The 203785-nt window shown below is 38.6% G+C and overlaps 2 protein-coding genes across 2 annotated transcripts; both read left to right on the top strand.

Moving 5' to 3' along the window:
* The first annotated feature begins 16817 nt into the window (after positions 1–16817).
* fbxw8 (F-box and WD repeat domain containing 8) lies at positions 16818–161152 on the top strand. Its single transcript, XM_073065469.1, has 11 exons — positions 16818–17374; positions 28759–28863; positions 29421–29585; positions 35956–36044; positions 63511–63668; positions 95470–95666; positions 103853–104071; positions 137070–137197; positions 151695–151868; positions 153436–153552; positions 156645–161152. Exons 1-11 carry the CDS (start codon positions 16934–16936, stop codon positions 156784–156786), a joined length of 1935 nt encoding a protein of 644 aa, XP_072921570.1. The 5' UTR covers positions 16818–16933; the 3' UTR covers positions 156787–161152.
* Positions 161153–177240: 16088 nt separating this feature from the next.
* On the top strand, positions 177241–203395 carry vsig10 (V-set and immunoglobulin domain containing 10). Its single transcript, XM_073065468.1, has 9 exons — positions 177241–177362; positions 182092–182373; positions 186893–187174; positions 189351–189635; positions 189761–189868; positions 192609–192621; positions 193515–193651; positions 199833–199899; positions 202697–203395. The coding sequence occupies exons 1-8, from the start codon at positions 177257–177259 to the stop codon at positions 199895–199897; spliced, it is 1278 nt and encodes a 425-aa protein (XP_072921569.1). The 5' UTR covers positions 177241–177256; the 3' UTR covers positions 199898–199899; positions 202697–203395.
* Positions 203396–203785: the final 390 nt, after the last annotated feature.

Below are 203785 nucleotides of genomic sequence, written 5' to 3'. Positions count from 1 at the left end.
TTTGCAGCGTCGACAATGTTTCCTATTCCTTATAAATATCTGTATACTGATCAGCACTACGTGAAACCCCAGAATCGTAATAATTTGTTTTCAATTATCCTAGAAGTCACAGCCCCCTCACCCGGACCTTCTACTTGAAGGAGAATTGCATTCCCCGTTAGGAACATTGCAACTAACTTTCTGTAACAGCTTTGATTAAGCACATATAGTAGAGGTTGTGAAAGGCGCTGAGTAAAGTTTTCGCCTTCCTGCTTCAAGGGAGGAACGCTGAGTGTATGCTAACTTTGTTGGTGCTCCGCAGAGCATGGGAACGTATCACACGAATGCCCCATTCCATTCACACGCGACTCGGGCAATAAATTTAAGAATAAAATGTTTTAATATACAGGTGCCCCAAAGCAGAGGCGTAGAAGACATGTCATTGGTATCAAATGATGCAATGATTATTCAAACTGTATGGGAAAAAATAGACCCTGTACTTTCCATTCTCAGCTTTCCTGAAAACAAGTTATGAGCTTGCATGTTTGATTTACCAAAGAACTTTCTAATGCCCAGCACCACCACTTGGACTTCTGATTTCCATTACACCGAACCACAATAGTGACCTGGAAACTGAAACTTCAGAAAATGCTTGTAGCTTTTAGGCTCTGTTACAGTTGGACTGATGGAAATTAATTATACGAGATTTTATATTAGTCGTATTCAGTTTATCGGCGTTTTCTTTCTTGTGGACATTTGGCGGGTGGGTGATCTGTCAGTTTTTTTTGTGTGTAGGGGGCTTGATGCTACTGTCGCTGTTCCTTTTGCGAGTGAGGGGGTCGGGGATTGTTATTGTCGCTGTTTTTCTGCTGGGGAGGGGTTGGGGATTTGTTGCTATTGTCGGTTGTTTTTCCCGCGGAGGGAGGAGGGGAGGTGGATTTGATGATACTGTCGCTGGTTTTTCTCAGCGCAGGATTTTGGGGTTTGCGAGTTTTGTTTGTTCTTTTCTTTTTCGGGGGGGGGGCTTTGATGTCTTTTCGTTCTACAGCTCCCATGGTCTGTCTGTATTTCATGGCCATCTGGAGAAGACAAATATCAGAGTTGTATTGTATATGCATACTTTGACAATAAAATGAACCTGTGATCCTTTGAATATGGAATACTTCTTCATCTCCATTGCTGAGGAATTGTGCTCCTCCAGCATTCTGTGTGTTTTGATCAAGGTTTCCAACATCTACAAAATCTCTTGTGTTTATGTTTTTGCGATGGTAAAGAATTACTTAAAATAGGTAAAAGACTGTATATAATTTGATTCTGTGATATTTGTTTACAAAATGTTATACATCACTGAAATGGAAAGAATTTTAATGATAAGTAAAAGTATCAATTTTCCATTTTTTAAAATTGAAAAAACACCGCTGTTATCAAATGTTACTGATTGACGATCAAGAACACCAAGAACATCAAGCAGGATAGAACCAGACTACAGAGCACAGTGAGGGCTGCCGAGCGCATCATTGGAGCCTCCCTGCCCTCTATTGTGGACCTGTACTCTTCCAGGTTGAAGAAGAGGGCGGGGAACATCATAAAGGACTCCTCCCATCCTGCGCACAGACTGTTTGATCTGCTTCCGTCTGGTAGGTGCTTCAGATCCCTCCAGACTAAGACTAATAGGCACTGGAGAAGTTTTTTCCCTACTGCGGTCACTTTGCTGAACAGTTAACTGTCGGTTAACTGTCGGCTAACTATTACTTGGATTGCACTACCTGTATGTATAATCTATATTTTCATTTATATTTATCATTATTATTGTTATGAGCAGAGAGACAACATCTGCCGGAAGTAAATTCCTTGTATGTGCATAAGTACTTGGCGATTAAAGTCTGATTCCGATTCTGATCTGCGGTCACAATATACATCACAAAAGGTAAATTCGGCCCGTTCTGTTTTCTGCGTGCCGCTAGGAAGAAAATATGGATTTGCTGCGTTACAATATTTAAGAAAACCCTGTCAGGACGTGTCATGTCGGCATTTCATCTCGTGAGTTAGTTACGTGCCAGAGAAATGTCTATCAGGGGATTAATTCTCATTTAAATGTCCTGTAAGCCAAAAGACTTTCCTAAATATCCAGTGAAAATATATGATACTCATTATTTAGCAAGTGATTAGATGAAGTGATTTGTTGCAGGTTTGAATGGAAAACGATTTCGGTAAGCCAGGACCAAGGGTTTGAAGTGAAGTTTTAGGTCGCCATAAGTAGCAAACCCGTTCTGATCGAGGCAAAAGTGGCAATGATAGCACATGCAGACTTCACGTTCCGATTCTCAAAAACATGCAACCAAATGCCAGGGACCATTTAAGTCAACATCGGAACAAGGATCTCGGGGTTAATATGATCTTTCGGAATGGAAAACAAACTAATCTGCAGCATTAATTATTGACACAGTCTCCAGTGAAAGTGGTAACGTGCGAGCCAAGCCCTCACCTGATGGATTCCCCATCGACAACTCTCCAGGATTTCATCTCCCACTTCCACTCAATCCCCGAAAGAACACAGAAAAGTACAGCACAGGAACAGGCCCTTCTGCCTATGATGTCTGTGTTGATCATGATCTAAATTTAAACAGCGCGTCGAGTATGCATATGATCTACATCCCCCCGTTCCCAGTGTGCCCAGCTAAATGACCCTTGTATATTGCTGTCATATTTACTCCCATCATGTCCCCGGGTAGTGCATTCCAGGTACCCATCACTCTGTGTAAAAAAAACACTGTCAAGTAAATCCCCCTTTAATATTCACCCTTCTTACCAGAAAATTAATTCGCGTTACTACTTGACATTTCCATTCCAGAAAAAAAAATTCTCTCTATCCTGTCTCTCAAAATTATAAATACTTTTTTTTTTAAATCAAGTAGCCCCTCAACTTCTGACAAACAGCAAAAAACAATATTAAGTTTGTCTAATTCTCTTACATAGCTAATACTTTCTAATCCGGGCAACATCCTGGTGAACTACTTCTGCAACTTCTCCAAAGCCTCCAGATCTTTCATGCAGAACTGCAGACAATATTCCAAACGTGGTCCAGGCATTCTGTTGCAAAGACTTGCCAACTGATTGATGAAAGAAAGCGTGCGTTGTGTCTTCTTCACTACCTTATTTACTAATTGGCTGCTCTCGGGCACTTATAGACTTACACCCCAAGATCAATGTCCTGTCATTTGCGGTATATTTTCTCCTTACATTTAATTGCCCAAAGTGCAACGCTTCACTTATTAGTCCTGCCCATGTTTCCAGCTGTCTCCTTTGACAGCCTTCCTTTCTATCCACAGCTCCACGTTTTCTTGTCGTCTGCAAAATTATTAATCAGCCTACCTACATTTTTCTCCAAATTTTCCCTAGCAACACGAACAAAATGCTGAAGGAACTCCGCAGATCTGGCAGCATCTATGGAGAAGAATCAACAGTCGACGCTTCGGGCTGAGGTCATTTTTTCCTCTTTATAGATGCTGCCTGACGCACGGAGTATCTGGCCGAGTTCTGAAGACCTGTGCCGACCAACTTGCATTTGATAAGGTTCCACACGGTAGACTTATTCAGAAATTGGCCAGGTGGATTCAGAATTGGCTTGCCTGCAGAAAGCAGAGGGTCGTGGTGGAGAGAGTACATTCGGATTGGAGGGTTGTGACTAGTGGCGTCCCACAAGGATTCGTTCCGGGACCTCTACTTTTCCTGATTCTTGTTAACAACCTGAATGTTGGGGTAGAAGGGTGGGTTGGCAAGTTTGTAGATGACACAAGGGTTGGTGGTGTTGTGGATAGTGTAGAGGATTGTCGAAGGTTGCAGAGAGACATTGATAGAATGCAGAAGTGGGCTGAGAAGCGGCAGATGGAGTTCAACTTGGAGAAGTGTGAGGTGGTACACTTTGGAAGGACAAACTCCAAAGCAGAGTACAAAGTAAATGGCAGGATACTTGGTAGTGTGGAGGAGCAGAGGGATCTGGGGGTACATGTCCGCAGATCCCTGAAAGTTGCCGCACACAGGTAGATAGGGTAGTTAAGAAAGCTTATGGGCTGTTAGCTTTCATAAGTCAAGGGATGGAGTTTAAGAATCGGGAGGTAATGATGCAGCTCTATAAAACTCTGGTTAGACCTGAGTCCTGTGTAACTGTGTCCATTTCTGGTTGCCTCACTATAGGAAGGATGTGGAAGGATTGGAAAGGGTACAGAGGAGATTTACCAGGATGCTGCCTGGTTTAAAGAGTATGGATTATGATCAGAGATTAAGGGAGCTAGGGCTTTCCTCTTTGGAGAGAAGGAGGATGAGAGGAGCCATGATAGAGGTATACAAGATATTAAGAGGAATAGGTAGAGTGGGCAGCCAGCGCCTCTTCCCCAGGGCATCACTGCTCAATACAAAAGGACATGGCTTTAAGTAAGGGGTGGGAAGTTTAAGGGGGATATTAGAGGAAGTTTTTTTACTCAGAGAGTGGTTGGTGCGTGGAATGCACTGCCTGAGTCAGCGGTGGAAGCAGATACACTAGTGAAATTTAAGAGACTACTAGACAGGTATATTAAGAATTTAAGGGGGGGGGTATATGGGAGGCAGGGTTTAAGGGTCCGCACAACATTGTGGGCCGAAGGGCCTGCACTGTGCTGTACTATTCTATGTTCTATGTTCTATAACTGGCTGGTGATATCCTCAATCTCTCGCTCCGGCAGTGTGTGGTACCCGCCTGCTTCAAACAGGCTTCAATCGTACCGCTGTCCAAAGAAAGTGTGGTAACCTGCCCGAATAACTATCGCCCAGTGGCACTTACATCCACAGTGATGAAGTGTTTTGAGAGGCTGATGTTGAAGCAAATCAGCTCTTGTCTGAATGGCGACTTGGATCCGCTCCAATTCGCCTACAGAAGCAACAGGTCTGCTATCTCGACAGTTCTTCACATCACCCTGGAACCCTTGGACCATACATCATGATATTCTTTATCGATTACAGCTCGGCATCTAACACCACTATTCCCTTAAAACTGATCTATAAATTCGCCTCAATACCCCCAGCATTTTCTGTGTATCGCTCTAAATTTCCAGCATCTGCAGAATCTCCAGTGTTTAAGATATTCCCTAGGCCTGCAATCGTTAGCGCCGATCACGCCTTACTGCGATGAAGCGCAAACTTGCTTTCAAAGTGGGTGTAGAACTGAACCATTGGGAAAAAGTAACAGAACAGCGAAAGAAAAGAACTAACGGATGTTGCACGTCCTTCCTCCGGTGGTTACAAAGAGGAACCCTGCTACAAGATAAATGTTGTGACTATTCCGTACAGTAATATCTACCACGCGTCGGTGCCACGTGCGTCCAGGTGTGTTTAAAAACGTTGTGCCGCTGCGTCCCAAACGTTACCGAGAGTATTGTGTACAGTACTGTAAAAGAAAAGACGGAGACTGCATAGCTGGGCTTGACTGTGGAGAGTAAAGCGAGACTTGCATTTGTCAAACATATTTCTCAGCCCCAAGTGTTTAAAGGCTAATGCATGCTTACAAATCTGATATAGGGTCAGAAAAGTTCATGGAAAATCTTTCTCACACTATAGCCGCCCGTAAGCAAGATTCGGGCATAAAACGGGACAGTTGTTGAAAGGTATTTAAAGATAGTTAAATTAAGTAGATTTTCGAAGAATGAGTTTTGGCCTGACCGCTATAACCAGTAATGATTCGGATGAGGTCCCGATGGTCGTCTTTGAATCGTATATCGTTCACAAGAGGGCAAGGGTTTCTTAGTTTTCTTAAACAATGATAAAGTGATGAAGCTCTCGACACTGCTGGCAAAACGGAGGGTTTGTTTGGATGGGTAAACCTTTTAGAGTCATATAATAATAAAGCCCAGAAATAGACCGTTAGGTCGAACTGACCCACAGCATCCTAAATATCTTCTATCTGCTAGCGTTGCTTCTTTCAACGAATTTTGCACCTATACTTCCGATTGCTGGCTTCCCATAACGTCCAAGGAGCACTTATTCGCGCTCTGCGGGTTTACCTATCTTAATTTCTTCATGGTACTATGCATATTAGGTGGTAGGGTGCAGATACATCTCTACCAAAGGAGATGTAGCGCGCTCCTTCTTTCCGTTAGCCTATAGATGACCCTTGGGCAAGATGTAGCACCTGCTTAGCTTCCCCTCCCCCAGTTCAGAGTCACTTGACACCATGGGAGCAAGTGATGGATGAGCGACCAGTGCATATCACAAGTACTGGTTATGTGACCACTGGCAAACAATCACTGAAGAGTATTGATAATGGCTGGGGTCGCCCATTTTGTGAAGACACTGCCCAGAAGAAGACAGTGGCAAAGCACTCCAGTAGAAAAATTTGCCAATAACAATCATAGTAATTTGACCATGATCCACTACGTAAGGAGTTCCCAACCTTTTTTATGCCTTGGAGCCTCACCATTAACTGAGGGATCTGTGGACACCAGGTTGGGATTTCCTCGCTTACATCATATGAAACAGCACATAATGATGATGATGATGATTATGCATTTAACCTAAGACCTTGATACCTACAACTCTAATGCCTTTAACATCCAGGATAGTCTTCTTAGGAAACAACCAAGAGAAGTAGACATTAAAAATATCTGACTTCTCTTGTAGCTCCACACATATGAAGTCCTGATGGTCTTTAAGAGGATCTAGTTTCTCCCTAGTCACCCTTTTACTGATAATATAACTGAAGAACTTCTTGAATTATGACTAGTCCTAGCTGTCAAAGCCCGCTTTTTCGCCTCCTGATTTCCCTCTTAAGCCTGGTCCTAAATTTTTTATGTACCTTGAAGGATTTATTCATCCCCAGCAGCCTAAACATGATGAATGCTTCCTTATTTTTCCTTACCAGAGCCTTGATAACCCTCCTTAGGCAGGGCTCCCTGAACTTGATATGTCTACCTTTCACACTAACAGGAATATGCAGCATTTTTAAAAGCTTCCCACATGCCAACTATCCCTTTGCCTTTAAATACTCACCCAGTCAACCCCAGTTAGATCCTACTTAAGGCTGTCAAGGTTGGCCTTGCTCAAGTTCGGGACTTTAACCTGTAGATCTGGTCTAACTTTTGCTATTCCTATTTTAAAACTAGTGGAGTTGTGGTCACCTGACCCAAAGTGCTTCCCACCAGCCACTTCAGTTACTTGGCCTGCCTCATTCCCAAAGAAGTCCAGCTTTGCTCCTTCCTGTGCAGACTCATCTATATATTGGGTGAGGAACTTGTCTTGGATGTACCACACATGCTCTATGCTATTCAAGCCCTGGGAGGTGCAGTTGATATTGGGAAATTGAAACTTCCCATGAGCAGTACCCTACTATTCTCACAACACCTCTACTCCTCACATTTCTGCTGATTATTGGGGAGGCGGAAGGGTCTAAAATATTGCCCTACCAAGGTGACCAGTCCCTTCTTAATTCTAAGTACTACCCAACTGGCCTCAAGAATATCCACTCTAGGTATTGCTGTTTTTCCCTTCCTTGTCAAAAATGCAAAACCCCCTCCACCTATACCTGTTCCTCTGGTAATTTCATTTCAGGGTATGTAAATGCTTAATCTAAACCCCAAGATATTTGCATCACAGAAAAGATTAAAACATTCTGTTATCAGATAGATGTGCGAGGGCCACACAGAGTACCTGATCATAACTTCTGAAACAAATGCACTTTTTACTTAAAATCAAAAATAAAAGTAACTTCAATATGAATGTACATGTTGTATTTTTGACATTTGGTGATACTGGTCATGGAATAATGGAATGCTGGAATCCATGAATGAGCTGGCAGAATGGGCACACAGGTGGCAGATGCAATTTATCACACGTACACCGAAGTATACGGTGAAATGAGTCATTTACTGTAACAACCAACGCAACCCATGGATGTGCCGGGGGCAGCTTGCAGGTGTCACCTCAAATTCCGGCACCAACATAGCATGCCCACAATGCTCAGGAGAACAGCACAGGACACAACAAGAAACAAAACAGCAACAGCAAACAGGTCTTTCTCATAAGTTCGAAGTGATATAAAATGGACAGAAAAAAAACCACAAATAAGTCAATTTAGACTAAATTACATGGATCAAAAGGGTACATAGGAACAGAGGGATGTGAATACATATACATAAATGCTGACAGGACAGGCTAAGAGAGCAGTTATTAAAATATATAGGAGCCTGGGCTTCTGATGTAGAGGCAACGAACTCCATAAGATTATGCTGAACTTCTTCAAAGTAATGGTTAGACCATATCTAGAATACTGCATTTAATTCTGGTCACCTAAAGTGGAGGAGGTGAACAGATTACATTAAAGATACTCTAGAATAGATCCTCAATTAAAAATTTCAACTGAAGGATTAGACTGAAGAAGCTGAAGTTATTTCCATTGGAAAAGCAGGAGGTTTAAAGGAATTTTACAAGATAAAGAAATAATAAATAGAAATTATTTGCTTATAGTAGTGGATGTTTCCAGGGGCAGGAGGTCAGACTCAGTGTTGCAAAAGACTCAGTTGAGCAAGACTTCAAATAATTTCTATTTAGAAATTGGTTTTGATCTGGAACCCCTGGAGGGGTGGTGGAAACAGTCAATTATTTCAGCATTTGACAGAAAATGTGCATTGCAAGGAAAGAACTTGTTCTGCTGGGAGCTGACATGGACACAATGCATCAAATGATCTCATCTGTGCTATAATGATCATATGATTATAGAACTGTTAACTGCACGTGGGTCCAGATCAATTTGGATAGCACAAATAAGCTTGTATCCCACTTCATTTTTTGGCTGTAGTAAAAAAAAGCAGAATGTTCTAAATTCAGACCTCACTTCAGAGATTTGGGAATAAATTTTTAGGCTGAGGAATTACCAAAGGAGCCATCTTTTCGATGAGACTCAAACCAAGCCTGCCTGCTCTTTCAGACAGATGCAAAAGTCCCCATGACATTACTTTGAAGAAGTGAAGGTGAGTTTTTCCATTGTCATGGCCAATATCCATTGTGTTCTCAAAACAAGTTGCCTGTTTATTATTCCTTTTGTTTGTGAGATCCAGCTGTGCAGTAGTTAGGTTGCTATATTTACCTGATCAGAATCAGAATCAGGTTTAATATCACTGGCATATGTCATGAAATTTGTTGTCTTTGTAGCAGCTGTGCAATGCAAGACATAATAATAGAAAAAACATGAGTTACAGTAAGTATATATATATATAAAATTGTTAAATTAAATAAGTAGTGCAAAAGTAAAAGTAAAAAAGTAGTGAGGTAGTGTTCATGGGTGCAAGAAAAGCTCCAGAACTACTTCATTAGCTGTAAAGAATCTTGGGCAGTTTATTTATGTTTAGGTAGGAAAGAAACATTATAATATTCATGCTAAAGCCACTGACAACTTGACTGTGTAAAGCACTTTTAATGTCACCAAGTAACCTAAATCACACAGAAATTTTATTGCTGAGTTGGACAAGGAGATATCAGGCTGATGATCAAATGCCTGAGCAAAAGGGTAGATTTTTAAGAGAATTTTCATATCTTCATCTGAGAGGAAGGCCGTTCCACCCATCAAGTCTATGCTGGTTCGCAGAGCATTTCCAGCAACCTCCTTCTCCCACTTACTTCCCTATGACCAATTCTGTCTCACTAGCCCCTCAATTCCCCCCATTATTTTCCTGCCACACACCACTACTGGCAATCAACCTACCAGTATATCTTTGGGATACTGGAGAAAAAAATACATGAACATATCAAAGTTTATTGATAGAAGAATAAAAATGATGAGATATAGATTGCTGTTGTCATAATCATATGCCAATTTGTAAGGTGATAGTAATAGATGCTGTAAACATTATATAAAATGATTGTCCTCAGTTGAGCCTTGTTTTACAAATGGTCTGCACTCTGTGGGTCAGCTGGCGGTCTTCTCATCCTGTGAAGATCACACATCAACAATATGTAAACACGTGCCTCTATGGTCATGTTTACTTTAAGAGCAGGAAAATAAAATACATTCTAATATCTCAATTCTCTGCTCACATTTCAACACCAGGCTTTAAAATGTAATTATATTTTATATTCAAACTATTCAGTTTTTTTTTGGACTTCAGTTTTTCTGTTCTTTACAGTCAGACCTAAATCTTGTAGAAAAAAAAGCATATCATTTTCTAAAATACATTTTATTTTCCTAACATTGTGCCCTGAACCATACTTTCACTTTCCTAATCTCTTTGTAATTATTTGAGTGCATGATTGGGGAAACACTCCTAAGAATACCTCATTAATTCTTCTTTCTAAATTAATTTCCAAAAAAAGTCCTAATTCTGGCATCTACAATCTTAAAAAAACGCATTGAGTACTGGAGATCTGCTATGCTCCAATGTTCAGTGCACAGTTACTCCATCACAATATGGGAATCAGGTTTGCATGTGTGTACACTTGCACTTAATTGGTGTAAACTAATTATTCCTAAAAGGACAACAATCATATAAGCAGCAATAGGGAACATGAATCAAACATAATGGAACGTGTTTAAAAGAAGTTAATTAAGAGGAACTAATAAGGATATATTATAATACAAATAATCAAAATGTTTCAGAAGAATAGAAATTGTCAATGCAATTTCTCCAAATATGTCTTAAAATTGCTTTAACTTCTCTAAGATTTCACCATTGAACTGAAGGCACACTAAGAGAACTAATGAAAGGAAGACCAAGATTCCTTGCAACCAAATGATGACCACAGGAGTTTACATACCACTGATAATGCAGTGGTCAGAGATATGAACAACATGTTGGGGGAGAAGAAAAATTATCCAGTTATTACCTTATCTTACTGTGAACAAATTGGTTTCTGCCCTGGGCATAGACATCCTAATAATCATTATAAGTAGTAAGAATGTATGTGGATGTTTATAACATGCTATCAATGTGGTCCTCCTACACCCTTATCTAAAACAGTTCATTTGTTATGTGCCATGTCGTATGATGGAAAAAATCATGGTTTTTCCATGACTATGATTATTCTTGGCAATTTTTTCTACAAAAGTGGTTTGCCATTGCCTTCTTCTGGGCAAAGACTTTACAAGATGTGTGACCCCAGTCAATATCTGCTTGCTATCAGGGGTCGCATAACTAGGACTTGTGATAGGCACCGGCTGCTCAGAGACCCATCCATCACTTGTTCCCATGGTATCACTTGACCCTGATCTGGGAGTGGGGGGGAAGGGTGCGCTAAGTAGGTTCTACATCTTGTCCAAGGGTGACTTGCAGGCTGGCAGATGGGAGGAACATCTTACACCTCCTTTCGGAGAGGCGTATCTCCACCCCAGCACTTTCTACCTAATATAGAAAACAATTTATGCACAGCAAGGGAAATTAATGACTGGACAATTTGTTTAAATAACATCTATTGAAATTGTAGTATCGGTCAGTTCACTAAGAAGTACAGTATTCTTTTTCAAAACACGCCAGCTGTTATGGGTTCTATCACATCCAGGAAAATGAAGCCTATTCCAGGTTGATGTCCCTGGTATTTTGCTGAAGGAGCCAAAGGTGCAGTCTTTTTGTTGTAGAAAACTACAATAAGGGCAAAATCAGGCTGAGAGGGGCCAAGCCGAGGAATCACGCCAGTAAAGTGGCCAGGAAGAGGAAAGGGCCACGTTCATGGAGGAGCAGAGCTGAGCGAGGATCTGAGCCAATGGAAGAGCACCAATGAGAGAGCGGCTGGGCAAATTCATGATGAATCAGCACACTTGATTAGACCAACTCCAGAACAGCATGTGCCAGATAAGAGAGATTTCATTGTACAGAGATTTTGTATGTTGAACACTGCCACTTACAGATAGATAATATTTCTTCTGATTTGACCTATCATTTATTGCATCTTTTGAATTAATTTGGAGAATGTGATAGGATGGGCATTATTAAATAATGACGCAGCCAACAATGATCCAACTCTGAAAAAGTAAGTTAACAAGGATCCCCGATAATCCACTGGCTGGGATTCGATGTCTTCACAACTACGATTTGGAATTTCACCCTCTCTGGCATAAATTATGGATTAAGTGGTCTTCTGTGTACAGTGAACATTCGATGAGTCAAAGTACACGATTCGAGAAGGTTTTATTCTGTTTGAGGCGTAGCTGTCACTGAAACATACAGACGACTGGGCATGCCCAAAGCAGACCAAGAAAGTTAGTTTAAACTCTGTGAAAGGAGCAGAATCCATGTGAAAAGAAAGGCAGGAGAGAATGCAGCCTTATGAAGGCATGTAGAATGAGTTCAATTGTAACATATGAAAGAAATTTGGACAGGTACTGTTGGTAAGAGAGGTATGGAGGTCTGTGGTCCGGTTAAAGGTAAATGGAACTAGATGAGTAGAAGGGCCTGTTTCTGTGCTGGAGTGCTCTATGACACTAAATAAATACTTCAGGCTGCTGTGTCAGTAAACCACGGAGAAGTAACCCTCTGCTTTTATCTGGTTGCATTAATATTTTATGTGTTGACAACCTACACAGAAAAGATTGATATCCTATATATTGCTGAACCTACAAGTAAATTAAAGGACCCAGGAGAAAATTTTCCTTTCTCAATGCGTAGGTGCTCTGACCACCATAATGTCTGCAATATTTCACTGTGTCATAGAAATGGAACCCACACCTGATTTGGAAGCAACAGAAAATGTATGCACTAATTTGTTAAGATCATCGTTGAACCAAATAACATAAGTAAATTAAGCAATAGGCTCTGCTGAGTCAGTAGAAGGAGTAATGACCAAAATTAACAGGCAGAAGCAGAAAGGAAACAATCAGTACATTGCCTGGGCCATGAGCAATTTGGCATGGAGTGTGGGGTCAACCAAATTAGATAGTTAAATGCGCAGGAGAATGTGGCTTCAATTCATGATGTACTGGTATCAGAAGTGAGGCAAAAGTGAGCTAATTCAAGCTTTACTTGGAATAGACTAGGAACTGTTAAGGAGAATCAAATAACCTAGGTGGTAGGCAAGGTTTTAAAATAAATACTACAGTCAAGGGGTTCCAGTGAGTATGAGCTAAGAAAGCTGGAGAGAAAGGACAGGTAAAGGCAGAGTGTAGCAAAATGAGCGTAGAGTAAAGGGTTGAGCCACCTCTTGTAGAGGATCATTGTCACCCCATCGCATGGAGCTAATGTCACAGAAACAGATCCTTTGGCCCCTCACGTCCACACTAACAATCAAGTATCCATTTACACAAATCCCATTTTATTCTCCCTACATCTCCATGGATTCCGAGGAATCTTTAGCTGAAGATGGTTGAGAAAGGGGAAAGGAGTGTTTAGGATGGTTGGAGAACCACATTCAAATTATTCACATTCAACTTTTTTTAAACAATAAATAAAATTTCTAGGGAAGACAGCATATAGGTTAGAATTTGTAGTGTATTTAATATATCAGTAATATTTGAGTAATGTTTTCAATGTATTGTTCGATTAAGCATTCTTTGTTGATTAGGTATTTAATTATGGTTATATGTATGAAATACATGAACGACGCAAGTCATTGCATCACCGCGTGATACCCACACACCTCGCTTAAAATAAAAGTGAATATCCACAAGTCATCTCCTGGCTCTCTTGTTTTCCTTCCAATTACTTTAATGTTTTGGAGTTACAAAACATTACAGAATTTCCATAGTATTTTTCATTACCTCTACCCTCAGTCAAGATTGCACTAAAATGTAATTTAAAAGTTTGAGAAATTGCAATAATTGCAACATCATCAGGAATGTTTTAGCTCAAAAATTGCAGGGGCTTTCAGTCGATAGTGTTCAATTTGCAAACATGTTTATGTTACAGTTGGAAACGACAAACTATTTCTGTTGTTGTTTGATGTATTTAAGAACAGAACTGACTGAACATGCCTAATGATTTTTATCACAATAACAATGAGAAAAATGCCATTCTTGCAAGGCCACCAAACATATTAAAAAGAATGGCCTTTGGGTATTTTTTTAACATATAGCTAATAATATGTGTCAATTTTAGGATATTCAAGTCACTTTACCAGAAGATGAAACTATGTGGGTCATGAGTATCATATCATTAAAATCCTTTTAAAAATGGGATGAAAACTTCAGGTTCTCACATTGGAATGTTTTATCCTAACGCCTTTAATAACTTCTATTCCTTTTACAAAAACGTAGAACTACTCAATCATTCTTTTGAAGGAATAGAGTACAAAGAACTTTCAGAGCCTGTGCAAAGAATATTCATCTTTAGCACTTAGTTCTGGCCTGCACTAAAGATACAAATTATTTCAGAGGAAGAAAAATATGAAAAGTGTGTCAACATTAATGTTTTAAAAGAACTTGATCATTTATTTCTTGATGATAATATTTGATGAAGCATTCAAAATGTACAAAGCTGCAGTGTATCATGGAAACTCTTCACTCTAAAGTGCAAAGCAATAAAGGGGTTAAGATCTTTTTGGCTTATCTATAGCCTGAGGATTCAGTTCCTACAAAGTCTACACATTAACTGAGATATTCTACTTTTTTACTGGAGTAATAATAAAGTCAATCCATGTGAAAATGTAAAGCTTTAGAATGCAGCCTAAATTACTTTCCTGTTCATCTCTTGGTGCAATAACTTGTTTTCCCTAAAAGTAATGAACATTTTTAGTTATTATATGAAATATCAATCAGCTCAAACTATATTACATAATGTTTCACTTGCAAAGAAGAAAGAAATAATTAAATTATATATGAGACTTCCGTTGGTCAGGGTCGACCACCCTAGCTGTCTAGGTATGCAACTGGACAGTATGATATGGAGAGCAAGCTGTTGCCCGTGTAGCTCCCCCTCTCCTCACAATTGACAAACCCAAAGGAATGGCAGAGACTGATACAGATTGGCACCAGCAGCGTCACAGGAATTGCCATTCAGCATTGAACTCAAATGAGGACTGCCTTAGGGACTCCAGCTCTGAATTTTTCCCTTGGGGTTTACTCCCAAAGCCTTCCCAATGAACGGGTATAGCCATAAGTCAGCAGAAGTTTGAGACAAAAGTTATCCTTCTTCTCAATGAGCTGCCAACCATGATCAACGAGCCCTATCTAACCAAAGTGATTGGTTTTAAGGCTCCAGTAACTCACCTTTGTCCCTTCTCCTGTCAGTAGAAATGGCTCCTCCAGCCTTAGTAGGTAAGCTATACATGAAGGTCAGGAGCTGGACTTGGCTGTCAGGGGCAATTTGTGTTGCACATCATTGAGAGCATTTAATAGGTGGCGGGAGCTTCTCCCCATTACCACCCATGGCTATAACAACCTTAACAACCAAATTATACATAGGACTTCACTAAAACACATTGTACAGCACATAAAATGTAATTCTGAGAGATACAATATTTTTCAAACTAACCTCAGTCTTTTTTCTCACCACATGATCATTAAAATTATCTGATTATGAATAATTGGCTGAATATCTTCACGGTGACTTTAATATAAAAAGGCATTTTGAGTACTATACTTTATCGCAAATTAAAGCAGATGATAAGATATGGCTGGGTGACATTGAAATATACCACAATGCAGAAAAACTGGTCAAATCTTTATACTTGTTAATAATCTATTTGCAAATGCAGATTGAAAAGGAATTTCAATTTTTTAAGATTCAGATTTGGAAGAATGAAAGGAATCGGTAAAAGGGACGCATTGCAATGGCAGTGAAGAGTCACAGATCTGTCTTGATTTGCCTTTCACAAATGTGTCAAAAAGTTTCCAGAGTTCCTGAACTCTGGAAAGCAACAGGATGTCAACAACACAAACACAAGAGATTTTGCAGATGTTGAAAATCCAGAGTAACACAAACGGAATGCTGGAGGAACTCATCGAGTCAGGCAGCATCCATGGAAATGAAGAAGCAGTCAATGCTTTGGGTCGAGACCCTTCATCATGATGTAAGCAGATAGTGATTTATAAAGAAGCTGTGAGCAAAAGCACTGAATTACAAAAGAGTTAAAAAATGAAAGAAAATAAAAGATAAAAGATGGAATGCTTGGCCCTTTTCATCTGCTCTATCATTCAATAAAATTCTTTGATTATGAATAATTGGCTGAAGATCTTCATGGTGAGTTTAATATAAAAAAGCATTTGGAAACTACTGCATTTTACAGCAAATTAAAGCATATAAGATATGGATGGACAAAATTGGGGAATATACCATATTGCAGAAAAACTATAAATCAGATCTTAGTCCTGGATGATGGCTGCTGACTGGTGTTTATCAACGATTTCCACCATGTCATTTTGGCGTCTTTAGGGATGATGTGAGCCCATCAGAATGGAAATTTTGTTTTAAAAATCTGCAGGTGCTGTAAATCCAAAAACAAAAGCAGAAATGCTGGAACAATTCACAAGCCAGGCAGCATCTGTAGAAAGTGAAGTTTCTCTGAGACATGTCATCAAACATAACAAGTCCATAAGAATATTGTGTACATCAGACAGGTCACCTCATGTTCTTTCAAATTCGCAAGGATATAGGCACATCTCTTCTTATGACAATTCTGCCATCTCGTAAATTAAAAAAAAGAAAAAAGTGCTAATGTTCAAATTCGGAAATAATTTTTTTTAAAGTACTGAAAAGGCAGGAGAGGCAGTATCTGTGGGGAGAGAAAGAAAGTTAATGTTTCAGGTCGATGATTCTTCAAGATCTGGCGAACATTCGTTAACTCCCTCGACCACAAGTACAAACTTCATTTGGTAGGGATACCAGATCCACATATGCATAACTTGCTCGGTACTTTCGTTCTCTGGAACTAAATTTGAATGCATTGAGTTCTACACGGTGCGGTTTGAAGATGGACTGCGGACAGAGGGGAAAGGTGCAGCGGAAGAAAGCTCCCGGCTAGCGGCGCTTGCCACTCGGTGTCTGCAGTTTGAAATTTGCTGTCATGGACCATGGGCGATAAGGATCTGGAAGAATTTCGGCAGTTGTGGAAGGAAGAAATCGTGGGCCGTGACTCTACCGACAGGGGAAAGAGGACGGGCTTAATTTGGGACGGAAGAAGCGGTAAAAGGCGGCGCTGTAGGGACCCCGGGCCCGGTTACCACGGGGACAAGGAGAACCCGGAGCCTGGGCCGGAGCAGGCAGCGAGCCACAGTCCCCCGCCCCCCAATTACTTCTACCTAGCGGAGAGTTTGTTGGAGGGGCGAACCAGCCCTCTCAGGGACCGCATCCGGAGGGAAGGACGCCATGGACGGGGGCTTCTGGCTGGTGACGCCAGAGGGTCGGGCAAGCCGGCAGAACACCGTGGCAGCCCTGCAGGCCGAATCGCACAAGCCTCGGCCCGCATCGACAGTAAGAAGGAAAGCCTGCTGGATCAGTTGATCAGTGACTTAGTAAGTCCCACGGCTTTTTCCTCCTGCTGCTGGTCTCGTCGTTACAGGCAACCGGCATTTAATTGTTTGCATAAGATCATCGATCCATTTAAGTGCCGACTTTCAATTAGCATTTTATATACGACTCGAGGTTGTTACTGAACTCGGAGTTTTGTTTTCTGGGAGGTTGTCTATTGCATTTATGTTGCGTTCTTCTTTAATACCATGAAGAAATACACAATCGCGTTGTGGGCATGCTGTTAGATTTGTATGTGATTAGCGATCAAAGGAACCGAGGAAATTAGAAGATGAAGAATTACCTGGGGAGAAGCTCAGTGCTTGATATTACTGCGATGGGGTTATTTGTGGTTGTATTGTACCATGAGTCAAGCTGTTTGATCACTGATGAGTTAAGGTCAGAGGCGCAGCTGACAGTCGTGATACGATTTCAGAAGCTGTAATTTTCGAATTACTGTAAGTGGTGCTCTCTTCTAAATGCTACTTACTAGCGGAAAATTATGTTTAGAAACTGAGCTGTATGTGAGAGTGAAAGTCATTAGAAACTAACCACCAAGAGATCCCAGGGGTACAGTTACTGCCACTTCATTACACGTGCGAAAGCTCTGCGGCAAGTCATAAAACTAATTGAAGATTGTTATTTGCGAGAGATCAACCCAAGATATTGGAGTTAAAAGTGGGTACACCGATTCCACATAAATTGTTGTTTCAGGGTTACTCATGTTTGTTCAACATATCGAAATAAGAGTTCTCATAATCTGAAATTAGTCTTGACAACAAGATTGCTTTTGGTGTTTAAGTAATTAAGAGTGCAGAATTTATTCTAACAATTAAAGTATGATAAGATGTTACCAAAGTTGAACAAGATGAGAAGAGGCTTTATTCAATTGGATCATTTCATTGCATTTAAAAATTTGCTAAAATATTTGAGCTGTCAGGAAGTTGATTGTAGAGAAAGTTCAGCTCTTTTTGACCTGTAAGTCCTTGCATAACATTTACAAAAAAATATAATTTTGAATAGCATCATTAATGTTGCAAAGTTTGCATGAATTTTAAATATTATTTTCCATTAATAAGTCTGTAGTTTATAGTGCATTCATGAAAATAATATTAACTTTTAAACCTTCAAAATATTGATACACTTGTGGTGGCATTGATTCCTGGTAGGCTGGCAGAAACATAATGAAGTTTTAAGTACATAATTTTCTAATCATGAGATTAGAAATTTGTGAGATATTTGTACAACTAAAATTCAACATTTCATTGTTTTTCAGATGATTCTGGGATTCAGTTTTAAATTAATGTTACCATACAGGCTCTTATTAAACTATGGCAACAATTGTAACTGAAAAGCAAAAAAAAAATCTGATAATGTATATCTAGTTTTTAAAAATGAAGTATGCTGAAAATAGTCTGGCTGGGCTGCATCCATGGATAAAGAAACAGAGTTAATGTTTTAGGTGGTTGATCTTTCAGCAAAACTTGGAAAAGTTAGAATTGCAGAGAAGGTGGAGGAGTAGCAAAAGAAAATGGATCAAGAGGGAGTAATGGTGCCAAATGAGAAGATGGTGAAGGTTTGTTGATCAGAGCTGCTCCATATGGAGGAGGTGTGAATAGAGAGAGCTGAGTAAGATAACAAAACAATTTGCTGGAAATCTGAAAATCTTTGTGTTTTTCTTTCTCCCATGGTGGATTTTTGAGATATTTTGTCCATAACGTAAGTAGTCCCAATCTCTTAGATAATTGACATTCCAAGTAAATTCTCATTTATGCATGTTTAGGATAAATGGGGATAAAGAAGTATATTTTTGAGTTATGAATAATTCCTGAATAATAGAAAGTTTGTTGACAGTGGGTCAGAATTTTATTTAAAATACTCTTTGACTGAAACTGCTCCAAATTCACTTCCATGCCTATCATGTTCAAAGAATTGCTGGAGTGTTTCACACTTAGAATCATAAACATATAGTAATAGTATATGTACATTATATAGGGAATAAGCTCATATTCATTTACTCAGAATAGATTTTTCTCAAAAAAATAACATTTTAGTATACAGTACTATATATCTTAGACAAAAGAAGTGCCATGTGTAGCCAGCAAGACAGAAACAGATTCCCAAAGCTCTCATTGACTTTATCTCTTGTATCTTGGTTTCAGTTTATCATAGATTAATTGACAGAGGTTGATTGCTGTGTCTAGTGATGATGGCAGGGAAATACATATACCACAACAGGAAGATTGGAGGTGTTGTGAATAGTGTAGAAAGTTGTCATGGATTGCAACGAAATGTAGATGGGATGCAGACATGAGTGGAGAAGTGGCAGATAGAGTTCAGTCCAGAGAAGTGTAGGGTGGTACATTTTGGAAGATTAAACTCAAAGGCAGAGTACAAGGTTAATGGCAGGATTCTTAGCATTGTGGAGGAACAGGGGGATCTTGGGGTCCAAGTCCATAGATCCTTGCACTAATTGATAGGGTGGTTAAGAAGGCGTATGATGTGCTGACTTTCCTTACTCAGACGATTGAGTTCAACAGCCACAAAGTATTGCTGCAGCTTTTTAAAACTCTGGTTAGACCACACTTCGAGTATTATGTTCAGTTCTGTTCACCTCATTTTTGGAAGGACGTGGAGGACTTGGAGAGGGTGCAGAAGAGATTTATCAGGACTAGAGAGCATGTCTTATGAGGGTAGGTTGTGTGAGCTAGGGCTTTTTTCTCTGGGTGAGGATGAGAGGCTCGACTTGATAGAGGTGTACAAGATGAAAAGAGGCATGGATAGACTGCACAGTCAGCACCTTTTATCCCAGGGTGGCACAGTGGCCAGTATCAGAGGACATTTTAAGGTGAACAGCAGGTAATTTAGAGGAGATGACAAAGGTGCCTGGAATGCACTGCCAGGGTGTTGATGGAGGTTATTACAGTAGGGACATTTAAAAGACTTAGATAAGGTGAGCAGATGTAAGAAAAATGGAGGTTATGGACTGTGTAGGAGTTAAAGGGTTTGATAGATCTCGAAGTAAGTTTATATTGGTTGGTACAATGTCATGGGCTGAATGGCTTGTACAGAATTGTTCTATTCCATGTTCTCTATCAAGTATATTGGAGCTTGACACCCCAGTTGTTTACAGTATATATCCAAGGCTTCACTCAGTGACCAAATAATACAATGCCACGTAAAGATGAGGACACAAAGAATCTTTGGGAGATATTGACAAGCGCAGTCAGTGGGGGATAACATAATAGATGGGCTCCAATGTGGGAAAATATGAGGTTATTGACCGATAGAAGAAAACACATAAATGCCGAGATTTTTTTAAAATGAGAAGTGAGATTGAGAAATGTTATTTAAAGAGGGTCTGAGTGCAAAAGTAAAGCTCTATTACTGCTTTATAGGATCAAATCTGGAGTATTGTGCATAGTTTTAGTCTCCTTGTCTACAAAAGAATATACTTGCCATAGCAGGGGTGAAATAAAAATTCATTTGGTTTATTCCTGGGGTAGTGGGATTGCCATATGAGGAGAGATTCAGTTGGCTAGGTTTCTCTTAAGACTTTGGAAGAATAAGAGGTGACCTTATTCTTAAAGTGCTTGTCCTGGTAGTATCTCTGTATAAGGAGTCTAGAATTAGGGGTCACAGACTGATGGACAGACCATTTAAGGCTGAGACCAGGAGATGTTTCTTCACTTGGGTGGTGAAGAATTAACATCATGAATAATTTATGGTAATATATATTATTTACTATCATCTGGCCAATTCTGGCATATTCTCCTTTTACTCCTCCTTGACACACTCACGTTCTCATTATAGGAACATGATTGTATGTGGATGGTAATGCGTGACTTGCACAAAATTCATCTTCTGTGACCTGTACCATAAGAGAGACAAGCAGCTAAAGCAAGGGAACACTACCATCTGTAGTGTTGGTCTGCACCACTGTACACTATTCTGATTTAGAAATAGATTACTGTCTCTTCACTGTCACTGGGTCTGAATCCTAAAGCACTCCACACTACAGCATCACGAAAGTACCTGCTCTAGAAGGAATGCAATGATTTATATAGATGGTTTGCCACCAGCATCTCTAAGCTATTTCAGAATGGGCAGTAAACAGTGGCCCAACATTGAGACTTGCACCCAAAAGTGATTTAAAAAATGTGAAATACTTTATAGGAAATCCCTTCAATGCATTATGTGAATTTCTCTCTCAAGATTCTCACCACTTCAGTTTCTTTCCAATGTTTTTCAACATATTTCACTAGCATTAAGTAAAGCATCCACTTCCTTTGCTTGTTTAAGTTAGCTTTTATTTCATTGAATTGCATAGGAGCTATCAATCATCATTAATTTAAGGGTTTACTAATTTACATTAAGTGAAATTATGTCTTAAATTAATAGAAAGGGCGAATAAACTTTGAGGTCAATAATTAAGTACAAAACAAAAATCACTTTCAGTGCCGAAGATATGGAGCACTCTGATTGGGCCTAAAGCTATTCTCGACCTCTGTACCAATGAATAATGTAGAATTCAATATACAGTCGAAATATTGAGCTGCCGTAAATGATATTTTAAAGCAAATTATAAAGTAACTTACCCATCATGAAATTGATTTATGCATCTTGAACTTGCCATTATTTGAATAAATATTTCATGTACCATATTTAACACCATTCAAAGTAATAAGTAGAACTAAATAGAATCAACATTTTGCGGTACAGGAGATGTGCTAGTCTTTGAAATAATTGACCAATTAGTCTCACTCCCATGGTTTTTCCCATAACTCTTTCAAAAATGTATCCAACTCCCTTTTGATGGTGACTATTAAATCTGCTTCTGCTACCCTTTCAGTCAGTGCATTATAGGTTGTAACTTGTTCCATTTTTAAAAAAAATTCTCTTTTCCTTACTGTGTTGTTAGTTTAATTTTGGTCTTTGGTTACTGATGCTCTTACCAATGGAAATTATTTACTTAATCAAGATAATACTTAAGAATGCCTGAATTTGATCTCCACCTAATCCTTCATTCCCTGCATTGAGATTAGCCCTAGTGCTGCAGTTCCAATAAAATTGAAATCCCTCATTCCTGGTATAATTTGATAAACTTCCTTTGCATCTTTTAAGGCCAACATTCTTCCTAAGCTCTCCAAGCCTGAGTGCTTGAAACTGCAATGAGCAAAACTATTCTGAATGGGCTTGCTGCTTATTTCTCCCAACTGTCAGTGACAAAAATCACTGCTTTTTGAACACAAACACCCACAACTGATGCTTTTTTAAAAGCTGCTCACTCTAAGCACAGTGTAATGTTTAATGCTCACACAAGTGCATGCTTTAGAAGCAGGTTCGGAACTGTTCAGCAACAGTCTCCTGACTCCCTTCAGTGGCATAGTGTTCCAGATAACCAAAGGGAATCCTGACTGTTTTCTCAATTAGATTTAGTTCTTCATATTATTTATTTTATTTAGCGACACAGCATGGAGTAGGGCCTTCCTGCCCTTCGAGCCACGCCACCCCAGCAACCCCCGACAAACCCAATTAACCATAACCCAATCACAGGACAATTTACAATGACCAGGCATGTCTTTGGACTGTGGGAGGAAAGCCAACACATTCCATAGGGAGGATGTACACAGTGACTCCTTACAGAACGGCACTGGAATTGAACTCTGGAGCACCCTGAGCTGTAACTGCTGTTAACTGCTGCTATTCACAATGCGGATGTTAAAAGTCTATAGAAACTACAAGCTAACAACTGATAACGCTTTGAGGTTAGTAAAGTAGTTGTGCCTTAGTTGGTGTGTGTGCCTTGCATTCTTCAATTACATCTGTACCTTGTCTCTCCGTAAGCCAAATGGCCCCAGTCCCCGACTGTGCAAAGAGAAGCTATGCTCTTGCTGGGGCTAACTGCACACTATTTGCATTCTGTGCATGCCTGGACATGATCTTAACCCTTGCCTTGCTGCAGTTTCCACAATTTCAAAGATTTGTTCCCTGCAATCAGAAATGACATCATTCATAATGGGAACAGGGAAAAAATCAAGCAGTAAAACATAAGTTTGGAAGACTGTGAGTGAGTCAATCTTCCAGAATTGTTAGGGGACCAAGGCAAGGATCTAAAGGAAATCTGCATTACTAAGAAAATAGTGCTGGAGAAGTTGAAGGACTGAATACTGATAGAATGGACATCAATTTCTCTAATTTATGGTAATTTTCCCCCTTCCCCTTCAGTCTTTTTTCTATTCCCCACTCTGAACCCCCTTTACCTCTTCTCCTCACCTGCCCATCACCTCCACTTGGTTCCTCACCTCCTCCCCTTTCTCCCATGATTCACTGTCCTGTCCTATCTAGATTATTTCTTCTTCATCCCTTTATCTTTTCCACCTGTCACCTCCCAGATTCTCACTTCAACCCCCTCCTGCACCCACCAGGCTTCACTTTTCACCTTTTGGTTTATATTCCTTCCCTTCCTCCAACCTTCTTACTCTGGCCTCTTTGCCTTTGCTTTCCAGTTCTGATGAAGGGTGTTGGCTTGACATCTGCTGTTTATTCCTTTCCAAGTAAATCAATAATATTGATGAATTCTTGAAAGTTGAGTCCATAGGTTGTGGAATCAATTCAGAGTTAAAGTGAGTGAAGTTATCCACAGTGGTTCAGGACTCGTTATCTTGTGACAGCGCACCTTGTAGATGGGCTCAAAAGTGGTGATGGCTTTGCTTAAGGTGGACTGGTCTGTGTCCACCCTTTTTGTAAGATTTTCCATTCACGGGCCTAGCTGTTCTGACACCAGGTCGTGATGCAACCAGTCACTGTGCATCTATGGAAGTTTGTCAAACTTCTATGACAGTAGAAGTGTTATTGTGCCCTTTTTTTGCAATGTCATTTACGTGCTGTTTGCAGACTGATCCTCTGATATGATACTGACAAGAAATTTAAAGTTATTAACCCTCTTCACCTCTGAACCTCTAATAAGGACTGGCTCATGAACCTCCAGTTTCATCCTCGTGTATTCAACAATCAGCTCTTTGGTTTTATTGATGTTGTGGCACCATTTAGCCAGATTTTCAATCTCCCTCCTATGTGCTGATTCATCACCACATTTAATTCAGCCAGCCAACGGTGATGTTATCAGGAAACTTAATTATGGTACTTGAGCTTATTTAAAACATGTAGACCGGCGGGGTAAGCACATAGCTTTGTGGTGCACCTGTGCTGAGGGGGATTGTAGAGGAGATGTTGTTGCCAATCCACACTGACTGGGGTCTACAGATGAGGAAATTGAGGGCCCAGTTGCACAGGGAGTTATCAAGGCCAAGGTATTGGAGCTTCGTGATTAGTTTTGAGGGAATGATAGTGTTGAATGCAGAGCTGCAGTCAATAAAGTGCATCATGATGTACTCTGTATCTTCTTTGTCTACACATTTTAGGGCTGAGTGAAGAGCCAATGATATGGCATCTGGTGTTGACTGTAAGCAAGTTGGAGTAGATCTAAGTCGCTTCTCAGGCAGGAGTTGTTATCCTTCATGGCCAACCTCTCAAAACACTTCATGACCACCTTCTCAAAGCACTTTGTCACTGTAGATGTAAGTGCTACTGAATAATAGTCATTGATAGTTCTTCTTGGGCACTGGTTTGATTGAAGTCTGCTTGAAGCAGATGGTTAACTTAGCATGCCAAAGCAAGAGGTTAAGTTGTCACAAAACCCTCCAACCAGTTGACTAGCACAGGTCTTTAGTAACCAGCCAGTGTACTCTCTAGATCAGATGCTTTGCAAAGGTTCACTTTCCTGAAGGATGCTCTCACGTCAGTCTCAGAGACTGAAATCACAGGGTCATTGGGAGCTGTGTGAAGGTGCTTTCACATTCTGTTGGTCAAAACGAGCATGAAGGCATTGAGCTCATCTTAAGAAATACGAACATAGAAATATAGAAAACCAACAGCAGAATACGGCCCTTCGGCCCACAAAGTTGTGCCGAACATGTCCCTACCTTAGAAATTACTAGGGTAACACATAGCCCTCTATTTTTCTAAGTTCCATGTACCTATCCAAAAGTCTGTTAAAAGACCCTATCGTATCCACCTCCACCACCTTTGCCGGCAGCCCATTCCACGCACTCACCACTCTCTGCGTAAAAAAAAAAACAATCAAAAACTTGCCTCTGACATCCCCTCTGTACCTATTTCCAAGCACCTGAAACCTGTGCCCTCTTATGGCAGCCATTTAAGCCCTGGGAAAAAGCCTCTGACTATCCATACGATCAATGCCTCTCATCATCTTATACACCTCTATCAGGTCACCTCTTATCCTCCGTCGCTCCTAAGAGAGAAAGCCAAGTTCACTCAACCTGTTTTCATAAGGCATGCTCCCCAATCCAGGCAACATCCTTGTAAATCTCCTCTGTACCCTTTCTTTGGTTTCCACATCCTTCCTGTAGTGAGTCGAGCAGAACTGAGCACAGTACTCCAAGTGGGGTCTGACCAGGGTCTTATATAGCTGCAACATTACCTCTTGGCTCCTAAATTCAATTCCACAATTGATGAAGGCCAATAAACCATATGCCTTCATAACCACAGAGTCAACCAGCGCAGCAGCTTTGAGTGTCCTATGGACTCGGACCCCAAGATCCCTTTTATCCTCCACACTGCCGAGAGTCTTACCATTAATACTATATTCTGCCATCATATTTGACCTACCAAAATGAACTATTTCACACTTATATGGGTTGAACTCCACCTCTCAGCCCAGTTTTGCATCCAATCAATGCCCCGCTGTAACCTCTGACAGCCCTTTACACTATCCACAATACCCCCAACCTTTGTGTCATCAGCAAACTTGCTAACCCATCCCTCCACTTCCTCATTCAGGTCATTTATAAAAATCACGAAGAGTAAATGGTCCCAGAACAGATCCCTGAGGCACACCACTGGTCACGGACCTCCATGCAGAATATGGCCTGTCTGCAACCACTCTTTGCCTTCTGTGGGCAAGCCAGTTCTGGATCCACAAAGCAATGTTCCCTTGGATCCTATGCCTCCTTACTTTCTCAATAAGCCTCGCATGGGGTACCTTATCAAATGCCTTGCTGAAATCTGTATACACTACATCTACTGCTCTTCCTTCATCCTGGATCGAAACCTTTTTGTTATTTATGTTGCTTGCTTTTACTTTGTAGGAGGCCCCTGAAGCAGCAGGGATAACTTCATTCACCACTACTATGAACTGATTCTACGGCATACAGACTCACTTTCAAGGGCTCATTGCAACCCAAGTTCTCAGTATTATTTTTATTTGCAGTTTGCCATCTTTTACTATTGGTGTTTGTCAGTTTTTATCTATTTATAGTTTTTGTAAAATTTTATTGGATTTTTTTTCCTGTAAGAAAGTGAATCTCAAGGTAGTATATGGTGACATATATTTTGATAATAAATTTACTTTGATCTTTGTAGTAGAGGGAGCGTAGCAAAGAGTCACTGAACTGATTTCTGGGATGGTGGGATGACCATGTGATAAGAAATTAGGTTGATTAGATTTAAAGAGTTCAGAAGAATGAAAGGGGATTGAGTTGAAACCTACAAATCCTGTCAGGGCTGAACTGATAGGATGCAATAAGGACATTTTCCCTAGCTTAGATGTCTGGAATGGTTCATCATTCTTGGGATAAGTTGTAAAATATTCTGGACTAAGATGAGGAGACAGTTAAGGGTAATGAGCCCTTGCACTACATTTTTTTTAAAAGAGAGACAATAAAAAAAGGCATGAACAGAATTGAGGAAACAGCATGAATATATTCTTGGCTCACAGGGCTGAATGGCCTCCTGCTACTACATTTTAATGTTTTTGTTCAATTCCTTTTATTTAGGACATACTAAGTAAAACAGCCATTTATTGAACATCTGTAATTGTTCTGACAAGGTGCTAGTGTGCTACCTTGTGATACATCTTTTTTTCCTACATGGAAGATATTCCCACAGTGCTTTTGGTTGGGGAATTTCATGATTGAGACCCTATAATAAGAGGAAAAGGCAATAGTTTCAGAATGGTAAGTGACTTGTTGGGAACCTGCAGATTCTAGTGTTCCCACACACCTGCACCCTTCTTTTCCTTGGGGATAGAGGATAAGGAGATGTTCTCAGGGTAGTCTAGGCTAGTAACTGCAGTGCATTTAGAGAAAAATCTACAATGTAGCCACTGACTAGGCTGGATAAATGGGATACTATTCAGATAGGCTACTTTTTCCTTGATGGTTGAACTCCCTCACTGTTGTTGGAGCTACACTTATGAAGGGATGCTGCCATTTTGCCCTGATTACTTTGCAGATATGGAAAGTGGTGTCTGAAGATAAATCTTTTCTTGTAAGGTATCCAACTTCTGACTTGCTTTCCATATGGATGGTGAAGTTGTGTTGTTGGTCAATGGTGACTCTCCCAGTATATTGGGGATGATTAGCAGCAATATTGTATTAAAGGACATGTGGCTAGACACTCTTTTTGGCATTGGTCATTACCTAGCAGTTTTGTGGTTCAAATGTTGCTTGCTCCTTGCCAAACCATACACATGTGTTCAGTAGTTACTTCTGCATTGAAGCAAGGAATGTTTCATTATCCATGAAGCTGCTTCTTGATTCAAACCTGCTTTGATGTGGGAGGCAGTCACACCCACCTTATCTCTGTAATTTAGTGCCTTGGTCCTTGCTTGAAATAAGTCAGTAATGAGATGTTAAGCTGAATTGTGATGCCCAAATGGGCATTAATGGGTAAATATCGCTTGATAACACCATGAATGACACTTCTGTTTTAATAATTTGCATCAATCAACCAAAGTGTTGTATGTAGGGGAAACATTTTCTTGGTTTGAATTAGAATCCTTGTTTGGATTACCCAAGTACTGGCAAATTGATTAGAAATATTACCTTTGTGATATGGTAAGTGTGGATTATATGTATATTATTGCTGCTGTTCTTCAACAGAAAATAAAAAAATAAAACCCAGATGTACCATAGCTGGACTTATTTAAAAAAAACTGAGTAATTTTGTATTGACTGAAGTTTTCTACAAATTAGTATAATTTAAAATCAAACAAATGATAAGTAACACAAGCTAAAATATACCTACTCCAGCTTGAGATTTCATATTATAAATTACAAATTTTGTGGACATTCTGCCTTCCTTGAAATATGCAAACAGTACCAAGTAAAATATTGTAGAAGGATTTGATGTTTCATTACAAGTTTGGGAATAAAGAAGCATGTGCAAAAAAAAAAGGAAATAATGAGACTACCACTGGCATAATTCATGTAGTCAGAGACAGGTCACTGTATTTCATTTAAATATTTAATCCAACCCTTTGCTTTGAACTACATTATCTAATCTTGCACTTGTTCATATATTGCAGAATGAAATAAATGAAATTCCCTTTTTTGACATTGATCTACCATATGAGCTGGCACTGAGAATTTTTGAATATCTTGGCAGAACTGAACTTGGAAGATGTGCTCAGGTAACTATGACTTGAATTACATTACGAAGAAAATTTCAAGTACCTTTTTGTGTTTTCCATCTTGCATATTTGAATAAACATTTCAGAATGTCCTTCATTGAGTGGAGCTTCGTACTAGGAGTCTTGAATTTGAATGTTAGAGACCAAGAGGGAAATTACAGGAAAAATGATGCTGAAATAGTCTGTGAATTTGGAACGGATGCCATCATATTCATTTTAATTCACACAGTACATTCAATTTCAACTTAAGGGAATGCTTCGCAATTCAACAAAGATCAAGATAAAATTCATGATTTGTTTCCATTAATTAAAAAAAATTATTAGATTAAGCAAGGAATGATGTGAATGCAGGACTAATTATTAAAAATATATTTATTTAAAAACAACGGTCTTTAAAAGTACATGAATGATTAGGGCTAATTTCTTGATTTTTTTAGGAATTAGTAAACATAAGTGTAGCAATGGTAATATTCCTTCAAGCTAGAATTGAATGGCATATTAATAATCAGATGTGGAATATTTAATCTTCATGACGAAAGAACTTCTGTGTTTCTCAGGTGAGTAAGACATGGAAGGTTATTGCTGAGGATGAGGTACTTTGGTATAAACACTGCTTGAAGGAAGGTTACCAGACCAAGGCGGATATTGGTGACTTCACAGGCTGGAAAGCTGTTTTACGAGATTCATTGCAGAAGAAAAAGACACTACGAACCAACTGGAAGGTAATCCATAATTCCTTAAAGCTCTACTAGTTATTTCATTTAGTAACTGAGCTATAAGCATGACCAAGTTAAGCAGTGTAATTCTACGCAACCAAGAGTTGAAGAATCAGGAAGTTATGTTGTAGCTTTATAATACTCCAGTTAGACTACCTCTGGAGTTTTGCATTCAATTTTGGTTCCTCCATTACAGGAAGGATGTGGAGGTTATGGAGAAAATGCAGAAGAGATTCACCATGATATTTCCTAGATAAGAGGGCATGTACTGTGAGGAGAGGTTGGACAAACTTGGGCTATTTTCTTGAGAGGCAGAGGTTGAGGAGAGACCTGAATTAAATCGTTAAGATTATGAGATGCATGGAAAGAGAAGACAGTACTTGTTATAGGGTCAAAATGTCTACTAGAGTGCATGGTTTAAGGTGAGGGGCTAAATTCAAAGAGATGTATGGGCAAGATTTTTTGCACAGAGTGGTGGGTGCTTGAGATGTGCTTCCAGGAGTGGTACTGAAGGCAAGTACAATAGAGGTATTTAAGAGGCTCTTACTGTGCCTCACATTAATGAGGTTCACGTGAATGTGCAGAGAATGGAGGAATATATAGACATTGTGTAGGCAGAAGGGATCAGTTTAGTTAAGTGATTAAATACTTGTTTCATTAGTTTTTCACGATTATATTGGTCAAATCATCTGGTCCTGTGCTGTACTGTTCTATTTAACTACTTTATTCATTTGAGTATAGTCATTAACAGAAAGAGAAAAGCTATTTAGGTACACTGTCATTATGTTTTATACAGAAATGAACTTTAAACAATAGTTATTAGATTGCATAAGAAAAGGAGTCCTGGCAAATTCACCGATCTGTAATAACGGCTGTTGAGACAAATTATTGCAACTTCACTCTTGCCCTAACAGAGATTGGAATTAATATAAGACAGAAAATACACCTGTACCTTTGTGGTCTTTGTGCCCCAATTATTTATCAAAAGGGTGTGCTAAGCTATTGAGGGAGGTGTCTATGATTGTCAATAAAGTGTTTGTTTCTCACTTTGTATGAACACAAAATCTTGTATTCCACTGTCAAAAATTAGTTATTTTCCTTGCTCGATATCTTTTAGTTCTGCTTTAGTTGTCATTTGTTTGAATTGTTTTAACAAAATAATACCAAGTAGGAATTTCCATGGAGGAGTTTTCTCTTGCACTTAACATGGCATCAGAATATTTTAAAAATCTTTTATTGTTTTGGGGAAACTATTTTGAAATTCAGCTATTTTCAACCAAATCAAAGAAACTGAATGTTAATTTTCAGAGCCAAAATACCTCCTTTAAAACTGAGATTCCTTCTTTACAAATAACCTCTTCTCAGGCTTCCAGCCGGGTGCAGGCATTGATCTTAACTGATGTTTCAATGACAAACTCTGCCATCTTCATCAGGGATGATGTCTCGTCTGGTGGTTATATATACCCCTGTTGTCTGTCCCTCCTGATTGGTTAGGCTTCATCCAATCAGGTTTCTGCTGTCCCACTTAGTTTACTGTCAAATTCCAGATGTTACATAGTGCAAGATCTTGGTCTTCGTTAAAATTCTTTTTCTCTACTTTTCAGTGGCTTCCTTTACCAAACAGTCCCAAAAGCCATTGGCGCCACACAGTAGTTTTGTACTGTCAAAGTCAATTCTATGACCATTGCGAATGCAATGTTCTGCTACTGCCGATTTCTCCAGGTAACCCAAATGGATACACCTCCTGTGCTCCTTAATCTAGCTTTCCACCATTTGTCCCATCTGGCTGATATGCGCTGCACCGCATTCACAGGGAATCCTATAAACGCCAGCCACCCTGAGTCCCAGGTCATCTTTGACCCACATAAGCTGTGATTTGAGCTTCCTTATGGGTTTAGAACCATAGAACATTACAGCACAGAAACAGGCCTTTTGGCGCTTCTTGGCTGTGCTGAACCATTTTTCTGCCTAGTCCCACTGATCTGCACCTGGCCCATATCCCTTCATACACCTCTCATCCATGTACCTGTCCAAGCTTTTCTTAAATGTTAAAAGTGAGCCCACATTTACAACTTCATCTGACAGCTCATTCCACACTCGCACCACTCTCTGTGTGAAGAAGCTCCCCCTAATGTTCCCTTTAAACTTTTCCCCCTTCACCCTTAACCCATGTCCTCTGTTTTTTTTCTTCCCTAGCCTCAGTGGAAAAAGCCTGCTTGCATACACTCTATCTATACCCATCATAATTTTATATACCTCTATCAACTCTCCCCTCATTCTTCTACGTAGATTGATAGTACACAGGGGTTTGTGGATGGTATTAATCTAATATTTCTTCAGGATTCTGGTGATCCTTCAAGAAACTGTGGAAATATAGGGGAAATGGGTGGTAGAATAGATGGAAGTCTCGTTGTAGGTGAGAACTGGAATTTGATTGTAAACTAGGTGGGATAGAGGAAACCTGATTGGATGAAGACTAACTAATCATGAGGGACGGACAATAGGGGTACATATACCACCGAACTAGACATGCCTCAGCATCATCCCTGATAAAGATGACAGTTTGTCATTGAAACATCAGTTAAAATCGATGCCTGTACCCAGCTGGAAGTCTGAGAGGAATTTATTCGTCATTTATTCATGGCCAATTAGGAAAAGGGGAGGTGCAACGAGACCTGGGTGTCATTGTACACCAGTCATTGAAGGTGGGCATGCAGGTACAGCAGGCGGTGAAAAAGGCAAATGGAATGTTGGCATTCATAGCAAAAGGATTTGAGTACAGGAGCAGGGAGGTTCTACTGCAGTTGTACAAGGCCTTGGTGAGACCGCACCTGGAGTATTGTGTGCAGTTTTGGTCCCCTAATCTGAGGAAAGACATTCTTGCCATAGAGGGAATACAGAGAAGCTTCACCAGATTGATTCCTGGGATGGCAGGACTTTCATATGAAGAAAGACTGGATCGACTAGGCTTATACTCACTGGAATTTAGAAGATTGAGGGGGGATCTTAGTGAAACGTATAAAATTCTAAAGGGATTGGACAGGCTAGATGCAGGAAGATTGTTTCCGATGTTGGGGAAGTCCAGAACGAGGGGTCACAGTTTAAGGATAAAGGGGAAGCCTTTTAAGACCGAGATGAGGAAAAACTTCTTCACACAGAGAGTGGTGAATCTGTGGAATTCTCTGCCACAGGAAACAGTTGAGGCCGGTTCATTGGCTATAATTAAGAGGAAGTTAGATATGGCCCTTGTGGCTAAAGAGATTTAGATGCATATCATATTTTTACTGAGTTAAGTATTGTATGTAATTAGTTTTGCTACAACAAGTGTATGGGACATTGGAAAAAATGTTGAATTTCCCCATGGGGATGAATAAAGTGTCTATCTATCTATCTATCAGAGGGTATGGAGAGAAAGCAGGTACAGGGTTCTGAGTTGGATGATCAGCCATGATCATACTGAATGGTGGTGCAGGCTCGAAGGGCCGAATGGCCTACTCCTGCACCTATTTTCTATGTTTCTATATACACCAGAAAAGTACTAGATCCTTTTTCCTTTCTTACAATTATTTTCCCTCCCTTTTCTGAAGGTACTGGCTTTTAAGGGATATAATTCCATAAGTAACAGTTACTCATCAACTGTTCATCCAAATAGCCTTTTCCGTTTCTGTCTATGCATATTTTTACTAACTGCTCCAGTGAACTGAGGCCAGTTTTAGTGCCTCATTTGAGATCAGTGAACACTGGCACAGATTGTAAAATGAACCTGGCAAAAGGTGGTCAGGGGACATTGCTTCAGCATTATGCACTGCTTTAATTTATTGTTAGCCTGGTTGTGTGGAGAAGGATTTTCGCTTTTTGTGAGTGTCACAGCACTTTATTTGCTAGTGTAAATCCGTTTCTGTAATAGCAATCAAGCTGAATTTTGACAGCTTTCAATCATGCAGACCTTTGTAAGTACTTACTGTTGAATGCAAATTTGTTTATTTTGTTTTCTAGCCAGTTTACAGGATTGAACGTTTTCTCGATTGGCATGAATGCCTCTAATTTTTAAAGGGCTAGAGTATTTTTTTCAATCAAATCCAAAGGCAACTCCCTCAAAATCTTCTTTCCATCCATCCTCTTTTCACAGTCTCTAAATGGTGCTGGAACCAATACAAGCGAATTTGCGGTAGATGGAAAAGTGGGTGACAGCTTGAATTCAGAAACAGTCTGCTCTATATCTCTGGTCCTATAAATTTCTAACTTATTTAGCCTACAGGAAACTATGTTTAGAGAATGACCTCATTGATGCCAGTACATCTCAGATGGTTCATAATGGTGCTCACTCATGCAACAAAACAAAAACAGCTTCTGTTGCTCAGTGAATCAAAGTCTTGCACAAAATAGCACATGCGTAATATTTACCAAGAGTAGTCGTCGCCACCACCAACTGTGCCTACACAACCACCTCTGCCAGCTCCCCGGATATTTTCAATAATTAAGTACCACATTGCACATCTGCATCTGTGGGAGATATAATAGATTAGAGTAAAAACAAATGAATAATGCTGTATGCTTGATAAGTCTGTTACAATTCAGTCTTGTTATTGGTTTGAATTACTGTTGATTGTATTAATTTATGGACAAGCTGCCCTGCTTGTTCATAAGTCAAAAAGTTTTATTTTGGAGATGCAGATTTACGGTTGTATGCCAATGCTTTACCACTTGTTCTTGATCTCACTATGTATCATGACACTGGCACAATGGCTAGAATCAGAATCAGGTTTAGTATCACCAGCATATGTTGTGAAATGTTTTTATTAATGGACAGGTTACACCATCAAAGGCTTAAAATATTTTCCATGCGTTACATAATAGTTTATTTTCATTCTAAATTGCCCAACTGATATGTAAATGACCAGCGTCATGATCTTGTGGACATCTATAATTATTGCCTGGATTGGAGGACTTAAGTTATAAGAAGAGTTTGGAAAAGCTGGCTTTTTTCCCCTCTCTGGAGCAAAGGAGGCTGAGAGTTGAGCTGAGAAAAGTATGCAAAATTAAAAGAGGCTTAAGTAGGCAGATGGACAGAATCCTTTTCTCAAGTTGGAATATAAAAAGCAAAGGGGCATAAATTCATTTCCCTGATGCTGTCTGACCTGAGTTCCTCCAGCAACTCGTGTGTGTTGCTCTGGATTTCTAGCATCTGCTGAATTTCACCTGTGTATGATCATTGTCTTTGCCTATGTAGTGTCAATGGGCAGCACAGTAGCATAGTGGTTAGTACAACACTTTACAGTACAGGCGACCCAGGTTCAATTCCCACAGCTGCCTGTAAGGTGTTTGTATGTTTTCCCTGTGACCATGTGGTTTCCTTCCCGGTGCTCCAGTTTCCTCCCACAGCCCACTGAATTAAATAGTGGGGTTACTGAGCAGCTTGGCTGGAAGGGCCTATTCCGTGCTCTATCTCAATGTTAAATAAATAAATCTGAATGTCCCACACCAAAGATTGGTTTTACTAGCCTTAAGGTATGTGTTGAAGTTAAATTGTGAACAGGTTTTATTTCCTGAAGAATTATTCACATAATTCCATAACACCTGAATAATCCATAACTGCATTTCAATTGGTGTATTTCCTCTATTATGTCAATGATGGCAATGTTTTGGCTATGATTATGTAATGATTAATTACAGGTTATCCACTGCTTAAAAATTTAGGTACAGCCCATATGTGTGAATGGTTATTTGGGAGATCCCAAACATAAGTTAGTGGATTTGATAGCTGCTGTAAAGCTGCAGGCATCTTCTGTCACTTACAAACTTGTTCTTGGCTGCATTTCCATTATGCAAATTAGATTACAAACAGCTCAAAGAAACAGAACCCTATAGCACCCTGGGGAAGGCGTGTAAATTTCATATTTTCTATATGTTACTAATAAGAGACAGATCTTTCTGCCTGTGTCCCTGTATGCTAATTGTTTTAAAACTTAGTCTCTTGAAACCAATACAACACCTTTCATCAAAAACTTAAACCTATTAAATAATTTCTATAGCATGATTCTGTCTTGTGTCTCAAATGTTTAAATTACAAGTGTTCTAACTACTTTCCCATGTTAAACTCTAAGTTTCAGTTTTGTATCCATATTTAAATATTGTCAATATTGACAAAGCAGTAGATATTCTTTACTTTGGCTGGTAAGTTTGAAGTGATCAAACTGCATCTTAATACAAGTTCCCATTAACTTAGTGTGGGTTACAGTTGCACACACAAATCCAGGTTTTTGCTGATTATTTTAGTGAGCATTATGTACAAGATTTGTTGTGAAAGTGATAATTAAATGTGATTAAGCTTGAATGTTTCTTTTGATGTTCTTCAAGACTTTCTTATTTCCTACAGAATCGTATTGGAGCTGCAAGCCAGTTACAGTATGATGTTGGAGGAATATTATGTGATGCACATTCATGCAATGGAATGGTAGTTTCTGGGTAAGAAAATGTCAAAGTAATTGAATTTTTCAACCTTACCATGACATTGCCATAGAGATAAGAATAATAAGATAACTCCAGGAGTAGCTAGATGGCAACAATCTTATTGAGGGTTAGGGGCCAAATAAATGTGAGGTTAAAATGTTTCTAATTTATTTGATTAAAAAAAAATTTATGAGTTGTATGCATAAGTTAAAGTTTCAAAGTACATTTGTTATCAAAGTATGTGTGCTGTATACAACCCTGCAGACAGCCACGTAACATAGATTTGCCTTCCTGCAGACAGCCATGTAATACAGAAACAACATGGAACCCATTCAAAGTAAACAACAAACACCCATCGCTCAAATAAAGAACAAATCACTCATACGGCAGAAAACAAACGAATAACACACAAAATATTACACATCAAACCGCCGAGTCCTTTAAACAGTCTAGAAATGTTTAGTTTAGTTCAGTTCAGTTCAATTTAGTGCTGTGTTGTTCGTTGACTGCATGCCGCTGATCCATTCTGCCCCGATCAAACTCACACAAAATAGCAATAAAAAAGGAGAAACCAGAAACATGTATAACATGAACTGCAGAGCCCTATAAAAATGACTCCAATTCACAAACTGTGCCAATCAAACCTTGCCCAAAGCCCTGCACCTTCCTCTGGCGGCAGCGAGCAAGAGGGAGAGCGAGACCTATCAAATGCAAACAGATGGCTCTGAACACCCGCTTGCCTTCGGCTCTTCTCTTTGTTGATTTCAATCTTTCATTCTTGCTCAACACTTCAATTGCTGAGTTGGTTGAGAATTGGATCTGATTATGGGTCCGTGCTCTGCCATTAGTTCTTACATTTCGCTCCCAACCTTGCTGTTGACCATTCTGTATTCCTTTAGAGACAGCAAAAGTGCCAGATTGCTCAGTCAGCCCAAAAAATACATTGTCAACATGTAAATTACAGGCTCCCATCGCACACAGATTAGTAGTAGAAGTATATATAAAAAAGGGAGAACAAGTAGTAGTTTTGTGAACTGTCTGCAGGACGTCATGTTATTCCTGTTGGTCACTGGCACCATCTTGGTGAAAGGACGCTATGCTGACGACACCATCCATTTGCTAATGGTACATATTGTCCTGGAACATGAGACTCCAGTGCTATAACCAGGAGGGTGAATGGTTCCATTGTCTTAGTTGTATCCAGTGCTTCAGCTGTTTCTTGATATCATATAGAGTGAGTTCAGCTTTGTTATTGACACACATACTGAGCCCCTCCATCGTTGATAGCCTTTTATCCTCCTCCTCCCCTTACCAATTTCATTCATGACTAAATATATCAAAACTGCAGGGCTTTAATATGATTGGTTGTGGCTTGCTTAACTCTGCTCTTTGCAGGCTCAATGTATATAATTTAATTGGATTTTCTTTACAATTTATGTTATACTACATATGTTTAATATGCTTGTAAATTCTCTCTCAATGTAAGAAAAATTTAAAACCTTTCAAATATCCTTAATTGATGGGAATAAGTATTTTGTCATTGTGTAATGTGTATAGTGACTTCAGTTTTACTTTGGATAACAATATTATGAATTTTCATTGCACTTATTATTGTAAATATGTGTGGGGAAAGAAATGGAACAGTAATTTTTGGATGTAAACAATGAAACAGCATGTAAAATTTGATGGACTTTTGAAGTACTCCATGCACTTTGGGTGTGAAGATGAAATTGCTTTTTACGTTAGCCAATATTTTAACCCCAACCAGTGGAATGTTTTCCCTTGAAGCCCATTAACTTTAGTATTATCAAGGATCTTTATCGCTTGTCTCAGTCAAATTCTACATGGCAGCCGATCTAAAGCTCGACTCTGGAATTCACTTCTTTCTTCCTTATTTTGACCAGTGTTGTAATGAGGTCTGGATCTGAGTAATCCTGGCACATCACAAATTGAACATTGATGAGCAGATTATAGTAAAATGAGGGGTGTTTGGCAGCAATATTGGCAACACCGGCCATTTGCTGATGGCACAAAATGTTCTGGAGCATGGGACTCCAGTGTTTTAAGCAGGAGGGTGGTTGGTGTCATTGTACTTTTTCTATCCAGTGCTTCAGCTGCTTCTTGATGTCATACAGAGTGATTTGAATTGGCTGAAGACTGATTTCAAATATTGAAGATTCTTCAGTAGAAAGCTGAGATGGATTGTTCATTTGATTGTTCCTGTTAAGTTAATTGTAAACAGTTCAGCTTATTTCTTGGCACTCATGCTGAGACCCTCCATCAGTGATAATGGAGTCCTCCTCCTCCTCTTCCTTTCCCCCTTACCTGTTTCATTGCCCAGTCTCGTTCATGACTAAATATGTCAAAACTGCAGAACTTTGATTTGATTGCATAACTCTGCTTATTGCAAGCTGTTTATGCTCAGTAGCTGAATCAATTGTAGATTATATATTTTGAGTCCTTGGAGTATTATACCCACAATCTTCCAACACAAATGACTTGGAAATATTAATTTTACATATATTTTTGGAGGTCAGTGGATGAATTGGCTTGATTGCATAATATGAGTTTGTCTCAGATTAGTTAGAAGATTTGATCTTAATTTTTTATTGGGTGGCTGGGCCTTATTAATTAGAAATAATAAACTATCATACAGTGTTGCAGGGAAAGTTAATTATTGTTCATCCTTGATCACTCATGGCTGTGAGTTAAAAGTGTCTATAGAGAAAAAACTTTGAAAATTTATGGATCTCTTCTCAGTTTTGAAGAAATGTATTCCATCCTGAAAACTCCTGAAATAATAAACCAAATTGGGATACAAAAAAGTGACCTGGCTTTTGTATTGTTGACATTTAACTCCACTTTAGCTCTGCTTTAAACAAGCTAATTGCTAAATAACAAAACAATATCTCAAGGTTGAAGTAATTGTGTCTGGCATAATTGCTAATTCATTCTGATTAATTGTTACTTTTTTAAGATTTCCTTGACTGAATCATATTAATCGTCATTTCTGGATGGAAATGCAATAGGGGAAAATGGTGTTCAGTGAAGGAAAAATAAATCATGTCCAGAATATTGGATATTTTGTTCTAATAAGCAGCTGAATGTCTTAAACATGGTCATGTTTGTAGTTCTTTTTAAAGGTTTATAACATTAGTTATTTTGTCCAATTCAGTAAACAAATACCTTCTGTGATCTTAGTCTGATTGTTTAGTTCTTGAATATTGTAGTAGGAGATTAAATATGATTTTAAAGATATTATATAGCTAAAATTTAACCAAGAAAATAAAGTATTTGCTGTAATTTTGAATGCAGGCATTCAGTTTGGAGCTTGGTACTCTGAATGGCCAGTTGTGAAATGGTTGGGAAAGTATTTTCCTCATGGTTTTCTGTTCTAGAAGTGAAGAGAAATCGCATTCTGTCAGAATAGTAATGTGGAATCAGGGTCAGGTTAGATAAGTTTCTCACTTTCCTCTCATACTTCTTTTAGCTACTCCATATCTGTAGCACCCTTTCTACTGCTCAAGCTTGCTTGCTCAACTTTGTAGATTCTTACTTCAAAGTATAATAATTGAATTGACTTTATTACTTACATCCTTCAGATATGAGGAGTAAAAATCTTTACGTTACGTCCAGTCAAATGTGTAATTATAGTAATTTATAATAAATAGTACGTACAACAGGATAACCAGTATAACATAGAAATATAGTTCTGTCAGCATGAATTAAACAGTCTGATGGCCTGATGGAAGAAGCTGACCTGGAGTCTGTTGGTCCTGGCTTTTATGCTGCGGTACTGTTTCCCGGATGGTAACAGCTGGAATAGATTATGGTTGGGGTGATTTGGGTCTTCAATGATGCTTTCAGCCCTTTTTACACACCTTTCTTTGTATATGTCCTGAATAGTGGGAAGTTTACATTTACAGATGTGCTGGGCTGTCCGCTCAACTCTCTGCAGAGTCCTGCGATTGAGGGAAGTACAGTTCCCATACCAGGCAGTCAGTAACACAGCCAGCCAGGATGCTCTCAATCATGACCCTGTAGAAAGTTCTTAGGATTTGGGGGCCCATACCAAACTTCTTCAACCATCTGAGGTGAAAGAGGTGCTGTTGTGCCTTTTTCACCACACAGCCGGTATGTACAGACCACATGAGATCCTCAGTGGTGTTTATGCCAAGGAACTTAAAGCTGTTCACCCTCTCAACCCAGATCCATTGATGTCAATAGGAGTTAGCCCGTCTCCATTCCTCCTGTAGTCCACAACCAGCTCCTTTGTTTTTGAAGCGTTGAGGGAGAGGTTGTTTTCTTGACACCACTGTGTCAGGGTGATGACTTCCTCTCTGTAGGCTGCCTCATTATTATTTGAGTAGGCCAATCAGTGTAGTGTCATCAGCAAATTTAATTAGCAGATTGGAACTGTGGGTGGCGACACTGTCATGGGAATACAGAGAGTAAAGAAGGGGGCTTAGTATGCAGCCCTGAGGGGCACCTGTGTTGAGGGGCAGAGGTGAGGGAGCCCACTCTCACCACCTGCCGGTGAGTTCCTTTGTGAGCCCGGATGTGTTGCATCACATTAGACTGATCACATTATAAATTTCTCACTTATTTACCTTTCAGTTGCAACATTATGCAGATATAAATATTTGAAAGTTGAGGTGATGTGGTTACCCTATTTGGAGTTCATGACCACAATAGAAGTATTGTCTTACAATCTTAAAGCTGAGCTTGGATGACCCTTCATATTTTATTTATGTACCCAATTGTTTGTTGAACTAGAATTGACAGCACTGTGCTACTAATAAAGCTTTGAGGACATTTGTTAGATCAGTAATCTGTTCTCATTGTTGCTGAATTTTGTTAATCCTTATGTACAATTTGATTTTGTGTGGGGGAAAATCATTGATTTTTATTATAATTGTGAGTTACAGTATATTGTAAGATTTATTAGAAGATAGTTATAGAATGTTTCTATAAAGTATATAATTTCTTCAATTTACAACCTTACACTGATCATGAGGCTCCAAAAGCACTGAATTTGTTTGTTGGAATTCTGAGTCATTCTGAAAATAATTTGATACATAAATTTAATCTTTTCTACTTTCTGCATGAAATTCGTGAAAACCTTTGCAATGCTTTTATACTATCGATATGCTGGTGCTAAAAGTTGTTCAACTTTGTTTTTTGGTTGTATGTTAAAGTGTGAATGTCCCATTCTCAAAACATTTAAAACGTGGCACTGGATGGGAGCCAGAGGATTAAGAAAGACTGGTGTACCCTGTCTATTGTGCTTCCACTCAAAAAAAACAATGGATTGTTTTGTTTCACTGTGGAGTACAAACCATAATTTAACATTTAAGGTAAAAAGACAAGAGGACAATTTAATAGTCTTGTTGTCTTTAAGTAGGATTGGAATAAATGAGCAACATAAACCCCTTGTGTGTAGTTTATTGGCTAAGCATTAAATGTAAGTTCTCTAAGAAATTGTTACTTTATTTAATAACAGAGGCACTGCAACAGGAGAAAGCATAGAACAATAAAATATTCAGCTTGTCATTAGTTGTAGTGTAAATGTTAGAATTTATTATCTGGTATGTGGTAACAGGACTTTTTTAAAAATAAAAGTCATAATGTGGCAGATCTTCAGTCAAGATCCTCCAAATTTGTTGCTGCTCATGGAGTGTCAACTTTCTGAGAGTTCTCAGACATTGCAAAGCCCTTCTCACAATCATCTACGTTGGAAGAGGCTTACAATTGGATATCCATGATGTCATACTAACAGCACCAGATTTAGAGTCCACCTTCATTGAGCACTTTTGTCTATATTGTTACCTCTGAGGTTTGGAGTTAATTTGAAGAATATGCCAAAGGCATTGACTACAGGTAACTAACAATGAGGTGCCAGCTTGCTGTAGCTAAAGTACTGGACTGCTAAATTCCAAGAGCTCTAGGCCACAGACAGAGTTAAGAGATCTTAAAAACAGTAAATCAGGGCAAAGTACTGAAGTCCTTCCAGGTCTAATAATGAATCAAAGAAGTAACAAGAGGAACCTTCACAATATACCCGTTCCCAATGATCATGGATTCTAGTGGAAAAGAAAAGTGAAAAATTTGCAACTGTCTGAAATTTAAAGCATTCAGTGGAAGATCCGTTTTTTGCCATCTTGTGAAGGACCTACCATCTTTTGAAGACAGTTATTAATTCATTCCACTACATGTTAGGAAACAAAAGATTATATTCTGACTGCAGTGATGAAAATTTTGCTGCATAACTATTGGTGGTTTGTGCCTGTTGCTAAGGGTGATAGTAATAATAACTGTTACTACAATATTAATGGTGCTATAGTGATATTATTACAACTATATACAACAATACCATTATATTTGTCAGTATGGAAATTTCAACAGTGTGACCTGTTTGCAACTACCAGATAAATTCAAAGAACATTTGGGCTAAAAGCAAGCAAGTGGGATTAGCTCTGAAAGGGACCTTGTGTGACAAGGACAAGTTGGGCTGAAAGGCCTGTTTCTGTACTGCATAATTCTTTCATTGTGAATTTCCAGATGGTCACATTCAGCTCCTTAACGCTATTCTCAATCATCAGAAAATTAATACAATTTGTTGTCAATGCTAATATCAAGGGAAATTTATCCATAAATACTCAATTTTTCCCTGCTTGGACCAGTCTATACATAACAAAGACAATGGATTATAAAGGTGAATTGACTACAGTTGTCAATAGCATCAATGAACTTGAGGTCTGTGTGAATCAAGTGGAAAATTCACCACTTGATGGAGCCCTATTTGGCTCCATCCTAGTACTTTTGTTGATTTGAAGCTAATGGTATGGACTAGCTGTGTGTCAGTATCAGAATCAGGTAGCGATGCCTCAACAAGGCGATGTCCATCATTAAGGACTCCCATCACCCAGGACATGCCCTCTTCTCATTGGCACCATTAAGCAGGAGCTATCGGAGACTCTAATTCATTGTTTTAGGAGCAGCTTCTTCCCCTCTGCCACCAGATTTCTGAACGGGCAATGAATCCACAAACACTACTTAATTTTCTCTCTTTGCCTTACTTGTTTAATTGTTAATTATGTATGCCATTGTACTGCTGCCACAAAGCAACAAATTTCACAATGTATGCCAGTGATATTAAACCTGATTCTGATTCTGACACACAGCTACAGAAGTTCTTCAAATTACATTTTTATAGGCATCTGTCAGTCTCGTGAGACCATGGATTTGAGCCTTGGAAGGTTTCCAGGGCGCAGGCCTGGGCAGGGTTGTAAGGGAGACCGGCAGTTGCCCAAGCTGCAAGTCTTCCCCTCTCCATGTTACCGATGTTGTCCAAGGAAAGGGCACTAGGACCCAAGCAGCTTGGCACTGGTGTCGTCACAGAGCTGTATGTTGTTAGGTTCCTTGCTCAAGGACACAACACACTGCCTCAGCTGAGGCTGGAACCAGTCACTTTCAGAGCACTAGACTGATTCCTTATCCACTAGGCCACATGCCAACACACACATTTTTAACTGCTTTATAAATGAATTTCACTTCACTATAATGTCAGAACTGTGCGTATATATGTATGTGTATGCAAATCTCATGTTTAAGATGAGAGAATTTGTTGAGTGCAATTGAAATGATGGGAAATATGGCAAATTGAGGAAAAATAGTTGCCATAAACTGGTTTATGGGTTGTAAAAGAGCATCATTGGTCTTTTATGGGAACAACGGAGATTGAGAATAAGATTTATAGAGTAATTATTTATAATTATTCACAAAAGTAGTTAATACTAAAAGTTATCATGAAATTTTGTCCTAAAAGCCTATATCATCGACATACTTGGGTCATGTTGACTAAAATGTGAATAGATTCAGTTACTTGAAGGTTAAATCAAAAATTTGTTATTGTATGGCAAATAGTTATATTAGAGAGCAACCATTGTTTTGGAGTGTGCCAGTCTTTAGAGTGGCTTTGGCTGATTGGGCTTGCACGAAGTCAGGTTTGGGTGAAGTAAATTGTATTGTAAGTTACACTCTCTGTTCTTATTTGTTCATTTTTCATCTATTAGTGCATAGTATAGTGAGAATGACTCAAGGAGCAGTGTTTTATACTGTGTGTGGGATGTGCGAAGTCCTGGAGACCTCCAGTCTCCCAGATAAACACATCTGCACCAGGTGCACTGTGCTGCAGTTCCTGTGAGAGCATATTAAGGAACTGAAGCTGCAGGTTGATGACCTCTGACTCATATGGGAGAATGAGGAGGTGATAGACAGGAGCTACATGGAGGTAGTTACCCTAGTTTACAGGAGGCAAGTAATTGGGTGACTGTCAGGAGAAGGAGGGGAAGTGCACAGCCAGTGCAGAGTACACCTGTGGGCGTTTCCCTCAGTAATAGGTAAATAACTTTAGATACTATTGAGGAGAACAACCTTCTGGGGGGAGCCACAATAACCGGATCTATGGCACTGACTCTGATGCTGTGGCTTAGGAGAGCAGAGAGGTGCAGAAGACTGCAGTGTTGATAGGAGGTTCCTTAGTCAGAGGAACAGGTTCTAGGGTCTGTGGGCACGATAGGGACACCCAGTTGGTATGTTGCCTCCCTGGTGCCAGGATCAGGGATGTCTCAGATCAGGTGCATGGCATTCTCAAGGGTGAGGGTGAGCAGCCAGAATTCTTGATACATATTGGCACCAGTGACACAGGTATATAAAGTGAGGAGGTCCTGGAGAGAGATTTTAGGGAGCTAGATAGAGAGCTGAGAAAGAGGACCTCCAGGGTAATAATTTTTGTTGCAAAGTTTTGACTGGGCTTCGGCCCTTGCTTTCCCCCCCCCCTTCCTGATGAAGAGTCTCGGCCCGAAACGTTGGCTACTCTTTTCTCATGGATGCTGCCTGACCTGCTGAGTTCCTCCAGCGTTGTGTACGTAATAATTTCTGTATTGCTGCCTGTGCCACGTGCCAGTATGGGTAAAAATAGGATGATTTGGCAGGTGAATGTGTGGCTGCTGAGGAACTGATGCAGGGCCAGATTTATGGATCACTGGGATATCTTCTGGGGAAAGTTTGACCTGTACAAAAGGGACGGGTTGCACCTGAACCTGAGGGGGTCCAATATCCTTGTGGGCAGATTGGCTAGAGTTGTTCGGGTGGGTTTAAACTAGTTTGGCAGAGTGATACTGCTGAAGATGAGGTAGTTGTTTCACAAATGGAGGCAATGTGTAGTGAGATTCCTAGCAAGGAGAGGCTGATGATAGGGCAAAATTACAATATAAAAGAGAGGCGAGAGCGTTTGTCAAACCGCTGGAAAACAATTCTGGAGAGGTAGTAATACAGGGACAAGGATTGTCGAGTGAACTGGGTAAGTATTTTGCATCATTCTTCACTGCAGAAGACACTAGCAGCATGGTGGAAGTTCCAGGTGTCAGGAGTCATGAAGTGTGTGAAGTTACCGTTACTAAAGAGAAGTTTCATGGGAAACTGAAAGGTAGATAAGACACCTGGACCAGATAGTGTACACCCCAGGGTTCTGAAAGAGGTGGCTGAGGAGATTGTGGAGGCATTAGTAATGATCCTTCAAGAACCACTGGATTCTGGAATGGTTCCGGAAGAGTGGAAGATAGCAAATGTCACTCCACTCTTCAAGAAGGGAGAGGAATAGAAGAAAGGAAATTACAAGACCATAAGATATAGGCCATTCAGCCCATCGAGTCTGCTCCACTATTCAATCATGGGCTGATCCAATTCTTCCAGTCATCCCCATTCCCCTGCCTTCTCCCCATACCCTTTGATGTCATGGCTAATCAAGAACCTATCTATCTCTGCCTTAAGTGCACCCAATGACTTGGCCTCCACAGCTGCTCGTGGCGACTAATTCCACAGATTTACTACCCTCTGACTAAAGTAATTTCTCCACATCTGTTCTAAATGGATGTCCTTCAATCCTGAAGTCATGCTCTCTTGTCCTAGAATCCCCTACCCTGGGAAATAACTTTGCCATATCTAATCTGTTCAGGCCTTTTAAAATTATTGGCCAGTTAGTCTGATCTCAGTGGTTGGGAAGATGTTGGAGTCGATTGTTAAGGATGTGGTTCAAGAAACTTGGAGACACATGATAAAAATAGGCTGTAGTCAGTATGATTTCCTCAAGGGAAAATCTTGCCCATCAAATCTGTTGGAATTCTTTGAAGAAATAACAAAGGAGAATCGGTTGAAATTGTGTACTTGGGTTTTCAGAAGGCCTTTAACAAGGTGCCACACATGAGGCTGAGCCCATGGTATTACAGGAAAGATTCTAGCATGGATAAAGCAGTGGCTGACTGGCAGGAGGTAAAGAGTGAGGAAAAAAAGGAAGTCTTTTCTGACTGGCTGATGGTGACTAGTAGTGTTCCACACGGGTCTGTACTGGGACCAATTCATGTCAATGATTTGGGTGATAGAACTGATGTTTTTGTTGCAAAGTTTGCAAATGGATATGAAGATAGGTGGAGAGGCAGGTAGTTTTGAGGAAGTACAGAGGCTACAGAAGGACAGACAGATTAGGAGAATGGGCAAAGAAATGGCAGGTGGAATACAGTTTAAGGAAGTGTATGGTCATGCACTTTGGTAGATATGAAAGGGTTAACTATTTTCTAAATGGAGAGAAAATACAAAAACCTGAGGCACAATGGGATTTGGGAGTCCTTGTGCAGGTTTCCCTAAAGGTTAATTTGCAGGTTGAGCCTGTGGTGAAGAAGGCAAATGCAATGTTAGCATTCATTTCAAGAGGACTGGAATATAAAAGCAAGGAATCAACGTTGAGACTCTCTAAAGCACTGGCGAGGCCTTACTTGGAGCATTGTGAGCAGGTTTGGGCTCCTTAGAAAGGATGTGCTGAAACTGGAGAGGGTTCAAAGAAGGTTCACGAAAATGATTCCAGGATTGAATGGCTTGTCATATGAAGAGCGTTTGATGTCTCCAAGCCTGTATTCAGAAGAATGAGAAACCTATTGAAAACTATCAAATGGTGAAAGACCGTGATGGAGTGAATGTGGAGAGGGTGTTTTCTATGGTAGGAGAGTAAGACCAGAGGTCATGGCCTCAGAATAGAGTGGTGTCCTTTTAGAACGTAGATGAGGAGGAAAACTGGCTCTTCTATGAAGAAATGACAGACCAGGCCCGGTGGGCCAAATAGCCTAATTCTGCTCCTATATTTCTTATGGTCTTATAGAGAATATGTTTCACTGTCAGGGAGAAATAAGTCCAGAGTATGATGGAATGCTTCCTTAAAAGAAAACTTGAAATGAAGCTCAACATTATTTGGGGTGGGGTGGGGGGAACAGGCTGGTTGATTAGCTCCCTGTTCACTGTTCCACCATTGATATAACTTGGCAGCAGTGTGTCATCTCTATCGATGCACTGTATCTGCATTTTTTTATCTTCGGAACTCCCAAACCTATGACTTCTATCGGTGATGTGGGCATTGAAGTGCTACCAGCTTCAAATTTCCTATCAATTGACATACCATCCAGATTTGGAAGTAGATTTGTTGATCAGAGTCAGGTTTATTATCACTGGCATGTGACATGAAATGTGTTAACTTAGCAGTTCAATGCAATACATAATATAGAAGAGAGAAAAAATGATAAATAAAATAATAATGAATAAATAAGTAAATCAATTATAGTATACAAATATTGAATAGATTAAAAACGTGCAAAAATCAGAAATACTGTGTATTTTTTTTTAGGTAGTGTCCAAAGGTTCAATGTCCATTTAGGAATTGGATGGCAGAGGGGAAGAAGCCATTTCTGAATTGCTGAGTGTGTATCTTCAGGCTTCTGTACCTCCTACCTGATGGTAACAGTGAGAAAAGCGCATCCCCTGGGTGCTGGAGGTCCTTAATAACGGATGCTGCCTTTCTGAGACAAGGCTCCCTGATGATGTCCTGGGTACTTTGTAGGCTAGTACCCAAGATGGAGCCGACTAGATTTACAACCCACTGCAACTTCTTTCGGTTCTGTGCAGTAGCTCCTCCATACCAGACAGTGATGCAGCCTGTCAGAATGCTCTCCACGGTACATCTGTAGAAGTTTTTGAGTGTATTTGTTGATATGCCAAATCTCTTCAAACTCCAAATGAAATTTCACTGTTGTCTTGCTTACTTTATAACTACATCAATATTTTGGGACCAGGTTAGATCCTCAGAGATCTTGACATGCAGGAACTTGAAACTGCTCACTCTCTCCACTTCTGATTCCTCTATGAGGATTGGTATGTGTTCCTTCGTCTTACCCTTCCTGAAACCACAATCAGCTCTTTCATCTTACTGACGTTGACTGCCAGGTTGTTGCTGCGGCACCACTCCACTAGTTGACATATCTCACTCCTGTACGCCCTCTCATCACCACCTGAGATTCTACCAACAATGGTTGTATCATTTGCAAATTTATAGACGGTTAATGAGCTGTGCCTAGCCACACAGTCATGGGTATAGAGCGAGTAGAGCAGTGGGCTAAGCACACACCCCTGAGGTGCACCAGTGTTGATCGTCAGCAAAGAGGATATGTTATCACCAATCCGCACAGATTGTGGTCTTCCGGTTAGGAAGTCGAGGATTCAATTGCAGAGGGAGGTACAGAGTCCCAGGTTCTGCAATTTCTTAATCAGGATTGTGGGAATGATGGTATTAAATGCTGAGCTATTTTCGATGAATAGCATCCTGACACGGACGTTTGTGTTGGCCAGGTGGTCTAAAGTCGTGTGGAGAGCCATTGAGATTGCGTCTGCCGTTGACCTACTGTGGCGATAGGCAAAATGCAATGGGTCCAGGTCCTTGCTGAGACAAGTGTTCAGTCTAGTCATGACCAACCTCTCAAAACGTTTCATCACTTGATGTGAGTGCTACTGGGCAATAGTTATTCAGGCAGCTCCCATTATTCTTCATAGGCACTGGTACAATTGTTGCCATTTTGAAGCAATTGGGAACTTTAGCCCATAGCAGTGAGAGGTTAAAAATGTCCTTGAATACTCCCGCCAGTTGGTTGGCACAAGTTTTCAGAGCCTTACCAGGTACTCCATCTGGACCTTCCGCCTTGCGAGGGTTCACCCTCTTCAAAGGCAGGGTAACATCAGCTTCTGAGACAGAGGTCACAGGGCCATCTGGTGCAGCAGGAATTTTCACAGCTGTAGTTATGTTCTCCCTTTCAAAGCGGGTATAGAAGGCATTGAGTTCATCTGGTAGTGAAGCATTGCTGCCATTCATGCTATTGGGGTTCGCTTTATAGGAAGTAATGTCCTGCAAACCCTGCCAGAGTTGCTGTGCACCCAATGTCGCCTGCAACCTCATTCGAAATTTTCCCTTTGCCCTTGAAATAGCCCTTCGCAAATCATACCTGGTTTTCTGGTACAGGCCAGAATGCCTATGAATGCCACAGATCTAGCCTTCAGCAGACGCCGTACCTCCTGGTTCATCGACGGCTTTTGGTTTGGGAATGTACAGTAAGTCATCGTTATTGCTGAGTCAAAATTATGAAGTTCCTTGTCTGGTCAGATATACAGATGTATATTTGGGAAGGTGGCTCAGCTCCACTTTTCTCAAGGGTATGGCAACAAGTTTTATTATCATTAATGTCTAGTTCCTATCTATAAACAATAAATGAATAATTTTTGGTCTTAATTATTTTTGTGAAAATTAGTACAATTGTAAATAATTGCCCTATAAATTTCATTCTCATCTCTTTTGTTCCCAGAAAAGACCAGATTTTTTTTTTTACAATCCATAATCTACAGTTTGTGTTGTCTGTTTTTCCCAGTTAATTTGCCTTATTTCCCATCATCACAATTGCACAGAACAAATTTTCTCATCTGAAACATAACAGATTCTGAAAATGATGGAAATCTTGAGCCAACACTAAGAAAATGCTGGAGGAACTCAGCAAGTCGGGCAATAACTGTGGTGGGGAATTGTGTTTGGTCCTTAAAATCTAGACTAGGCTATAGAAAGAGAAGCCACTTGCTATAAGGGTGTACACGAGGAAATCTGCAGATGCTGGTAATTCAAACAGCACACACAAAATGCTGGTGGAACACAGCAGACCAGGCAGCATCTATAAGGAGGAGCACTGTCGAGGTTTCGGGCCAAGACCCTTCGTCAGGACTTAACTGAAAGGAAAAATAGAAAGAGATTTGAAAGTAGTGGGGGGAGGGGGAAATGCGAAATGATAGGAGAAGACCGGAGGGGGTGGGATGAAGCTAAGAGCTGGAAAGGTGATTGGCGAAAGTGATACAGAGCTGGAGAAGGGAAAGGATCATGGGACGGGAGGCCTCGGGAGAAAGAAAGTGGGAAGGGGGGGAAGCACTAGAGGAAGATGGAGAACAGGCAGAGTGATGGGCAGAGAGAGAGAAAAAAACAAACAAACAACTAAATATGTCAGGGATGGGATAAGAAGGGGAGGAGGGGCATTAACGGAAGTTAGAGAAGTCAATGTTCATGCCATCAGGTTGGAGGCTACCCAGCCTGTATATAAGGTGTTGTTCCTCCAACCTGAGTTTGGATTCATTTTGACAGTAGAGGAGGCCATGGATAGACATATCAGAATGGGAATGGGACGTGGAATTAAAATGTGTGGCCACTGGGAGATCCTGCTTTCTCTGGCGGACTGAGCATAGGTATTCAGCGAAACGGTCTCCCAGTCTGCGTCGGGTCTCACCAATATACAAAAGGCCACACCGGGAGCACTGGACGCAGTATACCACACCAGCTGACTCACAGGTGAAGTGTTGCCTCACCTGGAAGGACTGTCAGGGGCCCTGAATGGTGGCCTCCAAACCAAGGGTGTACCATGGGCACCTGTATGGGTCCCAGTTATGCCTGCCTTTTTGTTGGCTTTGTGGAACAGTCCATGTTCCAAGTCTATACGGGTATCCGTCCCCCTCTTTTCCTTCACTACATCGACGACTGCATTGGAGCTGCCCCCTGCACGCATGCTGAGCTTGTTGACTTCATTAACTTTGCCTCCAACTTTCACCCTGCACTCAAATTTACCTGGTCCATTTTTGCCACTTCCCTCCCCTTTCTTGATCTTTCTGTCTCCATCTCTGGAGACGGCTTATCTACTGATATCTACTATAAGCCTACAGACTCTCACAGCTACCTGGACTATTCTTCTTCCCACCCTGTCTCTTGCAAAAATGCTATCCCCTTCTCACAATTCCTCCATGTCCGCCGCATCTGCTCTCAGGATGAGGCTTTTCATTCCAGGACGAAGGAGATGTCTTCCTTTTTTAAACAAAGGGGTTTCCCTTCTTCCACCATCAACTCTGCTCTCAAACGCATCTCTCCCATTTCCCGCACATCTGCCCTCACCCCATCCGCCTGCCACTCCATTGGGGATAGGGTTCCCCTTGTCCTCACCTACCACCCCACCAGCCTTCAGGTCCAACATATAAATCTCCGTAACTTCCGCCACCTCCAACGGGATCCCACTACCAAGCACATCTTTCCCTCCCCCCCTCTTTCTGCATTCCACAGGGATCGCTCCCTATACGACTCCCTTGTCCACTCGTCCCCCCCATCCCTTCCCACCGATCTCCCTCCTGGCACTTGTAAGCGGAACAAGTGCTACACCTGCCCTTACACTTCTTCCCTCACCACCATTCAGGGCCCTAGACAGTCCTTCCAGGTAAGGCGACACTTCACCTGTGAGTCAGCTGGTGTGGTATACTGCGTCCGGTGCTCCCAGTGTGGCCTTTTATATATTGGTTAGACCTGACGCAGACTGGGAGACCGTTTCGCTGAACACCAACGTTCGGTCCGCCAGAGAAAGCAGGATCTCCCAGTGGCCACACATTTTAATTCCACGTCCCATTCCCATTCTGATATGTCTATCCATGGCCTCCTCTACTGTCAAAATGAATCCAAACTCAGGTTGGAGGAACAACACCTTATACACCGGTTGGGTAGCCTCCAACCTGATGGCATGAACATTGACTTCTCTAACTTCCGTTAATGCCCCTCCTCCCCTTCTGATCCCATCCCTGACATATTTAGTTGTTTGTTTTTTTCTCTCACTCTGCCCATCACTCTGCCTGTTCTCCATCTCCCTCTGGTGCTTCCCCCCCTCCCTCTTTCTTTCTCTCGAGGCCTTCTGTCCCATGATCCTTTCCCTTCTCCAGCTCTGTATCACTTACGCCAATCACCTTTCCAGCTCTTAGCTTCATCCCACCCCCTCTGGTCTTCTCCTATCATTTTGCATTTCCCCCTCCCCCCACTACTTTCAAATCTCTTACTATCTTTCTTTTCAGTTAGTCCTGACGAAGGGTCTCGGCCCAAAATGTCGACAGTGCTTCTCCTTATAGATGCTGCCTGGCCTGCTGTGTTCCACCAGCATTTTGTGTGTGTTGCTATAAGGGTGTTATGTGAATTGAATAGGGTAATCTACATTTAGATTCCAGCAGGTTGTAGAGTGGCTGAAAAAGGATATGAAATCTGGGTGGGTGAAAGTCTTAGTCCTTTAGGGGTACACTTTTCTGAATTTGGGGTAAAGCCTCAAGAAGAAGCTTTTATCTGCATTTGGAGAATAAATTGCTTCTACACATTACTAAAGAAGTGTCATCCCCTGAATTATTATCCTCATCTTTATTGGCAAACCAGGTGTATTTTTCTAGTTGATGGGAGAAGATTGCCATGGTGCTACAGTATTCATGATACAAATGATATTGATTGACTTAGGATATTGGAAGTGATCAAACTCAATAAACAAGTTTGGAATTAATGGGATTGCACACTTTTGTCATAAAAATGATGAGAAATCTACAGAAATGTGCAACTTACAATATTCTGTTCCAATAGCCTTTTTCTTGTATTTGATGGTTTGGAGTGGCAGAGCATGTTCATATCCATATCCATCATCCATACTTAAGCATTTTTGCAAGGGGTTGCTATATAGAGTTGAAGCCAGAAAATTTAATAGCATTAACAACCCTTCTGTTATCCGACCTTTAACTGCTTAACTTGGCAGAGAGCAAGGTTCATAACTAAACATTTTTCATCTGTATAACTAGTGTAGGAGTGCTATCAGTGAGATTTATGGTAAAGTGGTACACTATCTTTTCACGCCTTGGGTATTTCACAAATTATAAACATGGTGGTCTTATCTATCTTACAGTTGACACAAAGTTCATTAACCTCTGTCACTTACAATAAACTTTCGTTCGAGGTCTGGAGCTAACTGGAATTTTGCATAATTAACAGGTCCCTTTGGGACAAAAGGAGAGTTAAAGATGGAGAAGATTTATGCCATAATACCAAATGGTTGTTTTACCAACATTAATTAACACACATTGTTAGAGCGAAGTAGAGACACCTTTAACCTTGTTACCTGTATTGAGAGTTCTTGATGCCAATAATGGAGTTGTAACTGAATATTGATCCATTCCCGACACAGACATCTGCTAACTTTGACAAGCCCACAAGCCAGTTCATAAGGTTCCCTGAGATTTGGAACAGTGAATCTTAATCTTCCATATGAACAATAATGAAAATTTAGTGTGTTAATTTCATCAAATGAAAGTGGATCACATTGTTTTATTAGATTTAAATCTCTATAAACAATGACACACACAGTTACCTGCAGAGAAAAATGTAAAATTTAGATCAAATTGCTGTCCCTATGAAATAAGTAATACTATTTAAATTTCTCAATTTCTACCATGCCATCCACATCTGAAGCTTCTGTTGTACAAAGTCCTCAGATCAATTAATGTTTGAATTTTGAAAACAGAACTGTTCAAGGATCTTAATATAGAAATAGTTTTTATGGTTTACAGAGTGGGGCTGATTTTCCACCTCTGGGCAATATAAGGTATAACTTTCTAGGTCTTTAGACTGGGTTTGCAGCAGTGTTATGCTGGCAGTTACAATGACTGTAAATTCATAAACTTTAAGAAAAAAACTTTGCAGATGCTAAAATCCAGAGTAACACACACAAAATGCTGGAACAACTCAGCAAGTCAGGCAGCCTCTATGCAGAGTAATAAAAGATTTGACATTTTATGTTTTGATGAAGGGTCTTGGTCCAAAATGTTAACTCTCGTTTGTCTCCATAGATGCTGCCTCATCTGTTGAGATCTCCAGCACTTCGTTTGTGTTTCTTGTTTTCAAGATAATGTTGGATGAAATCTCTTAAACAGGGAAGTTTTCAGTGCTTTAAACTGGTTTAGGGGTACTCCAAAAGATGACAACAGCAGTTTGTTCCTAAGATGTTCCCTTAGGCCATCTTGTCTAACAGTCTGTCAGCAGTTAGACGAGATGGCCTAAGGGAGATTGGAAACAAAACATAATTTTTTTTTAAATGGTCTTAATTTTTTGGCACAATGTTATTCTAGTTGCTGTTCTGTAACATCAGATAAAAGCTCCAAGTCGGGGCCAACTAGCTGCTCCTCCTGATCCTAGTTTCTCAAAACTGCTCTGCTGAATTGCTCACCAAAATATTATACCATTCTTCATTCACTATAGCACACTTGGATAACTTGTGCCTATCTTATTGTCAATTTTTGGGGTAATGGGAAAATTTGTTAATTGTCTTTTTCTGCAAAGTCATTCTGTGAGCAAAAAAAACAGGTGCTCAGTAAGGATAATAGTGCCCTGTGCTAATCCCTGGCCTATGTTGATCTCAAGTGAGCAGCAGTTTGGTGAGTATGATTGGCTTTAATGCTTCTATCTAGTGAGGACAATTCACGAGGGGTCATTTGGTCATTAACTGCTGCAGATATTCTGTGCAAATATCTAATTATAGCATTTCTACTTTTGGTATTCATAATCCTGGCTTACACATAATGAATGCCCTGCTATTGCTGTCAAGTGGTCAGCATCAAGTATTCTTGAAGCTGGACAGATGAAAATTGGGAGGGAAATTTAAACATGACATTTATTGACCTCTCACTCCACCCCACGCATATCTTGAAATAACATTTTGAAAAATGATTAGAGCTTGATGATTTCTTTATTTAGCAATTCTGATAAACAGTTATTAGGTCTACTAGATGTGCTGTACCTGTCATAATAGTGGTGCATCACTGTATATGGTTTTACTTACCTGACAGTTTCATTGCAAGCATGCGCTGTAAATGCTTTTAAAAGCTGCCACATTAATGGGGCTAAATCTAGTTTAATGATAATTCTATAAAATCTGTCAACATTTGATTCAATTTTATCTGTCTCTTATTTAATTTGGCTTAAATTAGAAAATTTCAGTAGTGCAACCTACAGGTCTTTCCACTCCCTTGAGAATTTCCTCTTTTCTTACCCCTGCTAATTTACTGAGTGCAACCAAGAAGAACAGAGCAGAATTTCATTTATTGATTTGATGAAATATGAACTGCATGGCAATACAGTCTTGTGACTTTTTCTCATGACAATAGAGCCTCATGTTTACAGTCTGACATAAGCCAATTTAATCCAGCATCTGCTCAGACTGTCTTGTGTATATCATTAAAAATTTATCAAGTGGTAGAAGTGGCTGTATACTTGGTCAACCCTTGATCCTTGCCATTTGAGACTGTGACTGTGGTTACCTCATTCTCAATCAATGTTGTGCAATCCAGATTTTCTTTTGCTTCATCTCCAACTTGTTGAAATTTGAAACCATTTAAAAAGTACTTCATAAATATCATTTGTAGCTATCCACTGCAAATTCTTGTTCTCTCCACAACATGGAATACATCAGTGATAGTTGGTTTCATCGTAAAAGCTGCCTCATATTTGTAAAAAAAAAATCATTTGTGATCCGCACACCGAGATATTGGAGCCAGTTACACTGTATCTTTTGGTGCAACAGGATCTAGTATGATTTTTTACATGACAGAATGGCAGCGGTAACTTCCTTTTGTTATATCTACCACTGTTTGGAATTCTTTTTGGTGTTCCAGCCATATTTCAGTCTTGCGCTGATCAGATTGCATACAAAATTGAATCACATTTTCCAGGAGCAACTTGGGCAGTCAGTGGTTTTCCAAGATCAACTATATGTTGTTAGCATTAATCTTGAAATGACTCCAAGATTAGAAAATTCCTTCTACTTACTTGAAGGTTCAACTTCTTGTGGAAAAAGAACCACCAACATCCTCATCATGTGACTTCCAATTGCCTCCCTTGTCTACAGTCACCATCGCTGACCCAACATCTGATCATTACCCCAGTCTAGACTCCTGACCAGACATCCTCTGCCCAGCCCCTATCGTGAAACCTCATCCTTTAAGGTCCATGCTGCATACAGGCAACTAACAAGTCCAATACCAGATATCCATGTAATGGGACAAAGAATGATAATGTCAGGGAAATTTTCAACTTGTTTAACATATCATGGAGTTCTTAATATAATCCACGTTTAACATATTAGCAAAAAATAAGCTGCTGAAGGAACTCAGTGGGTCAAGTAGGATTATGGAGGCAAAGGGACTTTTTTCTCCAGATCCCAGCATCTTCAATCTCTGGTATTTCTGTAGTATTTTATGTAGTTTAGCCTGAGGATTATATCTCGTTTAAGTCAGTGAACCCCTCCACCCCCCACACCACTTCAGTTTTGCAAGGTAACAGATATTAGAAATATGGAAGTGACTGATTTTATTTTTAAAAATTGGGGATTTCAACAGCTGCAACATCAAGTGCATATGGGGAGAGGAGAAGGTGGGTACAGGAAACATGCTTGGACAAAACAGGTTGGTGTAAGTGTCTGGGGGATTGAATATCATTCCACCCCTAGTCAGCATGTGGCTGTACTGGCATTTTGCAGTTTGATGGGCCCATTTACAGCTAAGTATTATCATTCCCAAAAGTATGATGCTCTTGTATAATTTTGTGTTCTATTGAATAACAATCCATGGGATGGGATGTATCTAAAAATTGATATGGGCTGCAATAAATGTGGTTGTTGGTGAGAAATGAAAGAAAGAAAGAGAGAGAAAACACATGAGGCTGCTTAACAAAATAAGACCCCATGGTATTACAGGAAAGATACTAGCATGAATAGAAGATTGCCTGACTGGCAGGAGACAGTGCGAATAAAGAGTTTTTCTGGTTGGCTTCTGGTGAATAGTGGTATTCTGCAGGGTTCAGTGTTGGAATTGATTTTTTTCCCGTTATATATCAATGATTTGGATGACAGAGTTGATGGCTTTGTGGCTAAGTTTGCAGATGATATGAGGATGTGTAGAGGGGCAGGTATTGTTGAGGAAGCAGAGGATCTGCAGAAGGACTTAGATTGGGAGAATGGGCAAAGAATTGACAAAAATATAGTGCAGAGAAGTGTATAGTCATGCACTTTGGCAGAAGGAATAAAGGCATTGACTATTTTCTAAATGGGGTGAAAATTGAAAAATCAGATGTGCAAAAGAACTTGGGAGTCCTCATGCAGAATTCCACAAAGGTTAGCCTGCAGGTTGAGTTGGTGGTAAGGAAGGCAAATGCAACGTTAGCATGCATTTTGAGAAAACTAGAATTAAAAGCAAGGATGTGATACTGAAACTTTATAAGCAATTGGTTGGAATGCACTTGGCATATTGTGGCGATTTTGGGCCGCTTATCTAAAAAAAGATGTGCTGGCATTGGAGAGGGTCCCAAAGAGGTTCATGAAAATCATTCCAGGAATGAAAGGGTTAACATATGTGGAGCATTTGATGGCCCTGGGCCTGTACTTGCCAGAGATCAGAGAATGAGGGAACATCTTATTGAAACCTTTTGAATATTGAAGGGCTTAGATGGAGTGAATGTGGAGAGAATGTTTTCTATAGTGTAGGAGTCTTAGACCAAAGGGTACAGCCTCTGAATAGAGCAGTGTCCATTTAGAAAAGAAATGAAGGATTTTTTTTTTACCCAGAAGGTGGTGAAACTCTAGAATTCATTGCTACAGACAGCTGAGGAGGCAAGTGATTGGGTATATTTAAAGTGGAGATTGATAGGTCCTCAGTTAGTCAGAGTGTCAAAGGTTTTGGGGAATGGGCAGGAGAATTGGGTTGATATGGATTATAAATCAGCCATGGTGGAATGGTAGAGCAGACTCAGTGAGTCAAATGGCCTAATTCTGCTCCTATGTCTTCTTATGGTCTTAGGGAGAGAAAAAGAAAGAGAACACTGGAATACAAGAAAATCAGGCCTGTTGTGCCTGTACCACAGTTTCGTACAATCATGGCTGATCTATTCTGACCTCAGGTCCTCTTTGGTACCATTTCTTTACATCCCTCTATTTCTCAATTCATTAGAAAATGTATCCACGTCCCTTTCAAATACTTCTATTGATCCAACTTCCATCACCTGCTGGGGAAAAAAATTCTAAAGATTTGCCACATTCTGCAAAAAGTATGTTCTATGTATTTCAGTTGTAAATGACGGACACCTTATCTTGTTATATTAGTCGTTATTCCTGTATCTATCCTGTTGAGCTCTCTTAGCATCTAATGGGCTTCAAAATACTATATCCAATGTTACCAATCACTTGTACAAGTTACAGAGAAAAAAAAACCTTTTGCTTGCATACTTTCCAGTCAGATTATGTCATATGTGAGTACATTCAGAGAGTAAAAAGAAAAACAATGCACAATATAATGTTATAGACACAGAGAAAGTGCAATGCAGAGAAACAAAGCGAATGCCAGGCCATGATGAGGTGATTTGAAGATGAAGAATTCCTTTGTAGCGCATGAGAGACACTTTCAATAAAATGAAATGGTATGATAGAAGCTGTCCTTGTGTCTGTTGTTACGTGCTTTCAAGATTTAGTATCTTCTGCCCGACAGATCGGAGAAGAAAGACTGAGGTGGAAGAGATGCTTGATTATGTTGGCTGCTTTCCCGAGACAGCCAAAACTGTATGCGGGTTCCAGCTGAGACCTCGCCATCACCCTCTACATCACCCCTATTTTTGAATTCCACTCCTTTGTAGTGAAAGCCAAAGCTCATGCTTTAACTACTTGTTGAACTTGCCTGTTAGCTTTTAGTGTACTAGAAAGCCTAAATCCTTCTACATCACTCACTTTCAGTCCCTCTTCATTCAGATGATAATCCGCTTGTTGATTTTTTTAACTAGGAAGTAGAAATAACGATAGGAATTCAAATAAAGGTGCCTATGGAAAATGTCATATTCATATTGATGAAGTGCAAAAGGTTTTTCTGAATTTATTCTTGTGCAACATTGACGGCATGAGTTCATCAAGCATAGAATTAAACACAATGGTATTGTGTAATTTCTTTGCATAATCCTCTGAAAATATAATGAAAATTATACCAGAATTTAACAATTTCAGGGTAGAAATAGGTTAGAGGAGATAGTCACGGGGTTCCCAACCTTTTTTATGTCATGGACCCCTACCGTTAACTGAGGAACCCCTGAGGTGGACAAATAGAATTTTAACATACTAAAATGGGATTATGTAATGATTATCCATTGCAAGAAAGAAAAGGTGCCTAGGCTTGTTTTCTTCTGAAATAAAATGTATTTTATATTTTCTGTTGTACTGAAAGTTGGGCATCGGTTCTCGTGACCCATTTCAAAACTTGGTTGTGGTTTCAAAATTATTTTTACTGAATATATCCCAACATGGTTTATGACTTGACGTTAACAGTATGTTTGTTTTCCCACTTGTCTGAAAGATCTATATGATGTCATGCCGTAAATGACACTAAATTAAGTGTTGTAATGATGCTAGAATCCACAAGGTGCTGCACAATGTTTGTACAGAATATGGAATTAGATAGCAACAATAACTTGTATTTCTATAAGTGATCTTGTATTTCAACAGTTTTAAAGATAGTAACACTGTGGACAAATAATTGCATTGAACATGCTACTGAGTATTTCTCTTCTAAAGAAGGGTCTTGGCCCAAAAAGTCCTCCAGCATTTTGTGTATGTTGCTCAAGGTTTCCAACATCTGAAGAAACTGTTTACTGAGTATCTCTGTTGTGCTAAAATGCAATTAATCAACAAGACAATTATTGATTTTAAAAAAGCCAGTGAAAACACTTTCTCACTATAAAATCTTGAAGAAAAATATTATTTTTGCAATCAATATTTATTTTATACTGAAGTTCAGCAAGCCTAAGTAGAAATACATCAGAAAACAATATGCTGTGTTGATACAATTATCATTGTAATGTAGTTTATTAAAGTGACCATTCATGTTTTAATTTTCTTGGAGATGGCAGTTAATAGCTGTCAGAATTAATTTTGCCTCCAGTGTCATATTTTTACATACAGTTGTTGGTGCTGTGATATTTCATGAAGCAGCTGTTGTGCCATTACTTAGGAACCATGAAGCTGACTTCAGTGGTTGAGTCAACTTCCTGCCACCAGGTTGTGTCGCAATGTCTGTCATCTCGTTATTTTTAGGAATTAATAGTTTCTGATATTCACAGAGGCTATGTTCTCATTGCTATTCACTAATGTTGAAATGATCAAACATCTCTGCTGGCCAGCATGTGTAACACTAGGGACAACATTGTTTGGGTCTCTTGTTTGCATAATACGAGTGCAGTAACATCACCAATAATTCTTGAAATGATTGTTTTGTCTAATATATGTAGTTATTTCTTTCCTTTTTGCTTCTAGCCTGTTGCAGTTCCTTTATTTTGAAGCTCATCAGTGTCTTTTTTTTGGCCTTAATTTGATTTGTTTCTTAATTGTAAATTGATTAGTTCCCCAAATCTGCATGTGTGCTACACCACTTTTTGCTCAACCAGTTCCAATGTAACAAAATGTTGTCTTTACTTAAAGTAGAGTTTAAGATTTGGGAAAGTTGTTCAGCCTCTTGAGCAGCTCTGTTCAATAAGATCAATATTGATCTGTGTCCATTCTATCAATGTTGGTTTGGATGCCCTTTTAATAGGGTCTTGTGCTATTTATCCCATATTTTTTAACACTGAAACTTGGTGACTGATCACGTCCAGAATTATGCCAAAATGGAGAACTTCTTGCTGAGAATTACAGATGTTTACAGCATAGACATGGGTCACTTTATGTAATGTAGCAATTCTTAATCTTGTCTGTTGCTTTACCCAATTGTCACCTTTTTGAAATACTTATATAACGAACATTACCTTAGTAAATTTTGATTCTCTTTGTGCACTACATATTTAATTACTTTAGTCTGATCGTATTAACACTGTTCTATCAATTCCATATGACAAAACCTACTTTTTCACTCATTGGTGTAAATACACTGATCGGGAAAGTCCATCCTGTAATAGATTTCAGTGAATCCTTTCCTCTTTATCCTTTGTTATGTTATAATAAAGTAATGGTAGACCCTTCTTCACAACTCTGCAGGTCTTGCAAATTATCTCCTATCTCCATCCTAGTATTTAAGTATTCAGTTGATATATCAGTGGCATATTCCTTATATTTATTACTTCTGCATGTTTTAAAGCAGTTGGAACTCTTTCTCCCGTTTCCTCCACTCTTACTGTTTTCAATTTGCTTACTGTCTTTTTGTATTTGGAAAAGAGCCCACAGAAGGTGCAGGCCAGGTTAGGTACATCTTCCTCTCCCAAAGAAAGAGAAACAAGAAAACACAATAATAGAGATTAAAACAAGCTTGTTATTACAGATGGATGACTGAGCTAGACCAGGAAATCAAGTTGCTTGATGTTTTAGAATTCAGTATTGAGTCCAGAAAGCTGCAATGTGCCCAGGTGGAAAATAAAGTACAGTACCGTCCCTCAAGCTTGCATCGGGCTTCACCGTGTCAGTACAGGAGGTCACAGACAGGTCAAAAGTGGAATGAGGAATTTAAATGGTAGGTAATGTGGACAAATAAGATTGTTCACAAAGCGATCACTCGACCTGCATTTGGTTTCCCCATCATAGAGGAAACCACGGTAAAGAACCAGTTGCAACAATGAACTGGCAGGATATTCATTTATGACAAATTAGAAGGCCAGGTCTCTATCCTGAGAAAATCACTATTTCTTTTTCTACAGATGTAGTCTGACTTGCAGAATATTTCCAACATTTTGTGTTTGGCTTTAAATTTCAAGTATTTGCAATTTTGTTTTGAACTTTGGTTAAAAGTTACATTCTAATCAACTGCAGCACTTATATTTTGCACTTCAGCTTCTTAATAGATACAGCCTTTATTCTCATTGATTCACCCAATGTACTAGTGGTATTAACAATTAAAGTGAAATAAGTATGCTTGTTAATGCTGAAGTGATAGCGTTTTATTTTAAAAGATTACTTTAAAGTCACAATTAAAGACCATGAACAGGGAAAACAAAACTGGGTAGTAAAATAAAAGGCATTTGTGCTCATGAGACAATGGGGAAAAGATACATTAGCAGAGAAGTGTGTAGCCAACAAGTACAATAGTGTTCTCTGCAACAAGGCAGGATGCCCATTACCCACATGCCATTTAGCAACTTCTGCCAAACCAAAGCAGGAGAAAATTATGGCAGTGGTTACTATCGATAAAGCCCATGATACCACAAATTGGGTCAGTAACAACACATTATCACTAATGTAAGAATTCAGGATTTCTAGGTGGAAATTTAGATCGTAGATTAGTTCTTGGCTTTGGAGTCCTATTTCAAATTTAGCTTCATTCCCTATCCTTCAAAACAAGTCCTTAAATGGTAAAATCAGCCATTCCGTACTTTGTGTCTGTATGTGTGTGTGTGTTTTTTTAAAACAAAAATCATCAATTGGAGTATCTTCATGTGTAAAGGGTTACAGTTGCCTGATTTTGAGGTCATTTTGCTTACCTGCAGAGTTTTCATGGACTCTTGAGCAGTAGCTTACTGTTAACCAGACACATTAAAGAATCCTTACACGGGCTCATTCATCTAAATCATGAAGTATAAGTTGGAAAATGTATTTGATTTTAAGATCATTGGTAACTTATTACATAATGCTGCTTCTAATTCTTTTATTTAAGTGCTACATTTATACTCAAAATCAGTTCACTAATTGGTTACCTTGTAATGTGTATTTAATCGCTGTAATAGAGTATTAAGCTAAGTAACCAACCTATTGTTATAAATGCCTAAAAATAATTTGTTCATGAATTATCCTTTTCCCTTTGTATAACCTTTGTGGCAAAGGTTATAATTTCCTTCGTTCACCACCAATGTACATTTTATCACTCATTTAATATGCATAAAATTAGTGTCAGTGAGCAAAACAGAGAACTTCAGGCCAGCTTGCAGTCGTTGAGATTTCTATAAAAATTGTCATTTTAAATGACCTCATATCCAGGCAGCTTTATATAAAAGAGACTGTAGGTCATTCAGAAGATAGCTGAGGGGACTGCTGTCTGTTATTTATCAAAACCATACAACTCGATACATTTACTTTTTATTGAGAGGATTGCTGTCTTCTGTAGTTTAAATTCGTGACCACATTCGGAGCTTTTGAGTCAAAAACATCGCTGCTTATATTATTTCTAATTAGTCTCTTCACTAGGTAGCCAGCATTGTGAATAAACAAGCAGATAATTGAACTGGTTCTTTCAGATACACATCAGGAGACGTGAGAATGTGGGATATAAGCACCTGGGACAGCAGTGCCTTGTATCTGGGAACGTCACGCAGCTCTGCAGAACTTGGACCACAGCCACACGTCTCCTTTGTGAGGATAAATAGCACCATAGCAGTGGCGGCTTACAAGGGTGGTGAGTACCAAAAACACCACAACAGGGCTGTTCAACAATTAACAGTGGCAGCTGCTGCAGACATTCACTGTAAGGTTTAGAAAGGAACACTTCTGGCCAGTAATCTAAATGCATTAATGGGCAGCACAAACCCATTACCATTAAAGTTTCTATTATGTCATCCTAAAAGTGAAATGCCAGTATTTCAGTTCCAGTATTGTACTAAGGGAAGAAAGCATTTTTGCTCTTAGTCATGGTTGTAAACCTACTCCTTAATGCCTTTCAAAATCGATCAAGTCAGTGCACCTCAAAATACAAACGTGAACAGCAAATTGACCAAGCGAAATAGATGACAATATATTGTTTCCTGGTACAGTTTAACTATTATATTGCCATGTATAACACAATCTGATTTATATTTATATAACTTTATATTTTGAATGCAGAAAGTTAAATGCAATTCAGCAGATAACACAGTAGGAGTTGGACTTTGGTATCTGATTGTTAGATTTTCCCGTCTATTGGCCATTATTTCACCCCTTTTTTAATAGACTTTGTTTTTAAGATGTTACGGAGTGTAAGAGATGCTCTAAAGAGAGCACAGAAACTGGGGCCCAAGTGAATTTATAGTTGTTGCTGTGAATTAGCCTCCAACAAGTCAATCAGGAGTACAGGATTCAGGGCCCCAGTGAGTGGAAGGTGAAGGTGGGAAATGGAACCAGTCAGTGGAAAGAAAGCTTGGGAGGCGGGACACTAGTCCGTGGAAGGTGCACAGTCGCATAGGCCCTTGTGACTGGAAAGGGAGCACAGGATCTCGGCTGTCAGTGAGTGAGGCAAGCATTAAATGTTGAGTCAGATACTGAACCATTAGGATTTCAGAATAGTAGCAGATTATAAGAATTTTACTGATATCTGGTAAATAAGATGCTACATAACATGGAAAAGAAAGAGTATGAGCAAAGCCTGTGCTTGTCTTCCACTGGACCACTTCTTTAGATAATTAAGTTCAATAATTTCTTATTAAAGATATGGAACCACCTGAAAAGGTGTATTAGTTTGTAAGATTTCAGAGCTTCTCCGAGACTCTACTTTAAATTCTGCTTAAAGCAGTGACATACTTTGTTGCTTCACTGTTTCGCAGTATAGCAAGATGTAAAGGTTTTGTTCATTATTGTTAAAACCCCAAACAGAATTTTCTAGAGTTGACTGTTGTGATGCATAGTAATTTAACAGCTTGCCAACATTGCCTGGTTAACTTTGCACTAAGAATATACAGATTCAGTGAGCTGAATGGTGTCCTTTTAAGATGCAACCATCTTGAGATTCTGATTACTTGAGTGTGGTCCCATAGGATTGCCAGCACTTCTGGTAGCATAGTACCAAATGCAAAAATAATGCATCATTGACAAAAAGGTTGCAACAGCAGGATAATTTTTTGCCGTGAATATAAGTAATTGCTTTGATACAGAAATGTCCCTTGTATTTTATATAGTCTTTGAACATCCAATATTGTAATAAATAATCAAAATAGTTATTAAAATTATTGAAGGTTGTGTCATGACCATAAGATATAGGCACAGAAGCAGGCCATTTGGCCCATTGAGTCTGCTCTGCCATTCAATGATCGGCTGACCCAATTCTTCCAGTCATCCCCACTCCCCTGCTTTCACCCCATACCCTTTGATGCCCTGGCTAATCAAGAACCTATCCATCTCTGCCTTAAATACACCCAATGACTTGGCCTCCACAGCTGCTCATGGCAACAAATTCCACAGATTTACCACCCTCTGACTAAAGTAATTCTCCACATCTTAGTTCTAAAAGGACATCTTTCAGTCCTGAAGTCATGCCCTCTTGTCCTTGAATCCCCTACCACGGGAAATAACTTGGCCATTTCTAATCGGTTTAGGCCTTTTAACATTCCAAATGTTTCTATGAGATCCCCCCCTCGGCCTACTGAACTCCAGGGAATACAGCTCAAGAGCTAAACACGAAGTACACTGCAGATGCTGTGGTCAAATCAAGACGTACAAAAAAGCTGGATGAACTCAACAGATCGGGCAGCATCTGTTGAGACGAGCAATCAACGTTTCGGGTTGAGATCCTTCGTCAGGACTAAAGAAGGAGGGGGCAGGGGCCCTATAAAGAAGGTGGGGGGGGAGAGTGGAAAACCAATCAGAGGAAAGGTCAAAGGCTGGAGGAGGGGAAGCAGGGAGAGGATAGGCAGGAGAGGTGAAGAAGGAATCTAAGGGGAAAGCACTATGGGTAGTAGAAGAAGGCAGAGTCATGAGGGGTGATAGGCAGCTAGAAGAGGAGACAGAGTGAAGGCGGGATGGGGGAAGGGAGAGGGAGGGAATTACCGGAAGTTGGAGAATTCGATGTTCATACCAAGGGGCTGGAGACTACCCAGACGGTATATGAGATGTTGTTCCTCCAACCGAAGTTTGGCCTCATCATGGCAGTAGAGGAGGCCGTGTATGGACATATCCGAATGGGAATCTGAAGGAGAGTTGAAGTGAATGGCAACCGGGAGATCCTGTCTGTTGTGGCGGACGGAGCATAGGTGCTTGACAAAGCGGTTCCCCAATCTGCATCGGGTCTCGCCGATGTAGAGGAGGCCGCACCGGATTCAACAGCTCAAGAGCTGCCAGAAGTTCCTCATACGATAGCCCTTTCATTCCTTTCATTCCAAAATAACTTGAGGAATAGTTAGGAGGATTGACGATTGAAACTGAACCTTCAATTCTATGACAAGACCTGGAAGTGTGAAAGTTGTTATATTTACAATCTTAATATTTTTGTGTTTACTTATCAATTATGAAATTACTTTTGTATATTCAAGTATTATTTCTAAAATGTGTTCAGATATATAGGAAAGTTGTCAAATAATGTTCATACACTGTATTCAAAGGTTTGTAAGAAGCTTGATCTTTTTGACAACCTACTTTTTACATTTCTCGGTTTATAAACATAGCTGAAACTGGTATGCATAGTTCTTGACATAGATATTCATGATATTTCACCACAATCCCATTCCCTTATAATCATCTGTGTAAATTAGGATGGTAAATAGTTTTTCAATTGCTCTCTTGTTTAACACAACTACAATCTTTTTATTAAGAAAGAAATAATGTTTTTGCATGCACAGTTGTACTTAAGTGCAATCCAAAGCACTATGTGACCAATTAATTAATCTTGACATTTTTACTCATGTTTAGTGTGGTATTACATGGTCTTTAAAGTGCAGAAACAGATCAGTCAAACTGGTAAATCCACGCCATAGTTCTACAAAAGCCCTATGCCACCACTCTTCACTGTATTAACCTATCCTTCCTCCCCTGTGTCTATATTTAGATTTCTTTTAACCATATCAATGAGTCCCTGTGGCAGTAAGTCCTAATTTAACCACCATCTAAATGAGCATGTTGCTTCTGAACTCCCTATGGGATTTATGAATAGTAATCCTATGTTTAATAAAACCTTATTATTGTCTGGCTTACCAAACAAGCATCATCTATACCTCTTCCCTTATAAACCTCCATTAGGTCATATTTTATTCTTTTGTTTTGAGATAGTTCAGTCTTTCCTGATACATTCAAAATTCAAAGTAAGTTTATTATCAAAGTACATACAGTACTGTGTAAAAGTCTTAGGCACATATATAGATAGGATGCCTAAGACTTTTGCACAGTAATGTTGTAATTTTATGAATTGAACTGTACTGCTGCTGCAAAAAGCAATTAATGACATGTGTGAGTGATTAAACCTGTTTCTGAATCTCTATTGTGGACTGAGACTGGGAAGGGAGGAGAGAGAGAGGAATCATGTTTGGGATGAGGAGAGGGAGTAGGAAGCACCAGAGAGACATTCCGTAATGATCAATAAATCAATTCTTTGGAATCATATGACCTTGCCCGATGTCTCAGGGCTGGGTGCGTCTGCACCCATGTCTTCTCCCCCATCCCAGGCACTGCTCTGCCACCTGTCCCACATCCCTCCCATGGTACTCCACTCTATGTTGACAAATACAATGCTGTGCAGAAGTCTTGGGCACCCCAGCTAAATATATGTGCCTATGACTTTTGCATAGTACTGTACAGATTGCTTTTCTTGTGGACATGCTCAACAGATGTTCAAGGGTGAAAGCACAGAAGTAATGTGGAGGAAGCTTAAGGACCACTTGTGCTGGGTTCAGGATAGGTTTGTCCCACTGAGACAAGGAAAAAATGGTAGGAAAAGGGAACTGTGACTGTCGAAGCACATGAGGCAACTCGTCAAGAGGAAGAAGGAAGCACATGTTAGATATAAGAAGCAGGAGGGGATCATGAGAAATATAGGGTAGCCAGAAAGGAGCTTAAGAAAGGATTTAGGAGAGCTCAAAAGGGGCATGTAGGATTAAGGAGAACCCCAAGACGTTCTATGTGTATGTGAAGGACAGAAGGATGACAAGAATGAAGGTGGGGCTGCTAAAGGATAAGGAAGGCAACATGTGCCTGGAGGCGGAGGAGGTTGGGGAGGTCCTAAATGAATACTTTGCTTCAGTATTCACAAGTGAAAAGGATCTTCTTCAGGGTGAGGTCGAAATAGAACGGGCTGTGTGCTGGACAGTGTGGAGATTAAGGAACAAGAAGTGTTGGATGATCTTAAAAACATCAAGATTGATAAATCCCCAGGGCCAGTCGTGATATACCCAAGGTGGGAAGTGAGAGAAGAGATCGCTGGAGCAGTAGCTATGATCTTTGAATCCTCTTTGGCTGCAGGATTGGAGAATGGCAAATGTAGTTCCCTTGTTTAAAAAAGGTGATAGGGAGAATCCTGGGAACTATAGACCGGTGAGTCTTACGTCAATGGTCTGCAAACTGTTGGAAAGGATTCTTAAGTATAGGATCTATGAGCATTTGGAGAAGTACAGTCTACTCAAGGATAGTCAACATGGCTTTGTGAAGGGAAGGTCGTGCCTCACAAGCCTAATTGAGTTTTTTGAAGGGGTAACAAAATAAATTGATGAGGGTAAGGCGGTAGATGTGGCCTACATGGATTTTAGCAAGGCGTTTGACAAGGTCCCCCACAAAAGACTCATCCAGAAAGTCATGAGGCATGGGATGTTTGGATGGCTGTTTGGATAAAAATTGGTTTACAGGAAAAAAGCAGAGGGTGGTAGTGGAAGGAAAGTATTCTGCCTGGAGGTCGGTGACTAGTGGAGTGCCGCAAAGATCTGTCCTGGGACCCCTGCTCTTTGTGATTTTTATAAATGACCTGGATGAAGAGGCGGAAGAACATAGAATAGTACAGCACATTACAGGCCCTTCGACCCACAATGTTGTGCCGACCCTCAAACCCTGCCTGCCGTATAACCCCCTACCTTAAATTCCTCCATATACCTGTCTAGTAGTCTCTTAAACTTCACTAGTGTATCTGCCTCCACCACTGACTCAGGCAGTGCATTCCACACACCAACCACTCTCTGAGTGAAAAACCTTCCTCTAATATCCCCCTTGAACTTCCCTCCCCTTACCTTAAAGCCATGTCCTCTTGTACTGAACAGTGGTGCCCTGGGGAAGAGGCGCTGGCTGTCCACTCTGTCGATTCCTCTTAATATCTTGTACATCTCTCTCATGTCTCCTCTCATCCTCCTTCTCTCAGGAAGAATGGGTGAGTAAGTTTGCAAATGACACGAAGATTGGAGGAGTTGTGGATGGAGCTGTAGGTTGTCGAAGGTTACAAGAGGATATAGACAGAATGCAGAGTTGGGCAGAAAAGTGGCAGATGGAGTTCAATCCAGATAAGTGTGAGGTGATGCATTTTGGAAGGACAAACCAGAAGGCTGAGTACAGGGTTAATGGTTGGTTACTTAGGAGTGTGGATGAACAGAGGGACCTTGGGGTTCAAATCCATACATTCCTCAAGGTCGCTGCACAGGTTGATAGGATAGTTAAGAAGGTCTATGGGATGTTAGGCTTCATTAATAGGAGCAGTGAGTTCAGGAGTAGAGAGGTCATGTTGCAACTCTACAAATCTCTGGTGAGACCGTCATTAGAGTATTGTGTTCAATTCTGGTCACCTCATTATAGGAAGGATGTGGAAGCTGTGGAGAGGGTGCAGAGGAGATTCACCAGGATGCTGCCTGGATTGGAAAACAAGTCTTATGAGGCAAGGTTAGCAGAGCTGGCACTTTTCTCTTTGGAGCGTAGAAGAATGAGAGGCGACTTGATAGAGGTCTACAGGATTATGAGAGGCATTGATGGGGTGGATAGCCCGTTCCTGTTTCCCAGGGCACCAATAGCAGACACCAGAAGGCATATGTACAAAGTTAAGGGAGGGAAGTTTAGGGGAGACATCAGGGGTAAGTTTTTTACATAGAGGATTATGGGTGCCTGGAATGACTTGCCAGGGATGGTGGTGGAGGCTAAAACATTAGGGGTATTTAAGAGCCTCTTGGACAGGCACATGGATGATAGAAAAATAGAGGGTTACGGGGTAGTGTAGGTTTAGTACTTTTTTTTAAGGAATATATGGATGGCACAACATTGAGGTCTGAAGGGCCTGTACTGTGTTGTAGTATTCTAGTGTCTAGAATAACTATAATAGAATCAATAAAAGACTGCACCAACTGATCATACAATCAGTATGCAAAAGACGACAAGCTGCAAATACAAAAAGAAAGAAATAATAAGTAAATAAGCAATAAATATCGAGAACATGAGATGAAGAGTCCTTGAAAGTGAGTTGTGGGAACAGTTCAGTGATGGGGTAGTGAAGTTATCTACTTTGGTTCAAGAGCCTGATGATTGAGGGGTAATAACTGTTCCGGAACCTGGTGGTGTGAGTCCTGAGACTCCTGTACCACCTTTCTGATGGCAGCAGCGAGAAGAGAGCATGACTTGGGTGATGTGGTTCCCTGATGATAGTTGCTGCTTTCCTGTGACAGCATCCCATGTAGATATACTCAGTGGTGGAGAGGGCTTTACCCATGATGGACTGGGATGTATCCACTACTTCTTGTGGGATTTTCCATTCAAGGGCATTAGTGTTTCCATACCAGCCGATGATGTAGCCAGTCAATATACTCTCCACCACACATCTATAGAAGTTTTTCAAAGTTTTAAATCTCATACTGAATCTTTGCAAACTCTGAAGGAAATAGAAGCACTGCCATGCTTTCTTCAAAATTGCACTTGACTGCTGGTCCCAGAATAGGTCCTCTGAAATGATAACACCATGGAATTTAAAGTTGCTGACCCTGTCCATCTCTGATTCCCTGATGAGAATTGGCTCATGGACCTCTGTTTTCCTCTTCTGTGCTCCTGATGCTTCCATTATGATTCTAATAAATCATTTTTCAATTTTTTTTCTGAGGTCCTAAAATGACTTAAAAATATCAACATTAGAACTGCTTTATTTTTGGTGGGTTTTTTTCCTATCTGAAATCCAAGATGTGACTGTGCCAGGTGCTAAGCTAAGCTGGAACTTTAAATAAGACAGATGACACATTTTGGTAACTTCAAAAGTATCACTCTTGGTGGGTAATACTGACCAAATGTCAGTTATGGCCAATGCTTAGTTCTTTAAACATGTAATTATGGGTTAGTTCCCTAGACTACTACAGTTTTTTGCTGTGCAGATGTTTCTCTGTAACATAATAGGTGCAATAGAATTTCTACAGAGTAAATTTTATGCCTATGTTAGACTGCAAACTGGGACCTTTTGGTAAATAGCCTTCTCTTAGAACTAAAGCAATGGTAATGTCAACCATATTGATCACTGCCAGTTTGAATAATGGGTTGGGATGTCTTTTGATATGTTAAGCATACATGGCTAACGCCAAACATGTTTAGTTTCAGTTTGGCTTTTGCACTGTTGCTTTGGGTTTCTAAGTGATCTACCGTATATTGGACCAGATCTTGTGAGAGTACAACATCTCACAACATCTTCATTGGTTAAGTTTATTCATATACAGAATATTAATATTTAAAAATATATTGATGACAAAGTTGTGGAAATGACCAATGGTCCATATAACAAATTATAAAACTGCAGTTTACCAAATGCTGGGTATCCCATCCTCACTGGAACTTGATTGTTGATTTTTGTATGAATGTTTATATACAATGTATAATGTTTTGCCCTGTTTATGAAAACTTCTTGGCCATAATCAAATTATGAATTTAGGGAGGACTAGAATCCCTTAAAAATGCAACCAAAACTGCTATAACCTTAGAACAAATAGCCGTGAAGGACAATGTAGGTATGAAGAGCCTGCCTGGGATGAATCAGTGCTAGCTCCTTCTTAACATTTAAACATTTCCAAAAGATTTTAAATATTTATAACTGTAAGGATACAAGTCAGAAAGGAGGGAAGCCCTTTTATGGAGATCCTTCTTCCAGGTGAGCATGTACTGTTCATCTGTAAGAATGCTGGCTTAAGTGGATGTGTGATGGATCTTGGAGGATTTCTCAAAGAATGAATTAAATAGTCTAACTCTTTTCCTCCCTGTGGTGCAAAAATAATTTTTTCAAGCAGTTTGAACATCTAATCCTTGGAGTTAGATGTGAACTAATTACATTTATAAAACTTAGTTGCAGTTAAGAGAGACATTGCCAATATTTTGGAAAGGTGCTACTGGCCACTAAATGCAGATATTTAGATCTCATGGATACCAGATAAGTTATTTTAAAATAAATAGTTTATACTACAGCAAGAATCAATAATTATGCTAAAGATTAAAACTTGGTCACTAAATTCTTACTGGAATTATTCATTATTTGATGAGCTATAGGACAAATTTTTCAAAGTGAAAATCCTTTAATCAATTAATTGGATCCAAATAATAGTTGTGTACTAGATTTGAGGTTTAGAATGACACAAGCTAATGTAATGATGTCAGTTGAAAATAAGGAGCTTCGGCAAGAATTTTTGTATCAACAAGTTTGTTGAATCAAAAAATTTGTTGAATTACAATGGATTGAATTAAGTGATTAAGAATGTAGAATTTTCTAGAGTTGTATTGAAAACCTACTTAGTGTTTTGAAATTTTTACATAGATGTATGATTCCCTTTCAAAACATTACTATATTAGCATATGGAGAGATGCCAGAAGTTTAAAAATAATTGAAATGCCAATGGTAAGATTGGAGAATGATGAAAATTATTGTATTTCTTTACAGAATTCTGCATACTTTAAGCCATTAAAGTTGTTAACAAAAACTGTACTGAAGTGTTTGCCAGAATCATAATTGTTGAGCAAAGGGTACAGAGTAACAACAGCAGCAACATAGTTTTATATTGTGACTTTAACATTGATTAACAAAGAAAAATATTTTCACAGTGATTGCTAAAGAGGTTCAAATCTGTGAATGTTTAAGAGTTGCTTCAAAATTAAATAAGTCCAATATTGCTTTACTTAACTACCTATTGTAACATTATTAAAAATGTGATAACAGGAATAGCTAATGGCATTGTGTTCTACAAAGAACTGGTCTGAGCTTAATGGACCAAATATCCTCCTGTGATATCATGTGTAGAGTTACTTTCATAAGCAGATATTAAATAATATTAGGAGTAGAACTGTATCAATATTATGTAAAATTATATGAACAGATTTAGTGAAATAATCTCATTGTACTTGATGGCGACTTAGAATTTTAGGATAAAGCATCACTGGTATGAAAGTGTTACCCAATCTCAGGGAAATTTTAAAATATCGAATGCCTGAAATTCTTTTAAATATAATTGGATTAACTTTATTACTTGCATCCTTCATATATATGAGGAGTAAAAGTCTTAATTTTGTGTCTCCGTCTCAATGTGCAATATGCAATTTATAGTAATTTATAATAAATAGTATGTACAACAGGACAGTCAATATAACATAGAAATACAATTGTATCAGCATGAATTAATCAGTCTGATAGCCTGGTGGAAGAAGCTGCCACAAAGCCTGGGACAGTTGGCCCTGGCTCTTATGCTGTGGTACCATTTCCTGGATGGTAGCAGCTGGAAGAGTCTGTGTAATGTGTGGTGATAACTGAAGTGTTCTTAAGGAAGGGAATAGTTCTATTTTAGATTAATCGGAATGCATTTCAACTGATTTTAAATATGTTTGGTAAAATCAAGTACTATATTAAAAAGATTTCAATTGAATTGTATTATTCTTAAGTCTCTGTAAAGTACAATTAAACCAAATGCTGCTAGTAACAAGAATTGTAGTGAAAACTGGGCTTTATTTTAACAATTTGATTAAATCTTTATTTAAAAAAAAAATTCTGCAGTATTTCTGCATGCATTTTTATTCTTCTAGTCTTTCTCACCACAATCATGCTATTGACTATTGCATCCCACAAGCAAATGCAGTTGGTCAGCGGTCTACTTAAAAAGTTCAAAAATCATGTGCGGCGTTCTTAACTTGAATGAAAATACAAATTCTGCATGGTTAATATATTTTACTGGTATAAATTTTATCACTGCAAAATAGCTAATAAATACTTTTTTTCTTGTATTAATTTTTAAATGCTTAAAAATTCAAATCCCATTTATTTGTTTATAATGGTCGACTGCCAACCTGGCGCATCTTTTAAATGATGGGACTGCTGAGATACTCTCTTGAGAAACCAGTCTAAATATTTCATGAGATCAATTATTGTTGGTGTTGGATCTTTCTACATAATGCAAATAAATTTTTGTCATGATAACAGTTGAAATAAAGTAGCAAATGCTTAATGTGGAAACATATCTACTAGCCCTTCAGTAGATAGTTCTGTTGTGGTGAAGGGAACAGCTACATTTCAATATCAACAACGTGTTCTGCCTCATACACTATAAATATAATGCGTTTTTGTTGATTTTTTTCACAACCAGTCTTTTTAAAGGCTGTTTGCGAATCTTGTGAGTAACATTTTAGCAACTATAGATTCAGAGGTTGCTAGATGTTGCATAAATATGTATTTCTTGAGTGGCTAGCTTACCACGTTAAGATGTCTATGAGTAATCATTCTTTTTCTGTATAAGATGACATAGGTTATGACATATCTACTATGAGGCAAAGTTAGCTTATAATATTTTGTCAGAGCAAAATATGATTATTAGTGTCATTGAATATGCTCTGAAATGCTTCTATCATATACTGTTATACAGCATATGAAACATTAAATAGACCAAATGGATCTCTGGAAAATGAATCAGTTTGAATACTCAAGACAGTAACTTGACTGCTAAAGGAATTGTAATACCCTAAAATGTTAGAGCAATATTCAAATTTAGAACATGATCTAAAATGAGAAATGAGGTATGAAGCAAGAAATAGAAAGAACATCAATCCATATTATTTTTTATTGTTTTCTGATCTGCATATTAAACATATTTTACATTCCTTTTACTATTGACTAGGAATTGTTCTCATTCATTGCACATTTTCATGCAGCAATATTTGTCTGTGGACTACACCTGCGCCAGTGATTCCCATTCTTTATTGGAATATACATACAGTATGTTGATTGAATGAAGATGGTTCTGTGAAAGAAAGAGAGACTCAGACATACATACCGTAGATTCCGGACTACAGAGCGCACCTGATTAAAAGCCGCTGGCTCTAATTTTAGAAAGAAAATCAATTTTTTACATGTACAGGCCGCACCGGATTTTAGGCCGCACCGGATTTTCGGCTGCACCGGATTTTCGGCCGCACCGGATTTTCGGCCGCAGGTGTCCCACGTTGTAATATGAGATATTTACACAGAAAGATATTACACGTGAGGATTTTTTAACTTTTAATTAAATCCATATGGTAACATAAACAAATACATATTGCAAATGCTTTTTTTCGAACCGTGCCTGTAACGCGGCTACTTTTAAATATACGTTGCGTATACTTCTTTACTGAACAACATTCCAATATCTCCTTACGACTGGTAAAAAATATATATACTGCAGCCTACCAGGAAAAGTTATTGATCGCCTTTAACTTAAAAGCAGCGTTTTCGCTCCTCCGCTCACCCCCTTCTTCCCGTTTATCGCAAACTGGTATCCCACAAGACGCGGCGAAACCGGGTGTGACGTCATAGCATCCCGCGATGTAGTACAGAAAACAAATATAGTTAAAACAGTTCTAACTTTAACTAACAAATGAATTACTAAGCGAAAATATTATAAACTAAATAACTGCCATAAAGGCAGCACAATGCTTTTCTTCGAGTGTTTTCCATGTTGATGAGGGCGAGTACAAATGACTGATTTACAATAATTTAATTGTGAAAGTGCGCTTGATTTATCGTACAATTTCATTGGACCTCTGTGAACTACTCATCAATTTTATTGGTCTACTGTTACGAGGCAAAATGTTTTTGGCGGCATGAAAAAAAACCATGTATTAGCCGCACCGTATTAAAGGCCGCAGAGTTCAAAGCTGTTCAAAATGTGGGAAAAAAGTAGCGGCTTAAAATCCGGAATCTACGGTAGTTCCTTTAATGAACTTGAGACATACACTTAATGGAAAGAAAGAACTGTTTAATACTGTAAATAAGTCTCAGAAGCTATTCCTGATTTTAGCTGCAATGAAAATGTGTATACAGTTGGCCCTCCTTATCTGCGGGGGATTGGTTCTGAGACCCCCCGCAGATACCAAAACACGCAGATGCTCAAGTCCCTTATTTAACCTGGCTCAGTGTGGTGGTCTTTAGGACCCAGCAGAACCCTGGACTCTATTTAACATGCTCAGTGCGGTGGACATTAGGACCTGGCGGTGTAGCTCTGAATCCGCAGTGTTTCTGTTCACGAAAATGATCACGATTGAAAATAAGGTGGAAGTAATAAAGTGATCAGAAAGAGGTGAAACGCCATCGGTCGTTGGAAAAGCATTAGGCTACAGTCAGTCAACGATCAGAAAAATTGTAATGGAGGATGTGAAATGCCCTGCCCTGATGGAAGCTACAATTATTACTAAGCAAAGCAGTGGTTTAATTATTGAAATATGTGTGTTTCTTAAGTGTTTTATATGCATAGAAAGGTAAAATATGTACTATATCCTAAAGAAAAACATTTGACTAAACTGACGCTAAATAATACTGGTTGTACCTGTTCTGACTTCAAATCTGACTTAAAGACGGACTCTGGAATGGAACTCGTTCATAACCCGGGGACTGCCTGTACTTTTAAGTCATTTCTAGATTACTTATAATACCTAATACAATGTAAATGTTATGCAAATAGTTGTTATACTGTATTGTTTAGGGAATAATGACAAGAAAGAATAGTCTGTACATGCTCAAACAACGAGTGCTGGTGAGAGAACTTCCGGGTTTTCCTGATCCACAGTTGTTGAATCCGCGCATGCAAAATCCGTGGAGAAGGAGGGCCGACTATATATATTTATTAACTTACTAAGAAAGAACATCATAATTTAATGATATATTATGTTCCTCTTTGTCACATGTACAAAAACTGTATTCTTCCTTCTTTCAAAACAAAAGATTAATTGAAAAAAACTTACAGAGAATGGATGTCAATTGCTTCTGTTATTTCTTCTGTAAGTAACAACTAAATGGAAGGAGGTAACTAGATTTTTAAAGAATACATTAAATTACCCATAGTTCAGATGGCAGTGTAGGAAAAGAAAGATCAAAAATGTTGTTTTGAGCAGTTCCAAGGGAGAAACCTTCAGTAGTGCTTAATATGTAGGTCAGTTACAACTCACAGAGAAGGAAATTGCAGTAATTTAATTTTTCTGTGTATTTCATCTGTTGAAGTTTACTGGCATAGATACAATTGGGTACGAAGGACACATTAACCCTGTGTGAAGAATTTGAAGTTGATTTCTCATAAATTGTATATTAAGTTTAAATCAAGTAGAGGATATCAATTGCCAAACATCTTGGAGTGATTAAATGTCACAATATCTTTGTGTAGGTTTTAAATAATCATGTAAAACTGAAAATTATCTTTTAACATTAAGAATAGAAGAAAATGTAAGCTCATAATGGACATGATGAATTATCATGGTGTGCATTCATTCCTTCGTCTTTGTCCACTTATTGAGTTGGATAGTGGGGAGTACAAGTCATTTCATGCACCTGATGTCCTATAACAATAGCATTTAAGAGTTACCATTTGTAGAATTATTCCAATAAAGAGTTTATTATTGGGAAACTGTGATATCAATATATAAATTATTTGATTATGTTTTGAAAACATAGAATTCTGCCAGTTAGAATTCACACATTGAATAACAGAAGTTGCATTTGTAAAATTAATGAACTGAAATGCAGTATGACTGTTTTCCATATGGCAGTAAATATACCATCAACATTTTGACTAGATAAGGGTTATTGCATATTTGATACATGTTTTGCACTCAAGTTGTTGGTTAGTGTTTTGTATGTGACTTTTGTGCCCTTGCATATTAAATTTGTTTTCCCACACTTTGGCATTATACCAGCCTGATTTTATCACTAATTGCATAGTGAAAATGTAGCTGAAATGAATCAAATAAAATGCTTTAGTTGAACCATTAGATAAAATGGCAGAGTTGTTTTGATAATGAGCAGATGTAGCTAATGCATGGAGATTTGGCCATTTTCAAGTCCCATCTGCTCTATGCCTGCCTGCATTTGGCGGCGAGCCACTGCTCAGCAGCCAGACAACTTCTACACAGTCACATCATTTGTCTCTAGTAACGAGACTGCCTGCAGAACCCATTTCAATTTCAGCAAAGAAAAGCCATTTAGTACAGTATAAGTGAACATTGTTTTTCTGTGTAAACACATTTATTCATTCTATAATTTCATCACCAACAGTCAGCAGACAGAGGCTGTGAAGATTTGGGCAAAGTTGTGAAGTAATCAAATTGTTCACAAGCTGCACCTGACTAAGGGATGCAAAGCTACCTTTTATATTTCAGAAATACAACTGAAAACAAAACTCCTCTTGAAGGTGGGATCAGGGTGTAAGGGAGATGAGGTGAGAATTGCTCCTTAAGCGGCGATAGAATATACTCTTTCATTATAATTATACATGTTGGTACTGAATTTGGCAGTCTTGTATTATTGTAGGTAATGTGATCAGATTTGTAGGTAGGATGATGCTGTAACAGCTTTCAGAAAAGGTTTTATTTAATGTTAAATGTTTTCTAACAGGAGCATACATTGGCCCCTGTAGTGTTGAGAGTTTGCTGGGAGACTTTTTAAAAAAAGGAACAAAATTGATCACAAGGGATCATGCATAGTAATAAAATAGAGAAAAGTAATAAAGATCAGAAAAATTATTAGAAATGCATTGGAATTAACTAAATTGCCTTTATTTTACAAGTTTCTTGTTTCAGAATAAATAATAAGTTCAGGTATTTAATTGGAGTAGTTTATTCAGTAATGGTGGTGGGTCTTTTCCTTTACTGAATAGATATTCATCCCATCAATGATTTCTGTACTGAGAGGGTATAAAAATTAAAATGGTCTTGCCGGTGTATTATACCTTAATTTTTTTTTAGCTCTAGCAGAAAAACAAAGCAGAGGAAGTTATTTGGCACAGAATTGTTGGCAAATAACTCGCATTTACTTTATGATATGCCTCCAATGCATCATCTCAAATGTAACTACTGGACAGCTTAACAGTTATAACATCCTAGCCACCAACTTGTGAAATTGGCTTCCAACCCATCCCTCAGCCTGCACTGCAATAAATGAATTAAAATACATGAAAGGGCAAAATGCCAAAAAATGTCATCGTTGAAGGGAAATGGATTATGTTTATTTTGGAGCTTTGATAATATTTATCATCTTGTATTCTTTTCAAACTGACAGGTTGCTTTGACTTTGAATGTTTCATGATTGGTTAATAATTAAATACATCTTAATTCTCTGACATACTATGACCATTTTATATAAGAAATATTGCAACGTACTTACTGTGTTACAATTTGCAGGATGAAGTGGATGCTACCAATTCCTCCTAGGCTTGCCCAAGATGAATTCCAAATGTGGTTGTTGGTTCTTCTTTATGGAAGAGTGTTTCTGATTTAAACTGCCTCTAGCATGCCATTCTTAGTCATGGAAATCTTCAAACCACATCATTCCCATGCAGTCTGGTGTCTGTGTGAGGCTAGTCCAACATGCCCCAAGGCATGGGTGGATGATTGAACGTTCAGTTTTGCTTCTTAATGAGACTTAATAGGGTAGGCCTGAATTATAACCTTAACTATCAGGGTAACATTAGCTCTGTAATAACTCACTCTTTGAGAATAATTTTTGCAAGAAGGAATAAGTGCTTATCAATTCTGTGTTGTTAAGCTATGTGCTTTTACAAACTTGGGCATTCTTTCTAATTTTCACCACTTTTCCCCATTTGTTTCCTTGTAGATGACACACTATATGTTAGGCACAATACATGGCTTAAGTGGATTGCATGGGATTTTCAGGCATATCAGATACTTAATGGTGGATTTAAAAAAAAGATATTGTTAATTCATGTTAACAGCTGATGCTAACAATGTTCTAATTAACTTGTATTTTAACATCTATCATAACGTACATTCTCTCCATGTCTTATACCTTTAAATAGTGCCCATCAGCCTGCTATTCCATGCTTAAAACATATCATTAATTTATATAAATGTTCCTGAGATGTATCGATTGGTAGATTTATTTCCTTCAAATTATCAGACCAATAATTCTTCCGCTAAGTTTTTGCCATACTTGAGAAGATTTTAGAATTATGTTTTATCAGTCCTTTTGAGAATTGTAGGAGCCAGGTATTCACGTTTATTATGGTAACTAGTCACACTAACGGGGGAGTGGTAATAGCGAAGGGAATAAGTTATGCATTCATGCTTATTTGGTGCTAATTGCTAATAAAGGTTTGACTTTTAGAGCAATCATTGGAGCTGTGGGCATGTCACGCAAGTATATCAAGTCCGTACCAGGCAGCAATTACTTTGTTTGATTTTTGGGTTAGTTTTTGCCTCTATGAGAATTATTAATCTAAAATTAGCCGAATGCATGCATGACTAAAACTGATTACTTTTTGCCAAAGATCTTCAAGCTAATCCAGGTGATATCTTTTGAAAGAACTTAATAGCATTCTAATTACTAGGCTACTGTATATGTGTCTCTTCACATTTTATCTAATTTTCTGTCCTTGAAAGTAGATTTCCAAATGGGATGATAACAGATCTACTTGGGAGTGTAGTCCATAGGTTGGTTGAGAATGCGAAGAATGATCTTGGCAGGGTCAGTGGGCTGCATGAGGGTGATATAGCAGAATGATTCCATTCACAGGGAGGAAGTTGGGAAGGTGAATAACTTATTGTTTTAGACAGAAATTCTTATTTCACTTTTGCTGGCCGTTTTCCTGGGAAAATGCAGGATTGTTCATTCTGGAAAGTGAAAAAAATGGGGGTGATAAGTGAAATATTGTAATTGATTCCCCCCTCCATCCTTAAGGAATGTGTTGTTCTGATTTTACCTGACCTCTCTCTCTGGATTAGGTAAGTTTAAGACAAATCAGATTTGGTTTCAGATTTGTGAAATTTCATTACGCAACATTGAAATTATACTCTTTTTTTCTCTCTCTCTCACTGGAGATCAAGCAGGGAGAGTAGAGTAGAAAAATTTGGCACTAACTCAAGTTGCCCAAATGACCTGCCTCAATCATGTAATTTAATCATAGTAAACCATCTTAAATATACAGTCTGTAATAGGCTAAGTTATTGGACTGATAATGAAAGCATAGTAAAGCTAATGGATTCTGGTGTGCTTAAAATAATTTTTATTTCTAATTTACTTAATTGAATCAAATTTAAATTTTATCCTATAATTTTTACGTTAATAGGGCCATACTTAATCATTTACAGAGAAATAATTTTAGAATGTTGTAGCTCAACATCCATGAATTACTTGTCTATAACTAAGATCTTTAAGAACAGTATTCTTGTGCCAAATGTATCTTTTGCTGACTTGATGTTGTAAGTTTCAATAAAATCTAAATTAAACAACAGTGGAAAATGATCAGTTTTCTTTGTTGATGTGTGAAATCATTTGTTGCCAATAAATAATCTTTTCATCCACAATTTTAACAGAATAATCCATTGTAATATTAAGTTAAAACAAGTATGCTGTAAGTTATTGTATATAAAGTATTTTCTGAAATTATTTTATCATTTACCACTAAATATGCTCCTGTTGCATCACACATTGTGGTTGCTATAATGTGATAGTGATTCACATGATGTTTCTAATCTGTTGCCACACTTTGATAAGTGGAATGAAGGTACCACATGAAAGGTAGTCAGTAGTACTGGTGCAGATCATTCAGGTAATTGGCTTCCTGCTGTTAGAAACAGAAAAAGAAGTCACATCATCAGTCAGTAATTTATTTTGATAATGGCACACTTTATCTTTAGCTAAGCCTTGCTAGTCTACAATGCAAGTTTTATAATCTTTCCCTCTTCATCCTCAAACAATGAATAATTGGAAATGATAACCAAAAAACTACACTGATTAGATCAGAGTAGCTAGGTAGGATAGCCTAGCATGAAATAAAGCTCAATGTAAACACAGAAAATGGTAACTTTATTTCTGGTTTATTGATTTAATATAGAGAACTAATCTTCATTTTCCATTAGTGATCTTTTTGTTATATAACTGAAGGGAAATGTGTCATTTCTACTCTGAAGGACAACTTTTTTGCAGTCTTAAATTAATGACTGAAGTTGCACTTTGAAGTTCATGTGTGTGTTTCTTGAATAGGTACTGATTTTAGCTTACAATAGTTTACTTTAAATCTTTCATGCAATGGTTGTAAAATATGTATTTTAATTACATATCCTTGGATGCTGGTAATAAGTAACTGTTGAAGGAGAACTCAGCAGGTCGGGCAGCATCCGTGGAAACGAGCAGTCAACGTGTCGGGCCGAGATGTCGACTGCTTATTTCCACAGATGCTACCCGATCTGCTGAGTTCCTCCAGCTTGTTTGTACGTGTTGATTTGACCACAGCATCTGCAGTGTACTTTGTGTTGAAGGAGAACTACTTGAGAGGATCCCATTATTTTGAAAGTGTCTTGAAAGTATTTAGTTCATTCTACTGTTCATGCCATATAGCAACTTTTGTCTAGCTTTGTAAACATGATTATTTATTCAGTTTTGCAATATATTAACTTCATTGATTAAGTTCAGTTGACAAGAATAGGTTTTTCCGGAGTCTAAATTTTGGAACAGTTACTGAAGTACAAAAAATAACTTTTCTATTCTCCACAATCCTTTGCCTTTTTTTTTACAAAAAGCATCATTGTAATAAAAACTCTGGAGTTGAGTAGATGCCTGTCGTCCTTGGTAAAAGTTTTACCTTAGAGCTCTGATAAAATAGTGCAGATTAAGTGCCACATAAATTAACAAAATAGTATTTGATTGAACATATGAAAGTCATAGTATTGCTGAGAAAGGAATAACCCTGATTATTTTTAATCATGCACAGAACAAGGTTATAGAGATACAATGCGGAACAGTCACATTTCAGACTGACATAAACATTTTCTGAAGGATAGTGGAGATAAATCTCTAGAGTCTTACAGGAAAGGGAATGATGCTATGATGAGGAAAGTCAATTGAGCTGGAGAACTGTGCAGTTTGGATTAGAAGTGATCAAGCTGGAGATCCACAAGCAAGGGAAAATCTGCAGATGCTGGAAATCCAAGCAACACATACAAAATGCTAACAACACACACAAAATACTGGTGGAACACAGCAGGCCAGGCAGCATCTATAAGGAGAAGCACTGTTGACGTTTCGTGCCGAGACCTCCTGACCCTCCTGACGAAGGGTCTTGGCCCGAAACGTCGTCAGGGCTTCTCCTTATAGATGCTGCCTGGCCTGCTGTGTTCCACCAGCATTTTGTGTGTGTTGTTTGAATTTTCAGCATCTGCAGATTTCCTCGTGTTTGCACATATAAAATGCTGCCTGGTCTGCTGACATCCTCCAGCATTTTGTGTGTCAGGCTGGAGAGTGATCAGTTTCGTAGGCTGGTATTAAATCAGTTAGGTAAAACCAGTGGCATTCACTTACACATTAAGTTAAGTTGGAGAAAAAGCTCTGAAATTTCAAATATCCTTGGATGTTGACGTATTGGTACACAACTGAATATTCACAAATCCACTCACAAGTGTAGGGACTGTTTGAGGGCATGAGCCGGTGTGGACCAGTTGGACTATCAAAGACGGTCAATCAGCTTTCTGAAACATAGATTAATTAAGGAAGATAACCCGGACTTAAATAGCAAAATCATGTCCAATAAATCTAAGGAAACTATGACATCAAATGAAGTATAATGCAACACATTCTAATTAACTACCTCTGACCAAAAGGTTTGCACATTTCAGTTTTTATGCTGGTAAAAACACTGCTGATTAACTACAGCAATTTACAAACCTGAAAATTGCAGAAGCTGGAAACCATAGAGCATTTTGTCTAACAACTTCTGAAAATAAAATAAGAAATGGAGATGCTGGAAATTTGAAATTGAAAATAGAAGAGAAATTTAACAAGTAAGACAGCCTCTGTTCAGAGGGAAATACAAAGTTAACTTTTGATACCTGTCATGTACTGCTTACAACTTTGCTCTCCTTATTTAAGGAGGGACATTCAAGTAGATTCACCAGAGTGGTTACTGAAATAAAAATATTGTTCTAGGAAAAACAATTGAGTAATCTCACACATAATTCAAAATAATGGGTGTCTATGTTAGATGCAGATGAAAAGAAATTTCTTCTCTCAGAAGGTCATGAATGTTTGGAATTTTCATCCTTAGTGCTGTGAATATATTCAAAGTGAATAAGTTGTGTGTCTAGCGTTCAGGTGTTTTAGGGAGTTGGCAAAAATTGAGGCTGAGAGCAACTTACTCATAATCTTAAGGGGAGCATATGGCCTATTTCTGCTCCTGTTTGTTCTTATGCCCATGTAGCAGAAAAAGATGATTCAATATTTTGTTTTACATTTTAAGCTACAAAATATTGTTACTTGGGTTGAATTTCTTTGTGACATGGGGATCCAATAAGGAGTGTTTCATGAGTGCCAGTTTAAATTAAAATCAACTTTGTGCAATGAGGTATATTTATAATATTCAAATAACAGAATAAAAGTAAAGTATTTTGCCAGGAAGTTGGAAAGGATAAATAAATAGTTCTAGCTCAGGCACCTGATAGATACAGTGCTTTGGAAAAGTATTCAGCCCCCACAACTATTTTCCCATTTTACTGTCTCATTTTCTAAAGTTAAAATATATTGAAGTAGGGTTTTTTTTAGCTTATCTACAAAACACTGTGTATCATGTTAAAAGAAAAATTCCAGAACCTGTCAACAAGTTACTAAAATTTAAAAACTAAAATTGTGAGGCTGAAAAGGTGTTCATCCCCTTTGTAATCACTACACTAACTTTCCTCAGGTGCAATATTGTATATTACCCTACAAACTCAACCAATTTGTTAATGTAGAAAATTGGAGACTCACCTATTTCCAAGGAATCGATAAGAATTAATACTCCTTCTCTCTGTAAGGTCCAACAGTATGGTAGAGTTTCAGTAGACCAAACCAAAATGAAGGCAAAGAGAATTCAAGGCAAGTCAGGGAAGTGATCATAGAGAAGCATAAATCTGGAGAAGGGTACAAGACCATCACAAAGGCACTGAACATACCTTGTAGCTCAGTGCAGTCCTTCATGAAAATGTGGAAAAAATATAAAACCACAGCCACACTGCCTAGGTCAGGCTGCCCCTCTAAATATAATTGCTGGAGAAGAATGGCACTTGTAAGAGAGACTACTATGATGCCATCTATTGCTCTGTGTGTGCTGCAGAAGTCAGTGGCTGCAACTGGGGAGGAAGTCTGTCTTTCAGCAGGACAGTGACTCAAAGCACACTGCCAATGCAACCATGGGGTGGCTTCGAATAAAGAAAATTGATGTCCTTGACTGGCCCAGTCAGAGTACCTGACCTAAACCTGAGTCAACACCCTTGGCAAGTCCTCAACATTGCTCTTCACTGCTGCTTCCCAAGAAACCTGGTACAGCTTGAGCAATTTTGCAAGGAGGAATGGGCAAACCTTGCTCTATCACATTGTGCAAAGCTAATAGAGGCTTGTCCTAAAAGACTGTTAGCTATAATAGCTCCGAGAGGTGGTTCAGCCAAGTACTGAACAAAGGGGGATGAATACTTCTAAACTGCTGACATTTTCATTTTTTGTACTTTTAGTTTTTTGTGCTTTGCTGTTTTCCCCGATTTTTGGGTGGGGGGAGGCTCTACTATGAAAAAGGAGCATGTGATTCACAAATAATAATTCTCAGTTAAGTCGATCAAAATCCCTGGTTGAACAAAGGGTTGGGGACTGAATATCTTTACAAGGTATTGTATACACCGCCGTATGAGGAGAGAAAATGAATATTTCTGGGAGTATGGCATTTCATGAAGCAAAGAACATATCTGTAGTTTGCATAACACTGATGGATGAGATAGAAGAAATATTGACCTAAAATTTATACAAAGATGCTCATTGTCCCTAGTTGCTGATTGCCTTTCCACTGACCCCACTTTTAAAGCTGCACCTACTGGCTGTTAAAGCTGTCAAACAATTTGAGCATTTGCGAATTTCTCTGACATAGATGCTAAGTATGAGTAGAGCAATGGAGCACAGTCCAGAAATGTTGACTAGACTTAACGGTGCAATATTTGTTCAGACTTTTACATATTCTGCTTTTGTTCTGAATTCCTAAACTGTCAATGTTTAGGTGAGCTTGTAGGCCATTATGTAATGAGTTTTTTTCCCAAGTCCATAGCTTTTAACAAAATTCCTTGTACTGTTTAATCACAATTTGCAGTATGAGGCCCACATGAGTAATATAGTAAATCTGTACATGTATATATTTCAATGATCAGGGTTTTGTTTAATACACAATATAAAGCTCACATGAGGAATTGCATGTGTTTAGCTCCTTGATTATTGATTAATAACGTTTTTTACTATCAAGGCAATAATTTAAAAGTTCATACTGTAGTTAATACTTGAGATGGGCAATAAAGTGCTTCTTCATTTTTCTATGTGCTTATATTTGATTGTGTTATTAACAATAAATATTCAGTAATGTAAAGTAACAAATGAAAAATACAATTTTGCATGAAGAAATACTTCACTCATCTGTTAAATTGTGACTGTAGTTTACAATCTTTCAATCACACAGGTACTATATTCTCTTTAAAACTATAGCAGTGTTTCCCTGTACCTGTTGTGCTCCTATGTGATAGATTGCAGTATTAAGTTACTCTGGCTAAGGTATTAAAAACAAAAATGCAGTGTTTATTTTATTTGCAGTATTTATTACAGTTTCTGTCATTGTTTAAACATTACAATCTGTTTAAGTGAAGTCAATTGCCAGCAATTTCTAAATGTGCTTTATTGAGCATGCTGCTTAATACTACCCTAGTGTTTGTTGTGGATATTCTGCTGTTCAATCCGGCATCAGGTTAGGATTGTGCATGAGCGACAAAGACAGTGTAGTTGTATTGAGAACCATGTTCAAACAAATGCTCATTCGCTCCGGACATCTCTTTTTCCAACTGTCATAGAAGAGATCCCACTGTCATAGAAGTTTGTCTTCAGTCACATTGATGCACTCCAGGCGATTTCAGTGAACATCTAGGAACACAGGATGCAGCAAAGGCATTTGGAGTAGATCATGATGTATTGAGCTCAAAACTAGCTGCACCTCAATCCAAATTATTCCAGTATCATTGCACTATTCATATCAAGCTGATAATGTGAATATTTGCATGCGTATATTTTGCCACAAAATGTAGAACAAATCAATTCCAGCTAATTACTGTCCAATTCATCTATTCAATTATTAGCAAAGCAATTCAAGAAAGTATAATTTGTGCTAAACAGCAAGAGAGAGTCTAGCAATTACTTTAGACATTGAGGAGCATCTGGAATACACTATTCTCTACTATCCTAGATGAGTGCAAGTCCAAAAATAAGTTCAATACCATTTAGAGCAAAGCAGCCCAGTTGATTGGAATGTTTAAAGTGGTCTGCCATGTGCATTATCTGCAAGATTCATTGCGGTTACCCACCAAGGCTACATCCGTAACACTAAGCAAGCCCATAAGCCCATAAGCTCTACCACCAGGAAAGACAATGCTAACAAATGCATGAGAACACCACAACCTGCAGGTTCCTTTCCAAGTAACACACCACCTTGCCTCAGAAATATATTGCTGTCTTTCATCATTGTTGGATCTAAATGGTTGAACTCCTTCCCCAGCAATATTGTGGAAGTACCTTCATTCAGCAAGTCTGCAGCACTTTAACACAACTGCTTCATCACTACCTTCTCAATGGAAATTAGTATTTTTAATTATGCAAGTCTTTATAGGCTTATACATTTTTAGCTGTTCAATTCATTTTTAATAGTATTTAAATATCTCAATGGCCAATGGGCTTATAGAACATAGAATAGTACAGCACATTACAGGCCCTTCGGCCCACAATGTTGTGCCAACCCTTAAACCCTGCCTCCCATATAACCCTCCACCTTAAATTCCTCCATATACTTGTCTAGTAGTCTCTTAAACTTCACTAGTGTATCTGCCTCCACCACTGACTCAGGCAGTGCATTCCACACACCAACCACTCTCTGAGTGAAAAACTTTCCTCGAATATCCCCCTTGAAATTCCCTCCCCTTACCTTAAAGCCGTGTCCTCTTGTACTGAGCAGTGGTGCCCTGGGAAAGAGGTGCTGGATGTCCACTCTGTCTATTCCTCTTAATATCTTGTACACCTCTCTCATGTCTCCTCTCATCCTCCTCCTCTCCAAAGAGGAAAGCCCTAGCTCCCTTAATCTCTGATCATAATCCATACTCTCTAAACCAGGCAGCATCCTGGTAAATCTCCTCTGTACCCTTTCCAATGCTTCCACATCCTTCCTATAGTGACACAGTACTCCAAGTGTGGCCTAACTAGAGTTTTATAGAGCTGCATCAGCAGCTAACTTATCGGACAGCAAATCTGGAGACAAGGCTTTACTATTTGCTGAATGTTTCCAAAGGAGTTTTGCAAGTGAGATTTGTTCTGGCCTGTTCATGTGGCACAGTTAGATTGCTTGAAGCCTAACTGCCACTGGCGCCTTCTTTTTCACTCTGCTCCAGGACCATCTGAGGTACTGAAATTATCTTTATATGTATGGAAAAGTTTGGGGAAATAGTAGTTTCCCTTTGGAGAATAATCAGGAAATTTTTCTTGCAAGATTACTCTTTAGTCTAAATATACAATTTGAATCAATTTTGACCTGTTTTTAAAGGGTTTCCTGCCATTGTGTGAAATAAAGAGCCAGATCTTGCTGGAGTATAGTATTACATGGCATTTTATGATAGTTGGCCCATTGCCTGCATCCCTTCTTGAAATGTTATTGGAAATGCAAGCTCATAGTGCTTTGAAAAGACTGAAGTGAATGAGTAGGAACAACTGTGCATTTCCATGACTCCGTTGTAAGGATTAAGCAGGAGCAAGAAAAACAACAGAAAATAAAGGTGAATTAGAGTTGATGTTAATATAGAAAATTCAATGGGAATAGACAGATTGCATTGAGAAACAACGAAAGATTGGAATGGAAAGGGGAAAATTACCATTTTAAAAATCTAAGAATTGTTCACATTGATTAGTTTGGCGAGAACAATTTATGTTTTTAGAAAGAGATTTATGAAGCAGGAAGCAGCGAATCCTTTGAGATTCTAGAAATTGCAAACCTGAGTTTCATGGCCCGTTTGTACGTTAATATTATTAAAATTCGTGTTCATTTTCCATTGAGATTTTGTCAAATACTTTGTATTGGAGCTAGTGCCTTGTGGTTGCAATTGGAGAGTCTATATGTTACTGTACATTATAGTACAGAATTGAACGCACTTTGATTCTTGAAGCACTAATTCATTTGTTAACTTCTCATGAAGTGAAAAGAGAGTCCTCACAAGAAATAAACTACTGAAAAAAATTATCCTGAAACAAAACACCACTTGAAATGCTTAAAGTAGTGTGAAGCTCTTTTAGAGTTGTATTATGTTGAAAACAATCAGACTATTGACAACACCGTGGCAAGTTAATGAACTAAAGATTGGATGAGGCATATCACTCTGAGCAAACAGTCAATTGTATAGCAAGGAAAGTCAATTAAATCAGAAAAAACTGTATGTTTACAGAAACAAGAAACTACAGTACAGCAACTCCTCTAGAAAACTATGATGAGCGGAGAATAGTAACATATAAATGGTATGCAAAATATCAGTGTCTAACTTACCCAATTATAAATGTCTGAACTAATTTCTGAAGAGTCAATGAACCCATGAACACTACCTCACTGTTAGTTCTTAGCACTAAATATTTAGTAATTTTTTATAGTAACATGCACAAAATGCTGGAGGAACTCAGCAGTTCAGGCAGCTTCTATGAAAAGGAATAATGAGTTGATGTTTCAGGCCAAGACCCTTCATCAGGACATCAACTTTTTATTCTTTTCCATAGATGCTGCCTGATCTGCTGAGTTCCTCCAGCATTTTGTATGCATTACTCTGGATTTACAGCATCTGCAGAATATACCATACTGCTGCCACAAAACAACAAATTTCACAACATATGTCAGTGATAACAAACCTGATCGATTCTGTTCCACATACACACTTTCAGTATTAGCTTTGTAAGAAATTTGAAAGATTTGTGAAATCCAACACAAGACATGGCAGATTGAGAACTTGTAGCCTAGCATCAGTCAACATCTATTTTCTTAAAGCTGAAAATTGTAAATATTGGAAATCTGAATAAAACAAAAAAGCTGAAAATACTCTGTAAATCAGGCAGCATCTGTGAAGACAGAAACAGAATTAACATTTCTGATGAATGACCTGAAATCTCATCTCTGTTTCTGTTTCCATAGATGCTGCTTGACCCTCCAAATACCACCAATATTATTCTGTGTTTATTTGTGCTTTCATTACACTTGATTTCAATAAAAATATGATGATGAGAAACTTACCAGAAACCAAAGTCCCTGCTGAGCAGGATAGAAGATTGCCTGACAGCATTAATTTTTTCATCCTGTATGAAAATATATTAATTGCTGTATTGCCCCATAGGTTCGAGGTCACACATAATTTTTTAGCACATCTCTTAATACAAATACATTGCAATGCTTTAATCATTAGTTATCATATTCAGTCAAAATCCATTGTTCATTCCTATGATTTGCTTAGGCAATCACTTGGATTTTGCTTGCTCCATCTATATTAATGCATTTTATATTGATTCCACCTCTTTGAGTTTAGAGATCTTTTGCAATAAGCAAGAAAGAGAGGGAGGTGATTTATTTCAACAACTGTATCATGGCACAAAACAGACATTAATTATTGATTGCTAAGTTGTAAACCGAGACTTGGCTTCAGTTGATTATGTCTGGCCATCAGTGAAATGTCAGATTATCAGACGCATTAGCTGTGAGGATTAAATTGGAACTGAGCGTGGTGGAGGGTTGTAGAAAACACTGTCTGAAATGACAAAACTGATTTACTCTGCTGATCAATGTTTAAAGAAAAATTTGTTCCCAAATTCTGTTTTACAAATGGTTGTTATTGTGGGGAGAACATAATTCAGATTATGTTTTATGGTGAAACAAGTCCCCGAGTGGTTCATTGCTTCTTAACACCTTAGCTAATCTAGAGTTTGCTGTTAATACCCAAAAGTAACATGAAACATCACTGCCATCTAAGAGAAATCGTGGGACCTCTTACAATGATAGTGGTGCCATGAGATGTGATCTCTTTGGACAATGTCTAAACTGAGAGCCTGATTTTTCATTTTCTTAAAATAACTCATTCAGTGTCATTTTTGGTCTAAGCATTACTAATTCCTGAGAATTTTAGCTGGTGAGATCAGTACAGAAGAAGTGACATTGTGAGTATATACTAATGCAGTACTAAAAATTACTTTGTGCCAGTTTATCATTTATTTCTCACTCTATAAATTGATTCATTTTGGTTATTTAAGAGACTTAGCCTGAAGCCAGGAGCATTTTCTTTTGTTGAACTGGTAAAATAAGACAGTAATTGAGCTGCCCAGAGAATGCCTTTACACTGCTCTAGGAATGATGTCACTGCACTACTGAAATGGTGCAGCTTATAATAAGGGAGCAAAAAGCATTGTGTGGAGTTCATGTACTCAGTTATTTTGTTGAAAATGTTAGTGGGTTATGTAAAAGTGTGAAAACGGAATACCTATAAAAAGTATTCTTCCCCCACTCCACCCCACCCCCACCTTGGAAGTTTTTATGTTTTATTGTTTTACAACATTAAATCACAGTGGATTTAATTTGGCTTTTTTTAAACACCGAACAACAGCTAAAGATCTCTACCAAGTGATCCAAGTTAATTACAAATATACAACACAAAATAATTGATTGTATAGGTATTCACCCCTTCAAGTCAATATTTAGTAAATATGCCTTTGGCAGCAATTACAGCCTTGAGTGTGTGTGGCTAAGGCTCTATCAGCTTTACACTTCTGGACACTGCAATATTCCCCATTCTTTACAAAACTGCTCAAGCTCTGTGGATCGCGAGTGAACAGCCCTTTTCAAGTCCAGCCACAAATTCTCTATTGGATTGAGATCTGGACTCTGACTTGGCCACTCCAGGACATTAATGTTGTTGTTTTAAGCCATTCCTTTGTAATTTTGGCTTCATGCTTGTGGTCATTGTCTTCTGGAAAACAAATCTTCTTCCAGGTCGCATTCTCTTTCACACTGCGTCAGGTTTTCTTCCAGAATATTCCTGTATTTTGCTGCATTCATTTTACCTTCTACATTCCCTAGCCTTCCAGGGCCTGCTGCAATGAAGCAATCCACAGCAAGATGCAGCCACCACCAGTTTCATGGTTGGAATGGTGTGTTTTTGATGATGTGTAGAGTTTGGTTTATACCAAACATTGCGTTTAGTCTGATGGCCAAAAAGCTCGATTTTGTTTTCATCAGACCATAGAACCTCCTTCCAGCTGACTTTGGAGTCTCCCATATGCCTTCTGGCAAACTCTAGTCAAGATTTCATGAGTTTTTTTCAGCATTGTCTTTCTCTTTACCACTCTTCCATAAAGCTGCAAATGATGAAGCACCCAGGCAACAGTTGTTGTATGCACAATCTCTCCCATGAATTTGTTTACTTTAAGATCTGTTTTGGATCTAGGTGTAATACTAATTGTAGTGTGATATGTCTACCCATCCCTTTCTATTTTTAAGTCTCAATATTTCATTGCACATTGAAAATTAATTTTTAACACTGGTGGATACTAAATTATTGGAGAAATGTATAAACAAGATGGTGTGATTATATATCTAGAGATCTGTATTTATAACCCAGCGATGTAGTACAAATCCCTCCATAGCAGCTGTGAAATTTAAATTAATTTAGTCAAATAATTTGTTAGAAAGAGCAAGTATGTCAGTGGTGGTATAAATCCACTTGGTTCGGTCATATTCATAAGGGAAGGAAATCTGTTTTTCTTACATGCTCTGACTTGCATGTTACTCAAGCTGCACAGTAACATGATTAAACTCTTTTAACTTCCTTAGAAAGTGTTACTACAAAACGCAGTTTTGTATTGTGGAGAAGACAGAGGCACACCAATTGTCTATTGATAATCAAACTTCAGGGCACCAATATGGTTATATTCTTCCATTGTGATTCCACACTCTGCCTCTGCCCACCAATGCCCAACAGTTACTCAACGTCAGTAAAATCAAAGAATTGATTGTGTACTTCGGGAAGGGTAGGAGGAGGGAACACAGATCAGTCCTCGTGGAGGGGTCAGAAATGGAAGTGTGAGCTATTTCAAGTTCCTGGGTGTCAGTATCTGAGGATCTACCGTGGACCCAACATATCAACGTTGCTACAAAGAAGGCATGGTAGTGGCTATATTTCTTTAAGAGTTTGAGGAGATTTGGTATATCACCAAAGACACTATGGAGGCTACTGCATCATCTCCAAGAGTGGCTTACTGATAGAACTACTGACTAAGATGGCTTAGTCCTGAAGGCATGGCTGCCAATCTGTGGGGTGGTAGATGGTGAAAAAATTACAACAAAAGATAAACCAGTTACACTGGTATCTATCTCTGATTGGTATTGATGGGGCTGATCACTGTGCAATACTTGTGTAGATGATGTCTTGATATAACATTGAGGATGCCCTCTGTCACTATGTTGTGTGGTACAACCACTATGTTTAAATGTTTTTATTAAAATCTAACAGCTCAAAATCTGAAGCCCAGTGCATATCAAAAGTAACAGTTTTTTAATTTTTGTAATTTGTAGCCTTGTGGCTTGGCACAACTTCATTCTACCATTACCATCAAGAACCAATCAATTTAAAGCAAATTTCTGCAGTTGTGTGGTGCTTGATGAAATGCAGTATGAATGGCGAAAGGTAGTAGATACTAAGTATCTACCTTATCTAAGTATCTAAGTAGATACCTTGACAACACTCATGTTTGCTTAAGATATGTCAAGCAATACTGTAGTGCCAATAGTGTTTGTCACCAACAATAGAGCCTAAGCAATTTCTCTAGAAATTCAGGAACATGGTCATCAACATCCACAGAATGGGGAGAATCATTGTGGACTGGAAATGTAAGAATTTAAAATTTGTAATTAATCTACCTTCAGTTTCTGTTTACAAGAGAGTGTTACAAACATCTATCACTATTTATTATACAGGCAAATACTACTTAACATCTTTTCTGAAAGGTTTCATTTTTAAATTGTATGAGGGAATAACTCTATTGCTGTTCCCCAAAATGATACAAAAGATTTTTGAAGCTGCATAGGGCAATGGAAACTTATTTTGACATTTCATCTGAAAAATGGCATTTCCAGTGAAAAAATGTTCCCTCAATATTTTACTTAAATATAGCCCAATTATTACATTATTATAAATATTAATATAATTATGCATATTAGATATTTGTGCTCAGATCTCTGAAGTGGGACTTGAACTCATGAGTGATTTAGTTTAGAGAACTATCAGCTGATCTGAGGCTGTTACTGGCCTTTATATATTAGTTCAGATATCATTCTGGAATCTTCCAACGCCATTCCCTCCAAGGAGCAATTTAGCATTCCTAAGACCTTAAACTGCATAACATTTACCAAATTTGTATTTTAATCCTCTAGGTATAAAGATTAAAATTCCATAATCTTCTTTTCAGTAACTTTCTGTACATCAGACATTTAAATAAACTATGTATAGCGACCACAAGTCACTTACGCTGCCAGCTTTTTAATCTTTCAGAATGCCCTCTGTGTAAGTGCAACATAGATGATGTTACATTTTTCACATTTTCCCATGTTTAATCTTTCTAATTCCCATCTTTACCTTCCGATTCTTATGTCATGTAAAATCTGCAAACCATATGTAGATATCCATGCCAATAATGCAAATAATAAAATAAAAGGATTAAAAGCTATTGAGTCCTGCATTAGTTTCATCACCTGCCTGATATTAAACATGATGTTCACGCCACTTCTGAGCTAGATTAATGTGTGTGCTCAATTTGCTGCACTATGAATTTTAATCTATGAAATTTCCCTAGTGATATGAGTAATGGTACACATTTTTAAAATTAAAATGAATTATTGAATGACAGAATACACTGAGGTGAAATGGCCTTAGATATAATTGTGGAAGACTTTTTAAAAATAAAAATGTACTAACATTTTATATGCAAAAATCATAGTTGTATAATTTTCTTCTATCCTCACTTGCAGGTGCTGTTGATGTATGGAGCACGGTTCTTGCACGCGAACCAATACATCATTATCAACATAGCCAAGACATACAGTCTATGGCTATAGCAACAGATAGTGCTGTAATAGCAACTTCCTCGGGTTATCAAGTAAGATTAGAATCCACTGATGAGAAAGGATACTGGCAAAATGCATGCCAATTTGAACTTCAGAAATGGGTGGGTTTACATTTTATTATTTCTCATGTGTACACTTTTCCAATCATGGCTGAATGTGATATTGCATTATATGGGGCTTTATATAAATCTGTTCATTATTAGAAAATCAAGAAGTTTATATGCTATTAGCATCCATTAGATTGATTAAGATTTTGTGGAGAGGACATCTTAAAGGAAGAACAAACATCAATGTTTTTAGGAGAAAGGTTAAAATCAATAAAGGAATAATACTTAAAATTTATAGAATGATGTTTTATATTGAAAGGTCTCAAAAACCTTTAGGTAGTTAATTGCTTTTGGAAATGTACTGACTTGTTATGACCAAAGGGATTTGGTCCATCAAACCTATTTGCATCGAACTATCAACAGTTTATTTTTATGAGTATAATATTGAAAATCCTGTCCTTAACCACTCAGACATAGCTATACCAATTCCTGAATTGGATTACATGTTTATTTTTTAGGCTTGCTGTTTCTGTTCTCCAAGTAGCACAGAAATGATTGTATTTATTTTGCTGACTCTTTTTAAAAAAAATCAATCAATTTCTCAAACAGCTGTTTATCTGCTTTTCTTTTAAAGATTTTATTAACATACATTCACTGTTTTATTATCTAATTAATTCTCTGGATGTAAGTATTGCTGGCAAGATTAGCATTTGTTGTCCATTCCTATTACTCTTGGACTACTGCTGTCTTAAGTGTTGAAACTTCCACCAGAAGTATCTTTAGAGATACATCCTGGAACAGGCCCTTTCTGCTCAATGAGCCTTGCAGTTCAGCAACCCACTTAGCCTCATCACAGCTCAATTTACAATGACCAATTAACCTACTAACGGGTATATCTTTGGACTGTGGAGGAATGCAGAGCATCTGGAGGAAACCCATGCAGTCACAGAGAGAACATACCAACTCCTTACAGAAAACTCCAGTCCCGGTTCCAGGTTGTACTTGAAATTAACGCTGCACAGTTTCACAAGATTCATTCCTGGGACACAGGAGTGTTTAATTATATTGGTCAAAACTCCTGGAGTTTTGAAGGATGAGAGATATTCTTATGTAGACATACAAGATTAGCAGAGTGGACCCAAGGTTAGAGAATTTAGAACTAGGAGATAAAGTTGCAAATCTGGTGTTGACCTTTTAAGGCACAGTTGAGGACTAATTTCTTTATTCAGCCCATTATGTCTGTGTTGACCATGATGTAGATCTAAACGGATCCCATCTCCCTATCATGTCTGCTTCCACCACCTCCCTGACAACACATTGCAGACATCTACCATGCTCTGTGTAAAAGGCTTGCTCCACACGTCAGCTTTAAGCTTTTATCCTCTCACCTTAAACCAATGCCCTCTGGTATTTCATCTCTCTACCCTGGGAAAAAAACCCAACTCCTACTCTAACAATGCCTCTCATAATTTTATACCCTTCTATAAGGCCAACCCTTGGCCTTTGATAACTCCAGCAAAAACAACTCAAATTTGTCCAACATCCCTGATAGCTAATACACTCTATTCCAGACAACATCCTGGTGAAGCTCTTCTGCACCCTCTCCAAAACCTCTACATCCTTCTTATAGTGTAGTAACCAGAACTACACACAATGTTCCAAAAGTGACCTAACTACAGTTTTATACATGACTTGTATACACAACAGGACTTGCCAAATTTTATATTCAGTACCTCAACCAATGAAGGCACACATGCCATCTGCTTTCTTTACTACCCTGTCCACTTGTGTTTCCACTTTCAAGGAGCTATGGACTTGCACAACATGATACCTCTGTAAATCATTGCTATTAAGTGTCCTGCCATTTACTGTATACTTTCTTCTTGGTTCTGACCTCCCTGAGAGCAACACCTCTCACTTTTCTGATTAAGCTCCATCTTCCATTTCTCCAATGTTGAATTGATCCATATCCTGCTGTTTCATTTGGCAAACTTAAATACTATCCACAGCACTGTATATTTGTAGTCAGTGAATTTACTAATCAGTGAGTTGTAAATATTTCGATTCCTCTACCTCTGATAACTAGATGCTTTATCACTGGATGTATCCTTCCTATCGTTCAAGGTTCAGATTGATTTTTCTCTTCATTTAGAGAATCAGGGTATGTGGAGATTGGACAGGAAGGTGGGCAAGATGCAGGATTGGCTATTATCTTGTTAAATGTTTGAGCAGGCACATAATATCAAATAGCCTTCTCCTGCTTCTAAGTCTACTGTTCATTTATAGGATATAAGAAGCTAAGATGCTTGTAGATTTGCTGCATCCAATGCACAGAAGAAAACAAAATGCTAGTATCACATGTAGTGAATGGTAGCTAGTTTCTATGATGATGGCCCTTCAATTGTAAACTAAGATAGCCTGCAAAAGCTATAGGCATGGGTTTTGTGCACGGTTTTTTTTAAGCATTGGGGTAATAAAGAAATATCCTTCTCTTATTTGTTGTCATTTACATTTCATGACAAGATGTTGTGGGACTCCAGAGTACTGCATTGATCCATTGTTGATGGTATAAAGACAAAAGGTGGTGGAAACACTCACCTGCTCAGGCGGCATCTATGGATAGAAAACTAAACTAATATTTCAGGCCAAGAGCTTTCATCAGAACTAAAAAATATCTCTTGACCTGAACTGTTATAATTTACATAAGTGCTTGAGTGTGCTGTTTTCTGCTTTTTTTCCCAGATTATCCACTGTTCATATTATTGTTTAACACTTTCTCTCATGTTATGTTGCTTTTGTTTACCTTCTTCACGTGTTTGTGTAACTCTCATATTCTCTAAATGAAGAGAAAAATTGTCCTCAGCTTTGAATTTTGGACAAATGTATTCAGTAATGCACTATTCTCAGCTTTCTGGTGTAGTGATATGCATCTAGTCCTCTGTAGAATCACCTTTATGTTCTTTTGGCATGCTATAACATTCTGCCTTTTTAATTAAGGTTGATTTCCTTGTTTGACTATTATGAGAAATACTGTATACTGGATCACATTACAAGTTGAGAGGGAACACAGTACACCTGCAGGACATGCGTGTGGTGCCTTTTGAATACCAAACTATGAATTATTACATCTGTTATGAAGTTATCCTATTCAGGAAGATGATAATCCTGTACTATGTGATAGAAGACTTTTTAAATGTGTAGGGTGTACTTTGTCCCAACAAGTACTATGCAGTAGTATAGTACTGCATAGTACTATGAAATTTCCAAGCTGCAGACAGACATGTCTGCATCACGTAGATTGGCGAGGAACTAATTAAATGTGAGAGTAAGAGTTAAGCCCCTTCAGGATAGAGCCACCTAGGTCAATGATGGTACCAGAGATCCAGTCTTAAAGTTGGGTATTGAAGTGCAACATATTATGTAAACCCTGTACTATTGCCACCTTACATGTTTCACATTTCTTCCTTCTGCTATTCATTGTGGAAGAGTACCATTTCATTAACTGAGTGAGAGTGTTATTTGTCCATGATTCACCTGATACAACTGAAGAATTTATGAAAGGAAGGCGAGGGTGTATTGGAATTAATTGAACAGTGATGATGTGTAAGAGGAGAGTTTAGGATTTGGGACAGGGATAAAGATGTGGAATAGGGAGTAGAAAGATATAATGGGTAGGGTAGTAGGGTAGTGTGTTCTTTGGATAACATTAACAGGATAAGAAAATGTGTAAGTCGAAAGAATTAGTAGATGATGGATGTGAAGAAACCAACAGATGAAGACTTCAGGATTTGGAACAGGAAAGACCAATTTTTAGAAAAGTAATTTGCAAGAAAAAGTGTTTACAATGTTGTAGTGAGGTAATCAAAGGAGAATACAGAATGTTGGTGATTAACAGGCAAGTCCATTGAAGATTAGAAGAGATACTATGAAAGTTAGACCTAAAGAGAATGAAGTGAGTGGTTTTATTTGAAGCAGTAAATGGTAACTGAGGTTTGTGGGACTACAGCTAGAGGTCATGGGTTAAGGGTGAAAGGTGAGAAGTTTAAGGGGAACGTGAGTGGAAGCTTCTTCGTTCAGAGGGTCATGAGAGTGTAGAATAAACTGCCTGCTCAGGTGTTCATGCAAGCTTGACTTCAACATTTAAGAGAAATTTGTTTTGGTACATAGAGGTAGGGATATGGAGGTAAGTGGTCTGGGTGCAGTTTGCTAGGAGTAGGTGATTTAAATGGTTTGGCATGGACTAGATGGGCCAAAGGACCTGTTTCTGTACTTTTTAAAAAAAATCTAATAACTTACGTACAGATCTTGCTAGTACCTTGTACTCCCACTGTGGTAAGATTTTCCTAATTTTGTGATCCACCCCCTTTGAAATTAAAGTCAGCATCCCATTTGCTTCCCTAAATACTGCTGTAACTATATGCTAACTTTCTGTCATTTCTGTGCAAAGACCTTCAAATCCTTCATCGCTGCAGCTTTCTACAGTATTTCTCTGGTTAAATGACAAACTGTTTTATCATTCTTCATTCCAAAGTGGACAACCTCACATTTTCTCACTTTATTGTCCATTTGCCACCATTTTGCCTTCTTACTTAATCTGTTAGTATCTTTCTGTGTACTGTTGGATTGTTCTCACTGCTTGCCATTTCCTTGACTTTTGTATCATCTGCATTTGCTACCTTCTTCCAAATCATTGACAGGTCTGGAAAGCAGCTGTTATCCCTGACTTGTTTCCTGTGGCACTCCATAGTTTACAGGTTGCCAATCTGGAAATGATCTCTTTACTCAAATTTGCTGGTTGATATCAGCTTTTGTTCTAGAAATAATAATATATTATCCTGAACACCAAGAGCTCTCTTGCAAAACACTTATCTTTTTAAAATCCAAATATATTGCATGTACTAGTTCTCTTTCTATTGTGCTTGGTACTTTGGCAAAGAACTTTAATGAATTTGTCAGACAGTAGTTCCTTTATTTATTCAAAGTTCTAGTCTTTAATCTCTGGACCACTTCTACCTTTTTCTATAACTATTTAAAACTAATAGAATTGTACTCCCAAGGAGCTCTCCAAATGCCAATATATTTACATGGCCCACCTCTTTCCCTGAGAAGAGATCCAGTATTGCTCCTTACCAAGTGGCTTCCTCTTTATTGTGTGAGGAAACTGTTTTGAAGACACCACACAAGTTCTGCTCCATCCAGCCCCTTGGCACTCTGGGTGACCCAGTCAATACCAGGAATACTGAAATTTCTGACTCACGCTAATCTACTACTGTCACAACCATGTGCAGTTTCTTGACCCGTGTACTCCACTATATTTACTCACTCTTTCGGCTCTGATAGTAGCTCTTCCCTCGAAGTAGCTTAAAGACATTGGGCACGTGGGAACACCATACCTACGTGTTCCACTCCAACCTGACTGGGAAACGTATTGCTTTCTCTACACAGTCACTGGTTTTAAATCCTATAACTCTTTACTCAACAAGGAAGTTGTTCATCACCTCTTCTCAGTACTAATGAGGAATACAGAATAAATGCTGGTCTGCCAGCATTACCCAGGTCGTAAGTAAATAAATAAACAAACAAACCAGATTTTCTCTAAAGTTCAGACTCAACTGTTTGACATTTAAATCAGTCAAGATGCAGATGTTTATTTCTAGGTGTTTATCACTGCTTCAAGCACAATGAATTTAAATAATCAGGCATTATAATCATATCATATACTGCCAGTGTTGAAATACGTTCATATGAAATTTAATAGCTTTGTCACTGCTCAACCATATTTCTATTGTACTTTAAATTGTAGAATCATGAAATGAGCTTTACCTGTAATGGAGCCGAGTAGTATATTGTGCTTGAGACTAAAAAGTATAGTTTAAAGTACAAAAGAACTGAGAAATGGCTTGAATTAAGAGCTTACTCTACACTTTCTTCTTTTGTTAAAGGAATAGTTAATATCCTATCTGACTTGCCATAGTAAATTATTCATTTGATATTTGTTTAATCATCAAATTAATTTGTGTGTGTGTGTGTATATGTATAAACACACACACACACACACTATATATATATATATATATATAATTATGGAGCACTTCTGTATTCCCTGGTTTATACCTACTCTGTCAACAAAATAGCTCTTGCTAATCTTTTACTTTTTCCATTAATTTTCCCATTGGAATCCACAAAAAAGTATTGAAATCCTTATCTTCATGATTTGCTTTCATCAAAATTGAAATAATCTTTGTGCTTTATGGTTCATTCTATGCCTTGTTGCTTCAATTTAATTTTATTGTACCTATCTTTATCCTAAATATAAAGTAATCATTGTGTTATTCACTGACGCTTGTTAACAATGTGTGTATTCTGCATGGTCAATAATATTTGTCAGGGATGAGTATGCCTCTACATTACATCAGTGACAGCCCTTTAAATCTACTACACCACACAGTAAAATGTTTTGGACATTCAAAGGATGGTCACAGCCTGATAATGAAAGCCAGTTTGTCCAAGTGTGCATGTTTTAGTTACTAGGCAGTTGGTATGTTTTTGAAACTATTCTTTTTACACTGAACTTTGTATTGTGATGAGTCAATTTCTGAACCAAGACTGCGGAGCAATGGTGCTCTTAACATAGCTTTTCAAGGTAGAAAACTGGCTGAAATCAGGACAATAAAATTGTACTATTTCAGGAGTTTTCCCTTCACAGAAGCAGCAAAGCTTGCATTTAACTGAACAGCAGGTGTATCTTAAGCGGAAACTGTGTGGAAATTTGTGTTAATATGAGAGTCAAGATACTTGGCTAGTAGTTTTTTAAAATGAATAAAACTCCAGTAGTGGAGCTTCTTCATTTAATTATATAAGTTGATCTATACTTTCTAATTACCCTGAATATCACAGAATTTCATTGTTTCTTTAGTTATTTCATTATGGGTTTTTATGACATAATTTTCTTGCCAATAATTATATCACTTTTGTTGCCCAATGAGAAGAATACAGAGATACCATTGACTCATTTGTTAATAAATAAGTTATATGATATGTTAGATAAATAAGATATATCAAAACCATTTAAAAGCTAATAAAAGTGTTGCTATGGAAGATTTAATTAACCGTCATATCAAGATTGCCTACGAAAAATAACAAAAATTGGTGAATAAACAGTAGTTGCTGTATTACATTTCAGATTATTACTGTGAGTAATAAATGTGTTGTAGCTATCTCATCCTTTGCTCTGTTTTTGCTGGCAATATTTACTATAGTCAGAATTGCTGATTTGTTAGCTCAGTACTGTCCCTGGCATTCAAAAACCCACAAAGAAACCATTCAGTATAGTTGCATTTAATATATTCGTACTTGATGGCTTTGAAATGGCTCTTCAATCAGACAGGCTTACTGTTAAATTTTAATTGAACAACTCTGCCAAGCTGATTTTACTGGAGGTTGCTAATAGGATAACTGGAGGTAGCTACAGAGATTGTTTATGCTTCCACCTCCAGCAACTAGTAGAATATCATTTACTGAGCAGTATTTTTAGCCCAGCTTTCTTGGTTTATTGTGTCAGATGTTTTGAGCTTGCAGATAAGCAGTTCCAATGTAAACTAACCTGCCTGACAGAAGCAGAACGCATGTAAGTGGAGGAGTGGAGTAGGAGAGGTGGGGTGGATTTCATTGAAACTTATTGAATATTGAAGGGCTTAGATAGAGTGGATGTGGAGAGGATGCTTCCTTTAGTGGGGGAAGTCTAGGACTAGAGCACACATCTTCAGAATAGAAAGATGCCCCTTTAGAACAGATGCGGAAGAATTTCGTTAGCCAGATGGTGGTGAATCTGTGGAATTCATTGGCACAGGCTGGTTGTGGTTGATAGGTTCTTGAATAGTAAAGGCTTCAAAGGTTATGGAGAGAAGCAGGAGAATGGGGTTGGTAGAGATATTAAATCAGCCAAGATGGAATGGCAGAGCAGTGGTGATGGGCCAAAAGACCTAATTTAGCTCCTATATCTTACGGTTAATGGTCTCTAAATATGACTACCTCCAAGCTGGTCTATGGTAAGGCTATTATTCTTGCAGTAACTGATAACTAAATCCATTGAGAATGAACTTCATAGAAATTTCTTTACGCTAACGATTTGTTCCCTTCCTGTGAACCACAATATATATTAAACATGTATAATTGATTCTTTATGTATTGAGATTCATCCATAAAACTGCTAGTGCCTATTTGTTCTCATTATTTTGTAGGTTAGTTATCTACAGCTTGTTCCAGATGCTCTGAGTACAGATGGAAATGAAACATTACTAGCAGCAGCTGAAGATACAGTTTATTTACTGAGACCTGATACAGAGCCAAAGGTGCTTCATTCCATCTATGGAAATACTGTGACCTGCTTGGATGTATCCACTAATTGGGTTGCCTGTGGTGTCAGAAACTTCGGTTGGATAATGAGTGAAGGCAATAAGGTAAATTATTTTCTAAATCAACTGTAAGAATTAATGATTTTAAACTGTGGCAACAGTTGTGGCAATATTTATTTGTAGTTGTATTGGTGAGAATTACTCGAAACACAAGCACAACACGATAGTCTATTACACAGCAGAACTTTTTAATCAGCACAATCTTACAGAGTTGAATCAAAAACCTAATCACTTAGCATGATTATCTCCTCATTTCACCAGATGTACACATTTGAATTTTTCTTCCAAGTCTTGTGTTGTAATAAATCTGTACTCAAAGAGGTCACCAGGCACTTACAGTGATGTAAGACAATGGAGAAGTACTTTTGGGGAATGAAGTGCCAAAGGAGCAAGTAGATATTGGGGGGTGGGATTCTAATTCTATCAATAAGTTTGTTTTTGTTTAGTGACTAACAGATTTGCTTCCATTTAAAAGTGAAATAGCTGGTGGTTCTGTGTTATCTGCAAAATGCAGGCTGACGACATGTAATCTCGTTTTAAGTGGAACCTACTAGATTACGTGTTAAGGAGCTTGCAAATCGCACGTAGCAAATGTGAATCAGAACAGGGGACTGGCAGTGATCAATCTGTTGGAACAGTCAGATAAAGTGAAACCAAAAACTACTAAAAATGAACTTTGAGTGGTTTGTATAAATTTTCAAGATGTTAGTATGTTCAATACTTGGTATGTGTAATTGTTTCAGATAAATGGACTGTTACATTTTATATTCTTGGGAAGGTGATTATCTTCTTGGTCACTTTTTCTATTAGCCATTGTCAGACTGCCATTTAATATGTACATGTTGAAATCCACACAAGGAAATTGAAGAATGTGCCAGTATTGCAGCTTTAAAATGAAATGACTTGCAGCTGAGTATCTAATAAATGTTATGAAGCTTACCTAGCCAAAATTGTCTGTTAAATACCAAAAAAAAATTAGGATGTTCTGTTGATTACCTTCTCTTCTATTGGTACTCTCTGGTTAAAAGCTTCTTTTCAAAAACATCTTAATTATCTTCTGTGTATTCTTCCCAGCCATTTCATGTACCTGTTTAACCTTCAATTCCAGCAGTAGGAATTAATTTTTATATACAAATATTAGTTGCATATATACATTTTATTGATATTTCTCATCGGCTGCCAGTAAGTGGGCAATGCATATTAAATCTCAGGATTGTCCACAAACAAATCAAGAATCATAAAGCCATGTAGCACTGAAGCAGACCTTTCAGCCCACTCTGCCCATGCTGATCATCTATACAGTAGTGATTTCATTTATCAGCACTCGATCATTAACCCTTTGTGCCTCAGTGATGTTAGATCCTTCTTAAATGTTGTGAGAGTTCCTTCTTCCACCACCAACCGGGCACTGCATTCCAGGTTCCGGCCATCAGAAGTGAAAAATATTCTTCTGCAGGTCCCCTCTAAGCTTTGTATACTTCTATAGGTCCGCCCTCGTCCTGCTTCTCTCCAAGAAGTTCCAAACAAAACTTGTCTCTCCTCATAACTCAAGTACTGGCAACATCCTGCAATCTCCTCTGTAACTTCTCCATTGTAATCTCATCCTTCCTGCGGTATTGTATAGGTTTTGAAATGTTCATCACAGTTAATGTGAAGTTCTTATTAACAGTCTCCAAGTCTATGTCACAGTTCTACAAACTATACATTATTAAAACAGAAATCTACTACAGATTAAGAGGATGACTTCAGTAAAGTTGAATCATATTCTACTTTTCTTTAAGCCGTATTGAAAGATTTTTAAGAAAGCAAACACTGCACACAGTTTGAAGATATTGTAGATTGCAGTAAAACAGTTCATGCAATGTTATTTTGTACTTAAGATTTTCAAAGTTTGCATTTGTCGTACCTTTCGTCTCTAGAATTAAATATGATGTAATCACACAGAAAAATGTTCTGTATTTTCACTATGATAGGCATAGCACAGGTCAAATCATCTCCTGTGCTGTATCATTCCATTCTATGATTAACAGAATGGTTTGATCTGCAAGCATATTGGTTCAGTCAAATCTCAAAAGTGGTGGAAAGTAATTCTGCATTTTGCTTGATTTGCCACCTGTCACAATTTTAATTACACTCACTGGTAAGTTTAATAAACAGTTGGATCTTGTAAAAAGATCATGTCAGGGTGAGTATAGTTTTCATTATGAACAGTAGTATGAGATTAAGCTCTGTTTTTGATTTAGAAATAAGCTGTCACAACTCTCAAGAGATGTGTGTCAAGGAAGATCATATTAGATAAATTGTATTTTCTTTTGTGTCTTCAGCACCTGTCGACATCTGAGCTGGCTTATTCCGACACATATCAAAGCTGTTTAATACTCCAGCGTTACAAAGAATTTTTTTATTTAATAAAAAACACTTGTAGGGCACTGGATATTTCATGGAGTGCTGATTAAGTTTTGCTTATAAGCATCTTATTCAAGGCGAAATGTACCATTAGTGGAGCAAGTAATAAAAAAGCTACTTTGGCACTGTGGAGCTGGTTAAAGTTGGAAACAAAGTTTTCGTTCAGTTAGTGTATTGTATTGTGTAGCCTCAAGTGGCTATAATGTTGTGATGCCCTGTGCAGCCAAATATACGTTTACTTTCTTGTTTGAAATTACTTTCATTATATCAGTGCTCTAAGGTGAATTCATATCTAGGTGTCAATTGTGAAAGTGATCTATAGAATTCCAGTTTATTTCTCTCATGAAATAAGTGCTGTAAAATACCTCCTACCCCCCCAACCCTCTGCGCCAACTCAATTTCTTCATCCTTTCCTTACAATTCAAACACTCCATCTCAGATATAATTCTCATGAATTTTCCCTGTGCCTTCTCCAGCATTCCACATTCTTCCTATAATGTAGTAGCCAGTATAATACCCATTACTCCAGCTGTTCGCTAAGTAGTGTTGTATTAAATCTACCATAACTTCTGTTGTAAAACTATTGTAACCTATGCCCTGGTGAATGAAAGCAAGTATCCCAAATGCCTACTTCACCACCTCAACCACCTGTGCTCTTATCTTCAGAGTTGTACATTGAAGTCTCCCAGTTCCTGAGTACTTCCTTGGGTCCTAACTTGATTAATCCTCCCAAGATCACCTCACACTTAGCAGGATTAAATTCCATCTGCATCGTTAGTCCCCCTTACATGCTGATCTGTATTATTCTATAGCTTACAACTGTCCTCCTTACAACACCAGCAATTTTTGTGTTATCTTCAAGCTTTCAAATCATACCTCTTGCTTTCATGCCCAAATAATTAATGCACATAATAAAAAGTAAAGATCCCAGCTCTCAGATCTTTGGTACACACCAATTGCAGAGTTCCAAACATAAAAACAACTCTCGACCATCGCCCTCTGTTTCCTATTACCAAAGCAATTTTAGATCCAATTTGCCAATATTCCTGAATCCTGTGGACTCTATAACTTTTTGAAACCACTTCTGATGAAAAGATCTTGCTGCAATCTATGTAGATCATATCAACCCCATTCCCTTGTCTATACATTTTGTTATTGCTTCCAAAAATGTGATATTAGTCAGACAGGATTTTCCGCTAACAAAGCCATGCTTTCATTGATTAATCCCTGCCTTTCCAAATGTCACTCTGAAATTTTCCTAATCACAGGCACATTGTGTTGGTTTGATTTGTGAATTTAGTGGGTTTATTGTTATTGAATTATACTGTTATAAATGCACTGGATAAGGCATTTTATTTTATAAGCTAGCTAAGCTAAGCTAAGCTAAGCTTAGTCCTGACGAAGGGTCTCGGCCTGAAACGTCGACATCGCTTCTCCCTATAGATGCTGCCTAGCCTGCTGTGTTCTACCAGCATTTTGTGTGTGTTGTTGTAAGAAAATATCTTATGTGTATAATGATCAAACTCTTACAACTTCAAACAGATTATTTCAAATCAGGTCAACTTTTATTGTCATTTTGACCATAACTGCATAGTAAAAATGAGACAACGTTTTTCAGGACCATGATCTTACATGACACAGTACAAAAAACTAGACTGAACTACGTAATAAAAAAACACAACACAGAGAAAGCTACTCTAGACTACAGACAACATGAGTGAATCTGCAGATGCTGGAAATAAATAAAAACACAAAATGCTGGCAGAACTCAGCAGGCCAGACAGCATCTATGGGAGGAGGTAGTGACGACGTTTCGGGCCGAAACCCTTCATCAGTAGTGAAGTAACATGGGATGGTCGAGGGGGGATAAGAAGTGGAGGGAGGGATGAAGTAGAGAGCTGGGAAGTGATAGGCTGAAGGGAAATGGGCTGGGGGAAGGTGGAGAATTGTGGGAAATAAAAGAAAGGTAGGGCTGTGGGGGAGATTATAGTGAGGGGGGAAAAGAGAGAGAAAGAGAACGAGACTAAAATTATAGCTAGGGATGGGGTAAGGGGGGGCAGGGGCAGGGGTATCAATGGAGGTCTGTGAGTTGAATGTTCATGCCAGCAGGTAGGAGGCTACCTAGGTGGGAGATAAGGACTACAGACCTACATTGGACTGCATAAAGTGCACAAAAACAGTGCAGGCTTTACAATAAATAATAAATTAATAAATTTATTAATAACATTAAGTCTTTGTAGAGGTGCTGCTAAAATAAAACCAAAATTATGTTTAGAAATGTGGATTTCTTGCATAGACTCTTGGAAGCAGGTTTCCAAAGTTGCTTTCATTTAGAGTTTGGCTACCCAACTTGAGCCCAATGGGATCTGACTACCTGTTTGGTTCAGATTTAATTGGCTGAATATTTTTGGTTAGGTTTGAGTTGGGTTGTGCTGATTTTGCTTAGAACTTTATCCAGATCGATTTGACTCCATATTAGCAGGTTTGACTGTATTAATGAGATGTTTTTGTTGGACATTTGATCATGGGTTGGAAAATGGACTTCATTCTAATTTAGTATGGCATTTTCAGGGCATGGATGTCAAGACTGATTGTGTATTCACAAATACCTTCTGATTGGGTGTGGAAAAATATAAGTACTCAGACTCAAGTGAAGTTTAGATTAGCTTTGGGGTTTCAAATATACAGACAAACTTCCATTTTCAATAATACATTTTAACATCATTGGCATATATCCATGATATTAAATCTGAATGCTGTAATGGTGGCATTGTTTCTCATTTTGCAATATTTGCAGGAGTATTCAGTTTCATGGAGGAGAAAAATCGTTCAGTGTATCTTTGTACAGGTTACAATTAGGGACACAAGATTTGCACTTCATGACTTATGCAGTAATCCACAGCCACTGTACTCCTTCAGAGGAGTAAAATAAAAATATAATGGAACAGCTTTTTTAACTTATTGGCAGTGACTTCATTTTCTCCAGTGTGAACAAGTCTGTATCACTGTAACTTAAAGTAATGTATCAGATATTTCAGAATAAAACTCATTGGAAATAGAACAGGGACCATCTTGTTTGTGTTTTTCATTTGTCCCATACATTGCTATGGTGCAAAGTCCCAGTAGCCCTCTAAAGTGCAAACACTTACAGTTTCACACATCAAGCAAATGCTGACAGGTGCTAACCAAACAGAAGCTAGGCAGTGGAGAGCAGATTCTGCATCCAAACACAGGAGGTACAGAAGCTTGAAGTCACACACTACCAGCTTCAGGAACAACTGCTTTCTTACAGCTATTAAGTTCTTGAAGTGACCTGCATAACCCTATGTTAGCAATGAAACAGTACAGACCACCTCTTGCACTGTGACGAACCTGTTTCTAATTGTTTTTGCAGTGTTTTTTCTTCACTCTCTCATATAATTCAAGCATTATGTTCTGTGTGTTGTCTAAATTACATGTCTATGATACTGCTGCATGCAAATATTTCATTGTACATGTACCTCAGTGTACTTCTGTACAAGACACAAAACTTGATTTGATTTGACTTGAGTAAACCAAATCAGCTACCTCCTAGACACCAGCTGAAAGATGCAATTACTTTTGTCTGATAATTTAGTTATGAATAAATTTATGCATTGCTTTCTAAATGTGAAATTTAAGTTGGGAAAATAGAATTACAACGGCAGGAAATATATTTGCATGCTTAGAGATGCAATGAAGAGTGGGTTACTAAATGGAAGGCAACATTCCACAAAAATGAAAGGAGAAGCTATTTTAAAAAGCCTTCAAATTGAGGTGTCATTTATTAAGACTGAATTAATAATGTTGGTGATTGCCATTTAACAGTGTAATTAGATTAGAGCAAATTTTGGAAAGATGACCTTCTCACAAACAAGTAGCCATTTGAGACAACTTACTTGGAGGCATTCTAGTACCCTGGGATTTATACGGGAAATGTGGATTTGCAATTGTAGATCTTTTCCCAAGGTGCATGAACTCTGTAGTTCTCTCTTACTTAGTATTTTCTAAGTGTGAAAATGCTCAGTTTTTTCACACTTAGTTGTTAAATGGATCCAAGTCCTGTCATGGTAATATGCAGGTTAAAATAGGTTAAGCTGCGGATTTAAAAGTCAATCATTTTCTAATAGCAAAGGAAAATAACCGTATGCTTAACTTTTTTTCTTAAACTGACTCAGTTCATTTCAGGAAAACTGTAGGTAAACATTGGATCATCTGTTGCATACCTTGTGAGAATATGTTCAGAATAGCTTTGTGTAACTGAACAGAAAGGCTGGTTCCTAAAAATATGATTGGGTAATTTAAATTTGCATAACCAATCAAGTGATCCGATTTCCATACAGCTGCTACTAGGTGAAGTTGGTACAGGTGTCTGGATCAACCTACAGGGAAAAATTAGGAATTAGTGACATCACTTTGACTGTCAGGCAGCACAATATTTACTAACTGTTTCACACATGGTTGTGTTTATTTTCTAAAATGGAATGTCTTCATCATAATAAGAGAGTGTGTTTGATTGAAAAGTGAAATAATTAGTTCAATATGAAGTATGATCTGAACAATCTACTGGAAGGAAAAAAAGTGCTTCTTTCTTTATGTGTAGCTATATATTCGTTAGTCAATAAAATACAGTCTTCTATACAATGTTTTTAAAAACTCAGATTAGTTACTCCATAGTATCCCAAATCCTGTTGCTTTCTATGTAGTATTGTTTTTGTTTGTTATTTATCATTTTATCTCTTCAGTTTGCCCTATATCTCGGAGTAAGAGGCTGACAATTTGTATAGTTTGTGCATAAGAAAATATTTCTCCTCCTAAAATATCTTCTCAGTTTTGTACGTCATGATATAATTTCTTTACAGCAAAGAATTGATCAAATTGTGATTCTTTTGGCCCTTGAATGATGTTTTACCTTTGAATAAAACAAAATGGCAAAAATATACACCTCTAAAACGCTGGTTTCCTCAAGAGACAGGATCATAAATTAGCTTTATTTTTGTCAGTACTGTGTTTTTTTTTTCAGTACTGTGTTTTTTTTTTCAGTACTGTGGATTTCTACTGTATGTACGGCATGATTAAAACTGTAATATTCATTTTAGAAATGATTCTACAACTTGGCACTAGTAGAATGCAGCGCGATCAGATGTGCCTGCTGTAAACTTAACCGATAAATGGTTTGGCTTGTATTCAAAGATGACATCATTTAAAATAAGAGTAAAACTGCTCTTCAATTTGTTATGCATTATTCATGCACAAGTTGCTTTGTTATTCTTCCTTACCATTTACTGTATGAATTATTTCATAATTTTTCCTCCCTGGGCTATACTACAGAGTCATTGCAGATCCATCAACTGCACTTAAGTACTATGTCTCAAATCAGCCCCCCTCTAACAACAATAGCCATCACAATTGCTGTTGCTGTGAATTTGCACTACAGATGAAGCATTTCTGTGTCCCGCGATGAACTTTTTTTATGAGCAGCTGTCATGTTATAGCTCTTGGCCTTTCTCAGACCTCAGCTGCGTGATATTTAGGGATTACCAATTTAAACTCAAGTCAGCTTTGATGATTGGAAGCATTTAAAGGTGCATCATTGTGCCACCTTAGAGTTTTTGGACAGAGTGTTTTCCAAGGATAAACTGACTCCAAAATTTTCACAGCCTGGCCATGCAATGCTTGTCACACAATGTCTACCTCACCAAGACCGTTATTTTTCATCTAGTTTTTTGTGATTACACTGGCAAAATGATGGATTCATAATTACAAATTCTATTTAAAGGATACTATCTCTGTAATAGAAGCAGGTGTAAGCCCCTTGTATTTTCTCTGCCATTCAGTAGGATCATGGCTGTTCCTTTATTTTAACATCATTTTTCTACACTAACCTTGTATCCTTTGATTCCCTAATATCTAAAAATCTTTTATCTCTATCTTAAACACACCCAGTGAATATCCTCCATGGGTAAAAAGTCTCAAAGATTCATTACCTTCCATGTCTGTGTCCTGAATGGCTGAGCCCTTATTTTGAGATGCTAAATACTGGCTCTAAACACTTAATGTATAAAATTTTTAAGTTAAATATTGAAATCTAAAATCTTAAATCAAAATTGCAATGTTATTATGGTTTTGATTGTTATGATAATCAATCTTATGATTGAAAGCAACACATACAAAATGCTGGAGGAACTGAGCAGATCAGGCAGCATCTTCAGGACTGCCTGAAATGTAGACCGTTTACTCTTTTCTGTAGATGCTGCCTGACCAGCTAAGTTCTTGCAGCTTTTTGTGTGCGTTCCTTTGGATTTCCAGCATCTGTAGATTTTTGCATGTTAATGTTATGATTCATAACGTTTTTGCAGAATGTTACAATTTGTCAAAATGCACAAATTAAATCAGTTCAGTATAATGTCCAGTTCACTTTTATTTAGAGAATGCTAAATAACTATTCACAGGCAGAAAGTAGACTATTGTCTTATCCTGATCTATGGTTGATAGAAATACTAAACCCCCAAAATTTCTTCTTGTGAAATAGTTTATTGAAAACAGTTCAGCCACAGTGCCCTTCCAAGCTGTCAGTTGATTATTGGAACACAAGAAAGTACAAGTAGTCATAGTCAGCCTGGCCCCTCAAACCTGCTTTGCTATTCAGTATAATCTTAGTTGAACCTCATCTGTGCAATCTCCAAAAAAAACTCACTAGCTGCCATAATTCCCTGCACGAGAGCATTCCAATAATTTACCACCTCTGCAGGGAGAAATTCCTGTGGACTTTGGTTCTGAATGACCACCTTGTATCTTGTAACTATGTCCCCTCATTCACTTTCCCACTAATGGAAGTATCTCAGTATCAGCCCTGTCATGCCCCCTTTGGGCCCCATATATTTCAGGAAGGTCACTCTACATCATATAAACTCCAGAAAAAATACAGATCCAACTCTTAGCCATTTATTGTAGGAAAACCTGTATTCCAGAAATTAGCCATGTGAATCAATCTCCAGTGGCTATTGTATCCTTTCTCACATAAGGGCATCTGGACACAGTATTGCAGGTGCAGCTTCACAAATATCCTGTACTATAGTAACAATACATCTTCATCTCTAAGCTCCAGTCCCCTTGCAATAAAGGACAATAAGCTATCTGTCTTCCTAACTACTTGGTGCACCAGCATTGCACCACGCACAAGAACATGTAGATTCATTTGTGAAATCTTTCCATTTAGATAATGGTCTGCCTTTTGATTTCATCTTCTGAAGTGCATGGTCTCACAATGTCCTATGTTACTTTGCATTCGCCAAGTTTTCCCCCCACTCACTGAACTTGTCAATATCCGATTGCTGAGTGCAAGAATCCTCATTGCATCATACCTTCCTGCTTATTTTTGTGTCATCAGCTAACTTGGATAACTTACACTGTGCCCTTCCCACAAAGCCATTTACCCAGTATCTAGTTGTTTGGAAATCCTAATGGTTCAGCGATTTACCCAAGACCCCATTTCCCACTCTTTCTTTTAAGTTCACTGGGACATAATTTTCTGTGCTTCCCTTAACTTCACTGGGGGCCTTGTTTCACCTCCTGTCTATTAACTCAGCAAATGCTCTTGTTCATCAGTGGATTCTTTATCCCTTTGTCACTTTAAACTCAGCAGGAATTCATTTTGTTTCCCACACCTTATTTGAACACACTTGGATCCTGTTCTCAAGTTCAAGTTCAAGTCGCTTTTTTATTGTCATTTTGACCATAAACTGCTGGTACAGTACACAGTAAAAACAAAACAACGTTCCTCCAGGACCCTGGTGCTACATGAAACAACACAAAACTACACTAGACTGTGTGAGACAGCACAAGGCTACACTAGACTATAGGACTGCATAAAGGGCACGAAACAGTGCAGGGCAGTACAATAATTAATAAACAAGACAATAGGCACAGTAGAGGACAAATTACAATGTCAGTCTGGAGTCTGAGTATTGAGGAGTCTGTTGTCTTGGGGGAAGAAACTGTTGCACAGTCTGGTCGTGAGAGCCCAAATGCTTCGGTACCTTTTGCCAGATGGCTCTGAGGCCCTGTTTTACCCCTACTCCCTTTAGAGTCAGCAAGGACCCTGTTTCACAGGCTTCCTATTAACTCATCTGATCTATTGGAAAGCATGTGGTGCTATGATATAACCTTTTTAAAAATAAATTAAAGGTGTGCTGGTCAATGAAGAGGAGCAGTCTCTAATGGTCTGGAAAATTTGCTCATCTGGTGCCATCAAAGGGTGCTGGATTATCAGAGATTTACCATATGTAGACATTAAGTAATTGAGCACCAAGAACTGATCCTTTGGTACTCCAATATTTACATTCGTCCAGATTTATTTCTTGGATAAGATGGCAGTGCACGTGCTCACAGCGGCCTCTCTGGATCCAACGCCGCTCAGGTCAATGAGCTAGTATTATTTTTTGTGACGGTAACTATATGTGCTATGTGCTGTATATGACTGTATATACTGTGTTTTGCACCTTGGCCCTGGAGGAATGCTGTTTCATTTAGCTGAACACATGTGTATAGCTGAATAACAGTTAGACTTAAACTTGAACTTGAATGAAAAGGGCTCCTTAATTCTAACCACAAGAGATTCTGCAGATGCTGGAAATCCAAAGTAAATCACACATTTTGAGCCAAGAATGTTGGCTCTTTATTCCTCTCCATAGATGCTCCCTGACCTGCTGAGTTCCTCCAGCATCTTGTGTGTGTGTGTCTGTGTTACTCTAGATTTCCAGCATCTGTAGAATCTTTTATATTTATTATTTGCTGTTCCACTGCAAAGTCTCTTCAAGATTTTCCTACCCTAAAGAAGTTTAAGTCTTTTCTTTGACAGGATTTCAGGGAGACCCTCTCTCACTGCTCCCTCTCTGTAATCTCTGCCACCCTCCAACTCTTTGACCATTTTATTTAACCCTCTGTCTTCTATATGGTAAACAATTTTCAATCCATGGTTACATACTATGAGTTTTTATTCTAAACATCAGCCTTTTTTTTTAACACTTCATCATATACCTTCTGGAAATCCAATTACACTTCATCCACTGGTTCTCCTTCATCTTGTTTTTCTGTTAGCATTTCTGAAAATGTAGGATTTATCTATAAGGCTAGAACAGAACATTTGAGAACCCCATTTAAGAGTCATGCACCTAAAATTCCCATCCAAAAGCATAATACCTTATTCCTGTTTTAGCCTTGCTCGCTGTCACTATAATTGATCCATTCTCAGTCTCATCATTACTTGCCACTCTGGGAATTATGATGCCAGTAGGATTTGAGGGCATTTAAGCTTGCATCTGATCAAACATGCATTGCAGCCGCCCCACCTAGTCCTAGCTAGAGAAGAAGAAGCAGAAGTCCTGAAGTATCAGTTCTTAACTTAATTTGGTGGGTCTGGAGGACAATTAAGCACTGGCAACCAGTTGTCTGCATCTTTATTTCAGTTTAGGCAAGAAGCGCACAGAGAGGAATTAAATTAGGCCTGGGAGGTAAAATGCTCCAGCTGTGAGTGCGATGACATTAGTCACACCTATTCACCTAACCTAAGCCCATTCACAGATACTACATTTTAAATTTAGTTATGCTTTCAGCATAGTGAAACAGTCCAAAATGTTTCACTAGAGCAGCAAGCAGTAAATATCTTGGGGCAAATAAGTTAGTAACAGTTTGTGCTGCATAAAATTAAAATAATATGTTTTCTAAGTTATTATTGGTTTTCATAACTGTTTATAATTCTATGCTATGTAGCCAGGTTGCAACTACCACTTTCCAACTACTCAAGATAGGAAATTCTTCAAGAATTTACTGAAGGCATTGCCTGATGAATTTATCAAGATTCTCCCATGATGGTACTGTTCCATGTCCTGCTTATTTTGAGGCTATTCTGGCCTCCATTCAAATGAGAAACATAATTGTTATCTCAGCTTTCATCTCATCAAATATTGTTACATGATGATATTGAATCCCCTTTCAATATCCTTTTACTGAAGAAAAAAAGTTTTTGCGAGCAGAGTCCCAGTCTGATCTTTCTAGAATACAATTTCTCAGTTTTGTTCATTAGAGGAATTTTTTTTGGTACTTTTTTCCATTGTTCAATATGTTCTTGTATACTGTTCATTGCACAACAAATATAGTCTAACCAGAGTTGTATATGAGCTTAATTCCCTTGCTTTCCAGTTCTTTACCATAAATAGTTAAGCCCAGTAGTTTATTTTACAGCTTTGATTTGGTCATTACTTAGTTGCATACCCATTTTAAATGTTTATTTATCACAATCCTAATTTGCATTAACTGGATCCTAATTTAATACCATGGAATAATTTTAAAAAACACTCCAAACACTGATCTTTGTGGATCACCACTTATTGCTAAACTTAGTAACTACTGTTTGTTTTCTATTCAGTAAACAGCTTGTTATCCATTCAGCTACTTGTCCTCTGACACCATACATTGTTTTTTTCTAATATGTATAACCTTATCAAACAACTTTTGAAAATTTAACCGTTAAAAATATATTGCATTCCAATTTCTGGGGTGGGGGTAGTAAAGTATTCAAGGAGATGAATCAAGCACAATCTTCCCTCTGGAAATCCATTATGATTAATTTTTATTGCCTTGTATATTGTAACATATTCTTCTGTTGCTAGAAATATGCAAATGTATATACCCAACCCAGAGCAGAGATTTTGTCTTTTTTGATGCCTTGATTATCTTCTCCTTCTTATGCTACTTATATTCTCCCTCTCCCTCTCCCCCTCCACCTCCACCTGTCCCTGGTGACCTGCTATGTCTGTATATAATATCAAATGAGACATAATGGATGACTCAACTGCACTCTGAAGTAGCCAAAACACTATGCAATTAACAACACCAGCACTGTATTCAGGAAAGCTCATTACCACCATCAAAGGCAAGATTGGATTGGATTATCCAACAAGAAATTTGGTAATCACTGATAAAGGCTTGATTGCATGGTCCTACCAGATGATTAACAGAAAGCACTGGGGCACATATCTCAGACCTGACCTTTTTAGGTATGGCTGCAGCACATCCCTATCCATTGTAAATAAGGATACTACTGAGAAATATCACCAGGCTTTTCCATGTCAGTCAGCTGTGGGGAAGTTAAGTTTCAAAACAAATGTTGGAACCATCTTTACCTTCTTCTAAATTGCATAAATATTCCTCTCTACTGTGAGGTCAAAGCTCTGCACTTCACTCATTTTCAGCACTTTCTCTTTACTTCCCCCCCCCCCCCCCCAACCCTCTCCAATTCCAGATCCTGTTGCTTCCTAGGTGTCACTCAACCTGAGGCCTTAGCTTATGTGGAGGAACACACAGAAATGCTGGAGAAACTCAGCAGGTCAGGCGGCATCTGTGGAAAAGAGTAAACAGTCAATATTTTGGGCCGAGACACTTCTTCAGGACTGTTTTCCAGAGATGCTGCCTGACCTGCTGAGTTCCTTCAGCATTTTGTTTGTGTCGCTTTAGATTTCAAGCCTCTGCAGATTTTCTTGTGCTTACGTAGAGGTTCGGGTTTGGTGGAAAGTCTTGGTAGAGCCAGGATCATTAAAGTCGAAGGCTGCCCAAAGAAGCAAGGACCAGGATATTGTGGCACAGGACCAGTGATTGTCCCTATTTGCCAGTGGGCAGAAGGTTGGCATTTTGGCAATCACGCTATTGATTCTGCCAATCTGACCACCTTTCAACCAAAAAAAGCAAATAACAGCCATTACTCAAGGGTATTATTGGTTGCTTAAGATAAGATCTATCTAATGCAAGTGAATATTGGCACAAATTCACTGTACTGTGGTGAAGGTAAAGTGTTTATAGTAATTGTCACTCAAGAAGCATGAATTATACTTTCCAGCATATTCCTTTGTGTGCATGATAGCGCTTAAAACAATTAAGGGGTTGCAGAGTGTAACATGTTATGCATTTGTTGCACTCTTCTAAGTGCCGTACATCTATGAATAATTTATCAAACGGGGAAAGGAAAATGGATGGCTTGTTTGGTCAGCTTGGAAAGAAGAAATGGTCCATGATACTTAAAGCATCTGCATTTATCAATCATCTGTACTGAGATTGCTAATGTTTTTTTTTATCTTTCTCATTATGATAATAACTGAATCTAATGGTAAAGTACATTTGGGATTTGTAAATTAGTAATATCTTCTCATAAGTAACTTTTAATCCTGTTCTAATTGTGCGATATTTCGAGAATGTAAGTTTCAGTTATTATGAAGCTGTCTTCAAAGCTTGATTAGTCTGCAAGTTCCATATTTATTTGGTTTGTAGCCTTTTGCCGAATTTCAGTCATTTAATTCACAAATGTCACTTTCTGTGTGAAAGATAATTGTTGAAGTAAAAAGAAAAGCACCAGAAAAAATTGAAACCATATTGAAGAGGGTTTCCTTCATGAATAATCAAGACTGGTAGAGGATTGAGACTGAAAATTTGGCCTAACTCATATTATGCATCAGTAGCCTCAGTGAATAGAATATAGCATTGCACAGAGAAATGGGTGAATAATAATAAACAAACTGTGCAGTCTTCCAGAAAACTTGGTTCTGCAAAATGTTAATGTTGGACAAGGATGTTAGATCATAAATGATGATAACTGATATTTCTTGTATAATTTTACATTAGAATTTATTTAATCTTATTGATTTTATACAAATGAAAATGTTAGAGTAATGCCTGTCTGTAGTATTCAATAGTCTATCTTGAAGCAAATTTTGATTATTAGAAGCTAATGGGTGGAGCAGGGGAGATGATGATTGAGGAGTGGGCAAGTTTGTAACAGAAGGGATGGTCCTCACAGCATTGCCAAACATGAAGAGATAAGGGTCAAATACTGTAGATTGCATGTGGAGTCTGGTGACATGGAAGACAAAGGTGAAGGTAAAATCAAGGAAGACACTACCTTGATTTTGGGATGTGGTAGAAGAAGTGGAAGAAATGGAATGGGCCGAATCTGGCCCTGGTCAGGTATATGAATCCTCGGTTGAGGGAAGTGCTTGCCTTAATGGAAGCTTTTGTGCGAATGTTAGCATCTTCAAAGTATGTGGAAATGGAGAAGCTGGAAGCATAACAAAAATAGTCACAAGAGGTAGAAGGGGGGAAGTAATCAAGGTAGCTATGGGTGCCAGCAATTTAAAGTGAATATTGGTTTCTGGCCTGTAACCAACAGAGCTGAGTAAGGGAAGGAGAGGGGTGGAGTTGGACCAAGGAGAAGGAAGGGTGGAATTTGACAGCATGAGTTCATAAAAAGTTGTTCAGTGTGAGAGTAAAAACAGATTGACAGCATCAATACTGAAAAAGATGATGTGATTATCACTTTTCTTAATTAACTAGATTGACTACCATGTAATAACCCAGCAGCTTGTATAATCATAGATATGATGGCTTGGGAGAGCCAGAAACTCTATATTTACTACATTTATATTGTAATTTTAATGTGGATGGAGCACAAAACCAGTGTTCATGAAAAATGAGAATAAAATTCAGGCAAAGCTTTCTATCGTGTGAAATGAAAATAAGGTAAGTCCTGGTAAAGTGGTATTTTGAGAAATATTTAAATATGGAAGGAGAAAGGGAGAAGGTAGAAGTACAGGAAATGGACTGAAAACTGTCCAAGAGTGGTTGAGGAAAATAGAAAATTTACTGGAAGTAATGTTTAGAAAGTCACCATATCAAAGCGCAAAAGGAAAGAGTGGAATGGGAAATAGACTCTGTACAAGGGAAAATGGGAAAAATTGTCATCTGTGTAGCTATAGGAATCAGCATGGTAGAGTAGTGGTGTTAGAGAATCTGAGAAAGAAAAGAAAGTAAATAGGACAAAAAATGAAACAAGGGGAGGGAAAAGTGAAAATTAGTTTAAAAAAAAGGTAATAAAATATTCCTGGTATTGCAAGAACAAGGGAAATATTGGGAATAATTGTAATCACTGTGTCTATAGCAAAACTATTTAGAAAGGTGATTCTTTCGAAATTATGCTAGCTAAAGGCTCTGTCACCATTTGAAGTTAAAAGAATAAGTATCAGGTGTGAGACCAACAGTGCAATTTGCAAGTAGTGATATTCAATGTGAGAGAATTAGTTTGAAAGTAGGTAGACATAGAAAACGTACCTTCATTATGAATCACCAAGGGTCAAGGAGGAATGGAGTCTGGTTGTGTTTTTAAGAAGAAAGCACATATATAGAAATTGGACTTCACCTTTTCTTGGTGCAATAATACATGACTATGTTTAGAACTAATGCCTATTTCAAAAATGCGAAATTGGGGTCAAAATGCTTTTTGAAATGGTGTTAGAGTGGTTTACACTAGAATCCATTGATAAAATGAGACCTATGCAATTCTCAATTGAATTTCACTAATCACTTCATTTTAACATGTAGGTATAGTCAGCAGGTAAGTTAGCAAATGATTTGTTGGTCATTATTGTAGGAGGATTTGAGTACAAGACTAGAGGTGCTTTGCTCCATCTACATCAGGGCCTAGTGAAATTGCATTTGGAATACTGTCAATTTTGAGGCATTGACAATGTTATCTACAAAGCAGTAGGTATTCTGCAATAACCATATCCTAACACTACTTGTAAAATATTTCAGCCTAGGAATTCCATGCTACTGAGAAAGGCACATTAAGCATGTAGTTGTGACAGATCAATGCCAGGTTTGTGGAAGGAGCCATTACAATATTCTATTGCGCAGAAGGAACAAGCACAAATGAAGATTATGAAAATGGCATCTGGACATTGCTTCCAATGCCATAGCACATACCTAAGCACTGTTTGGGGGCAGTGTCAAACTGTAAAGTGGACCTGAAAACAAAATTATGAACCTTGAGATAAATGTCTCAATGCAAGGCTGATAATCAATGCATGTGGCATCAAAATAATACTTTCAGAAACTGACTAAAAAGGTCTCCTAACTGGTTTCTCGTCAACTGTTCCTGACACTTTCACTTGGGCTTCTTCACAACCTTCTGTATAAATGATCCTTATCCTATGTGTCTTTTGTCCAGGTTGTATTTGATTCAGGCTTCAGAGGTGATGCACTCTATACACTCCAAATTCAAATAAGTTTATCAAGTGATCTTACACTATTGATTAATCATGTATTGATTCTACAATGTCTACAGATTTTTACACTTTAAACTCCTGTGGCAATTTACCTTTAAACTAAAAAGAAGGTAGCATTACATCAACTTTGAAGCTTTGTGATATTTACGTAAATGCAGTATTCCGTTTGCTTAGTTCTAAAACACTTTCCTAACTTTCTCAGTGGCAGTCATTTTACTGTATTACAGGACTGCAAGGTCACGGGCCAAGTAATTCCATTTCATAGTCGAATTATGACTCTCAACAATATTCTCTCTGGAGAGAAGATCTAAAAACTGTACAATAAATCATTGCAAGCATTCAAAAGATGATTTATAGTACTTTTATAAAGTAGAGTATTTAAATCATCTGAATGGTTAATTTTGATAGGTTTCATGTGTTTTGAATGACTTGCGGTCAGGATCACTGCAAACTAATTGCACTGATTTATAATTACTGTTAACTCCAGCTGATATGGGTGATAAGAATTCATAGACCAGGGTCTAGATGAAATTACACGTAATCAAAAATCCTGGAGCAACTACTTGCTACATCTATCCTATCAACTTGTGAGGTCCTGCTAATTTACTGTTGGAGTAAATCTTACGATCTTCTGTTCTTCTCCATTGCAACTGATAGAATTCTCCGGTTCACCATTATAGTACAAGAAGAATAGGGTGGATTAACAACTTTGTACATTATTGACTATTCTGTAAAGAAGCTTGATCTATTCTCTCGCCTAAACATTTAGGCTAACAAATTTAATGTACAGCATAGGATGACTAAACTGTAAGCCTTTTTGTTACAGTAATATGTAGCCCCATGATTCATATATTATAATATAGACCACTTAACCACTTGACTAATGCCTTTTAGATCAATACCTTGTGTTTTTAAATTTATTAATACATTAACAAAGACACCCTTATGTTACTAACACATCGAAAGCTTTAGTATCATATTTCAAACAACAAGCCTTCTGTTTCAATTAAATAGAATGTATGTGGGTTATAAATTTCATATGTATAAGCCTGCACCAAAATAACCATGTAACAATTGGCTTTTCTTGCTGCAACAGAGATTGAAAAAGAAATGTTTGAGTGGTTGAAAAGTTTGAGTGTGTTTTTCAGATTCTTAAATCTACGATCCAAATGATTGTTGATGCTCAAATAAAATCAATAGGACATTTGGAGGGGGGGGGGGAGAGAGAGAAAAAAAAAGAGCTGTGCCATCAGAAGACAGCATGATGCTTCACTAGTTGCAGGTGGCATACAAGAGGCTTCAGGTTTCTCTCGATTAGGGCATTAAATGTATCATCCACAGAACACTATCTGATGGAATAGAATTCTGATTTTCATGAGCACTGCTCCTAACAGCTTAGAACTCATTTTCAATTATGTGCTGAGTCCACTTCTCATTGCACTGCTGGAGGCTCTCCAAGGCAGCTGGGCTTGCAGAATTTTTGGTTGAGGGTTTCCATTGAGGCTTATATGCTTTGGCACTCACAGGAGTCCTTGATGTTCTGGAAATACTCCTCCTGTGCATATCCAGCCACCTGGGCTTGGTGAAAACCTGCACTATTTTGTGGGAGGATGGAATTCATGGAGAGCTGCAGTCTTCTACCACTGTCAGTAAGTGTTGTCTGCAAAGTCTGTGAAACACCCTCTCAAATTGAATTCAAGAGCTGAAGATTTCAATGTAGTTGAAACAGTTCTTTGGCAATTGCGGTAAAGGATCTTAGTGTTAATTTTCAGTGCAGTGTCCTCATAGTGAATGGGACTTAAGCATTGGTTGAGTGTATTCCTGGAAATATAATGTTCATGGCTCATTATCCTTATATGTGTAAGTTGTATGTTAAGAATCAAATCTGGTTGCATAATCAGTGAAACCACACTCAGGTCATGTGTGATTTTGGTTATTTTGAATGGTAGCAGGACCCCAAATTAGAGGAACACTCAAGATATATCAGATGACTATTTTTAGACCTGGTTCTGTGGTCCATTAAAAGCTTTAGTCAGCTTCTGTAGCACTCTCTTCATTTTCCATTTGGACTTTGGTGGGTTTGATTCTAATCTAGACTCTGTAATAGGAAACATCACATTTTAGCAAAGATGTCAGTGTGCCTCAAGTTATTGGTTCAATTGCTTTGCTTTACATCTGAGAGTATGAGCTCTTAACACTTGGAACCAGGGTCCACACATTCCATGGCCACAATGGGGTATTGACAACTGGAAATTTTCCCATTGGCGATGAAGTCAAGTGCTGTGTTGGAATGGACTGCACAGAACGTACAGTATATCATATTGGGGTTGTGGGGGCGAGGAAGGTTGTAGTTTTGGGAGGAGAGTGGATTGTGACTGAGGCAAGAGGGAGGATTGGGAAATGGAGATAGGGAAACAGCATTTTTCACAGAGCTAAAATCGGCAACGGCAACATTTTGAGTGACAGCCAAGATGTGAGAAATCGTTGTAGGGCTGAGTAACAAAGAGACTTCATTGTGAGTAAATAGAGAATAATAGTTTCCACTAGCATATTAAAGGACATTGGGACACTTTTTTTCATGGGCGCTTCTTATTTTTGTTTGAAAATGAGTAACAAAAGGTTGGTTGTTAAAGTGTAGCCATGATAGATTGCAAATTCTGGAATCTGGAGCAACCCACAAAAAGAAACATTGCATCAATGGAGGGAATTGAGAATCAATGTTTTTCATCTGGACTTAGTACAGGTGAAGGGTCTAAACCCAAAATGTTAGCCATCCAACTCTCTCCATAGTAGGTCGGACAGCATCTGAATTCCTGCAGCATATTGTGTGTGTTTGCTCAAGATAACGAAAGTAAGAACAGAAAAAGCTGAAAAAAGCAAATTAAGCAACATTTGTGGAGAAACAGGTTTAAAGCTTCAGATCAAAAAGGTATGATTCGAACTAGAAAAAGTCAAAAGTTAAACTTGTTAAGTTACAGAGAACAAGGAGGACTGGAACCAACGAAGGGAATATCTGCATTATGGTTGAGACTAAGATAAATTAATTGATGCAAATATGATGATGTGAAAAGGCAGTGAGGCTTATTAATTGTTGTTGATCTATTAGAAGAGTTATAAATTAAAAGTGATGGATGAGAATTGAAGGAAGCAAGCATTTGAACCTTGAGAAACAAATGATACAGATGCTAGAACTCTGAAATAAAATGGCGAATGCTTGAAATGCTGAGCATCTCAGGCAGTAGTTACAGAAGCAGAAAAATAGAGTTACCAAAGGAACCACTGACTTCACACCCTCAACCAAGAACTTCAAGCTGGACAAGGAAAAATTCTTAAAATCCTCATAACACCCAGCTTTTCCTGCACATTGACTTTCAAATCAGTCACACACTTTCAGGCTCACCTAAGCTAGTACAGTGTCCACGGAACAGTCTTAAGTTAGTGTGATAAAGCTAATTACTGTTAATGTTACACTGCAGCCATAGTGGAATTATTCATAATTTCAACATAGCCTTGTGCAATTTTGAAACAACTATTGATGTTATTCCTCAGTATCAATATATTACCTTCACCCTTCAATATGACTTAACCTCATCAGAGGCTGAATGCCATTATGCCAAATAGCTCTTCTCATTCACAAACCCCGATGAACACATGACCCACTTAAGAAAAAAACTATTTAAGGTGAAGAGAATGCAAAGTAGCAGGGCTACTCATGGAAGTCAGAAACTCACTAAATAATCTGATTCAGTGTAAGATTTAGGAATCAGATGCATGTAATCATTTGATTAAGAAGTACATTCAGCCATGTAAGGGTCCCACTGAAACTAGTATTTTCCAAATCTTTAGTACTGCAGGTCAGTTGTCATATCAATCTTTATAATTTCAGATATAAGATGATACTTCGGCATCCGCACCCGGCTCTTACAACTTCTGCAAATCCATTGTGAAAGAAGGACAGTGCAGATAAACAATAATGAACTTCAAATAGACAAATCCATCCTTAACCTTCTGATATTCTTTACCAAGCAATAACTTTTGAATGATTTACCACACTAATCAAAGTCTAGAGGGCATAGCTTTAAAATAAAATGGAGATATTTAATGGGAACTTATTAATTTTCTTCACCCAGAGGATAGTCAGTATGAGAATGAGAATATCAGAATGAGCTGCCAGAGGAGGTGATTGAGGTAAGTGCATTAACTACTTTTAAAAGGTATTTGTCTGGGTACATGCATAGAAAAGGTTTAGAGGGATTACGTAAGCAATTGCCTAAAGCTTAGACGGAAATCTTGGTCAGCATGTACCAGTTGGGTTGAAGGGCCTATTTCTGAGCTATATGACTCTGTGACCTTATTGTCATACAGGAAGGCTTGAAGGATAGTCAGTCATTCTGATGAAAACAAAAAAAAAGATACTTAAAGTCTGGAATAAACACAGAAAATCTTGGAAACTCTCAGTGGTTCAATTCTACTGAAGGGTTTTTGACATGAATCACTAATTCTGTTATCCCATAGGTGATACCAGGCCTTCTGATATCAGCTGCCATCATGCAGTGTAATTGTAAAATTGAGATCTTACCCATGTTTCTAAAGACATTTCAAATCAGTGACCAGTGACTCTGGCACTGGTCTGTCATAGAATCCTTCTGTATCACTGCTGACTTCTGAGAAGACCCTGCTTCTGCAGAAAGTTATTATAAGCCTTTGAACTGTCTATATTGGTCCACTGTTACTGCTGTCTTTAATTTGCCATGCCGTCTGAAAATCTGACAATAACAGGCTGCTGTGACAGCAATGATTACTTGCTTATGTCCAACTCCAGAAGGTAATCTGGGTAACTTCATGTAGCTTGATGACATTTTTCTTTGACTGGTCTTACACAGCTACTAGGTTCATAGTCCTCTCCTTCTGATAAGTCAGTATAACTTATCCCAGATATGGACAACAATCATACAAGAATGGGCTTTTATACTTTGTTGGCACATGAGAGTAGGATGCAAATTATGCACCTTCAGAACTAAGCGACTACCGCCCAGTGGCACTGATGCCAACCATCGTGAAGTTCTTTGCATGGGTGATAATGTCACATATCAACAACTCCATTCCTGCCACATTGGACACTCACCAATACGCTTACCGACATAACTGCTCTATGACGGATGCCATAGCATCTGTTGTGCACTTGGCCCTGACACACCTGGAAAACAAGGACACTTATGTCAGTATGCAGTTTCTGGATTTCAGTTCGGCATTCAACGTTACTGTCCCACAGACCTTGGTGAACAAACTCCTACTCCTTGCTGCAACTGGATGTTAGGCTTCCTAATGAACAGACCTCAGATAGTCAGGATGCACAACCTCTCCTCCCTCCCTATCATCCTCAACACAGGTGACCTTCCCCAGGCTATGTGCTGAGCCCACTGCAGTTCACTCTACACTGGCCGGGTGCCAGTCAAATAATCTCTTCCTCAATATCAGGAAGACAAGAGAGATAGTTATCCACGTCAGGAGAATGTGCACCACCCACATCCCACTTTACGTCGATGGCACAACAGTGGAAACCACGAACACTTTCAAACTCCTGGGAGCGCACATCACACACAACCTCCCAAAATACATTCTACACAATCAGGAAAACTCACAAAAACCTCTACCTTTTTGAGGAGGCTGAAGAGAGCTTCACTGGGCACATCTATACTCACATCTTTCCACAGATGCGCAGTAGACAGCATCCTGACAAGCTGCATCACTGCATGGTACAAAAACTGCACTGTGGCAGACAGGAAAGCTGTACAGCTGGTAGTCAAAAGTGTCCAACTGAACACTGGCACCAGCCTACCTGCCATCAAGGACACGTATACAGAAAGGTACTGGAAAAGGGGCAGCAACATCATCATACCCACCCTGCTCATGGACTGTTTGTCCCACTCTCATCAGGAGGAGGCTACGTAGCATCCACACCAGGACCACCAGACTCAAAAACAATTACCTTCCCCAAGCAGTAAGGCTGATCAACATCTCCACCCAATAATTCTGCCACTACTGTATTATTTCCTGTCAGTCGCCTTACGTACAGCCTAGCTGCATTTTATGAACATACAACCAATATGTGTATATAAGCTATCTTATGTATTTATTGTACTTTATCTTATTGTGGGTTTTTGGGCGCTGCATTAGATCAGGAGTAACAATTATTTTGTTCTGCTCAACACGTGTGTGCTGGAAATGGCATTAAGCAATCTTGTTCTTTACAGTGACAATGCACATATAACCCAACACATTCGGCTGATTTGCCCTAGTTTAAGTAAAAATCAAGTGAGGGACAAGTGAAATTAAATGCTGTGAGATGCCAGGTGCTGCAAAAATAAACACACACTTTGAAACAGGATTTTTTTTTTTGCAAAGGAAACTTATTGAAATTGTAAAAGCTGCTTCCAGTCCCTAATGGGTGCCTCTTAATTTTGGTAATTTTCAGTATGGGATTGGAGACCTTACAACTACACCGCAGTTTTTCCCCCGCTGGCTGCAAACCTGGCTGCTGGAAGGCTGGCCCTCTTTAGCTCAGAGTTACAGGCGTCCTCTCAGGATGCCCGTGCTGAATGCTTGCAGTCTGGAGAAACAGGCTAGGGTGCATGTTGTCTGCGAGCCAGAAACCACAGGTTAGATCCTGACATTCTGAGAGGGACCGAAAGCCTCTATTCACACACTGCCAACAGGACTTTAACCGTAGCAGGCAATGGTGTGACCAACTGTTGTTGGCCAGATTGTGCCACTGCCATCATAGCCTCAGGCACCCTGTCAAGACTGACAATAAACCCTGGAGCACACTGTTTGCTCCCTATTAGTAGTACCAATGTCCTGTAGAGCAGCAATCTGCTGTCCGTGGGAAGCAGACTGCTACTGGTTTAAGATTAGCTGAGCTCCAGAGGATGGGGACAGTGCCTCAATAAAGGCAGAAACATACTCCCTCAGCCACCGTCCTTCTTCAGCTTGCCATCTTCCAGAGTGGAAGCAAGGTTCTGCTGGCTCTGCATCAGCTTCCAACAGAACGTGGGCGTGGATTCGTTCATGCTACTTGTTATCTCGTGTAGACAGACTATCAATGAGGCTCCTGGCTGTTTCATTCACATGAGATTTCACAGATGCTGGAAATCCAGAGTAACACACACAAGGACCATAAGATACAGGAGCAGAATTAGGCCATTTGGCACATAGAGTTTACTCCGCCATTTAATCATGGCTGATCCAAATTTCCTCTCTGCCCCAATCTCCTGCCTTCTCCTGGTATCCCTTAACCAATCAAGAATCTATTCACCTCTGTCTTAAAGGTACGTAAAGTCTTGGCCTCCACAGCTGCCAGTAGCAAAGAATTCCACAGATTCACCCCTCAGACTAAAGAAATTCATCCTCATCTCTGGTGTAAAAAAAGCTCCTTTATTCTGAGGCTGTGTCCCCTCACCATCTTAGACCCTCCCACCACAAGAAACATCCTCTCCATATGCACTCTAAAAAGGCCTTTCACCATTCAAAGTGGTTTCTTCTGAATTTCAGTGAATACAGGCCCAGAGCCATCAAATGCACTTCAGATGACAAGCCGTTCATAAATCATTTTCATGAGCCTCCTCTGAACCTTCTCCAGTTTCAGCCATCCTTTCTAAGATAAGGTGCCCAAAACTGCTAATAATACTCTTAAGTGAGGGCTCACCAGTGCTTTATAAAGCCTCAACATTACATCCTTGCTTTTATATTCTAGTCCTCTTGAAATGAATGCCAACATCACATTTGCCTTCCTCACCACAGACTCAACCTGAAAGTTAACCTTTAGGGAATCCTGCACCAGGACCCCCAAGTCCCTTTGCACATCAGTTTTTGTATTTTCTCTTCGTTTCCCTTTCATTTCTTCTACCAAAGTGCATCACCATACACTTCCTGACACTATTCTATCTGACATTTCTTTTCCCTTTCTCCTAATCTGGCTAAGTTCTTCTATAGCCTCCCTATTTCCTCAAAACTATCTTCACCTATCTATAAAGCCCCTCCACCTATCTTCATATCATATGCAAACTTTGCAAAAAAGCCATCAATTCCATCATCCAAATCATAGACATATAATGTAAAAAGAATCGGTCCCAACACAGACCCCTGTGGAACGCCACTGGTCACCGAATTAAATTGAATTGAATTGATTTTATTACTTACATCCTTGATATAGATGAGTAAAAATCTTTATGTTAACGTCTCCATTTAAATGTGCAATTTATAGTAATTTATAATAAATAGTATGTACAATGGGACAGTCAATATACCAAAGAAGTTCAATTATATCAACATGAATTAATCAGTCTGATGGCCTGATAGAAGAATCTGTCCCAGAGCCTGTTGGTCCTGGCTCTTATGATGCGGTACCATTTCCTGGATGGTAGCAGCTGGAACAGTTTGTGGTTGGGGTGACTCGGGTCTCCAATGATCCTTTGGGAACCTTTTTTATAAAGTTGACTTTGTAAATGCCCTGAATAGTGGGAAGTTCACATGTACAGATGTGCTGGGCTGTCGGCACCACTTTCTGCAGAGTCCTGCAATTGAGGGAAGTACAGTCCCATACCAGGCAGTAATTCAGCCAGTCAGAATGCTTTCAGTTGTGCTCCTACAAAAATTTCTTAGGATTTGGGGTGTCATACCAAACTTCTTCAACTGTCTGAGGTGAAAGAAGTGCTGTTGTGCCTTTTTCACCACACAGCCGGTATGTACAGACCACATGAGATCCTCAGTGATGTGGATGCCAAGGAACTTAAAGCTGTTCACTCTCTCAACCCTAGATCCATTGATGTCAATAAGGGTTAACCTGTCTCCATTCCTCCTGTAGTCCACAACCAGCTCCCTTTTTTTTTGTGACATTGAGGGGAGAGGTTGTTTTCTTGACACCACTGTGTCAGTGTGATGACTTTTTCTCTGGAGGCTGCCTCAGTATTATTTGAGGTTAGGCCAGCCAGAAAAGGCTCCCTTTATTACCACTCTTTGTCTCCTGCCAATCAGCCACTTCTTTATCCATACTATAATCTTTCTTATAATACCACGGCCTTGTAGCTTGTTAAGCAGCTTCATGTGGCAACTTGTCAAAGGCCTTCTGAAAATCCAAGTACACAACGTCAACCGATTCTCCTTTGTCTATCCTGCTTGTTATTTCTTCAAAGAATTCCAACAGATTCGTCAGGCAAAATTTTCCCTTGAGGAAACCATGCCGACTATGGCCTATTTTATCATGTGCCTCCAAGTACCCTGAGACCATCCTTAATAATGGACTCCACCATCTTCCCAACCACTGAGGTTAGATTAACTGGCCTATAGTTTTCTTTATACTGTTTCTCTCCCTTCTTGAAGGGTGGAGTAACAATTGCAATTTTCCAGTCTACTGGAACCATTTCAGAATTTAGTATTTTGAAAAATTCTCACTATTGCCTCCACAACCTCTTCAGCCATCTCTTTCAGAACTCTGGGGTGTACACCATCTGGTCCAAGTGACTTGGCTATCTTCAGACCTTTCAGTTTCCCAAGAACCTTCTCTCTAGTTATGGTAACCACACACTTCCTGCCCCCTGACACCTGGAACTTACACCATATTACTAGTGTCTTCCACTGTGAAAAGCTGGAAGAACTCAGCAAGTCAGGCAGCATCTATGGAGAGGAGTAAAAAGCTGACATTTTGGGCTGAGACATTTCCATGGGATTGATAAAAGGTCTCAACCCAAATCCTTGACGGATATGGATAAAGTGTGTGGTGGGGGTTGCTCATTAAGAAGGGAAGCAGCTGAAGGATTACAGAATTTCTTCTTATAAGCACTTGATCCTCATTGATTACAATGATGACATAATCACCTCATCTCTTCTTTCACTTTTTTTATGTCTTCTTTCTTTTAAATGTGGTTCTGGTACTGTTGAAGCCTGATGGTGTATTTTCAGTCCATTTTCAGTCCATTTCAGTGAGAATTTTCCAAAAGGAGAGCAGCCTCGAAGCCAAGAAGCTTTGAGACGGCGATTGATTCCATTTCTCTCTGATTTTGCCAATTAAAGCATCAAGGAAGAAAGAAACATTGAGGTGAGTGTGGAAGGCGACCAAGTGTTCAACACTGGAGAAAGGTGTCTGTGTGTGATGCTCTCTCCCTCAATGCTGTCGGAGGACAGTACCGAAATTCTCGGTCTGGTTTGTGGAATGGACTGTAGTTCGATTGGACTCTTTCGGTTTTGTGTTTTTATGTTCTGTATTTTCACTTGCACATTCTTGTTGCTGTTTGCACGGTTGGGTTTTTTTGTAAGTGGTGGCAGGGGTTGTCTCATTGCCTTTTGCGCAATTTGTTTTTTCTTGCACATGGGGGTTTGATGTTTTTCTTAGAACATGTTCCATTGGTTTTCTTTGTTTTGTGGCTGTGGAGAAGACAGGGTTGTATATTGCATACATACTTTGTTAATGTACTTTGAACTTTAAGTGATCGGCTGCACACCATCAAATACTGTTATCACAGTGGTAAATAAAATTGAGTCCCGTGCTCTCAATTCTCAACTATTTCAAGAACTATGTGTTGAGAATGATGAACATTTTGAATGCTTGCTGTTGCACACAGAAGTCAGGTGGCTCTCTAAAGGAAACTGCCTGAGAAGCTTTTGAAACTGAAATTTTTGAAGCTTTTGAAATTTTTGAAACTGATTAAAATTCTTCGAAAACTCCAATGCTTCCTTCAGTAATCGCCTCAAGAATTGTAAGTGTGACATTGCTTATTTGTCAGAATTATTTGTAAAGTTTAATGAAATCAATCTTCAATTGTAAGGGAATGATGTGACTCATCAAAGTCAAATCTGTCATCTCCACATTTCTGTCCAAGTTAAGTGCAAAATTAGCCATTGCAACCTTTTCCGATTTCCAAGCCTTTCTGAGTTGGAAGAGAAAGGAAGAGAACCTGATGATGATCATTAAGTATACTGTGCCTACTTGGGTGAGCTGCATAAAGACGTGTCAGAGATTTCAGGATCTTCTCTTGTTCCAAATTCCAGATTGGGTAATAAATCCATTCCTGGACACTTTTCGGTCAAGATGTTGTCAGTGAACAATGATTGCTGGGGCAACATGTACGTCGTCCACTTACTCTTTTTATCTTAATTTTTTTTTGAAACTGTTGAGCTCGTGACTTGGTCTGTAGTTTGATCAAGTGAGCTAGCATCTGCTGTCCACAAGAAAACTCCAGAAGAGAAATGCGAGCTCGAGCTAGCACGAGGAGAAGCTCAGAGACAAGACGAGGGGCCATGATCAGCTACATTTCTTGCTGATTAAAACTTTGAGGAAGATTGAAACAATGCAGAGGAGAACAAGTGGTTCTTGGAGGGGCCGCTGGTTTGAGTTGCTGCCACCAGAGTGGCCGTTGTGTCCCAATGCTCTCGGAGATGTTGTCGAAATTCTGAGATTTATGGATTGGACTGTAGTTCAAACTAACTGTCGTTCATATTGGGCTCATTCAGTTCTACATTTTTCACGTTCTCACCCATTTGCTGCCATTTGCTGGGCTGGGGGTTCAGTGATCTGTTAGTTTTTGTGTGAGGGAAGGTTTGGGAGTGTTTGGGGTTTGCATGTTTTTGTTTCTTTTTCTTTTCATGTGGGGGAGTATTGATGTCATTCTTTCAGCTACTTGTATGGTTTTCTGTATTCTATGGCTATCTGGAGAAGACAAATTTCAGAGTTGTATTCTGCATACATACTTTGATAATAAAATGAGCCTTTGAAACTTTCTAATGCGGAATTAACAGGAAGGATGGAGGAAGAACTGATCTTGCTACAAAATGACTTTGAGCTGATGCCGAGTTTCAAAAAATCATATCACACCTTTTGGTTGCAGAAAGAAATCTCTGAATGCTATCCTGCATTGTGGAAAAAGGTAAAGATGTTCTTTATTGACTTTCAAACGTCGTATTTAACTGAGTGTGGTTTCAGTACAGTCGCCCAACTGCTTTCAAAACAAAGAAACAGACTGCAAATTACAAGTGGGTGGATTTGAGACGCCTGAGTGGCATTCTGCCTGATGTTGAGAAGCTGATATCACTGCACCAAGCCCATCCATCTCATTGAAAGGTGAAAAAGCAATGAAGTAGTCAATAGTTGGATTGCTAATGTACACTCTAAAATTGTTGATGGAAATTGTTTTTACTGTAATTAAATAAAGAAATAATTTTATTGGTAGCTTTAAATAGATTTGATTGCTTTGAATTTGCAGTTCCTGTTTTCTTTCACTGTGCGTTGTAAATCAAAATTCCTTTTAGTTTTATGGCTGGAATGGGAAAGCAGGCACTGCTGATGTGGCCTGGGAACCAAGGAGAGGTGTCTGATAAAAGTTTGGGAACCACTGCTCTGGGTGTTTCATTCTCCTGGGCTCTCCCTACTCCTTCCAAGTCAATGCCACTGACTGGATTCAACCTCTATAAAGCCCAGGCAGGTTTTTCCCATCATGCAATGCTCCTGATTTGTTATCTCACACTACCATCTATGCTGATGTTCTGCAGGAACATGCACACACATGCAATAGGCTGTTCTTCTGCACATTGAGTGCCCATGTTTCCTCATGTTCTGCAGAAGACTCCTGAGTGTTCTCAGCAGCATTGCTCACTTTCCTGCCTCTGAAGAAAACCCCCAGAAAGTAATCTGTGTAAAGCATTAAACCTCAGCACCGAATGTGCCTCAAATATAATAAAAACACTTACAGTCTAATGTACCCAATATCTACTCTATATACTGGAAGTGATCATATGTTTCAGAGAAAGGAGCTTTATGTTAAAGCTAATAAGGCACTGTCAGTCAGATTTAAGGAAGATGAAGGTTTTCATTGAAAGATGAAATTACCTGACTATTTAAGATTGAACTCAACTGCAGTCATTGGCAGATAATTATGTTGCAGCTGTAGTAGGAATTTGTACAACCTGGAGGTCTCTGCTGCAGTCTGTATTAAGCATATCAGCTGATGTAAGGCTCAGGTGCATGGTAGTATCCCATTGAAATTATGCACTGAATTTGAAAGTACAAATGTGTAGACTTTAAAATGCTGCAGTGCACAAGCCTTTGACTCTTACTGGATGTTCACATGGCCAGGATTAGCTTCAGATTTAATCTCTGATTGATGTCAGGAGGCTCTCTTCATGGTGCTTGTAAATAAGCCTCATTGATCTAAGTGGTCTCCCTGCTGGCAGAGATATACAGATGGGCAAGTTGTGGTAAGGTACAATGAATGCATATTTGGCAGATCTCAAATGTGTTCCTCTTCCCTTTTGACCTGGGGACTTGCTCATCTGATCACACTCATCTCAGGAAGCATCAGTATTTTCCTGAAGTGTACTCCAGCGAGTCTGCTGCCAGAGCCACCTTTTTCTTCAAAATACTTCAATCAATACTTGCAACAGAGCATTCAGCCATCATAGAAAACAGATGAAGAATCCCTTTCGGATGTATTGCCAGTTGTTCAAGTACACCTGCTACGATCCTTGCTATTTTATTAAAAAATTAGACATTTTTTAAATGTTGTCCTTATGTCACATTTTAAGATATCATGTTGTTTAAAGTGTTAGTTTCTGTTATGACTACATGGGTCTTTTAAGTTTATGACATGGAATACTGTCATCATTCCATCTGAACTCTCCCTCTTCTTAAACATAAGTAAATACTTAGGATAATTTTAAACTGGTTACTTTTAACAAAAGTAGAGATAAATCTAGTTGCTGCATTCAATTGTAGAATTTTTCTTATGTAACTTATCCATCTATCCAAAAGTTAAAAAAGGATCATAACTCCTCTCTGTGACCTTGTAATAACAACAAGGGAACTGGAGTAGGCTATTTAATCTTTAAAGTATGTTTTGGGATTCAGTGAGATCATGGCTGACCTGTGACCTAACTCCATATACCTACCTTTTCTCCACGTTGCTTAATACTTCTGGCTCTCATAAATCAATCATTTCTGGTTTAAAGTTAACAGTTGGTGTATCGCCAATTGCTCTTGGCAGAAGTGAGCTCCATATTCCTAGTGCCCCTTATCTCTGTGACCACTTGCTACTTTGACCCTGAAAGATCTGCGTCTAACTTTTGGACTGGTTTTGGTCTTTGACTGCCTAGATCACTAGAAAATATTTGTTACATCTATCCAATATATCTCCTTTTTAGCTTACATTGGCTCTTTCTCAATAACTGTGGTTTGAGCCACCATGTTTACTGTGTATTTGTAAGGCTCGAATATTACATCAAGCACTGAGCCGCATTCAGTTCTATCTCATCTACACACTTCTACATTCAAGCTCTCTTGGGAATTTCTGCTTTTAACCATTTAACATCTTACTGCCACACTTTTATATTATTTTTCATGTGCTTGAACAATTTTTATGATATAAATATTTGTTCCATATAAAATGAAAAGGATATATGAACAAGTAATAGTTGATTTATAACAGATTAATTTTTAAATTAGCTTATTAGTGCCCTTTATTCTTTATATGTTACAAATAATAACTGTATGAAAGGAAAACAAAAACTAGAATTGAAAATTTCAAGAATATTTATTGGTTTTGAAATCTATTTAGAAATGAGACATGCTCATTCAGAGGTCACCCAGTTCTGTAGCCTCCAGATTATATTTTGATTACATATGATACCAAAGGATTGCCTAGGAAATCTATTAGTTTTTAAGTGCAGTAATCAGATGCATTTTGATATTTTTTAGTAAAATATAGTAGTAATTATGCATAATTCTGGCCTGCATTCTGCTATCTGTTTCTAATAGTGTGACTCATTTTTCTAATCTGGAATACTGAAAATTGAATTATTCACTTAGTGGCTTCTTGCAGCCAGTCCATTACTGTTTCAAAAGCCATGGTGTGCTCCTGGGAACATTACTTAACTCTTTTTGTTGACCTTCTTAAAATGTTGACGAGTTGACCAAGTACAGCAATAATCAATACATTAGGTAACAAAGAAAATAATCAATTAAATGAGTCTGTAATGGATTCGAAGGACTAATCCTATGACCTATATAAAATGACATAAATGGCAGAAAAGAAGTTGCTAAATATAAATTGCCAGAGATTCATACTTTTTTTAAAAAAAAGTTTTTCTTTCGATTTTCTGAATAATTGGTAATTTACAGTTATCCATTTGGCAAAGCTGACATCATGTAATTCTTTACAGTATTGTTTTACTTGTTTTGGAAAAGAAGATCATGTTCATTCAATGCCAACAAAGTGCTTGTTTTTAATATGTTAGTACAGTGCTTCCATTTGCAAGGGCAAATTTGAAAGTCAGGTTGCTAGATTTTTCACCCATCGATTATTGGAAAATATAGATTAAAATACTGAATGCTTATTCTGTTGCTGCTGTAGATATTAATGCTTATGAAGCAGCATATAAGCATATTGATTTTAAATTTTGTTCTGGCTCCTTGTCAGTCTTACTTTGGTATATTTTATTATTATACAAGTTTTATTATCTCCTAGGTACACGTTTATTGCCTACAAACAGCGCAGCCTTTGGCAACACTGGGTAACGCTGCAGGAGATTACACCTGCGTGAACTTAAGAGATAGTCCTCCTTATCTGGCTATAACTGGAAACAAGGACAGGAAGTATGTAGAAAATACTTATCTAAGACTAATTCTTAACATTTGTTTAATTTTTATTACTTAATTTTTAATTCCTTCACAACAAGGAAAAAGCAATGTAATTTTGCTTCAACATTTTAATGCATTGTTTTGTTAAATATTATTAAATGGCATAAATGTCATTATTTTATTAAATATTGAACATAAACATTACATTGTAAAATTCAGTTATGACTAGTCATTGAAACATAATTGGAAACTGACAAACTCAATAAGCAACCATCAGCTCGTAGACTCATGGATTCATTTCAGAATTAGTTTTGATACCAATACTTAAAAGGAAGGAAGAATCATCGTGTGCACATGAGATTCTGCAGATGTTGGAAATCCAGAGCAACGCACACAAAATAGTGGAGGAACTTCACAGGTCAGGCAGCATCGATGCAGGCGAAAAAACAATCATCATTTCAGGTCAAGGTGCTTTATCCTGACTGGAAAAGAAGTAGGGAAAGGGGAGCCAGAATAAGAAGGTAGGGGAAGAGGAAGGTCACAGGTGAACGCAAGTGAGGGGGCAGTTGGGTGGGTGGGGGAGTGGGGATGAAATAAGAAGCATGGAAGTGTTAAAAGGGCTGATGAAGAAAGAATCTGATAGGAGAGGACAGAGGGCCATGGGAGAAAGGGGATGTGGAGAGACATCAGAGGGAGCTGATGGACAGATGAGGAGGAGAAGATTTAAGAGGGGAGCCAGAATGGGGAATGGAAAAAGGAAGGGAAGGAGGTGAGAAATTAACAGACGGTGGAGAAATCAATGTTCACACCATCAGAGGGCTACCAAGAGGAATATCATTGTGTCAGTAGAAGAGGCCATGTGAACGGGAAGTCGAATTGAAATGGGTGAAATTCTGCCTTTGTGGTGGACAGAGTAAAGCTGCTTGAGGAAGTGGTCTCTCAATTTACATTGGGTCTCGCCAATGCAGAGGAGAACTTACTGGATACAGTAGGTGACCTCAACAGATTCACAGGTGAAGTGTCGCCTCAGCTGGAAAGATTACTTGGAATCCTGAATAGTGGTGAGGGAGGAGCTGCTTGCAGGGTTAAGTGTCAAGAGGAAGATCTGTAGGAAGGAACATGTGAACAAGGGAGTCACAGAGAAAGCAGTGCTGCAGAAAGTGGAGAGGCAGGGATTCTGAGAAATGGAAATGGCATTTTTACAAGTGACAGGTTGGGAGCAATATCGTCAAGATAGCTGTGAAAGCTGGTAGGTTTATAAAAGGTATCTGTAGATAGTCTAACTCCAGAGATGGAAACAGATCAATAAAAGGAAGAGTGGTATCAGAGATGGACCAAAGTACATTTGAAAGCAAGATGAAAGTTGGAGGCCATGTTGATGAAATTGATGAGTTCAGCATGGGTACAGGAGGCAGCACTGATGCAGTATTGATGTATAGTTGGGGAGTGTTACAAGTGAAGGCTTTGAACATGGACTGTTCTGTGTAGCCAATGAAAAGCAGGCATAACTGGGGTCCATTAGGGTGCCCATGGCTACACCTTGGGTTTAGAGAAAATTAGAGGAACCAAAAGGAAAATTGTTGAGCATGAGAACCAGTTCCACCAGACATAGGAGGTTGGTGGTAGAGGGGAACCGGTTAGGTCTGTTCCCTAGAAAGAAGCAGAGAGCTCCGAGGCCTTCCTAATAGGGGATAGAATTGTATCAGACTGCACATTCAAAAAAAAATTAGAGGATCAGGGCCAGGGAACTTAAAGTGATTGAAGTGATCAAAAGCATGTTAAATGTCACAGATGTAGGTGGTAGAGACTGAATCAAGGGGACAAAATGGATTCAAGGCATACAGACATGAGTTCAGCTGGTCAGGAACAATGGGCCTACCCAGACAGTCAGGTTTGTGGATCTTGGGTAGAAGGTAGAAATGAACAGAGGTTGGAGACAGTGGATGAGAGATCTCCTGAACCATCATGTACCTTTTAGCTTGTTTCCATTTAAGTGTTGAGAATTGTATCCTTGGTTAAGTTACAAGCATGTGTCCCACTGTTTTCTCCAACATCTTCCTGTATTGGTCAGCCTTTGCTAATTTCATATTTAAATGTGTGCGGGCTGCTACTCTCAGAGGAATCTTACTTAGCATATTAAAATAGAAGGCTCAGAGTTCCATTTGGGAGCTTGTAATCCTATTTCCAATTCAGAGGTGGCAGTTTTAACTTACAGAGTTAATCCATTTGGTTAACATCTAGTACATTCGATCAGCAACAAAATATTACTAACCTCTTGTGATGTACCTGTATGTGTTCAGCAACAGTTTCTACCGTTAATTTCCACTTTCCTTAGCCTTCAATGATTTCTACACATGCACTTGTGTGATGATGATGTCAAGTTTATGCAATTTCAAGAAAGCAGAACTGTCTTTGAGTTGCTGAAAATTTAAAACAAAAGCCATTACATCATCTCGTCAAGGACTAAGAGTGCTACATGCACTTCAGCATTCAGAGCAAGCTTTTTGGTTAAACGCTGTCTCCTTGTACTCAAAATTTGAAGCACATCTGCCTCAACTGTGTTGGAAATAAGTCAAAGGAATTATTTATCCTGTTAACGCTAATGTGGTTGTGTCATTTTTGGCTTCACTGTTGTGATCATTAGTGGGGGCAATTATTGATGCTGTTAGCATTAATCTGCTTGCATCAGTCTTACTCGCATTGCAGAATTATGTTACATTTCTGGATCTTGTTCATTAAATAGTCTCAAGTGGGACTACTAGTGGAAGGATTGTAATTTTAACAAAAAAGCATCTTCTGGGATTATTCTTGCTTAGATATACCATTACAAAATAGTGCCTATGCTATTTAATTTTGTTTTTTTGGTTTCATTGTGCCATGGGAATTAATTACCAAGCTTCAAAAAGAAATCTCTGCTTGATATATATGATTCAGAAAGTCAGAGACTGTTGCATCGAAAGAAGGTTTTCTGGATGAAGTAGAAAGCATTGAGTAGAAGGGCAAAAAGGATAGGTAGAAATTGAGCAAGGCTATATTCAAAGGAAGGAGCTTGTATGAATCCATTGAAAGACAGAATATGTGGCAAGATGATTTTTTTTTTTCAGATGTCTTTTTCCCAGTATGGAGACTGACACTACTGCTGATTATAGTGGGAAACGTTAGCCAGAGTAATCTAGATTATGCAGCAGTTTTGAGTAATAAGTTTGTAATGAGGGGTTAGTATCTAGCACTAGCAGCTTGGTTTTTGAATTCAAAGTAAATTTTCAGCTTGCACTAAGGGAGTAAAGCTATTTCATAGTTGAAAATCAATATTGGTAAAGAGTGCAGCAATTAAAGCCAACATAAGAATCTGGGGAAAAAAAATTTCTTTGTGCTTTTAATGTTTTGAAATTAAAACCTGGGAAATAAAATAGCCTTTTTTAACAGGAAATGGGAAGGTTTGCCATTTAAAGGCACCTTCTTTATGAATATGGAAATCAGACCTTGCTTTTTCTATAGTTTCCTACTTTAAGGAAATAGATTTTTTTTTGTTAAATATGAAACTACATTTATGACTATATGACTAAAACTGGTCTAACCTGCCACCCTTTTTGGTGCTGATAGTAGATGGAAAGGACTGTGGTGTGTCCATTAATTTCCAATGCTAGTATAAGCCAGTCTTGTATAAAACATACCAAAGCAATTCTACATTTTAGACTGGTAGTCCTTGGCATTCAGTATAAAATTCCTTTCTCCCAATGTTTGAAGTCCAAAACCATGGTGATGAATTTGCAGTAAAGTAAAGGAAATAGCTTGATGAACCAGGATTTGCCCATGTAACAGGCCAATGCACACGCACACACACATCTTAGAGGGAACATTGAAGACAATATAAGATATGTGCACCTAGCTGTTTCTGTGTGTTGGACAAGAAAAACAAAAGAGTTTGGAGTGGAAGCAACCACTATTTTCATGAAACTGCAATTATCATCTGCTTGTGCTTAGGAGGCTAATGAAAAGAAGGGGGAGAGGAGCAGGATACACTGGTTGATACCTCAATGGGGAGCCAATAAGGTGCAGCCTGGGATCAGTGCGACATATAATATACATTGAAATCTATGACTAGAAAAGGTTACTGGGACCTTGTAAGTAATTAGAGATCTTGACGTAACGATGAGGAAATTGAAATCAATTTACTAAGACATGTGAAACCTTATGATGCTTTGAACTTAGTATAATTTCAGTCAGGCTTATGGAGATGTCAAGGAGAGTTAGGATTAGTATAGGCTCAGGAAAGCAGTATCCTTGTTAACTTTACAGTAATGGGGTGAATGACCTAGTTTGTCAATGGCTTGTACTTCAAGTTTGAGCCTATTGAGGTAGCTGGGATGGTTGACAGCATCAAATAATTGGTAGGAATTACAGAGGATGCCTTCAGCTCCAATAATGTTACGTTGGAAAAATCTTTATCATAGTAGGATGGTTTAACGACTGTACTGCAGCAACTCAATTAATTTTTATAGCATCACAACAAAGCAGTAGAGTAAGAATATGGACAGCAATCTTCAACATCTCTATGTTCCCCCCTGAACTTTACGCCTTCCCAATTTGGAAATGCGTGGATTCCAATTCATTGGGACACAGCAGGACCAGTACATTTTGGCCCAATTAAACAGCCCAATTAGCCAAAGTTTCATGGAAGTAGTTAAAACATTTTAAGAAGACAAACTAACATTTAACTGAGTAACAAATTATGTATTTAAATGAAATACAGAACAAATTAGAATACTAACAATACTACTATAGTGCTATTAAACTGTAGTTCCCAATAATTATCAATGGAGGAAATCTTCCAGTGTACACTGACATGTTCTTTTGGTTGATTGTTAATGAACAAAATCAGTGCACCTATCTCAGTGCAGATAATGGACCTTCATACAATATTTTTGACAATTATCATTCAAATCTTCATTTTCATTGTAACATTCAAGATGATTGTCAACACCTTCAAACTCTTTGTAGTTCCGAACTTGTTGAAATAGTGATATTTTCATTTTCACTGCCAGCCATTTCTGGCATTTCCAAGCCTGAATGCCTGAAACCGCAGTGAGCAGACCAGTTCCGAATTGTCTTATTGTTTATTTTTCGCCAACTATCAGTGACAAAATTGCTGCTTTTTTTTACACAAATACATGCAACTATTCACTCTAAGCACTGTTTGGTGTTTAATGGCTGCACAAGTGTACATGATTGACGATAGTTTAAAACTTCAGCAACAGTCTCCTATTCCAATTAAGCATCATAATGTCCCAAATAAATGAAGGGAATCCTGGCTGCCTTCTCAGTTGTCCCAAATAAACAGCTGCCCAAGTTAAATGGATGGCCCAATTAACTGGAATCCACTGTACATTTCTCTTGCATCTTTTTTGCTGCAAGGTCAAAATCTAAGAATTCCAGACACGGCAATGGGAATAGTTTTACCATGGAAAACCAAGTGGTTCAGAAAGTTGATCTCTGTTCAACTTCTCAAGGGTTGTTCATGATGAGCAATAAATCGTGGCCAAAACTGAGCAGGAATAAAAGTGTTTTTATTTACCATGATAGCATGAATCTTAATGCACCAATTCTATTCCATTGAGAAGAAACAATGCCAGCAGTTTGCTTGGAAAGAACCAAGAACCATGAATCTGAGGCTGTCTTGCCAAGAACCATCAGTTACATTGTTGTCTAGCTGAATATTATTTTTATATAAAACAATATATAGTATTACCACAGAAGTAGTGACATTTTCCTCTTATTGATGAAGTGGTTTGTTTTCATAAAATGTATGAATTGCAGATGACAGGAAACTTGATATGTACCTATGAGTCTATTGAAGAAGACTAATTTCTGGTGCAAGATGGTATCAAAGTTGTCATTTACTGCAGGTGAAGGATTTAAATTGTATAAAGAAATCATTATCTGCTACACAATCACGAATTGTATTTTGATAGGAAAAATTAGATTGCTCTATTTAAAACATGTCCTTCTATTAGGAAAAAGATCAGCAAATGGAAGTATTTAAAAATATTTTCCACTAAAAGTATGTGCAGCATTTGCTTGATGCAGTTGGTATTCCAGTGAGAACTGTTAAGGTTATTTGTTATGTCTATAAAATTAATTTGGCAAGAAAAGTCTCACTTTAAAATTAAAGACCGAATGCTGTTTTTATATAAAAGCAGGAAGCAGACATGTGCATAGGGAGCTACAGTAGCATGTGATAAAGCTACAATGAGCAGATTTCAGATTCCATTTAGTTGATTAAAGGCACCAAAAAGATGCTTGTTTCAGGTGCTTTAGAGATTTCCTCAGATGGTCCTTTGGCTAAGCTGCTCAAAATGATAATCCATAAACAGTGGAGAAATGGAAACAGAAACACAAATATTGCAGAGTTGTGGCACAAGTCCAAAGTCTAATGGATTTTTTCTTTGCTTCTGAGAAGCCGACTCTTAGTTGTAAATTGTGGGTGCAGTTGGCAGCCCTGTCCCATGGTGGGTGTCAGATTGTTAGATATGTTTTGCCTGCCAAGAAAAGGATACTTGTGTCTGAGGAGCAGCTTGCAGAATAATTGATTAATTGTCAAATTACTTTATGAACTTTAGATTGATTAATTCTAGAGCACTTTGCTTGGCAAATTCTTACAAATGCATAATAAAAGCTCCTGTTTGTCTTTGTATTTAAATTGATACTAATTCTGCATTAGCAGATGAGAGTGTTTCTAAAAGCATGGGCATTGTGATGAAAACACATTGTCTTTTCCCCATGCTGATTCTCCTGCAGAGAATACATTTTGATTTTTGAAGTAGCTTCTAGGGAATTAAAGGAAAATAGCCATTGGTTTTGAGGTTTGTTATTGTATTGCAGGTCAGAGACCTGCACTACAAAAGTTGAAGAACGCTGATAGATAAGGAAATTGAAACTAAAGTGCTAGGGGTTCTGTTATACAATAAAAAGCAGTGTGGCTAAGTAACCATGTGCATAAGTTCAGGAGCTTGGCACATAAACACAAGGTAGTATGTCACTTGGCCCCTCAAACTTGCCCCCACCGTTTAGTAAGATTGGGGTTGATCTCGCTGTAACCTCTACTTCATATTTCCATCTACCAACACTAGTGTTTTTGCCCCTTTGCCCATCAAATATCTATCTCTGCCTTAAACAAAATATTCAAAGAATCAATTTCTGCTGCCCATCAGCCTTTGGGGCAAACACATTTGCCTCAACTCCATCTTAAATGGGTAACCTGTATCTTTGAACAATGATTCTAGATGCCCTCACGTCTTCACCTCATCTGCCCTGTCATGATCCCTCAGGATCTTATGTTTTAATTGAATTCCCTTCTAATTTCATAAATGGCAGACTAGCCTGTCCAAACCTGCAACAATAATTTCTTCATTCCATGCATTTGTCTGGTAAACTTCTCTGAACTGCCTACAACAGATTTACACAGTACCCCAGATGTGATGTTATGAATGCTGTATATAACTGAAACATACCCTCCCTACTTTTCTATTCATTTCTTACAACATTGTGCTAATTTGTGGAATTACTTGATTTTCCTTCAAATTACCCTTTGTGAATCATGCACAAGGAATCCTAGATTACACTGCTATTTTCCTACTAAAACGGACAATTTCACATTTTCCATAAATTATACCCTGAAACTTGCCCACAGTTATTTACTCTATACCTCATTGAAGCCATGGTCAAATCTGAGTTCCCTTATTGATTTTGGAAATTTTTTAAACACTACGCAACATCTTTAATAATAGTTTTTAACATTTTTCTGATGTTAAATTAGGTGGCCTGTAGTTTCCTCTTTTCTGTCCCCATCTATTTTGAAGAATATGACAGGGAGTTTTCAAAGAATTATTCAAGTTTATCTGCTTTCTGGAGGATGGATTTGCTGTAATTGAACCCAAAGCTATACCAGTTTATCCTTTTGATGGTTGTTCATCTGTAACTTGAAGCATAATTTAACAACTTGTGGTGTTGTGTTGTGTCTGGAACCTGCAAAACCAGAAGGGTCAGGTTTGTTTGCATTGAGATTATCCTTTGGAGTTTGAACTGCTGCTGAAGTCTCTGTCTGACTCAGAAACTTCGTGAGTATTTACATACTTCCGAATGCTTAATTCAAATTAGGTTCCCATGAAAAAAACAGAGCTATTTAAAATGAGAAATAGATTGAAAATAAACTTTTAAAAATTAGGAGGGAGGGGGGAGTCTTTATTTTTAAAGAAGTGTTGAGTGAATGAATGTTGAATAAGGTTTGGGACCTTGACACAGGATTAATGTTTTAATTAATGTTTTCATTGTGTCAGTTGTACAGTATAGCTCTTTTGCCAGGATCCCAAGAAATAAATGAATTGAAATTATTAGGTATAACCAAGTGAACAAAGTAAAGGAGCAGTACCGAAACAGGGTGATTTAGACTGATTTAAATTAGTTGGATTTAATTTAAAATATATCATCCAGCCTTTACATAGAATATGGAATGTAGAACATAGAACACTACAGTATAGTACAGACCCTTCGGCCCACAATGTTGTGCTGACCTTTTAACCACGATCAATCTAACCCTTCCCTCCTACATAGCCACTATTTTTCTGTCATCCATGTGCCTATCTAAGAATACCTTTAATGGCCCTGCTGTATCTGCCTCTACCAACACATAGGCAGAGCATTTCATCCATCCACCACACTCTGTGTGTGTTTGTTTGCCCCAAAGACTGATGGGCAGCAGAAATTGATTCTTTGAATATTTTGTTTAAGGCAGAGATAGATATTTGATGGGCAAAGGGGCAAAAACACTAGTGTGGGTAGATGGAAATATGATTCCTCCAATCACTTTAAATTATGTCCCTTGTATTAGCCATTTCAGCCCTAGGAAAAAGTGATATATGCCTCTTATGATCTAGTACACCTCTATCAAGTCAAGCCTCTCACCCACTCTCAGAGAGAAAAGCCCTGGCTCACTCAACTTATCTTCATAAGACATGCTGTCTAATCAAGAGAGCATCCAGATAAATCTCATCTGCACCCTCTCCAAAGCTTCTACATCCTTCCTTTAATGAGGTGACCAGACCTGAATACAACATTCCAAGGCAACACACATAAAATGCTGGAGAAACTCAGTGGGTCAGGCAACATCATGGAAAAGAGTAAACAGTCGACATTTACTCTTAGTCCAAGTATGGTGTAAGCAGGGATTTGTAGAGTTACATTACCTCACAGCTCTTATCACCTATCAACTTGTGCAACAATTCCAGGGGATATTTGGATTGAACCACAAGATCCCTCTGTCCCTCCACATTGCTAAGAATCCTGCCATTAATTCTATATTCTGCCTTTAAATCTGACAGTCCAAAGTTAATCACTTCATACTTTCCCAGGTTGATCTCTATTTGCTACTTCTCAGCCCAGAAGTTCCCAACCCTTTTTATGCCATGGACCAATACCATTAAGCAAGGAGTCTTTGGGAACCCTTGTCTCAGCCCATCTCTGCATCTTGTTGATGTCATGCTGTAACATATGGCAACCTTCTGCACCATCTACAACTCCACCAATTTAAATGTCATCTGCAGATTCACTATCCAACTCTTCCACTTCCTCATCCAAGTCATTTATAAAAATTTCAAAGAGCAGGGGTCCGGAACAGATCTGTGCAGAACACCACTGGACACCGTCTTCCAGGCAGAAAATACTACATCTATAGGCAAGCCAATTCTGAATCCACAAATGTTTAATCACATGATTAAGTAGTATTGGTGTTGTATAAAAATTATCCTGGTAACTTGCATTTGCAAAGTAACAATAGCAGTTATTGAATGGAGACCCTAGTCAGAACTTTGAACATCTTACTATATTTTTATGAGTAAGTTTTCCAACTGTTTCAACCTAGTGGTTAGCATGACACTTTCCAGCACCAATAACCACAGTTCAATTCCCGCTGCTGCCTGTAAGGAGTTTGTACGTTCTCCCCATGAACATGTGGGTTTCCTTTCGGTGCTCCAGTTTCCTCCCACAGCCCAAAGACGTACAGGTTGGTAGATTAAATGGCCATTGTATATTGTCCTGTGATTAGACTAGGGTTAAACCAAGGGTTTCTGGGCAGCGTATCTCGAAGGGCCTATTCAGCGCTGTGTCTTAATAAAAAAAATTAAAACTTACAGTATTGTAGTTAGGATGTTAATGGAGCAATAATCTGTCAGTAAAGAATTGTAGGCAGCATTGTTGCACACAGACACCTTTCTGCAGGTCACCAAAGAATAGAGATTCCATTAAGATAAAGCTCTCATTTCAGCCAGAAAGGTAGAAGGGAAAAATGAACCAATGTTTGGCCGAACCAGGTTTAAAAGATCAAGGCGTTGAGGCTGAGGGCAAAGGACGAGCTGGTTCTGTGGCAATGACCTGCAGCCATTGGGCTCCTGGACGGGCTTCATTTACCTCAGTCCTGAATTGGCTCTGTGGCTGTGGATTCACTCTCAGAGACTTTGCATTCCCATTCTGTGTGTTATTTGTTTACTTTTTTATTGTTTTATATTATTTGTCTTTTTTTCCACACATTGAGTGTGGAAAAACGGTGTCTCATGCGGATTTTGTGTGTTTCTTTGTTTTGTGGTGGACTGCAAGAAGATGAATCTCAAGGACTGTACGTAGTATACATACTTTGAGAAGAAATGTACTTTGAATAGGGATTCCTGCAAGCATTCTCCCCTTGCATTTCCACTGTTCCAGGCCAGGCAGCATCTATGGAGAGGAACAAACTATTGACATTTCTGGAAGAGACCTTTCATCAACACAGGTCTCTAAAGGTATTAGTCTGAAACCTCAACTGTTTATTCCTCTCTAAAGATACTACCTGACCTGCTGGGCTCTTCCAGCATTTTGTGATTGTTAATTCAGTATGGAGACTTGATTATGACTTGGTCATAAGTGATGTAATTAGATGAATGAACCAGAATAAGATATTCACAAAGTTCATTTGGACAGAATCCAAATTAGGTTAATTGTCACTGACATCAGTTGCGAAACATCTTGTTTTGTGGCAGCAGTAAAGTGCAGGTATAACAAATTATTGTAAGTTACAAAGATAAGTAGATAGCGCAAAAAAGAAATAGTGAGGTGGTGTTCATGGACCATTTGGAAATCTGATGGCAGAAGGCAATAAGCTGTTCCTAAAATGTTGAGAATGGGTCTTCAGGCTCCTATTTCTCCTCCCTGCTGAGAAGCAGGCGTGTCCCAGGAGGTGAGCGTGCTTAATGATGGATGTCACATTCTAAAGCTCCTAACTTTAAAACTCCTTTGCATCTTTGACAAATGGAATCTGAACACCCTAAATATTTTGAAACAATTAAAAATTATTAAAAATGAAATTAGTTTTCTTTTCAAAATTGACTAAGTACTTCAGTAATAATAAGTATTGAAACAAACATACACAATTTAAAATCTTGCCTGTTCTTGCTTTTCTTTAGACCTATAAATTTGCCATAATATCTGAGAATAAATTCCCCAGTGTAATTGGTAGAAATTGAAATTTCTCTCATTTTCTGGTGATGTATTAGATTAACTTTCTGCTAAAGTTCATATTTATAATCATAGATATAGATATCTTCCAGTTGATCAGTGTAACAGAATGATTTCTTCCTCTCCATTTAGAAATACAGTAATTCTTGATGCATTAGGAATGGTAGTCTTTGCAGTTTTATTATTACAGGCAATATTGCTTGTAATTTTTGTATGCTCATAAAGATGTCATCCATCATTCAGGACCCCACCATCCAGGACATGCTCTCTTCTCACATGCTCAACATTCCAGGAACTGTTTCTTCCCCTCCACCATCAGATTTCTGAATGGACAATGAAAACTACCGCAGTACTTTTCCCTCGCCTTTTGCACTACTAATTTAATTTAGTTTTCTTTTTTACATGTACTTATTGTTATTTACAGTTTTTATTATTATGTATTGCAGCTTACTGCTGCTACTAAACAACAAATGTCATAATGTATGCCAGTGATATTAAACCTGATTCTGATTCTGAATTTCCGCAAATGATAGCCATACAGTACATTAACAGATGAAGGGAGACACAACAAATTCAACCGGTTAGCTTTGTGGTGTGAGAAGAAATCCGGGTGCACAAGAGACAGGTTACCCACAGTGGTTTGTTCACGAAGATCAAAACAAAACTGCAGATGCTGGTAATCTGAAATAAAACAGAAAATGCTGAAATCAGGCAGCATCTGTGGAAAGACAAATGGAGTTACAGTTCCAATTCAAAAACTCTGTCGCAACTGTTCTGTTTCTCTTTTCACAGATGCTGCCTGACCTTCTAAATGTTTCCTCCTTTTTCTGTAGTTGTGCCCATATTAAAGATGTTAGTCTACTTGCTTCCTGACTCACTTGTGAGATTTAATCACTATTCTCGAGTAGCTTTCAATAAACACACCTTTGACCTGACTTCACTAGTTTGAGTACTTGCGAGCATATTTCTTCCAGTTGGCTGTAGGAGTTCTGAATCTTCACACCTTACTTGAACAGGCCACTGTTTTGGAGCTTTAGCCATTCCCTGAACTCTCTTCAAGACATGACCCCTCATGACTTGGTATAATTCTGGTAAACAATCTCAGTACCTTCTGTGAGGCTTTGGTAGCCTTCCCAAAGGGTGATTCCCAGAATAATACACATTGCAAACCACCTGTTGGATCCCAGTAAGAGAAAAAGTTAAATCTGGCTTACTTGTTTAGTTGAATGCCACTATTTACAAAATAGCCTAATTCTTTGTGTTTTTTTCCCAATTTCTCCTTATGCTTTCAAAGATTTTAGAAATTACACTTCCAAATCCCTCTATTCACATACCTCTCAAAATAGTACCTTTTAAAACAGAACATGCTGCAATAACTCTGCCAGTCAGATAGATCTGCAAAGAAAGAAATACTAAATAACCAATGGGATAAACTATCTCTACAAATGTTGTCCCTCAAGATTGATGAGTTGTACTCACTACATTAAATTGCTTCTGTTTATCTATGTTTTCAGCAAACCATTTTTTTCCTTTAGTTTCATATTATTTTGCAAAATTGTATTTATTTTAGGGATGCAGCACAGGACATGTCCTTCTGGCCCAGCATGTCCCACCACCTAGCAACCCAGCTATTTTACACCAATTTAATTATAAACAGTTTATAATGAATAAGTAGCCTGCCAACCGGTATGTCTTTGGGCTGTGGGAGGAAACCGGCGCACCTGGAGGAAACCCACATGGTCATGGGGAAAACGTATAAACTCCTTACAGGTGGCACTGGAAATAAACTCTGAACTGTGATGCCCTGAGCTGTAGTAGTAATGCCAACCGTAATGCTCCCATGGCACCCCATATATTGCAGAAAACTTTGAAACTGTACTCCTTTACCTCGGTCTAAAGTCTAGACTATGTAATGAAAACAACAATGATTCAAATAATGACCCGTGTAAGACCCTATTCATTTGTCATCCCTCACTGCCTCCTGATCCTGATATTTCTATACTCAACGTTATCACACTCCTTTATTACCATGGGTTTTTATATGATTAAATCTATTATATGGTACTTCAAATGCCTTTTAAAAATCTGTATTTACAACATACAGAACACAACTCTATCTATCTTCTGATGTTTCACCATGGAAACTTGATTTTTGCTTTGTAATTTAAATCCATGAGCTTTTACGTAAACTTTGCCAGATTGCTTTGATATAAGTAGCATGAATTAGTGGATGCTTTAGGCCATTTACATAATTATTTTGTAACTAATAACACTCATTTTGTGTTGATGGTAAATCCAATCTGATTTAGTTAGTTTCAGTGGGCTTATGAGGCCTTTCTATGAATGAGCACGCATTTCACATCAACACAATGAATACCTCTTACATTGTCAATAGTAATAGAACAGTTAATTCTCAACAGTCTGCTTGAACGAGATTGTGAAAAAAAACAGCACTTAAATCATTGTTCAGGTGGCACACTTTGTAGCATTGCTCAAACCTAATGATGCTTCTGTCATTCATTCTTTGGTTTTTTTCTTTATCATGGATGTCTGTGAAGAGTAAGAGTTTCAGGTTGTATACTGTATAACCTTCTCAAATATTAAATTGAACCGTTAAGTAACTACTAATTCATTTAATGAAAGCTAACACATTTCACAAACATTTTTACTGTATCTTTTTAAGAACTTAAGAAAAATGTGATCTGCAGTAAAGCACTGAGGTTCTCTAAAATAGTGTAGCTGGTATTTTAGAAAATTAATACATCAATAAAACATTTCACAAAGTTTAATCAGTTAGTGTGATATTATAGTTTAACGTTCCTAATTTATTGGGATAGTTCATCTTCATGTCTGTTATGAAGATGAACTATATTCTCTTAACAAAAGGTCAAGAATTGAGGAATGATTATTTTGCAAAGAAAATGGATTTTATCCCTGGAAAATATAATGTACGCCAAATTTTCTTTTTCAGGGTGAGAGTGTATGACCTAAGGACAAACACAGCCGTAATATCTCTCTATGGCCATCAACTTGGTGTGTCCTGCGTGCAGATGGATGACTGGAAGATTGTCAGTGGTGGTGAAGAAGGGTTGGTTTGTGTATGGGAACAGCGAATGGGAACAAAACTCTGGGAAATACATTCTAGGTATGACTTTATTGAATTTAAAATCTGATTTTTTTGTATATGACAAAGAAGGTACTTGTATCTGTGAATTGGACTGAAAAGAATTTCATTTGTAACAACTAGTTCATTTAAATGCTGCTTTGATTTGAGCAATCAAAACCACAAAGATGGATTGTAGTTTTCTGAAGATCTATTTTTCACTATCAAATTTTGAAAATTTCTATTTTTTTGTGCTTTTCCTAAAACAGACCTCAAATTTTGAATTCTTTTAACATCCATTGACTGTTAAATATGTTATGCTATGGTTTGTTTACAACACAAACAGAGAATGTAAGAAACAGAAATATTTGAACCCTCATGCCTACTCTACCAGTCATGGCTGCTATTTGAGAACCACTGTCCTGCATGAACCCCATATCCCAAAAGACAAAGAACTTCCTTCCTTTATGAATAATCTTAGAGCATTTCTTTGGAACTTACTCAAGATTTTCTACTTAAAGGCTATCATCTTATTAATCCATGTGTACCATTTGTAATGTTCTCAACAGTGCTAGCCCGGATTAAGTACTCTAGTTTAATCCATTGGACTTAACCAACAACCTCTTAATTTCTTGTTCTTTCCTCCTGATAATATTGCTTCCTTGTTTTGGATATGGACCTGTAACCAGTGGAGCTTCCAGTGCATTTGTAATGTTTGATCCTTGTTGGGGTGCATTAGCAGTCTACTCAATCATGTGTCATCGCTCAGTTATATCATGAACAGAGGTCCATACATGTAGAGAATGAATCATTGGTTAACAACGGAGAAAACAGTCCGAGCACTGAGACCAGAGCTTTCAGTAAGCAGATGGACTGGCACTGTCGTTTGACTGATATCAGATCTATACAGACAGGAGATTGAATTAACTCTGATACCTTCTTGCTCCAAGCTTCACTGAACAAAACTAGTCAGCAGAGCGGAGCACTGCAATATTTTTAACTTGATAGCTTTATTTTTTTCTCTGAGGCAGCAGCAAGAGTTTATGACGTAAAACAAAACAAGAAATAAATAGAAAAGAAACTAAATACCACAAAATGTAACCATTATATTTATGGGTGATTAATTTGCATTTGAAAGGAAAAGAGATGTTGATCTTTTGGATTAGAACTCTTCAGATACTGATTGACTGACTATTGAAAAGAGCAATTACAAGAGTTTCAGACTTCTGTATGTTACTCACAAGAGGCTGCAGAGGATTTTAGACTTAGCCAACTCCATCACGGGCACAACCCTCCACACCATCGGAGACAGCTACAAGAAGTTCTGCTCCATGAAGGTGGCATTAGTCACTAAGGACCATCACCATCTGGGACATGCCTTCTTCACATTACTACCATCTGGGAGGTACAGGAGCCTGAATACCCACGTTAAATTATTCAGAAATAGTATCTTCTCCGCCATTAATTTTCTGGACAGTCGATGAACACTACCTCATTATTCCTTTTTTCTACACTATTCACTTCGTATTTTATACTAATTTTATATATTTGCACTATATATCGTAAAAGTCAGTGAAAATAAATTTGATTCTGATTATTACTATTTCAGACATCCTGTGCGGCACCTACGTTTTAGTGCACATACACTGATCACAGCAAATATACCCAATGAGAAATGCCCCAGAGGAGCTAGCATTATGGATGATGACTTAACTGCTCATCGGAGGTAAGGCAAATTAGATCACGATTGCATCTGTTTTGTATGCTGTTAACAAACAGGGTTTGTTAGCATTAATAATAAATGTTTAATCACGTCTGTATTATATATTTGTGAATAGTTCAGTTCAGCTCTTAGTTTGCTGCGTGCTAGAATTAGACTGGTTGTCACTCAGAAGCAATTAGGATGGCTGCTTTGAGAAATGGAAGTTTCACACTGATGCAATGTGTGGTACATTTTTGAGGTTGTGGGAGAAACATATATTTAAAAGTAAGTAATTAGAACAGAAAATACTGAAATATTCAGTAGAAGAGGCTAACTTAAAACCAACTTGTTGTCTTGAGTTCCCAGACAGGTCTTTGATTTTGACATTGTGACTGACTTTGACACTAGGGTGAATATTCAGTAAAGTTTTTGCTCCATTGTGTGTGTTTTTTTTGAATGACGTATACAATGATTTGCCATTCATCAGTATTAAGAGAGGATCATTAAGACTTATTCAGCACATAAAAAATCATTTTTTCACATCACATTTCATGTCACATGCTGGTGATAATAAACCTGATTCTGATTTCATAACAGTTGCTATGCATAGTCACACTTACGAGTATATCTTTGCATTAGATAGCCCGATAGCCCGACTTCATTCTTATCTACCCTATTTCCATAGTGGTTACACTAGACTAGTAATCTGGAGATCTGGACAATTAATAGAATGAAATAGGTTAAAATCTCACCCTGGCAGCAGGGGAATTAAATAATCTAGACTTATAAATTGAGGGGAAAAGGATCTCTCAGAAGTGGTGACTATGAAACAATTAGTTTGTCATAAAAGCACATCTGCTTTCCCTTTCATGGAAGAAATCTGTAGTCTTGCATGGGCATAGCTAATACCCATGCATTTGCTGATGACACCTGTCTTTGCATTGTCATCATCTCTCTTGCAACCTCCACTGTCGGAATGCTCATCCAACCAGATAGGCAAAAACCAAAGCTACGTCTTTGGCTACGTCATGAACTCTATTCCCCAGATTTAATGCCATCTCTCTCCCTGAGATCCTGTTTGAAACCAGACCAGGATGATCACAACATTTGTAGTTTAACCCAGAAATTAGCTTTGTACCAGTTTGCCAATGCCACCTGCTTCCATTTCCATTCCTGTCTCAGCTCATCTACTGCTGAAATCCTTCTACATTATTTATTCTACCATACTCCAGACCGTCTTTCTCATTCTGTCTGTAAAGAAAATGAACCAAAGTTATGCAGCACCAAATTCCACTCTACAGCACCTTGTACTTGTTTACCTTCATTTAACCCAGGGGTTCCTAATCTTTTTTTATGCTATGGACCCCTACCATTAACCAAGGGGTCCATAGACCCCAGCTTGTGAAACCCTGATTTAACTATGGTTAAGCAAAACTTTGCTTTTAAAATTCTCATTTTGTTTTCAAAACCATTCTTCTCTGTAATCTCCAACAACCCTCCAAGATTTAAATTTTTCTCCAATTCTGCCAGCTTAGGTTTTACTGAACTTCTAGCATCAGTTCATTTCACTCTCAAAGCCCATAGCCTCTTTTGCTGCTTTGTCTTTTATAAAGCTTCTTAAAGCATATTTCTTTGTTGAAGCTTATGATCATCTGCCCTAATGTGTCATTTTCTTTGATGTTGCTACTGTGAACCATCTTGGGATGCTTTTACTACATTAAAACAGCATAAACCCCAACTATAATTCTGTTTCTTGGCAGACAAATCCCATCTGTGCTGAAATGACTATGTTTTCATTTCACAGCTCCCTGCTACCATCAAGCTTCAACTTCTCCACAAACTTTTGCACCATATTTTAACAACCATTTGCAATATTTTACTGGTTAAGTTTTACATAAGAATTACTTATGTAATTAATTGAACTCTATATCTTTTACACATTAAGCATTTATGTTAAAGAGGATTCTCAAGTATCTAACACCCCATGATAGTAAAATTCTGCCTTGGTTTAATCTGGCAGATGAACTGTGTGACACCAGCACAATGCCCAACGTGCACTGTCAAATTAAGGTCTCTAAAACTGAGCAAACATGCTGCCAGTGAAGTGAAAGTAGTTGGGAATGTGGAGGGGAAGGAGAGATGCTTGGTCATGGTAATGATTATGAATTTGGAATCCTTGGGGACAGTAGCAGCGAAAATCATCAGTATTTCTAGGGTACAAACAATTATAACTGTAGATAAAGAAATTCACGTGAGTCCAGGGTTTATTCTCAGAACAAATTTTCATTTAATTACAAGCTGATATTAACAAGCTGACTGTGCAACACTTATTGCATTCAGCAGTTCCATAGATTGTGGAATTATCCAAATAGTTAAAGAACCATTGGAGCCATAGAGATGCAACATAGAAACAGGCTGCACCAACTATAAAACACTCGTTCACACAACTAAACTTCCTTTTATCCCTTTGCATTCTCCACTCGTTCCCATCAGTGCAGCTCGCCCCCCACCCCAGATTCTTCATGTACAGTGGCCATTTTGCCCACCATTTTGGGAATGTAGTAGTAAAGTGGGGCATCTGGAGGAAACCCATAATCAGATTGAACTCAAGTTTGCAGCATTGTGAGGCATGGCTTCAGTAGCCGTGTCATTGCTCTGCTACAAACAGGGTCCCAACTGCATCACAACCCACTAATGATATCTTTAAAGGGATTGTCTGAACTTGAGATACAAGTTCAGCTCCTTTAACATGGAGCAGGTTATGTTTCCTATGCTAATAAAATAATAGAGCCATTAACACAAGTTTAATTCTGTTACTGTCAGATCTCTCTCTCTCTCTCTCTCACACACACACACACAAACTCTAATATTAGCCCTAATAACTCCAAGTATCAAGTATATTTCATTTACTTCTGACCAAAAAAATACAGTAATCAACACACAAACCATTCTTCGGTTCTCTTTTTTTTCCCTGCACCTTCAAAATGAAAAGTCTACTTTATGGTTTGCATTTAATAGGTACGAAATTTAGCATTACCCTACAGATTAAATTGTAAATATATTGTAAGATTTTTGAATCTTCCTAAAGTCATTATCTACCATTTATTGTTTTACAGACACCGAGGAATTATTTACATCTACGACTTTTCAGTCAATAAATCTGCTCCAGTGATACCAATCTGTCGTTCATCATATGATGAAGATGTTGGTTACAACTACAATATCGCACTTTCAATGCCCTATGACCAAATAAAATGAATGTGTGTCATCTTATGTATATACTAGTCCTATTAGAATCATACAGTAATTCTGAAAGTAAGCGTGCATCTAACTTGCATTTCATTATGCAAGGATATGTTGATTGACCAGAAGACAAAGGACATTGGAGAGACAAATGAACCGAGAAAGAACTCTAGCCTTGAAATTCACAAAGGGCATTTTCTGGTTTCCTGTCGAACTGCAAAGAAAATGACAGAAGTGACCATTTTTAACGATTTTTTTTTTGGAATTTCTTCCTGCCTGTCTCAAATGGACCCCTCGGTTAATGGTAGAGGTCCTTGGCATAAAAAAGATTAGGAACCTCTACTCAAAACATTTTATGAAAGACCTCGTCTTTACTTTCCAGTGTTATTATTTTATTTGCTGTTCCCTTTTGTCATTTGTTTCACACGGTAATTTGGATATTTGAACAATGTTGAGGTGGAGAGGGGCGGTTTCACAAACTTAATTTGCATAAATCACAGGTTGGTGTATTTGTGGATTAAGAAAGTGCAAATAATGTAAGAAAATCTGAAGCTCTATAACTGTTTTCAAGAAACAGCAATAAGTTTTACATTTGATTTTTTAATAAATTTCCAACAATGTGATTGACTCTTTTCTTATATTAGGTCTCCTAGAAATCAAATCCTGTCAGCGGTAACCTAGGGTGCCAACCTAACATATTTTCAGTTTCCAGATTTTTCAATTTGAACATTTGTTAGTATGATCAAAAATGCTAAGAGGCAAGCTGCTTTCTGCCCTAACTTTACCAAGAAAGATCCTTGGATGGTAATAGAGTGTTGGTACTGTGGCTGATTATTTTTTTTAATTCACTAGCAGGATCAAGCTGTTATTGACAAGGCCAGCAATGCTCATATATTCAAAGATACAAAGTACATTTATTGTCAAAGTGTGAATACAGTATACAACCCTGAGATTCGTCTTCTTCACAGCCATGAAACAAAAAAAGCATTAATCCCCCATGTGCAAAAAAAACACATAAACGTCAACAAAAAAATTATCAAAAAACATAGAATATAAAACACAAAATTGTAAGATTACAGGCATAATTGAGTTCAGGTCAGTGTTCATTATCTACAGGCCACCCTGATTCAAATTCGCCCAAAATATCAACAGAAAAAAGAGCGACCAGAAACACATCATAACGTGCACTACAGTCCAACCCACAAACTGCAAACCCAGAACGTCCCAATTGCCATCAATGCCTCCTACAACCATTCAGTAAATAAGGTGAAGGTACGTATTCCCAGGTGATGATGTTGTTAGTAGTAAGTTCTTAGCTTTGGACCAGATGTTTCTGAAGGAACAGCAATATTTCCCTTCCAGAATGCCCTGTTATATGGCTGAAGACTGAGATGGTATTCCAATACATCACAGTCCTCACCCTCCTTGGTAGAAGAGGTTGCAGAATTAGGACTGATGTCAGAGAAACTATGCTGGATATTTGCTGTGCAAGGGTATACACACTGCAGCCTCTATATGCTGGGTGGTGGAAGGAATTAATAAAGTGGCAGTCAGTTGAACTGTTTTGTTCTGCATATGACTGCACAGTAGCATAGTGGTTCATGCAATCACTTTACAGCACCTGTGATCATCAATCAGGGTTAGATTCCCACTACAGTCTGTAGGGAATTTGTACATTCTCTAAGTGACTGCGTGGGTTTAGTCCGTGTGCTCCTGTTTACTCCCACATTCAAAGACATATAGTTAAGATTAGGATTAGTGTTGGCACTGGAAGTACAGTTTCTGGCAGGCTGCCACACTACATTCTCAGACCGATTTGGTCATTGATGCAAAATATCGCATTTCACTGTACTGTATGCTTTGACGAACATGTAACAAATAAAGCCAATCTTTAATCTCTTCTTTAAGGCTTAAACATCGAGTGATGTTAGAGTTGCAAGAATCCAGGGAAGTGGAAATCATCCCATTACATTCCTGACACAAGCCTTTAGATTAGGGGCTCCCAAACGTTTTTTTATGACTTGGACCACTACCATGAACTGAGGGGTTGATGGGCCCCAAGTTGGGAAGTCCCACGTTAGATGGCAGAAAGGCTTTGGGGAGGAGGAGGTCAGACACCAGCCACCAACCTACTCTGTAACATACTTTATTTACGTGGATAGTCACTGGTCGCCCCTACTCATCCTATGGAAGTAGCTGATCATTGGCTCAGCTTAGGCTACAGCAATCAGGAACTTGTGCACCAGTGTTCTGAAAGCCGAAATGACAGACATCCAGCAACTACATGTATTTTCCTTTGAATTCCATATTGGTCCAGTTAGAGGGAAGTTATTGTCTTAATTTCAAAATTCAAAGTAAGTTTATTATCAAAGTACATATATGTTACCATATACAACCCTAAGATTCATTTTCTTGTGGGCATACTCAATAAGGCCTTAATAGAATAATAACCATAATAGAATCAATGAAAGACCACACCAACTTTGGCATTCAAACAGTGTGCAAAAGAAAACAAACAAATAAGCAATAAATATTGAGAACATGAGATGAAGAGTCCTTGAAAGTGAGTCCATAGGTTGTGGTAACATTACAATGAAGCTGAGTGAAGTTGCCCCTTTGGTTCAAGAGCCTGATGGTTGAGGGGTAACAACTGTTCCTGAATCTGGTGGTGTGAGACCCAAGCCTCCGGTACCTTCTTCCTGATGGCCCCATTCAGCCTGAATTTCCTTGGTGCTGTGTTGCATTGTTGTCAAACATCGTCGGTTCTTCGTCTGACAGCCTGCTCTTTTGTACACATTTACATGCAGTGGTCCTGGCAGAGAACCACAAACACATTATCCATGAGTAAGTGCCCATTGTAAGCAAATCTGAAGACGTTTCCATGGAAACAATATACCCAGGCAATTTTCAACATTGTCTGATTAATACCAGTAGTATAACTGCATCATTGCTGCCAAGACTTCTAAGACCTTAAGACCTACAGGATCACAAGATAACACAAGATTTGAGCATATTAAAGTTAATTTTAGCCCCATCCTAAGTCAAGTTAACAAGCCCCACCTTGTGATCAGAGCTAGGATCTGTATAACCTGTGGGCTATATAATATTTTACTGTATAATGAACCTTTGAAATAGCTCCATAATTAGGTTCTTGTGGCTTTTTGGATCTTTTTGAGGCCTTCGGTGCCAAACTTACTGACAGTCAATTGAGAAAATGTGGGCCATTTAAAAAAAAATATGGATCCCTCAATGTAATTCAAAGATTCAAAGTACATTTACTATCAGAGAATATATAAATTATACAACCTTGAGATTTTTCTGCTTACAGGCAGCCTCTTCTGGTTTAAGATGGCGCTACCGAAGGGGTGCGACAGCTTACTGGTGGTTCGGAGGTAAAAAAAAAACTCAATTGAAAACATTACTAATATAATTCTGAATGGAAGTTTCTGTGAATTTACTATTGAGAGGCACTTAAACCAAGTAGCTTAGGAGTTGGATATCATGTTACTCCCCTTGTATCCCCTTTGCTCTGCAAGGTGCCAGCTTTGAGTATTTTATTTGAATAAAATACAAATCATAAATTAGACTAGTTTATCCATTGGGTCCCAATATGCCAAATAAATTATGGAACATTTTCAGTTTTATTCATTTCCAGATTTGTATGTTGAAAACTTTCCCGTCCCTTTTGTTTACTTCCCCCCTTCATGTCTCTACAACTTAAAATGTATTTCAATCACATTCTCAGTACCAATGGCAGGTCATTGACCCAAGATATTAACTCTTGTCATTTTCTCTTCAACCTCTGCCTGATCTCGGTTTAGTTTGTATTTTGGTACTGTAGCTCATTTCTGATATGTTCTGTAGATATGAAGAAGCAAATCACTCAGCAAGGAATTCCCAGTTACTAACCTCCCTTATCTATTTAGTGGGTTCAGTTGAGTTCCTTGTTAATGATATACATTTGAGTGTTTAATTTACGAATGAATGTCAAGTATAAGCAGTGCGATAGTCTTGTTGGAGATGGCCTTGTGGTATGTGTGTGTGTGAGAGAGAGAGAGATAAACTATAACAAGTAACAAATTTGCTACAGATAGAATAATGTAAATAATATTGAAAATGTGAGGATCTAAGTCAGGAATTGCAGATTATCTGAAATAATTCAGCTCCATATTCAGTGCAGAAGACTGTAATGTACTTTGTTGAAAGAAGTGTTGATGTTCCTCGAGCTTGCATTGGACAGAATTGGAACAGTTCGGGGGACAGAAGCTAGATCAGAAATGGCTGTTGATGGTTACAATCGTATTTGCAGAATTGTTTAAATTTGAGAAAAGTCAACATTTTGGTGAACAAATCTTGCAAAAAATAAATAGTATTTTTATAATCATTGTTTTATCAATCTTTGATATGTAGCAGGACTGAGTAGAATTGTTAGTTAACAGACAAACCAGTCAAACCTGATATCAAATGTTTTCTCAACGTTATAAAAGAGCTTTAAAAACAAACATTAGCTATCTAATGGACCATGAATTATCCCATTATTGAAATAATGATTAATTGGCAACAGATTACATCAACAAGGTATCTCAACTCTGATTTATGTGAGTGTGGTTTTTACAATTCCCATAAAATGAAGCAAGCATCTCCATTTGTTTAATAAGAACATATCAGATTACACAGCTGCTGAGTTGTTACTATTCATCTTGTAACTGTTTAGAAAAATAAGCTTCCAGCACAAATCTCCCTCATCCTAAACATACATCTATTAAAATAATAGTGCAATACCCAGTGTTTTATTCAGCATAATGCAGGAATCCTACCAGATTAACTCACAAACCATGGACCTTCTGCAGAACCTGTCTATACAGGGTTCAAGAAAAAGCCAAGTGCTGTATGAGAGAGAAAATGGAAGCTGTCTTTGACACAGTGCAAAGAATAAGCTGAAGATGGTTGAGCCTGACGTCAGTGCTGAATACAGTAGAGCACCAAGCTTGGCTCCAGATAGGAAACTTAACCAGGGTTCCTCCAAGCTCATGTGATGAAGGATAGAGTAGAAGCAATATGAAGAGGTGTAGACATAAAATATCATCAGAATGGCCACAACTTTGGTTTTCTTTTAGAGTCAGAAAAGTACAGCACAGAAACAGGCCCTTTGGCACATCTAGTTTTTTAAAAATTTATTCATTTACAGGAAGTTGATGTCGCCAGCTAAGCCAGCATTTATTGCCCAGTCCTAGTCCATGCCAAACCATTTAAACTGTTTACTTTCAACCTCAATCTGTACCAGGATGATAACCCTCCCTAACCCCACCATCCACGTACCTATCCAAACTTCTCTGAAACATTGAAATCAAGCTTGCATACACCACTTCCATTGGCAGCTTGTCCCACAGTGAAGAAGCTTCCCCTCATGTTCCCCTTAAACTGTTCACCTTTCACCCTTAACTCGACCTCTAGTGATCCAGCCTCAGTGGGAAAAGCCTGCTTGCATTTCCCCTATCGATACCCCTCATAATTGAATTGTATTGATTTTATTTCTTACATCCTTCATATTCATGGAGTAAAAATCTTTACATTATGTTTCTGTCTAAATGTGCAATGTGCAATTTGTAGTAATTTGTAATAAATATTATGTACAACAGAACCGTCAATATAGTATAGAAATATGATTGTATTAGCATGAATTAATCAGTCTGATGGCCTGGTGGAAGAAGCTGTCCCCGGAGCCTGTTGGTCCTGGCTTTTATGCTGTAGTACCGTTTTCAGCAGCTGGAACAGTTTGTGGTTGGGGTGACTCATGTTCCAATGATCATTCGGGCCCTTTTTACACTCCCATCTCTGTAAATGTCCTGAATAGTGGGAAGTTTACGTCTACAGATGTGATAGCTGTCCGTACCACTTTCTGGAGTATAATTTTGTATACCTCTATCAAATCTCCTCTCAATCTTCAACATTCCAAGGAATAAAGTCCTAACCTATTCAATCTTTCCTTATAACTCAGGAATTCCAGTCTCAACAGCAGCCTTATAAATTTTCTCTGTACACTTTCAACTTATTTACATCTTTCCTGTAGCTAGGTGACCAAACGTGCACAGAATTCTCCAAATTAGGTTTCACTAATGTCTTATACAACTTCAACATAACATCCCACCTCCTGTACTCAATACTTTGATTTATGAAGGCCAAAAAGGCCAAAAAGCTTTTATGATCCTATCTCCCTGTGACACCACTTTCAATGAATTATGGATCTGTATTCTCTACAGCACTGCTCAGTGCCCTGCCAATCATTGTGTGAAACCTACCCGGGATGGTCATACTGAAGCGCAACACCTCACACTTGTCTGCATTAAATTCCATCTATCATTTTCAGCCCATCTTTCCAGCTGGTCCAGATCCAGCTACAAGCTCTGATAGTGTTCCTCGCTGTCCACTACACTCCCCATCTTGGTGTCATCCACAAGTTTGCTGATTCAGTTAACCACATTATCATCCAGATCACTGATATAGATGACAAATGAAAAAACAGACCTATCACTGATCCCAAAAGCACTTCACTAGTCAGAGGCCTCCAGCCAGAGAGGCGACTATCTATTATCACTCCCTGGCTTCTCCCACGAAGGCAATGTCTAATCCAATTTATTACCTCATCTTGAATGCTGAGCGACTGAACCTACTTGACCAACCTCCTGTGTGGGACCTTGTCAAATGCCTTGCTAAGGTCCATGTAGACAACATTCCACTGCCTTCATCAACTTTCATGATGACTTCCTTGAAAACCTCCATAAGATTGGTTAGATATGACTTACCACACAGGAAGCCATGTTTACTATCCCTAATCAGTCCATGTCTATTGAAGTACTGATATAGCCAGTCCCTTAGAATACCTTCCAATAACTTTCCCACTACTGATCTCAGGCTCACCAGTCTATAGTTTCCTGGTTTATTTTTAGAGCCTTTCTTAAACAGCGGAACAATGTTAGCTATCCTCCAATCTCCAGACCCTCATCTGTCGTTAAGGATGATTTAAATATCTTTGCTCGGGCCCCTGCAATTTCTGCACTTGCCTCACACAGGGTTCAAGGGAACACCTTGTCAGGCCCCGGAAATTTATCCACCTTAATTCACCTCAAGATAGAAAACACCTCCTCCTCTGTAATCTGCACAGAGTTCATGAAGTCGATACTGCTTTGCCTCATTTCTGTAGACTTTGTGTATGTCTCCTGAGTAAATACAGATCCTGATTAAAAAAATCCATTCAAGATCTCCTCCATCTCTCTTGGCTCAACACATGGATTATCATTCTGATCTTCTAGAGGCCCAGTTTGTCCCTTGCAGTCCTTTTGCTCTTAACATATCTGTAGAATCCCTTAAGATTCTCCTTCACCTTGTCTTCTCAGGCAACATCACGCCTTCTTTTAGCCCTCCTGATTTAATTCGTAAGTGTTCTCTTGCATTTCTTATGCTCCATAAGCACCTCATTTGTTCCTACCTGGTATGTACCTTTTTTTTTCTTATCCAGGGCCTCAATATCTCTTGAAAACCAAGGGTTCACTAAATCTGTTATCTTTACCTTTTATTCTACCAGGTACATACAAGCTTTGTATTCTCAAAATTTCACTTTTGAAGGCCTCCCACTTGCCAAGTGTGCCAGAAAACAGCCTGTGGATCCACACTTGCCAGATCCTTTCTGATACCATCAAAATTACAGTTCAGGTGCAAATTGTCTCTACTGTTCGGGTCCCACCTTTCTTGGAAGAGAGCCCAATGATGTAAAAAATCTGATGCCCTCCCTCCTACAGCAACTCCTTAGCCATGTCTTAAACAGTATAATCTTCTTAGTTTGGGCCTCACTTACACATGGCACGGGTAGTCAAACAGTTTTCTTTAGAAAATCTCATGGGCCATTTCATACACAATGTTACAGGGGAAACAGGACTCATCTGGACATTTGACAAATATTTAAAGTTGTCAAAATTAAGCAATTTTAACTTAATGAGCAGAAGTGTATAAAGAATTTTATGATGCAGTCAAAATTTAGTACTACTTAAATTCAACATTTTAAGCACTAAATTCCCACATTATTGGCCAGTTATATAGCACAATGTAAATTAATGGATAACTCAAATCTTTATAAGCACAAACAAACACACTTTATGACTGCAATTAAAGGCTGACTAATTCTAGTTGATGCTGCAGTACCAATATTGTGCACATTGTATTTCAAGGTTTTCAAGATCACAATCCAAGATAAAATCAGTAAGGATAATAAGTGCCAGAAATAGCACAAAATCGGCACTCAACTTGAAAAACAAAACAATATAAGTCAGAAACCAAACAAATAAAATGGGGAAAAAAATCTGAATCTAACCTGTAATCTAATATTTCAATTTCATAAGTATAAGATTACATTGATTTTCTTACTACTCATAACTTAATCATAGTCACCTTTGTAAATTTATCCACTGGTATTAATCCTATGGGATTTAGTGGCTGGTTTAAATTTACAACTATTTTTCATACAGCCACCAATCAGCAGGTCTTCAGTATTTTAAATAAACAATTTGTTTGCATTATTTTCAAATAGTTTTGATTTTACCTGTATTTAGCGATCTAGCAACAATTTCCCGAAACATTACAAAGAATATTTGAATGGTATTTAAAAATTCCCTGAAAATTGCTTGAAATAAATAGTTTCTGCCACTAGGTGGCGGTGCAGTAACATCCATGTTAAGATCAAATGAAACATGCCTAATACCAAAGCACCGCCCAGTGGCAGAAAATGTAGATGTCAATACTTCCATGACTACTACACTATTGTAGAAGGGGGTCATAAGATATAGGAGCAGAATTAGGCCATTTTGCACATCAAGTCTGCTCCACCATTTCATCACGACTGATCCATTTTCCCCTCAGCCCCAATCTCTTGCCCTCTCCTCGTATCCCTTCATGCCCTGACTAACCAAGAATCTATCAACCTCTGCCTGAAATATACCCAGTAACTTGGCCTCCACAGCTGCCTGTGGCAATGAATTCCACAGATTCACCACCCTCTGGCTGAAGAAGTCTCTCCTCCTCGCCATTCTTAATGGATATTCTGAGGCTGTGCCCTCCGGTCCTAGACTCCCCGACCATCGGAAACTTCCCTTCCACATCCACTCTGTCAAAGCCTTTCAAAATTTGATAGCTTTTGAAGGGATCCTCATTCTGAATTCCAGTAAATAAAGACACACTGTCAAACACTTCTCATATGATAAGCCTTTCTATCACAGAATCATTTTCCTGAACTTCCTTTGAACCTCGCCAATGCTAGCACATCTTCTCTTAGATAAGGCACCAAAAACTGCTCACAGTACTCCAAGTGAGACCTCATCTGTACCTTATAAAGCCTCAACATTATATCCTTGCTTTTATACTTTAGTCCTCTTGAAATGAATGCTAACGTTGCATTTGCCTTCCTCACCACAGACTCAATCTGCAAAGTAACCTTTAGGAAATCCTAGACCCTTTACACCTCATATTTATGGATTTCCTCTCCTCTATGCTATTATTTTTTCTATCAAAGTGCATGACCATACACTTCCCAAAACTGTTTTCCATCTGCCTCTTCTTTGTACATACAGGTGTCCCCCGTTTTTCAAACGTTCACTTTACGACAGCTCGCTGTTACGAAAGACCTACCTTAGTACCTGTTTTCGCTAACCAAAGAGGATTTTTGCTTTTACGAAAAAAGACACCCGCTTTATATGTGTGTTTACCCCAAGAAAGACTACAATGACCGTGAAACCTCGTGCGGGCAGTTTGCGCATATGTGTATGTGCATACATATGCATGTACGTGCTGATTTTTTTTTCTCCAAATCGAATTTGACTCGCTGTCTTCCCAATTTTGATAAGTGAAACTACACCGAACATACAATATTTCTACTTTATATAGGGTGTATATTTATTATGTCATTCCTGCTTTTACTATATGTTAGTGTTATTTTAGGTTTTATGTGTTATTTGGTATGATTTGTTAGGTTATTTTTTGGGTCTGGGAACTCTCAAAAATTTTTCCCATATAAATTAATGGTAATTGCTTCTTCGCTTTACGACATTTTGGTTTACAAACAGTTTCATAAGAACACTCTACCTTCGGATTGCGGGGGAAACCTGTACTCCTAATCTGTCTAAGTACTTCTGCAGCCTCTCTGCTTCCTCAACACTACCTACCCTTCCGCCTATATTTGTATCATCCACAAACTTGGCCTCAAAGCCATCAATTTCATCATCAAAATCATTGACATATAATGTGAAAAGAAGCAGTTCCAACACAGACTCCTGTGGAACATCACTCACCGGCAGCCAACCAGGCCTATAATTTCCTTTCTTCTGCTTCCCTCCCTTCTTGAAGATTGGAGTGACATTTTCAATTTTCATGATTCATGAAAGATCATTACTAATGCTTCCTCAATCACTTCAGCCACCTCTTTCAGAACCATCTGGACCAAGTGATTTATCTACCTTTAGACCTCTCAGTTTCCCAAGAACCTTCTCCCTAGTAATAGCAACTTCACACATATATCTGCCTACTGATACTCTCGAACATTTAGCATACTGCTCGTGTATTCCACAGTGAAGACTGATGCCAAATACTTACTCAGTTTATCCATCATTTCCTTGTCTCCCCCCCCCCCCCCCCCATTACTACCTTTTCAGCATCATTTTCCAGCGGTCTGATACCTACCTCACCACTCTTTATATATTTGAAAGTTTTTGTATCATCTTTAATATTATTGGGGAGCTTACCTTTATATTCCATCTTTGCCTTCTTTATGAATTTTTTGCAGCCTTCTGTACATTTTTAAAGGCTTCCCAATCCCCACCTTCCCATTTAGTTTTGCTCTGTTATATGCCTCTGGCTTTTATGTTGGTGTTACCTTCTGTTGTCAGCCATGGATGTGTCATCCTGCCTTAGAATACTACTTCTTCTTTGGGATGTAACTATCCTGCACCTTCCAACTTGCTCCCAAAAATTCCAGCCATTGTTGTTCTGCCCTCATCCCTGCTAGTGTTCCCTGCCAATTAATTTCAGCCAGCTCCTCTCTCATGCCTCTGTAATCACCTTTACTCCACTCTCATATTGATACATTTGCCTTTAGCTTCTCTTTCTCAAATTGTGGGGTGAATTCTCTCATATTCTGATCACTAGCCCCTAAGGGTTCCTTTACTTTAAGCTCTCTAATCAATTCTGGTTCATTGCACAACACTTAATCCAGAATATTTGATCCCCTAGTGGGCTCAACCACGAGCTGCTCTAAAAAGCCATCTCACAGGCATTCCACAAATTACCCATCTTGGGATCCAGCACCAACCTGATTTTCCCTATCCACCTGCCTATTGAAATCCCCCATGGCTATCCTAACCTTGCTTTTTTGACATGCGTTTTCTATCCCCCGTTGTAATTTGTAAACCATATCTTTACTACTATTTGGAGCCTGTATTTAACTCCTATCAGGGTCGTTTTACCCTTGCAGTTTCTTACCTCTCCCCACAATGATTCTGTACCTTCCAGTCCTATGTCACCTCTTTCTAATCATTTTATTTCACTTTTTATCAACTGAGCCACCTCACCCCCTCAGCCTACAATACAATATGCCTGTCCTTATAATACAATATGTATCCTTGGATTTAAAGCTCCCTGCTATAATCTTTCAGCCACAATTCAGTGATGCCCACAACATCATACATGCCAATCTGTAACTGTGCTACAAGTTCACCTACCTTATCCCTACATTGTGTGCAGTCTAATATAACACCTTTAGTCCTGTATTCATTACCTTTTTCAATTTTGTCTCCCTTTTACATTGCAATTCATCCCGTTCACTGCAATCTTGGCCCATCATCAGCCTCTTCTTGCGAGCAGTCTCACTACACATTGTCTCCGTCTGTAAACCAACTACCCCATCATCTGCCCAATTTCTCTGGTTCCCAATCCCCTGTCAAATTAGCTCAAACCCTCCCTAACAGCTCTAGAAATCCTGCCTGTAAGGATTTTGGTCCTCCTTGGGTTCAGGTGTAACCTGCCCCTTTTGTACAGGATGTACCTTCCCTAGAAGAGATCCCAATGATCGACTTCCTTATTTTTATTCACCCTTTCTAATGAATCCTGTTCACTGATTGGGTTCAGTCCAACTCCGAATATTGCTGCATAGTGCTGCTATTTTCAAACTACAGCCACGGAGCTAAATGAAATTGCTGCTTCTGCTCGTGCTCCCCCTCACTGATTGGGTGCAGACCAACTCATCATGTGCAAGAGTGGCAAATGCTACATGTTAAGCTTAGAGAGCATCTGAGACACTGCATTATTGTAACTTCAATCTTAACGGGGTGATTATGTTATGAAGTTCCATTTAAAAAAATTACTGTAAGTCTGTGCAATCTGTGTTAGAAATAAACAACACAGGGACGGGTTGTTATGCCCATGATGTCATGCAAACTATGATGCAAATTTAAACTAATTCCATTTGCCAACACATGATCTATATCACAACATCATTTGCATATTCATGTCTACATGTCTCTTAAATGTTGGTGTCATATTTGCCACTGCCTCTCCTGCAAGTCTGTTCCAGATACCTACCACTCCCTGTGTTTAAAAAAAAGTTATTTTAACTTTACCCCTCTCACCTTAAACTTATGCCTTCTAATATTTAACATTTCCCTCTGGAAAAGACTCTTTCCACCTCATTGTGCGCCTCATAATTTTATATAATATGATATAGATCTTTATGGATTGTTTAACCTCTCTCCATAGCTTATACTTTGCAAAATAGGCAATATCTTGGCGAACCTCTTCTGCACCCTCTCCAAAGCCTCCACATCCTTCCTGTAATGCAGCAATGAGAAACCCACACAATAATCTAAATGCATAAAAGAAACAGGCCACCCCGACACATTTCATAGTCAGGGACTGTGCCCAATTACCATCAACATATAACCTATAGCACCAGAGGTCCCAACATACTAGACCACTGTTATACTAAGATAAGGAATGCCTACTGTTCTCTGCCCAGACATTTTGGTAAAGCAGAACACTTAGACGTTCTTCTCCTCTCTGCTTCGAGTCAGCGGACTGGGCCACGTTCAAGAACTCATCTGAATGAACACACCATGGTTGTCACAGACTTTATCAAAACACTTGTAAATGAGTGTGCCCCAACAAAATCATTCAAAGTCTTCCCCAATCAGAAGCCCTGGATGAACCATGAGACCCACAATCTGCTGAGGGCCAGATCATTCAAGTCTAGTGTCCAAGAAAGTTACAAGAGGTCCAGGTATGATCTCCAGAAAGCGATCTCATGAGTTAAAATGACAGTTCTGGACTAAACGAATCAATGGCTCACTCGTGGCAGGGCTTGAATATTATCACCTCCTATAAAGTGAAATCAAGTGACATAGGCAACAGAAGGGCTTCACTTCCAGATGAGCTCAATGCTTTCTATGCTTGCTTTGACAGTCAAACATGGAGAACCACCACAAACGCCCATGGCTCTGATGATCCTGTGGTTTCAATCTCTGAGGTTGACGTGGAAGCAGCCTTCAGGAGATGAGCCCCTGAAAAGCAAATGGCACAGGTGGGGTACCCAGCCAAGTACTAAATACCTATGCTGATCCAACTGGCTGGAGTGTTCACTCAGATCTTTAACCTCTCACTTCAGCAGTCTGAGGTACCCATGTCTTTTAAGCAGGCTTCAATTATGTTGGTGCCTGAGAAGAATGTGGTAACCTGCCTCAAGGACTATCTTTCAGTAGCACTTAAATCCACAGTGATGAAGTCTTTTGAGAGGTTGAAGATGAAAAACATCAATTCCTGCCTGACAAGTGACTTAGATCTGCTCCAATTTGTCTATCAGAGCAACAGGTCCACAGCAGATGCCATCTCATTGGCTCTTCCCTCAACCCTGGAACATCTGGACCCTAAAGGTGTATACACCAGGATGCTTTTTATCGACTACAGCTCAGCATTCAATACCATCATCCCCTCAAAACTAATCAATAAGCTCTAAGACCTTGGCCAAAAATACCTCCTTGTGCAATTGGATCCTCAATTTCTTCACTCACTGACCCCAATCAGTTCGGATTGGCAAAAACATCTGCTCAATGATCTCCATCAGCACAGGTGCAACACAAGGCTGTTTCTTAGCCCACTGCTCAATTAGCTTTATACTTATGACTGTGTGACCAAGCACAGCTTCAATGCCATATTCAAGTTTGTTGGTCACACATCTGGCATTGGTCAAATCAAAGACGGTGACAAATCAGTAAATAGGAGGATAATTGAAATCTGGCTAAACAACAACCTGTTACTCAATGTCAGCAAGACCAAGGAGCTGATGATTATTGACTTCAGGAGGAGGAAACCAAAGTCCCATGTCCTCATTGGCGGATCAGATATGGAGAGGGTCAACAACTTTGGATTCCGTGGTCCCAGGCATGTACATGGAATTACAGTGAAAACACAGCAGCCTTCCACTTCCTTAAGAGTTCGCGAAAATTTGGCATGACACCCAAAACTTTGACAAACTTCCATCAATATGTAATAGAGAGTATATTCACTGGCTGTATCACAGCCTGGTATGGAAACAGTAGTGCCCTTGAATGGAAAATTCTACAGAAAGTAGTGGAAATGGCCCAGTCCATCAAGGTTAAAACCCTCCCCATAATCGAGAATATCTACACAAAACATTGTCACAGGAAAGCAGCATCCATTATCAGGGACCCCCACCACCCAGGGCATGCTCTCTTCTTTCTGCTGCCATCAGGAAGAAGGTACAGCTACCTCAGGACTCACACCAAGAGATTCAGTAACAGTTACTATCCCTCACCATAGGCTCTTGAACCAAAGGGGATAACTTCACTCAACTTCACTTGTCCCATCATTGGAATAGATTTATATAGATTTCTATAGATTCATAGATAATGAATCTTAGGGTTGTATGGTGACATATATGTACTTTGATAATAAATTTACTTTGAACTTAGAATGTGACTTACCAAAGTTTTGCACAGTTGTATCAAAACTTGTCAATTTTATAATCAATGTTCCAATAAAGACATAACATGTTGCATGACTCCTTTACTACCTAACCTGTACGTTGCCACTTTTGGAAAGATTATCCAGTCATAGACAAACACTTACAATGAACAAGAAGCTCCATCATCATGATTGATATTTATTGCTTCACATTAGTTAGTGCTTGTTAGTAATGATGTTTTAAAATCTGCCATTGAGGTACCTTATTATTGTTAATTCCTCTGAGTTCCTTTTTTTAAGTCTAATTCTAAGGGCCGCAGCTTTGTTGTCTTTTACTTTATTAGTCTTGTTTAATTTTGTAGTTCCATTGTTTGTATTGGATTCTTAAGTTTGCTGATGGTGTGTAATGTTTGTAAAATTGTATTTCCAAGACAATGGCTGTTCTATTAAGCAATGTGGCAGGTTTACTAGCTAGAGCAAAAACAGTAGAAGCTGAAAATCAAAACAATAAACAGAAAATACTGAACGCATTCAGCAGGTTGCACAGCATGAATAGGGAGACAGCCAAGATCAATAGTTCAGATGAAGGTACTTAACCAGATCTGAAGAGAAAATGAAAAATATATATTTTTACTCATATAGTTGGAAAGGTTGAGAGAACAGAAGGAATATGAGGGAGTGATTTCAGATGTCAAGGTAAAAACTAGCAATTGGTTAAATTATAGAACTTAAACATGATACATTGAATTGAGGGTTCAGCCACATCTGTGCAAAAAAAGGGATTTATCTGAAATTCTTAGACTCGATATTTACAATCTTAGAATGGCTTGATGAATCTGAGAAACCTAAATCAAAACACAGGAGTGGTGTGTCTTAAAAGGGAATTAAAGGAAGGAGGATGTTTGGATGCAAATTGTTCCTTTTTCTTTTTTTAAAAAAAAACCTACTGTGTAATGATGTCAAAAATGAAAACATAATTTGATAATTAGTCTTTCAAGTCTGCTTAGTAACACAAATGTCAATCCTTTTCAGCAAATATAGGTATGAATATCCAGAAATTATTTCAGCTGATGTGGATGAAACATGTTTCATTAGTAATGAAGTCCAGAAATTGAAGTCTTTGAAGAGTAGTTGATGACACTAAGTGCCCTTAAAGTGGCCTACCACAATAGTCAGCAATGTTAAGGATTATTACTTTAAAGCCACATATCCTGAACGCTTGACTTGACATGCATATTATCCTTTAGAATTAGAAATCTGATCCATTTGCATAAAATCCTTCAACAGCTGTGAAACTGGCTTGCCTTATCCACTCTGCTGTGAAGCAAATCAGTTTTTTATTACAGCAGATAGTAGTCAGCCTTTCATACGCAAGTGGCAACCAACTAAGATCAAATCAGGTATAACATGTCTTGTAGCGCTTGTTAATAGAATTTATATGGAAGCAGGTGTTGTGCTTTTTATATAAATTAGTTTATTAATTTTATTTATTTTACAAAGCAATGCAGTGTGGAGTAGACCCTTCTGACCCCTTCAAGCCATGCTGCAACTCCACAACCCCAATTGACCCTAATCTAATCACAGGACAATTTACAATGACTAATTAACCTACTTGCTATGCCTTCGGGCTGTGGGAGGAAACCAGAGAATCTGGGGAAAGCCCCACATTCCGTGAGAGGATGTACAGAGGCAACTTACCCAAAGGCTCCGGGATTGAACTCTGACCTCTGGAACACCCTGAGATGTAATAGCTACACTACACCACCAAGGTGAGCCCAATCAAATCAAATTATGCTTCTGATTAATGTTAATATTCTGGTTGTTTAGTTATTTGAATGAAAAACATATCAACCACCTGGTTCTATTCAAATCTTGTGCTTTAATCTTAAAATTACATATCATGTGTCCTCACTGGTCCGTGAATTCCTAGTTTGAAGCAGAGCCAGTTAAGTGAGACTGAACTCTGGAGAAGGCAGTATGGCCAGAATCAGATGAAATGTGCATTCACAGCAGCTTGGTACAGAGAACTGGGGATTTTAAGGACATGGAAATTGGATGGATAAGAATTGAAAGGTCAGTTAGGATGAAGAGATTGGAAACAGTTTACTACAATCTGAGGCAAGAGGTATGAGGATGAAGTGAAGTTTGCATGAGAATTTTGTCCTAGGATTTGAAACTGGCATTGTGGAATGGAGCCTGTGTAAACCTGATTGGCAGGTAGTTCAGTGGCTGGGAGAGGACCAGCTCTATTTTTCTCTCCAACCTCTTTCCTTCCTCCATCTGCCTGTAACGCTCCTCACTTCGATCCATGGCCCAGTCCATCACAGGGAAAGCTTTTCCCACCGTTGAGTACATCTACATGAAGCCCTGTCACAGCACCCATCATCAACGACCTCCACCATCCAGGCCAAGTCCTCTTCTCACTGCTGCCATCAGGAAGGATGTACAGGAGCCTCAGGACCAACACTACCAAGTTCAGGACCAGTTAGTACCCTTCAACCATCAGGTTCTTGAACCAGAGGGGATCAGTTCCCTCACCCCAGAACTGAACTGTTCCCACAAACTATAGGCTCACTTTCAAATACTCTTCATCTCATGTTCACGATATTTATTGTTTATTTATTTATTATTATTATTTCTTTTTTTCTTTTGGATTTGCACAGTTTGTTGTCTTTTGCACATTGGTTGACTGTCCATCCTGTCATGTGTGGTCTTTCATTGATTCTATCGTGTTTCTTGTATCAACTGCAAATGCCAGCAAGAAAATGAATCTCAGGGTTGTATATGGTGACATATCTGTACTTTGATAATAAATTTACTTTGAACTTTGAACCTATTGCTTGCCAGCTTTGAGAGTAATAGACGCTGAGAAACATAGCGAAGCAGGTCCAACAGCCGAACTCAGGACAACCCTGATGGCCACCGAGTTACTCCCATTTGCCCATATTTCCCTCTAAACCCCTCCTAGCTGTGTACTTATTCAAATATCTTTGGACTATTGATATTGTACTTCATTCTTAAATCTTTCATATTCCACTTTAAATTTATGGCCCCTAGTTTTTAAACTCCCCTTCCCTGGGGGAAAAAAGACTGTGTTCACCTTGTCTACGCCCCTTCCTCCACACCTTCCTTGTAGGGGCCAGGTTTTTACGTCTGTCTGCGTTGTATTGTGTGTTGCGAGTTTATTGTGGGTAATTTGTCACGTGAGTTCGGGCGTGGTCGAAGCGAAGCGTCCAATTACGTATTTATGCTTTGTCTTTAGTCTTGTCAGGAGAACTATACATTTTGTTGACCGTTTAAATACGCGAAGATTGCTAACGCTTAAGTACGTTTGAATACTCTTAGACCGCTTATTTCGTAATATCGCTAGTTTTAGTTTTGTTAGTTTTTATTAATCGTTGCAAGAACTGATCGGCTTTGTTGGTTTCTTAATAAAGGATCGAACGTGCTTTCTTCGATTTAGAACTTTGTTATTCTTGAAGCGCGCCGCATAGTGTCTCTGCCCGGCGTTGGTTTGTTTTAAGTAACCGCTGTATTCCCCTTGTAGACACCTTTTCAAAATGGCTTTCTCACTTTTTCTAGTCCAGAAGAAATATCAACTGCCCGTTTTTCTTCACAGATGCCGCCTGATCTGCTGGATTCCTCCAGCACTTTGTTGCTAGCAGTCGTGGCTGAACATGTTCCCACCGCGTGTCCTGCCTTCGATCCCAAATTTGTGATAGGGCTTTTGCACTTCCTGGCCCGTTTGTTCGACAGTTGCACGCTTTGTGTCCATCTTGGCAACAAGTAAAATATCCTTTATTCCAGAGCCAACTATACATGTATGGGGTGGTAGGATCCATCCACACTTGTTGGGCAACTCTTCATGGTGGCTACATCCACGTGGCGTTTTAACAGTGCCTGGTGCCCCATTCACCCGTTCAGTCCTGATGAGGGGTCTCAGTTGGGAACGTCGACTGTACTCTTTCATAGATGCTGCCTGGCCTGCCGAGTTCCTCCAGCGTTTGGTTTGAGTCACCCCACACCCATGTCACGGACCTTCATTATCACTTGGTGTAACAATGCGTAACGTTTAAATTTCCCGTCATCTTTCTAAATCTTTAAGTTTCTCTCTTCCCTACCCCACCTAACTGAAACTGTAATCTGCCACTACCCTGCAGTCCACCTGAACTCCTTTGCTTCTGACCTCTTGTTCAGAAGTGGCAGGTGGAGTTCAACCCAGACAAGTGTGAGGTGGTTCATTTTGGTAGGTCAAATATGATGGCAGAATATGGCACTAATTACAAGACTCTTGGCAGTGTGGAGGATCGGAGGGATCTTGGGGTCTGAGTCCACAGGACACTCAAAGCTGCAACGCAGGTTGACTCTGTGGTTAAAAAAGCATAGGGTGCATTGGCCTTAATCAACCGTGGGATTGAGTTTAAGAGCCGAGAGGTAATGTTGCAACTATATAGGACCCTGGTCAGTCCCCACTTGGAGTGCTGTGCTGAGTTCTGGTCATCTCACTACAGGAAAGATGTGGAAACCATAGAAAGGGTGCAGAGAAGATTTACAAGGATGTTGCCTGGATTGGGGAGCGTGCCTTATGAGAATAGGTTGAGTGAACTCGGCCCTTTGTCCCTGAAGCGACGGAGGATGAGAGGTGACCTCATAGAGGTGTACAAGATAATGAGAGACGTTGATCATGTGGATAGTCAGAGGCTTTTCTCCAGGGCTGAAATGGCTAGCATGAGAGGGCATAGTTTTAAGGTGCTTGGAAGTAGGTACGGAGGAGATGTCAGGGGAAAGTTTTTATTACGCAGAGAGTGGTGAGTGCGTGGAATGGACTGCCGGCAACGGTGGTGGAGGTGGAAACGATAGGGTCTTTTAAGAGACTCCTGGATGGCTACATGGAGCTCAGAAAAGTAGAGGGCTATGCGTAAAGTCTAGGTAGTTCTAAGGTAGGGACATGTTCGGCACAGCTTTGTGGGACGAAGGGCCTATATTGTGCTGTAGGTTTTCTATGTTGTTATGTTTAATTTTGCATTCGTGCCGTCAACTGCTTTAGCTTTAAGCTCTGAATTTACCTCAGCAAACCTCCTGAACCTTCTTCCCCTCCTCTCCACCTTAAAAATCAAGCCCTTTGGCCAAGAATTGTATATTAATACACAAATTATTTAATCCTCATAACAGGATAGTGAACTTTAAACTATGAGTGGCTGAGGGATAATAAATAAAATTTATACATACTCCCTGGAAGGCTGGGGGCTTCGTAATAATTAATTATTCAGTCGCGCTTCTGTGCCTTTTCTAAGTAGTCACCCGAATCTTTTTTTTTGTTTCCAACCCAAACCTGCGAATGGAGGTGAGGCGGCCGCCCTGTACTGGAGTTTGGGCAGAGCGGCCTCACACCGGGCTGAGCTCACCTGTGCTGGGAGCGGACAGGTGAGGCGAGCCGAGATGCGCCTGCGCGCATACGCGACCAGGAAGTGCTATGGCGTTCGGTGGTGAGCTGCTCGCCGGCCGCCGCACAATGGGTCGCGTTAAACCTTGGCTCGCCGCTCTTTTTGGCCTAACGCTGTGCGCTTTGGTTGAGGCAGGTAGGGAGAACGTGTTCGATCGGGCACCCGAAGATTTTTGTAGGAAATGGTGTGTGGCTCGGATCCTACTCCGAGACAAGTTGAGGCTCGGCGTGTTTATATGGGTGGTTTTCCAAATTCTCTCTCCCAACTCCAAGTTATAATTTATACATCTTTCGCTTGTTCGTATTTTAATTTGCAGCAGCCGCTATCGGTAATGAATATTATTTGATGGGAGTATTGTTGTGGGTATTATTTTCTAGTTCTGCGTCTTTTAATCGAGATATTATGTGTGTGTGTGTGTAGAAGGACTTAATTTCCTCAATCTCCAGCCAGTGAATATAATCGCGATGCTTCTTTTGAATTGTATTTCGAGTGAAACATTTCATTTGTTTTGGTTAAAAATTCAGCAATCTCTGCTGATGTAGCAGCCATTCTAACGTTAATTAATACCTGCAGTGCGCCTCCGGCTCTTTGCACTCTTGGGAGTGTACTACAGTTGCAATACGTTCACCAGATTTTTTTTGATGTAACTGGTGCATTGTTTTAAAATTAGACCTGTACCTGCCATGTCAGGGGACATTTGGAAGCATGCGGCTGGTCAGGCAGTACCCTTAGAGGGAAAGTTAATTTTTCAGATCACAACTTTCCAGTGGAATCAAGATGGAGTAGGCTACACCAGATTGCAGATGGTGGAATCTGGGTCAGCAAACAATTTGATGGGGATCTCAGTGGGTCAAACAGCATCTGTGGAAAAAAAGATGATTTCCTCCCCAAATGCCTTTTTTCCCCTCTCCCCTAGAAGCTGCTTGATTTGCTCCAGCAGATAGTTCGATAATCTGATGAAACCTCTTACTGAAACCTCATCCTTCCTTTCACTCCACACAGCTGCTGGAGAAATTGCAACATTTTCTGATTTTATCTCATTTCCAGCATCTGGAATTGCTTTTGCTTATCAATGATCAGAAGATAGATTCACCCATCTGGGAAGAGTTTCAGTATAGCATCCAGGTGTATGGCAAACTGCTTCTGTAGAAAACTTTGCCAAGAGCAATCATGGTCATAGGACCATGATCGCCCACGTCATACAACATGACACCTGATGATCATGATAGCATCCAGACTTTAAATGTTTTCACTTGCTCCACTAAAGACAGATGTTGCCTTTTTGAACACAGGAATTTCTGAATGCCGCTCAGACTGCTGCCTGTTTGAACGCAGAAATAGCTTCCTGAAGTCTTTAAAGATGTAGATTAGCTTTAATTGTCATGTGTACATCGAAACATACAGTGAAATGTGGTGTTACGACAAGCACCAGCACAGTAGGCAGCCACCAGCTCAACAAGTAGCACATACCATCTTTCTGACAGCAACATGGCATGGCTACAAATGACTAACCGGGAAATGTATCTCTTTGGAATGTGGCAGGGATCCCACATATTCATGGGGAGAACACAAACAGTGGCAGGAATTGAAGCCCAATCTTCCAATCACTGGCACTGTAAAGCATGAACGTTAACTGCTATATCACCATGCCATTATCTCAAAAGATAACTTTGTTATTGGTGTACACATGATTTTAGTTCAATTGCTTAATTTAAAGAAGTGCTCTAGATTAATCGTTTCTGCTTAGTCTAAATACAGATAGCTTGCGCTGCTGGTTATTCTTGAGACCCTCTGTGTTCTGCTGTCAAGCTTTTACTTCCGGTGATGAGGACTGGTTGCAATATACAAAGAGCTGCTTTTTAATCTCTGTAACACCCTTGGAGCAAGAAACAAAAGTTAACATTTCGGATCAATAGGCTCACCAAATCTCAGTTGTGTCCTGCTGGTTGGTTTTGAACACCATAACCTTCTGTTGATTTCTGTACTGCAATTAGTTGGGTATGGTTCATTCGGAGATTTAGATTGTTCCTGGGTTATCTGATGAATTGGACGTGGATCTGTTGCTGTTTAAGACTTTGTTATCTGTGAATACGCTGACACACCAGTCAGACCAGAAGGATTTGGGGAGTACAGAATGGCCTGAACTATGGACGCGAGTAAAGCAAAGGGAGGAAGGGTGTGTCTTGCAGTCAATTCTTGTTGGTGCTCCGACGTGGCGGTTGAACTTGTGTTCCCCCAACGAACGATGAAATGTAAAACATTTGATCTTATGGCCACATTGACCATCAGGCGCCCATGTTACACTAACATTCTGTTTACCATATTCAACTCTGTGGGCCGAATCAAAGGTGGTGATGAATCAGCATATAGGAGGGAGATTGAAAATTTGCCTGAGTGGTGTCACAACAACATCCTCTCACTTGTTGTAGTTTGTCACTTTATATTGGAAGACCTAGCTGGACAGTACCAACAACACCTTGTGAGGAGGAACACGGAGGACCTTGTATGCAGGAACGCAGGAGCAAGTCACACCTTGAATGAATCTTTCTTGACGTGGTGGTGGTCCTTCCCGAAATCCAGCACTATTCCTCCATCAGGATTCCAGTTGACTGCAACATCACAATAATCCTCAACTAATTCAAAATTCAAGCTCAAAATAAATTTGTTGTCTATATGTATATAAATTTCACTATATACAACCCTAAGATTAGTTTTCTTGCAGGCATACTCAGTAAATCCCCAGGAATATAATAGAATCAATGAAAGACCATGCCCAACAGGACAGACAAACAACCAATGTGCAAAAGATAGCAAACTGTGCAAATACAAATAGAGGGGGGAAAAAGCAATAAATATCGAGGACGTGAGATGAAAAGTCCTTGAAATTGAGTCCTTTGGTTGGGGGAAACAGTTCAGTGGGCAATTGAAATTGAGTGAGGTTATCCCCTTTGGTTCAAGAGCTTGATGGCTGAAGGGCAATATGTGTTCCTGAACCTGGTGGTGTGGATCCTGAGGCTCCTGTATCTCCTTCTTGATGGCAGCCGTGAGAAAGGAGCACCACCTGGGTGGTGGGGGTCCCAGATGATGTATGCTGTTTTCCTGCAACAGCACTCCATGTAAATATGCTCTACACTACACTCGAGACCTAGAAGGGTTATTGAACCACCTCTACCTTTCAACTGCTGGGCCCTCCATCCTCCTCCACCAAGTTGTCCATCTTGTTGGGACTGCTTATAGGAATTGTACCTGTGTTTTGGAAATCGTTTGTGTTTTAGAGATTAGTTGTAGTTTGGAAATTGCTTATCCAACAAAAATCCTCTGAGTTTTAAATGTATTTTAAGCTTTTTACCCAAGTTTAAACATGAGCCTCTAAAAAATATAATGAACTGTGTTTGAACTACTTTGGCTAGCTGGAAATATCCCATCCTTGGTGTGGGGGGAGGATAATGGGTATTGGCAGCTAAAATTACCATGGAGGAGAAACAGGATAGCGATCTAGTCTTTGAAGAGTAGGTGGCTGCAGTATAACCCTCCTTTAGTGAAGGTTCCTGAAGCCAGATATGTCAGATAAGGTTTAAGATCTTTCTTTGAGTTCTGAGCTCTACTTCCTTTACATTTTCATTGCTTAACTGAGTTGGGGAAATTATCCAACTGATATTTCTAAAGGCATGTTCTTTCATTTTCCCCTCCTGAATCTGTTGTGTATGCCTGAAAAGACTCATGATGAATAAATAGTCTTATTTCTGTTTTTTAATAAGCATATGGTAGGGAGGGGTAATACTGAGGATTTCTCTTAATCACGTACATCAGTTATGCATATGATATCTGTTAGGTTATGCACAGGGTAATATCAGAACTCTGATAAGATGAAATTTGTTAACTGTCTTCAATACAAAATTTTTTAAAGAAAAAATTTCAGTTATATTGAAAATAGGAACGAGAGAGAACAGGAAATGTAATGTAAAATCTGGGAAATTAAATACAGTGGCATTTAAGCATATAAAAATGTTCATCACTTAAAATGAGGAAGACATTGGAGGTCTGTTTCTATTTGTTTCCATCTGGCTACACTTTATAATGGACCATATAATGAATACATTTCCATGAATTTTTCTCAAATTTAATGTCCTTGGGGTGCAAATGTATTCAGTCCTGGTGAAAATTCCAAGAATTAATTTATGTTCATATTCTGCATTATCAGCCTTGACTTCTATTATTATAAAAACGATAACCTGTTGTCACATCACAAATAAATGCAGTAAAAATTCATGTCATTGGTAGAACTTGTAAACTTGCAAGGGAAATCCTCATTTATTAAATAGAAAATGCAGAAAAAATAGAAAATTCGAGGTGAATGTGGAAATGTTTTTATCAAACTGAATTTTGAATCCTGGAAAGAGCCAGCCAGTGTAAGGTGACCATTAATTTGCAAATGTTTTCTAACAAGCTGTTGAACCTGAACCCAAAGATCTATTGCAAATTAGTTGTAAAGCAAAGCTTTTAAAATAACATGAAATGGAGAATGTTAGGTTTGCAGCAGAAATATGTTTACTTTTTAAAGTTTAGCTGTTTCCCTTCGTCATCCAAATTATGCATAGCAGAATTTAAACATTAGAAAGTAAATTCTACTTGTGGTATTTGAAATCAAATGGATTCAATTCTCCTCCTTTGTTACTCTTGTACTTATACTTGAATGATATACAAAGTAATTCATTCCTATATATGACTCAGAAATTGCCCATGATAAGTTAAATTTATTAAAGAAATAAAATGCTTATCAACCTACATTCTCAGTTCACTATGAAATAATATTAAATGCTGTGTTTTTTCTTTGATTGAAAGTCCTTTTTGTTTGCATTTTCAGGCCGTGCTGAGCAGCCTGCCATTACAATTACTCCTGGAGAAAAGTTGCCAAATGGGACAATCTATGTTATCAAACATTCCGATGTTTCCTTCAACTGCTCAACAACGTCACAACAGAAGTCAAATATATCTTGGTCGTTTAGTCGGGATTCAATGCAACAAACTTGTAAAACAGTTGAGGGAACCTTTGCGGAATTTACACTTTCCAATGTGGGAAGTGACAAGCAAGGGAACTATACTTGCTCAACAAATTACAATGTTACCAAGGAAGTTCTTGTCTACTGTAAGTTTATATCTACTGAATTAACTTCTTCCACTGTTATAAGATTTCTTCCCTCCCCCCGCCCCCCCCCCAAGGGTATAGCAAATTGCAAGTTAAACACATTTTAAAATTTTAAATTGTTTATGCCTATGGGCCCCATTTTATTGTCTACCAAAATGGTGGGAATATAATCTTTAACCCGAGCTGTCAGCTTTCTCATGAGATACTAAACATATGTAAGACTTTCTCCTCTTTCTTTAGTGGACATAGAAAGAAATACAATGTCTATAAAAAGTATTCACTCCACTTGGAAGTTTTCAAGTTTTATTGTTTTGCAACATTGAATCACAGTGGATTTTATTTGGCTTTTTTGACACTAATCAACAGAAAAAAACACTTTTATGTCAAAATGAATATAGATCTCTACAAAGTGATCTAAATTAAAACACAAAATAATTGATTGCATAAGTATTCACCCCCCCCCGCCCCTTAATATGACACACCAAATCATCACAGGTGCAGCCAATTGGTTTGAGAAGTCATATAATTTGTTAATTGGAGATCTGTTTTTGGAGACCTGTATGCAGTCAAGGTGTTTCAATTGATTGTAGTAAAAATATACCTGTAACTGGAAGGTCCAGCTGCTGGTGAGTCAGTATCAAGGCGAAACCTACACCATGAAGACAAAAGAACACTCCAAGCAACTCCTCAAAAAGATTATTGAAAAGCAAAATTCAGGAGGTGGGTACAAGAAAATTTCCAAGGCACTATATATCCCTTGGAGTACAGCTAAGTCAATCATCAAGAAATGAGGAAAGAACATGGCATGGCTGTAAATCTCCCTAGAGTAGGCTATCCACAAAAACTGAGTGACCGTGCAAGAAGGGTACTAGTGAGGGAGGCAACAAAGAGACCTAAGAGAACTCTGGAGGAGTTACAAGCTTCAGTGGCTGAGGTGGGAGAGACTGCACAGACAACAACTGTTGCCCAGGTGCTTCACCAGTTGCAGCTTTATGGGCGAGTGGCAAAGAGAAAATCACTGTTGGAAAAAAAACTCGCATGAGACCTATCCACACAAGCTCAAGGCTGTAATTGGTGCATCCACTAAGTACTGACTTGAAGGGGGTGAATACTTGTGCAATCAATTATTCTGTGTTTTACATTTGTTATTAATTTAAATCACTTTGTACAGGTCTGTTTTCAATTTGATACAAAAGGGTCTTTTTCTGTTGATCAGTGTCAAAAAAGGCAAATTAAATCCACTGTGATTCAATGTTGTAAACCACTAAAACATGAAAACTTTCAAGGGAAGTGAATACTTTTTTTTATTTATTAAATTTTTAAGAGAATTACATAAAATGAATAGAATATTAGAATAGTGAAAAATTAATATTGGCCCTCCCCCCTTAGACCCCTATCTGAAAAAAAGAAAATAAAATAAAAGAAAAAAGATAGAAAGAAATACTTTTTATAGGCACTGTATAGCATCTTTCTGAAGAAGAGAGAAATTATCCTTCATGTCCTGCCTGATATCTATTCCTCAAACAAAACCAGAAAAGTAAAATTATATTAAAATACATACACTCAGTGGCCACTGTATTAAGTACCCATTGTTATTTGAGTTACTGGCACCTGCCATAGAAACATAGAAAATAGGTGTAGGAGTAGGCCATTCGGCCCTTTGAGCCTGCACTGCCATTCAGTATGATCATGGCTGATCATCCAACTCAGAACCCTGTCAGCTTAAACCATTCTCCTCTGCCCTCTGTCATTAACAAGGTGTTTTCATCCACGCACCTGCTGCTTACTGGACTTTTTTTTTGTTTTTCTCACCACTCTCTGTAAACTCTAGACAATGGTGTGTGTGAAAATCCCAGGGGATCAGTAGTTTCTGAGATACTCAAACCATCCCATCCGGCATTAACAATCATTCCATCATCAAAGTAACTTAGTAATTTTCCCCATTCCGCTGTTTGGTTCTGAACAACAATGAACCTCTTGGCCATGTCTCCATGCTTTTATGTATTGAGTTGCGGCCACGTGATTGGCTCATTAGATAATTGTATTAACATACAGGTGTACCTAATTAAGTGGCTGCTGGGTGTAGTTTTTATGGGAGTTTTCTAGGAATAAATTGGCACCTGCTTTTCCAACGGTGCAAATAAAAATACGTTTAGTTATACTGTGATACTGTTTGGATCAATCTGAAATTTAAATAATAGCAAGCGAGTATTTAACAGAGTGAAGTTATTCAGTTTTTGTTTGCTTAAATGTTGAAAGTTGTGAACTTCATCATTATAAAAAAATACAATAAAAAGAAAAGATGCAAGGACATTTGACTTTGGTTAGAATTTTGCATCCACATTGACTGTAATGTAGCTGATTTATTGTGGTTTGGATCTGGATCAGCAATCAGTGGAATAAGACTCAGAACTATAGTGATTCTCAACAAAGGCATGCAGGAGGACCCAGCAATTTTATAGGTTTATCAGTAAGTTCCCCAAGCTGTTTAACTACAGAGGTGACTGACAGTCGGATAAAACCTTTAAAAAAAATATGGGCTGGGGAGAAATCTAGCTCGAATGTGGACTATAGCTTTGGCAGGTCTGACCTTCAACATAGCTATTAAACATAATGCTAGGGCTAAATTATGATACGCTTGTATAACTGTGGTTGTATCCCCTTGAATTTAGTAGGTTGATGTAATCAAGGTGTTTAGAATGATAAGTTACTTTCAGAGGGCTAATATAATAAACCATTTCCTCTTGAGTGTAGAAATTCAATGTAAAATAATAATCTTAAAGTGAGTACAGTGAAGTCAGACTAATAGGAACACTTCGTGATCAGTACATTTTGCCCCAATTAGCCAAAATTTCATAAAAATAGTTAAAAAGGTATAATGAAGACAAGGTACAATTTAACTGAGTAATAAATCTTTGATTAAAAATAAAAATACAGAACTAATTAGAACATTACCAATGCTATCACAGTACTATAAAGCTGTGTATGGGCTCCTAATAGTTATCAACAGAGGAATTTCTCCAGTGTATGCTGCCATGTTCTTTTAATTGACTGTAAATGAACAAAATCAGTACAGATAATGGACTATCTTCAAACAATGCTTTTGATGATTGCATCCTCCTAATCTTCATTTTCATTATAACATTCAAGATGATTGTCAGTACCTTCAAATTCTTTGTAGTTCTTAACTTGTTGAAGTAGTGAAATCATTTCATTTTCACTCCTGGCCAAGTCTGGTATCTCCAAATCTGAATGCTTGAAACTGGATTACAGTTTCTGAATTGTCTTACTGCTTATTTCTCGTCTACTATCAGTGACATAAACCTCTACTTTTTGAATGCAAACGCATGCAACTGATGCAATTTAAAAGCTGATTGCTCTAAGCAAGGTGCAGTGTCTAACAGCTGCTCAAGTGCACTCACTGACGGTCGTTAGAAACTGCTTGACAACAGTCTCCTGTCAACTTCACCATTGATTTGATTGTTATGGTGGACTGGAAGACTCAATCTTAAATTGCAAGGAAATTATGTGAATCTTATCAAAGTCAAATCAGTACTCTCCACATTTCTGTCCAAGTTAACACAATTTAAGTGCAAATTGGAAGATTTGCTCCTGTACTGTACTGTTCTCAACCTCTTTCCACGATTTTCCTTTTATGATATTTCTTAGAACCCTGTCTATTGGAGGTTTAAGCCATCTGTGTTAATAAATCCTTAAGTAGTTCAGTAATTTTCTCTAATTGGAAAAGCTCCAATAAAGCACAGTGGGAATTATATTGAGTTAATGATGCTCCTTCAGCATATTGTTGTGCTTGTTACAGGTTGAGAACTAATGTACCTTGGTTATTCAGAGATTTTCAAAAAACAGAAGGAAAAAGTAGTTTTCTGTTCATGGATGCCTGTTCCTCACCAGCAGGATTTTAGCATGATGACATTTTGAATACGGATGTATCCTTATACAATCTTAAATTTCAGCAAAGGATAAAGCAATAAAGCCATTACTGGTTTTGGTCTTTTTATATAAGGGGCCTATGGTCAAGAAAAAATGAATGAACTGCAAATAAAATTCAATCATTTTCATAACAAAGTAAATTAAACTGGAAAATTAGTTTATTATTGTCATATATTCTGAGGTACAGTGAGAACCATGTCTCGCATACCATGTCTATAGATCAATTCATTACAACAGTGTATTGAGGTCGTATAAAGTAAAACAGTAACAGTGCGATTTTGTAGGTCTCCATGTTGTATGATACTTGTAAGAATGGCCGAGTTGTTATTCCAGAATGTAGCAGGATTTGGAATTTAGCTATTATATCTAAAAATATCGAGAAGCAAATTTAGGAAACAGATAACATCTAAAGCTGTTGAGATAATTGTTCAGAATAGAGAACTTGAGTGTTCTTGGGGAAAATATGATACTTGCTGAATACCTAATAACCTAGTTCTTGGAAGTCCTTATTCCATTCAGAAGCTAGAACACCATAACGAATTAATAATATGCCATTTTCATTTTTCAGATCCACCAGAGGGACCTCCTTTGTGTCATGCAGGATCCTCTGACCACAGCGTACATCTGCTTTGTTCTTGGACTGATGGATATCCCCATCCGACATTTGTTTGGTCAAATAAGACTTGGAAATACAAAGCCAGTGATCAAGTGCATGGTCAGCCAGGATTAAATGATAGCATGGTACTACAAATCAAAGGGTCAGATTTACATGATGGCCAAATATTTAAATGTGTGGGTCATCATATTGCATATGAACAAAAGATGGAACCATCGTGCTCATTAATTTTGAGTAAGTATGTGACAATTCTATCAGAGACTGCAAAGTGCAACAAGATGCTGCTTTTGTGCCACTTTCACTTTTTCTCCATAAGTTCATTTGTTTTGTAACAGCTCAAAGTTATAATAATTTTAAAGTTTTGACTAAGGCTCAAAAGATTATGGGGCTGATAAATGAGTGGTAAAGTATAGAACTACCAACTTTGAGGATAAACTCTTCTGCCTTTTGCTTTGGCAATGAAATGCACTTTATTGAAAAATGAACAGATTCTTTTCCATGAGCATGTAAAGCTGCTTTGTGTTTTACCACTTATTTCCTTGCTGTTTAAAGTCAAATTGAACCTAAGCGTCTGACGGTCAACGGGATTTTAAAATCCCTTATTATTAAGTTGAATAAAGTGCCTGATCTGTACATTAAGCAATCCGCTTAGTTTTAGACATTTATAGAAGTTGGCTATTTTAAGTATGGGCTCAGGAGAAACTGCTTTAAAGGTAAATCATATTTCTAAAATTCATTCTGTGTTTAACTGAGGTCGTATATCTAAAGTTGTAATTTCCTTTATGATGTACTGTATCTTGATACTCTGCTTTCACCACGGTAGAAAGAAAATTAATTTCAAAACCCTGTTTTATATGATATTGTGTGTGATATTGATGGTAGATAGCCTATATGATGTAGCATTAATTGGTGCAATCTGATATTAAGAGTAGATGCCTTTAATTAATAATTTACCTGGTACAGTATCTTCACTTTAATGTAGTCAATTCTATACACCATATACCATAAACACAAGAGGTCTTTCAGATGCTGAAAATCTTGAGCAACACACACAGTAGAGCTACTAGGACTTGATGTTTCAATCCCAATGATAAAGTTGGCACCCTCGATGTTGACAGTGGCTTGGAATGGTGACAAGGAGGGTAGCTACATCATCAGGGTCATCAGGTGGGCACCCTCCTTCTTTGACGTTTCGTTGATAAGCCCACGATGTCTCCAGAGGGCTCAACGGTGCTACCTGGCATCCCAGATATACCCCCCTCAGTTCCACACCCTTCTGTCTTCATCTTGCAGCCCAGTTGTTGTCTTTCCTTTTAATCCAAATCCAATTGCTGCTTTCCTCTGCTGCATTTGACAAGGACTTGATTGCTTGTTGGAGGGAGACACCCCTCCCCCCACCTTCTTCAATAGACTGGTCGTAGATGTAGCAACGAATCCCCTGCATCCCACTTCTACAGGGAAAATCTTGGTCCTCCAGCCTTTCTGAGCAGCTTCAGTTGCCAGTTCAGAGTACTTGGTCTTTTTCCTCTCATAAGCTTCTTCAACGCCATCTTCCCATGGTACTGTCAGTTCCACGACATATGCCAGCTGGAGGGACACAGCAAGTCTGACAGCATCCATGGAGGAGAATAAACATTCAACGATTTAGGCTGAGATAACTTGTATCCTACCACTTGACCTGACTTTACAAATCTTAGATTGTGTATGCGGCAAATTCATTGACCATATATTATTTTTATTAATAGTGAATAACAAGGACATGTTCAAACTAATGGTTTTCTGAGTCAGCTTAAATACCTATTTTAGTGTGAATACCTCCTTTAAGACAGCTCTAAATGTCATCTATTTGCTACCTTCAATGCCAGCAGAGTAACAGGCATTTGATGATGAAATGTCTTCCATGGTACTTCCTGAGAAAGACTAATGTCTTAGACAGTTTGCCTTTATGAAGGGGTGCTTTCAACAAATAAGACTGAGCTGTCCCAATATTCGAGGATTGTGCATTACACTCCACTCAGAACATATTTACAAGAATATGTATGCTTTAAGTGGTGGATCCAGATGGGTAATTAGAAAAAGAACAATTTTTAGCTCTTTCTTTCAAAGATATTGTTTGAAGTTTTGTACGTAGCTGTTACTTCAAATGTTAATGTAGGTGTGATTCATCAAATGTTACAGCAACAGTTTGTGCTACTTCATTCATGTCTTTGCTTCAGTGAGATTGTTGCAACTGATTTTCACAATCAAAATTGAATGTGCAATAATATGTAATTTTTCACCCTTCCTTTCACTTCCTCATTCTGCAATCACAACGATAAAACTATGTTGGTCTTTTACTATTTTGGTGTGAAAAAGATTACATTGAATATTGAATGATATTTTATTGAACGTAGATCTTGATACATTTCAGAGGTTCCACTTCCTGAATCAAAACCTCTTGTATATGGAATTGAGGGAAGTAATACAACACTCATCTGCCACTCTAAGGAAGGAAATCCTCTTCCGAAATTAACCTGGCTACGAAACGATGACGTGGAAATTTTCACTAATAGTAAATATATAGTCTTACAAGAGGCTGTTACTTCATTCCTAACAATACAACAGTCATCTAAAGCATTGGATGAAGGGAGATATGTTTGCAAGAGTGAAAATCCTCTGGGGATTAAAGAAGTGGAAATATGGGTCTCATTTAACAGTGAGTTGAATGTTTTCTTAAAAAAAAGCATTAGAAATTTTAAATCATTGTAAATCTTTTCTAAAGCATGGTAAAATGTCACCATCTTTCATTTGACAACTTTGTGTCTTTTTCTGTACAAACAGATAAAAACATTTCTGGATTGGTTGGAGCAATTGCTATCCTTGTACTTCTGATTATTGCTGCAGTTTGTGGAATTTTCCTCTATAAGAACAGGAACCTATTGAACACAAGTAAGTATTGGATGCAGCTTTTAAATTCATCAGCAGCTCTTAATATTGTGCATAAATAAACATTTCAATGTTGATAGTGTAATTTACATAACTAATATTTGATGAGATTTTCATCCAATTTCCAACTGAACTGTAAAATTCCGTGATAACGATCTATAAATTGGTGATTCCTCCAGGATTATTTTTAAAAATAATACTTTTTTTAAAAAATCAATTTTATGCTTCAAAGTTTCTTTTGCACTATGTATTTATGTATGACACTTCACTTGCAGAACACCTTCCTGTTCTACCATGCAATAGACAACCAGTTAATTAATTAATATGTGTATTTCAGAACATACCTATGTACTTATAGTTAATAATTTAAGTATTTACATTTAAATAAGCATTAAACCTTTGAATTTATCATGCAAAAGATCTTACATTGTTTTGTCACAGAGTAATTGTTGAGCTGGAAGCTTGTTTTTGTATTTAATTTAATAGAATTTCTATCTTTACACTTGAGGAACAGAAGTAAAACATGTATAATTTTAATCCTCTAGTGATGCTGTTTGGTAAGTAAGCTTCTCAGTTAGCACAGCAGGTGGACTTTTCCTAATAGAAAGTTTGTACTTGTGCTTTATAAGTTCATTGATGCTATTGTGCCTAACAGTGTGAAGTGAAATAATTATGTCAGCAGTTTAGGGCATTAAAGTATTTAAAGCATCATGCAGTAATATTCAATACAAAGACAAAGCACTTCAATTAAGTTATATTTTGTTAAACATGTTATCAATATGTAAAATAAGTTTAGTTGAATTATTACATTCACTTAAATCATTAGTATTTGTGAATTTAAAAAAATAAACTGTTGTGGCAGCAAGACTTCTTCTCCAGTTTAACAGTGATCTTTCTGGGGTCTTATTAATCTACAGTAAGAATTGCCATCACTGTGTGAGTTTAATTTGCTAAGTTTGTCAGCTCCGCTTTGCAACTGCTATTAGTATTTCGTCAGTCAAAGTATTTGGCAGAATAGCTTCTTATAAATCTCCCCTCCCTGTTTTGCAAAATCAAGTCCAGTTGAACCAGTGAAGAACAATAAAGGCTTAACAGTATTGCCAATTTTATTCAATACATAAAATCAATTAGAAAGTTTAAAGAAACAGTATCATCCAAGAATCTGTTGGAAGTTTTGCAATGATCTACTCTAGTGTTCTATTAAAATTACCAATTTTATTAGGAGTCTTCAGTAATTAATTTAACAGTCAACACAATGTTGCTGTGACTTCTCTCATGTGCATAGAAAGCAGTTCCTTTATTTCTACTAAGAACAAATTTTTGCACTTGTATCACAATGTTAGGCATTTCACTAGGTTGATTTATGAGCTATTGCTTCTACCTGGACAGTATTTATATCCTGGATATAAAAAAGTAAAATCACATAGTACAGTATTGATGTTTACAATTACTCTAATAAGATTGCTGCACGATGCATGGAATTGTCTTCAAAGATCAAAGTAAATTTATTATCGAAGTACGTATATGTCACTGTATACACTTTCTTATCAGCATACTCAATAAATCCTTAATAGAATAATAACCATAATAGAATCTATGAAAGACAACGCCATCTTGGGAGTTCAGCCAGTGTGCAAAGAACTGCAAATAGAAAAATAAATAAATAATAATATAAAAATAAATAAGCAATAAATATCAAGAATATGAGATAAAGAGTCCCTGAAAGTCCATAGGTTGTGCAGACATCTCAATATTAGGGCAAGTAAAGTTATCCCCTTTGGTTCAAGACCTTGATGGTCGAGGAGTAATAACTGTTCCAGAATCTGGTGGTGTGAGTCCTGAGGCCCCTGTCCCTCTTTCCTGATGGCAGCAGCAAGAAGAGAGCATGTTCTGGGTGGGGAGAGTCCCTGATGATGGATGCTACTTTCCTGCAATAACACTCTGTGTAGATGTGTTCAGTGGTGAGGTGGGTTTGCCCTTGATATTCTGGGATGTATCCATTACTTTTGAAGGATTTCCCATTCAAGAGCCTTGGTGATTCCATACCGGGCTGTGATGCAGCCGGTGAATATACTCTCCACACACGTCTATAGAAATTTGTCAGCATTTTAAATGTCATGTGCACCCTACACAAACTTCTAAGGAAGTAAAGATGCTGCCATGCTTTCTTTGTAATTGCATTTGTGTGCTGGATGTAAAACAGATCCTTCAACATAATAAAAGCAAAGTATTTAAAGTTGCTGACTTTCTTCACCTCTGATCCTCCAATGAGGATCATAGACCTCTTGCTTCCTCCCCCGAAGTCAATAATCAGCTCACATTGAGTAAGAGATTGTTGTTATGGTACCCCACAGCCAGATTTTCAATCTCCCTCCCTTATGCTGATTCGTCACCACCTTTGATTCAGTCTATGACAGTGGTGTCATCAGCAAACTTAAATATGGCATTGGAGTTGTGCTTAGCCACATAGCCGTAAGTGTAAAACAAGCAGAGCAGAGGGCCAGGGACACAGCCTTGTGGTTCGCCTGTGCTGATGGAGATCCTGGAGGAGATGTTGGTGCCAATCCAAACAGACTGAGGTCTGCAAGTGAGGAAATCTTGGACCCAATTGCACCAGGAGGTTTTGAGGCAAAAGTCTTGATGTTTATTGATCAGTTTTGTGGATATTGTGGATTATTGATATTTTAACCAACTCTGTCATCACTAAACCTACCAATTCACTTTTATTTTTATCTTTTTCCAGGAAGACATTTTTGGTAAGTAAAATATTTTAAAATCTATATAAATAACATTGCAACCTTGTTGGCTAAATCATTTGAGGGAGCTGAACCCTAGATGGAATAGCTATTTTTATTTCGCTTAGATCTACATTTCATTTGGCTACTAGTTATTTCAATGTGATATGTAAGTCCATTATGGCTTGAAATGAATAATCAAATGCACATAAAAGTGCATCATTAGGCAATCTGTTCCAGCTCCTTCACATGAACATATAAATAGAATTGGATAGGGTAGAATACTTTGTCTCAAAGAAAGGTTTTTAGAATGAATGTGTAAATTGACTGCTATCACTAGTTCATACTGTAAAGATTTTCCGGTCTAGTGTACACTTTAGATGGTCAGACTGGGATTAGATACTTGATTTTAGCATTTATTGACATTCAAGTAAGTGTGTGACAAAAAGCAATATTTTTAAATATGACAAACAGCAAGATTTAAAAATATTTCTGAAGAAAGGAAACATTTGCAAACTCAAGGACACTTCAGTGCAGAGCTGATGTATTTTCAGAAACAGAACAAGGGACTGAAATTAATCACTCAAAGGGAAAGTAAAGCAAGATATGCAAGAACAGTTTATTCAAGCTGTCATGACCAAGAATACCTCTGCACTGATTGTTAAAACTGGGTCATTGTCTTTCTGTACTTGAGCCATTAAGTGGTTGAGTGCAAAATTCCTTTGTGACTGTAGAACTTTGTGGTTTAAACTTCAATGTAATGTTAAGATTATTGAAAAAGGAGAAAAGTGGAGTGATAATGTGGTAATCTAATTACAATTTTTGCATTCATTGTTGCCACATCAGTTTGTTTAACACTTAAAACAGTTTTCTGTGAGTAATTTGCTTTGATCGCCATGTTTCCAAATTCGCAGGCAAACGGGTTCAAATGTTTTTACTCTGGTGGATTCGGAGGAAGACGACTATCTTGCAGATGAGGGTTCATCTGGAATAACCTCAGTTGTTAATCATCAACCTGTTCAGTCAATAAATGGTCATGCTTTTGTTGAAGGTAAGTAATCTTTGACCAGGATGATAGGGAAATGCATTCATTGAATATCTGTGTGTGTGTGGCATAACTAAATCACAATACTACTATCTGATCTTAATTTGGGTTGGAGTAATTAGAGGAATAAATCTAATATGAGCCTTGTTAGCATAAGATTTTTCTTTTTTCTTATCAGTCTTTCTGTTCCATGACCTTTCTAAGCTTAAGGGTTTGGTGAGGATCCATTGCTTTTCATCGTGATGTAAGTGTGATTGATGTGACTGAGGCGTTGTCAGTCAGTTCTGTCTGTTAAACCAGTGTTATATTGGAAGGTAACTGAAGCAGCCTGAGGGAACTTATTCCAAATTTTCCACATTCAGTAAATCTAGGATTTTCATTTGCGAATTTTGATCAGCACGTGTTGAGGAACCAAAGGATAATTCGCATTATTCTGTAATTAGGATCAAAAGGCCTTCTGGCTTTTTGGAAGGGAGAGAGAAGGGCCATTCACCTTGAGGTTATATTCTCCACATCCTCCGTAATTGCACAAAAGACAGCATTTCATACATCCTCAATTTTAGACATGAGGTGCGACAGTTCCAAAGTTCAAAGTGTCAATTGTCATTTCTTAACAAATCTGAAGTGAAGAAAGTGTGTGATCGGACACTTCGCAGATTAAATTCTTGGTGTGATCATAATGTGCCTTGGAGACCCCTTCTAGTCTGTTTCAAGCAGACTCACCTTTTGTTAATGATCACATCTCTATGGAAACCATTTATACTCAGCAGATATGTTCTTCCTAGCCACATTACATCTGATGACTGTCTGGATTCAACAGATCAGTTACCTCTTCCTGCACTTCTGCAGTGATTAATTATTTTGGGAAGATGTTATGACTCCTTTTTATTATCCCATTGCAACCATCCATCTCGGGAGAAATGGAACGTTCTGGTGTACCTTTCACTAGAGGTCCATCTGTGCCTATATCTCTTGCTCTGTCCGCTTTATTTTGAAGTCCATGTGCTCCAGGAAAACATGGCATATGGTGTTGACCCTGAGGATGTCAATTAATTCTTCAGTGATGCACTTGCCTGCCCGTGTGCTGATTCAGGCTCCTATTTAGACTGTGACCTCTGGTGAAAATGGGATTATTTTCCAAGAAACTTTTTTAGTCGGCTATGTGATCTACTAAGCCTACGCAAATCAGATCTGATGTTGGTGAAGCAGAAACATGCCCTTATTAGGTTACATTATGATAATCAAGTTGACTTTACCTTTTATTTCCATGTTTGGATGCCTAATTTTGATGTGAATGAAAACATTTCTTATGTGTAAATGCCTTCTTCCATTAGTCACCAATAATCTACAGTCTAGTTCTTCGGGGATCCCAATGGTTTATTTCAGTATCTGAACCCCATTTCCCATGCTCCCTGTAAACTTTATGGGTTTACTGGAAAATTTGTTGTACTACTGAGTTAACATTTTTTAAAAGAAAAAAGGTTCATTTAAAACTATGTTGAGGCATATATAGGAATTAGATCCAGTAGTCTGCCACAGCTATCAGTCAGACAACACTGAAGTCCTGAGGGTGCCAAATTTATTTCTTTAGAGACTAAGAACGGAACAGGCCCTTCCAGCCCTGGGAGCCGTGTCTCCAGAAACGGCCGATTTAACCCGAGCCTAATCACAGCACAACTTACCAAGTAACCTACTAACTGGTAAATCTCTGGACTGCAGGGTGGGGGGAAGAACCAGAGCACCCAGAGGAAACCCACGCATTCCACACGGGGAGGTACAGAGGATGTCAAAATTGAACTCTGAACTCCGACCTCCAGAGTTGCGAGCTGTACGCTGCCATAAATATCCAATTATTGGAGTTTTACACTATATCTGCATCTACTATATATAATCTGCATTTGAAATATGTCAAAAAATAAACTCCAGATTTATAGTTAGATTTATTAATAACGATATTTAGCGTAGATTTGTTTTGAGGCAGCAGTACAGTGCAATGACATAAAATCTATAAATTGCAAAAATAAATATTGCAGAAGATGAATAATGCTGCAGTATTCACTGGTTTGTGGACCATTCAGAAAACTTTTTTATTTTTTTATTTAGAGGTACAGCACAGTAGCAACCCCTCCCAATTACACCCATGTGACCAACTAACCTACTAACCCGTAAGTCTCTAGCACGTGGGAGGAAACCTACATGGTCACAGGAAGAACATACAAACTCCTTACAGGCAGCAGCAGAATTGAAACCAGGTTGCTCGCGCTCTGTAATAATGTTACGCTAAACCTCTTTGCTTCCTTGCCATCGCTGTTGGTGGATAGGAAGAAGGTGTTCCTAAAAGGTTGCGTGTGACTCCTCAGGCTCCTGTACCTCTCCCCTAGTGGTAATAATGAGAAGTAGGCGTGCCTTCTTGAAGTATTTTTCTTGATTGTTGCTGCCTTCTTGAGATACCACCTCTTGACCTTGACTTCATTGGTGGGGAAGGTTGAGCCATGATGGAGATGGCTGAATCTATAACCTTCTGCATCCTCTTGTGATCCTGTTCATTGGCATTTGTACCAGGCAGTGATGTAACCAGTCAGAATGATCTCCACCATAATATCAGAGAAATTTGTAAGAGCCTTCCATGACATACCAAATCTCTTCCAACTTCTAATGAAGTAGAGCAACGAGTATTCCTTCTTTGTGAATGCATTAATGTGTTGGGCCCAGGATGGATACACTGAGATGTTGACATCCAGGAACTTAAAGCTGCTCACCCTTTCACCCAATGAGGACTCGTGTTCTCCTGACTTCCCCTTTCTGAAGCCCACACTCATTTCCTTAGTCTTGCTGACACTGTGAGTTTGTTGCTGGTACATCAGTCAACCAGTTGATCCATCTCATTCCTGTAAGCCTCCCCACCACCATCTGAGATTCTGTCAAGAACGGTGTCATCGGCAATTTTATAGATGATGTTTGAGCTGTGCTTCTCCACAGTCCTGAGTGAAGAGAGAGTAGAGCAGTGGACTGAGCGTGTATCCTTGAAGTGTATTTGTGTTGATAGTCAACAAGAAGGAGATGTTATTACTGGTCCATATTGGAAAAAATAGTCTCCCAATGAGGAAGTAGAGGGTCCAGATGCAGAATGAATACAGAGGCCCAGGTTTTGAATCTGTTTATTGGTAGTGAGGAGATGATGCTGTTGAACAACAGTCTGTAATTGGTAAACAGCAGCCAGTCTGGTGTCTTCCAGTTGTATAGGTTCTTGAGCATAGTGGAGAGCTGGTGAGACTACATCCATTGTAGACGCTTTGTAGCAAAAGGTGAATTGCAGCAGGTCCAGGTTCTTGCTTAGGCAGGAGTTCACTCAGCCACGATCAATCTCCCAAAGCACTTCATTGCGCTAGATGTGAGAGCTACCTGGTGATAGTCATCGCGTCTGCTCACCCTGCTCTTCTTGGACGACTGAACGATTGCCAGCCTTTTGAAACAAGTGGGAACCTTAGATCACAGCAGAGAGAGGTTGAAGATGTCCTTGAATACTCCAGCCAGCACAGGTTTTCAGTACCCAGCCAGATACATTGCCGGGGCCCGATAACTTGCTAGGGTTCACTGTCTTGAAGAATGCTCAGATTTTGGCCTCTGAAGGATTGCCGCATGCTGTGGGGATTCACACAGATGTAATGTTATTCTCCCTTTCAAAGACTGAATAAAAAGCATTGAACGCATCAGAGAGTGGACCATTACTACCATTTATGCCTTTAGGTTTCGCCTTAAAGGAAGTAATGGCTTGCAAATCTTGCCCCAGCTGTCCTGCATCCAATTCTGTCTCCAGCTCCACTTAGAGCTGACTTCCCACTCTCACAATGGCCTTTTGTAGGTCACACCTGGACTAAATTGCTAGCCTTGAATACCACCGATCCAGCCCCCAGCAGACTGCAAATAACCTGATTTATCCGGGGTTGGGAAAACTCATTGTGTTCTCGAAGGCAAGCATTTGTTCATGCAGATCTTGTTAAAGTTGACTATGGCATATTCATTCAGATCTGAAAATGAATTGTTGAATATGGTGCAGTCCACTGATTCAAAGCAATCTTGTAAGTGCTCCTCCTCGTCCCTTGACCATACCCTTGCAATCTTCACCACTAGTGCTGCAGTCCTCAGACTCTGCCTGTATGCTGGCAGTAGAAGTAGACCCAGGTGGAGGACTTGCTAAAGTGTGGGCATGGGATGGCATGGTACATCTTGATAACATAACAGTAATCAAGTGTCTTGGCTCCTGTGCTCTTGTAGGTGACATATTGGTTGTATTTGCTGCCAGAAAGCAACAAACTTAACAACATATATCAATGATGATAAGTCTACTTTATTACCTAGCTGAAGTCTCCCACAATGGAAGTCTCCTGACTGCTGGTCACGGTACTCACCTCCTCCAGTGCCAAGCTGACATCTACCAGAGGTGGAATGGGCAGCTCTGTCAGAATTATGGCGGAGAGCTCCCTCAGCAGGTGGAATGGGTGACACTTATCTTGTCTTGTCCATACTGCACCAACCACTGCCACTGGGCTATAAATGTGCAAGAGCAGTGTGTGGTTAAGTGCCTTGCTCAAGGACACATTCGTTGCCTTGGCTGGGGCTCGAACTAACGAGCTTCAGATCGCCAGCCTAAAGCCTTAACCACTTGACTGTGAGATGCCCCAGGTCGGGGGAACAGGACCAAGACAGAACCGCCAAGTCCATGCACCATGTTGAATTAACTAGGAAATAAATGCCTTTTGCCCATTATTTCCCCCCTGCAGATATCATACATCCATAAGCCCATCCCTCTTTGAGCTTTAAATCCAATGCTCCGCAGTTCCCTTCTTTAATCTTTCTGGTTTGCTCTTCATCTGAAATCCAGCCATTGAGATGAGGTAGGGATTGACAGTCAGATATAGCCAATTGAGAGAGGGGTAGAAAAGACGGAGGCTGGTGGGTGATGAGTGGAAGAAGTTGAGAAAGAGGGGAAAACCAGTGGGAAGAAGGAGTTGGGGGTCAGGTTGAAGCAGGGGTAAAGGAAAGGTAGAAACAGAAACTGGAAGCTAATATGTGGAGCAAGTTAAGGGAGAGATGATGGGCAAATGGGGGCAGAAGAGGAAAGGATAGGGATTGTAGGCCAGGTGGAAACCTTGGTAGATAGATGTATGGTGATGGGAGAGAGAATGTAGGTGGATTGTTAGAAGTGGGAAGTAACACTGGAGGTCGTCTAAGAGAGAGTGACCAGTTAGTTCCTAGAGGACTGTGCTTTCAAGAATGCCTAAAGAGGTTCGGTCTGGAGTTTATTTGGAGTTGAGAAGAATGAGTGCTCATCTTATTGAAGTGTACACAATCCTTAGGGGGCATGGCAAGGTAGATTTGGAGATGTTTTAGATAGGGGGAGATTCAAATAAAGAACTTTAGTCTCACGGTAAGGAGCTGATCATTCAAAACATAGTATGTAGAGATTTCTTCTCACCACAGCTAGTGAATCTCCTCTGCCCCGCCAGCGAGTTGTGGGGGCAAACACTGTTTATAACATCGATAATGTTTTGAAAGAACAGGGAATTGAGGGTGTAGGGAACAGGCAAAGAAGAGAGCAGGGGCTTGGGTAGATCATCCATGATCTAGTGTGAGGAGCCATTTTGCTTAGTCCCGAATCTGCCTTCCTGTCTTTGACACTGGTGAAAACTGAACCATGATGGGGTGTTCACATAAACCCTCTTCCCCCCCCCCCCCCCCACCCCATCTCAGATGATGCCTGAGCCACTGAGCTCCTCCATTAGATTTTTTTTCCACCTCAATGTTCGGCAGATGTTTCCCCGTCTGGGGTATTCTGAATGAGAAGTCATGTCTTTCTTGGGTTATGGGGCAAGAAATTTTGGACTGAGGTGAGGTGAAATTTCTTCACTCAGGGTAGTCAGCCTGTAGAATTTACTATCTCATAGTGTGGTAGAACCAAATATATTTAAGCAGACAGATATCTAGATCAATAGGCTCCAAGCTGCATGGGGTGAGAGTGGGAATATGGTAATGAGTTGGAGGACCAGGCTGGCTCAAAGGACCAAATGACCAAATTGTGCTCTTATTTTTTTTTTAAGTTTCTTTGCAGCACCAGAGATGGGGACAACAGCGGAACCATAATGACAGGCAAAGCTTTGCTTTACATCTCTTAATTTTCTCCCCCCAGGTAACCAACAAAAAACTCATAATGACCAGCTTCCAAATGAAGGAAGAAACGAGAGTGACGCTTAAAGGTAGATCATTTATTTCTGGTGTAAAATGCTAGATCATTTCTGGTGATTGGTGTAGTCATTTAGTTTTATTTCCGCGAAATCTCTGAATGATGAACCAAGCCCAGAAAGGGCAGGACAGGCAACCAGAGGAGGATAAAAAAGTAAATGATTCATTTTGGTCATGCAAAATACTAAATACATAAACCTCAAGATTATTCTTATGTAAAATTTTCCTCCACTCCCTCCAATTTTTCTCAACTAAAACTGATTTATATTTTGGAGAGGATGCAATGGTCGGACATATTCTTTTCCTGCTTGGCTGGGGAGAATTATCGGACTCCTATTGCACCTGAGATTGAAACATAAGAGTTGTTTTTGCCTGCTTACTTTAAGCATGATAGGACCGGGATTTTGGAACCATCAGAGGAGTATTTTAAATGATTATCTTGTTACTCAGTAGCATAGTATTCTGTTAACCATTAACTGTAAATACAGTACAGTTTAGTTTAACACTTAGATTATCATTCATTAAGGTTGTAGTTCAGGCATTGTCTGTAGTTTCACGGTTTAATATTTATTTATGTTACATGTGTTAAAGGTAATGGCCATCTTCAGCCAGCGACTCTAATTATCTACCTTCACATTGAATCTCACTAATTCACAGGACCCTCCATCTTCATCCTGACATTCATCATTAACTCTGCCACATTAGTATTGTGACTACAAGAACCAGTCAACGGCTGGGTATTCTGGGGTGACTGGTTCGCCTTAAAGTTTTTCTGAAGGTTGGGTTTTCTGGGGTGACTGACTCATCTCGAAACCTTTCTCCTATACAAGGCACAACTTGGGAATATGGTAGCTTACTTTCCATGGTAGGCCCTCCCCCCACCCTTTAAGCCTACCCTTCATCTTTATTTAAAGTTGGTCCTATTTGCTCACATTTGGCCCATATCCCTCTCATCCCTCTCTTTCCCATCCATGTTCCTGTACAAGTGTACGAGTTGCTTCACTACTGGCCCACAAGGAATCCTCTGTCAGACTAAAAATGGCGATCATCTGTGAGAAAATTCTGGATTTCTGCTAAGTAATGAACTTAACACAGAACTGCTGGCTTTTTTCTTCAATCTGAGTGTTGTTTCAGGTTAACGGCAATAACATTTTTTCTAAAAAGAATCACTCCCCTGTCTGCACTGTTAATTCATTTGGTTGTTAATCTATTACAGAAAATAAAGAAACTTTTCTTTACCTGTGTGTCCTGTTTTCAGGAATCACTGTCTGAAACCAATGCTTTTCGATCTGTTAGTCAAAATGTGTCTCTCAGCATCTTGATGCTGAGTGATCTGTTGTTGCTCTCGATGTTCAGTGAACAAAACACATTTTGGGGCAAACTGCTGGAGAAATTCAGTTGGTCAGGCAGATTCTGTGCAGGGAAATGGACAGTCAACATTTCAGGTCAAGATCTTTAATCTGAACTGGCTGTGGCCTCTCCATGTCAACTAAACCAGTAAATAGAATTCCTATGACTAACTGAACATTACTAGCAATAAGAATAAGGTTGCCATTATTAAAGAATTAACTTTTTCCATTTTCTACTCTTAAGAGTTTTCTACATTAAAATGGAATATTCTTTCGTTACTTGTAATTGAATAATTATGTTGGCGCGTGGCCTAGTGGGCAAGGCATCAGACTAGTAACCTGAAGGTCACTGGTTCGAGCCTCAGCTGAGGCAGCGTGTTTGTGTCCTTGAGCAAGGCACTTAACAACACATTGCTCTGCGACGTCACTGGTGCCAAGCTGCATGGGTCCGAGTGCCCTTCCCTTGGACAACATCGGTGGCGTGGAGAGGGGAAGGCCTGCAGCTTGGGCAACTGCCGGTCTCCCATGCAACCCTGCCCAGGCCTGCACCCTGGAAACTCCAGGCGCAGATCCATGGCCTCTCGAGACCGACGGATGCCACCAAATTGAATAATTCAAGCACCTAAATTATAACCATAAACATTAGCATGGATCAAAGACAAATCGATCAAATTCTCTTTTGCCAATGGCTGGATTTTCTCTAATTAGTTAAGGGGGAAAAAATTGCATTTATTGAATTGCTTATCAGCCCATTTTGGTAAATGTTAATTTCTAATCTAAATATTATGCCTATTATTCAGAAATTAAACCATATCTAGTAGTTCCTTTTGTGAGCTGTCAGATACGCACTCTACTAAATGGTTCTTCTCAAATGTGCAAGGATAGAATTAATTTCTTTGGGATGTTGTAAATGTAATTGTTAGATTTGAATGGGTGGTTATTGTTCTCTGTTGGTGTTTTGGTATTTAATAATAGTGACCGAGAGACTATTTGCATTTCACTGACATATATTGAAATTTCTGATATCTGTACACTATTTTTGTTATGCAAATATTTTCTTGAGTATCTACTGAATAGACATAGATCCAATATAATTAGAATTATGGTTGCATATATAACCCTTTACTTGTTTTTTTTTACCAAATAATTCATTTCAATAAGAGTTCTTGTTGTCTCCGGTGTTGGCCCGAGCTGCCCTACTGGGCAGTGGTTACAGAGACTTTTGGGGAAGTGGATTCTTATTCAGAACCACTTTGTTTCTCAGAAGCATGGAAATAAGTTGCTTACTTTAGGTGACAATAATATGTATTATACAAGAAATGAGAATGTACTTGCTTTGTCTGATAGGCCAATATAAATGATCTCACATGAAAATGCTTGTGATTTCAGCCAACTTTGCTGTAACCAATGTAGTCTTCCCTTGGGCAGCTGCCAAATAATTAATGTTTGTTCTTTTTTTTAGGACCAGAGGAAATACGATTGCTTTGGTGCAATATTTTTTTGCGTAAATCTGTGGAGAAGTGTGCTGTGTTGGGGATTTCCAGTGAGCTATGATTGAGCCAATGTATTGTCTGGATACAATTAATTTAATGTTATTGTATAGCCCTTTTTTTTAGATACACTGAAACTGATGACACAAAAATGTTAGGAACTGCTTTTAAACACCAGAATATAGACTGCCACAAAAATTAATACAATTTATGCTCAGGATTTAAGTATGAAAAGTAGGTCTAGTGAGATTGCTGTATCTGTCTGGTAATAACCTTTTGGTTTGCAAATAATTTAGTTTAAAAGTGCCTTGTTTGTCGTGTTTTATAAAATAATGCTCTGTATTCAACTCTGAGTGTCTATTTGTAAACACTACAAAATATTTCTGAGCATTTTCAAAGAAGAATCTTTTTGTAAAATTGTACATTATAATTAAGTGTTAAAATGATTCTATTCATCTTGGTTTTGTTCAGTGATTGAATTATTTATGCAAATAGGAATCATTTTATATTAATACACAAAGACAAATATCGTGTTTATTTTAAGTGGTTTTACTATTTGTGTAGCTTAGCTGATGTCTTTTTTATAAACAAAACCTATATTATGTGCTAATGTTCTACACAATAAAAATTCCTTAAACAAAACAGCAGTTTTCATAAAAAGAAAAAATATATATATAATTTGTATTTATAAAGCTGATTTAACACGGAAGAAGCATTCCTCGGCAGTTTGGAAGTGTTGGTGGATCAGTCAAAAAGGGAGGTATTACAGGGTGAAAATAACCTTGGACAAATGAGTATATATTAAAGTGTTTTAAAGGACAGTAAGAAAGCAGAAGGACAGGTCGTTCAAGATTGGTGAATAGAAAAAGTTAGAAAACTTCAGGATCATGGTCGTTTTGGGGGTTTTGCTATTCCATGTACGGTGGGTGGCAGTGAGGCTGATACCTTTGGCTGATGCAGGTGAGGGAGGGGGACTGTGGGGTTCTAACGTTTTCCCTGTCATTCTTTCTTTGGGGTCTGTCTTCTGTTTTGTGGATATCTGCGGAGAGTAAGAATTTCAG

The sequence above is a fragment of the Hemitrygon akajei genome, chromosome 14 (assembly GCF_048418815.1).
Source record: "Hemitrygon akajei chromosome 14, sHemAka1.3, whole genome shotgun sequence".
Taxonomy (NCBI): domain Eukaryota; kingdom Metazoa; phylum Chordata; class Chondrichthyes; order Myliobatiformes; family Dasyatidae; genus Hemitrygon; species Hemitrygon akajei.
Note: the sequence above shows the minus strand (reverse complement) of the source record. Positions and strands in the feature narration are given on the sequence as shown.

What these genes read in the sequence shown, in the direction of transcription:
- fbxw8 (XM_073065469.1), top strand. Translation starts at nt 16,934, where the DNA reads ATGGGCGATAAGGATCTGGAAGAATTTCGGCAGTTGTGGAAGGAAGAA. An exon ending in AATTTGAACTTCAGAAATGG is followed by an intron (nt 95,667 to 103,852) that starts GTGGGTTTACAT and finishes ATTATTTTGTAG; the next exon opens with GTTAGTTATCTACAGCTTGT. An exon ending in CTCTGGGAAATACATTCTAG is followed by an intron (nt 151,869 to 153,435) that starts GTATGACTTTAT and finishes TTACTATTTCAG; the next exon opens with ACATCCTGTGCGGCACCTAC.
- vsig10 (XM_073065468.1), top strand. Translation starts at nt 177,257, where the DNA reads ATGGCGTTCGGTGGTGAGCTGCTCGCCGGCCGCCGCACAATGGGTCGC. An exon ending in ATCGTGCTCATTAATTTTGA is followed by an intron (nt 187,175 to 189,350) that starts GTAAGTATGTGA and finishes GATACATTTCAG; the next exon opens with AGGTTCCACTTCCTGAATCA. An exon ending in AATATGGGTCTCATTTAACA is followed by an intron (nt 189,636 to 189,760) that starts GTGAGTTGAATG and finishes CTGTACAAACAG; the next exon opens with ATAAAAACATTTCTGGATTG.